Source organism: Miniopterus schreibersii, assembly GCF_964146895.1.
Source record: "Miniopterus schreibersii genome assembly, chromosome: 19".
NCBI lineage: Eukaryota > Metazoa > Chordata > Mammalia > Chiroptera > Miniopteridae > Miniopterus > Miniopterus schreibersii.
In genome coordinates, this window is record NC_138119.1 from 31,526,908 (window position 1) to 31,815,265 (window position 288,358).

At 49.7% G+C, this 288,358-nt stretch overlaps 1 protein-coding gene and 1 pseudogene across 6 annotated transcripts; one reads left to right on the forward strand and one right to left on the reverse strand.

The window, feature by feature from the left end:
• Window positions 1–29,717: 29,717 nt before the first annotated feature.
• Window positions 29,718–189,977, reverse strand: NFASC (neurofascin). 5 transcript variants are annotated; one of them, XM_081120687.1, is made up of 28 exons: window positions 98,233–98,410; window positions 89,306–89,411; window positions 87,393–87,589; window positions 86,834–86,956; window positions 84,254–84,424; window positions 74,766–74,877; window positions 74,179–74,363; window positions 72,364–72,495; window positions 70,680–70,823; window positions 69,965–70,076; window positions 69,439–69,605; window positions 68,839–68,986; window positions 67,498–67,622; window positions 66,645–66,689; window positions 65,341–65,442; window positions 64,853–65,050; window positions 64,020–64,090; window positions 62,537–62,759; window positions 60,508–60,623; window positions 58,647–58,851; window positions 57,177–57,299; window positions 55,980–56,164; window positions 48,278–48,503; window positions 44,793–44,909; window positions 43,461–43,613; window positions 35,742–35,873; window positions 33,431–33,500; window positions 29,718–30,039 (listed from the first exon to the last, which is right to left on the reverse strand). In XM_081120687.1, the coding sequence occupies exons 1-28, from the start codon at window positions 98,321–98,323 to the stop codon at window positions 29,808–29,810; spliced, it is 4,011 nt and encodes a 1,336-aa protein (XP_080976813.1). In that variant the 5' UTR covers window positions 98,324–98,410; the 3' UTR covers window positions 29,718–29,807. The 5 variants fall into 5 exon arrangements, with proteins under 5 accessions (XP_080976813.1, XP_080976809.1, XP_080976810.1 ...); XM_081120683.1 differs by lacking the exons at window positions 43,461–43,613; window positions 44,793–44,909; window positions 48,278–48,503; window positions 58,647–58,851; window positions 60,508–60,623 and adding exons at window positions 155,804–155,976; window positions 189,854–189,977 and having other exon boundaries at window positions 55,991–56,164; window positions 98,233–98,414; XM_081120684.1 differs by lacking the exons at window positions 43,461–43,613; window positions 44,793–44,909; window positions 48,278–48,503; ... (1 more) ...; window positions 60,508–60,623; window positions 66,645–66,689 and adding exons at window positions 155,804–155,976; window positions 189,854–189,977 and having other exon boundaries at window positions 55,991–56,164; window positions 98,233–98,414.
• A 22,659-nt stretch (window positions 189,978–212,636) lies between these two features.
• Window positions 212,637–213,580, forward strand: LOC308549192 (cyclin-H-like; annotated as a pseudogene). Its single transcript has 2 exons — window positions 212,637–212,736; window positions 212,837–213,580. The product of its transcript is annotated as a cyclin-H-like (transcript).
• Window positions 213,581–288,358: the final 74,778 nt, after the last annotated feature.

Sequence of the window (288,358 nt, forward strand, 5' to 3'; positions counted from 1 at the left end):
CTCTCATACACTTTTTAAAAAAACTATTGATTGATTTGATAAAAAGAGAAGAAGGGAGAGAGAGAGAAACATGGATTCATTGCTCCACCTCTTTGTTTCCTTGGTTGACCCTGTATGCGCCCTGCCCGGGATCCAGCCCGCAGCCTTGGCGCATCAGGGGCGCTCTAACCCCCTTACACTCTCACGTGCATCCTCACATGCGCCCTGCCTCCGACTCCCCTCACACACTGTCCCACACTCTCTCACACACTCGGCTCTCCAGGTGCACAGCATGTTCCCTGCCGGAGAACCGGGACCCATGGCCCTGATGCTGCAAACGCAGGGAGCTCTCAGGACCAGGGGCGCTGGGCTCTGTGAAGCGCCCCAGCTTGGGCCCCAGGAGAGGATTGGGAGACACTGACTTCATCTCCTAGCAGCTTTGTGAGCTAGGAGATTATTCCCCCTGGTGGAGATGTTTTCTCATCTGCAAAGTACAGACCGTGACACTTACTTTGCAGAGCTGGTCTGAGTGGCCAGAGGCACTGCAGCGCCTGCTGGGGAAGGCTGGGGTTCTGGTCACCTGGTCCCGTCATGATGGTGATGGGGCCAGAGAGGATGGGCTCCAGACCCTCCCCCACTCCAGCCAGAGCCGCTTCACTTACATCTGCCTCATCTACTGGACTTGCCTACGAGGCTCCCTTTACACTCAGGGTCCCACAGCTCCAAAAAGCTTGGAAAGGCCCCCTTGGCGCTGGTGTGGCACGTCCCAGAGTCTGGCACTGAGAAGGTGCTCCATCATCGTTTGCTCATTCCTGCCCTTTGTCTGCCAGTCCTGGGAGCTTGGTGACGGGCTGGGTGCTGGCTCAGGGAGGAGCTGGGGCTCCAGACACTTACCCCGAGTGTGTGGAGGCAAAGCAGAGACACCACCAGGGGGCTGTAGTGGGGGCGGGGCCCTGGGCCAGGCCTCTGCTGCTGCTCCTGCAGTGCTGGTGAGCGCGGGTAGGTGTGCATGGGTGTGCATGTGCCCGTGTGCATGTATGTGATGTTTGTGTGTATCTGTGTGTCGTGTCTATGTGTCCCTGTGGATATGTGAGGTCTGGTCTTTGTGCCTCTATGTATATGCATGTGTCTCTGTGTGTCTGTGTGTAGATATGTCTGGTCTTCATGTGCGTGCCCATGTGTTTGTGCGTGTGTCTGTGTGTGTCCCTGCCCACACAGGGCATGAAGACCCAGCCCCTGTCCTGTCTTCCTGTGGCCCTCAGGGAGGCCTGCATCCTAGATCTCTCACCTCCACCCCACAGTGGTCAGAATCATCAGTTTTCTCAGCATAGGGGATTTTCATACTTTGTGGATAATCTGATCCTACTGCTTCTCCTAAACTTTATCTTAACCCAGACTTTTGTTAGTCACCTCTGGGCTCAAAGGCCCTGGGCACCCCTGAGGGACAGACATGGGTGGAGGTAGGGGAGGGGCTGAGATGGAGGGGGACCTGGGGGTGCACCTGAGAGCACTAGAGGCCTGTCTGCCTGTCAGATGTACACTGAGCCCCACTGTGTGCCAAGGCCTTGTGTGAACACACTCTCAACACCCCCCCTTCCCCCCCCCACACATGCATGGAGCCTGGGTCAAAGGTTGGAGCTTATTGCCTCCCTGAAGGTGGGGCATTGGCATCCAGTCTTGCCCAGCATCCACTTTCTTGCAGTAATTATTGCCACGCGCCAGGCACTGTGCTAAGCACTGGGAGACAGTAATAAAAACCGCCTTTACAGAGCATCTGGACCAACTGCGTTCCACAGAGGATATGCTCATGAACTCCATGGATCAGTCATCTCCTCACACCATCTGCCCTTTAGCACATTCTAGAATGCTCAGGATGGAGGAAGCCCTTTTGTCAGGAGCAAGGCCAGAGTGGAGCTATGCCAGGCCTGGAGCTGGCCCTGTAAGCCCAGAGCCAGCCAAGCCTGGCCCGGGCCAGCTGCCCTGGTACAGGGGAGCAGGCACAGCCTGGCACAGCAGGCACAGGCTGTAACCATCGGGGGCTGGTCCTGTGAGGCACCAACATATGGGGGAGCGGGCTGCTTGGGGGTTCAGAGGCTCCAGGGGTAGCTAGCTGGATTACTGGGCCCAAGGAACAAAGGGCCTGAGGGACAGCTGGAGGTGGGAAAGCTGAGAGCTGGGCTCTAACACACCCCGAGGTTTGCTGGGCTCAGGACCTCTGCACAGAGACAGTGAGAAAAGGAAAGATGCACCCCTCCTAAATGCGACCATTTGGGACGCCCAGCTCCTGGCCCCGAATCTGTCTCCCCACAGCCCCAATGGAGATGTGAGCACTGAGTGCTGCTGTTAGGTGGGCAGTGGCAGGAAGAGGGGGACTTTGGAGTCCAGCTGAGGGCAGAGACTAAGTGGTTTATTATAAGGCGACAAGTAATGCCCGAGTCCTCAGGTCCCCACCACCCCCTGTTCCGTAGCATGGATTAACAGGGCAGTGCTCAACCAACCCACCTGGCTCTTAGGATCAGGTGCAGCCCTACTTACTCTGTTCACTATTTCACGTCTCTGAGCTCAGTCTCCTCTCTGCAACAAGGGGGTGAGAAGGGGTGCAGCCACCCCAAGGGACTCTTGTGAAATTGGCACCATTCCTGGCCCATAGTAAGTATGTGGGGGACACAGATGTGTCCACAGCGCTGTGCCTGGCTGTGAGTCAGGCTCACTTCTACTTCTACACGGTCACGACACTGAGGCTGCACTCACACGTGTTTAGGACACTGACAGGCTCCCACACCTCTTCCTCATGCCTCACAGGTGCAGGGACAAAGGGCCTGGGGGACAGCTGGGAGTGGGAAGGCTGAGATCTGGGCTCTAGCACACCTCGGGGTTTGCTGGGCTCAGGGCCCCTGCACAGAGCCAGTGAGATAAGGAAAGATGTACCCCTTGTAAATGCACAATCCAGCACACACACCACCCCAGGTGAGGCACAAGGACACAGACGCACAGCCAGATACCACATGTTCAGGAGAGCACTTGGCTAGGACAGACACAGGGCACCCCCAAGCAGGTGCTCCTCCGTAGCCATCCCCACCTCTTACCCTCGGGGTCTAAGATGCAAGGAGGACTCTGCCTACAAAGGAATTGCCACCTGGGACAGGATCACTGTCCTCTAGGAAGGTCTGAACCACTCCACACCCCTCTGGAGGACACGTGTCAGGCAGGGTGGGGGCTGGCAGGAGCAGGACTGTGGTTGAGAAGCCTCAGTGAGGAAGGCTGGTGCCCTCCGCTGGAGGAGGTCCTGAGGGCAGGTTTGGGTGGGCTGGGGACCTCCTTAATCCCCAGTGGGGGACAAGGGATCTGTGCAGTCCCTCCATGTCCTCCCTTCTCTCACCCAGTTTCTCCTGCAGGCTCTTTGTACTGGCAGCTGGTTCCCTGAGGTTCCAGCCCTGGCACTGACTGCCATGCCCTCTGGAAAACCAGGTCTGTGAACTTTCAGCCTTGGGTCTGAGGGAGTCTGGCCCTTGATCTTCAGCCTGGAGTCCCTGCCTCCTGCGTCTGCCCACTGCACTGGAGACCCTCCAAGTGGGGCGTGGGTAGAGGGAGAGCCTTGTAACCTCCCAGGAGGAGCTGGGGTAAAGGGCAAGCATGCCTAGACTTAGGGTTCCCACTCGGCTGCTCTGTGTGCGGTAGGATAGAATGAGCGAGGGCGTGGGAAGGAGGGTCCATTTTTGAGATGTCAGGAGTAAGAGAAATGGTTTTAATTTGGTTCTGAAGAACCGAATCAGGAAGAAACCAGTGGAGCAATTTTGCATGTCTCTCATCTCTGCAGAGAGGAGGCCCCCCCAGTTCCTAGACAGTTTCCTGCAGGCTGGTGGGGTGGGTTTGAACCTGCTCCTCCCCTCAGGCCAGCTTCTGCTCTGGAGCCCAGATGAACTACCCCTCTGGGCTGCACAGCAAGAAGGCCGACTCTCAGCCGGCCACAGGGTGGGGACAGCCTCTCTGTCTGTGGGGCTGGCAGACATGGAGAGGATGTGGACTGGGACTGGGGGACACCCAGTGCGCTCATCTAGATGGTTCCCTGCGGGGGGGGGGGGGACAAAGCTCATCAGATGAGAGGACACTGAGGTGTGCTTGGGTCTGCACGTGCCCTGGGCTGCCATGTGTGGGGGAACATGTCACACCCCTTTGCTTTTGTTTGTATTCTCTTTGGATAAACAAGAAGACATGGGCTCATTTTGTAACAAGAAGACTCACTAAACCCAAGGAAGGACTCGTTTGCTCCAGGATGGTTGCCATTAAGACACAAGCCCAGGGAAACTCCCAGGACAGTCCAGGTTAGCAAACCGCGGGGGTGGGGGATTGGTCTAGGTTAGGGTGGTCTAGATTAAGGTGGGCCAGAAGAATGAGACATGGCTGGCAGGCAGCAGGGAATGAAAAGGGTGTCTTTCTTCTTATGGATTCCTAGTAACGCGGCCTGGTACCATTTGAAAGAGTATAACCTGAGCCTGGAAGAGATTTACAGGGTCATCCAGCCCAACCTCCACCTCCAGGCAGGACTGTTTCTAACCTTGGACCAGACCCCAGTTTTCCATGGCCTCTTAGAGTCATTGGAAAGACTGCCCCACCTTAGGCTCATCTTCCTGAGGAAGTGCCTCCTGCATCTAATTTCAATCCCTCTTGCTTCACTGGAATATTCTTTGTTCTGGTTCTACTTTCCCTGAGTATTGACCACCTCTTGCTCAACCCCCTGGCTCTGCCCCAGGAATCTTTCCAAAAATACAAATACCACCCACACTCAGGCATAGATTGTCTTTGAGATGCACTTTCTCACAAACATTTGACTTAAGGACATTCTAGGGGTGGGGGTGGAGGACATGCACGCTCCAAACCACCTCATATGAATTGCTTCCCTGATAGCCTAACAGCCAGAGAGGATGCCTTGGGGACACCCCTCCCCTGTGCCTGCTCCTAAGGAGTAAGTTTGGTGTCAAAGATGATATGTGCGACCATCTCGTTGAGCACAATCCTCAGAGGCCCATCTCACACGTGTCTCTAGTTGAACCAGGGCTGGCAGAGGAGGGCCTAGAATGGAGCTACATAAGAAGTGAACTCTGGCAAAGGAATGGTGTGGGGTGGGCTGAGGGCTGAAGGTGGAGGAGCACATTTGGCCAGGGAAGGGAAGGTGAGGGGAGTGAGGGCTTGGCAGGTGGGGAGTAGAGGATGAGTGGAAATGGGACAGAGAGAAAGACCCTGTGCTTTCCTCACTCCACGCTGAGCACCAGGACAGGAGGACCTTGGTGACTTTGACATCATGTGCTCAAGGACCCCCTTCCCATCGATCTCACTTCCTGCCTCCCTTTTGCTGGCTGGGGACTCCCAATAGATCCCACAGGAAATCAGGAAGAACTTTGACCTTGTGGCAAAGCCTTGCTTGAGTGGTTCTGCAGCCTGGCTAGAAAGGGTTAACTGTGGGGCGGCCTGGAGGGCTGTGTCTCTAAAGGCAAAACTCCCTCATCCCATGGCCAGGAGGCTGGGCACCACCCCCGTGCCCCACCCCCAGGAACCCAGGTCACACCAGCCTTCTCACAGGTGGCCCACCTTTTGCTGCTCTGGATCCCCAGCGGCTCCTCTGGTCCCTCTGAGTGCCACTGATTGGAAGACCGGCTAAGTGGACTGAGGGGCTCTCTGGCCAGAGGGCTGGGAGAGGAGCTGGAGCCAGCTGCCCAGAGAGGTCAGGAGGCCACTGAAAGACTGGAGATTGGGCTGCACCTACTCCTGCCCCCTCCGAGCAGAGGAGGAAGGATGCTGGCTGGGCTGGGAAGGGAGTTCGTGGCCCTGAGGAGTCAAGCTGAAAGGAAAGGGTGGTAGGGTCTGCCCAGTTGCAGCTGGACATGGAAAGGGGGCAAAGCTAAGGGCAGGTACCTTGGGGCTGCAAAACCCATCCTTCCCCAGGGCTGGGGCCATGGGCACTCACAGCTCCTCCTGTCCTACTCTGTCTGGATTCCCAAACCTCTAAACAACCTTGACTGACAGCTTTTCCTCCTGGGACACAGGCTCTGCTCCCAGTGGCCCGTAGCTGAAGGTCCCTGGCTTGGTCCCGTGCAGCACCAGCACTCTCTCCACAGGCACTGTCCCCCCCACTCCTCCTTCTTCTTCCCAACACCTCTCCCGGACAAGGTGACAGAGTTGGGCTCTGGACACTGGGGGGCTGCTTCCCCCACCTCTGGTCCATTATGAGCCCCACAGTGCTAGGGAGATGGATGGCCCTCTTTTTCTAGACCCCCTAAACGGTGCCCCCCCCTTTTAGCCCCAGCCCCTTTCCCTTCCAAACTTTGTGCAAATCTTTCTCTCCCACCGCTGAGGATGAGAGGGAGAGATCTGAGGAGATAAGGTTGGGGCAAGGGGAGGGAAGAAAATAAATTTCAGCCCCTGTGGTCCCGACCACTTACCCTTCGGGATATGACTTGCCTCAGTGTCTCCTCCCTAAGTCCCTGCTTTGGGGCAGGCATTTGCCCAAACTTGTGTTCCACTCCCTCCTCTGTGGGACTGAGGCAAGACTTTGCAAAGAGGTCACCCTGCAGAGACAGCCCCAGGGAGGCCTCCAGCCTGGGCAGTCAGTATCAGTTCCTCCCAGGGACATTTGGGGGCAGGCCGGAGTCTGGGGCCTGGCCTCAGCGACTTTCTGGTCCTGGACTGGGGGCTGGGGCAGGGCCCATAGTCACTACCCCCTCTGAAGGCATTCGCTGCTGTCAGCCAGTGGCCGGTGGCCGGCTTGAATTCCTGGACACGCTGCTGGGGGCCGGCTTCCTGGCCAGGCTCGGCCTGCTGGGCCCTGCAGGATGCCACCGTGTAGACAGAGCAGAAGGGACTTCCAGTCTCAGCGCGAGAAGTCAGCCCGGCCCAGCAGGCAGCAAGGGTTCCCGCCCTGCCCCTGCCCCTGCCCCTGCCCCTGCCCCTGCCCCGCCCAAGTTGCAAGGACACAGCTCCTAGCGCCTGCCCATTATAGCACCCTGGGGAGTCCCTGCGCAGCGGGAGGAGACAAAATTTGTTGGCACCTACCTGGGATGAAAGAGGGGTGTTGGCTGGGGCAGGTGGAAGCTGCCCGAGGCGATGAGCCACAGCCAGAGCCGCCGGGCCACGAGCCCCCAGGCTGCCCACCTCTCCTCCCCGCTCGCTCAGCCGCTGGACGCTGTCCTGGCGGGGCGGCGGCAGCCCTGGTGGCGGCGGTGGCGGCGGTGGCGGGTGAGGGCGCTGGTGTGTGTGCGCGCCGGGAGCCACTGCAGCATCTCTGCATCAAGATGTGCTCCTCCCTCTCCCAGGCTCCGCTCACTGGCTGGCTCCTGTCCTCAGCCAACGCGGGGGCCCCGGAGATGACTTCCTCTGCCCCCCTCCCGCCCCCTTCCAGTCCCCACCCGCCTGGCTTCACCTCATTTGCTGTCATTTAAGGACCGGGAGCGAGCCAGAGTGCCCACGTCTCGCACCGGGTCCTCCATAATGCACCGGCAGCTTAGCTCCCGGAGGGGGGGGCCGGGCCTGCCCCCCATTCCCCCGGCCCAGCGCCGAGGGGGCTGCGGAGAGGTGTGGCGCGGAGGGAGGGGAGTGGCTCTGCTCTGCAAACCCTGGGGACTCATGGAGCCAAACTCCTTGTCCCCCAGAAATCCCGTTAGAGGAAGGGATGCGAACCAGCTTGTCGCATGGTGCAAGGCAAGTGGGACGGAGGGGCTCCTTCATGGCCCATCCCAAACGCTCATCTTTATTGTTTCCCTGATCAAAGTAACATGGCTCTTTGTCAAAATATCCAAACCTTAGAGGAAATTTAAAAATAAATAGTAGAAGTGCCTTAACAAATTTGATTAGCATGCCTCCATGTTTATTTTCATGTATATAATTACATGGATTATTGGTATTATTTTATGAAAATGAATCACATAATACATCACAATTTGCAAAATATTTAAACTATAATAGATGCTGAGCAGGGTTACATATCAGTACCTATGGATTCAAGCCTGTTTTTAATCAACCAGCAGTGCGATGTCAAAAAAGCTCACTGGATGGGGGTCTGAACATCTGAAGGCTAAGCTGGGCTCCACTGATTGGCTGTGTGTGCCAGGCTAAGTGCACTGTCCTCTCTGAGCCTCACCTGGAACCTGAAGGGCCAAATTCACTGCCAACTCTGAGACGCTGGGTGCTTACCCAGGTTTGTAATCTCTCTCCTGTTCTGCTCCTGTCATGGGGCGGGGTGTGTGTGCCCAGAAGCAGAGGGACCAGCCATCTGTGGCAGCAGTCAGCCCCATCAGGCTGTCACTTGTCTCACCCCCCTCTGGTTCACCTGCTGTCCAGTTCACACAAGCAAGACCAGTGAGAGGTCCAGATGCTGAAACAGCTGGCAAGGCAAGGCCAGCCTCAGAGTTTTCAGTGACTGTACCTGTCAAGCCTGGAGAGTGACAGCATGCCTTCCTGAGGGGAGGGGGTCTCAGGGGCTTGGGACAGGTCTGGGCTGAGTGGGAGAACCTGGAAAAAGAGTCATGGTGTGGGGGAGGGTCCACTGACCAGCCTCCAAGGTCCAGAATGACTGCCAGGTCCCAGGTGCTCTTCCCTCCCGTCCACCTGCTCCCCTCTGAAGGCCTCTCCCAACTCCAGAGACAATCTTCTTTGTTTCAGACAGAGAGACATCTGACTGTGCCAATGACGTGTCTTGAGCTGGGAATGCCTCTGTACAAATCCCTTCCAGGTGCCCACAGCGCCCTTGTCTGTCTCCCTGTCTGTCTGTCTTGCTGGGGCTCGCACATTGGCCCTGACTCCTGGGGTGAGTCTTGCCCTCTGACATTGCCCAGAGCAGCCCAGGCACTGCAGAGAAGGCTTTGAGTCTTCCCAAGCAGAGAGTGTGCCACGGGGAGCAGGGTCTGGAAAGGCCCTGTTAGTGCAGGTGACTCGGGTCTCAAAGTTTCCCTCAGATTCCTCTGCAGCCTGCCCCGCCCTGGGTGGGCTCGGCAGCCACGGGAAGTGGAAACTGAGAGTACGTAGTAAGCCTAGGCCTGGCTTTGTGGAGACCCTTCCCCAAGGTGTGTCTTCTCACTGGTTCGAAGTTGTCACCTGAGTCTGGTACAGTGAATTTGGGGGTTATTGAGGATCTTCACTGCCAGTCCCTATAGGGCTCCTGTTTCTGACAAGAGAGTGGGGTGAACATTTGGGGGTCCAGGCTGAGTTTTGTTTGTGGGGTCCATTAGTTTGATAATGAACAGAATATTTTATAATGTCATTATTAAGTCTGTTTAAATTCTTAATAATAATTTGAGTGTCTCCAATGTGTCAGGAGTTGCACTAAGTGCTTTACCTGAATTATCCATCAAGGCATATGTGTTGTCATTATTTTATTTTACAGATGATGCTCAGAGAGACTAAGGAACTTGCTCCAAGTAAGCAGTGAGCAAGTGGAGCCTGTTGGTCTGGCTCCAGCATCCATGGTTTAGCCACGATGCTGTGTGCTCCAGCTGCCTGCCACCTGCCCTTCTGAGGTGGGCACAGTAGGGGACAGGATGCTGTCCTGTTTTGGTGCCTGCCAGATCCCAGAATCCTCAAGACAATTGACTGTGAGGGGCACATCTGCTCTCTGTGGCTAACCAATATGTCTCCATGTTGTATAGAGCAGGACACCCCACCCCAAGTGGAGTCCCCACAGACTCCCGAACAGGGCAAAGAAGGGCCAGTGAAGATGAGTAGGTAGCTAATCAAATGGGCCACTAATTTGCTTGTAAACATGAGGTGACTTCAGAGTGGGAGCTCCCCAAAGTCATCTTGAGGGCCACCCAACATTCTGAGACCATTTGCTCCTGCTTCCAGCAGCCCCACTAGATCAATAGCAAAAGAATTCAGAAGGGGCTTCAGACTCAGTTCCAGGGGACAGTGGGGAGGAGCTGAGACCTGCCAGGACCCCAGGAGGGCTCTGACCTGTGTTGATATCTTTCCTCATCAGTCCCAGCCTCACATCTCTTTTCCAGGCCTCTGTAGCCCCCAGCACCTTGGTATCTGGTTTCAGATTTCAGTCTTTTCTAGAGCTCCCAGGAGACCACAAGTTCACGGAGCAGCTTCTCTGCCTAGAACGGTGGGGGATTCAAGAGCCATAGGATGTGGTCTGTCTTCAAAGGGCCTGTAATCTTTCTGGAAGCAGCCTGAGAGTGGTACCAGGGCTGTTCATCACAGCTTCGGGGAAGAGTGGCAAAGCAGGTGGTGCAAAGCTCTGAACTCAGACCAGCTTGACAGGCAGTCCCTCACCCTGAAAATCAGAATTAAGACACAAACCTGGCTGAGCTGTTGTGAGCATTGAATTATGCATGAAGTATCTAGCACAGCACCAAGCACATAGTAAGTACTCAACAAATGTCAGGACTTCCCTTTGTGTCTTTTTGGGCTTCCGCCTCCCCATCTGCAACACAGGGACGTGCGCCTACTGCCCATCCTCTGCTGCAGTGGTTGGGGTGGCTCAGGATTTGCCGTCAAGAGAACTGGACTCCTTCTCAGCTCTGTCACTCCTGGCTGGATGACACTGCGCAGATTACTGAAGCACACTTAATTGATGATGGGGGAATCTATTTCCTCATCTGTAAAATGGGAATAATCCTATTCCACTTTAGGGTGGTTTGAGCATTTAGCCAAGGGTCATGCAAAATACCGATTGTTATTCCCCACCTGTCTCCCCTAAGAAGTCTCCGAAGGTAGTGATTATGTTATTACTGTCTCCGTTTTCCCAGCACCCCCTTCCTGCTTAGTTCAATGCCTGGCGAATGGTAGAGACTCAATGAATCCTGGTTGACCGGATGATGCTATAACAGCTCAGGTGGTTGGAGAGAGGGACCTGGGAGTGGGTGAAGGCTTCGGCTGGGGTAGGGGGCACATCTTGAATTAGACCTGGACAGACAGAATGGGGGTGGGAGTGCAGTTGTGGCACGGGTATAGGGGACTGGGAAGAGCGTGATTTGTGTGGGGCCAGGAGGAGCCAAGCTGAAGTGAGCAGGGGGCGCTGAAAGGGAAATCTCCCTATTCCGTCTGCATTTGCCTTTCTAATTTCACTTGAAGGCCTGAAGGGGTCTGTGCCTTGAAGGGCCTAATTATTCTCTTAGCCATTTCTACCCAGGGCTCTTGGAGCTTCTTTTTCAGGCTTATAATAGACAATGCTAATGCTATTATTAATATTTAATAGTAATGATGCTAATAATGCCTTGCATTTATGTGGTCTCTCTAAAGAGCTCAAAGAACCCTGAGTTCTTTTTTATGAAACAATTTGGCCAGTGTAAGAGGTGGGAGAGTGGGGGGCAAGGGAAGGGGAAAGTCATAGGGAAACCAGAGCCAAGAAGGTCAAATGACTGGGCCAAGGTCACAGAGCAGTGGAGGTAGAGCTGGGACTAGGGTTGGGTACTTGGGTTCCTTGACAGGAGCTCTGACATCAGGTTCACTGGGGCACCTAAATCTGAGAGGGACATCCTGGTAGGGAGCTACTGTGTGACCCTGGGTGGGGGCTGGGCTGCAGAGGTGTGGTCTGAGTGTGCTTTACTAAGCCTGCCTAGGGTGGCTAATGGGCAGCCATAAAACATGGGAGCCAGAAGGGGCAGGTGACACCGGGAGTCCTTGGCCAGATTCTGCAGGTATCCCTGAGTCTCTGCCCAGACCCCTGTTTTCCCTGCATGCCAGATGTATAGCCTCTTGGAAGCCGCTTCAATCAACCCATGTCAGTGCACGCACCTAATTATTCAGCCTTCTTGTGCTATCTTTATATTTTCCCAATACAATTGTCAGAGCCGAAAACATACCCAAAATATGTAGTTACAAAAAAGCTAGCACATTAGACTTTCCTGGCTGCCTGGTCACACGCTACCCAGGAAGCTGCATTTGCATAAGAACATTGAGAGGTGCCTCCTGGAAGGAGACAGTGCAGAGCCCAGTGGGAGGCTATGGGCTTTGTAGTCAGACAGATTCCAGTTCTGCCACTCCACTGACTGGCCATGTCACCTTAGGTTTCTCATCTGTAAAGTAGAGGTAAGACTCTGCCTCAAAGGATCATGAGGACCAGATGAGGTGATGAACAGCAGTGGAGGGCAGTGGGGATGTCAAGGTTCTGGCTCCTTTGGAAGGTGTGTCCAGTGTAGGTGATGTCAACAATGGTGTCCTGATCAGGCCATTCCCAAGGTGTGACTTCGACGTGTCTCTGCTGACTAGTCTCCCTCGGTTTCTGCCCATTTCAGAGTTGGCTTCTTTAGTCTTCCCATCAATTCTGCAATTCACCTCATGGACTTCTGGTGAAATCCTTTTCTGCCTGTGGTGGCCAAAGTCTGCATCTGTGGCCTGCAACCAAGAACCTGGGTTCATTCAGGACTTAGAGCTCCTAGCACAGTGCCTGGAACAAAGAGACACTGGCCAGAAGTGGTTAGAAAATTGTTGTATTCATCTATCAGTCCATCCATCCATCCATCCATCCAACAAGCAAACACTGAGTACCTCTTGTACCAAGCACTAGACCAAGTGCTGGGGACACTGAGGGGACATGGTCTATACTTTTTTTTTTTAAAGAGATAATTAAGTTTTACTTATTTACTTATTTTTTAATAAGGAAGGGAGAAAGGAGAGAGAAAGAGAAACATGGATGTGAGAGAGTAGCATCAATCAGCTGCCTTCTGTATGTGTCCGGGGGTCGAACCCAAAACTCAAGTTTATGTGCCCCGACTGGGAATTGAACCGGTAACCTTTTGGTGCACAGGGTGATGCTCAACCACTGAGCCACACAGGCTGGGCATGGTCTGTACTCTTGAGGAGATCACAGGGTAATGATTGGATGACATGTAAAAATAATCAGAATACAATCTGGTAAGTTCTGTAACCCCAGTTTGCACAAACTACCATGTGAGTCTCAGAAACAGAGAAAAACATTTTAACTGAGTCCTGAAGGAAGACTGAGTCGGCCAGGTAGACCAGGTACCGGTGGCACCGCCGGGAGGAAGTAAGGAGGGTCGGGGTCCCGGAAGAAGTGACAGCCTGTGCACAGGCAGCCGCGGGGCGGGACGTGGCGAGCTTGGGAAGGGGTCCGTGGGCATGTCTGGAGCGGAGAGTGAAGGAGGTGACAGGGCTGGGGGAGGGACAGGAAATTCTGCCCTCAACCTGCAGCATCAGCTCTTGCCTGACTCGCGGCCTGCTGGCTTGCCCTACAGAAAACGAATGCCAGTCCCCACAATTGTATAAGTCTACTTCTTGAAATAGTGTGTGTATATGTATATATGTACACACACATATATATGATATGTGTGTACTACACACATACACACACATACACACACATACCCTACTGGCTCTGTTTCTCAGGAGAACCATGGCTGACAACTGCTCAGTCCTGCCCTTCTGCCCCCGAGAGATCTCCTAGGCATGCCCCCCAGCCTCCTGCCCACAGTCTTACCTCTGACGCTCACCAGTTGTCAGCTAAATTCTGACTACCTGTCCTCACCAGGCTCCTCGGTTCCAGTGTCAACCGTCCCATCACCCTCCAGTTCAGCCAGAGTGAGCTACCTAAAATGCAAATCAGATGGCATCACTTTCCTGCTAAAAGTTCTTCAGCTTCCCTTGCTTTCAGGTTACCCGGCTCCTTCCTGTGACACAGGTCTCATTGTCATTTGGTCCCCTCTTTTGCTCTGCCCTCTTCTCTTGCCCTTCCCCAGTTCACTCCAGCCATATCGACCTGCCTGTCCTGGAAAGGGCTGGAGTCTCCAGGTTTACTCTTGCAGGACTGCTCCTTGTTTGTAGTAGTCATCTTTCCCCCCTCAGGTATAACTGCCTGAATCCTCCTTGCTTTCTAGAATTGGCCTGGCGGTCACCTCTCCAGGAAGCCTAACCTGCCCCAACTCTCTCTTAAGCACAAAGTATCCCTCTTCAGTGTCCTTGTCACTTCATAGGCATCCCTCTTACTAATCTGTATGGTGATGGGTGTTTTCACCCTGCATCTTACGTATTTATGCCCTCAGTATAGTGTCTGGGGCTCCACATATATTCATTAAATGGATTGATAAACTGGTCATCTATTTCTCTCTGGGGATTCAAATGGGGGTAGAGGAGACCATATTGGGGCAGTTGGCTATTTCTTTCCATTTCCTGGGTGCCCTGGAGGCAGGGCCGTACCAGCCCATTTAGTGCAAATCCCCACAGGCAGGTATGGCATTGCACTGGATACACAGCTTGGCAAGGGGAGCAGGGCTAGCTTCAACCCCCCCCATTCATCAGTTCAGCCGGATGTCACCATGCAGGACACAATCATATGAGACAGCCCAGCTTGAAGGCCTGGGGGAGAAGCTGTCCCCCAGGGCCAGAGAACCAGCCTGATGTGCCAGAGAACCAGCCTGTCTGGCAGAGGCTCTGAGCAGGGTGCAGGCCTTCCTGGGTGAAGGTTGAGCTCTAGGGCCGGCTCTGTGGGTGTGCAGCCTGTGTAGCCTCACAGGGTCTGTGCTCAGAAGGTCCCTGGCTTAATTTAATGCTCTCCTGCTGCTTTTTGAAGAAGAGGCCCAGCATTCTCATTTTACATGGGGCACTGAAAGTTATGTAGTCGGTCTTGAAGAGGTCAGTGGGTTCACCCCACTGAAAATAGTACTGGAGTTATTGGGCCAAAGCGATCTGGGGTGATTGACTCCCCCACTCCCTCGAAGGAACAGGACCCCAGTCACAACTTGAGCCCCTGCCCTTGGCTTTGTTAAGGGTCCCTGGTGTTTGATCTCTCTGAGATCCCCGAAGCGAGGGGTGTGGTGTATATGCTAGGCATGGGTTTTGCATTTTTAAATGGTTGGAGAAAAAGAAAAAGAAAAATGTTTCCTGACACATGAAAATACTATGAAATTCAAATTTCAATTCATAAATAAAGATTTATTGGAGCACAGCCACACTCGTTCATTTACGTATTGTCTGGCCGCTTCCCTGCTGCACCGGCAGCTGAGTAGTCACAGCAGAGACGTGTGGTGTGCAAAGCTGACGACATTTACCATCTGGCCCTTTACAGAAAATCTTTGCCAGTCCCTAACTAAGCCATCCCTTTGTTACCTGGAGCCTGGGAATCAGAAGTGCGGGAGCTGGGGTGTCAATCACTGACACTCAGGTGTCAGTTTCCCTTTTTTGTCTTAGCTCAGTGATTCTCAACTAGGGGACATTTGGCGATGTTGTGATACGTGTGTTACTGGCCTCTAGTCGGTAGAGGTCAGGGATGCTGCTAAATATCTTATAATGCGTAGGGCAGTCCCCACACCTAGGAATTACCCAGCCCCAAACTGGCAGCAGTGCTGAGGTCGAGAACCCTATGCAGAGCTCAGGACGGGGCAAGACAGGTTCCCGGCAGGGCTTTTGGGCTGAGGAACCAGCCATAACTCCCACTGCCTTGGAAGTGAGCAGCCCAAAGACTGTGCACAGAGAGAGGAGGCAACGGGAAGGCCCAAGCATGAGGCTTCCTCTTTCCTTGGCCCCCTGGGGCTCCTATATCTATTAGGGCCTGGACAGGCCACAGATGGAAAGGAGCCTCTTTCCCTGCCGTCCCCTGAGGAACAGGACAGGTATTTATCTGTAGGCAGGTGAGCTTGGTCCCAGAAGGGGAGATGGTTATCGGGGCTGCCAGCGGTGGCCATGGGGGTGCAGAGAGGCACTGGAGGTGCTCCCAGGGGACCAGGTGAGCAGGGTGCCCAAACTGGTGGAAGGAGTATGAGGCAGGGGGAGCCTCAGAGAAGGGGCTGGCACTGTTCCCACCCGACCTTCTGGAGAGTGAGAGGAACAGATGCTGTGACTGTCAGATGAAACGCTCCTGGCACTTTGGGAAATTGCAGAATTAACAAAAGGACGGTTGCTTTCAGGGAACACAAGCAGGGACGCAGTGTGTACAGCTGGGATGGTCTCTGGGGACTCCCTTTCCTTGAAGGGCAAGGAGCAGGGGTCCTCCTGCCTGGCCCCTGGGCTGATTGTGGGTTGGGACTGGGGGGGGGGGGAGGGCAGAGGCAGAGCTGTCAGGCCTGGGGGTAGAATGGGGTCAGGTTAGTGTCAGGGCCAGGGCCAGACCAGGCGGCACAGAGCTTGGAGCCTGGTAGGTGGCAGGGCTGTCTGGAGGTCATCTCATCTATCCTCCTGCCTCTGGGTCCAGCCCCAGCAGATGGCATCTTGCCGGCTGAGGATCCAGGCAGAGGGGCCCTCAGCAGGAATGAGAATTCACCAGCTGTTATTTGCAAAGCCCCAGAAGAAGCAGCCAGCTCTCTCTGGAAGCTTCACGGACAAAGAGGCATGTGTCCGAGGGTCTGCAGGGAGCCTGCACCTTCTCCTGGGGGAGGGCGGGCCATGCGAGTGGCCAGAGCTGGCACATTGTCATCCTGGCTGCTCACCGCTTGCCCTGGGAAAGGCAGCGCTGGGTGGCTGGCAGTAACCGGGAAAGGTTCTGGGCAGAGTCAGCTGGAGGCAGGAGGACTGGACTGCATGCCCCTAAAACCTATTAAAAGAACAGGGAAAGAGGACAATAAGGAATTTCCCAGGGGGGGTGATTTTAATTGCAATGTAGAGCTAATTTAGACCCAAAGAAAACTCTTTCTAACACTGAGGTACGGATGCCAGCTAATGACAGAGAGGCAGTGGACTCTGTCCCAGGTGTCAGGGGCCCGCCTGCCTGGTCTGGTGGCTGAGGCTGACCACCGTTCTAGCCACATGGTCCTGGGCACAGTTTTGCTCTTGCTTGGCAGACCCTCTGCTTCCTTGCCCCTGGCATTGGGGGAAGGGGAGCCAGGGACACTCTGGAGGCCCTTGGGCATTTGCCAGAGAGTCGCCCAAAGGAAAAGGCCACTCCATCCATCCGGGAAGTGCCCTGGCCATCCCCCAAGGCCATCCTGTGATTGGAAGGGCTAGCAGGGCCAGAGGGGCAGCAGACAGATGCAAGGGGTCGAGCCTCTCATTTGCTGGAGTGCCATACTTCTCCCTGTCAAAAATCTCTCCGGGGGCCAGCCAGCCAACAGATGCGGCTCGGAGGAGGGGGGCTATGGGCCTCCTCCCCCTTGGCCAGCCATCCCTGGCTTCTTCCCCTCTCCAGTTTCCCTGGGGCCCTGCTACATTGTTAGCTGGCGCCCCAGGGGACAGACTTCAGATGGAGGGGAGCGGGTGTGTGTTTTGCTTTGTGGGGGGAAGTCTCTGAACCAAGAACCTATTTGGCTAATGAAGTCATAATTACTCCCGGGCTCACTAATAGGATGAAAGCCGGGGCCTCCTTTAAAAGCCACTGATGGACCCTCGAGAGTGTGCCTGACAGCTCTGGGGAAGGGCTGGGGCATCGGAAATGGAAAGGGGTGGATGTCAAGGTCCAGGAGAGGGAGGAAGGGGACGGGGCGCAGGGGCTCCACCCTAGTCTGGGGTCTGCCTGCTTGTGGAAACTAATCTATATCTACATATTCTTCAATTTAGGCTAGGCTGAGATTCCTGAGAATTACCATATTTCTCTCCAACCCCCACCTTTCCCAAACCCAGCACCACTCCCCACTGTAAGCGTTGGTGGGTGGCTAGAGGGCCCCAGGAAGCCTAGGCAGCTGGAAATCCCCAGCTATTTCTATCTGGTGCAGAACAAATATATTTGGAAGTTTGTGGATTTTTTAAATAAAACAAAATCATTGTTTATCTGAAATTTACCTGTATTCCATCTGTCAACCTACTTTGAAATAATAGGAAATGCTTATCAGGACCTTTCCATGTTCTCTTTGGGTGGTGTCTAGGCAAAGGGGAGGCTGTCACAGTGAGGTGGGGACCCTGACATCCACGCCTTTCCATTTCCGATGCCCCAGTCCTTCCTCTGTGGGCTCTTGGTGACCCCTGGCTGAGGTGAGGCTTATCTTGTAGCCGATGGCTGTGGGTTTCTGTCTTTTTTGATCTGCTGATGAACTTGTGTGGCTGCCAGGACTTGAGATCCATTTTCCTGGCCTGGGCTGTGCAGGGACAGCTCTGAGAATCTATCTCACTGTCGCCCTCTGATGATGGGCTCTCTTTACGGGTGCTGCTGGGGGGGGTGGGGTGGGGGATCTCAGTAGCATCCTCCCTCCTGCCCCAGCAGGGGACCACATGGGGTACCTCACTTTGTCCTGTCCCTGCAGCTACGGTGAGGGAGGCACTGAGCTGGACAATCAGATTTTTCTGATGAGATCAGTGATGATACTAACAAATAGGGCTTTTTGATATTGGACTCAATTGCTCTGAGCTCCAGCAGCTCGAAAGGTGCCAGAGACAAAAGGGGAGGAACTGAATTGTCTGGCTTCAGGGCAAGAGCTGGAGGGGCAGCTTTCTCCCAGACAGAAGTGCTGGCAGAGGCCACTGTTCCCCACAGTGCCAGCAGGGGGGAAACATATCTGAGTCTCCACCAACCTCAAGTTTGTGTATTTTTCCCTGGAAAAACTCTCAGCCATTTCAGATTCAGTCTGGTTGGCCATAATTTGAAATGTGGCCATAATTTGAAATTCTTTCCCAAGGAGGCATCAGCTAATGTGGAAGGGAGGGAGGTGCACTCGCTGGGGGTGGGCGGTTTGGGATGCAGTGTTGGATGTGGGGAAACTATAGAATGAGGGGATTATTGATTGGATTCACCCAGTCCTGGCTTTCTGGACTCTGAGCCGGTGCACATAACGAGAGGGTCTCTCTGAGCACCCTGCTGACCACACTGCTGATGGCCTCTTGCACTACCAGCCGAGCCTGTGCGCTCTGCCTGCAGTTAGCCGGTGGCTCTACTGCCCCCCACACTGGGGCACAGCCCTGCGGAAAACCAGAGGGAGGCCGGTGTGGTTCAGGAGGAAGGGCTTTTTGCTTGTCCTGTGTTCTCATGGAGGTTGTTGCAGAGCCTTGGGAGGGAACAGGGTGGCTGATTTGAGCGCCTTTGGACCTCACAGCTGATTGCGTGGGTGATGGGCTCTTCCCGGGAGAGGTGCTCAGTGTTGAGAGTCTGATCTGTGGCTTGGAAGATGTGGCTTCTCCTGTGCTTGTGTGAATCGGGCTCCTCACTCTCAGGGAAAATGACCCCAAGGAGGTCACTACAACTAATTATTCCATCTGGGCCAGGCTTTGAGAGCTCGTGGAGGGAACACTGCCTGAGTCCTGTCCTGTGGTCCTTCTCCCTGGGGACAAACCAGGCCTTCTGTATTATCTCACCTTCCTGCCCTCTGCCACATGGGTAGAGGGTCGTGCTGCATCCTAACATCCAGGCTGGAGCTAGAAGGGGCAGGAAGGAGGGAGGCAAACGCTGGACAGTCCTTTCTGATCAATGAGAGAGGGCTCCTGGGCTCGAAAGGGAGTTACAAGAGTACTTAGGGGACTTTGGGAAAGTTAATTAATGGGGCTGCAGAACAAACCTCTAGCTCTTAATACTCATCAATGAGCCTTACATCCAGCCACTTGGAACTTTGTAAACTTGATTTTAGGAAGACAGATACCACCTGCCCCACCCCAAATCGATACTAAACCACTAGTGGGACAGTAAATGCAGTAATACAGATGGCTGGAATACAAATGGGGTCCACTTGCCCTGTGGGGACCACTGGGTCCCAGAAATCAGTGGATTACCCCATTGTGTAAGGTATAGGGCTGGGTGCCACAGAGGTACCAGAGGTATGAGGTATTGGTCCTGCCCTCCAGACTGGCTAGGCACAGAAGAGACAAGTTGGGAATTGATGCTGAAGGCCAAGGGGCAGGGGGCTGAGGAAGGACAGGAGAAACTCATGGAGAGATAGCCTGTGTGCCAAGGTAGTTATGAAAGGTGAGATCCTTTCTGCCTGGAAGGATGGGGAAGACTTTTGAAGGAAGAAGTAGAGGCCAGGGAGAATATTCTAGTAGGCTGAATAAGGGGAAAGCATAGTGATTCATTCATTTAAATTTAACAAATTATTATCTAGTGCTTACTATGCATCAGTTATTCTTAGAACTTTTCACATTTCAATGGATTTGATCCTTACAACAACCTATGAGGTAGCTACAGGTAAAACTCCTGTTTTATAGATGAAGAAACTGAGATGCAGAGAGGCTAAGTAATTTGCCTGGGGTCACACAGCAGCGCCTGACCTATCTGCAGAGTCCTGGCTCTTTCCTGGTACTCAAGGCAGACTTGGAGAAAGATGGGCACCCATGGCCCCCTCACCACATGACTGTGATCTGCAGGGCGCCACAACCCTCCCCTGGGCTCTTCTGGGTGGACTCAGGAGCCTGAATGTCCTGCTACAGCAGAGTGGAGTCGTAAGGGGAGAATTGTTGCTGGATCATGTGGAAGAGCTGGCAGGGGCTTCTCTGGCATGACGCCTTCGAAGCACAGACACTGGGCTAATTCTTCATAGAGATGTCCATTCATACCCAAGTGCAGTGGTGAAAGCTGAGGTTTAGAGTCAGACAGACCTGGCAGCTAGTTCTGGCTTTGTCGTTTACCTTGGGCACATTAGTCAGCCATTTGGAGTCCCCGTTTCCTCGTGTGCAGCAGGATGGAGAGCTGCCTGCCTCGAAGGGCTGGTGAGAGGGTTCAAAGAGATAATTAGCATAAAAAGCCCATCACTCTGCCTTGCACCGTCAGCAAGCATCAACATTATTAGTTCCCTTTCTCCTCTTAAGTCATTAAATGTATCGTGACACAAATGCCATCTGGTGCCCTCTTACCTCTTTGACATCAGTCCCTGCCAATTCCATGGTCTGTAAAAGTCAAAGTCTCTCCCCCAGTTTTTGCTAATTCCTGGGGGCTTGGTCTCTGACCCTACACTCTCCTGCAGTCTCGGCTTCACTCTGTATCAATTCGGATGCAGACCTCACCGACTTGTTAGTTTATATAAAGCATCCACTAGCATGAGGTGAATTCTTTGATTGGGTAGACTTGACTGATGACTTGGGGGGCACAGGGTCACATCCCAGAGCGCCCAGCTTTCTCAATGTGTTCCTCAAATCCAGTGGTCCTCAAACTTGAGCCTGCATCGGAATCACCTGGAGGGTTTGTTACAACATAGATCCCAGAGTTTCTGATACAGTAGAACAGGGCGGGGCCTTGGAATGTGCATTTCTGTAAATTCCCAGGTGATTGTGTGCTGTGGGTCTAGGGACAACACTTTGAGAATCACTACTCTTCTGCCAGCCCCTGCCCCCCATCTGCCCCTGGAGTTCCAAACTCTGCCCCCTGCCCCTATTATATAGGACCCTCCCCTGCTGCTATCTGCAAACTCCTTGCCCAGGTCAACCCTTGGACCCCCTATTTTATAGGGTTCCTCCTTGTTAGAGGGTATTGTGATGTTAAATATATACCAAATAATTTTGTTTGTTTCAGAGTGAAGTACTCTCCAGCCCTCCAGCCACAGCTCATCCTGCGAGGCTGGGGGGGCCTGAGTTCTAGTTCCCCCTGAGTGTGGGTAAGGTGAGTTCCCGCTGAACCCAAGCCAGGGCTGAGAGTGTTCCTGGGCCCTACCAGACTGTTTCCTTGTCTACACAAAGCCATGCTTCTCTGCCGTGGGGTCTGGGGTTGATCAGCAGCATGTTCTAGGGCAGGGATGGGGGTGGGGGCAGAGGACTGAGCTGTTGGGCCGCAGCTGTGGCTCCAAATTGCTCTGAGGCCCACTGCCCGGTCCATGCTCCAGCAGGAACGGACATCAAACAAATGGGCTCTGATGCATTAAGTGGGGGCTGGGGGGGGCTGAAACGGGTCCTCCCCTGCCTTGGTCCACCTAATATGGTGTTGAGCAGTAGACGCTGCCTTGGTGAGAGGGGCTGTAATGAATTCCCAGATTCCACCCCTCTGGGGGCAGCTGGGCAAGAAGGGGTATAGCCTTCACTCTTAATAAAGATTGGAAGACGACTGTCCCCTCCCACTGGGTTGGTTAATCCAGCTCTGAGCTGGAGATTAGCATTTCTAATGGGCTGGGAGGCGCAGCATTCAGGAGACATGGATGAGGGATGACAGATATTCTGGGGGTCCCTGGGGCTCTGCAGAGGCAGTGCTTTGTTTGGCCTCAGTTGAATTGAGGATGGCTTTCTTCAAATAAGAGGCTCACTTATCTCTTCACTTCTGTCCCCTTGAGTGGGGGCCCTTGCTCTAAATTTGGGCCAGTGGACCATCCCCACCAGTGAAATGTCATATCCAAGCCCAATATCCAAAGAGGATGACACAAAAATCTTGAATCCACCCAACCACTTCTTTCAAAGGAACAGATGTCTCATTCATTCATTCATTCGCTCACTCATTCACTCATTCATTCATTTTGTCCTTGCTTTGTGCCAGGTGACACTGTCTCAGGAAGATGTATGACCCAGCACAGAGGCCACAGCCTACCTTCAAGGAGCCCAGGAGAGATGACCTGTAAGGAGAAAGAGGGTTAGAGGTATTGGGATGAGAAAGTGGAAACAGCCTGCCATCATTGCTGCAAGGTCTGGTCTCCAGGACTATGAATTATCCAGAGGAACGGGGGTTTGGAAGGCCAAGAGGAAGCTGTTCCAAGCAGACCCACCTTTGGGTCATAATCCATTTGTCAAACCCACATTATTGAGCCCTTTTCCCAGACATTGTAACATTGCTTTTGGTTACTTGACTGTCTACCCTAACAGTCTGAGCTTCCTGAGGACTGGAACTCTATCCTACTTACCTTACGTCATTAATTGGCAAGGTAGGTATTAATAGGTACTTTGGAGCTGAATTAAATTGCCAAAGCTGAGAAGTGTAAGAAATCATTGCATTATCAGCAGGAGCTGAAAATAGCTTGGAATGGCTAGAATTGGGGATATATGTGAGGAGTGGTGAAAAAATGAGGCTGCAGAGGTAAGGGTCAGATCATGAAAGGTCTAAGATGCCAAACCAAGGAGTTTACAGTTTATCCTATTGCAGCAAACTGAAGATATTGTAGCAAACTTGAAGGTTTCAAGTAAAGAAGTGACATCAGATTCTATTTAGAAAATCCTGTTGGCTGCAGTTACAAGGGGGAGGAGGCAACACAGGAGGCAAGGAGACTGTCAATTTAGGACGAGGGCTTGGAGTAATGGTGGCACATGAGTGCAAATGAACATGAGGGACAAATTTCAGAGACAGTGAGCTTGAGAGTGATGAGAAAGAATATTTCTCATATTCCAAGGAGAGGATAGGGAGATTTAGAGGTGTTGTGTGACATACCCAGAGTTATCCAACGATTCAGGAGTTTTAATGAAGCAATAAACCCTCACGTCAATGCTCGGTTCTGAGGGCTTGAAGGGAAAGTAAACACAGGTGAGTTGGATAGTTACTTGATGGTTCTTTACTGAGAGTTGGGTCCACATTTTCAGGGAAATCCTGCCCCCCCCCCCATGCCTATAAATGATCGGTTATCTTTCCACATGAGAACCACTTCCCAGGCCTAACCACTCTCGAGCCCCACACCACCCTGGAGAAAGGGAGGGGGTTACATCGTTGGGGTCCCTCGCCATTCATCCTGCCTGGGTGATGCTCTTGGGCCACTCCCGTGAGAATTAGCACAACTACAGGCCTCCCAACCTTCAAGGCAGAGGCCCAGTGAAAGGGGAGCCCTCTGTTTTTTCCATTTTCTATTTGCTTGTTGACTGAGAGTCCTTTGAGTCTATTGAGAGGGGATTTGGTCTGCTGTGCGCAGTTTTCATTATTCAGCAATAGTAAACGTCTTCTGTGCCAGGCACAGGGCAGGGTGTATGCTGGACTCTCTCCTCCAAGGGCAGGGGTGGCTCTGCACTTTTCTCTCCCCCAACACTCCCTACACGGCACGTCTTCAATGGTGCCCGAGCACACTTGCAGCCGCACTGCATCGGGTGTCTCCATGCCATACACATTCAGTCACTCCGCTTAAAACAAATTGTGCCAGTGAGTTTTCTGGGGTAAGACCCACTTCAAGATGGGGCTGGTGTCACAAAATTCTCAAAGTGTATGCTGTCTGGTGCCCATGAAAAACCCTTTGATCTGTCCCTACCATTAACCCTGACATCCCTCTCTGCCAGTTAAGGAAAATGAACACATGGCCAGAGTCCATTTTGAACAACTTTTATTATATGTTTAGTGTTCTCTATACAAAAGAAATCAGTTTTTTTACAGTGATTCAAAAAAAATTCTGATAATTTGGCCTTTTCATTGCTCATGCAGTCAGTTTATAAGTCCATGTATTAGATGGTCCTCCATGGCCCAGACGTCTTCCCTGCTGAAGGTCGTGCGTGACACCCTCAGAGACGCAGCTGTCGCTGACAGAGTTGGTTAATGCAGAATAACTCACAGAAAGGAAAGGACACGATGTGAGGGGTTAAAACAAGGTCTGCCATGGGGAGTTAAATATTTAACTGACAGAAAAAAGATCAGACAATTTGTGGGTGTGTGCATATGTGAGAAGGGATGGAAATATTGGGAAAACATTTTCCCACTGAAAGGAACAAATTGGGATGGTCCAGTGTGGGCTGGAGGTGGGACCAGGACAGAAGGCAGCCACGTCACAGGCGACTGTTACTCAGCTCAGGAGGGGTGTGAAGTTGGCAAAGAGCTGGGAGCCGGGTGGAGGGACAACACTGACTGAAGATGTTGCATTTGAGGGTCAGAAAAAAGAACGGGGCAGGGTCATCTGATCTGCATCATTTTTGAAAAAACAAAACAAAAAATAGTACACAAAATTCTGGATTTCTTTTCCCAGATTTTTGTGTTTATTGCTTCACTGAAGTCCTTACATGTGCTGAACTGTAGCCCAGCAAACCCCAGGCTGTCAGAGCTTCCATGGGCTCTGCTGCCCCTGGCACCTCGCTGCCAAGGGTGGAGTGGACAGACAGCCCTTCTCACCCTCCCTTCCGAGGGACACAGCATGCCGGGGCCCGATGTGCTACTACGCGAGAGACAAGTCTAGGCTTCACAGTGACAAACGCCAGTCACCTCATCACCCTTCTCCTGGCCTGGGTCGGCCCATAACACCACAGGCTGATCTTGGACTCAAAAAAACCCTTTGTCTCTTTCATTGTGGGGGATTGGGGGGGGGAGAAGTGGTAAAGGGGTACAGAGGGTGACCAGCAGGACAGAGTTAAGTAACACCTGTTTAAAAGGAGGCAGCTGGGGCGAGATGCAAGAACACTGGACAAGGAGTTGGAGGGCCCGCACTCAAGCCTAACCTCGCCTTGACTTACTAGCTGTGTGACCTTGGGTAAATCCCTTCACCTCTCTGGTGGTTAGTGTCCTTGTCCGCACGATGAGTCATTTCAATAGGATCAGCTCTGTGATTCCTTCAGATGCCGAAATCCGAACCCGATCCTGCGCTGGATGCCTTTGTATCTGTTTCATGCCCACCCTCACCACTAGGAAACTTCCATTTAATACTAATGTCCTGACAGAGGAGCACTGGTTCCGGGTGTGTCCTGAGACACTGGTTGGTGGGTCCTGTGGCTTCCCTGGAGGGTTGTCCACCTTTCCCTTGGACCCTCCTCTGAGCCTGTCTCCAGAAGGCCTGTTCTCATTAGGGGAGGGAGGAAAGGGTGCTGCTCTGGCTTGGGTTGGGCAGGCTGGGGGTTACGCAGGAGTTGGGCTCTGCCCACAACACTGAGTCTCCTGACATTTCAAGCTCTGTTTCATTTGACTCTGAGTTTTAAAAAAATGAAAAATCTGACACCTCTTACAGGCTACTCCGAAGTCACCATGCAAAGCTCGACCAGCATCCATGGGGTGATTTATTTCCAGTGGACCTGACTGTGTCTGGCAGGGGCTCCAGGATTAGTGACCAAGGTATCATGAGTGGGGAGTGTGCTCTTGCCACCCTCTCACTGCGAAGTGGTTCCCTGGCACCAGCCCCCGGTGACCGAAAGCCCAAGGAAGTTCACCTCCTCAGTGTCGGTGAAATGGCCTTGCAAAGACAGGCAAAGCATGCTCAATCCCGACTCCTTCCATCACAGGGCTCTGTGACCCTCTGTGACTTGGCTCTGATCTTGCAAAGGGCTCCCGGAGCCTTGAAGAGCCACTGCCTGTGCTGCTCCTGGGGAAGGTCCACTTTCCTTTGCATCAGATTTGTTCCCTCTTGGTTTTGCCCTCTGGAATGGCCCAAACGGGGCCCAGCCTGGGCAGCCTCCCTTCTGCTCCAAATCGCACACTGTGCCCCACACAGCCCTTCACAGCTCATCTCCAGCAGCCTCAGTCTGCTGGGTGAGCCCATGTGAGGGTGCTGGGTGGGGGTGGGGGGCGGCAGTCCCTTAGCTGAGAGACCCACAAATATTCCTGGACCTGTTTCCACCCCTTTGCTAAGGCCAACTGTGTTTAGGGAAACTATGGAACTATCTGGGCCCAGGCAGCAGACCTCCCTTGCAGGGTGAGCAATATTGGCACTGGCTGTGGCCCAGACAGGAGGACGCTTCTCCAGCCCTTGGGACTTGCCAGGAAGGGGGTGGACCAGATACTCCCAACCTTTCAGGGCAAAGGCAATGGACAAGGGAGGCAGCCAGTCTGGTTTTCCCTTTGGCTTAAACGCAACCCTCTCCTCAAAAGCAAAGTAAGAAAGAACAGGTCCCACTCTCCAGAAGCCAAGCAAGGTGGGAGGCAGCTGTCCCCTAGTCCTACAAGGAGATGCTCCTCATACACTAGCCTCCTTGGTCCCCAGGTGGGCCATGCCCTCTGTAGGGAAAGGTATTCAAGAAAGGACTGAGTAGGGGAGACCGAGGCACCAAATACACCTGCCCTGAGGGGCAGAGGAGAGGCTCAGGAGGGGGACTGTTCCTCAACTGCCCCTGCGGGGTTTGAGGCCCTGTCTTGCCCAGCTTTGCAGACCAAGTTCTCTCTCTGAAGCTCTTCCTTTTGAGCCTGGGGCCCCTGGCAGCTCACAGGCTCAGAGTGCTCTCAGTCAATGACTCTGTGTCCCAAGACTCAGGTCCAGGCCGGCAGCCCTGAGAGGGCAGGGGCTGCACCTGACCTTCACCATGGTCCATGGCTCAGGCAAAGCCTGGCTCACACTCGATGTTCAAGAGGATATGCTGGGTGACCATGGGACAAATGAGGACACAGGAAGCCGCAGCTCCTGTGGCGAGCACGTAGCTGGGATCGCAGCACAGGCAATAAAACTCCTAGTCACTGTGAGATGACCTACACTTCTCCCCACTCTGGGCCCCCCAGCCAGACAGGCGGAAGCACCAATGGTATCGCCCTCTCCCGGCATTGTTGCTGGGTGTTTTGGGTGGTTGCTTGAGAGCCCCGATGGCTGGGAGTGTGGGACAATACTGCTCTCCTGCTGAGCTGGGTGGACTCTGGCATGGCGCCATAAAAAAGGGGCTTTCTTCTCCCTAACCCTAACCCTGCAACCCATACCTCGCTAAGCACCTGCCATCTCTGCTTGGGGACAACTTGGTTCTTCAGGCCCAGGTTTGCTCTTGCCTGCCAGTGGGTTGTGAGGGCGTGGTGGGGTGGGCAGGCTCCTGATGGGGCCGATGGCGCTGTCTTCACAGGCAGCCAGGCTGGTATAGAGTCGGACAGGACATAAACGAGGAGCAAAGACAGGCTGGGGAGTCACTTCTCCCCCAGACCCAACAGTAGCAGGGGCCCTTCCCTGGCCATCAGCTGTGCAGCAGACCTTCTAGGAGCAGGGGGACAGGTGTGAAGACGTCTCACAGTCCTTCCTGCCCTAAGAGACTGTTTTCGGTGCAATAAGTTCACTCTTACGTATGGTGCAATATGGACTCAGGGCCTGAGAAACTGACTACCTTGCTCAGATACACAGTGTTTTCTGAAAAGGCCGGTCCTTTCATTCAGCTCACAGGGGTGCTTCCTTGACATTCCCTTCAGGGACCCCGGGCCTAGGCTGCAGGAGTACCCAGCTGTGTCCAGGCAGAGGCCAGAGGAAAGCCAGGGGAGAGGGCCCCTGAGCTCACTCCTCAGCCCCCTGCTATTTACCCTGTCCCTGTCACCATGAGAAAGCTGCCTCTTGGGCTTCTAGGTAGCAAACCTGGCCAAGGCTAAGGCCAAAGGGCAGTTACTTGCTCTCATGTTCAAATAATTGGCTCAGCTGTGGGCTATAGTTTTTACCTGCAGAAAGAGCATGTGTATCCATGGGCCTGACCTTCACTGACTGGTTACTAAGCGATGCAAGCAGAGCTAATACCTTTGCGGCTCATACACGTGGCAAATGATGCTTTAATAAAGTCTCTGAAGGACACAGCCCTGTTCCTGCCCAGGTCCCCTGACAAGCCGCTGGAGGCTCAACTCAGAGGCTGACTGTGGCAGGTACCCACTGCAGGGTCAGCTTCCCCCTGCTGAAACCAATGTGAGCTGCAGCAGCAGCTAAGGATTCCTCTTAGGCTCCAAATCTCTCTCCTCTGAGACCAGTACCTTTGGTTTCGAAAGTGGATTAGGTGGGGTAGATGAAGGCAGTGCCTTCGGTCTGAGAACTGCAGGTCTGCAGGTGTCTCCACTTGGGCAACAGGTTGCAGGGCACATGTCAAGTGGTTTCTTCTGGTTCTGCTTGACGCTTGCATAGGCCACCCATTCTCAAGACAGATGATGCTGGAGGCTTGAAGGCTTGCAGGGAGGGGCGGGAACCTGGGAACTGCAGGGACGCAGGAGAGTTGCATAAGGCATACGAAGAGAAGAGCGCCGAGTCCTCCAGGCCAGGCTTCACAGCACTGTCAGGGTGGTGTCCCTACAGGGTCTCCTGATAGGTAAATACCCCAAGGAAAGGATACAGTCAGTCTTGGGGCAGCAGGGCCCCATCTGCACAGTTCCAACATCATACAGGATTGACCGAAGAGATGATACCTGCTACAGGTGAAAAGGGGGGGCAGAGCTTTACACCCCAAAACTCACAGGCAAAGCCTTTGTATTAGAGGGTTCCATCTCCTCGAGGGCAGCAGCGCAGACCCCGACCAGGTGCCCCGACCAGAGGGCACCCTCTACTCTGGATGCAGTGGGTGTGGCCCTCACTCCTACATCCTGGGTTTCACTGATGGGGAGGAAGGAATCCAAACCCAGCCCTTTCTCCTCTCTCGAGGTGACACAGCTCCCCAGGGACCAGGCGCCTGGTTTTCTGCTGCTTGAGGCACCCAGTCATTGGAGTTGAGGTCCTTTCTGTCAGTGTCCACTCCTGTTCCTCAAACCCCTTCATCAGTCAGTGCAGCTCTGGTCTTGGACACTCTGGAGGATGGGGCAGGGTAAGAGCGAGGAGCAAGAGGTAAGCCCACCTCCCAACTGAGCCAGAGCAAGGTGAGAAGCCCTATCCACCCTCTCCCTGCCAAAAATACTGTCATTTTTCCAGAAAGGAGCCAAGCCCAGCTCAGCAACTGACAAGGCCGAGGTGATGGGTTGCGGGCATGGGGAGGCTCACGGCGAGAAAGGCATCCTTTGGAAATACATTGGCCAGCATGGTTTGAATACTGCAGCTTTTCTGTATGTTCTTTTATGGACCAAATCTTTTAAAACTATCTTTGCGGTTTTCTGGGGGAGAATCCACCGGTTCTTTCTTTTTCCAGGGATGCTTCAAAAGGAAAACAGAGACATTGGGCCTGCAGGGGAAGGTGCATAAAGCAAAAATAAAGGCAATGAAAAGTCCCCAAACCAACGAAATAGGTGCGAGCGCCGAGGTCAAGGGCAGGCAGGGCAAGTGGAAGGCTCGGGGCGGCTGTGAGGCCGAGCAAGGGGCTCAGGCTCCCTCCAGCCGAGCTTGGCCATGGCTCTGGCTCTCCCACACAGATGGCACCTGGGTGCGCGGGGTCCCCGGGAGGGGAGCTCATGGTAGGCTGGGTCGTCAGTGGTCCTCACAGTCTGGCAGGCGCCCACGTTGTACCCTTGTCCGTGAAGGTGGTGGTGGCTTTGTCTCCCCCTCTCCTCTCTTCCCACTTGTGAAGTAGTGGCTGTGCCTGGGGCTCCATTAGGCCAGGGAATAGATGGCATTGACCGGCGACGTGGCCTCCGAGCTTTCGTTGCCTTCAGTCTCCTCTTTGTCCTTTCTGACCGTGTACTGGCCGATGAAGGAGCCGTCCTCATTGAACTGGCCCTCGCCGCCCTCGCCATAGTCTACCAGGCTGTCGTCACTCTCTTGCTGTTTGATGGTGCCGTCCAGGGACGTCTGGCTCCCCTGCAGGGGCTTGTTGTCTTCGTCACTGGCCGGAGAGAGACAGAGAATCAGGCCCAGCCCAGCCCAGCCCAGCCCAGGGCCACCTAAACCCAGGTGGGGCTTGGCAGGGCGCTGGTCTCTTGCCAAACACCCATGCTGTATGCACTACACACTCCAAGGGGACAGGGCCCGAGGGACCACCCAGTCTAGCCCTCCCGTCCAGCAAGTTCTCCAGAGGGGAACTACGTCCTAGAGGTCAAGCAGCTTCTCTAAGGTAAAGTGGCAAATTGGTGCAGAGCTGGGACAGGAGCCCACACTTGGAGACTCCTGGTCCTTTCCATGCAGCTGGGCCACTCTCTGGGGTGGGAGCAGGCAGAGGATTGTCACCCTGGATGAGGCAGAGAGAACTGCTGTGAGGCCAGGCAGATGGGGAGGCAGGAGGGGAGTTTGGACTAGTGATCTGTGACTTCATTTTTTATTTTTAAATTAAATTTATTGATTTTAGAGAGAGAGAGAGGGAGAGGAACATCGATTTGTGGTTCCACTTATTTGTGCATTCATTGGGTGACTCTTGTATGTGCCCTGACCCGGGATCCAACCCGCAACCTTGGCATATCAGGATGATGCTCTAAAGCTACCCAACCAGGGCTGATCTGTGACTTTGCCTGGGAAGGCTCTGCCCTTGACAAAAAGCCAGGGCCTGGGCCTTAGAGAAACAAATCTCTGCCCTGCCCCTCCCCTGCTCAGTCTAGGTGTTGTTGCTCCTAGCTCTCTCCCTGGTTTATCTACAGACAGATGCTGCAGCTTCGGGCCTAGCAAGTTGAAGAGGGCGTGACATGCAGATAATAGGTGAGACCAGAAACAAAGACTAGCAAGGCTCAGAGGATCCTGCCCAGCTCCTTTTGAGGCCCCCAGGTGCTGCCCTTAAGCTCCTCCCGGGTAAGGGCTGGGACTAGAGCAGCAGCTACCCACTGTTCCTGCTGCACCCCCGGGCATCTGCTCAGGCACCACATCCTGGCTGGAAAACTCTACCCTTTAGGCTCAGAGGGTGGCCTGAGTGCTGCAGGCTGTGCTTCAGGGGCAATCCAGATCCCAGGCAGGAGGCAGTGGGACCATCAACGACAATTTGAGTCCTGGTAGGCAGGACCACAGCGGTGCCAGGTGGTCTGAGCAGACACACACCATCCCCTCTGCTGTCCCCAGGCCACGCTCAATAATCCTTCCTGGGTGTGTAGAAAACCGCAGGCTGAGTTGCCATTATACTGGGCAGTGTGTTATGGCTTCTAACAGCAGTGGTGGGCAGAGATAGCTGTCAGGGGAAGGCTGTGAACAGGAGCCAGAGGAGCTGGGCATTAGTAGATAGAAAGGTATTAGCCCACTCCCCCCACCTGATAAGTGAGCGCGGCCCCATTAACAGCCTCACTGGGTTCTCGGATGGCAGTGATGGGAGAGGCCCCTGAGTGAGGGAAGTGGGTCTCTGGGGTTTGTGCAGGAAGTGGAACTCCCCTTTTGAGAACTAGCAGATTTAAAAAAATTTTGAAGATCTTATTGGCATTGTTAAGAGATTCATAAATCGGGCTGCATCCCATCTAGCAATGAGAAGGGTGCTGCGAAAATTGGCAGATTCCAATTACCAGGCCCCTCCACCCCACCTGCAGAAACATGAGGACTGTGTCTTTACGACCTGAGGGAATTCCAGGCACCTAAGTTAAATGCAACCGCTGGACAGGAAAAGGGATGGTCCTGTCGGGGTGGGAAGTAGGGAAAACGATCCAGGTCTGGAAAGGACAGGCCTCTCCTAAGGGAAGCCTGAATGAACCAGAATGACGGGAACCCTGGTCTAGCCTCCTGTCAGCCTACCTTCCAAGACCCCTTGGAAGATCAGGTGGACAGACAAGGGAGAGGGAAGCAGAGCGAGGCCACAGGGCAGCAGGGTGCTCCTCCCTGCCCCAGGCCTGTGTACCTAGAAACTTGTCTTTTCCTCTGAGGTATTAATTTCTCCCCTTTCCCACTTTAGGGCTCTTGGACTCATCCCAGTAGGGATCTAGGATGAATGCTGCCGATACCCCCTCCTCCCAGCTAAAGCTGAGGGGGGGTGTGTATGTGTGTGTACGTGCGTGCATGCATGTGCCCGTGTGGGGTAAGGCCCGTGCTTGCGTATCCAACCTCAGTGTCAGTGGGCTAGGGGTGGCTGGGGAGGAGGCAGGGGTTCTGCCCAGCAGCTTGGTGTCTAGGGGAGGAGAGGTGCCTGCGGAAGCAGCTTCTCACAGCACAGGCCCCCTGGTCCGGTGTTTGAGGAGGTCCTCACCCCTCCTCTGTGGCTTTGGAACTGATGACCAGGGAACAGCTGCCAGCTTATGGAGGAGCTGGGCCCCACCAGGGGTCTGAGACAGTCAGGGGAGGAGCCTCCCGTGCCTGCCCTTTGAGAATCTTGCGGGGATGTTGGGACTGGATGGATGGACGTGGTCCTTAAGCCGCCAGACAGGCTCCAGTGCGGGCAGTGACTCTGCTGCCCATTGATCGGATCCTGCTTGCCAGGCTGCTGATGGACAGAGCGGCAGAGGCCCAGGATGGAAGAAGGTCAGAGGAGGACAGGGCAACCTGGCCCCAGAGTGACGGGTGGGGAAAAGGCTCTGATGAGAGCATTTCCTCCCACCCCATTTGGTCTGGGAATGAGACCTTTATGAGTCACCCTGCATTGTTCCTTAACTCAAAACACAATTGCCATCACGACAGACAGATGGCCACTTTGTTAAGCCAGATATGAAGGGCTGTCCAGATCCAAGGGATAGCAAGGGGTCGGACAATGGCAGTAGCTGGAAGCTGGGCCCCTGCTCCCCCCGCCTCCCAGCTCTGTCACTAGCTCATTAAGTGGCGAGTGTGAGAGTCCTGGGGGAAGGTCATTTCTCAGTCCGGGCACCAGTCCTCTCATTTGACAGTCATTGGACCGGATGCTTCTGTACGGCCTTTTTCAGCCCAAAGCCCAGAGTTATTGTTCAAATTCACGAGGAAAAGGTCTAGAACACCCACCGCCACTGCCAGCGCCTTCATCCCTCCCCTAGTCCATGGTTTAGGCCAATACAGCTTCCCTGTGTAGGCAGAGAGAAAGCCGAGAGCCGAGCTCATTTCACAGCAAAGAGGACCCAGGGCCCATTTCCAGGGTAGAAAGGTGGAAACACATATAAAGAGCTCAATAGATCTTAACTGCACAGCTGAATGATAAAATGCCATTCATGTGTGTCGGGCACTGTGGGGGCAGCCTTGTTCGGCACAGTCAGGATGAGCAGGTACTGTCAGAGAGGAAGGGGTGACAGTTCAATGGGCGATGGCGAGGACATTGAGTCGGCCACGCCAAGCTGCTCTGAGGGGAGGGCACTGAGGACAGCCAGCCCGACAGGGGGCACTGTGTGTGAACAGGAGCCAAGGAGATCACGCACCTGTAATCAAATGAGCCATCCTCTTCTTTGGGGTCTTCAGGGCCAAGGGGAACATCCTTCTTTTCTCGCACTTGGTCAATAAGAGAAGCAAAGACACAGACACGATGACTGAGTATGTCCCTGCTCTGCAGGTCCCTGACCATAGAGCCAGAAGATGCCACCTTTGGGTTCAGTGACACTCTCCCTTTCAAGAAAGCACCATCGATGGCTCCCTGGTTCTTGCTGCCCACACCTAATCAGTTGCCAAGTCGATTCCATCTCCTCCTCCTCACCCGGGGCTTCCTTTCATCTCCACTGACAACTAAATTCTCCGCCCACCGGCTCCCCGCACCTCTCCGAGGTCTTCCCCAAACACCAGATGGATGTGTGCCTTTCTTTGGCAGCTTTTAAAAATTTTTAAAAAATGTTTTTATTGATTTCAGAGAGAGGAAGGGAGAGAGAGAAACACCAATGGTGGGAGAGTCATGGATCGGCTGCCTCCTGCATGCCCCCTGCTGGGGATCGAACCCCCAACCCGGGCATGTGCCCTGACCGGGAATCAAACCATGACCTCCTGGTTCATGGGTTGATGCTCAACCACTGAGCCATGCTGGCCGGGCTTCTTGGCACTTTTCTTATTCTGCTTGTGTTATAATTATTTGTGTTTCTTATGCCAGTGACAGAATGCCAGTTCTTCCCTTGAGGGTGGGGCACTGCGTGTTTCTTCAAAGCTCCCAGTCTAGTGCTGTGACCTCACTTGTTTGCATGACACTTTCTCCACACTCTGTGATCTGAAAACATCCGCCAAGGCCCTGTCTTGTGCTGTGCTTTTCCTTCGGTGCCAGCTGAAATGTCCTTGAGGGAGAGATTGTCTTTCCTCTAGAATCCTTAGCACCCAGCACAGGGCCTAGCACATAGCAGACATTTACGTGAATGTCTATGTATCCTTTTTGGGGTGTAAGGAAGGATAATCACCCCCATGCTAGGGGAGGAAAACAGACCTTGAGAGGTAAAGAACATGTCACATAAATTGGCAACTGAATGAGTCTAGAGTGAAGACGAGGGCTCAGGCCTCATGGCTCCTGGTTCACTCATCTTTCTAATGGGGACACTTTCTAACGGGCAAAGGAAGGCTCTGAGCTCACCTGACGAGCTCTTCAGGTGGTCAAGTTCCACTTGGAACAGGAAGGTGAACTCAGTAAGGCTACCCATCTCCCTACCTCTGGCTTTCTCTCCTTACAGAAGAAAAGCAATCCCAACACAGCACAACAGCATGAAAGAAACATCATTATCAAAACAGGAATGATAATTTCCGGCCCTCCCTCGCTTCAAGGAGAGGCATAACTCTTTAGAACCCTGGCGTCTGAGGGTAAGTGGGCAGGGGAAGCAGGAAACAATCTCCTCTCCGAGTTTTAAGTGGTCCTGGAGGAGGTTTGTTCACAGAGATGGAGAGAAACAGGAACTTGGGAGTGTGGGGCATGTTTGCCTGCTGGGGCTCTGGGGGGCAAGGCATAATTTCACTCTGCAGTCCAGCAGGATTTTCACTCTCAGGGTCATCCGTTATTCTATCTCCAGTTGCCCTGCCCAACCCATCGCAGACAGATGGCTGGCTGTCTTGCCCATTTGAAAACAATCAATATTTCCAGAAACAAGAACACCAGAGGTCCTTGCACTTGATCTTGGTTTGTCTGGGCTGGAGGATCTTGAGGCCCAGAGAAGAGAAATGCCCCTTTGGGACTCTAAGGAAGCCCAAAGCCCTTGAAGGGCCAGGAGGGTCTCTGTCGGTGCATCCTGCCCCTCAGTCTCGGCCTGCTCCTTACCTGGGAGCTGCTGTCCTGTTAGGGTGTCCGTAATGGTGTCCTAATCATGCCGAGAGCCCAACGTTACGGCCTCCCTCCCGGCTATGCTTCTGTCCAGACCCTCCTCACTGCTCTCTCTCTCTCACGGTTAGAGAAAATGCCTCTCTTCCTTTTTCCTTTCTTTGGACACAGGATTCTAATGAAATTCGGTCTGAAAAAAGCCAATTTACTGAGCAGATGGATGGTGAGTCAACGGGAGGGAAGGTCATTCTTAATAGAGACCAGGGCTCCTTCCATCCCCTCTCTGGAGCTGCTGGACCACTCTGTCTGCCCACCTCAAGCAAACTTAATTAACTCAAGTGCTTTCTGGCAGCTCTAAGATGCACAAAGCAGGCAAGAGAATTGTTTTTTCAAGCTTGGCTAGGGTTAGGCTCTCTGAGAGAACAGAGCCCCCGGATCTGGCAGGGGACCCGGTGACTCACAGGAAAGCTTGCTGGCCAGTCCCCCAAGCCCCCTCCTCTGACACATCTTACCTGGGTACTTGCCACCACGACTCCTTTTGATGAAACAGACGATGAGGAGAATCAGCACCAGGAGGGCGATGGCACACATGAGCCCAATGAACCAGCCCTGGGTGGCGATGTCGGCCTGGCTGTTGGTGTAAGCTGTGGGGAGGCCAGAGCAGACGCGTGAGGGGTTTTGCATGGGAGGAGGTGAGGAGGGGGAGGTGAGGGAAGAGCTCCCGCTACTCCCCTCGATGTTCCTCCTAGAGCCTAATGCTACCACCTAGCAGTCCTCTGGCCCAAACTGCCCGAGACAGGGACAAAGTAAAAATAATTAGGGAGCCAAGGTCAAAAGGTCAGAAAAGAGGCAGAGGAAGGGGGGATAGAGCAGAATAAGCAGCAGAGGGCTGACAGGCCCTTTAGGAAGGGGGGCTTCCTAAGGACGAGGCATGGCATTCATGCAAACAAATCCTGGTCACTGCCTGGTGGGGACCAAGGGAAGGCCAGGGACTGGCCACAGAGGTACGATTCCCTATGAATGAGCCTGGTTGGGGGGGGGGGGGGGAGAAGCCTGCATGCCACTCATCAGGGAACGGGCATGGTCATGATGCAAACACCCCTTATAAGAAGACCTTTGGGGCCTGCACAGGCCCAGAGGCACAGCCTCGCCCACCAGCATGGCCCCGAAGCCCCCAGGCTTCCTGGCAGCGGGTCTGGGCAGGGTGTAGTTCTAGGACACCCTTGCTTTCTCATGTCTCCCCAACAGGATTGCGTGCTCCCTGGCAGCAAAGACAGTCCCTGAGTGGGTACCACAGACGGCTGGCGGCGAGGTTGGGGCCATGCCTTCAGCGCACCCAATGCCACGTCCACAGGCGAAGACCTCTCCCTCCACCTGGCAGCTGTGACAAGCTAACCTGCCCCGTCTCTCCCGGTGACAGCGAGTCTCTCTCTATCCCTGCCTGGAATATATAGAGACCTGTCTCTGAGTGGACAGACTCCTGTGTAACTGGAGGGGCATATGGGTGAGTCTAGAAGACAGACGTTCAGGCATCTGATGGTGTCCTGAATGACCCAGTGGCTGGGCCTAAGGCTCAGGGAAGGTGTGGGTTGGGTAGGACCCATTCACCAGTCTCCTTTCTATGGACTGGAGAACAAAAGTGACACCTCCTGAGATGCAGCCTGCATGGAAACCAAGATGCGGAGGAGGGGAAGGGTCAGAAGACCAGAACAGACACAAATAACTGTGAAGCCGGCCCAGTGGGCGGAGCCACCTCTGGGAGGGCTAGACTGCAGCAGGAGCTCTGAGAGCCACAGAGCCAGAGCCAGACGCAGGCGTCCCCCGGGGAGGAGCATGGGGGACAAAGGGGATGCTCCAAAGTCTATCAAGTGCTATTCTGTGCAGCAGGTATCTGGATGCAGTCCCACCCTTTGCTCCTTTGGGCTGAGAAATTGTCTTCTCAGCACCTAGCCCAGGGAATTGCACCAAGAGTCTCAATCAATGGAGGAGAATGATGTTCAAACGCTGCCATGCTCTCCAAGCCCTGGCTGCCCAGGGTGGGAAGCAGCTGAGTTCTGTAGGGTATGGCTGATTGCCCTGATCTATGTACCCTGTGGGGGCAACTCCCATCCCTGCTTCCACTGCCATCCCCACAGGCCAACCCCACAGCGCCAGAGAGATCTTCCCCAAGTCCCCCATAAGATCCAATGACGTCCTGCTTTAACCCCCAATACGTCTCATTACTACTGGGAAAAACTTCCATTCCTTATCCTGACCCATCAGGTCCCACCAAGCTGGCCCTGGCCACTCACTCTCTAGTCCTATTTCGCACCACTCTCTGTACTCCAGCCACGCTGGCCACTCTCATTCCTGCCTCAGGGCCTTTGCTCTTTCTTTAGATCTCAGCAAATGTCATCTTCTCAGAAAGGCCTTCCTGCATCTTCCAGCTAAAGCAAGTCCCTCTCCCTGACCCAGTCACTCTGAGAACTCTAACTTAATCTTCACAGCACTTGTAACCATCTGAGTCACACAGAAGCCCCCCTTATCCGCGGGGATTACATTCCAAGACCCCCAGTGAATGCCCGAAACTGTGGATAGTTCCAAACCCTATGTCTTTTTATATATACATATCCTATGATAAAGTATAATTTATAAATTACCCACAAGAGATTAACAACTAATAATAGAACAATTATAATATACTGTAATAAAAGTTAGTGAATGTGGTCTGTCTTAAAAAATCTTACTGTATTGCGCTCACCCTTTTTGTGATGATGTGAGATGGTACAGAGCCACCTTGAGATGAAGTGAGGTGAACGGCGTAGGCACTGTGACTCATGTTAGGCTCTACTGACCTTCTGGCAACATGTCAGAAGGAGGATCATCTGCTCTGGGTGATCCTGGATCATCGAGCCATGACGATGTTGATGGCTGGATATCAGGAGCAGACATTGTCGATGGTTGGGCAAAATTTAGTATTTTCAGACTGCGGTTGACCGTCGATAAGGGGGACTACTGTGTTACTACTACCAACAGCTCACACTTATCAGCCCTTCCTATGGCCTATGCTCTAAGTACTTTCCCACACACCCTCTAAAATAACCCTCACAACAACCCTGTAAAGTGAGCTTGCATTATCCCTATCTTACGGATGAGAAAACTGAGGTCCTGAGGTCAGTGATTTACTCAGGGTCACAGAGCTAGGAGGTGGTAGAGTTGAGATGTGACCCCAGTCTGAGCTCTTTCCCACTTTAGTCCTTCCACCCAGAAGGTAAGCGCCTTGAAGGAGGGCCTGCCAGGTTCATTGCTGTCTCCCCAGTGCTAGGACTGAGCCTTACACTTGGAGGCACGGCATTCACGTCCACTCAGTGGCTGCACCCTCCACCCCCTGCCCTCCACTCAGCCCGCTCACTCTCTCTTGGCCTGACGGCGCCTCCGTTAACCTTAAACGCCCCACTGTCCCTCCTTTTGCCACCCGTTCCAGCACCAACTCAATTCCCAGCTTGGGTCTCCTTGGCCATTCCTGCATTTTTCTGCTCCTGCCATGAACTCTGCTGGAGGAAGGCGCAGACCTAGGCCCATCTCAGATTCGCTGCGTCCCACTGGGACCGGGCTTCACTTCTGCCTGGCGACCCCTTCCCTCGTCTCCTGCTGTTCCTCCCCACTGCGCCTGGCACTGCCCCTACCCTGTCAGCGCTGACCCCACTCACTCCACTCTGGAGACAGCGAGACCCCACAGCCTCCACAGCCGTCCCTGCTCTGTCCCTTCTCCTTCCTCTGAAGCTACTCCTCCCTCAGGTGCGGGACCCACGCCTCACTTCCTTGGCAGCTCCATCCTGAAAGGATCTCTGAAAACTCTAACATTTTCAATTTCCTCTTCTTTGCCGTCTCCTCCCTTCTGCTGTGAAATACACGGAAGCTTCCTGTATCTTAAAATAAAACCCCTTGAGGAACCTGCCAAGCTCTTCAGCTCTAGCTCATGCACTGTCCTTTTATAGGTAGACTCGGTCCTCCCTTGTCTCCAGTTCCTGCCACCTCCTTTCTCCGCCCCCAACGAGCCAACTTCGAGCCCCTGTGCTGGGCGCTTCATCTACCACCATGGAGTGGCCCTTTCCCAAACCTACCTCTGCGCTCGGCTCCTCCCTTCTGTCCTCCAGCCCTGACCTTCCAGCTGGCAACCCTTCCACTGTCTCTCATTGTCCCTCCAGCCAGTTCCACACCCAAGCCCACAGCTTCCTCCTAATAGCTCCGCGAATGGTCCAACTGCCTGAGATTCAACATGCATCCTCCTGCCCCCTCCCTGCTTCCTGCGTCCGTCAGTGGCTTCACCATTCTCCCTGTCCCTAAGGGCTACCGCTGCTCCTTCCGAAATGTTTCTCATATTCACCTCACTGCTCCATTCCAGGGGGTTCCGCTCACCCTCTGCCTGGCCTATCCTGAGGATACGATGACGCATTATGTTATGTTCGTAGGACACTCCCATCAGGCCTGGCCTTCCAAGAGCTCTGGTCTTCCCCTCCTGGCATCTTTGCCACCCTGCCCAAGAGCGCCTGCACTGCTTCCCTCTTGTTCTCCATTCTTCCATTCACGAATCTCCCATTCTTCCAGCTAACCCCCATCTCTGAACCCCATTTACTTGTAACGTAACATTTACTTGCTCTACTTCCTGGGCCCTGATTTCCAGTGATACTACTAAGGACTTGAGAACAGGGGACTCTTTGAGCCACCTAGTTCTAAGCGTGGTGCTCGTGACATCACAAGTAGTCAGTGACTACTTACTGATGATCAATTTAATCCTAATATGATATGGCTAACTGCTTTAGTTTCTTCCCCGATACCAGCTGGGGTCACAGGGATACTGGCTTGACTGTGAGCCACACCTGGGCACTGGGATGAGGGAATCACTTCGGCCTGTGTTTCGATGTGGTGCCCACCTTTTGCAGAGAAGCTAGTTTGTGTGTCTGCAGTGACCTGTTTGCTCCACCATCGTCCCGAAGCCTGTTCTGATACACGCTGACAGCTGTCTCTACAAGACTCCCCTTCCCTTGGAGAAAAAGTCACAATTCCAGGGAGAGTGGCCATACAGGCAATTTGGAAAGCAAATGCAGCTTTCTACTCTTGACTTCACCATGCAGAGTTCAAAGGTTATCTTCAGTCCTTCCTGATGGGCAAAGAATTTTCTATGAAGTTGGGACACAGAAGACTGTTCAGAACTAAGCGGGTTTTGTAACTATGTGTGATGACGAATGTTAAGCAAACACTGTGGTAGTCATTTTGCAATATATACATATAACAAATCATTACGTTGTACACCTAGAAGTAATCAATGTTATATGCCAATAATATCTCCATTAAAAAACCAAACCCAAACCAAGTGGGATCCGGGGTAAGGTGGGATTCACCTGGCAAACACAAGTCCCAGTGCCTCTTACTCTGGACCAGAGGCCATATTCTGTGTGTCTTCCACACCACACCCTACAACCCACTCAGAAACGAGCAAGTAGACCATTCCCGTGACTCCTAACTAATTGAGAGGAATTTGGTTTGGCCATGGAAGAGAGGCCAGTCATTCAAGGTCGGCAGGAGAATTATATTTCAGAAATAAGGATAGAGGAGCAAATATAATAGGGATGGACTGCCTTCAAATGCAATTTGGCTTGGCTGCTCTCACTGAAGCATCAACTTACACCTCTCCATTCCCACCTCGTCCTGTCCTGGGTCTCTCCCAAACGCGGCAGGAGGAGGCTCTCCTGAGATCTGAGACGGACTGCTGTCTGTCTTGCTGACCCACCATCAGCATCCACCGTGCGCTGCCTCACCTCATGCCACCCACTCATGATGGAAGAGCTGACTGGCCTCTTGGAGTCTAGGGCTATGCGTCTGCAACCCCTCGGGCCTCTTTGGCTTCAAGGAGGTGATTAACTTCCCATGTGGGATCTTCCTGGAGGATCAGGGAGCCTGTCAGCACTCCTAGTGGTTTTCCTCCACTTCCTTCCTGGACCACTATAGCATGTTTGCATCTGTGGACTAAAGTGATGGCCTGTGGTTGCCTAAATGACCAGTGATCAGGTCCAGAGGTGCTCACAAACTCTTGCTTTGATGAGACACAAGGAGCTGGGGGACTGTGTGAACTCGCCTCTGGAGTCCACCCACAGGAAGCTCTGTCTATTTTTGAAGGTTCTGGACACACACAGGAACACAGGAACTTCAGAAAGTGACAGTATTTTCCTTCCCTATGTAATTTCCACATAGTAATTTCCAGCCCACTAGGAAGGTGAGCACTCTGTGCTCAAAGCTAAGGTCCTACACCTGCTCCCTCCAGACTGCAATGGGAGGAACTGGGACAACTTGCAAGTGCCGAGTGCCTCACCTGCTCTGAACACAGCTATCAGGACCAGCCTCTCCAGGCAACCACAGGAAAAGAGACATGAACATCTGAGTCAATGCTCAGAAGTGTATTATTGATTGTCGTTTTTTTTTCTGTCCTATGAGCTTAATACCTCAAAGCAGATTGGGACATCCCTGAGGACAGGGACTCGTCCTTTTTTCTCTGTCTCTTTCTCTCAACCCTCACCACAGCCCTGGAGAAGCCTCACTCTGAAGCAGGCTGTGCAGGTTTCTGCAGCATCCTTAGGATGGAACCCAATCCTCAAGTCTCATCTTTGCTTTCTGCCTCTGTGCTGGACTCAGTTTTGTAATGAAGCAACATTCGAATGCATGACTGGTGAGCGATAGCTTGGGACCCTGACTGGGCCAGACACAGTCCAGCCACATGCTCCACTTGGTCAACTGTCCAGTTCCCTTGACTGTATCTAGGACAGATATCCTGCCTGAGCTGGCCTGGCTAGCCTCAGGTGGACAGCTGGACTCTCCGACTCCCTGAGTCTTTTTAACTTAAATATGTTTTTATTGATTTTAGAGAGAGAGGATGGGAGAAACAGAGAGAGAAACATCAATGATTTCCCTTCCATATGTACCCCAACCTGGGATCGAACCCACAACCTGGGTATGTGTTCTGACTGGGAATCAAACCAGCAACCTTCTGGTGCATGGAACGGATGTTCAACCAACTGAACCACACCAGCCAGGGCGACTCCCTGAGTCTTGATGGCACAAACATAGGCAGGACAGGTGGAGACAGGGAGGATGACAGGAGACCCAGACCAGGAGGGACCGGGCTGGAAAGGGTGGAGAAAGACATTTATACAGATGGGCAGTGACTCATAAGACGCAAGCCGCCAGGATCAGCCTCACCAGACCAGGCACAGGAAGAGTAATGAATATTTAAGTCAACGTTCAGAAGTTCATATAAATCATGTGGTATTTTTTTCTCTATCCTTGTGTCCATTAACCTGCATCTGATTAGGACATCCCTGGGGGCAGAGACTGGTCCTGTTCTGTCTCTCCCTCACCCCAACACTTAGCCCAGGGCTTAGCCTACCACCTGCCTGTCTCATTTTAAAGATACACAAACAGGCAAGCAAGTGCTCTCATGACTCCAGACTGCCAGCTACCTGCCTAGCAGAGAGGCTTCTGAGCCTTGTACCCATTACTGAGCCGTCGCCGGCCTGTTCACTTGACACAATGAAGATGTGTCTCCATCCCCAGCTGAAGGCCCTTTAGAGCCAGGATGATCCTAATACTGGAAAATTTCTTCCCCTTTCCCTGCAAGGCAAAAGGCCAACTACTTTTAAGCCATAGCAAACTTAGAACAAAAATAAAATCCAAACAAATCCCAATCAACTTGTGTAACAAATGCACTTTGGAATTTTTTAACAGCAGACGACAGTGGCGAGGCAGTAACATACATGCTGACCCTTGGTTTTGTTCCTGGAGAGATTTCTGGGTCAAGGGCATTGGATGACCCTATCCCCTAATCCCACGGGCAGGAAGCAAGCCTGTGTCCACGGGACAGGCTATACCACACTCCAGCAGCCCCCACACCCGCCCTTGGGGACCAAGTGTGCAAGCACAGCAAAACAAATGTGGCCTCCTGGTCCTCACTCTACAGTCTGTTCCCTTGACTCCCCGCTCGACCCCAAAGGGTCAGAGGCGCGGTGGCCTCTCCACTGTGCATGCACCCTTGACTCCTCTCGTCTTGCTGGGAGCTGCAAACTATAAGAGCTGAGACACGCCATGCAAGGTGGGGAATGGTGGGGAGGGGTCTTCTTTCCGAGAGGAGCCAAGCAGGAAGCTGATGAGAATGAAATGCCCATGCTTGCAGGGGATGGCCAGGCCAGATCCCCTCTCACCTGTACTGGTCATAAACGTGATGATGGTACTGCTGATGCCCTCGTTGTCCCGGGGATAAACTCGCAATGTGTATGTCATCCCGGGATAGAGGTCTGTCAGCTGTACAGGCTGGGCCTGGGCCTTAACAGGGACAGTTTTTTTCGTATGGTTGCCTGGGGAACAGAAACCTCAGTCAGCCTAGGGCCAGGCATGAGGAGCTGGAGAGGCGGTGCTTAGGTTCCTGCCACCTGTTGAAGGTAGAAGCATGGAAGGGGCCAGGGGCCAGTGGGGCCAGGCCACCGCGAAGACCAGGAGGTCCCCAGGCAGCTCCCGCACCAGCCCTTCCACACACTGCTGACTCCTACATGACGGCCCTTCAGCAGAGGACCCTGCTCCCTCTCCTGGGGTTTTCTTTCCTCACCACCGACTTAGCACTACATATATCTGACCTACTTCCTTAAATTCTCAGGGTGTCAGCCAACGCTGTTGTCCTGAAGAGGGTCAGAGGGCCAGATAGCATCCCTCATGGTACTTGGACATGCTTCTCCTCTCTCACTGTGTGGAGCTCAGGAGAAGTGGGTGCCTCCGTGTCTGGAGTATAGGGTGGATGTGGGGGTAGGAAGCTGGAAAAGTACGGACCGAACTTGGGATTCTGGATTCTATGAATGTGACTCCCCTTTGGCCACAGAGAACTAAGGGTTGACTTGTTTTTTCCCCAGAGCTCTTCAGGTGGCCAGCTCAGCGGGTTAGCTGGCTTACTCACTTAAAGCACATGCCCTAGAGGCCTGCATGGTGGGCCTGACCTCCCAGGCACAGGGGCCTTCCCCAGAGGGGGCAGATATCCTGACCACGTTATAGCTTAATAGACCTGTACTATGGTCCCAAGATCCAGTTAAGTGGGAACAGCTCAGCTCAAGCCACCAGCTCCCTGAGACCAGTGACCCCGGTCTGTGTCTGACTATGGCCACTGGCATCCCTCTGAACAAAGCGCAGAACTGGACCTACCTGTCTTGGGGAGATATTAGGAAACAAGGATTCCGAGTTAAGGAGATCCACGCAGAGCTGAGATCCAGCTCTTTTGGGGGCTATTCAGAACCCTCATCTTGGGCAGGGGGTGGATGGAGGGCCCCCTTACCCAGGGCCTCCCCAACACACACAACCCTAGACCTCACTAACGGCTGCAGAAGCCCCTTCCTGCTCCTCAAGCCTGCTCCCCCACCTCACTGCTGCCTGAGCGCGTATCAATTTCATTAAGTCATAGTTAAGCCAGGCTGAGAGGCTCTGCGCCCGGGAGTCCACAGGGTCTCAGTAATGGCATCTATGCTGCCCGCCACCCACACAGCAATGCTTACTGTCAATGTACTCAACCACAAAGTCAGCTCCGGGCCCGAAATTGTGCTTCCAGGTGATGTTGGCCCATTTACTGTTGGGGAGCACCGTGACGTTCCATATAGACTGCTCGTCGGGGGCTGAAGGGCGGGTTAGGAGAGGAGTTAGTGGTGAGGAGGGAGGCAGCGCTGGAGACAGAGAGACAAACAGACGGACAGACATGAGCAGCCAGGAAAGGACAGAGTCAGAAGTGGCTGTGCACAGGGCCCGACAGAGCTCTAAGCGGCAGCTTTGGTGGCCAGGCCAGAGGTCGCCATCCAGATACGAGCAGGTGCAGTCGGGAGGACCCATACATAAGCGTGGGCTGGAAACTGTCTGTGGCCACACAGGTGGGGGGCTCACTCCCTTCCCAGATCACTGTCGTGGATGTGAATGGTGCAGTGAAGAGGGCCAGGAAAAAGCCTTGCTGGCTCGAGTGCAGACAGGGGAAGAAATGCGCCCACCTCTGTCCCTTTAACTACACACCTTCTACAGGAACGAGAGGGTAGCTTTCAGAGCCACTCAAGGGTTATGATGAGATTTGTAGGGAGGGCAGGACCAAACGTGGGAAAGCCTTAATGGGCTCCTAAAACTGGAGGAGAATGGTAACCAGACAGGTGACTCTGGTCTGAGGAGCCCTGGGGTCATTCTTAGTCACCCAAACCTCAAACTATGTGGAAGATGGCCTCAGGTTAAGGGGACCTAGGGTCCCAGGGCCCCAAGTAGAGACAGTCTGAAACCTTCCTCTCCTCCCACGGGCAAGGTGGGACCAAGAAAAGACAACTCCTTCTTAACACCCAACCCTCAGTGGTCCAGACACCAGAAGAATCTTGTTCTGTCAGCTTCTCAGCACCACAGTCTTTGAAGCTTGATCTCTGTGCAACACAGAAGCCATTAATTATCTAGTTTCTATGAGCTGGGAGCTACTTTATCAAAGCCACCGTGCTGTCTGAAACCATAGCCTGTGGACAGGAGAATGGTGCTAATCTTCAAACGTGATCATTTTTCAAGAGTCCCAGCAGTCCGATTACCCCATTTCCAAGCAAAGATTTAATAGCGGAGTAACTAGCATGAGGCCTTGTATTTCAAAGACTTTACAAGTGTGGCTCCTGTATATTTTATTAGCACGCAAGGGGGCCCTGTCACCAACTCACTTGTCAAAAGTAAATGAATAGAGTACATTGGTGATGCATTTATACATTATCTTTTTGACATGTGACTGAGTCTCCCGGGCTGGGAAGTGATAAAAGGTCTGGTCTTCACTTTAAAGCGCCTTCTCCACTACAACCTTGTCAGTTGTGGGTTGCCCCAGGTTGATGTGACTTGTGTTAGGTGAGAGACCAAGAAGGAGATTTCACTGATGGCACCATGGGGCATTCTCCATGGGGGGAGGGCAGAAGGTAGGCTTCTTTACCTATCTTCCAGATGTTTCCATTATACTGGGGGCTTTAGGCCACCCCACTCCCAGCTCTGTGGAATCTCATGGCTCTTGCTAGTGGGAATGAATTATGATTAGTCATGATTAGAGGACTTGATAAATAGCCAGAGAATTGGGTTTAAAGGATTGGCCACCAAAACAACAGTGACTCAAATCTCACTGTCTTAAAGGTCAATTGGATTGGGGCACTATTAGAAAAGGTCAAGTGATGGGAAACCAGAACAATTTATAGGTGGGAGTTAGTGGAAGGCACTGCCATGCAGAGACCGAGATGATGGCTACTGAAAAACTGAACGGTTCGAAGAGAAAGACCGAGAAGGAGGGCTATCGATGGCTAACAAAACAAGATGAGTGAGCCGGAGCATGGGTTGCTCTGCTGACTCCTAGAGTGTGAGAATTAGGGAAAATCCCTGGAAATCTGAAGAAGACCATACAAATAAAAAGTCCCCTTTTACCCTGAAAAAAGTAAACTTTTTGTCCTAAAATGAAAGACATGATAAGGATGAACATTTATTTGAAAAATCCTGGACACCAGAGCCATTCTGCCACACTAGGGAAGTGAGGATACTTGAGGGGTGTACCCAAGTTCTAAGGAGAAGATCAAGGGCATGGCCAGGCCCTCTGGCAGTTAGAAGTCGGGTGTAGGAGTCCCTGGGGCTAGTCCCATGTGGCAGCAAGGCCAATCTTTCCAGAGGGCAAGTAACTGCTGGTGAGCGAGACCTACTCCCCTTCCTCGTACTTGGTGCCTCTCTTCTGTGAACTCAAAGCATTCAGGTGGGACATGATGCCCCGCTTTAATGCAAAAGATACTTCCCTGTGGGATCCCAAAGAACACCCATCAGCAAATGCTGGCAGCAGCTTCTAACAGCCTAGCAGATTTCTCCTTGGCCAACTGTTTCCTAAGCGTATGTTGTTTAAATTCTGGATACTGCACCTTTAAAGCAAATCAGTGTTTCCAAGGTCTGAGGAGCACGTCAGCTACGGACCACCCATCTCCCCTTACAGCTCACATCACTCACGTAATTGAATGAAAGAAAACACGTGGGTTAGGCCTCCAGCTCATGCTAAGAGAAGTGGGCAAGGTGGGAGGCAGGCCTTGACAGGTGAAGGGAACTGCCGGGGAAATAGCTGCTGGACGAAGGTTCTGGGGGCTTCCTGCCAGCCCTCCGGCTGCATCACACTGACTTTACAGCTGGCCTGTGGGCACCACAAGCTAGAGGCCCTCCCCTCTATGGTAATAAGAGTGTTTAATGCTCGGTTCTTAGAAATATTGCTGGATCCTCAGGAAGTCTACTCAAGCGGGATGAACAGAGCAGCCTGGCCTAGCTGCATGATGCAGGAACAGCGCATACTGGCCCAGCAGGCCAGCCTGGGATCGATTCTTATCAGGCCCCTAGAAAGGCCGTGATTGTCCCGCCATGTGTGCAGCAGAGGAGCTGCAAGGGTGAGAGGGAAGAACACAGCACCTTGGGCAATACTGTTTCTGGGAAGCTCTGACTTTTTAGGAGAAAAGTCTGTAAGAGTGACCTGGGGGTAGAGGGGCAAGGGAAGAGCAGGGTTCTGGGAAGAGCTGCCTGGCATGGCCAGCCACTCCCCACTCCTTGGCCCTCTGTGCTGCAAGGCTGGGTGCCACATGGCCAGGGCAGGGCGCCTTCTCAGGACAGTAGTCGTGTCAGGCCCCTGTCCTTCCCTGCACTCTCTCCCTCCTGGAGCGCTCAGCCCCGAGCTCACTGCTTGACATGTAGTCGGAGGCAGCCCTACCATGCGGGACCCAGGGGTCCTGCCTGAGGAGTGTGGCCCTCTGTTAAAGGGATGGGGGTCTGAAGCGAGGACGAGGGGGGTGAAGTAGTGGGGAACCGTCCAAGGAGTGGGGGCAGGGGTACCCTGTGCCATGAGGCTACCGGACTGAGAATCCAGTTGTGTGTGTTTTCAAAGGAGAAACAAAGGAGGTGCTGGCCACCAGCATCCAGACCCCCGCCTGTCTGGGGCAGCCTGGGGGTGGAGGGACGGGAGCGTGGACAGCGGCAGTACCCGATTCGTGTGCCTTAGTCTCGGTGGTGGGAGGACTCTCCGCGGTGGTGGCGGCGGCAGTGGTTGTAGTAGTTGTGGCGACGGTGGTGGCGATGGTGGTAGGTGCGACAGTTGGGATGATGGGGACTGTTGTGGCTTCGGTGGTGGCAGCAGTGGCAGTAGCATCGGTACTGCTCACAGCGCCCGCGGCACCCACCGCGGTCGGGGACAACGTGGGAGGAGCTGAGAGGAAAATGTAAAACAGCCGGGTCTGGTTGGTTTGGGGCCACGGCCAGGACACGCGGCCCCACGTGCAAGGCGGGCAGCCCGGCGGCGAGACGGAGTTAGGCATCAGCTGCCTCCCCGCGTGACGGGCGGACGGTCAGACGGGTCACAGCGAAAGGACACAGCCGTGGGGCAGGAAGAGAATGAAGCCCTGTGTGTTTCATTTTCTTCTCATGGTCTGCGTGGCTCAAAGCACCCAGCATGCATCCAGCCAAGAGCAGGGATGAGGAAGGGAAGGGACATGTACCGAACCTCTCAGGCCTCAGGGACCACGGCCTGGGGTCCCAGGGCAAGAGCCACCCGTAACAGGCCAAGCAGCACCATGTCGGTCCAGACCCGGAGCCCGGCCTTGGAGGGGGGCGGACGGCTGGTTCCCGTCCTACAGGAGCACGGGGAAGCCTGCCATTCCCAACCATTCACCCACAAATGACTGTTTCCCCGCCTGCTTTAGGTCTAAGGCCACCAGGGGAACCCTCCCCACTCTGCGGAGCCTGCAGTGTGGCCCGGCCCCCGTCTCCGCTGCGGACCCTCCCGGCCTCTCCTCCCTTCCCCGTGGCCCGGTGACTGTCCTCCCTGCAGTTACCCATCCCACCCTGGACTGCAGGAACTGCCTTTCTCTCTAGGACATTAGGGTGCAGGCACCCCAATCCATTCTCCTTGTGTTAGAATGGGGCAAAGGAAGAATGGAAGCACCTCTTCCCGGCCCACAGCAGACAGCAATCCCAGTCACCAGCGAGATGCATGCTGTTATCTTTTTCGCACAGATCTCCAGGGGGTTTGAATCTGTGCCACCTCTCACGCCCTCATCTTCCATCCAAAGCTCACCTTCCACGTAGGTCAGCCCTTGGGGCTAAGTCTATGTGTGACCACATTTCCAGAAGCCCGCTTTCCTTCTATGAAGGGTCCTGGAAGCTAACAAAGGACTGCCTGCTCTTTAGTTCCAATACTGCTAAAGCTCGAGGATGTGAGAAGACTAATGGGGCAAATGAGAGGCAGAGCCGCCGCTGCTCCATCTCCTGTGAGCTGATCACGGCCTACGTGCTAGTGTCGACGCTAATGGGGCAGGAGGCAGGATGCTGACATGAGTAGGCAGCTCTAACTCCCAAGGAATAGTGACCTCCCACTCTACCGCAAATCTCCGTAAGTTCAGGAAAACAATATCCCCACTCCCCCAAAAGGGGAGCCAGGCCGGGGAGGGAGCCAGAGAGAAAATGGTCGGAGTGCTTTCCTCAGGGGTGAATGAAGAGACCCTAAGCTTCCCAGCAGAGCCTGCCAACAAAAGCCCTTTCATCCCCCTGGGCCTCCAATACTGCAAGTCCCCCATAGAGAGGGCTGATCCTGGGATCCCTGTCACTTCCCTATTTGCAAGATCAGAGGCATTACTGGGCCCTGAGGGTGCCGACCACAGAAGCCACACTGGGCAGCTGACTCTAGCACATCCTGAAGGATTCCTGGGCAGAGCACCGCTCAACTCACAGCCATCAGGAAGGTGTGCGGGGCTGGGGTGGGGACAATCTCCCTTTCACAGACATTATTCAAGGATATATTCAGACCAAGGTAGCCCCAGGCCTGGAAGGCTCAGTGCTATAAAAGCTAAGCATAAGGGGATTCATTTATCCCACCCACCAAGACAGACAGGCAGACAGACACATACATGGAAAAGCATGAGACCCACCAGGCAAAGGTCGGCTCTCTCCCAGGCCAGGTCCCTGATGGCTCCCATGGCCATGGACACACAACTGCTCCGTACTGTTGGAAGGAACCTCAAGAGGCTGTTTTGCCCAGGTGGGCCGGGACTGCTCTAATTTTCTAATAATTTCTGGCAAATGCAATGTTCACAGGGCCTCCCTTTTCTATGATTATTTAAAAGGTGTCATAAAACACACACCTTAAAAGGCTTAAGTCATCCCACTCTGTGAAGCAGAGATTTGGGCCTCCCTGCCTACACACACAGGGTGTTACATTTCCCAAGCTATCCATTCTCTCACGTGTCCCTTGGTCCTTGTACAGAGGTACACACGCTCACACTCACACAGCCAGAATCACACATGCTACCCTGTGTGTCCCAGCGAGCAGCCTTAGGGGCAGAGATGCTGAGAGAGGCAGGGATAGAGTGAGTTCTCCCTGGGCCTGCTGGTCAGACAAGAATGACAAAGGGCTTGAGCATGCTTCCACATAGTCATGTCCCCTCCCTCTGATGGTCCCCTTTGCTGGGTGTGACTGAAAGGAAGGGATTCTCTCTGATGATGGTTACCTAGTTGCTCTTCCTTTGCTCAGTGGCAACAGTCTCAGGGTATTAGTGAGAGGCAAGGAACTTTTGCTTCCCAGGCATCACTGGAGTCACCTTGGAGGACGCAACCTTATCTGAGGTCACAATTGGCAGAGACCACTCATTAGCTATGTCTCATGGCTGGATGAGGCTGGAAAGGTGGGGAGAACAGAGGCAAGGAGAGGCTCCAAGGGGAAGGAAGGGACAGAGGGTCAGGTGAGTGAGTTGTCAGAGGAGTGTACAGGTGGGGAAAGGAAGGGAAGGAAGGGGAAAGGAGGGGAAGGGAGGTTTTCCATGGGGAATGTGCCCAGTGCTCAGGTCAAAGGGGGTTCAGGTGATTTCATGCCCTGGGGTGGGGTTGGGTAGAGGACAGAAGGGAAATAAAGCCCAGAAGCGGGGATTATCCACAAAGTAGCCCCAGTCTGGACAGACATATTGCTAGGTCACCTCCAGCCACAGCAGGAACTAGTGGTTGGAAAACCACCCTGCCTCAGTGGAGACCACCAGCCTGGCAACTGAGAGGAAGGGGGATCCAGAGCTGGAAGCACAGGACCTGGGCCCGAAGGCAGCATCTACCTAATGGTTGCCTGATGCACGCTGGAAGGCGCCCCAGCCATGGCCGAAGGCTTTCCACCAGTTTCAGGAACGCCATGTAGGAGATGGGGAAAATTGAGAAAAGATGACACGTCTGTTATTCATCTCTCTGACCCCAGAACCTGTCATGGAGCTGCCTGCCCAACATTTACAGATCTGAGCTGAGTCAAAGATGAGGACAGCAGTTTCCAGACATTTCCAGGTGGAAGGTTCAGTCCAAAAAAAGCCCACATGGTGCACGGACTGCTCTGGCCAGATCACAGATGGCCAGGACAGATGGGCAGCTGTCCTAAGAGACAGCAGGTATGGTGCACGGCGGGGGTCATCTTCACTGGGTGAGATACAAACAGATCAGTTTTGGGGAAAACCACCCAGGTTTGGGGAGGATGAGAGGAAAGGGAGCAGTGGGCCAGAAATCAGGCCCATGTCAAAAACGTAGAGCCTGGGTCCCATTGCCTGCCACCCGCAGACTGTGCAGAGGGCCTCACACACTCAAAGCTGAGAAGAGCTTATGATCTCATCTCATTACAAAGAAGGGCAGGGAGCCTCTACGTACGACCATGTCCCATGGAAGCTGGAGCCCAGGAAACAACACACTGACTGAGGGACCGAGACCCTGCGCTCATTCTGCAGACCACGAGCTTGGACCTCTTCCAGATGGGAAGTACAAGTGGGGTGCTTGGAATCACACCCATCCCCCTTGCAACTGCCACTCACGACAGGCATGGATGCCCTGTGAGCAACAGACTCCCTGCCACCAGACCCACCTGCCTTGGGTCCCCGGGTGCCAGGATGGGGGAGGTGGACCGCGAGCTGCTTGACCAATGAGCTTCCAGCTGACTCTCCTGGTGCCCTCCCCGTGTCTCATCACTAAGTCTGCTCAGACTGCCCTGCGCGCCTGCTGTAACAGGCCCGAAGAGGCCTGAAGAAGTCAGAGCAGCCCCCAGAGGACTGGGGAGGGGGAGGGAGAGGGGGATGGCAGAGCCCCACCCACACATCTGGCTGACAAAACAAAGGCAAACTGAAGGAAGCAGGGTGTGCAACAGAAACAGAATCAACCTAAAAGGGGGTGGGGGTAAATGAGTGAAGGTGGGCAGGAAACCAAATTGGGCAAAGCAGCATCCTCATCATAAGCCACCCCTCAGATCCCTCACCTGGTTCTCAGTTCTCCCTGCTGCCTAGAGCCCGAGGAGGCTCTGGCAAGCCCTTGCCCATAGCCCTTGCTCTGCCAGGGCAAGCCTTGTTCTCGGCTCCAAGGAGCAGGCGAAGGAAGCCTGGAGTCCCCTGCCTAGTGTCTCCAGCCTGAGGATAGGCCTTCTGTGGTGATGCACCCTTAGATGTTCCTCCAGCCCACAAAAGAGGACTTGAGAGGAGAAACTTGGTTACCAAGTCGGCTCCTACGCTGGGACCTGCCTATCCAACTCCTCACTTGGGTGCATCAACCTCCCAGAACGAGTGGAGACTGTTCTTAATGCTGAAGACTCTCAGAAGCTGGGTTTCTGAAAGGTGAGGGGACAATCAGTCTGTGGCGCTCAAAGACTCCAGATCCTGGAGCGCCTGACTCTACCCAAGGCTATGCACGCTGGTTCTCACTGACCAGAACCCACGGGAGGTGGCAGAGCTGGTGCCGGGCCCCCATGCAGCATGCAAGGCCAGCATGCACAGTGTGCTCACCCACAGGTCACCCTTCCAGGGCCTGGCGGACTAGCCGGGGGACAGGGCCCAGCTGTGCCCACTCGCAGTGCAGCATTCCTTCTCGGGGCACAGCCGGCCACCCGAAGGCTGCTGACCCTCTCTCTGTGCCGAGATGTCAGTCAAACCCAGGCAAGGCCCCAGGCGGTTCAAGGAAGTAATCACCCGGGTTCAGAGAAAGCTCTGGCTCCAGAGAACAGGTCTGGAGCCCATGCGTGTGGGGTCCCTTCTAAGTCATCCTCCCCCTCAATGGGGTGCAAATAGGAAGTGGGGGGAGGAGGGTGTGTTTGCCTCTGGTCCCACTCTCTGCACACATCCTCGACAGTCTGGCTGCCCAACCACTGAAAGGGTGAGTCTGGCGCATGCTTTCTCCCGAGCCTCTCCCTCCTCTGCCTTGGCTGGGCTCCGCCTGCATCGTCCCATGCCATGCCCATTACCTCCGCTGCTGGTACGGTACCTGCGGTTGGAGTAGCTTCAGAACACAGCGCCCAAGATGGCCAGAGAGGGAGAAAGGATATGAGAGGGAAGAGAAAACAGAATACAGGTGAAACACAGGACAAGCAGGCAGAGGGGGCTCTAGTGCAAACCTGACCGGACAGTGTGGTCAGGTGCTGGCCACCGCCCTGAGGATGCCAACTAGTGTTCAGGGCTCTTGTTCGACTCCACTGGGGTCTGGTGCGTCTCTATATAAAATGTTCCATCTGGGTCTTGGAGACTTTTCTAATACACTCTGACTCTACTTCTACTCAAGGACTCTCATCTAAGAGGTGGTGGCTGGCACAGTCCCCCTAGAGTGTTGTGATCCTAGGTCTTTCACCAGGATGATGTCCTGCCCTGGCTGGGCTGACCTTTATGAAGCAGGCTGGGTGATCCTCCAAGATGCCAGGAATTGAGGGCATAAGGTGTAGGTGGTGCAGGAGGACACCAGCCCAGACAAAAGAATGGTTCCGGTACCTTTGGGGGTAGATGTTGGATAGTGCTGGGGTGGATGGGAGGAGGGGGAGCGTATTTGCCCGAACCCTCCCCACACTACCTCGGCCTGGGAACGATGACAGACCACAGCCCTGAGGCGCCTGTCCTGCTCTGCAACCTCCGTTCTTTCCTACCAGTTGTACTTTATGAAATAAGAAACCCAACTGTGGACTGAGCCCTAAAAGGAATTCCTGAATTTGCTATAAATCCCGAAGTTGAGAAGAAAGCCTTTGTCCTCTTGTTGCCGGGAGCTGCAGAACTTTCCCTTGGTGGTCATTGGGGCTAGACAACGCATCTTTATCTGATGTCTATCCTGGGGTGGACAGGGGCGGGAGAAGAGGCTCTCTTTATGTATCTCCTTAGAGTTACGTAATCAAGAAAGTGCATCATCTCTGGCCTGGCCATGCCTTTAGTAATAGGTATGTATCAAGCACTTACCCAAAGTCCCCCAGCCCTAATAAACCACCCAATGGGGTTGGAAGGCCAAACTAGGAGGGGAGATTATTGTGTGGCTCATTCCTGGTTTACAAGACAAGAGAGGACCACAGAAAGGACCATAAGCCTTTCTCCAGCTCCTGCCCCCCACTTCCACCCCCACCCCCACCCCGGTGCTGGCCCACTGGCGAGGGGAGCAGGGGCTGGAAAGGGATGCAGGGCTGCCTAGGAAGCTAAACTGGGAGCCAGGGTAAGGGTAAGGCAGCAGAAGCAGCAGGGCCTGGCAGCCCTGGGGAATGAAGCACCAATGCTCTCCTGGGTGGGGGTCGTTCTCAGGAGGGCTGATCTGGGCCAGGACCGGGCTGCTGAACCTCAGCCTTCTGGAGAAAGCACGGGACACGATAATCTCCTGCCAGCTTCACGGATCCCCACTCTCATCACCTCTTCCTTGAAGTCTTCCCTTGCGGCCTCAATCCCCCAGCCCCTGCACAACCACACACCTTGCTCATCTACACATAACATTCCTCATGCTAAACGGCGACTGGACGCTCTTGTGGATTCTCCCCTTCTAGGCTGTGCGCTTATTGCCTATCACCCCCTATTTCTGGCACAGTGTCCTGCACCTCACATTGTGGGTGCTCAAGAAATGGCTTTTGAATAGACCACCGTACCCCCGGAGAGGCAGTGGGATTCCCCCTTTCATAGGGGATCACTGATATCAAAGCTTCTACAGTCACAGCCCTGAAGAAGCTCCTGGGTATCAGTCAGCATGTGCAGGTGGGCCCGGAGCCCCCTCTAGTGGAGTTCTCAGGCAGGTGCAGCTCCAGTGAGGATGCTAAGCTCCTGGAAGATGCCGGGACCCAGGAGATGAGGCCATTTGCTCTCTCTGAAGCTAGTTTGGCAAATGGCTGTTTCCCAACTCTCCTTCCTCTCCACAGCCTGACAACTCACTAAGTTCAGGCCGCAAGGAGGGACTACATCTGCTCATGATCCAGGCAGGTGGCCTCAGTCAAGGCTTCCTTGGCCTCCTTGGCCCCACATGCCCTCGGGGGAAATAGGAGTGTCCCCAGAGCCCTCATGGGGCTCCCATGGAGCCTTCATGCTCCCTCATCAGGTGAGCACTTTCACTATTCCTTGGAGTTCATTAGCATATGTGCTTCCAACACACTTCCCCTCCTCTCCTCATCTCTGCTCAGGACTCAGGTTCTCTTCCGTACCCCCCACCAGAGGGAGAGATGACAGATGTTAAGTGGCTGAGCAAGTCAAGGCAGTGTGGGGACCCAGGTCTGATGACAAGTCTGAGGAGATCTGAGTTGTCCAGACATCGCCGAAACCTACCTGTCAGCATACAAGGCGGGCTCTCTGCTTCAAGGGCCAAAGGACCTGCAGCCTCATTTCCTCTCTGTCCCGGGAGGCCGGGCAGAGGGTTTCTCTGGCATCTGATTAGCTGGGCCTGGTCATCCCTGAGGCTGCCACAGTGCACCTACCTTCATTTGGGGGTGCCGGCGACTCCTCCGTGACTGCTTCCCCAGAGCCCACCTGCGTCCTGGCGCTCAGGGTGAAGCGGTAGCGTGACACAGGGTCTGCTCTTTGCACCGTGAACTTGGTCTGATTGGGAGAGAAGTTCTCCACCATCTGCTTCCCTACTTTGGTTCCATTAACTGGGGAGAGAGAGGTAAGTGGAGTTGAACTGTGGCGATGCCGACCCCGATGGGTTATACAATCTGCAGCTGGAAGGAGCAAACCTTCCCCACTCTGCTGGAAAGGGAGACGGTGGACCCTGCCCCGTGTGTGCACCTGAGGACTCGGGGGATGGGAGATTTGGTTCAAAGGCAGTGTGCAGGGCAAGAACTCCTTTCTGCCTGTTTGATGACACACCAGGGTCAATACTTTTTCACTCATCTTGTTATCTCTAGCTCACTGCAAAGTCATGTGGCTGATTCTGAAAGACTCAGTTTATAATCCCCAAGCCTTTTCAACAAGGACAAAACTTAGGAGTTTCTTTCTTCCTTTCAAACAGAACTAGGGCAAACCCACTAGAGCTTTTGGTGGTTAATGCCTCCTGTTCACTGTACCTCAAGAGATCGATCTGGAGCAGCATTCAAGCATACAACATATTAAAACTGTTAACACAATACGCAGCCCCTGGAGCTTCCCAAGGAGGTACACCACCACCTACTTTAGAGGGCTTAATGTTCTCAAATGTAATGACACTCCTGTCCCTGCATGGTGACACTGAACTCCCAAGGTGAGGTCTTCCCAACCCAGGCTCCAAATTCTACATACAGCTGCCTTCCCGAAACCGACTCCTTGCTAAGGTGGCCCTGAGTGTTGGGCGGGTTCCTGGGCAGGTACTGTCTCCCCCCTGGATGGACGTTCTGTCAGATGAGGAACTCCTTCTCCTAGACTTGTAGGTGTTGGAGACTATAAGGCCCCTGAGGGCTGGGGTTGGACCCCTTATTAGACCAGAAGCTCCCTTTGTCTCATGGGGCTGACTAGAAGCTCCGTGCAGGAGGGCTTGTTAGGAAAGCAGGGACTGGGTCTCATCTGCCTCCCCTAATCCTAAGGGGAACTGTCTCCTGGCAATGCCCTCTACACCACAGGCTCCCCTGTTCCTTAGGGAAAGTGGGTTTCTGATCTCCAGGTTATCAAGAGAAAGCAGAGCAAACGTACAGGCCAAATATCTGAGAGAATATCCAGTGAGGATCCCATTGGGGTGCTCTGGATGGTCCCACTCCAGGTTGATTGTCTGCAGGTTGGGCTGCCGGACTCGGAAACGCCTGGGGGCACTGGGTACTTGGGGAAGGAGAAGAGAGGGGGGGAGGTGAAGGGGAGAGGAGGGGGGTGGGCAGGGTGGGGAAAACAAAACAAAGCACAAGTATGAAGGCACTGATCTAGGGCAACCCCAAGCTAGGCAGCTGCTAAGCCAGAGCCCATCTCCCATCCAGGATGGTGTTTCCCTGGTTCAGGACGAGCATGGCTCAGACTCTGTTTAAATGGAGGAAGTAAGTCAAGGTCTCCTTTAGCAACTACCCTGGATTCGGCACATTAGGCTCCGATCCTGCAAAGACACCACCAAGAGGGGCAGAGCAAGTCTCACGCAGGGAAACAACTGTCCCTGTCTCCTACAGAGGCCGCAGCTCCTGATCCTCAGACAAGGATTCTCACCTCTGGGTCCAAGCAGCAGGCCCAGGCCTCGGAGGTGAGGCTGCTGGGTTCAGAGGGGAGAGGAAAGAAAACCAAGACGGAGCCCGTGGAGGTGAGAAGCAGGGGCGAAGGGGAGAGGCGGGTGGTAAAAGCCAAACGAGGGGGGAAAGACGGGAATAAAGAAGACAACTGGCGGGTGTCAGGTGGTTAGAGCGCCGTCCTAATAATCCAAGGTCATGGGTGGATCCCCGGTCAGGGCACATACAAGAATCAACCAAGGAATGCACAAATAAATGGGGCAACAAATCAATGTTTCTCTCTCTCTAAAATTGATAAAAAAAAGAAAAAGAAAAGATGAGGGAAGAACAAAGGAGAGTCGAGAGAGGAGGCAGAGGAAAGTAACAGTTAAGAAAGTTGGGAGGAGAAACAGAAACGGATGAAGGAAGCACCAAGCCAACGAGGGGACTGGCGAGCACAGGAGATGAACTGGGGATGCCGTGGGTGTCTGCCTTCTGGGACTAGGCAACCATGAGCCTGTAGGAGGCAGGTGCCCCTCTGCAGGGCCACTGCACCCATGGCCAACAATCTCAGCGAGAGCTTCTTGATTGCAGTGGTGAGAGCTCTAGGTCCTGGGTGCTGGCGAACAGACCAGATGCCTCTAGGTGGTCAGGGTGACTGCACTTCAGCCTCAGGAGGTGGCAGGCAGCCCGGGCTCCCGCAGTGCCCTGGGCGTCAGTCTGTACGGCCCATCTGGAATTACGTCCTCAGGCCACACAAGTATTCTCTTGAGGTACAACCTCATCAGGGCAGGCCAACTAGGCGACACAGTGCTGTGTGGGAATGGTGGGAGCTGCTCAGCTCACAGGTCATCTGCTCCTTGAGGTCATGCAGAGGTCAACTGGTGCTGTCCATGCCAAGCCACAGTGAGCTGCTCCAGTCCACCCGAGTGCGGTACCCTTGTCCTGCCCACCCTGAAGAGCTGCAGGCCAGACCTACCTCCTTCCGGGGTGGTGAACTCCTTGGTTTCACTGCGAGGCCCATCGCCTCTCCCATTGACCACAACCATCTCCAGCTTGTAGTTACTGTAGGGAAAGAGGCGGGACACCACACCCCGGAGGCGGTCACCAGGGAAGCCGGCTTGCTGTCTCTTCTGAGACACCCACAGGCTCTTCAGTAAGCTGCTCTCCCTCCAGTAGTAGGCCTTCAGGACAGAGGCAGGCCGGTGAGGGGACGCCAGGCAGAGCTGGGTTAGTTGTTAGTGGTGGTGGTAGCGACCGGTCTTCCCTTTGCTTGCCACAGGCTCCAGATCCCAAATGAACTCATCAGTCCCACACAGGGCTGGGGAAGTGGCCTGACAGTTCCCATTCATTAGCCACTAGCGAGTATGAATGGATGTCAAACAAGAAATAGGGCTTTTGGTGTGAATCACCTCTCTGGAGAACAGGCAAGTTGGCCAGACTTACAGCTGTGCTGCTTCGCCATGAGCCTTATTTCCAAGCTGGGGAACAGGCTGCTTAGGAGTCTGAGCCAAAACCACAAATATAAGCCGAGGGTCCAAGCATGGAAAGCTCTGTCCTGTGCTAAGAGATCACACCCCCTGAGTCAGTTTAGTAAGGTTTAAGACAGACAGCAGAGGGGAGGTGAAAAGTAGTGGGTTACCCCCAGAAGTCTGAATATGAGAAAGGGTAGAGAAACCCTTTGAAGTCAAATGTTTCTTTTAATATTGTTTGAAGACCTTTAGACTGGGATAGACATGTGCCCAAGTCAGTGAGATGCCAGGCTGCCTGGTGGCGAGAGCTTGGATGGGATGGCCTATGGAAGGTGGCAGTGTCACAGTAATGTTGAGTCTGTGACACAGATATGATTAGCATGGGTAGGAAGCTCCAGGTCAGGCTGCCGCACCAGCATCACCCAGGCCTCCAACCGCAAGAGGAGGAAGTGCAGACTTAAGAGGGGGACCCAATGGGCCCTTTAGCCAGAAAAATCTCCAGGCGAGTAGGTCAAGGGTACAAGCCAACTGTTAGGGAAGAGCTCGTTCAAGTGTATCCATCATCTTGCTTGCCTTCCCCCATGTTCAAATTCATTTCCAAGAAGAGACAGACCCCCTCCACTCTGCCCTAATTATCTACCAGCCAACGCTCAATGATCCCTGAGGTCACAGGACCTGTGTTATCCCGTGGCTATAGCCGCCCTCCCCTCCCAGGCAATTTTAAATAGAGCCACTCATAGGAAGAGCCTTGCATACCCTGGGTTTTTCTCCCTTCCCCCAACTCAGCTCACCCTCTCAAAGAAGAGAGAAGATGAGCAGAAACTGCTTATAGGCAGGAGGACCAGGAGAAGCCATGAGCCCGGATAATCCATGTCCTGGATAACCCGGAGCTGGCTGCGGCAACGGGGAAGGCCTTTGTACCCTTTTAGTGGTTACACCTGTTAGTTGGGGCTTCACAGAATCAGACTGGGTGAGGCAAGCAGCCCAGCGGGGACCATTAGGAGCAGGCAGGGGTAGCTCAATGGTGCTTCAACAGAGCCTCTGAGGATGCGTGTGCATCTGCTCACGTCTTACAAGTAGGTGTGCGATGCAACACCCACCCAAACCCACCACCTTCACGTGATTTTCTGCTGAGCAGAATCTCTCAGCATTTCCACTGTAGGACACAGCTGGAGGTGTGTGTGTCCATATATATATTTGAGTATAATTTTGAGGAGATAGCCCTAGACATCGTCTTCTTGAATCAACTCTGGATTCAACAGCTACGCCTAGGGCCCCTTCCAAATATCTCATGGCCTGCATCTGCTACCCCCTTGCCCTGGTTACGGAGCTGGGTAGTTAGGCGGGGTGGGGAGCTGGCTTCCTCACTCGGTACTCTCTGAGCTGGCCCTGGACCGTGTCGGAGTAGACGCGGTTCCACTGAAGGCTGATGGCCGTGCTGTTCAGGACTCGGATTTTAACGTCAGTGGGTGCAGCCCTGGGATCTGCAATGTGTGGGGACAGAGAGCAGGTTATGCTGACAGGGCTGACCCCAGGACCCCAAGTTCCCCACAACTTGTTCTCTGCTGGCCATATCTCCACCCCACTCAGGACCCTGGGTACACCCTGAGGGCAGGGGCTATGCCTCCTCCATCAGGCTATACTTGGAGGAGTGGGGAAAGGCTCAGAACAAAATGGTGGCAGTTCAGGTAGGAGGGCAATTATTTGCTACCCTTACATGCCGGGTAGTCTGTTTGTCCCTCCATTCCATTCTCCACCCTTCCCCACCCTGCTCCATGTCTCAGGAGGCTGCTCTTTCTGGACCGTATCAGCTGGGCTCCCTTATTCTCAGGTTTCCAAACAGGAGATCCTGGGGCAGAAGGAGAGGCAGCTATTCCTCGGGCTGCCTGTTTGCGGGGCTGAGGGTGGACAGCGTTGCATTCTTCTGCCCAAGGCCATGTGGGTGGCCCTCGATGGCCATGGTGACTCACCCATCCCCTGACCCTTCAAGGCTCAGAGTCATTCCCTGCTGTGGCTAGCCCTCCAGGTGATTCACCATACCTTGCTGTTTCCCCTCTAACCCCGTGCTCACACTAGAAATAGTTGCTTTGAGTGGCATTTGTTTCCTGCCAGGAAACATTACCAAAGGCGCCCAGTCCATGACTGCTGGAAAGGAGGGCCACTCCCTCCTGCATAACTGATTCCTGCCCCCTTTCTCCAATCTGCTGCAGAAGCAGTTCTGCCCTATCCCCTCTACTCCAGCAGAGCAGAGGCCACAGGGGGAGACAGATGCCATGGAAACTATGGGCAGCCCATGAAGCCCATGACCAGGTGCTGCCTATTCCACACTTACCATCCGGGAGTCTCCTGTCCAGAAGTGTCTGTCACCATGGAGATGGGGAGTGGGATGGACAGAGGGCCTGCTGACGCCCTCTGCTTATCTCCCAAGTGAGTTCAATCCGCAATCACCTCCAGGAAAGTGGGGCATAGGGCCTGACCCTCACTTCTTCCCAGCTTCACAAGCATCCACTGGCCCTACTCCTGACTCCAGCACGGCCCCTGTGACTTGTTCCTCTCTAAGACTCTCCCCAGCCCCCCTCCTTTTTGGTCAGTCACCCCATGATCTCTTCTTAGATCAGACCCAGGCCCAGACCCACTGGGGTATGAATCACCCTGTCCTGGGGGCAGTGTTACACTGACTCTCCTGCTTTGCTCAGCAGCCTGCTGGATTGATGTGCTGGGGTGGATGGGAAACCAAGCACATGCTTCCACACATATGTCCAGAATCCTGTTGATTCATCCAGTGCAAGCCTCTAAAGAACGTCTCTTTCTATGCTCAATTCCAAGGGCAAAGAGCACCACTAGGAATACTGGCAGGTGACTGGTCTGGGTGCTTCCAGTCTGGGGCTCTGCAGACCTTCTCCACCCCTGAAGGCCTCCCTTGGGGAGCCTGGGGAGGAGTCTGGCCTGTGGCCCTGCTTCCTGTGGAGGAGTCTAATGGCTCTTGGGATGCACAGTCCTGAAGTCTTGCTTGGTGCAGCAAGAATTCGCAATGAGGTGGATCAGAAGGCGTGGGTTCTATTTTCATGTCTGACATTTGCTGTTGTGTAATACTGGCAGGAGTTTTCCTTGCAGGGCCTCAGTTTTTGCATCCGTAAGATGAGAGTATTGGGCTAGGCGATGATGTTCACTAATTTTAACTAGTGTTCAGATGACAATATTCTCGCTCCTGACATTATCAGGGGCCCATCTGATATTATGTAGGTCACTGTAGGGGATTTCTCTTTCCTAGGAACTAGCTGTCCTCCCAGGCTGTTCTTGAAGTCCCTTGACCCACCCCAAGTTTCCCAGTCTGTGAAGGTGGCCCTTATGCAGCCCAGTGGAGGGTCTGCGGTGGGGGACAGGGGAAGGTACTCACAATCTTCTCCTGAGTAACCGATGACAGTGTCTGGCTCGGGGCCCTTCCCAAAGTCATTTTCGGCCTGCACTCGGATCTCATAGGGCACGTAGACAGGGGTCTGCCCTACCACATAGCGGGAGCCCCACACTGTCGCATTGTTCCAGGACTCCCGAGCCTCTCTCCGCCGCCACTTGACGATATAGCGCAGGTTGGGGCCGAAGGCGGAGGTGGCATTCATGGGCTGAGGGGGGAGAGACAGAGGGCGAGGTGGAGGGGCCGGCAGGGGGTCCAGACCCACCCACAGACGCATTCTCTTTCTATGTCTAGCACCCCACCCCGATCTGCCCAACACTGACCAGCCCCCCACCCTCGCTGAGTCCTTCAAGAGGGACTGAACCCAGCAGCACGTAGATTTTTTGTGACAAAGGTGTCACCCAAGACATTGTCACCATGACTCCCACATTTGCAAGTGCATAGGGAACAAAAGCCTTATTTTTGACAGGACGCTTTCCTATGATGGAGCCCCAAGAAAAAATATAGATGATAATATAATATTCTCCAAAGTTAGAAAGGCGTGAGTTCTGGTTTAGCCACTGCATGCCTCCAGCCAGTGAACTCAAAATTACAGAGCCGGCTTCAGGTCTATGAATCCAGGCACGTCTGCTCCGTCCTTCCCAGCGGGTCAGAGTCTCTAGGAGTGGGTGGAACTCTGGTCTCTGTCCCCTAAGGGTCTGCCCGGGAAGCAGTCCCTGGAGCCCGAAGGACAGAGCGCAGACCACAAGCCAATGGTGACCAGTCCGAGATGTGGCCCCTGCTGCGATCTGGCCCAGCCCCATTGCTAAGGCTGCTGGGAGGCCAGGCCCTTGCAGGATGGGGATGGTCTGGACTCCAAACACCGAGCGTCCTGTTTCCACCACTCGTGGCAATGACACAGAAGTGTGAGTATTTCAGCAGCAGAGTTTACATCTCTCAGACTTGGAAGTGGTTTGGAAAAAAGTCATTTTGAGGTGACACATCTAATTTTGATTTGGAAATGTAGTCAGTGGGCCAAAATGAAGATGGGGTTTTTCAATCCTGGCCTAGAGTTCTCTAGTCCACTCCTCGACTAAGAGAAGGTCTACACAGAAAATGCCCCAGCTGCGGGCCTCTCCTCACTCCCAGCAATCTCGTGAAAGGAGTCGGACACACCAAGGCGAGCACCGATGTTCATGGGAAATCTTCGCCAGAGCCCAACCTCAACCCCTCCTTCTTCTGAAGTCCACTTTATTTTGCTGCTTGTCTGTGAAGTTGCCAGATTGGCCCAGTCACCTCCGCTCCTCTGTCTTAAATCTGTCCGGATACGCTCCTGCTTGGTTTCTGGATGCCCAGCGCAGAAGAGTGGCCACCAGACCAACCAGGCCGCCTGAACCACCCTCTGGCCTACGGTGTCAGGGGTATAAAGGGCGAGGGATCCCAGATGCACACTGCCGCCCTCCAAGGTCAGGCTGGGAGGGACACTCACCGTCCACGTGATCTCCATGTTGTTCTTCCTGGTCCCCTCTCCTTTCACATCGCTAGGATTGGACTCAGGGGCTGGAACCCAAATTGACACAAAGTTCAAGTTCAATTTGTGCCTTACCAGGGCGTGGTGAGCAACCTGTCCCTCTCACCTGCTCAGTCTCTTCCGTGCTTTTCCTCAGTATCTCTCTGCACTGTCTCATGGGCAACTGGACTTGCTCTGCCATTTCTCATGTGTGTGATGTGCTTTCCTAGCTAAGAGTTAACTCCCTTTCAATTTTAATCCCTCACCAGATAGATTTATCTTGAGGCTTTTCACACTTTAGATGTTCATATAGCCAACTCCATGTGGATTATCCCCTTTGTGGATTATCCACTAAATATGTTTAATAGCAGGCTGGTTTATCCCCGGCATTTAACATTTTTGGGAATGTCAATGAGCTATGTGATTTCAGAAATCTAAATGTTACCCAGGAAAAGAAATCTGATAGAATGCCAGATTACAGATTTCTGCAGCAAGTCTTTGCCACAGCTCTTCCCTTTAAAGCAGATCATCAAGAATTATTGGTAACATTGGTAATAATAAACATGACAGTTCACATGTATAGAGTGCTTACTATATGCCAGGCATCGTGGTAAGTACTAGAATTGAATTTCAGTTGGAATCCTCACAATCCCCATGCTGGCAGGTGTTACTCTGTGTTTTACAGAAGAGGAGGCCAAGCCTTGGAGAGGTTAAGTTACTTGCCCAAATCCATGAGGCTGGGGCCTGGGGGCACCCAGTTTGAGCTCAGGGTGCCTGACTCCAGTGCCTCCTGTTAGCCCTTGAATACTCACGTGCTCCGCTGGTTCTGTAGCGCTCAGATGGGAGGCTGGGGTGGCTGCTGCCGACCTCGTTGACAGCAATGACCCGGAACTGGTAGTTGACATAGGGGGACAGCTGCAGGACGGCCGAGTTGACACTGCCTGGGAACTTGGAATGGTCATGCCAGACCCCTGGCTGGAACTGGTCCTCTTCAAACTGGACGACATAGTCTGAGTGGGCAAGGAAAACAGAGCTGTTTCAGGAGCTGAGTCGGCAGACTTCTTCCTTAACAGCCCCCCCTCGTGACCTTCATTAGCTCAAAGCCTCCCTCTGGGAGACAGAGGCACAGGGAGAGTTCCTATCACAACACTGAAAGGGAACCAAGGCTTCCGTGTGTTCTGCAAACAGCCCAGGGCACGGGGCAGGTGAGGCAGATGTGGGACCAGACAGCAGGGAAGGCCTCTGATCGCCAGCTGCTCCCCTGCCCCCCGCTGAACTGGAGCGCAGGGCCCCGGCTGACCTGTGATAGGGCTGTTGTTGTCGTCCCCTGGGATCCAGGTCAGCCTCACGCTCCTCTCGGCCAGGTCAGTGAGCTCCAGGTCCCGGGGTCGGTCGGGCCGTCCTGGCAGCAGAGGGGGAAGACACCACGCAGGACTCCCAAGTTAGGGCCAGCCTGTTCTTGTGCTGGCCCCAACCCTGGACACTGTCCCTGGAGGGCTGAGATCACCAAGGCAGGTACCATCCCCAGCCTGCCCAGAGGGTCAGCACAGGGACCACCCCTTTCCCTCAAGGGTTCAAGGAAGAACAAAGAGGAGACTCCAGTTGCACGCCCCTCCCCCCAAGAGTATCAAGGATCCTGGCACAGAGAGAAGACTGGGACCAACCCATCCATTTCTGCAGGCAGCCTTAGCATGCAGGCGTTCGGAAACGCTCTTCACTAGCACGTGTTCACAGCATTTAGGAAGTCCAGTGAGCAAGTGTGCAGTTTTGTCTCACTTTCTCATGATTGTTATTTTCTACTCTGTTATGCCATGGCTCCAAGGGGCAGGAGCCAGAGGGTTTTGGAGCGCTGACAGGGGCAGACAGTTCAGGGAATGGGAGGGACAAAGGGGACCAGGCCAGGGAGGAAATGGGGACATGGCCAAGAAGTTTCAGTGATGGGCAGAAGGACAGGAGCTCAGCAGGCTTCCTAACAGGGGTGTGGCAGCACCTTTTGGGGACTCCAGTCTCACTGGATTGCCTTAGGGGGTGTAAGTGCCATCCTGGCCTGGGGATAAAGCTGCCGTTGACTCAGGGGGTAGGCATAATTTCCCCCATATGGCTCCTTGAACCAGCCATTTCCACATGTTGGCCGATTACTAGAAGAATCTGGAAGGTGAGTCACAGGAGCCCACATTTGTGTACACAGACTGTACATGGGCACACAGTGCTGGACTTGGAGAGGCTGCAGGAAACATGGACCCACAGATAACTTGAAGCAAGTGGGCTCTCCCGACTGGACTGCACACACATCTGAGGCCAAGGAAGAGAACAGGCCACCCCATGGTGTGGTGAGAGGCCAGAGGTAAAGGATGTGGGTGACATGGCAGCCAAGGACCTCTAAGCTCAACCTGCAAATGAAGCAGGCAGCCCGGAGCAGGGCTGTGATGCTCATGGCTCAGGGAGGTGGCTGTGGGCACTGGAAGGAGCTGATGAGGCAGGGCCTGGGGAGCGGGACCCACCACCCAAACATAACACACCCTAGCTGGTAGCGATCTCCTCTTAGATCCCAACCTTGCCGAGCCCAGTGAGGGCTTGGCGAGGGTCCCCATTAGTATGAATTACCTTTGGGCAGGGCAGCCAAACGGTTAGTTGGAGTGGTCTGATCAGCTGCAAAGGTAAGACGGGTTATCTAGGTTAGCAGGTTATCTGGGGTTAGAGGTGTTCTAGAAGGCTGGGAACAGGCAGTGAGGCTGGAAGAGCTGCCCCGTGATGTGTTCCCTCCCCTCCACAGAGCCCCTCACTCCTTAGAGAGGCCCTCCTGTGTCCTCCATCTCCTTCCTGTCCCACTGCTCCCCTCATGCCTGGGCCCTCCATCTCCTGCGACCGTGCACCTCCACCATGGAGGGGACAAGAGTACACAAGAGTAACGGCAGTGGGCACCCAGAGAGAGGACAGAGGTGATGAGGGACAACGGGGGCTCTGCCTCCCTGGTTGGGAGCGGCTCCTTCCCCAGGGTGGGGATGGCTTAGGATTTCCAGTTCAGCCTGGATGACCTGGGATCATCTTGCTAAGTGCACAGCGCCCTGTGAAATCCACCGGGAAGCAGGGGGAGGGGAGGAAGGCTAGCAGTGGTGTTGGATGGACAAACACAAAAGTCAGTCTTGCTTTAATGACGGATCGTTTTAATGAACTTAGTGGTTTAGAGTTAGCTGTCAAGTTGGTAAAAATGACCACAACAGGAACCCCTTTCCACCGCCCGCTCTCACTCAGGCAAGGATTTGGGGAGTTAGTAATTCTACTTAGGAGGCCAGTCACCCAGCACAACTTGTTTTGAAAGGAGCAGCTTTCTGACCCTTAGATCAAAGGGCAGGACACGCCACGCCTGGCTGGCCCGCTGTCCACAGAACTGTGCAGGGCCCACGGCTCTTGTGGCTGCAGGAAGGGAGAGGTCAGTGCCACTGGCAGCGGCAGTTACCTAGCACAGTGAGGTAGGCCTTGGCCAGGTCCTGGTCCAGCTCGGTGCTGGCGACGCACGTGTAACTGCCCTGGTCCCGCTCGGCCACACCAAAGATGGTCAGGGAGTCGTCTTCCTTCTTCATCCTGCAAAGGGACCCGAGGGGTTGGGAGGAGGGCGAGTGGGGAGAAAATGGGGGGGAAGGACAAGGGGAGTGCCAGGCACCGTCTGCTGCTTTCTCCCCGAAGCAGGGTGCTGAGTGAGAGCAGGAGGGAAGTCTCTCAGGCTGGGCTGGGCAGCCTCAGCCCCTCCTAGGGGACACTTAGCCCCATCTCGATGCTCTGGGAGAGAGAGGGTCTTCACCGGCACTTAGGTGCTTAATAAGGGGAAAAGAAACACGGCGAGGCTAATGGGGCCCTGAGCCGTGCTCACGGTCCTCAGATCACACACTGCTCTCTGTGCCTTCCTCGTACTGTGCGCCCCTCCCAAATTAAAGCACAGTTAGACCCACCCCCAAAAGGCAGATGGAGACCTCTCCTCTTCCCATACTCCAGTCTATCTTCAGCCCAGACCGGCCTCTGCACCTGGGCTTAGGCCAGGTGCCCGTGCTCCTCTGAACCGTCACCCATAGAGGGAGGGCACCAAAGCGCAGGCGGGCTGTGAGCATCGGCTGAGTGCCAGAATGTCTGTGCCTGCCTCAGGGGGCACCCCTGCAAAAAACCAGGTGGTTGCTGGGAACAGCTGGTACCTGTGGCCAACCTTAGGGAAAGAGAGTACAGCAAAGAGCCCTGTGGAGGGAGGCCTGGGCCCTGATTGCCGTGTAGAAACACCAGTGGGGGTGTGTGAACACTATCAGCGCCCAGCCCTCCCCCCACACCAAAGAACTCCAAATCTGGGGTGAGGAAAGGGGCAGGCTTGGGTCTAGTAAAAGCATCCCAAGTCCAGCAAAGGTTGAGAACCACACTAACCAGAGTGGTCCTGGTCGGCTCGGGCCAACCCTGCCCCCTGCTGGAGAATAGGGGTGCTGCAGGCAGGCTGAAGATGGGGCTGGGCTCCTGGCTGTGATGCAGAGGAGGAGGGAGGGGGTGAGGCGAGAGAAGTGAAGGGAGAAAGGAGTTGGAAAGAGAAGAGAAGGAAGGAGAAACAGAGAGCTGATGGGAGAGAGGGAGAAGGGTGCAGGGTAGGGGTCTCCCCTGAGCTGGGGGGAGGGGGGCGTCACCAGGACCATCCTGCACAAAGCAGCAGTTCCTCAATGACATGCATGAACAGGTTCCTGACCCCTGGGACCTTCAATGTGTGGAGCAAGGGAAAAGAGAAGGGCCCCCAACTAGCACCAGGAGGAGGTTAGGAAGGTGCGGAGACCTGCTCCCGATGTATAGCGGCTGGTCGTCCTTCAGCCAGGACACCGTGAGTTTCAGGGAGGGGTCGTGCTTCACCCGACACTCCAGCTGTACTGTGGTGCCCTTTTTGGCAATTTGGTCCTCAGGCATCCGGAAGATCCTGGTGGGGTCTGTGGAGAAACCCAGGGTGCTCGTCAGTGACACGCTCCCTGCCCAACATCCCAGCATGGACATGGCCTGACATGGAGATGGCAGGCAGAGTAGCCCGTTGTATGAATGGGGGAAAGCCTGGTGCGGGGGAATCACAAGTAGTAAACAATCCCCAAACCCTTGCTATCTGGCTCTGAAGATATGGTGCAATTTCTGGGGTGGCAGTGGGAGCTGGTGTGGGTAGGTCCTGGTCCTAATGCCATCTGGACCAGGCTGATAATGCCTTAGTGTTCCCAGCACCCAGGCAGCTGGAAGCCCTGGGAGGACACACAGACCTATTGGGAGTGTCCCACTGGGGATTAAACATTAGGTGTGTGCATTTTCAAAGTGAAAGCACATGCGGATAACTTGGAGAAGACAGCTTCCTTTCCCGGCTGGCCCCTGCCCTCCACCTACCAACCCTCTCCTTTACCTTTGACCTCCAGGCGGACCTGGTTTTCAGCTTTGCCCAGGATGTTGGTGGCAACACAGGTGTAGATGCCTTGGTCCTCTTTGCGGATCATCTTGATTTCCAGACTGCCGTTCTCGTAGACATGGTAGTTGCCACCATCCAGGTTGCTTCCTTGCCCATTCTTAAACCTCACGACACAGCAGAAGAACACACAACACACTGAGAAAGGACTGGCCCGTGGGAGTGGGGGCAACCACTCGAGAGAGTTTGGGCAGTGGAAGGAGCCCCACGCTAGGAACCTGAAGCTCTCATCCTTGTAGGGTGTGCCTCTAACCACTGAATAGCCCTGGCAAGTTTCTGCCCCTCCCTGGTCCCCAGTTTCCTTCTCGGCACAAGGGGGGGTGACCCAGCTGATCTGCCAACTTTCTCCCAGCTTTGACCATTTAAGGTTCCCAGGCCTTGCCGAATAGCTATTATGGGCCAGATGGGTATGAAGGAGGTGAGACAGGTGACCCCTGTGGGGGAGGTCCGGTCTCCTGGAACTTACCATCGGAGTGTGGGGATGGGGGACCCAAAGAAGGGACAGTCCAGTCGCGTCCGGTTGTACAGGATCACCCGAATGAGCTGGTTCCGTGGGGACAGCATCCGAGGCGGCACATCTGCAATTCCCAGACAACCGATCTTGGGTGGGGAGTCTAACTTCCATTTCTTTCCCTTGGTCTTATCTCTACCTGCCTTCTCCATAGTGCTTTCCAAGTGCCAACATATCTTCCCCTATCACATGTCTCCTTTAAAAAGCCGCCAAGGGTTAGGTGAGGAAGGGAGAAGCTTTTCCATTCTCAACCTACCCTCCTTCCAATCCAGCTTCTGCAAAGGGTTCCCCCAAGTTATCCAGCAGGCTCTGCACCTGCCCCTCCCACTGCCCCCCCCCCCCCCGGGAGTGCTGCAAACATCTTCAGAATAGTCTTCCACTCTGCGAGCCATTGAGAACCCGGGAGTCAGCACAGATACACCAAGGAGACGAGACAGGCCCACTCTGGGTTATCAGGGCAAGGAGGGACCAAGGCTGACTTCTAGTGGGGAATCCACTCTGTCTACACACCGGGCTCTGTGGGTTTCAAGTCCTCCCTCCTTCCCCAAAATCTCACTGTCAGTCCCCATGCTTCCCCGGCCAGCCTGGCCCGTCTCTGGAGAAGAAAGTGCACCCATGACATGACGACCCCAGAGGAGCAGCACTGCAGGGGGGCGGGGGGGGCACCCACCCAGAACGCTGACGAAGGCGTTGGCCAGCAGGTAGCCGTGCTCATTGGAGGTGTTGCACTGGTACACGGCCCTGCTGCTGATCTGGGTGTCCCGGAAGATGATGGTGTCCCCAGCCACCTCGCGGTTTGGGTTGGGTGGTGCCGCTACAGAGAGGAAAGATGCTTCTTGTGAGAAATGGGGAGGGCAGGTGAAGGGAACCTGGAGCTCTGTCCAGGGCTCCCCAGCAGGACTGGGAGTCATGGAAGCAGCAGCGCTGGGTGGCTCTCAGAAGACCCGGCTTCCGGCCCCACCACTGCATGGCTGGGTGACATTGGGCCCATCATCGAACCTACTAGAGTTTATTTCTCAGTCTGTCCAATGGGGATATGAATTCCTGCTCAACCTATGTAACAGCTGGGCAGGTGTGGCTTGAGTGCATCAGCTGGGACAACAGAAAGGGGTCTGAATTCTAACCACAGTCCTGCCAGCATCAGTTTCCTTGTTGGCAGAATGGGGACAACTATCACCTTGTGGGGCTTTTATAAGGATGGCCTGAGCTTTTATGCAAATGTAAAGTCATTGGCAGAGGGCCGGCCCATACTAATTATTACTGCTGTTATTATTTTAATATACTTAAGTGCATACACTTAAGCCTGTCTTGAAAAGGGCAAAGCAACATGGAACTGGGTGGGCCCTGCCCCTTGCCCATCCTCAGAGCAGAGCACCCTGCAGACAGTCACAAAGTGAAACACGAAGGCTGGTGCCTGCTAAAAGCTGCATAAGTCCTTCTATTTGCCAAAGCTACCCGGTGGTCCCTAGAAAAGCATCCTGTGCCCAGAGAGAACATTCCCCGCTCAGACCTGCGGCGCGTCAGGCTGGGACCCAGGGCAAATCGACGTCTTTCTGGGCCTCATTTCCTTCATGTGTCAAACGGGGAAGAATTACTCCCACTGTTCCCCCATCTAAGGGGGGCTCAGAGAAGAGAAAGAGAATGAGCTGTACAAATAAGAGTTTTCTGGAAATGTAAGAACTGCCGCTTTTCTCATCTTTCATCACCAGAAGGTGACTTCCGTCTGTAAGATTTCTGGACTGGGCCAGATGACTTGGCTTACGTGGCCCGTGACCTCACCCAGGATCACTCAGACCGACAGCGGCAGCCGGCTGAGAGGACCCAGGGTCTGGCCGCATGGACGCCACTCCACAGATAGCGAGTCTGGGCCCGGAACTGGGGCATCAGCAGCCGGGAAATGAAGACAAGGTCAGTGTCCTTATCACCCGTCCTCACTCAGCAAAAAGGCACCAGTAAGGCAATGCCAGCAACTTTAACACCTCCTTGCCCAGCAATTCTTATGGACCCAACCTTCCTCCCAGTCACTCTGGGTGATGGGTGCCCTTTCCGGGGCCAGGGCTCAGCTGCAAGTCCTGGGTGCTGTGAAATTTAGAGGCTTTGCTTGCCTTTCCCCAAAGGGCACAAAGCAGAGATTTATGAAAAACCCAAGGGAGCAGAAGTCCCCTTAGCATAGAAAAATAACCACAGGCTCCTGTCCTCTCATGCAGACACGAGGCAGGTTTCCTGCCTCTTGAGGTGTCCAAAGAGATGGCTGCTCCCTCACTTCTGCAACAACCAGGGCTGCCCACAGGGATGGATCCGGAGCCTCTGATGGCAGAGAGAGCAGTCAGGTGAGATGATGGCTCATTACTCACATTGCAAAGGTTCCCCATTCACCATCCACTGGACAGTGGGCTTGGGGTTGCCATTGGCTCGACACACTAGTCTCCCATCCTCGCCAGGAGCCAGGATAAGGTTCTTGGGTTCATCCAGCCAGTAGGGAGCAGCTGGAAGACAAGGACAGCACAGGCAGGGGAGTTAGATGGCAGGGGGTGGGGAGGCAGAAGAAACCAGATGGACTTCGCCTAGGAAGACAGGAGCCTCTGAGTGCCAGCCCCAGCCCCTCGCCACCTGCCCAGGGCGCATCCTCAAGGGATGACTCAGTCCAGCCTGCCTTTGGCCAACCTGACACCAGAGATGCTGACCTGCCTATTTCAAGTTCACAGAACAAGAGTTCTAAACCGTGGCTGCTCATGAGAGCTCCCTGAGAGCTTTTAACAAACATGGATGAGGGCCCAGCTCAGACCTACTGATTGGAATTCTCAGGGGAGGCTCTGGTGGCAAATGCTTTGAGAGGTCCATAGGTGTTCATGATGTGCACCCAAGGGCCCAGCCAGGGAAGGTGGGAAAGCAGGCACTGGGTCGGCCCCTCTGGGTTTCTGTTGTTGCTGCTGCAAGATCAGACCTTTCAGGAAAAGCCTGATACTCATTCTCTTAGGGGCCGAGTTTTGGTCAGAGCAGAAGCTCATAGCTGGCCACCCCTTTCAACTGTTTGGAAAATTTCACAAATAAGTGTATATGTGGATTTTTCTGAGAAGAGGGTTCTTTGGGTGAAAGCTCTTGATATCCCCTAAAAGATTAAGACCGTCTGGTTTGCGTGTAGCATTGAAATCAACGTCACAAGTTCAATTGAGTGTGCTGAGAAAGTTCTTGCACTGTGGGGCCAGACTTCATTACCCCAATCACCCCCTCGGCCCGACAGAAGTGACGGGGGTAGCCCAGCACCCACAGCTGGAATCCACAAAGGCATGTGCTCTGTTCCTTACTATAGCGCAGGTGGGCCAGCTCTGCTTTTAGGGGAGGAACATGATTTAAAGAAAATAATTTAAAAAAAAAAAATAAATATATCTTTATTGATTTCAGAGAGAGGAAGGGAGAGGAAGAGACAGAGATAGAAACATCAATGATGAGAGAGTCATTGATCGGCTGCAGCCCGCAACCTGGGCATGTGCCCTGACTGGGAATCGATCCCCGATCTCCTGGATCCTAGGTCGATGCTCAACCGCTGAGCCACGCCTGGCTGGGCTAAAGAAAATAGTTTGGGCCATGATGACTCCCCATTTTCAAAAAGAATCAAGCGCAGTACACAGACAGAACAGGGAGAAGACGACACACCATGAACAGGAATGTAAAATGAGCAGAAGGCTCTGGGCGTGAATCCAATAGACCATGAAATTCACCCACTGAGGGCCCAGGGGAGTTTGGTGATGGTCACGGCGGATCTTCTTCCCTTAACACCCACCATGCACACACACACACTCACACATACACACTCACATATACATATACACACTCACACACATACAAACACACACACACACACTCACACACATTCACAGACACACCCTCACACACACTCATATACACACACATACACACAAATTCACACACACATCCTCACATATACACACACACTCACACTCACACACACACATATACACACAATCACACATACACATACACACACACACACACATCCAAGGGTGACACCATCCCTGAGGTCACTATTGCCACTGACCAGTGTGCTGAAGTTTCCCCCACCCTCTGCCCCTAGCCACCCTCAAAGGAAAGGGTGGTCGTGGCGTTTGGGGCTGGCAAAATCATCATAATGAGAAATACACACAACGTACCCTTTACTCTCACCGAGATCGTGTGCCGGATGCTGCCCATCTTGTTGGAGGCCAGGCAGAAGTACTCCCCAGAGTCTTCCTCGGAGACATTGGTGATACGCAGCGCCTTGTTAAAGTTCTCAAACTTGGCCTTGTCAGATGGGAGGTCCCCACCTTTCTTGTACCACGCGATGTCTGGTGTTGGGCTAGGAGAGGGACCAAGCAGGAGACAGGGATTTATTACAAACTGCGGCCCAGCTATTCTTCTACCGAGCCCAGGACAGCCAGGTGTCCTTAAAGTGTACTTGGGCCCAGAGGATACACATCCTCCGACAGCTGATTTCTTACACAGAGGGGCTGCTCAGCACAGAGCATCTGAGGGACGTATCTAAGGCCACACAGATTCTAATACGTACAGCATGCCCCCCCTCTCCTTTCCCTGTTATCCAGAGAGATGTCAGGATGGGTCAGAGATGACTATGGGTTGCAGAGTCCAAAGGGCTGTCTGCTTCTCTTTTTGCATCCCCAAATGTGGCAAAATGGAGCACGTGCAAACTCCCTCTCCAGCCTCCTGAAGGGCAGCCAGAAGGGGGTGAAATGGTACGTACACCCCGGAGGCGATGCACTCCAGCAGGAGGTCCATGCCGCGCAGCACCATCTGACTGCTCGCGGTGCCCTGGGGATACATGAAGCTGGGCGTTCTCTCCGCAACTCCTCGGGCTGAAATAGGACAGAACACACTGGCTCAGCCTCAGCCTCCTGCCCTGGGGGCTGACCCATATAGGCCAGAGCTGTCAGGCGGAAGAAGCGTCATCAGCCTCTGTTTTCCCGACCATCAGGGGCACCAAGGCTGCACCCTCCCAGCCGAAACCACCCCGAGGGCTGGGCATCATTAAGAGAGTGTGTTAGGAAGCTTGGGGCTCCTGCACCCCACCGGCACATGTGTGTGAGCAGCTCTAAGTTCTGAAAGGACCTGCCAGGGGGAGTCCACTTCCCTCACTGTTCCCTGGAATGGGGGATGGGGCTGCCTGAGCAATGAGTGGCTTATTCCCTGAGCATCTTGTGTTGGGACCCCAGAGGCCAAATGGGTGAACCCTGGGAGGCCACCTCAGCAGCAGTGGGAGGAAGAGAAGGCACACAGAGGTCACACGACAGCCTGCTCTTCGGGACCCTGGAGACAAGAAGCTGAGATGAGGCCACGGAAACCCAGATGAACAGTCAGAGATGCAGGGAGCGTTATTAATGGTTTAGCAGAGACATGGAGAGAATTAATGAGCAGAGATGACAGGAAATCACTTCTGAGGCCAAGACCATTCTGCTCTTCACTGATGACTTTGGAAGGGAGCTGGGGAGGAGGGTGTTAATTGCATGTGAGACGCTGGGGGAGGGGGAGAGGCAAGCGGCGGCCAGGATGGAGGCGATCTACAATTCAACTAGGCTGGAGTAGCCACAGGGTCTGAAGTTAATGACACGCACAGGTTTGAAGCCAGGTGGCCCACAGAGATTGACACTGTCGGGGCGGCTGTTTCCCAGTGGAAGGGGTCATGCAAGTCTGGGCACACCACAGCCGTGGAGCCCACCCACCTGAGCCTCACGGCTCCCTCAGAGCTCTGTGGAAATGGATATGATGGAAGGAAGGGGAACACGGAGTTTCCAACCAGGAGCCCAAACAAAGCACAGGGAGGCTGGAAGAGGCACCTCTGCCCAAAGGTGTACAAATAAACGTATGAGCTGAGCCTACTCATGGGCTTAATGGGTCTTTGACTCTGCTGAGAGGTGAGAGGTGGGAGGAAGGCAGAGCTGCCAGGAGCTGGGAGCCCTCAGAATGCCAGCAGGGAGAGCAAAGGCATTTTTCTGGGTGGGGGGCTGTTAATGAATGCTGGCAGAGAGGACAGAGTGGCAGGGGGAGCTCCGTCTCTGTGACACTGGTGTCCCCTAAAGGAGCTTGCTGGACTTGCCCATGCCTGGCTGCATCAGCGGAGCCCAGGCCTAGGGGCCCGCAGCTTCTTTCCATTTGCCCTCGGGGCAGTGCGTTTCATAGAGTCTGCGTCTGCTGCACACTTTTGTCAGGGGAAGAAATGATGAAACACGTGCAAAGGGAGTTAGGCTGCTGCAACAGCACATGGCATATAGCAAGTGTTCAATAAACGCCCATGGGACGAACGAATTCAAGAGGATCAGAGGACAAAGAGAAGGCGACAATCCCCCTCCCCCCGCCCCGCAACGTCATTTATCCTTCTGTAGATGTCATCTGTCCCACCAGCACACACATATACAACAGGGGCTACTGAAGGGGTTAATCCATTATGTGGTTAATTGGTTACCATCCATATATCTGTAAATCTCGTAGCATACAGCTCTCAGTACCCAGAGAGCCTGTCACCAAAGCAGCAGCTTCCTCCCACCCATCGTCATGGAATCACCAACACAGACAACACAAGGTCAAGGGCACCCTGAGGAGAGGGAGATTTCGAGCAGGAGGCTCTGGTGTCAGCCTGGCGACTCTATCGAGAGCCAGGAACCCTAGGATTATGTAGGAGAGGTCCCAGCTCAGCTGGTATACTCCTTCCTGCAGGGACACAATCTGCAGAAACCAATCTGTGACCCTGTGGACATTTAATTCACACCATAGCACGAGCACTGCAAGCATACATGACCAGCAAAGCATTAAGTGTGGGAGGGAGGAAGAGTGAGCACAGAGACCCGCTGTGGGAGCCTTGACATGCTGTGGCTGTGACTATAAAACAGTTATAGTGCCGGCCAGAGTGGCTCAGTTAGCTGAGCACTGTCCTGTGCACCGAAGGGTTGCAGGTTCGAATCCTGGTCAGGGCACATACCTGGGTTGCGGTTTGACTTCCAGTCAGGGAGCATATGGAAGGCAACCGATCGATGTTTCTCTTTAACACTGATGTTTCTCTGTTTCTCTCTCTCTCTCTCCTCTCTCTAAGCATGTCCTCAGGCGAGGATTTTAAAAAAGGTTATAGCAATACTTCATATAGGATGTGGGCTAGCAACCACAGAATCATCTTAAAAGGGGAGAAGCTACTGGGAAACAAGCCAACGCTCAAAAAATATAGTGACAAGCATCCTAGAAGTCAGAGGTAACATTCGGGGCCGCCATTTGGTGAGCATTCGCTATGGACCAAGCCCTGTGCTAGCAACTCTGTTTATAGCATCATCATATTCAATCCTCACAACAAACCTGGAGGCATCACCCCATTTTCAGCAGAGAAAACTGGGGCTCAGTGACATCAACAGTTATGTTTCAGATTCTGGACCACTCAGCACCCAAGCTTTTGTTCTCACATCTATTCTAGATTGCCTCTCTCTTTAAAGATGGATGCCTCACTTGTCCCTACAGCTGCTTCGGTTTCATGTTCAAACCAAAGAAAAACAAAATCCAAGGGCAAAGAGGTGAAGGGAAAGATATTTTTGTCTCAGTGAGTTGCGGCGGTGAAACTCTTCCCCTACTGCTACAGAAGAGACATGCCATGTCACAGCAAAGCAGAGATGCACTGGGCATTCTCATTGCACGGTGTCTCTCTGTCCAGTTCTCTGCACTCAGAAGGATCTAATGCTCTTCCCTTTCTTTTCACTTCCTCTTTCTTTCTAGAAGCATTCAACATAGCAGTCCTTTGTTCAACACATATCTCACTTTGACTTTATATCCTATCCAGTTGCTATCATGCTTGGTTAGCCCCTTTCTACCTTGGATTCAAGAGAAGGGGTTCACTCTCATGTTGAGGCAGGATAGTAAGAAGCTAGGAAAATTCCTCGGCAGGTTGAATGAGTAAAGTGAGACAGAGCGCTGAACAAACTGGCTGAGCAATTCGCAGTGAGATGAGAAGATCACCAGGGCAGAAAGCCCCAGGCACCTAGCAATGGGCAAAACTGGTGCGGGATCTCACCCCTGGCATATCACTGGTCATGCAGTTTAGACCCCCTGATCTTTCCTCCCTAGAGATAACATCTAGGCTCAGTTGTATTTCAGCTCCAGGCCCAGAAAAGCAGCAAAGCCAGGCAGGCGATGCCAGGACCAGATGCAATGACTAATGATCCTGGTGTTGACCAATCAGTGGAGACCAGGACCCTGAAAGGGCACACCTGGAAAAGCTGATGAATATTCTATTGAGATCCTCCCTTGAGACTGCCCCTAAAATCCCTGCCTTTGGAAAGAAGATAAAATCCTTCAAGACAAAGAAGCCAGTGCCCACTTGAATCTCCTTGTTGAGCGAATTATCTTTCTCTTAAACTCTAAGGGTCCCCATGATACTTGCAACCAGGAGAGCAATGGGCAGTGGCAGCTCATCCCAGGCTAACCCCCGAACCTGTCTCCAAGGCTGCACTCTCTCTGACTTTCCAGTGAGCTGGCAACAGCCCTGCCTAGGCTCACTTCCTTCCTATAACATTTCTAGAGAGCCAAAGCAGCCCCGCCTAGGCTCTCTCCTGTTGCTTCTTCTGTCCTAAGCCCTTCCTTGTTTCACTGTCCCCAGCTTTAATAAACATCCTCTAAAAATCACCTGGACTCTGCCGGTGTGGCTCAGTTGGTTGGGTGTCGTCCCTTGCCGGTTCGATTCCCGGTCAAGGGCACATCCCCAGGCTTGATCACGGGTAGGGGGCATGCAGGAGTCAGCAGATCGATGTTGTACTCTCACATCGATGTTTTCTCTCTCTCTCCCTCTAAAAATCAATAAATGATTCTTAAAACAAAATCACTTGGACTCGTTTTGTGAAATCTTTCCTGCACTAAGTCAAGAATCTACACACTACAGGCTGGCCTCAGGCAGACCCACTCTGGGCTGGTCCCTTTCTGGTAACAGTGTGAGCACTTGTGAGTTTTGCCTGGTTTCATAGCCCTTGATGGTTCTTACAACTCCCACTCATTCACAGGTAATAGTATCTACCACGGGTCACAAACTCGTTTAAGTGGTTGGAATTACTCAAACTTACTCCATTGATAAAACAACTCTCCATGCATGTCCCCTGAACTGTTTATCTTACATAAAGCGAGGAGCTGGGATCAGACGGCCTCCAGCTTTAAGACTACTTCTATAATAGATTACCCAGAATCCAATTCAGAAAAAAGCAAATTCCACACCAGTGCACTGGGGATCCTGACACAATGATGGTTGGTCCATCATTTTGAAAACAAACAACACCCAGAATCCAACAAAGGTCCCTGCTTCCTTAGGCAGTAAATCTCTTTGGCAGGATCTCAGTGTGGCTCTAGCTGCTTGGTGCCAAGTTAGAGCCTTTGCCTCTCTCCTTGGCTCTCACTCCCTCATCCCATCCCCCACTCCAGACAGATCATTGTTTATATTAGCACATCACAGTACAGACACTTCCTATCTAGCTGAGCCCACAACGACCCCCCTGGGGACATGCAGCCTCAGCTTTGGAGGCTGACTGATGATGGGGGCCAGCTGTCTTGCCAGAGCCAGAAAATGAGGATTCCTCTGGCTGCTCAGGGAAAACAAGGCTTTCTTGAGCCGTGGTGGGAGTAACTCAGGTGTAGAAATAGCCAATTACTCCACTAATCAGCTTGAGCAACCAGTTGTGTGATGAGTTAGAAATATGCCTTATGGAAATTGTTCCATGACTTGCAGATGTGTGGGCACTGGCTTTGCGTGGACTCCCCGAGGAGAGAGGAGGCCCAGGGGCCAGTATAACTTCATTTATACTCACCTGGAAAGAGACTCAGAGCTAGACTCTCGCTCCTATTTCCCAGATGGATTTTAAAGAGACAGGGACCTGTGACATGGTATCCCTAGTAGCTATGGCTAGACAATTCATACCCAGACACTTAAAGAGTTAACAAAACACACTGCAAAGCTTTCTGTGCTTTTTAAACCACTAATAGGCTCAGACTTACTGTTTCCTTCTCACCTATCCTCAGATATTCTCCGCCCACCTACTACCGATGCCTAAGTTTCTACTGAACCCTTCAGCCACCTCTTTTGAAGTCCTACCCTGGTCTGACCAACTTGTCCAGAATTCAGCAGCTGGAGGCCTGCATGTATGAGGAGGCCACACCACCACATGAGCCACCTCAGACTCCCAACTGGCCACTGTCTTCCTGGCAAACAGTGTTCTGGAGGTGGCACCTTGGCACCCTGGCCTGGCCAACTGTCAGACCTGCCACTCAGCACGAGTTAATGACATGGTGTCAGTCAAGTTAGGCAAACTGGGGTTACGACAGGCAAGGTTACTCCCGAGGTTACCACAGCGACTCACCACTGTACATGTCAGGGTGGTTTCTTAAGGACGAGTCATTATAGGGGTGGTCTGCAATAAACAAAAGAGGGTGAGCAAACAGGAGGCCATGGGAAGTCACAGAGGCATAAACGGGCGAGAACAAACAGAAATGCAAAGCCACGAAACAACCGGAGAACCACCAGTGGTCTTTTGCAAAGGAAAGAGGGCGTGTTTGGAAAGGAAAGAAGCTTGGTGACGAAGGAGCAACACAAAACAGCCCAACAAAGGAAGAAAAGGTTAAATCCTGCAAAAGAAGGCAATAAATAAATAAAAAGTTTCTCTTTTTAATTAAATAAATTAGGCTTGACCCTTAATTGCTTGGTCCTACTATATTTTCAAACAAATGAGCTGAGGATTAGTGGTATCCCGTGGCAGTCTTTTGAACAACTGCTTCCCATCAAAATCCTTAGTTGCCAGGTCTCTGGATCAGGCCAGCTCTTGGGTTAGCTAAAGAGAAAGGAGCGTTAGTGAGCCCTGGGGAAAGAGCAGTCCGACCTGAGCAGAAGCTACGTTGCAAGGGGCAGGAGGTACATGAGAGGAGGAGGCAGTCCAAGAGAAACAGTTCATCAGCAGGGTGGGAGAGAGGGACCCGTGGCAGCACCCAACAGATGCGTGCTGACCAGCAACAAGCACCCCCAACCTGACCAGCGGGCACCACCCTGGTCTCCGAGATGTGTCTGGTGGCAGAAAGGCCTCCTTATGAGGAGGCAAGGAGTGGTCCAGGGAGGCAGGGAGAGCTAGGCTGAGGTTCAGACTTTAGGATTAGAAAGAGAGTTTGGGCATGGGGGAGAGGAGGAGAGAAAGAGAGAGAGAGAGAGAGGTGTGAGTGCTTTGAGTTCTCTACTGTGGACTAGGAAAGGCCTGCTGACTAAGCAAGAGGCTCAGAACTCTCTAGACTGTCTTGGGGTGAAGACATTTCTTAAGGAGCAAGTCCTGTGGCCTCGGTTCCAACACTAGGCAGTTAAAACCCTTGGGCATTTAACCCTCGGCAAGAAAGATAGTTTGAAGTAGGGCACATATCATGCCAAGATCCTCAAGCAGCTTTTCATTCTTGTACCACTGTCCCCTCCAGCTACTGAGTTCAGGTTTTGATGGCACCACAGAGGGTGGGGGTGGAGAAGCAGACTGGCAGCCAAGCAGACAGCCCTGAGAAGCAGGAACGGTCCAGCTCCTGAGGGACAGGAGCCCGCCAGAACAATGCATATTTGAGAACAGCTCTAATCCGGTCACAGCTGACTGTGGAGGCTGTGGCCTTCTTTTCTGGGACTGCACGGCATTGCACCCCAAATCTGCTCACGCCCAGCAGGAAGATGCTCAGTATTTAGAACTATCCCTTAAGACAGGGTTTGAGGTAGAAGACCTAGCTGGTGTTTGGGAAGTCACTTCTAGTTTATCTGGAACTAAGAGTGGGACCTGACCTGCAGGGAAAGAAGAGGCAGAGTGGCAAAGGGTAGGCATGGCTGTGACTGCCCTTAGGGGGTAATGCTCCTCTCCTGAGGGAGGGGACAGGGACACACATGGATGACAGGCTCTTGTTTCATGCTCCCCTCCAGAGAAGAGACCCAAGCTCAGAATGCACCTGTTTGTGGATTCGGGAGCACATCTGAGAAATTCAGGGAGACCTTTGACTCCTTGAAGAGTGTTGCTTAGACAAGAGACAGTAGGAGGAAGCAGGGTCAGTGCTCCTGTGTCTCTTCACGGAGACTCTCCTCCTGCACTATTGCTGCCTCTCGCTGTGCCAGAGGCACCGGGAGAGATGGGAACCTCTTCTACATGGGCAAAGTGGGGCAGGTGAGCTTGGTTAGCCGACTCACTGCGTCTTTGACTGCATCCCAGAGCAAATTTTAAGACTGCTTGTAGATGGCCAGTATTGTGTGTCAGCTAACCCTCCTTTACTGCAGATAATACAAAAATTGACTGTGAAGAAATTCATTTTTCCCCAGCAGGCAAACTGTGACAGAGCCCCTGGTGGGAACTGGGTCCTGTAGCTGTCTGTCCCACCTTGGCTGTTTGGCCTCCCACCCCAGACCTGGTTCTGAAGGTATAAGAAAAAGCCTGTGTCCTTTCCAGGCAGGGACGTGGGGAGGACACAATGGTGCTATTTTAAGCAACTGTGCCCAAATGTGGGCACAGGGAGAGAGGGACCCAGTGATGGCACTACAGGCTGTCCAGGGATCGGCTCAGTGATGGGCTTGCTCTTGCCATTCTTCCCTCCCCAACCCCCACTCCCCAACACCTCCAGCCCCGTCCCGGCCCCGCTCCGAGGTCCTGGGCAGACCACACTGTCCCGCCAGCTGGCAGGCAGTCACCCTGGCCTGCATGGAGACACCTCAGACAACCCAACCTCCTGCTCCAGGGCTCCGCTCTGGGTCTAAGTCCAGAAAAAGGAAGCCAGGGATGGGGGAGCAAGCAGACCGAAGCTGGGTGTGGGTGACCCTGCCAGGAACACGTGGGGCTTGTCCCTGGGTTGCTGGCCATCCTTTTGGCTATCAGATGACAGCTCAGAACAGTGTGTGGGGACCTGCAGCGGCAGGAGGGGGAGTGTTAGAGGTGGGTAAAACGGGGTCAAAGAGAGAAGATGAGGGCGGGGGAAAGAAGAAAGCAAGAGAGAGGGAAGGGAAACAGAGCAAGGAAGTGAAAAGGAAAAGGGAAGAAAATGAGTAGAAAGAAAAAAGAGAAAAGCCCGCAGCAGGAGAAGGGGAGCTGCCTCTATGGCTCCCCCGGGATGCCACGGTGGACAAGGGCCGGGCCGCCTCTCAGCACTGCGCTTCTGTCGCGGGCAGGGGCTGGGGAGGAAAGGAGAGCACTAGGGTGTCGGCCCCCGCTTGTCCCAGTGAGGGGAGTTCACCCCGCCTCCCGCATCCCTCCAGGAGGCAGCGTCAACCGCCTGCACCCCCAGGAATGGGCTCCGGGACGCCAGGGTTCAGCCTCTTTCCTCCCACCTGAGAAAGCTGCCAGAGCCCATGTGGTGCCCTCTGCCTGGCTTCCCTCACAATTGCCACTGTCACAGTACTGGAAACACCATTCACAGCTGAGTCAGGCAGATTGAGGTCTTTGGGGAAGGGGCTCTTCTATGGGAGGCATGTTATAATTCCATGGGGTAAACCCATGTCCCGAGCTGGCTGAGGACAGGCCAGCAGGTCCCTGGCAAGAAGTGTGGCTCTGAACTGATTGGCTTCTCTCTCTCCTCTGTGCAGGGCCACCAGTGGGTCAGGACATGCTGATCTGCTTTGGTACCAGGCAAACAGAATCAGGAATTAAAAATGGGAACAAATAAAACTAAACATACACCTGCAACCTGCAAACAGCGATGCCACATGGTCCAACATACACACCTCACAGACTCAAATACACTTCGTGCAGGTGACCCACTGATTGGGATATTGTGTGCTGTGGCTTTGCTCTAGAAATAAAGGTAAGCAAATGATGACTAGAAATAACGGAATAATCAAGCTGAGAACATGAGAGGGAGGCCGATGAACACTCAGAGCAACGCTTCTCCGATTCTGGTGTGTGTCCAAATCCCCCGGGAGCTGGTGAAGAACAAAGAGGCAAAGCAGGGCCGGGTCTGGGGACAGCGCCAGGTTCTCCAGCTGATTCTGATTCCCACCAAAGCCCGGGAAGCACTGGCTTAGCATAGGACCAAGTTGAACTCAAGGCTCCAGAATCAGGAGATGTTTAAGGGAAGGTGAAGGAGCTCAGGCACTATGAGCTGGAAGGACTTCCAGGTCAGCCTCGGGGACGAGTCCCTCCCAGCCCCAGGCCCCGGGCTGCTCCGGCTGGGTGGGCTGCTGCCCTCGGCCCCAGTCCCGGCCCTGGCCCCGGCGGGGCCTGCACTTACTGGTGAGGACCTTCAGGGTGAACGGGTTCTTCTGCTGGATGGTGTGGGTAAAGTGGAAGCGGGCGTTGCAGCTGTAGTCCGTCTGCATGTCCTGCACCATCACGTTAGAGAAATACAGGTCCCCATTATGGCCCTGGGACACCCGCTTATCTTGGGTGATGGGCTCCATGGCTACAAGGAAGCAGAGGTACAGCGGGAGGTTAGCAGTAATGAGAAATGTAATGATAATCATGAAGTTTCTGGCGAGTGGGCACCTACAGAGGGCCAGCGGGAGCCAGGAACTCCATATTATTTGGTCTAACTTCACTGTCAGCTCTGAGGTGGGGCTTATTCCCATTTTACAGATGAGAAAGCAGAGGACTTAACTGTTCTGGTTGCATAAACAGAGAGAGTAGGATTTAGACTCAGATCTGCCTGCCCACCATGCCCATGTTCTATGACGATACTTTCCTATCTCCCATTCATGCTACAAAAGATCAGACTGGCCTGGAGGTGAGAGGAAGGGGACATGATCCTTCAGATGCTCCCAAATCAGGAATCAAATTCACTTGTTCTATATTTTTTACCCCCTCCAACCCCCAAGAAAGAAAAAAGCACTACTAAACATAATTGTAAGATGCACACCATCAGTTTTAGGATGCCTTCCAATTTTAAAGACGGGAAAATACGAAAATGTGTGCTTTTCAGAATTAATGACATCATGGAGTAGCTGAGAATGCTGACTCCATTATCTATATTTTTTCAAGCACTGTTTCTGATGTCAATGCAAATGGCCAGGTTTCCAGGCTATCTGGTTTGTAAAAGTATACTTCTAAGGCTGGCTTCTCACAGCAAACTCCTTCCTACTCCCCACAAATGTTCTCTAAGAAGTGGTGACTTCTTAAGACACAAGGTTAATGATGCCAACTTTCCAACGACGGACTGGTCAACTTTTCAAATCATTTATCAAAGACTTCCTGTAGGCCTACTATGTGCAGGTACTGTGCAAGGTACTGGGGAAAGAGAGATCAGTAAGAAAGGCAGTCCCTGCTGTCAAAGAGCCTGCAGTCTTGTAGAAGAGACAGTGGATAAATGACTGCAATGCAGTGTGGCGAGTGGGAAGCCCAGATAAGAAGGGGATGAGCTGAGAGATGGAGCAGCCAGTCCATTCTAGGGGCTTGAAGGCTGCGTAACATTTACAAGGCAGAAGAGAAAGCAGCTAAGAGAGGGACAGTATGTGTTGATAGTGAGAGCACCTGAGAAGGAGGATAGTGGGGTGGAGATGGGCAGGGGGTGGGAGAAGGGCTGGAGAGGCAGAAGGGACCAGATCAGGAAGGGAACTGTGCCAGGCAAAGGAGTCCAGACTTTGTCGGAGGTGAGAGAGGAGCCAATGAAGGGTTTTGAGCACATGAATGAACTGTCACATTTATGTTTTTAGAAAGATCAGGAAGGCCAGTTACGGATAATTATTGTAACCCAGGGAAATGTTGATAGTGGCCTGTGCTGGGGAGATGTTGGTGAGGAGGGAAAGAGAAAGAAGGTCATGAGATCTGCTCAGGGGGTACAAGTGTGATGCAGGGGATTAGAGAGGAGGGTCTGAACTGTTAGGTAACAGACCAACCCCCAGTCTGTGCCAGGCAGCCTTCCCCACAGATGAGCACTGTGAGAGGAAGAGAGGCGCAAAGCCACTGTCACTCTGCAAAACAACTCACATGCTGCCTCACTGACAAGGCAGCCTCTTTAGGAAGCAGGCTGGTAAGAATTCAGGAATGGAGAGAATGGTGGCTAGACAGGAAGGCAGGAGGGTGTTCACATTGACAGGTGGATGCATACATAAGAAAGGAGGAATGGAAGGAGAGGGAAGGGAAGGGAGAAGTGGAGGGAGGAAGGGAAGCCAGGAAGATAGATAGCAGTCACCTTCATAATCCCCCCACCTTTAGTTTGATTGAAAACAGAGGAAGAAACTGAGGTCCAGAGTGGTTAAGAGCCTCATTCCAAAACAGAGCTAGGACAAGCTCTGAACGATGGTACACTGTCCGCCTGCCAAACATCCTACTTCCCCATCACCCCTTTATCGGGGGTTTCAGTCCCGCATACCCCACTTCTGTCCTGACAAGAGCGAATCCAGACCAACCAAGGATTGAAAGAGGCTTGGTATCAACCCTTCAACTGGCCTAATGAAAAAGAGTCTCCCCTCTTCTTCCTTAGTCCTTGTACTTTTACTCGTCATAGTCGCAAATACGACTGAGCACTTACTGCCTGTCTGGTCCTGTTATAAGCACTTTGGATGTACTAACTTTTTTATCCTTATAATAATTCTATTAGATAAGTACGATTATCATCACCATTTTCAAAAAAGGAAACTGAGGCCCAGAGATGTTAAGCAACTTGCTCAAGATCACATAGCTAATAGCAGCGGGGCTTAGGAAATGAACCCAACCAGCGTCTCTACAGAGCCTGTTCTTAGCCATGTGGCCACCTGACATCTGCTTCTCAAGAGCCAAGGTCGTCTAGCCTTGGGCGAGGCCCTCCCCATTTAACACACCCACCCGACTCCCTAAGATTAAAATAGGCATAAAACACCAGGTCCCCAAGACTTACAGCTGCTCATCCAGAAGATGACTGGGGACGGAAGTCCGGGTGGCGGGTTGCACTGGAGTGTCAAGGGCGCACCTTCTTGAACCACCACTGGGTCTAGATTTTCCTTGGGCCACAGGGGCGATTCTGGGGACACAGAGAAGGGTGAAAGACAGATGAGGGTGATGGCTGGGGCCAGGGCAAGGACCAGGGTTAGAGGCAGGCATGTGAGGAGGGGAGGAAGAGACAGGAGAGAGGGACAGGGGCCGGGTCCAAGCGAGGCGGAGGAGAGGCCTTTTGTTTGAATGGATGCATGGCGTCAAAGGCTCCCTCCCTCCCCTCCTCCTGTGCCCAGAGTGGCTGGTGACATTGCTCAAGACTCTGGTTTGGAAGCTTTCTTTTCAAGGGACTGTTCTGAGTTGGGGGAGGTGCGCCCTGCTCAGAGGCAGAAAAGCAAGCAGGACACACAGGGCGCCAAAGCACCAACAGGCCAAGGGCAGGGGAGCTCTTCCATGAATGACCCTCCATACCCCCCCCCATGTCCCCAGGAGCAGGGATTGTGACCCTGCCTCATGCGACTCACTGGACACCTGCAGGCGGATCCTGTTGGACAGGGCTGTGCCGAATCTGTTGCGGGCAAAGCACTGGTACTCCCCCTCGTACTCCTCCGGCCGCCCGCCACTGCGGAAGTCGATCACCAGGGTCCCCGACCTCCTCCTCATGGACACCCGGGGGTCCTTGGCCACATTGAAGAACCTGCTGTTTCGAGTCCAGTGGAAGCTGTGGACAACAGGTGGGGGGGGGGGCAGGAGCAACAAAGAATAACAGAGTGGGTTCCAGGCTCTAGGTGACAATCTCAGGACCTTAGTCCCTGACTCAGTCACAAAACCACACCTTCATACCAATGGGCCCCAGCCGGACTGAGTGGCAGAACCACCTGGGAATTCTGAATGCAGCGTCCCCAAGTGTCCCCGGTGAATCCCCGGGGGCAGGTCCCTGACAGCACCTGTACCCAGCCAAGGCTGGGAGTCAAGGTTCCACATAGTAGATCCCCAAGTAGCCCCAGGGGGTTATGCCCTTTGGAGGAGTAGGCAGTGATTTTGATTTTCTGAGCTCCAGAGTCAGCTGCTGCTTCCACCGCAGGGCATTCCCAGCCTCCAACTAGGAATGCAACTCAAGTTCCTATTTCACCTGCCCCCCCTCCGCACTCCACACGCAGCGGGGAGCTGGCTGGGCTCCCCCGGCCTCCTTGTTTGATAACAGACTCTAAAGCCAAAGGGAAACGGTTCGGGTTATCTGCCCCTGCTCAGTGGGTGGGGATGGGAAGGCAATCGCTGCACAGTATGGTCCAGAAGGGGCAGCGCTGAGAGGAGAGGCCGCCTGCGTAAACCTGAGCCCCAGGTTATCACAGGGACCCTCTGCTTCTCCTGGGGGGATGGGCATCTGTAGTTGCCCAGGATATAACCTTAAAAGAAGCCAGAGCAGTAGTGGCTGCCCAGTGTTACAGAGTCGTCGTCCCCATAAAGGAACCATGGGGAAAGCCCAAACCTCAGAAGCGAGGCCACCAAGCCCTGTCTGACCCTTCGGGGTGACTCCTGCTTCTCCCACCGTGGGCGAGGGAGGCGCTGCTGGTTCCAGGCCCAAACTCTGTTACACAGGCTCATGCAAACCTGGGGGCAGGAAGGTGAGGGGGGGGCGGGCGGGGGGTGGGGGGGAGAAAGCTGCCACACACCTGAGGTTCCACCTTGCCTCCTTTCTCCTGCTGACACTCCTACCCCCTACATGGAGTCCTGCCACATCTGGGTCTGAATCTGGCATGAGGGTCCTGAAAGCTCTAGACTGTGGAAGCTGCTTTAAAGACGGGGAAAGATAGCATCCCATCCCCACATCACCAAAGCTACCGTCCAGTAGAAACAAACCTGGCCTGGGTGTCAGAGGCCCGGGTTCAAATCTAGGCTCTGTCACTCTCAAGCTGAGTGATCTTGGAAAGGGTACTGAATATCTCTGTGCCTCCACTTCACAAGGACATAGGTCCTTCCCCAATAAGACAATGTGAGGAACAACTTTAACCCAGAGCCTGGCACATGGCAGGCCCTCACTTCGGGTCTGCTGACACTCCAAGGGATGTTGGTGTGCACACAAACAAGCAGAGGCGAGCTCAGAATGAAACTCAGTTAGCGAGGGGGTGGGGCTTCCTACAAGCTGAGCATGGGGGATGATGGGAACACAGGCAGTGTTATACTAAGAGTCAGAGAACGTATTTAGTCCTGGCTTTTTGGTGTGCCCTTAAGCCTCTGAAGTTTTCTGGTCCCGTTTCCTCATCAGCTAAATTTCCTAATTTTCCAAATTGTACTTTCTACCTTGTGGGTGTTTAATGGATGAGTGTAATTTCTCAGATGCCAACTGTCATCAGGCCTGGGGCAAAGGAGTAGTTTAAGTGGCCTCTGTGGCCCCTTGCCCTCCACCCAGCTTGGGTCTTCTAGCCAGTGCACTCACCTGGGGGCAGGGTTCCCCTTTGCTTCGCACTCGATCAGGATGTTATCACGAGGATCCACAATGTGGTCCTTCACTGACTGCTTGGTGATGGTTGGGGGCTGGGACACTGCAACAAGGCAGACAGTAGGCCGTCAGGGCTACAGGAACCTGCCCAGGTCCCTGGCTTGAAGAATGGCTGAAATTAAGAGCTTCAGGAACCACACAGAAGAGCAGGCAAGCAGGGGTGGACAGTGCCCCATTCTAGAGACCGTGGGAAAGGGATGCATCTCAAAGACTAAGCATGAAGAATCCCTTTGAGATGTCACAGTCTCCCCGTGAGCAACTGAAGGCCAGGCTTTTGTTTGACCCACTCTCATGTCCAATGCTCCATAGGCTGTGCCTCTTCCCTTCCCGTGTGGTAAGGGACCTCACTACGGAGCTCTGGTGTCAAGAAGCCCCAGCAGGCAGGGTGGAGAGGCCAAGAATCCCCTGGTGTCCCACGCCTGGCCTTCTCCCGCCCCTCCTTCCTGCCCTCCTACCTCCCAGAGGCACAGAGCAGAGAGGTGCCGGGACTTACGCTCATTCTGAATGCTTGCTGTTAGTTCCGATGGGTTAGCATTGAGAGGGGAGAAAAGAAGACATCAGTTATCACACACGACTTGTCCAATTGTCAGGTGTCCTCACGCCCCAGCACGCAGGGAGGAGGGAGAAGCGGGCCAGGGGAGGGCACCGTGAGCAGATTCTCTCCAGCCAGCTGCAGAGCTCCATGGAAGAGCCACGCTGCAGTGTGGACGGACCCAGCAAGTGCTTCGTGGAGAGGGCGATGCCTCCCCCGAGAGACCGAACCATGCTTCCAACCAAATGACGATGTCACCAGGCAAGTCCAAACGTCAAAAGTGGCAACACTGCTCTAAAGAGGCTGGGATCTGAAGATGCCGCTGTCACCTCTAGACGCCCCTTGGCCAACAGTGCCAGGGTGAGGCTGAGGTGCCAGGGAAGGGGTGGAGCAGAAGCACTGTTACAGGACAAAGCCCCAAGGGCCCAGCAAGGTCCACTTGCCTCCCTCCTCCCACTGCCCCTGTTCTCTTTCACACATGAAAGCACCTTCCCTCACCGTCTCCTCCTTTGCCATCCCTTGGAAAACTCTAGGGACAGACCAGTGCCCTGCTCGCGGCGCAATTACACTGCCCTATAGAAATCCCACTCCTGAACTGTGAGATGAAGCAGAGCCCAATGCTCCTCTCCCTGCTTTTTACAAAAGAGATACAGGGGCAGGTGGCACACACCTGCTCGGCCCACACCTGATATGCTCGTGTACAGGTGTGTATGTTCTCAAACTTTGACAAGCATATGAATCACCTGTGGGGTGTGTGTGTAAAATGCAGGCTCTAACTGGGCAGATCTTGCATTTCTGACAAGCAGCCAAGTGATGCGCATGCTGATGGTCTGTGGACCACGCTTTGAACACAAAGTTTTAGATGGTATGTTCTTTGTGCGGACAAGGTCTTGGTTGAAATTTGTCCGAAGAAAAGAGAACATCTGTTGTAACTTTTAGAGATATCTTTTCCTTATGATTATATCAGCAAATAATATGACTTTGTCGTTTCATGCTGCTGTGGATGTCAGGTATTGTGCGGTGTTGAGGCTGACTTTTTCCAAGTGAGTGCTTCCTGGGAGAAGCAGGGGCTGCTGATGAGCCACGGTGACCCTGAAGCTTCCTGACTTGACCACAGTGAGATGTGGACTCAGAAAGGGGTGGTCTCTCAGGAAGGGAGAAGGCAGAGTTAGACAGGACCAAGAGCTGCAGGAGGAGTCACAGGAGAAGTAAGACAGACATCAGAGAGGGGAGGTGGAGGGTGGCAGGAATGTGTTCTACTATACACGCTCTGAGTGAAAATCTTGAGAGCAAGGCCCATGAAAAGGTTCAAAATAATTCTTTCAAGTGGGCAAAGACTGTGTGGCCTGCTCTGGCACAGAAGAGAAATTCAGGCTGCTGTACCTCTTGCCTGGCCCCCTGGGTAGGAAACAAAAAGAAATGAAACGTCCGGGGGCAAAGCAGAAGTCTGGTTTCCGAACACATGCTCCGTGGAGCTTCCCACAGCAGCGTCTTCAGCCACGCACAGTTTTCTGGAAAGACTGACAGCAGTGGGGTTGGTTTTAGATGGTACGTACTCCTACAGGGGTGGGGCATGGGGGAGGTTGGGCCAAGGGGCCACTTTCAGGAGAATCAGAGCTGATACTTGACCCACTCTTTTTGACCATAGCCCAGGCTCCTGGTTTTTCATCTCAAGAGAGAGTTGGTGTCTCCTGGGTCCTCACAGACAGTGGAAGGCACTGGCCTCACCCTGGATGGGAAGCCTGACAAAGGCTCTGCTTTGCCTGTGTGGGTCTTCAAGCCTCTCTTTTATTCCATCAAATGTTGGTTCAGTGGAAAGATCCCTAGACGTTGTCCAGGGAATCTCAAATCCAGGGAAGGGAAGTCCTTGGTCAAGATCACTCAGGAAGCCTGTTATAGAACTGGAATGAGAACCAGCTCTTCTGCTGCCTGATCCAGAGCTCTTTTTACAAATCCATCTTTGCCAGGTGGGGGGTCTTGGCACTCTGTTCTCCTTGACATTTTGGACAAAGGTAAGTAAGAGGGGAGACCTTGAGGGAGCAGAGACTCTCAGAGCAGTTGGAGCTGGCTGGATACTGTCCCCAGCCCCACACTGAAATCAGGCCAGGAGCCTCTTGAGAATCTACTTGCCTAAAGAGGTAATGACATCTGCAGCCACCACTGTGCTACCAAGGAATTTATTACAGGGACACAATCAACCCAGAAGATAAGCTGCCACAGGGAGAAGACAGTGGGGACCGCCTGCCTAGTCCTGTGCCCCCTCCATTCTCCATCCTGTGTCACACCACCTGCCCTTCTCTCCTATGGAAAATGCTGGAGGATAGGTTTGTTCTTTTGGGTCCCAGGCGGGGGGAAATCTCCCAACAGGCTCCGCGGGGGGTGAGGCAGATGCCACCCAGTAATCATGTGCCTCTTTTCTTTCCCTCACTCTGATATCTGTGACCTCTGGGCTCATCCTTCGGGGGGAGGAATGTGTGTGTGTGCATGCACGCTTGGGCCTGTGTGTTGTTGAGGTCATCCTGTAGCCTATGTGGGATGATGGTGAGGAGAAAGTGTTTCTCCCATGGCACTGCCCCCGTCTGTGGGCTCCTAGGAGAAAAATGGGGAGTCCCTTGATGTTGGGAAGGAGACAGTGGGGCAATCTGCCAGCAGACTCAATTTTTTTGGCAAACCCTCTGGTTGATGAGGTGACTCTCTGCTTTCTTCAAAGGTCACACTGTTCTTGAAGCTGGTGAGGGGGAGGTGGGTGGGTGTGACTCCACTGGCAAAGTGGTGGGGACTGGAGGCCGGGCCCTTCAAGGAGGGACCGTGTAGCAGTCCCGGCTCTGCTCCTGGAAGCCTGCTGCACCCAAACTCGCCAGAGCAGAAGCAATGCCCTACCCTCCAGACACAGATAATGCCCCATGAAGGGGCAAGGGAGCAGAAGGGCACACCTGGCAGGGCAGCCTCTGGTTTGAGCCCCCCAAGCCCTCAGCTCGCTCCCCTCCCCAACAGACAGGGAAAGTTAAGAGTGCTTAATCTTAGATTGTTTCCCATGTCATGGCTATCGTGAAAACGCTGCCAGGAAGAGGGTGTGAAGATACCTCCTGCCACTTGCCACAACATGGATGGACCTTGAGGGCATTACACTAAGTGAAATAAGTTAGACAGAGAAAGACAAATACGATATGTTCTCACTTATATGTGGAATCTAAAAAAGTCAAACTGAAGGAACAGAATAGAAAGGTGGTTGCCAAGGGCTAGGGAATGAGAGATATTGGTCAGAAGGTACAAACTTCCAGCTATAAGATGGATAAGTTCTGGGGATCTAATTTACAGCATGGCAAGTGTAATTAATAGTAGAGGCACAACTCAGAGATATAGGGGTTTGATTCCAGACCACCGCTACAAAGCCAATATTGCAATACAGTGAATCACATGAATTTTTTTGGTTTCCCAGTGCATATAAAAAGTGACGTTTACACTATGCTATAGTCTATTAAGTATGCAATAGCATTATATCTAAAAACAATGTACATAGCTTAATTTAAAAATATTGTGTTGCTGAAAAAGTGCAAACTATCATCTGAGCCTTCAAGGGTCTTGCCTTGATGATGATGGTTGCTGAAAGATCAAGGTGGTGGTTGCTGAAGGTTGGGTGACTGGTGGGTGTCTCATTTTCTTAAAATAAGACAACAATGAAGTTTACCACATTGATGACTTCTACCTTTCACAAACGATTTATCTGTAGCATGGGATGCTGTTTGATAGCATTTTACCACAGAACTATTTTTAAAATTGGAGTCGATCCTCTCAAACCCTGCTGCTGCTTTAACAACTAAGTTTATGTCATATTCTGAATCCTGTGTTGTCATTTCAACAGTCTTCACAGCATCTTCACCAGCAATTCCATCTCAGAAAATCACCTTCTTTGTTCATCTGTAAGAAACAACTTCTCATCCATTCAAGTTTGATCATGAGATTGCAGCGATTCAGTCACATCTTCAGGTTCCACTTCTAATTCTAGCTCTTTGCTATTTCCACCACATCTGCAGATACTTCCTCCACTGAAGTCTTGAACTCTTCAAAGTCATCCAAGAGGGTTGGAATCAACTTCTTCCAAACTCCTGTTAATGTTTATATTCTGATCTCTTCCCATGAATCGTGAATGTTCTTAATGACTTCTAGAGTGGTGAATCCCTTCCAGAAGGTTTTCAATTTACTTTGCCCAGATTCATCAGAGAATCACTATCTATGGCAGCTATACAAAATGTATTTCTTTAAATAATAAGACTTGAAAGTAAAAATTACTCCTTGATCCATGGGCTACAGCATGGATGTTGTGTTAACAGGCATGAAAATAACATTAATCTCAGTGTACATCTCCATCAGAGCTCTCATGTGACCAGGTGCATTGACAATAAGCAGTAATATTTTGAAAGGAATTTTTTTTCTGAGCAGCAGGGTTCAAAAGTGGGCTTAAAATATTTAGTAAACCATGATATAAAGAGATGTCCTGTCACCCAGTCTTTGTAGTTCCATTTATAGAGCACAGGCAGAGTAGATTTAGCATAATTCTTTTTTTTTAAAGAACTCATTTAAAAATATATATATATCTTTATTGATTTGAGAGGGAGGAAAGGAGAGGGGGAGAGAGAGATAGAAACAATGATGAGAGAGTCATTGATTGGCTGCCTCCTGCATGCCCCCTACTGGAGACTGAGCCTGCAACCGGGGCATGTGCCCTGACCAGGAACTGAACCCTGATCACCTGGATCCTAGGTCGCTGCTCAACCGCTGAGCCATGCCCGGCCAGGTGATTTAGCATAATTCTTAAGGGCTCTAGGATTTTCAGAATGGTAAATGAGCATTGGCTTCAACTTAAAGTCACTGGCTGCATTAACCCCTAAAAAGAAAGTCAGCCTGTCCTTTGAAGCTTTAAAGACAGCCATTGACTTCTCTTCTCTAGTTATGAAAGTCCTAGTTGGCATCTTCTTCCAATAGAAGACTGTTTTATCTGCATTGAAAATCTGTTGTCTAGTGTAGCCACCTTCATTAATTATTTTAGCAGGACCTTCTGGATAACGCGTTGCAGCTTCTATATCAGCACTTCCTGCTTCACCTGCACTTTTATGTTATGAAGACAGCTTCTTTCCTTAAATCTCATGAACCAACCTCTGCTAGCTTCAAACTTTTCATCTGCAGCTTTCTTACCTCTGTCAGTCTTCATAGAACTGAAGAGAGTTGAGGCCTTGCTCTGAATTAGGCTTTGACTTAAGAGAATGTTGTGGCTGGTTTGATCTATCCAGACCACTAAAGCTTCCTCCACATCAGCAATAAGGCTGTTTTGCTTCCTTATCATTCGTGTGTTCACTGGAGGAGCACTTCTACTTCCTTCAAGAACTTTTCCTTTGCATTCACAACTTGACTAACCAGCACAAGAGGCCCAGCTTTCAGTCTATCTTGACTTTTGACATGCCTTCCTCACTGAGCTTCATCATTTCTAGCTTTTGATTTAAAGTAAGAGACGTGAAATTCTTCCTTTCACTTAAACACTTTGAGGCCATTGTGATGCTATTAATTGGCCTAGTTGCAATATTGTGTCTCAAGGAATTAGTGGAGCAGTCAAAACACATGCAACATTTGTCAATTATGTTTGCCATCGCATATGGGAGTGGTTTGTGGTGCCCCAAGATGATTTCAATAGTAATATTAAAGATCACAGATCACCATAACAAATATAATAATAATAATAAAGTTTGAAATATTGCAAAAATTACCAAAATGAGACTCAGAGACCCAAAGTGAGCAAATGCTGTTGGAAAAATGGTGCCGACAGGCTTGTTCAAGGCAGGGTTGTCACAAACTTTCAATTTGTAAAAAATGCAGTATCTGTGGGGTGCAATCACGTGAAGCACAATAAAATGAGGTACGCCTGTACTGCATTATATATTAGAAAGCTGTTAAGAGAATAGACCTTATACGTTATTGCCACACACAAATACGTGAGGGGATGGATGTGTTAACTAATACTACTGTAGTCATCATTTCGTAATTTATATGTGTAGCAAATCATCACGTTATACTTAAACTTACATGTTTTGTGTCAGTAATATCTCCATAAAGCTGGGGAGGGGGAGGAATGCCTGATCTTTCCCCAGCCTCTTCCACTGGGCGAGAAGGAAGGATGGACTCAGATAATCTGGGAAGCGGGAGGGAGAAACTGGGCTGTAGAGGGCCTCTTCCCAGGGCAACTGGAGGGCTTGCCTTTCTCTTGTCTTGTGTTCAGCTTCGGTAGACGCATTCTCGAGTCGTCCCCATGGCCACTGTGCCAGCAGTCACCAGGGAGGTGCATGAGGCAGCGAGTTTCCTGAGACAGCTTGGCACACCGGAATGTGTCCCAGATGGACTCCCCTCCTTATTCAGAGAGGCGCTGTGGCCACATGCTGGCCCTGCCACTTAGGAGCTGGAGAAACATCTTTATCTCTCCATACCTCAGACTTCTAACCTGACCGCTAGGGACAACACACACTTCGTGGATCAGCTGTGAGAATCACAGGACACGATGCTGTGACACACTCAGCTTTCAGCAGGACAAATGCAGCTGCTACTCTGCGGAGCTCTAAGAATTGAAAGGAGGCAGGTTTGCTAGAGGTCAGTGTGGGGCATGCTGAGCGCCAAACTAGGGGTCATCAAGAGACCTGGACTCTTCTTGCGACCCCATCACCCACCGGCTGTATGACCCAGACCAAGCAAGGGCCTGAGTTTCTGTGGATGGAACACAGAAGGGTGGGCCCTCCAGGTCCTCCTCCCACGGGGAGAGGGTGGTGGGAAGGTCAGGCACTCGCAGCTCTGGGCTCCACAGGTGGTACTTGAAGAGACTGACCGCTTAGTCACCTGCCTGTGGCTTGGTAGAGCTTCAGAAACCCAGAGTCCTGGCACAGATGTCAAAGCCATCTATTTATAGGCTCACCTTGCAGGAACTCCTTGCCCTCTAGCCCTGGGGATCAAAGTGGCAGGTGAGTGAGGGAGGAGAAGCGCCCAAGAGAAATGAGGCTTCCCCACTTCCCCAATAACCCAATTTCCTCAGCAGCCCGTCTCCAGGGGGAGGGAGGGCCTCACCATGCTCCTTATTAGATGGTCTGCCTGGGACTGTAATGAGAATCTCCTCGAGCCAGCAGTACAGATGGTCTCTGTGGAACAGTTCCTCTCACAGCTCCCCTGTAACCTCCCAGAGTGCGCACACACATGCACACACACAGACATGCACGCACACATATACACACACACACACACACACTTGGGGCTACCAGGAGGGCAGCAGGGGCCTTTTCCAGCTTGCTTCTGGGCCTACCTTATAGTTTCTCCTGGCCTTCTCTCATCCAAAGTGCCTACTCCTCTGGGGTAGCTAGTATTGGTGAAGTGAGGTGGGAGGGGCTGAGACACCTGCAAGTCTTCTCTAACCTCTGCTAGCTCCAGGTCCCAGGGTCTGGCTTTGGAGAGCTCAGTGGAGAATTCTTGGAGGTTATATAACTCTCCTCCCCCTCCCCAGACATCTGTTACCCAAGCCAACATCGGAATCATGTGGGTTCCATCTATTCCTGGTATCAAGGAAAAGGGGACAGAGTTGGTGTGCCCACATTTTAGCACTGGGATGCAAGACATCCTGATAGGAGTGTCAGGACTGTGACAAAGGTGGTGCACCTCGAAACGCAGGGCCAAGAAGCATGGCTGCCGGTCAATGGGCCATCACGAACGTAAACACAGATATGCTGGTGGAGACACTGTTAGATCAGCGCTCTAAGCCCCTCACTTTGTGATTCTGATGGCAAAATAATGCCTCCACCATGGAAAACCAAATGACATGGACTTTACTTTTCAACTCTACTGTGGGACAGTTAAAGCAGCAGGAATCAGTGCCTGGCTCCCCCACATTGGCATTCTAATGGGCTCTATTTTAGTGTCTCCTGTAGCCACAGTCTTCTGCAACATAGCCCCCTTCCCAACCCTCTCCTAGCCACCTGTCCTCCTGATCAGTCTAGCCAAGAGAGCCTGAAGGATCTAGCTCAGGAATTAGGTAAATAACCATCCACTCATTTGGTCCCTGGAAACTCCGCTTCGATGGGCAATTCAAGACCACAGGGGATACTCTGACGTTCCAACCTACCCCTTCTAGTCTCGCTCAGCAGGCACCAGGCAGCCCAAGTCACAGCCACAGCCCTGAGACCATGCTGCAGATGTACAGTCACACATTCTCAAATCCACTGTTTCCCCTCCCCACACCTTCTTTGAAAGTTAGTCTTAACGTTCCTTTGTCCCAAATCAGAATAAAAGAGGAAGAAACAGAACTCACGATCCATAGGAATCTCGATGGCCCCGCCAAGGCCGAGGAGGCAGAGGAGGAAGGCTGCATGGACCCAGGGTGGTGGCTGCAGCCGGGCCATCCTCAGCGCTGGGCCCCGCTCCCCGTTCCCCGGCTGGCGGGGTCTTGCTGCCTCCAGCGGCTCTAGCTCCAGCCTCCCAGACAGAGCTCAGCTGTGGAAAGAAATATGACAAGTGAGTTACTTCTAAAACTCATGGTTTGTACTAGCAATCCTACAGGGCTGGAAGGATGCAAGGGGCCCCTTGGTCACAGACCAGTGCTCTAAAGCAGGGTTTCTTAACCTTGCCCTATTGACATTTGGGACCCAACGATTCCTTTTTAAAAAATATATCTTTATTGATTTCAGAGAGAGGAAGGGAGGGAGAGAGGTAGAAACATCAATGATGAGAGTCATTGATCGCCTGCCTCCTGCACACCCCCTGCTGGGGATCGAGCCCACAACCCAGGCATGTGCCCTGATTGAGAATCGAACCGTGATCTCCTGGATCCTAGGCCGACGCTCAACCACTGAGCTGCGCCAGCTGGGCCCAACAATTCTTTGTGTGGGGAATAGTCTTGGGTATTGTAGGGTGTGTAGCAGCATCCTGGCCTCTACCCACTAGATGCCAGCAAAGCCCACTTTTGCCACCAATCAAAAATGTCTCTAGACATTGCCAACTGTCCCCTGGAGGACAAAAGCACCCTGAGTTGAGAACCACTGTTCTAGAAGGAAGGGCAACTCTGGATAGAACAGTCATGAAAACAAACACTGGCCCATAGGCCCAGCACCTAGAAAATGCCATACACCTGGCCAGCAATAAATTCACCAATCTTACAACTCTTCTGAACTGTACGTGCTGAGTGGGTCTATGTTTGAGTAGGTTTTGGGTAGGGCCACAGAGATAAGATCACACTGATGTCCTGTGACCCAGGGAGGGGGACAGGGTGAAGGTGGCAGCACTGGGGATCAGGGGTTAGATAGGTGAAACTTGGTTGCCCAAAGGGCTTTTTTTTGGTTAATCCTCCCCTGAGGACATTTTTTCCCCCATTGGCTTTTAGAGAGAGTGGAAGGAAGGGAGGGAGTGGGGAGAGAGAGAGAGACATCGATGTGAGAGAAATATATTGATTGGTTGCCTCCCACACATGCCCTGACCAAGGCCAGGGATCAAACCTGCAACCCAGGTACGTGCCCTTGACTGGGAATCAAACCCGAGACCCTTCGGTGTACAAGCCGACACTCTGACCACTGAGCCACACTGGCCAGGGTGCCCGAAAGACTTTTTATTTTTTTTAAGTGAGTGATTTCTGCAGATACTTTGCGCAGCTAAGGCATGGCAGTCCCTGAAGCATCCTTTAGAGATAACGGCAGTGCTGAGATGATGGCCCAGGGGAGGGGACTCTAAGGGGTTGGTAGGATGAGCAACATTATGATAGCCCAATGTTCACATCCTCAAACACAGGACTTATTCCAGAGCCTAGAGGGGCAGGGGTTAAAAGTGGCAGTCCAAGGAGCCTGGGGTGGGTCCTTAAGAGATAGACCTTCTGTTTTCCTCCAGAGAGACAAAATCAAGAATGGCCTACAGCTGACACCCAAACCCAGAGCTTTAAGATTACAGAGTTTCCGAAAGACGAGGCTTATAAACTGGCCCAGTGTGCTCTTCCACCATGGGGTCAAGTCGAGCAGGGGGACAGGAGGAGGTTTTCCCATAATCTTGCCAGCTTTCCCAGACTAGCAGCCACCTATCAAAATGGACACACTTCTACTCCTGTTTTATTTGGCAGCACCTGAAAGCCTGCTCGCATCGGTGTACCCACCATCTCCCACCCACCCTGATTGAGGGTGCAGGGGAGGAGCCGGGGAGCAGGGCTCCAGGGCTTTTCCTGGGAGACAAGGACATGCTTTGGAAGACCTGGAGGCTGAGGTACCCCACTGTGCCAGGACACGGGGCAAGCTGAAGGATTCTGACTCAGATTTCAGCAGTTTCTTTCCTGGAAGCTGGGCCAACAGCAGCCCCCAACCTCAGGTGCATTTCTGGACTCCACTCCTTCCCATTGCTTCCAGCCTGGTTTTGGTCACCATCATTTCATGCCAGTCACTGCAGGGAGACCTAAATGGTCCCCCGCTTCTACTCTTGCCCCTCTGGCTCATTCCCCACCCAATAACCAGAGTGGTTATTTCTAAAGTGCAAATATAAATACTATGCCACTCGCCTAGTCAAACTCACTAGCTCACTACTGCGGGAAAGTCAAAGCGAAAGCCCTTGACATGGCTCAGAGGCCCTGAACGACACAGCCCCGCAGCACTCTCGTCTCTCATCACCCTCCCGTGTTCTGCGTTCAGCAAACACGGGGCTTCCACCAGGTCTCTTCGTGCATCACACTCTGTCGTGCTGACCGACTTCTCACAGACTGATGTCTGTCTAGACCGCTCTTTGAATCCGCCCTCTCTCATTAGGATTTGCCAAGTATGATTTATGTGCCCCTTCTCTGCACTCCTGAACACCAGTTATGCCTCGCTATTAAAGCACTTGTCACTTTGGATTCATTCCAAAGGCCACTCTGTATCCCCCATGAAAAGTCTCTATAAGGGGAGATGCCTCCCCTTGGCCATTCCTAGGCTCTAACATAGTGCCTAAAACATAGCGGGCACTCAAAAATATGGGATGGAAGGATGAAAAATGGACAAATGACGGATGAAATAAACCACTTAGGTCACGTGTTTTTTAAAAACCTCATATTCCTCCGGAAAACCACCAGGTGGTATAGGAGAACACATGAGTTGGACCTGAGCAGCACACTGTGCAGGCTACCAATTAATTAGTGGAGGAAAAATCTCCCTCCCTACACAGCACTGCGCTCCGGCCAGGGAGCCCTCCGGCTGGAAGAGCGTTAAGAAAGTAGAAAAGCTCCCAAGGAGGGGTCCTCCGGCTAAAAGGCATCACAGGAGGTCTTTGGTTCTGCCTCCTAACTCTCTAAGATCCTTTTACATAAGGTCTGCTGCCTCCTCTCCTGGACTCCTCCGTGTCCGAAAACCAGACTCAGGTTACGCAGCTGAAACCTTGGTGCTGACAGGCAGCACTGGGGGGAGGCTCAGCCCTCCTTCAGGGGGGACAGTGGGGATGGCTCCAGTCTGGCCTGTGGCTGCCAGGCTTTGTTAGGAGCTGCCCAGCAGTAGGAGTGATGGGAAAGAGAGGGATACCTTATTCTGGGAATCTTGATGTAAAAAGGAAGCCAGGAGCTGTTCATTAATCAGAAACACATCGGCAGGAAAAAAAGCCCAATTACTTAGGGTGCTTTTAACTCACAATTTAAAAACACAGGAGAAAACGAACACAGAGATAATCACATTTAGCTCTTTGACAATTCTCCGTGGAACCATTTTTTTTTTTTTTTTTTTTACCCAATAAAATCTTAAAAGATGAAGAGAATTTGAGAATTATTTAGCTTTATGCTTTTCAGATGAGGAAACGAGAGGTCAGACAGGGAAAAGATTTGCTCAAGGTTACACAGCGGGCTAGTGGAAAAGCTAGGAAGAGAACCCAGGTCTCCTGACTCCTAGCCCACATTCCCCCCTTCCCCGCCCCCAATTTCCCTGTCTCTCAATACGCAGCAAAGTGCCTGAGTAAAGTTACTATTTTAAAAAGAAATACATATCCTGGCAGTTCCTCAAAAAATTAATTACCATGTGACCACAAGTTTCTACTCGTAGGCATATGCCCCAAAGTGTTCAAAGCAGGTTCTCAAACAAGTCCATGTACACACGCGTTCACACCAGCATCATTCCCAACAGCCAAAAGGCGGAAACAGCCCAAAGGCCCATCAAGGGGAGAGTAAATCAACAAATCAGGCCTGGAAAAAATGAGGTGCAGATGCATGAAGTGCTGATGCATGAAGTGCTGGTGCATGCTACCATGTGGATGAAACCCCAGGGCATTACGCTCTCTGAGAGAAGCCAGACACGAGATGGGACGAATGATCCATTTATATGAAATATCTAAAATAGGTAAATCCATAGAGACAGACACAGATTGGTGGTTACCAGGGGCAGAGAGGAGGGGGGAATGGGGAGCAGCTGCTTAAAGGCACAGGGCTTCCTTTTGGAGTCGTGATAATGTTTGGAACTAGATAGAGGTGACGACGGCACACATTGTGAATATACTAATGCTCCTGAACTGTTCACTTTAAAATGGTTGATTTTTGATGTGTGAGTTTACCTTAATAATAAAGAAATAGAGAGAGAGAGCTCTGATCTCTAAAATGTGCTCATAAGGATGGGAGAGCCGAGGATGAGGAGGGTGGGGTATCCACACGGGCACATAGGCAGCCTCAGCTCCCCAGCCGGGTCCACTCAGCCCATCTTGTCCGTAGCCTGCAATCCTTCCTGTACATTCTGAGGAAATTTCCATCCAAGTCAAGAAAGGGAGAGTCAACAGCTGTCGGGCATGGGGGTTCTGGGCCTGTGCGCAAAGAACCCAGATCAGAGTGGGGACCAAGATGCCCTGCCTGAAGGTGCCCCCACATCCCCAAGGCTTACGGTTTCCCCAATCCTGATAACCAGGGAGGAAGGGGGAAGGGCAGGGGTTTCTAACCTACAGCGATTAAATGCACACTTCGCTTCCAAGCAAACCTCAGTTCTTGCACTATCGTGTGGTATGTGTGGCCCACTCACATAGTCTCAGGTTCCTCTCCTGGCCCTTCCACCAACACAAGAGATTATCTCTAGGGGTGGAGAAGTGCACCATCCATTGGGGGCATAGTGGCCAAAGCCCTTCAAGGGGAACGCTGTGTAACTATGGAGCATCCTGGGGAGGAATAGGAAATCCCATACCCTGTGAGAGGGGGATCAGGCTACAGAACAGGGGGCCATGAAGACCATCTTAAATGCTGGAAGATGTGAAATGTTTCTCTTTAGCTCCACAGGGGCAAAACTAGGACCAAATGGGAAGAAATTCCAGAGAGGCAGGAGCTTCTCTGAGATGCTGGGAAGAATCATCTAATAAACAGCCACCCTACGACACCATTCATGAAAACGCAACACATTACCTGTATACTCCGCCAAAACAATGTGTTTGAAGGATCCTTTTATATCGAATCCAACAGGTAAGAGGTGGAGTGTAAGGATATGAAATACATTAGAGGGAGGCCTACTGCAGAAAGAGAGTGAGGGAAAAAATTATACCAAAAGAGGAATCTTGTGTAGGCATACTATGAACTGGGGAGTATGATTAATTCAATTCTTGTATATCTGAGGCCCCCTCCCTCAACACCTTCTGTGAAAAAAAGAGAGAAAGAGAGAGAGAGAGAGAGGGAATGGAGTCATGAACATAAAATGTTCTGCCAAGTGAGGTAGTGAGCTCATTGTTTCATAAAGAATCCAAGTGACATTTGGTCAGGTGCATTGCTGACAATGTGCCCACACAGGAAGGACACTGAATGCTTATCAGAACCACTTGGGCACTATTTAAATACACAGATCACTGGACCCTCAAAGTTCCAGGCAGGGGCCAAATCAAGCCTGCAGATCAAGAAAAATTTGGGGGGAAATGTGAATGCCCTGCAGCCTCTGTTATCTTACATGAGAATGCTTCTCACACTTAGGCAATCTCCCTGAACCAAAGGCCTTTAAAATTGGTGACAGATTCAAATACAAAATGGCTGAGACGGGGTCCAGAAAAGCCCATGTGAGTTGGGTGATGATTAACCAGTGGTCGGTCAAGTCTGAGAGCATTGGCTGAGCAGCAAGACGGCCTGGGTTTGAATCTCTTCCCACTTACAAGGTGGAGACCTTGTACTGGACCTTAGAAAATCTATGTTTCTCACCTGAAACCTGCGGGTACTATAGCACTACTGCAGAGGGCTGCCGTGACGACTTAGTTTACAATTCCTCTAGGAGGCACTTAGCAAAGTGTGGGGTGCAGAGTAAAGGCTTAATAAGTGTTAATTGTTGCCAGGGTTTTGAACTTGTAGGGATGAAGGAAGGTTCTGGTACCTACATATCATGACCAATAACAGCAGCAAGTTATAATAATAATTACCTATCCATCACAGCCTGCCTTTCTGTTTTCCCTTTTCTTGGGTCCTGGCTTTCTTTCCCCAGATTGGGGGGCCCCTGGTTGATTCCACAAGCTGTCCCTGGCAGATGGACCATAGGCCCACAGCTCCGGCAAGCTGTTTCCATCGGGAGCTCCCCGCATCCCCACAGCCCCATTCTGGGCAGGCTGCTCTGGTTGTCACAGCACACCTGAAGTGATGGGGAGAAAACACTGGGGGCATGAAGAGTGGCTCAGCTGGCAGCTCTATGTGCCCTGAGGCAGAACCCGCCTTGGATGTTGGGGTGGCGGTCAGCACACCATTCACTCACTTAACAGGCCTGGCAGTAGGCACTAGTCTAGAGAACACACAAGGAAGGTTCCTTTGCTCTAATGGAGCTCATGTGCCAGCGGGGAAGACAGGAAAAAAACAATGAACGAAAAAATCACACAGCAATAGGCGCAAAGAACACGCGATCCACCTGCACACGGATGCTCATAGCAGCCTTATTCATAATTGCTGAAATCTGGAAGCAGCCAAGGTGTCCTTCAGTAGGCAAATGGATAAATAAACTGTGGTACATCCACACAATGGAATACTATTCAGCACTAAAAAGAAATGAGCTATCAAGCCATGGACGAACCTTAAATGCATATGACTAAATGAAAGAAGGCAATCTGAGCCTGGCCAGAGTGGCTCAGGTGGGCGAGCATCGTCCTGTGCACCGAAAGGTTGCCGGTTCAATTCCCAGTCAGGGCACATACCTGGGTTGCAGGTTTGCATATGGGGAGGCAACAGATTGATGTTTCTCTCTCTCTCCCTCTCTCTAAGCATGTCCTTGGGTGAGGATTTAAAAAGAAGAGAATCTGAAAAGACTACATACTGTGTGATTCTAGCTGTATGACATTCTGGAAAAGGCGAAACTATGGAGACAGTAAAAGACCAGTGGTTGCCATGCACTGCGGGGAGGGGGAAATAACAGAACACAGATTTTTAGGGCAGTGAAACTCTTCTGTATGATGCTAAAATAATGGATACATGTCACTACACATTTGTCCAAACCCACAGAATGTACAACACAAGAGTGAACCGCAACCTAAACTATGGCCTCCAGGCGATAATGAAGGGTCAGTGTAGGTTTATCAGTTTAACAAATGTACCACTCGGATGGGGATACTGATAATAGCTATGCATGTGTGGGGATGGGAGGATATGGGAAATCTCTGTACTTCCCCTCAATTTTGCTTAAAGTGATCTAAAAGTTAAATTAAGTATTTTTAAAAAAAGAAACCACAATAAGGTGATGTGATAAAGGGAAGTGAATGGTCAAGGAAGGCCTTTGTGGAAGGTGACATCTGACCAAGACCTAAGCGGCAGGAAGGAGCCATTGAGAAGACGGGTCAGAAAAACATGCCAGGCAGGGACCAATGCTTATGCAAAGACTGGGCGACGAAACAAGCAAGGACCTGAAAGGAGCCAGTGTGGCTGGAGCTTGGAGGGCACTCGGGGAACAAGTCATGGTCAGAGAAGGAGTCAAGGGCGGATCATAGAGGGCTTTGAGGGCCAATATACGGAGTTTAATTATATGCTAAGCAGGGTTATAAGCAGTGACCTGGTGAGGTCTGTTTGTAAAGGCCACTGGCTGCTCTGTGGAAGGCGGGATGTAGGTGGGGACAGAGGAAGCAGGGGGCCCCTTAGGAATCTCTGCAGCCTCTGGGGTGAGGCCAGACCTTTAGCTTCCAAACCCAGAAATGTCACCACCATCTAAGTGAAGTCATTCAATGCAGAAGCTTTGTGCATACCCTGGGGTTCCACACAGTGTTCAGGGAGATGAAGATGGACCTGGAAGACTCCTTAAGTCTTTTAGTGCTGGGTCTTCACCTTGGGTGCAGAGGGGCTTCTCCAAGGGCGGGGGACTCGGAGAGGGAGGAACGGGTGGGACTCAGGCCCCTCCACCCCACTTCTCGCGAGAACTGCTTCACGGTTCCTGCTTTTACAGTGGGGTTTTGCAAAATGTTTTATTTTGGGGAAAGGATTCTATTAATAAAACAAAGAACTGAAAACCCTTGTGCAACAGTCTAAATTTTCCAATGTAGACCCCTGCACCCCACCGCAAGGCAGGGCGTGAAGACACACATCATATTGGATTAGGCTCCACCCTTATGACCTCATTTAACCTGAGTCACCTCTTCAAAGGCTCTATTTCTAAATACAGTCACATTCTGGGTTGAAGCTTCAACATAGAAATTTGGGGGGATACAACTGAATCTTAGCAGTACCCATATTTTTCTTTGGAGAATTCATCTCTACTCCTTTCTCAGACTGATCCTACCCTAGTTCCAGGGTTGGGCTCTGATTAGTTTAAGCCAATGAGTACCACCTACCCTCTCACCTCTATGATTGATTTAGGAATAGACATCTAATTCAGCAAGAGGGAATGCGCTTCATAGAGAATTTTGCGGAGACCGCTGGGAAAGTCTTCCCCTCTCTTCTGAAAAAGACCCAGTGAGGACCTCCCATAAGGGGAGAGGATGGCAGAAGGAGGGGGTCTCTATGTGATGATGATCCACCACTGTGGAAGGCAGAGAGGAGACCGAGGGAGACCTGATCCTGTGTGTCACTGAGTTACTGACAGAGCAGCTCCCCAACCAAGCCCTACTTGTGGACTTTTAAATTACATACACATTTCCATTAAAAATTCCCTTTGATTTTAAGCCAGTTGGAGCTGAGTTTTCTATCACTAGCAACCAAGAGTGCTATCAGAATCAGAAATGGCCCTAGAATATTGGTCGAACACATAAGCTTCCCACTATCTCCATTTTCTCTATTTTACAAAAAGTCCCTCCCTTCTCCTGCCCACCTCTGCCTGGACCCAGCCCCACCCCTCCATAGAGACCTGCCCTTGACCATCAACTCCAGGCTCTCTCCTCAATGGCTCCCACCTCAGCAGAGAAACAACTCCAACTTTCTCTCGTAACAAAACAAAAAGATCATTTTCTGTATCCACAGCCTCCTTAACTATACCTGAAATTTTTTCCCTTGCCCTCATGAGAGTTCATTTATTTTTGGTTATTTATTGATTTGAGAAAGAGAGAAACGGAGAGAGGGAGAGAGGGAGGAGGGGAGGAAGGGGGTGGAGAGAGAGAAACATGGATTTGTTGTTCCACTTATTTATGCATTCACTGGTTGAGTCTCGTATGTGCCCTGGCCAGAGATCGAACTACAACCATGATGTATCAGGTAGCTCAAACCAACCGAGCTACCCAGCCAGGGCAAAAGTTTTTGTTTTTTAAAGAGAAGTCCAGGCTTCTGACTTATCTAGTTCCATTCACTTCTCATCCAACCACACTCCAGACCTCCCATTGGCTTCCTGAGGGCCAAATCCAGTGCTCTTAGCTTTTATCCTGCCAGACCTCTTGGAGACACTCACAGCTGGTAACCACTCCATCCACCCTTCCCAACATTGTTTCCTCTGTGGCCTCTGAAACACCATTCTGGGGTCTCCTCTACTCTCTGGCTCTTCCAGCCTCATGGCAGCCCTGGTCACACTACCGGGTCCTCTTCTTCTGCCTGGTGTTCTCAGTGTCTCTGCAGGGGTCCTGTCCCTCCATCTCCATTCCCCATCTCTGTTGGTGGCACCCACCCGAGCAATTTAAGCCAGATATAGGGAATCTCTCTGGAATCCCACCTCTTCCCATACCCAGGCACCAAGGCCCTTGGACTGTCTCCTTCCCAGTGTCTCTCATTCCCCCTCTCCACACTCCCACCCATCTTACCTTTGATATGTGTCGCATCTCATGGGCTACTGCAGTAACTTCCCAACTGGTCTCCTTCCTATCCATTCTACATGTTGCTATTACAGTGATTTTTCTAAATCCCCATCTGACCATGCCAGTGCCCTGCTGAAAACTCTTTCATTATCACCCCATCAATCTGTTCAGATCAAATCCAAGCTCCCAAGTGTATCATATAAGGCTCTTGGAGATCAGGCTCCTGCAGGCCTCTCCAATACTAACCAAACCCTAAATGCTCCCTAATTGAATGACATGTGAATTTCTAAGCAAGCCGCTCCATTTACTATCTCCATACATTACAAGTGCCACCCGCTGCCCAAAAAGGCCCTCTCTCCTTGTCATGTGATTAAGTCCTACTCAATCTTCAAGACACTGCTGCTCAGTGAGGAATTCCCTGTGTGCTCCCTGTGCCCACCCCACCCCACCCCACCCCACCCCAGCAGAGCTGAGAGTCCATCTCCACAGTACCTTAAACCTGCCTCTACCCCTGGCACTCAGCGCACTGTGGTAAAACCATGTGCTTAAAGTAAGGGTTGGAGACCTTTCATGTAAAGGTCTAGATGGTGAATATTTTAGGCCTGTGAGACATACAGTGTTTGTCACAACTACTGAACTTTACCATTGTAAAGTGAGAGCAGCCATGGACAATAAGTGGGTCTGAATACATCCCAATACAACTTTATTTACAAAGCAGGCAGGGGGATGGAAGTGACTCAGTTTGCTTACCACTGACTTAAACTTTCTCCCTCTTTGTGGCATTCTTGGGGCTCAGGCCAGGCCCTGTCATTCTTGCATCCCCAGTGCAGGGCATGGTCCCTGGCAGGGAGTATTTATGGAATGAAAGATCCAAGTGAAGGTCTCAATCCTGTCATTTAATTTTGGTAAATTACTTGCTTTCCAAGCCTTTTTAAAAAAAAAATCTCAAAAATGAAAATAAATCTTGCTGTTTTGCCTGCTTCAGATGGTAGCTATGAGGTCAAATGGATAATACGCAGGAACAGGAAGCACGAGAGAAATGCAGTGGTTACTCTTCCTACTGTATTCTTTCCTGATGGGCCCACGTGACTCCACTACACCCAGACCTTTACGCTTGCTCCAAACAGCAGCTAAACTTGAGTCCCAGAGCAGGCCTGTGACCTGCCCAACAGGTGGTTGGTCGGGGATTAGCCACAGGCCACTCTCTGCCCTACAGCATCCTCCTGTTCTGGGAGCGAAGCACAGGGTGACCATGTCTCCTCTCCCTGCCACTCCACTTGCCTCCTCCCAGTTTCCAGATCCACAGTTACCCTTGCACAGGGTGTGAGAGAGAGTGTGAGACCGAAGATGGCTTAACGGTCTCCAAGGCCTCCCTGGGATTTGAGGGTAGTTTCTGGGTTAGAACCAACAGGATCTGATCACTGGCTGGCAGTGGATACTGAGAAGGAAGGCATCAAAATTTCTAGGTTGGGAAAGTGAATTAGGGTGATGCCAATAATGAGCATAAAAATACAGAAAGGGATAGATCTGGTGGTGGTTGGGGTGCAAGGAGATCATAACCTTGGAACTGAATGTGTTCAGTTTGAAATGCTCAGAGCCATAAGCAAAACAGTTCTGCAGATCCTCCGAGGCTGTGTTCCTGAATTAATGCCCAAGGACACACCAGATTAGTGCTATGAAGCCACATGCCAGCAATTAGTTCTTAGAATAAACTATCAAGTGACTGAAATAGTACTACAAGCAGCAACTAAGGAACACATTCACACATCACTGCCATAGGATATTGTGCGGGAACAGAAAGATAGTAAAAGCCCAACAGAGCCAGCACAAACCTCAGCCATTCTGCAAGGCAAGAACAAAACCACAGAAAACGCAGGAGGGCTTATTACTACAGCTGCCTGGAAGCGCCCTGTTCAGAAATCAGAGAGGAGCTGAGACAAAGGAGGAAATAGGGGCGCCTCAAAATAAGGAGTGAGGCAGGGCCAGGCTGGTGAGACCTGAAGAGCTCAGCTGTGTCCCATGCTGGGCAGACGGGTGGGCCAGCCCTCTTAGCGGGAACCCAGGACTCAGATGTAAGGTATTTCTCAAGTAATTTGTTCCCACTACAAGCCAATTAACAGCTGCAAATTACTTACACATAAATATAAATCAGAGTGGCTCAGGCCACCTTGATAATATTCACACTCACTTTCCATTTTCTTTCTCGAAGAATAGAGGAGAAGTGTGTCCTGTATGTGGCCATCCCCTATCCTACTTGTCCTGGCAGAAAAGGAGCTGGCCCAAGATGCAAAATCCAGTCTCTGTGGAGCATGCTGTGACCTGCCCCTGCCCCTGTGACCAGGTGACCTGGCTCCCACCCCCGCAGCAGCCCCTCTCCAGCAGCATCTACACCACTCCCCAAACAGGCTGCCTCCCCCTCTGACCATCTTTGCTCCCACTTTGCCTAGGCCAGAAATGCCAGTCCCTTCCTTCTCTACTGTGCAAATTCCCTTCTCTGCGAAGACCTTGAGAGGCGATCCCTCCCTGTGGCTGACCCTGCTTTCCCACTGAAATTAGCCTGCAGTCTCCCTGTGTCCCCAGCACACCAACACGCTGTTCCAGGAGTCACTTCCTCCGCCTGTGGGACTAGTGGTTCTCACGCTCCCCCTCCTGCCTCAGACTCTGAACTTCTTGAGCTCAGAGTACATGTCTTATCTCTTTCTGGAGAAAGTATAATAAATATTTGCAGGATGAGTGAACAGCCATCTTATCAGATACTTCCCATTACTGGGAGATATTTATCCCATCAACAAATCAGTATGTCATAAACCCTTGGTTAATATCATATATGATAGAACTGTTGTTATAGTATATGCCTGAGTAATAAAAATACCAGCAGTAACCTAAACGGACAATATCTATTCAGGATCCTCTGACACAAACCCTGTCTGTCCCTGCTCGGCAGACACACTTGTCTCCATTTTCTCCTGAAATTCTTCCTTCGCTCCCTCCCTGACCTGCCTGTCTAACCTCAGTCAGGGCCACCCAGTCTTCTCCATCCTGCCGGCAGATTCTCAGCAGATTCTCGGAACCCAGGCTCTAGTCCCAGAACCGCCATCACCTCATTCCTGGCCTCCCTTCCCGCTCATCCAGAGGGGTTTCGTTAGCTGCCCTGGGTTCTGAAGTCCACTTTCAGAAGAGGGACTGTCCCAGGCATGGGAACTATGGGGGGCCCTCCTCTCTCACTCCCCTCCTGACCTCTGACACCCCTGCCACCTCCCTCTGTCTCTAGTGCCAAGGAAGGAATGATGCAACAGATGCTGACCTGAGCCTCTTTCACTCCCTCCACTCACACGCATCTGAAGGCCAGGGGCGTGGGTTTCCTAAGAAACTCGAAGTGCCCCCTATTGACGATCACTAGCCTGCCCCAAAGAGACAGAGTGCCAAGCAGGAGGAGAAAGGCAGAGGGATCTCTGGAAGATGAGACCAGGACGAGAAGCAGCAAGGAGCTTCCTGGCTTCCCTTCAGAGAGCACCTGCCAAAGAATTACATCACCCCAGTCTCCCCTTCACCCCCAGGAAATGACCCGTGTCTCAGCATCTTTAAGAAAGTCTGTCTGCCCGCACAATCCTCCCACCTCTGCCTTTGAAGGGCTGTAACGACACCGACAACGAAAGAATCTCCAGGGCACTTGACAGCCAAGCAAAGCACTCACCAGCCTGTTTCTAGTCTCTGCCCATGCCCAGGAGAGACCCGGCTTCCTCCCTTGCCTGTGTGGGGTGGAACCAGTTGTCTTCTGGGATTTTCCAACAGCCAAGGAAACCTCATATATGGATTCAACTCCCCCTCCCCCCGTCCTCCCTTCTCAGGGTTGGAAGGGGGTGGTCTCCATCTGCTCCGTGGCTGTGTTTCAGGCTTGGCTCCTTTTCATTGTCATGGGGAGAGATCTGGGAGGAGTGAGGGGCTGTGTGTTTAACCAGTGATAGCAATCTGCTTGGTGGTGGCGGCAGGGGCACCCCGCAGGCCTGGCTCCTCCTCTCCCTGTCTCAGCTAAGTTCAAGAAGGCCACAGGGGAGGGGGGCAGGTCTCTGGAGTATGTGTATGTGTTGGGGGGCAATGGTATCAGGTGGCCCTGATTCTCACCTGAAGAGGAGGTGGAGGGGGACACCTGGGTTTAGGATTAGAGATTTGGCCGAAAACAGTTGTTTCCTGCTCAATACCCAGAACTAATCTATAGGTTGAAACCTGAACCACTTGGCTATTAAGTTGAAAGCAAGAGGCAAGGGAGGGAGGGGATGGGATGGGAAAGAAGAAAGGGGAAGAGTTTCTATCAAGGCGCTCACCATGAATATCTAGTGTTCACACCAGGCTCTAGGGGCACAGAACACTCAGAGAACAGTCTACAGAATGGCCTGGTATTCAAGATGTCAGGTGGGCTGAGACCCCACACCAAGGATGCACCATCAAGGAAGTGCAGCCACTTCGAGTGGGAGGTGATGTTTCTCTGCGTGGCCCAGAGTTGGATGCAGAGACATGCATGCTCTTTTCCATAACTACACGTGTGGGTCCACTGCGAAGCTTTTAACAGTCTATTTGCATTGGACCCTTAGGTTGTTTTCTTTATCTTTCCCCTATTACAACAACACTGCAATGCACATCCTGTGCATATAGCCTGACATATGAAGGAAGTGGGTGGTTGCGTCACTCAGTCTCTTTGACCCCCGGCCACCTGGAGCCTGGCACATCTTATCCTGGCATAGCAAGGAAGCTTAAGGATACAGGTGGCCTGGTCCACAGCCTGGCTCTGCTGACAGCCCGCCATACAGGCCAGCAGGGAAGGACACTGTCGGTGCCACGATCCAGCCAGATTTCTACAGTTGTTTGGGGCTGTGCAATTCCTTATTATTATTGTTTATTCGTTCATCCTCCGAGGGGCGGGACCAGGAAACATACATGGAATAAAGAGACTCAAATGTAGTCAGTGTAGCTGCTGGGCAGGGGCTGTCCTATCTATGAATTTTCATTATTCAGGCTCCACTCAATGGCCCCAATCGTGATTAACTGAGTCCTCACCGGTCTTCATTCTTTAAAAAGATTAGCAGGTAACGATGATTGGGAAAAGACCAAACAGAAGTTAACTTGTAGGGTATGCAGACAGCTTCCACCTCAAAGTCATCAGCGAAAACCAAAATGCCATGAGGAAAGCGGGCCTGAGAGGAAGAGCAGGGAAACTATCCCCACTTTCGGAGGAATTCTGCCCCCTCTGGGAAAAAGAGGACCCCCCACTCTCTACAACTCAAGAACCTAGTTTCTCACTGCCTGGGCTCCCGTCTTCTACCCTCAGGGAGAAAGTTTCACAGCAATTAGACACATCTTTCCTCACAGCTGGAGGGAGGCTGGGAGGGTGGTGAAGCTCCCGCCCCTTTTCAAGTGGGTGGAAAAGACCCAGGGAGAGTAGCAGCCCTCTCCCCAGGGCCTGTCATTAAAGGGAAGTGGCTCAGAGCAGCTGGAGGGAGAAGTAACCATAATTCTATGTGACAGGCCTCCAAGGGTAGGGCCCAAGATTTGGGCAGGGTAAGAAGGAGGGACCCCAATGGGAGAGAAAATGGAGGCTGAAGGCAGAAGGCCAGAAAGGAAGGCTGGGATTTAGTATAGAGACTGAGGAGTCCTCAAAAGGTGAAACAGAGCTACCCTAAGACCCAGCATTTCCACTCCTGAGAACTAAAGCCATATGTCCACATGAAAACTTGCACATGAGCGTTTATAGCAGCATAATTGATAACAGCCAAAAAGTGGAAACAACCCAATGTCATCGATGGATGAATGGATAAATAAAATGTGGTGTATCTATACACTGGAATATTATCAGTCATAAAAAGAATGAAATACTGATACCTGCTACAACATGTATGAACCCTGAAAACATCATGCTAAGTGACAGAAGCCAGACACAAAAGACCACATATTGGATGATTCCATTTATATAAAATGTAATAGGCAAATCTGTAGAGTTAAAGTAGATTAGTGATTGCCCAGGGTTAGGGAAGACCAGCGTGGGGGGAAGGGAAGACTGCTAGTGGGTGTGGGTTTTTTGAGGGGGGAGGGTAAAGAAAATGTTCTAAAAGCAATTGTAGTGATGGGTCCCCAACTCTGTGAATATCCTAAAAACCACTGAGTTGTACTTTAAATAGGTGAATTGTACGTGAATCATACTTCAATAAAGCTGTTCTTTAAAATATTAACGAGAAAAAAGAATTACATTAGGACTTGGAAGACTGTTATAAAATTGTAATACTTTAGAAAGGAAAGTGAATTTCTTCCGCCAAGGCAGCCATTCAAAGCAGCAGCCCCGGCTCTGTGCTATCCCATGGCCATGGCCTCAACAAGGGTCACGAGGGACCAAGAATGCGAGCACCCAAGGGACAGCCACTGCGGAGCACACCAAGTTCGTGTGGGACATGGTTCCAGCGGTGCGACGTAGAGCTGCTCACGGCCTCCAAGGACAACTGGGGCCTGAAGTTCATTAAGAAAAGGGTGGGGATCTTAACTGTAACTGAAAACTAAAAAAAGTAAGAAAAGAAAGGTAAAGGGGGAAAAAAAAAAAGGGAAGGGCAGAGACTCACATCCCTACCGGGAGGAAGACAGAGGAGCTGAGCAAGGTCCTGGCGCCGGAGGGAGGCAGCAGCGGAGAAAGACTGAGCCCCATTCCCTCCGTGTGTAATAAAACCTTCTCAGAAAGAAAGGGAAAGTGAACGATTCCATTTTAAATGCAGTTTCAAATGTTCAAGGGAATTTATTAATGGAATCAAACAAGTAATTGTTAAAATGTATGAGATTTATGATGAGAAGTAAAAAATTTGTCAGTTTAAATGAAAAGGTTCGGGGGGTTGTTCCTTTCATATATTGAATATTGATTTTGCATTTTAAAAAAGCCTAGGGCTAAGTTCTCGAATGCCACCTTGAGTAAGTCGCAAGCTATGAATTTCAGAATGTGGCAGGAAGAACAGCCTGAACCCCAATCTCTGCCCCTCAGTAGTGTCCCTACAGAAAGAGAGCCCCGCAAATCCCCAGCCGGCTTTCCTTCAAACCAGCTTCCTCACCCCAGGCTCCCAGAATGGGTGTCCATTTAGAGTCCAGGCCACTGTCCATCTGCTCACGATGCCCCTCATGTTAAGCTGCTTACTCCAACCTCTATTTGTGGGACTCCAAGCCTGGTTTCAACAGACTAAGGTTCTAAAGCCATTTGAAAACCACACACTGAGCTAAAGCAGAAAAAAAAAAAGTGAGGGGCAAGACTACAGGAGAAGCTTGGGCCGGAGGACAGGGAGGTGGCCTTCACCCCTCACCCAGACCTTGAACTTCTTGAAGGTGAGTATCTTCTACCTTTATTCTGTGTCCTTCACAGGAGCAATCACCAACTCAAAGCAGAACAGGGCAGGGCTTAATAGAGGTGAACAAGAAACAATCTGGAAAACCACACAGACCAGGAGAAACACGCCAGATATGGATTCAGAGGTGTAGCTCCAAGAGGAGGTAATGTGTCATCCCTCTGGTGCGCGGAAAGGGCATGGCCTTGGAGCCGCACACCTGAGTTTCAGTCCCATCTCAGCCACTTCTACCTGCTGCGTGGTCTTCAGCAATTTGTTTCCTCTCTTAGAGCCTCAGTGTTCTGCTCTATGAGTGGGATAGATACACTTATTACAAGGTTATTGTGATGGTTATTAATTAAACAAATTAATTTGAGTTAATTCATTTTATTTTTTTTTGAGTTAATTTATTTTAAATGAATGGGCTAATGTATACATGTAGCATTTAACCCGAGACCTGACACAAACTTGGCATTCAAAAACGACTGGTCTTTTCCCCTTTCCCCCAAGTTGCAGCTGCTGTACTGCTTTGCTAAATAGCGTTGGACAAGCACGGCTTTGGAATCTGCAAATCTACTTTGTAGATCTACAAAATACACAATGCTTGTGCAAATAACCATATGCTGGCTCTGTGACCAAGCAGTTATTAGTCACTCTTGGAGCCAACATATGCTTATCCGCACAGGCACCAGAGAGAAAGGGAGGCTCCTGCAAGATCCCAGAGCAGCCAAAGCAGCTCTAGGCTCTCCTCTCCTGCCTCCGCCAGGGTCTCCTTAGCCAAAGCCCTGCACGCTCCCAAAGACCCCACCCTTTATTCATGCCAGCTTCCTCCCTCAATGCCCCACAACCTATGACATCAAGTGCCCCTGACTGGAGGTGGCCCCCGAGAGAAGCCGAGCCAGTCCTTCAGAAGTAACTTCTGTCCTGCTGGAATACTGGTCCCGCTGCTGCTAGTCCCAGGATGGCATATCCCCAGTAGCATTTTTAACATTCCTTTCCGCCCTGATAAGGGAGCAGGGGGAGGAAAAGACTAAGACAGCAGGTGGAAGCAGCATCTGTTCCTCCTCTCCTCCCTCTACCCTCTGCATTTACATCCAACACAGACATCAGCAGTCTGGGTCCAACTGCCATCCCACAGGCTGCTCCAGGCTGGAGGAGATGTGAGAATACAGGAGCCCCAAGGAGGGGAGGTGGGACAGACAGGGGAAGGTTGTTTCCTGCATTACAAGATGCACCTTTTGTCTAGGAGTCCGGTGCAAAGCGCTGACAGCTACGATACTTATGCGAGACACTGTTGGCTCCAGTGGCAGAGGAAAGCTTTGTGTCTTACGCCCTGAGTAAGCGCAGACACCAACACGCAAAGGGGCCTCCCTTCGCTGTAGTCTGCGGTCCTCAGAAACCGAAACTCAGAGGGTGACATGCTGTCCCAAACCCAACAGCCCAGCGTCCAGTAAAAAGATGGGTTCAGCGAGGCAGCAGGAAAAGCTGAGAGCGTTGCATCACTTCAGCAGAAACAAAGTGATCACACCAACTATTAAGGGGAATAGATGTCACTGCTGCCACTCGCATCCCCTCACCTAGTCCTGCAGATCTCAGCGCTCACAAAAACGGTGGTCAAGCATGGGTGCTGTCCAGGGGCCTGGAACTGGTCCTGGGCAGGGGGTGGGAAGCAATATAGACCATTCCTAATGCAGCTCCATGGGCCCTCCCCCAACCAACACACAGCTGTGTGTCCTGGGCCCATGTTGCCTGTGATGGCCTATTGTAATGTTTCTGGAGAGATGAGGCCCATGTTCTCACCAACAGGCAGCAGGGCAGCAGGGGCTTAGGGGTGTGAGTGCAATTAACCAAATGGATCCATTCGGGAAATTGAAGGCCTGGGGAAGCTGGGTGGTTTCCCTGCCTGTGTCAGAGGGCAGCTGTCAGAGGGCAGCTGACCAGCCCAGTGAGGACCAGAAGCTGAAGCACTGGGGGTGGGGAGAGGAGGGAGGGGAGAGATTAACTTGAGTGCAGGAAGGTGCTTCTCTGGAGCTGGGCGTGAGGGAAACTGGGAGGAGTGTGCTCCTGAGCAGATGCCTGGGACAACTCCAGATGGCAGCAGCTCTGAACAAAAGGACAAGAGCCAGAGGGAAGGAGGAGCACTAAACGGAGGACTTGCTGCTTCCTAAATGGAGAGGCAAAATCAGATTCCCACCTGGAAGCTGTCCGGAGGGTCAGGAGCAGTTATGCAGTGCCCAGGGAGACCTGGTACAGGCCACTGGAAAATACACAGCAGCCCAAACCCAAATGGTCAGCTGTGCAGGTCGCAGGGCGGCTGTGGGATTCGAATTCAGGTGCTGCACTTGTTTGGGTATGGGGCTTTGAGCATGCTCTTTAGTTGTTCTGTATTTGTCCCCAGGAAAGTGTGGGTAATAATGGGCCCTGTTTCACTGGGTGGTTGTGAGGATTAAAAGGAAAATGCACTTGGAGTACAGCACACTGCCCGGCACATGGGGCGTTCCCACAATGATGGTCATCCCCCAAAGAAACCCGGATCAGCTCCCTTCTCTCAGAACTTGTTCCCTCAAAAGCTGTATGTCCCTGCTCTTGCGTATTCTCTGCACTTTTTTCTTTTTAAAGCTTTCTCTGTGTGTCTGCAAGTCCTCTGACCTCTCGTATGTGGGTGCAGTGTGGTGTCACAGCAAGGAAACAGCCCACGACTCACGGCATCTGAGTTCTAGTGCGGCTTCTGTGGCTAATTAATTTTGTGAACCTTGGAGAAGTAACTTTTGAGCCTCAGTTTATTCATCAATCAAGTTCAATGATGACACCTTCCTCGCTCACATCACAGAATTGTCGTGAACATGAATTGATATGTTAATGTAAATGACACGCTGTAAAAATAAAGCTCTGAACCAACCTTAGGGTTTGTTGATGCGATTAAAATGCTCAGAGGTGTAAGGGTAGAACAAGTTTGCTCTGTCAGGTGGGATGCAGCAAGGCATGACTCTAGCTGCAGATGTGCTGTTGGGCAGTGATGTTGCTACCATCAGGGGAGGGAGGGGCTCCCAGGTTCCTCAGGCAATCAGAGTGTGTGCCGGGGAGGGGGATTGGGGGCATGGGGACGGAAAGTAGGGAGAGTACAGGAAAACGTGCCAAGAGAGGAGGCTCGGTGACACAAAGCTGGACTAACTCCCAGTTCTGTCACAAACTGAGGGATCTGTTCCCACCCTGTTTTATACATCTTTACACGCCCATTAAGATAACCTGGTAACCATGATTGCAATCAGGTTCTTCCAAATACAGTGAAACAAAAGAATGGGGCCCCTCCCCACCACCATCAGTCAATACATTCAAGCTCAGTATTCAGTAATAATGACCAGGTGAAAAGGCCTTGTGGTCAGATGGGTTTCCCAGGTGGTCCCTAAAGCCTGACACTGTTCTAAGCAAGTTGTGGCCCTCACAGGGCCCACACAGAAACTACCCTGATAGACAAGCATATCTGAGCTGATGCTGGCATGATAAATAATAACAACTTTCATTTACTGAACAGCTACTATATGCCAGGCACTGCACAGGGCTCTTTAAATGTTTACTCTTTCATTCCATCGTTACGACGAGATGTTCCTTGTTAACCCCACTGCATAAGCCAGAACCCTCAGGCCCAGAGTAATTAGAAACTTTCCTGTGGTCACAAAGCAAGTAGAGCTGGATTCTGTCCAGGTCCCAAATCCAGGTCATCAGCATTTCTGCTCCCACCTTTCAGCCTCCTCCCTGCAACCTCCCAGCCCAACTCCAACTCTTCGTGGGAGAACAGAAGACATGGGAAAGGGAGCTGGAGCGAGAAGGACAATCTGCAATGAGCCCAAACTCAGGAATAAGGGGACCCTCCTCGGTTCAGGCCCCCAGAGAGACGCCCAAGCCCGCAGCCTCCAGGCTGCTAGCGTGGGGTCCATGTCAGTTCCTCCTTGGTGAAAACTGTAGCTCACATATTCCCCTGGCCTGAGGCTAGAACAAGAGATTCCGGGAGCAGCAGGAAATCCTAACCCAGATGCAACAGCGCAAACCCTGGACACAGGGTGTGGCTCCAGTGATGCGGCCTCAGCCGCTTACTGCTCCCTGGACAGCTGTCCATCTGCCCAGGGCCCAATGTCCCGCCCAGAGGAGGAGTCCTCAGACTGCCCCCCATATGCTGGGCTGTCACTCAGGAGGCTCCCAGGGTGTGGAGGCCAGGCTAAGGGGGGGATGCGGCTCACAAACAAAGCTGTTTCCAGAGTTTTCCATTAAAGAGCCCCAGGCCCAAGGCCCACTCACTGTCTCTGCCTCATTAGGCCCCCTTCTTGCAACACCAGAAGAGGCGCCCTCCCAGCCTGCAGCGGGAAAGAAACCTCCAGGGTCCCAAACTGCACGTACGTCAATCACAATCAACGCCTGCCACAAAGCAAACACAAAGAAGACCCCAGGGTCACTCCAGTAAGAAAAAAACAGGCTTTGTGGTTGGCCGCTTGTCCATTCACTGGGAAATGACATCTGGGTCCACACTTATTTGGAAGATTCCGCACAGCGTAACTGCATCTTTGTTCCTAGAAGTTCAAAGCACTCTGCAGAAATGGACAGGTTCTGCAAGGGGCCTACACATGTCAGACTCTGGGCAAGGGGGGGGGGTCATCTCTCTCACCCATAAGGTCATTATTAGTGCCCTGACGCCATAATCTAATTGATGATTCCCTATTCACCTAAAGGAGTTAAGGCATAACCCGAAGAATCTCTCCTACACCCAAGGGAGAATTTACCCTTAATCATCGCATTAATTTTCTTAACTTACTTAGGAGAACTATTATGTTTTTCTTCCCCATCTACAGATAATCAAACAGAGTGCACCATCCATGAATCGATCACACACTGAAAGGAGGTCCAATTTTAGTGTCAGGGGACATAGATTTTAAGTTCTGGCTTGTTATGTCATCTAGAGTGACATGTGTCTCAGATTCTTCGTGAAATGGGGAGAGGTACAGTAGGGTGGGTCAGAGCACTGGGCCGCTAGCGAGGATTCTGTAGGTTCAGGTCCCAGCTCCAGTCCTTCTGGGCAATCATTTAAACTTCTCAGGACAGATAACATACCTCATTTAATTATTTGCTTTAACATTAAAACGTATCTGCAGGAAATGGTAAAATCCACCTTTGTAGAGGGGTATGTGGAATGTATGTACTTACTCTTTGACCCAGAAATCCCAGCTCTAGGAACCTATTTGAAATATATCCTATATGCTTATGTTGTGATCTCCAGGATTATGGTTAAAAAGAGATGGAAAAAGCGTGTTTAATATGCTAACATTTATTTAAGGGGGAAGAAAAAAACATACATATGTATTTGCTTATATTTTAATACGACAATAACAGATAGAGCATAAAATAAAATTTCAAAGGCCTATGGGGAGGGGGAGGAATGAAGTACAGGGGACAGGGAGAGAAGCTGGACTTCGAACACACCTTGTTTTGTGGATTTGCTTTGGAATATGTAAGTATCTGACATAATTATAAAATACAATTAATATTTTAAAAATAAATCTCAAATTAAAATAAAATGCAAAAAATGAGTCCATGTGCCCAACTGGTTGGCACAATTACACACAGAGGAATTAAAACACAGTAGTTGGACTGCATATCCTTAGAGGGAAATACCCTAAGGATAAAAAGAACTGCCCCCTCCCCATTCTTAAACTGTTTTCAAAAATCTATTGATGATACTATGGTGGTGTTAGTAGTAGTAGTAGTAGTAGTATTCTGAGACTTCTGTATGTGATTTTGGGATAAATCAAATGAGTAATAATATCGATGTTGCTGAGAAACAAGTGTTTCTTGTTGAAAGGAGATACAAATGTAAGACTGATGAGATCAGGCAAGAATTCTGTGGCTCTGATTGTGACTGGAAGTATAGGTATGTTTTCTCTTACACACACACACACACACACACACACACACACACACACACACACTCACACACACTCTCCTAGCTCTGTTCACCTACCAATCACATTATGAACTCTAATTACCATCCCCCCACAAAGAAATCAGGCTTCCTTGGAGAAATGTCTGATGCAGCAAATGTATGAGATGAGTCTAGAACATCTCATCAAGCCAAAAAAGGCAAACCAAGTGTCAAAGGCTGCTACAGTCAGGCCAGAGGACTAAGCCAACCGGATGGTCAAGCCAAACATCAGTGAGGATCATAACTGCAACAGAATGAAACATAACAAATATGTTTAAATCTTACAAATCCCTAATAATATGTTTTTAAAACTCCAAACAACTCATGAGTCACCTTTTGGGGGGTGTGAGGGAAATACTTCATTATTCTGAAAACTGGTGAATAAAGGAAAAAAGGAGTGGGTTGGGGTATAGCTATGACGAGACTGGCCTCGGACCAGTCATGTGAACAGAGTCACGGGTACGCTGGGTTCACTATTTCTTCTCTCCTCCTTTGTAAAACATTTTCCAAAATGTTTTGAAATCATTAGAATGCTGATTCTTGCACAGCCTTTTAACTTGGACAACAATCTAGTACGAAGACAAAGGATACTGAGATACTGTCCCCAGTTTACACCAGAGGAAAGCAGGTGTAAAGAATCCATTGAGCCCGGCCGGGCGTGGCTCAGCGGTTGAGTGTCGACCTGGGATCCAGGCGATCAAGGTTCGATTCCTGGTCAGGGCACATGCCAGGGTTGCGGGCTCGATCAATGACTCTCTCATCATTGATGTTTCTATCTCTCTCTCTCCCTCTCCTCTCTCTGAAATCAATAAAGATATATTTAAAAAAAAGAATCCATTGAGTCAGGATCCAATCGCAAGTGGTCTTATCTCCAAAGGCCCACTATTGCACAGTTGCCTCTTCAATATCCTCATTTGTGTACCTGGGTTAATAAAACTTTCCTTGCCAAATAACAGTATTGAGGGACTGCAAAGAGAAAATGTATGGGAAAGTACTTGGAAAGCAATTCTCTATACATATATTTTATAGTCATTTGAAAATTGGGGATCAGATCTGTCCTTTGAAGATAGACACATATAAAGACAGACAGAAAGAGAACCTTAAAAATCAGTAAGATTGCAATCAGCACCAATTTTTATGGGCTAAACAACGAGTGAGACTTTGAATTCATGGTATAGACTCTCCACCTGACCCAGGGGTAGAAAGTTCCAGGAAGGATACCTGATGCTCTGGGGAGAAACAGGGATGAAGAAAGACACCTGATATCCTGAAGGCTGCAAGAAGAGCGGCCCTCAGTCACAGACGGTGGGGACCAGGGCCAGGTTGCCGGGTGCCTGGGCACTGCCTCCAGATTCCAGAAGGCCAGACCCCTACTGGGTTCCTCTGAATGAGGCCTGGGCTGGAGGGTAGGTAGTGGGCAGGGGAAGGCGCTCAGAAAGGACCAGAGGAAGGCACCGCCTGTCAGGCTGACGACAGGAAGGAGTGTCTGGGTTGCTCACCAGCTCCCAAATTGCTCTCTTGGAGTTCACATCTTAATGTCTGCCTGGGGAGTGTTTACAGATTTCTTCTCAGCAAATGTTTATTCTCAGATTGTTTCTCCCTCTGTCACAAAATAAAAGCGGGCCTGGGGAGTCTCGAACACTTTCTCCTTGAAAATCTTTGATTCTATCAGCACGTATTTCTGAAGAAGTACAAAATTAAACTCTTGGGCCCTGAGTCCTGTGCTTCTGCCCCCTGGATACTCAGTCTGTGCTCATAGCACAAAGACGCAAAGACTCATTCTTTCTCCGTCTCTATCTCTCTTTTGAGGTTCTTATTTTATTTATTTAAAAATTATTTTACTTCCTTTTTTGAAGAGTTAATCCCTTCACATGATATCAAACTCAAAAGATACAAAAGAGTTATAAAGTAAAAGTATATATAAATAAATTTCCCTCCCACACCTGTCCCACTCAGCCCCTCTCCGGCCAGCCACTGTTACCAGTCTCTTGTGTGTCCTTCCAGAGATGGTCTACGCATACATAGATACATTTTAAAAACGACAGTAAAACACCTACAGGACTTGCACGTTGAAAACTACGCAACACTGATGAAAGAAATCAAAGACCTAAATAACTACAGAGACATATTGTGTTTGTGGACTGGAAGACTCGACATAGTAAATATGCAAATTCTCCCCAAACTGATATACTGGTTGAATGGAATCTCTATTAAAATCCCAGCAAAAATTTTAGTAGATACAGATTATTCTAAAATAAAAACAGGAGAAAATCTCTGAGATCTAGGGTTAAGCAGTTCTTAGATTTGATGCCAAAAGCATGGCCCATAAAAGGAAAAATTGATAAAATGAACTTCATCGAAATTAAAAACTCTGCTCTGTGAAAGAGGATGAAGAATAGGAGAAACCACATGTATGACAAAGAACCAGTTCTAGAATATATCAATAACTCTCATGACCACAGTGACATTCCCCTCTCCCCTTCAGGAGGTGCAAGTAGCCCAGGTAAGAGAAAACAAAAGCCTGAACTATAGCACCGTCTCCTGGAAAACAAAAGCAAGACCTCTAATGATCAGCCTGCTGAATTGTTAAGATCAAAACAGTAGCCAAATAAGAAAAGTGTTCACTACTTCAAATATGCTGGCATATGAACAGCCTATCAAGCACCACGAAAAACCAAGGTAACGCGATAGCACAGAAAGAAAATGAAAACTCCCTAGAAACCAAACTCAAAGTCATGGAAGGTTGTGATCTAAATGACAGAGAATTCAAAATAGCATTCATAAAATAAAAATAAAAATCAATGGAATACAAGAAAACTCAAGAAGGCATATCAATGAGTGCAGGAATAAAATTAATGAACAGAAGAGATTAAAACTATAAAAAAGGAACCAAACAGAAATTCTGGAGCTGAAGAACTCTATAAAGAGATAAAGGATGCATTAGAAAGCACTGGGGACAGAGCAGACCACATGGAAGAGAGAACCAGAGAGCCTGAAGATAGAAACCTAGAAATGATTCCGATGGAAGAAGAGAACAAAGATGTCTTTTTTTAAATGAAAGAACTCTACGAGAACTACCTAACTCCACTAGAAAGGGCAGCATAAACAATACTGGGCATTCCAGAAACAGAGAGCCTATTCAAAGAAATATCTGATGAGAACTTCCCAACCTAGGGAAGGAACTGAACATTCAAGTATAAGAAACTTACAGAACACCTTATCTCAATGCAAAAGAAGATCTCCAAGATACTGTCAAAAGTTACTGATAAGCCCAGGTGGAGTGGCTCAGGTGGCTGAGTGTCATCCTGTGCGCCGTGGGGTTGTCGGTTTGATTTCCAGTCAGGGCACAGACCTGAGTGTCGGGTTCTATCCCCAGTTGGGGCATGTACGGAAGGCAACCGATGGATGTTTCTCTGTCTCTGTTTCTATCTCTCTCTCTGTTTCTCTCCCCCTCTCTAAGCATGTCCTCGGGTAAGGATTTAAAAACAAAGTTAATGATAATTCTCAAGGCAGCAAAGGAAAAAAAAAAAAAGAAAGACACTAACCTACAAAGGAAGCCCCATCAGATTTCTCACCGGAATTCTGCAGGCCAAGAGAGAGTGGAATGATATATTCAAAATACTGAAAAATAGAAACCACCAGCCAAGAATAATATATCCAACAAAGCTATCCTTCAGGTATGAAAGAGAAATAAAAGCTTTCCCAGACAAACAAGTGCTGAGGGAATTTACTACCACAAGACCTGTATTACAAAAAATGTTGAAAAGCAATTTGTATTGAAACCGAAGACAGAAACACACAAAACATTGAGTAAGGAGACAGACATACAGAAGCAGGAAACTGTGACTCTATATCAGAATAGGGTATTAAACACTTAATTATAACACTAAGGTTAAAGGGATGAAGCATTAAATATAACTATAGTTACTGATTTTGATGACAAATGCAGATGTGTTTTGTGACAACGAAACATAAAAGGGAACAGGAAAAAAACAGAGCTTGTATAGGCGAATGAAGATTCTATCAGAAGAAAAAAACTTATTTTACCTATGAGACATTTTATACAAACCTCATGGTAACCACAAAATGAAAATCCAGAGCTGAGATATGAAACAGACAAGAAAAAAAAGAAAAACATCAAAGAAAACTGATCAAACTAAAATAGCAGACAGAAACACAAGAGAAAATAAACAATGGAGATATAGAGCAATCAGAAAACAAAAGATAAAATGGCTGTAGTAAGTCCTGACTGTAAATGGACTAAACTCACCAATCAGAAGGCACAGAGTAGCTAGATGGATTAAAAAAAGACTCATCGAAGGTCCAAAGATGAACACAGGCTCAAAGGAAAGGGGTGGAAGATGCTACTCCAAGCAAATGATATCCAGAAAAGGCGGGTATAGCCATTCTTATATCAGACACAATTGATTTCAAGACGAAAAAGGTAATGAGAGACAATTATGGACATTTTATAATGATAAAGCGGACACTTCAACAAAACACATAACATTTATTAATATATATGCACCCAGTTTGGTAGCACTAAAATATATAAAGCAATTATGAACAGATCTAAAGGGAGAAATGGAGAGCAATATAATAATAGTAGGCGAACTTAACACCCCACTTACACCAATGGATAGAGCATCCAGACAAAAAGTCAACAAGGAAACACTGGCCCTAAATGACACATTAGACCAGATGGACTTAATAGATATATATACAGAACTTTCCATCCCAAAGGGACAGAATACACATGCTTCTCAAGCGCACATGCAACATTCTCAGGGATAAAGCATATGTTGGGACACAAAACAAGTCTCAATAATTTTAAGTAGACTGAAATCATAACAAGCATCATTCCAACCACAATGGTATGAAATTAGAAATCAACTACAAGACGAAAGCTGGAAAAATCACAAATATGTGGGCATTAAACAACATGCTACTGAATAACTATTGGGTCAATGAAGAAATAAACCAGGAAATAAAAATATTCATAGAGACAAATGAAAATATGACATACCAAAATCTCTGGGATGCAGCAAAAGCACTACTAAGAGGAAGTTTATAGCAATACAGGCCTATCTCAAGAAACAAAAAAAATCTTAAATAAACAATCTAACATTACACAGTAAAGAATTAGAAAAAGAAGAAAACAAAACCCAAAGTCAGTAGAAGAAATAAAATAATAAAAATCAGAGTAGAAATAAATGAATGGAGAATAAAAAAGAAATAGGAAAAATAAAGTGAAGAGCTGGTTCTTTGAAAAGATAAAACAAATTAATAAACATTTAGCTAGACTCACTAAGTAAGCAAGAGAAAAGATTTAAATAAATGGAATCAGAAATGAAAGGGGAGAAGTTACAATGGACACCACAGAAACACAAAGGATTATAAAAAAAATACTGTGAAAGGCTATATGCCACCCAACTGGACAACCTAGAAGAAAAAGACAAATTCTTAGAAGCTTTGAACCTTCCTAAACTGAAGAATTAGAAAAACTGAATAGACTGATTACTAGTAAGGAAATTGAATCAGTAATCAAAAACCTCCCTCAAATCCCAAAAGTCCAAGGCCTAAATGGCTTCACTGGTGAATTCTACCAAACAGAAAGGAATGCTTGCTAACTCACCTTATAAGGCCACCATTACCCTGATACCAAAAGCAGGAAAGGACATCATGAAAAAAACAAAATTACAGGCCAATATCTCTGACGAACATAAATGCAAAAAACCTCAGCAAAATACTAGCAAATTGGCCCTGGCTGGTTGCTCAGTGGTTAGAGCATTGGCCTGCAGACTGAGGGTCTCGGGTTTGATTCCGGTTAAGGGCACATACTGCGATTGCAGGCTCACTCCATCTCTGGTTGGGACGCATGCAGGAGGCAACCAATCGATGTGTCTCTCTCACACAGATGTTTTTTTCCCTCTCTCTCTCCTTTATACTTTCTCTGAAAAAGCAATGGAAAAAATATCCTTGGGTGCAGGTTAGAAAAAAAAAATCCTAGCAAATCAAATAATTTACATTAAAAGGATCATATACCACAATCAAGTGAGATTCATTCACAGGACACAAAGATGGTTCAACATCCAAAAATCAATCAACATGAATCACCGCATTAACAAAATGAAAGATAAAATCTTATGATCATCTCAATAGATGCAGATAAAGCATTTGACAAAATATAACATTCATTTATGATAAAAACTCTCAATAAATAGATATAGAAGGAAAGTACCTCAACATAATAAAGACCATGTATGACAAACCTACAGCTAGCATCATAATCAATGATGAAAAACTGAAAGCTTTTTCTCTAAGATCAGAAAAAAGAAAAGGATGCCCACTCTCACTATTTTCACTCAACACAGTACTGGAAGGCCTAGCCAGAGCAATTGGGCAAGAAACAGAAATAAATGGCATCCAAATTGGAAAGGAAAAAGTAAAACTGTCACTATTTGTGGATAACCTCACTTAATATATAGAAAACGCTAAAGATTGCACCAAGAAACTACAGGAAATAATAAATGAATAGAGTAAAGTTGAAGAAAACAAAATCAATATACAAAAATCTGTTGCATTTCTATATACTAACAACAAACTATCAGAAAGAGAAATGAAAAAAACTATCCCATTTACAATCGTAACAAAAACAAAATACCTAAGAATAAATTAAGGAGGTGAAAGACTTGCACACTGAAAACTACAAGGCATTGTTGAAAGAAATGGAAGAAGGCACCAAGAAATGGAAAGATATTCCATGTTCATGAACTGGAAGAATTAGCATTATTAAAATGTCCATATTACCTAAAGCAATCTACAGATTCAATGCAATCCCTATCAAAATCCCAATGGCGCCCGGCCGGGTGTGGCTCAGCGGTTGAGTATCGACCTAGGATCCAGGCGATCGGGGTTCGATTCCCGGTCAGGGCACATGCCCAGTTGCGGGCTCGATCAATGACTCTCTCATCATTGATGTTTCTGTCTCTCTCTCTCCCTCTCCTTCCCTCTCTCTGAAATCAATAAAGATATATTAAAAAAAAAAAAATCCCAATGGCATTTTTCACAGAAATAGAACAAAAAAATCCTAAAATTTGTATGAAACCACAAAAGACCCTGAACAGCCAAGGCAATCCTGAGAAAAAATAACAAAGCCAGAGGTATTACACTTTCTGATTTCAAACGATAATACAAAGCTATAGTAATCAAAACAGTATGACAACTGGCAGAAAAACTGACACACAGACCAATGAGACAGAATTGAGAGCTCCGAAATAAACACACACATTTATGGGCAATGAATTTATGACAAAGTAACCAAATATATGCAATGGGGAAAAGAAAGTCACTATAAGTGGTGTTGGTAAACCTGGGCAGTCACCTGCAAAAGAATGAAACTAGAACACTAGCTTACACCATACACACCTTCAAGTCTTTAACTCAAAATAAGTTAAAGACTTGAAGGTAAGACCCGAAACAATGAAATACATAGAAGAAAACATAGGTACTAAGTCTCTGGACCTTGGTGTTAGTGGTGTTTTTGTGAATTTGACTCCAAAGGCAAGGGAAACAAAAGCAAAAATAAACAAATGAAATACATCGAACTAAAAATAAACAAATGGGGTACATCAACAACAACAAAAAAAGACAACCAACCGAATGGGAGAAGATATTTGCAACTGATACTCCTGATAAGGGATTAATATCCAAAATATATTTTAAAAACTCATACAACTGAACAATAACAACAACAACAAAAACAATCTGATTTAAAAATGGTCAGAGTCCTGGCCAGTGTGGCTCAGTTGGTTGGGCATTGTCCCATGCACTGAAAGGTTGCTGGTCCCATTCCAGGTCAAGGGCACATGCCAGGGTTGTGGGCTCGATCCCTAGTAGGGGGAGTATAGGAAACAGACGATCAGTGTTCCACTCTCATATCTATGTTTCTCTCTCTCCCTCTTCCTTCCTCTCTCTAAAAAATCAATAACATATATTTTAAAATTAAATAAATAAAAAATATAAATGGACAGAGGATCTGGGTAGATTTCCCAAGGAAGACATACAGATGGCCAACAGGCATACAAAAAGATATTCAACATGGCTAATTAGTAGAAAAATGCAAATCAAAATTGCAATGAGGTATCACCTCACATTTGTTAAATGGCTAATCTCAAAGAGACAAGAAATAACAAGGGCTGGAGAGAATGTGAAGAACGGGGAACCCTTGTATGTTGTTGGTGGGACTGTAAATTGGTACAGCCACTATGGAAAACAGTATGGAGATTCCTTTAAAAATTAAGAATGGAACTACCATATGATCCCCAATTCCTCTTCTAGGTATTTATCTAAATAATATGAAAAGGTATGTGTGCCCCTGTGTTCACTGCAGCATTATTTACAATAGCCAAGCCGATATTCCTTTCAGTAGACTTCAAGTTGTTTTTCTTTCTTGGCCCACATCGGCAGTCACGATCTCCAGGGGAGGAGCTGGGGAGGAAGGGCTGGCAGACAGGAGGATTCCATCTTTGCCAAGGCCAGGCAAGCATACCGCATGCTAGACAGTGCTCTAGAACATAAGCTGGAAGGCACAGGTGTTCTCCAGAGGGAGGAACTGGCGAATGTGTCACCCCCACTGGTGCCACCAGCCTTGGCTATGCAGCAGAGTGCGAGCTATGGGTAAAGTTGGGGTTTGGAGGAGGGGAAAGGGGAAGAGATGGCCTGTATCAGCCGTGGGAGCGTCTCCTTTCAGGGCCATAAGGAGCAGCCTAAAATCAACCCTGGGCAGAGAAAACCCACTTAATTCAGAGGAGTGCCAGCTGGGACACCACGGCTGCACTGGCTTCTAAGTTTGCAGGTGTGATGAGCACTTGTTGCTTTTGCAGCCGGCCAGAAAAAGGTAAGGAAAAGCAAACTGCCATATTCCAAAGTCCTCTGGTGGCAGCGAGGAGCCAGGAGTGCTGTGACCTTGTACAGCGTCGGTGACTTAGATCGCTGAGCTCTTTCCCATTCTCCTATGCCTGCTTTCTGTCTCTCCTTGGGGCAGGGATTTTCTCCCCTTCTGCCTGGATTTCATAAAGACGGGAGCTGTGGATCCCCCGTCATGCTTGGGGCTGTCTGAAGGCAGGGGCTGTGCCTCTCCCATTAGACTGGAAGCTCCCCAAGGTTAAAGGTCACACCTCCAATCGCTTTAGAATCCCGTGGGCCCAGGGCTCCCATCTCCTCTTTTAACCTTCCCCAGCATCAAGGACAGGACGTACTTTCACCTCTCCTCGCAGCGGCTGGGCCCGGCCAAGTTGAGCTCTTAGAAATCAGTGAACTACACAGGACCTGGAGAGTCTCTTAGGAGGAGATTGGGCATCTCAGTTGAGCCTCTGAGCTGGTGCTAATGCCCAAATCTCACATGTGGACTGAGACGTGGAGCCCACAGGCTGCGCTTGGTCTCTGTTCCCCCCCGTCCCTCCCTCCTGCCTTCTCCCACAAACACCGCTGCTCACACCCGAGCAGACAGAAAGGAAGCTACCAGGGCTCGCTTGGCCCAGCAGCACCGGGAAGGAAGCAACACTAGTTTAATCAGAATGCTTCCTTCCCCCAATTAATCGTTTCCTGCCCCCTCTTAGTTTAGTGACAGGAAAAAAGAAAAAGGTTATTTCTGAGAAAGAAAGCTCTTCATTTTTTCAGATAACAAGAGTTATCTATGTAACTTACGGTGTCTCCTTTTACACTGTAACTCCTACGAAACTTAGGGGGAAATCTGTGCTCAGATGGAATTTATGCCTCCTCTTGGTTCACGCATTTTATTGTTTTATTGCAAATTTAATCTTCTTACTTTATTTAAGCCATTATAAGATTCTTCAAGTCCTAAATTACACAGATGCTTTAAAATTATATCATGCATGTATTTTGTCTTCTTAATGTCCCAAGGGGACAAAGTTATGTAATGGCTCAGAAAACGGGCTTTGGAATTAGAGACGTGGATATAAATTCCAGCTCTTGTTAGTTTACCAGTGAGTTACTAGCTAGCTGTGTGGCCTGAGCTTTTTTCCTCAGCTATAAACTGGGGACAGTGCTTCTCTTCAGTCCATTATCACTGGATCTAACTTCTTCACGCTGGCTTAGGAGGTCTGGGGAGCCTTCCCCCAGCTGCCCCTGCCTTCCCCTCTTCTCAGCTGTCATACTAAACTCACAGTCCCAGGAGGCCCACAGGCTGCTACCCCGTCCCCCACCCTCCAGCTCATCAGCTCCTTTCTTGCTGGGTCCTTGTCACATCTCAAGTCCTCAGTCACTGCCTTGGAGAGGCCATCCCTCATCCTCTACTTCAGACCAAGCTAAATACCAAATTTCAATGTGCATAAAAATACACCAACCAAAGATCCTATTACAGTGCAGCACATCGGGGTGGGCTCTACATTTGTCATTTCTAAGAAGCTCCGGGTGATTTGCTGCTACTGAGAAGAGCACCCTTGGGCATGGCAAAGCACCCTCGCACATCTGTAATTACTTGTTTAATGTTCTCTGTCTTTCCTGCTAAATTGAGCTCCCTCCCCAGCCCCGAGCACTGTGCCTAGACGAGGAGCACTCAGGAAATGTTTGATGATTAAACTGAGCAAAATCTCTAATGGCTCTAGCCTGGTTTCTTGGTCAGAGTAAAAGAGATTAAATAAATGGTGTCAGGCATTATTATGAATGATATTATTATATGCTGACTACAGATGCTTAAGGCAAGAACCATGTATTTTAATTCTTCTCCACCCCAAGTAGTTCCTAAAATGGTCCTGGACACAACCCCCAGGCCTGAAACGTGTTTGTTGAATGGATGCCTAAAGGAAGAAATGAATGAATGAAAGGGCCACCCTGGTTTGTGGCCCTTTGTGAGTCCAGCGTAAGCAGAGTGGCACCATTAATACATCAGCAGCCTTTTGTATACAGTGGTACCTCGGTTTTCGAATGTACTCCATTCCCGGAGACCCTTCGAGTTCTGAAACGTTTGAAAACCGAGGGATCCACAGCCGACAGCTAGGCCTCGGGACCTTGCCCTCAGCGGAAGCCAGTTGGCATGTTCGACTTCCAAGGCGTGTTTGAAAACCGAAGCATTTACTCCTGGGTTTACGGCCTTCATAAACCGAAATGTTCGCCAATGGAGATGTTCAAAAACCGAGGTACCACTGGAAACCCAAAGTCTCCCGCCCACCAATCCCCACTTGTGGCTAGGAGCAGAGTTTACACACAGAGACCAAAGAGTTACTGAAAAATCCGAAGAGCAAACCAACCAGTGCCAGCCCAGGAAGGAGGGTATTGTTTCAAAAATCATTTCCTTGGTCCTCAAAGAACTAGAACAAGGCAGGATTGTGCTGGCTGCCTCCCCTGCAAGAATTCACATTCTAGGCCGGTCTAAATGCCAGCTTAAAGGCTGCTCGGAACACAGTGACTAAACCCGACAAGCAGCAGCCACAGGCGGGGGCTGCAATGCTCCCCCTCCCACTAATTCTGCAGCAATTTCAGGCAGAGGACCGCAGTTCTCTGCATTCAGCTTTTCTGATTGCCCCTCCGGCTCTCCGGCCTCCGTGTCCTTCCCTTTGGCCCACTCCATGTTCTCTCCTGACCAGAGAGTGGGCAGAGATGTGTGCAGTTCAGAAGCTTCTGAACAGAATATTCTCAAGGCAACCAGCAACCAGGCCATTTCCAGGAGACCTACCCCCTTTGCAGAACCAGTTCCCTTCATTCCCAACCTCCTACGGATTAGAGAAGAAAACAGAAGCCTGGAGAAGGCTCTTGAAGACTCTGTTCCTCCAAGTAGGTGACTCTGGGGTCGGAGGAGTCACTTCCACAAAAGGAAGCTCAAAGCATCAACTCTGAAGTTCAAAGGTGGGGTCTTAAGTGTTTAAAAAATGAGGACGTCTGGGAGTGCCAGTTTGAAAATATAGCAACGAAGAAAATATAAGGAAACAGTATCAAAATCAAACCACCAGATGTCTGCTGAGAAAGATATGATACTGTCCCTTTATTTATAAAGGTGGCATTTCTTCTTTACTTATTGATTTGAGAGAGAGAATTGTTCCACTTATTTCTGCACTCATTAGTGGATTCTTGTATGTGCCCTGAGCGGAGGTTGAACTTGCAGCCTTGGTGTATCTAACCAACTGAGCTACCCGGCCAGGGCCGACACTGTCCCTTTGTGATCTTGTTCTAGGGTATGATAAACAGGAAGTAGTAGCAATGGGGCATTTAAGTAATGCTTCAATGCTATAATATCAGAGATGTTACCAGAAAGTAAGCATCTAGAAGCCAAACGAATCGTCAGATGCTCCAGTTATAGGCAATCCACTTCTGACGTCTGAAAGCCCACTTGTGTAACTGAAACCCTGTCTCAGTCACTCCAGCCACACTCAGTGTCATCAGCAAGAATCAGAGAGTGAACGAATAAGGCAGGGGGAATGGATGCTCCGCTCGGCAGTGGCCAAAGCGCAGGCTGGGTGACCGAAGGGACAGACGTGCTCGGAGCCCTGAAGTGCAACAGCAAAGTGCATCGGGAGCTCCGAGAAGGAAGAGGCCGTGGGAGGCTTATGGGGAGGGGTGGGGCTGGCAGGAGGTGAAATGGGGCTGTTGGCATGGTGTTCCAAGTTCAGGACTTGGAACCTTAAAGAAGGGGCAGAAATTAAATCAGGACAGAAAGGCATGGGCCATTTGGTACTGGGTTGTGTTTTGAGGAACAAATTCAAGGCTCGGGAGCAGGAAGGGTGCCAATTGGAATGGAGAGGAAAGTTCATGTAGAATAGTGGGAGAGGAGCTGGAATAGAGAAAGCTCTGGATGCTAGGCTAGAGGTTTTTCGTTTGTGTTTGTTTTTTTTTAATTATGCAAGTAACGCAATACATTCTTGCAGTAAAAGACTCAAGTAATACAGATGACATTAATGTACCCTCAACGCCCTCTCTCACCGAAGTCCTCTCTACAGAGGCAACACTGTTAGTGGCTAGACAGATATCCCTCTGTCAGGCTAGAGACTTCAGGCAAGGGGGACTTGCTGGAACTTTCTGAGCCAGGGACTGTGTCCAAACCAGGAACAGTCTGCAGAGGTGAGCAGATGACTCCTGAAGAATGGAATAATGCAGGACGCAAGGTGGGAGAGAGTGAATGGGTAGGGGGAAAAGTGAGCACAAGCTCATAGGTGACACTGAAATTGACAGACGGAAACTGAGACCAAGGGAGACTGATCAAGGACAGCAAGGAGAAGAGGTGATAACATATTTTAAAGAGAGGAACTGAAGGGAGTAGAGAGTACAAGGTCCACCACAAACAGAACAAAGATGATGGTAATACAGGATTTTCAAAGTCAGAGGTAGCTACACCCACCAAAATGGAAGGAAACTGGCCGCAAGATCCATTTAGAACTGAGCAGAACCTAGAGGGTTGGTTCACTTTTCAAGCAGGAAAGGTCTCTTAGGATAAGAGAGGCCAACAGGAGGTGGTAGGAAGAGAATCTACTCAGTATTTTAAAATCTGACCAGTGGTGAAATAACTGTTTTTGATACACTCAATAAATGTTGAATTGAATGTTTTCAAACCTAAGTTACAAGGACCAAAAACAAGGGTACAGAAGACACCATTGGTTTTCTACCCAACAGTCATTCCCTCCATCTTCCCTAGTGTACAAGGCCCCAGTTTGTTTTTGTTTTTGGGTGGCACCATGTTCAGGGAAGATGACTCTTCCTCCAGCTCCAAGGGATGAGCCACAACTTGGCTAAACCAGGACGGTAACACCATTCCCCTTTGCTAGTGGTTGGTTTAGGGGTGAGCATATGGCCAACTTGGCCAATTAAGCATAAGAGGAAGTCAGCTGGAGAAGTTTCCGACAAAGGCTATTTTCTCTGTCAAAAATATAGTACAGGCTCAGGCCGGGTGGCTCAGTTGGTTGGAGACTTGTCCCATACAACAAAAAGGCTGCGGGTTCGATCCCTGGTTGGGGCACGTACAGGAGGCAACAGATCGATGTTTCTCTCTCACATTGGTGTCTTTCTCTCTCTCTTCCTCCCTCTCTCTCTAAAAAAAAAAAAAAAACCCTCCAGAAACCAAAGCAACATATCCTCAGTAAGGATTAAAAAAAAGAATACAGTACAGGCCTGATATTGTACTCCTACCAAGAACTTGGCTATTTTATAACATGATACTTGGAAATATGGCTGCCATCTCATAACCAAGAAGGGATAAACCTCGGGACCACGAGTTGACAAACTAAAGATACCAAAGTGGAAAGAGAAAAAGGCCTGGGTCCTTTGTAACTGAAGTCCTGCCCTAACCTGAAACCACTATCTTCAGAATGTGCATTATGAGAGGTAATTAAATGTCATCTGAAGCCTCTGCTACCTGGGCATTCTGTGCAGTCACCTGAAGGCGGGCAAACGGTCATTGGTGAGAACATCTGTACTGGCTTTTACTAAGACCCCGAAATGTTTAACTGGGCAACAAAGTTCTTGCTGCACACTGGTTCTTGAGCAAGAGGAAGGAAGGGGGGCAGCAGCTGACAGAGGGGGGAGAAGCCTAAAACTGCTGGAGCAGCCCAAGAAACAGTAACTCAGTTTGGCTCAAATCAGAGCAGTGCAACCCAACGCACCTTAATCTAACCTAACAACCATTAATTGTTATGTGTTGTCCACGTACAAAGTCCTTTCGGGGAAGAAAACGATAAAGAACACAGGATTCACCCCAGCGTCAGTGAAGGGCATGAGCACACAACCAAGCAGGAGTCCTGGCTTCTGGTTCTTGCCAAGTCACTTAACCCTGAGCTTTTGTTTCCCTCTTTCACGTAACAGAGGTAAGACAAAACAAGAACGCATCCAAGCCCAGGCTCCGCCATCCTTAAATGATTCTGGATCCTTCTTCTACCCGAGTGAAATGACTGGGCCAGAGGTGAAAGGTAGGGCCATATATCTATTTCATCGTTCATATGTGTAAACTGAGAAATATAAGCCATAGCTCCACTTGTAATGCAACTATGTGTTTCATTCATACAGTACAACACTGTCCGACAGAAATATAATACTGCAAACCACATCTATAATTTTTACTTTTCTAATAGTCATGTTAAAAAACTAAAAAGCAAGTGAAATAGAAACAGGTAAAATTAATTTTAATACATTTTACTTAACCCAAATTCAAAATATTATATATCAACATCTAATCAAAAAATTATGAAATGAGAGTTTACATTAGACATAGTTACTAAGTATTTCGAATCAAGTGTGTATTTTACATTTACAACACATTTCAAATCAGGCCAAGCACGTTTCAAGTGCACAACAGTTACATGTGGCTAGTGGCTACCATGCTGGACAGCACAGCCTAGACCAACCAGCTGCCAGCAGCACATGCCAGATGTCTGAGGTCATCTTAGATCATCCAGCCCCATCAGGGCCACCAGGTGACTGTGGCCACATAAGTGGCTCTAAGCATAACACCCAGAAGAATGTCCTGGCCAAGCCTGCTTATTGACCCAGAGAATTATGAATAAGCAATATAGTTGTTGCTTTAGGCCCCTAAATTTTGGGTGGCTTATTGTACAGCAATAGATAACTGGTACAGTAGTAGACAGTGTTGCTACTTTTACTAAAGCACTGGAAGTCTTAAGAGCCCAAGGAAGGAAGGGGTTAACTACTCAAGAGGGTAAAGAAGGGTGAATGTCACCTAGCAAAAGCAATGTTCAAATGTGTAGTCAGTGTGAGAGAATTCACATTTATTCAACATGCGTCCGTTCTACCAACCCTGAGCCATCCCATTATTGCTTGCCATGGAGCTCATTTATTTACTCAAGTTAAAAAAGAGTATCAGATGTTTTCATCAATACAAGGCACATCCTTGGTGTTCAGTATTAACAGAGGAGCCCACAGAATATTTTCCCCTGGGCTGGCTTAGGTGCAGGGCTCCACAGAGACCAGGACTGAAGAAGAGAATGGTTTCTTTGTATCCCAGGTTAGTTTGACCAGAGGTTTGGCCACATCAGGCTAAGTGGCAGCTGCTGTTGCTTACCTGGGCATCTTCCCCCTTCATCTCCATCTCCCATAGAAAACCAGTGATGCTTCCTGACCCCCACCCCACCCCAGCCTCACTCTGGGCCCCACACTCTTGCAGATATTAAAAGAAAACCTATTTTGCTTCCTGTCCACTGTGGTGTGTGCAGGTGTGTGGTCAAGTGCCTCCCAGCCACATGTGTCCCTGGGGCCTTTGGCCTTTTCTCCTAGCCCCAGACACTGCTGTAGTGACCAGCTCTGTGAGAGGTGCCCACTTCACATGGGCACCACCCGACAGGGCCTAGACCTATCCTGCTTCCTGAACCTCTTGCTTCCAGCGCTGGGAATTCCAATTGGCACTGAGGGTGGGACAAAGCAAATCTATCCATGTGCAACCCAGAACTTCAGTGGATTTAACGCCCAGTGGGACGAACCTTTGACTAATGGGAGAGGGCAGCCCTTCCTCTCCTGACTGACTGTCCTGAGTAGTCATTTCCTATAGTCCTGAAAGCTCAAGCCATTGTCTGGGCTTGACACCAAGCGGTGGCCAGGTCCATAACGCATCCTCACTTGGTCCGCCCTCTCCCTCACTGTTCTCTGGGATCACACTCTCTGACAAAGGTGTCGCACATAAGCCTCTGCACTCTAGGGACTCCGGGCCAAGATGTCAAGTACTCTAGGGTCCCCCATCAGAGAGGATGAGGGCTTTACACTCTACCCTCATATGGCTGTAGGCACCTTAGGTCTAGCTACTTTGATAGAGACCCAAATTTCTTTCACTCTCAACTGAGGTAGCACCTTCTATGCCCATCCCACTATGTTTGCCCAAGGCCTGGCCCACTACTGGGCATCAGACCACCTGGCCCACTACTGGGCAAGCTCCAGGGGATGCTTGCATTGTTACGCCCTCTAAACCCCCCCTTAAAAAAGACACAGGCACAGTTTTTCCTAAGTATCTTTACTTAGGAGGCTTAAAATGCTTTGCCTCTCTCCCCTCCTGCTATTTTTTCATGCCTGGTTTAGGAGCAAGGGCTAGGGTTTCCCCCACTTTCTTTATTACCTATACAATGAGGGGGGGTGCCCTAAGGCCTACCTTGTGCTGCTGCCTAGATTTTCTGGTCGAGCAGTCTACCCGGAGTCTCGGGAAGCACACTGGGGGCTCTGGGAAGGCGCGCACCAGGCCTCACACAGCTCTGACGCCAGGCCCCCCGCCAGCACAGGCACACACTCAGCAAGCACTACCTGGATGAATGGACGGAAGGAGGGATGGATGTGACCAAGGAGATGGCTCATGGCCTCCATCTCAGAGGGGCTGAGGGGCCGAATAACTCTTCTTACAGGTTTAACACAGCGAGTCAACCACATTTGCCTGGGTGTCTGCTGCAGAGCTGGGAGGGCAGCCCTCTGGCAGGGGAGCCCCCCAAAGACCTTGCTGATCTCATCTGATCACCACTCCAGCCTTGAGGAAAGCAACAGGCTCTCATTTTTACACACAAAGCAGCAGGAAAGGGTAGTCAGCTGCTCACTGCCTTTTAAACAGCAGCATGATGCTGAGATAAGGTGGGGTCTGGTTACAATCAGCAAAAAGCACTGATGTTAACGGATTCCACTAATATGTACTCGGAAGACCTGATGACAGCTCCCGGCAGCCAGAGAGATATCACCAATTACCACCCAGGGCCTTTGCCCTCCCTGATTGTTCCTGGGACCTGGGAACTCTTAGATGCCTCTATTCTAACCTAAGGAAAGGAAACAAGGCTAATACACCCTGAAGGGGACCTACCCACTTGGGGGGGTGGCCTGGAGGAAGAGATAAACTAAGTCCCTGGATCTGACATTTATTACTGTGTAGACATGTGGGTAAAGGTGAACTGTAAACCATAAAACTCTATACAGAGAGGCAGTATCATCTGCTGATACAAATAAACATGTTGCTATTCTGAGCCAACAGGGATTCTGGGGATTAGCTACCTACCATCTGCCCCACTTTTCCCCTCTGTTAACCTGGATAATGGACCACTAAAACTAGAACAAAAGAGTGATCTCTGATGACATCAATAATGGGCATCTTACTGCTTTAAAATAAAAATAGAAAATTAGGTAACCTAGCCACTCAGCGGCCCCTGGGAAGCCAGGTGGGAAAGGGGTGTGGATACGCGCCTTGCAGGAGTTTTACACCTGGCTGCGATGGGTTTAACATCACTGATAGAAGGAATCTGTACACCAACCAGGAGGAGAATGCCATGTCGTCTTAGATTTCCTTAAACTTAAAAATATCATAATTTTGGTTTTGAAATGTCACAATATCCTCCTGAGTCAGCTGAAGAGACACTGCTCCAGGTGGAACATCATTGTGATGGGGAGGCAGCGGGCTAGGGGTGGGGCAGGAAGAGACACTGGGTTTTGCAGATGGGCTGGAATGGTGAGCTGACAAATCTAGAGCCTGTTCTTCCTTCTCCTTCGGTTCCCAACAAGCTGCTGATTCTGGGAGTCGCTGCTCTGGATTCCTCCAAATGAGGGTGGCTCCCAGGAAGACACAAGCTCCAGCCCTCAAGCTGGCACCTATTTAGAAGCAGAATGGCACTAGGCTTCCCAGTCGGTCCCTCTAATTCCAGGGCAGCACAAGATGCCCTGGAGGTGGTGCAGCCCCAGAGACGGCTGGGTAGTGGTAAAAACCAATCCAAGTAGTTGGTTATTTCTCATGAGATGCCCAGCCTGACAGCATTCTAGCCTTCTTGTTACACTGATTCGTTAATTCTGTAAGCATTTCTAGTCTCTACTACATGTGAGGTCTTCCCACCCCACCCCCAGTGTGCTGCCTCCCACCACAGTGATGTTCCACCTGGAGCACTGAAGGTGGAGTGCAATGGGGTTGGACCCATTGGTTCCAGACTTCATTCTGCAATGCAGTGGGCCAGTTCGCAGGCTGGTAAGGTTTGGCGGACAAAAATATAGATAAGTGCCCAAAGACAAAGAGGGAGAAAGGTATGAATCGAGACTGGTGACAGCGAAGTCAGCAGAGCCAAGGGGTAGAAGAGAGAAAAGCAGGGAGACCATCTGTAGCCTCTGGTAGTAAACATGTAACAGGCCTCAGGGCAGCGGACTCGCCTTCCAACCTCAGCACTAGATGGGTAGGAGACAGGGACTGTTTGGGCTCTGTTACCTACTAAAGATAGTCTACAGGCCCCAACTTGATTTACACGGTCGACTTGAGATTTTTCGACTTTATGATAGTGCAAAAGCAGCGTATACTCAGTAGAAACCAGGCAGGCAAAGCTATGGTGTTCAGTAGGTTAGATGCATTAAATCCATTTTTGACTTATGATATTTTCAACTTGCATTGGGTTTATTGGGTTGTAACTTCATCACAAGTCAAGGAGCATCTGTGGTCATTAATAGCAGATTCATATTTCTAGACTTAAACTTTCAGAATCAAAAGAAAATCAGGTTTCTCAAATACAAAATTGCCATATAATTCAGGAATCTCATTTCTGGGTAGTATTTACCCAAAAGAATTGAAAGCAAGGACTCAAACATATTTGCACACCCATGTTCATAGCAGCACTATTCACACAATAGCCAAAAGACGGAAGCATCCCAAGTGTCCATCAACAGATGGATGGATAAACAATATGTGGTAAATTCATACAATGGAATCTTATATAGCTTTAAAAAGAAAGTAAATTCTGACACGCGGTACAACATAGATGAACCTTGAAGATATTGTGCTAAGTGAAATAAACCAGTCATAAAAGGACAAATATGGCAGTAGGAGTCCATTTATATGAGGGACCTAGAGTAGTTAAATTCAAAGACACAGAAAGGAGAACAGGCAAGGGTGAGGGGAGGGGGAAGTGAGAAGTTAGTGTTTAATGGGTACAGAATTTCAGTTCAGGAAGATGAAAAAGTTCTGGAGATGGATGGTGGTAATGGTTGCACAACAATATGATTGTATTTAATGCCACAGACTGTACCCTTAAAATGGTTAAAATGATAAAATTTGGAGCTGTATATATTTTATCACAATTTTTTAAAAAGACAAATGAAGCATAAACTAGTCCCATGGTGAAATAAAAATCATGACACAATTGTACTAAACGGGTTAAGAGGCTGGATTATTTGAAATCAGGAAGGTCCTGCAAAATCCTGAAAAGGTACAGTCCAGTTAACTAGTCTCCAAATAGACTGGGCATATTGAATGCCTGGGTTCCAGTCTTAGGCTGGTCGCTAAACTAGTTATATAACACTTGGCAAGGAAGTCACTTCTCCTTGTGTTGCTTCAGTTTACTGATATGTACAATAAAAGGGTCAAATTAGATCACCAAAGCCCCTTAAATATGGTCCTGGAGCAGCAGCATCACTTGGGAGTATATTAAAGTGCAAATTATCGAGCCCCACTCCAGACTCACTGAGTCAGAAACTGTGCAAAAGCCCAGCCATCTGTGTTTGAGATTTGAGAACCACTGAGATGGGACATTTTATGGTTTGGTTTTTTAAAAAATATGTTTTTATTGATTTTAGAGAGAAAAGAAAGGAGAGGGAGAGAGAGAGAAACATTGATGAGAGAGAGAGAACCATCTATCGGCTGCCTCCTGCATGCATTGCCCTTACTGGGGACGGAGCCCGCAACACAACCAGGGCATGTGTCCTGACTGGGAATTGAACCGGCAACTTCTCGGTACATGGGATTGATGCTCAACCAACTGTGGCCACACCGGCAGGGTGATTTTATGTTTTTATAACTGACAAGGATCTGGGTATACCACACTTTCAAGAAAACAAAAAGCACATCTAAACACACAAAACAAATGCATTAGAAAATGACCAGGAATGAACAGATTCATTGCTTTAAAAAAAGAGGAGGCGCAAACATAAAGTAGCAAATTCATTTTTTAAAAATCTGAATTAATGTATCTGAGTGCTGTCCTTAAAATTATAAGCGCCTACCACCTGTGTTCTAAGGATGCAGTTCTTGCTCAAAACACTTGTGAATTTTTATTTGGAACCGACTTCTGAGTCAGTTTAGAAGCCAAATGAAATCAACTCCATTTGTTTGGAACTAAAAGTATCTCCATTCAGCTGGATCATATACCTATTGTCCTGATCAGACTGCTTCCAGAAATCAAATTCCCCCTAAAAGGAAGAAGACAGCCCATCACTGAGGTTATTGAAAAAAATGTGCCACAGGCTTAAAGGCGAATTCCAAATCAGAGCCCAAATGTGTTTTGGAGAGTGAGAGAATTCTGTGTTTGGCATCCCAGGGTGCCCATCTGGAACGGGGCACACTCACTCATCCAGCCTCAGACCCGAGAGCCGGAGGTGGGACAAGAGACCAGCCTGTCGTCCCTTGCCCTTCCAAGGGAGCAGGACTGTCATGGCCATTTCACAGGTGAAGCAACGAAGGGGCTGAGGGTTTGTCTAAGGCGACGAGACTAACAGGTAGAACCAGAAACTACTTCTTCACTCTAGAAGAAGCTGGTTACCTCTGAACAGGGAGTGGACAAGCATGGGAGGCCCAACCCACCAGGCCGTGATGTCAGATCAGAACACGAGGCTCAGCCTAGCCGCTTTCTTCATCACCCAACAAAAGGCTCTTTTGAATTAACTGAATATTTTGGCACCAGTCCTGGTCGATTCTTTCTCCTTCGGTGGGTTGAAAATATTTCTAGCATCCCACAGAGTCCAGTGAGAGTGAAGAGAGTGGAAGAGTCTTCCTCCACCTAGCCATGCAGACCTCTGGTCTTTGGGAAGGAGGCACCCAGTGGGCTGCTGGCCCCCAGAACTTCTGCCTGGCCCCTCGGCTGGAGGCCCCCTCCTTGCTCCACCCAGTGTTATTCTAAAGGGTTCACTCTGGGGGAGAGGTGAGAGGGAGATACTAAAAGTGGAAAATTATTTCGAATGTATATCCAGCTTTTCCCTAATCCCAGCCTCAGCTCTTCCAAAGGCCTTTAAAGTCACCTTCCCTTATTGCTGCCTCCCCAGCACCCTGTGGTCTAACTCTCCGCGTTTTAGATTTACGCATATGTTTGGTACTGTTCTCTATTTTGTGTGTAATTCTCTCTAGTCAGATGACTTGCCCAATGGCTGATGTGTGAAATTCTCTTTATTTTCCATAACATCCAGGATAGTGTTGGGCACAGAGTGGACATTCAGCCATCACGTGGCGATTGTGATGATGCTAAGTGACATGACCATGTCTCCCCACTGGTGCTGGGCGCCTGCCTATGTGCTTTGCTGATGACTATCATCTCATCACAGTACAGTGTGTGACGTGCTATCACCTCCACTTTTCAGATCAGGAGCTTGAGGACCCAAAAGGGGTTAAATAACCTATTCAAGGGCAAGGGGAAAAGCTTGGTGCAAATCTGTGTCTCCTGAACTCCAAAAGCAGAGCTCTTAACACTTAGACACGCTCTCTCCTCAAGATCCCACGCTAAGGAGTGAGGACACCCCTTACCTTGTCGCTACTCATGTGCCCTCCATGCCCCAGCCAGGCTCTCTGCTTCCTTTCTAACCTCCACATTCTCCCGGCCTCCAGGATGGGGGGAGGGGCAGGAGGAAGGGACCTCAAAACCAGGGGCTGATTTTAGGAACCACCACCGAGATGACTCGTGCTGGAAGAACTGGGGAGGTGGAGAGGGAAACTGCCCCCCTAGAGACAGGCAGAGCCTTGCCGGGCACAGACCAATCCTTCCTTAGGCCTAGCTGCCTTCCCATTTGGGGGCCACCCTATACACAGACATTACCCACAGGGCTGAAAGTCCCCCGAAGCCCAATGCCTTCCACCATCCCTGACAGGGAGAGGAAGCCACATCACAGACACATGTCCAAGGAGTATAACTCACCCTAGCAGAGGTTATTTTAACCTTCAAAAGCAGAACTTAACTGAGTGAGACACATGTGTGGAGGCTGAGGTGCTGAAGGATGGCTGCCCGTATCTCATGCCCATCTGGGTTCCTGTCCCGAACAGGATACAGCTGAAGGAGCACCGAGGTGGGCGTCGGGACACCCTGGTTTGGGTCCCAGCTCTTCAGTAACTCTCAGGTCCTCAGGCACCTCACCCCTACAACAGCGGGGCCACTGCATGGCTTGTAATGTAAGGGGCCTCCCAGCTGCCCAGGTCTCCAGTTCTGGGACCAGGCTGCGGAAGCTGCCTTGCCAGTCACATGCTGCTGGCACCAGCCGGGCTGCAGACAGTGGAGAGCTGATGCGGAGATAGGCCCTGCTCCCGGCCCACTCCCGGGGAATTTGACCCCGCTCCCCCTCAACCGCAAGCCAGCTCTGACAGCCTTCCAAGGAAAACGCTGACCTCTGGCCTGGTTGATTCCCAGTTAAACAAAGAACTGCAAGCTGGTGAGCTGGGACTGTCCTCCCGAGGGCTGGGTCATCTTCCACCTGCCAGCTGACTCCCGCAACACTCCACAGCCCAGCTGCACCAGCCACAGGAGGGGGCCCAGAGCTCCCCGAGGGGCCACCAGGCCATGACTTCAGTGAAAGGTAAGTGATGGGGTAGGGCCAGAAAGCAGAGTTTATGGGTCACCGCACAGTGCATTCTCTGCCCTGCACAGCTGTCACTCAAATAGGCTTTCAGGGCAGGAAATGCCCTCGACTGAACTGCCTCAGCTTGTTCTAGCCAAGCACAGACTCCATTTCAGCCAGGCAGACATATCCCCAGTGGCCCAGGAGGGCCTGCCCCATGGGGCCTTTTGGCATTACAAATGAGGTCTTCAAAGCGAGTTGCCCAATGCTCTTCTGTAGTAAGACCTGTTCCTTCTTTCCAACTGCTCAAGATCTGTGTTCCAGAAAGTCCTCCCCAGTCCACCTTCAATGCAGCCTACCTCACGAGTCCTTGTGTACATCATTTCCAACAGCTATATGAGCGTTTCCCAAACCTGACTAATATACAGACATCTTCCAAAGGAAAAAATATCCCCAAACTCCCATAAGTGTATCTAAGAACCCTCAGGGGGTCTGTATACCCCAGTGTGAGACATGCTGTCTTAAGAAACCAAAATCTAATTTTAAGAAAAATGTCTTTCAATTGCAAATTAGAACTGCAAACAAGAAGTTTTATCTTTACAACTGGTAGAACTGTATAAAAGCATACTGTGAACATCCTCACAGAATTCAATGAGAACCATGAGCTACACAGTTGTCACTCATTCATCCAAAATTTACCGAGCCCCTCACATGTGCCAGACAATGCTCTTTGCAGTGGGACTCAGTGGTAAACAAGACATCGCCCCAGCCCTGGAGGAGCTGACCTTCCAGTGGGGGAGGCAGGCAATGGAACGGTGTCCAAGTAAATAACAGAAGTGCTGACGGTGAAAAGTGCTGCGAAGTGGAGCAAAGCAGGGAAAGCGGGTGAGGGCGTGGGGAGAGGAGAGGGCTGGTTCCACAGAGGATGTCAGGAAATCCTGTCACAGCGGAGGCCTGACTCAGTAAGGGGAAGGAGTGAGAGGGACCTGGGAGTGATGGGGAAGCAGCCCCGGGACAAGGGAACAGCAAGGAAGGGAGGGCGGGAGCAAGCTGGAATGGCGAGGGGACCTGGGCAAAGAGCCATCGGAAGGGGCAAAGGGGTACCTGCTACGTCATGGAGGTGAGTCTGACTTTATGGGAAGTGTGAAGGGAGGCCACTGGGGGGGTCTGAAACAAGAAGTGACGGGGTTTTCCTTCTCTGTCTCTGCCCACCTCCCGTGCCCTTCGTGTGCATCTGGTTGCCCCATCAGACTGGGAGCCCACTGATGGCAGGAACTATGCTCCCTGACCTTCTGATACCATCCCTTCAGGCTCTAGCACAGGGCCCCACTCACAGGAAAGCTTTGCTGGCTAGTGCCTCCAATCCAGAAATGTGCTCCTAGGGCTGGGGCGCTACTAGCATTAGTTCTGGCAGGTTCCAAAATGAGAAGAGAGGAGAGAACGGTGCATCTGTCCCACGTGGACAGTCCTCCTACCTGAACTGCCCCCATCAGCCACTTAAAGCACAGCTGTTCCGCACAGGTGTGGCCTACCTCAAGTGCACACACCCACCGGATGGGCCACTTGGGGTTCTGGGGGGCCCAGGTGGGGGCTCAGGCAAGGCTGGTCCCCGCTCCCCACGCTGAGGCTCCATCGTGGGGAATAACTGACACCAGGCCTCACATCAGCATCACCACAACAAACAACCTCTCGCCTCCACTGCAGCCACTTCCCCAGGGGAGCCTCAGTTGCTCGTATCCATAGCAACCGGCCACTGAGTTGCAGTCCCCTAGCGGGAGGAAGGGCAGCGGGCGCGCTCCGTATCTTCGGCCTGTCTGGGAGGCCCTGGGCTCGGAGAACAGGCGCCCTCATCCGCGGTCACCTGCTTCCTCTCTCTCGGCAAGGTGCAAAGATGGAGACAGTGCAGCAATGTGAAGACAGGATTTTCTCTGGGGGTCTCTTTGAAGCCGATCCTGCACAAAATCTTGCTTTTAAATTTAAAACCTGAGAAGTCAGGGTGGGGACAATCAGAAAATAAAACAAAATTGCACAGCTGGAAAGAACCTGAGGTGCTCCATTCTCCTGTGTCTCAGATGGCACCTCACCCCACCTCGCGGAGAAAACCCAAGCCTTTTTTTTTTCCAAATGAATTAAAAATTAAAATGACAACAATAAACACTTCGCCTTTCTCTTAGTTTCTTAAAAGAGATCCTGGCATGGGACCCTCATTTCAACGTTTCACATCCCTTTCTCGTGAAGCCAGCAGAGCCTTCTTACCCTACATTAACCCCACAGGTCACGGCTCAAACGTGGGCAGGGATGAGGGGCTGCCTGGGGTGAGTGCAAAAGATGTTCATAGGTTTTCTTTTAAAATAAATCACTCACTGCCCCTGCTATAGAGATACGAGCTGAGCTTATTTTCTAACCCTGGAAAAATATGTTCAAACTCACAAAGCAGGCCTCGTTCAGAAACTGGGCACACCAATCCAGCGTCTCCCAGGAGAGGGATGGCACCACCGGCTGCTCCTGCGACCAGGGCCCACCCGCCATGAGAACCCAAACCACCTGATCACTGGACAAAATCGAACCAGATCAGAAAATGCTCCCTCCTTATACTTAAAGCGAACTCACTCCTGCAACTCATCTCTCCTGAAAGATGCCAAATTTTTAAATAAAAGCAGAACAAATAAATAAACCCAACTCAGTTTTCTCTCCATCCCTTTCTGCCGCTTGAGGAAATAACTCTCAAGTTCCAGTCTTCATTCTTCCTCTCTTGCCAAAGAACTGCCCTGTCTTCCAAATAAAAATACCCCCCCCCCGTCCTCTATAGAGATGAGAGAGGAATGTATCATGTGGCTACCCCAATCCTATGAGAAAGCATGTCTGGTGGGACCCACAGAAGCAGATCCTGCAGCCTAGGAGAGGGTCCCTGTTCCCTCTACACTCTTCCTCCCTGCCCCTCCCTCCCCACACTCATTCTCCACTGACAGGTGGGGTGCGGTGAGCCCAGCCTCTGGTCTGTGAAATGGAGCCAACTGTACCTATCTTACTGCTCTGGGGAGTATAAAGAGACAATGCACATGAAGTACTCTGACAGGGCTTGACACACACAAGTTGCTTGTTATTAGCTATTCTTTAGGTGGGCCACAAATTTTCTGAGAGCAGATACCAAGAATGTGTCGTAGTTGAATCCCCACATTTAGCCCAGTACCCGGCACACCGTTGTTATTTTAAAAAATGAAAATGAAAATGTCGTTAGATCCCGTTGAAGAGGCCACAGACTCCTTCCCTGCTTTGTCCCCAGACGGCCTTGGCTTGTTCCCCTAAGGGGACAGCTATCCTCACATAACCTTCTCTCCTCCATTCAGAAGAATTTCAATGAAATCAACCAGTAAAATGCTCTAAGAAAGGGGAGTCTCTCTGCATACCACCCCACCAGGTCTCCCTGGGTCTCTCAAAGATTTGCCCCTCCCCCTGCCTCCTGGAAGGTGCTCAGTAACCAGCAGAATAATAAACCATCAGAGGGGATTCCAACCGGTGGCAATTAACACTCTTCCAGCTGGGAAGAGATTTCGCTCCAGGATGCCCCATCTGCTGATTCCTCTTCCCTCTTCCAGAAAACACCACCTGCTGCCAAAACACCTGGGAAGACCCCACAAATCAACGAGAGGAACCTGATGGATCAATGAAACAAGACTGACCAAGTGCTGATTGTTGAAGCTGAGTGACAGGAACATAGGGATTCATGTCACTATTCTCTCTACTTTTGTGTATTTTGAAAAGTAAAACAAAAATTAGTTGCTAACTCCATATTTTACCAAAACGAGGGCAAGGAAACCCAAAGGATTTTCTTTTCAAATCACAGGGGGACTCCAGGCCCAGACTTCCATTTAAAAGAAAAGGTTGAGGAAATTCCTCTGGCTCATTGCATTTGAAGGAACAGGGAGGTGTTCAGGTGGTGTATAGAAAAAATATTGGCCCCTGTGAGCTTGGGCAAGTAACTTAACCTCTCTGAGCCTCTCCTCAGCTTCCTCACCCTTAAAACTCAGGTTTTGTCCTACCTCACAAGGCTGCCTTATAAACGTGACAGCCCTTGAACAGTACCTGGCCAAGGTCTGGAAGTGGCCCAAATGCCATCAGTAGATGAGTGGATGAAAGAGCTGTGGTGCACTTACACCACGGAATACTACTCGGCTATAACAAAGAAAGAAATTTCACCCTAATCCATCCTTTGGGACAGCATGGAGGGACCTGGAGAGCATTGTGCTAAGTGAAATAAGCCAGTCAGAGAAAGACAAGTATCACATGATGTCGCTCATATGTGGGATCTAATGAACAAACTGAACTAACAAGCAAAACATAGATAAGAAAGCAGACTGACAGCTGTTGGGGTGTGGAGCGCTGAAGGGCTGGGTTGGAGGGGAGGGACTGAGCAACAGAGAAAAAGAAAAAGGGGAAAAACTCATGTGATGACTGCCAGGGGGGAGCGGATGGAGGCTTGATTTGGGTGATGAACACACAATACAGTGTACAGATGATGTGTTGTGGAATTGGGCACCTGAAGCCAGTATAATTTTGTTAACCAGTGTCACCCCTAATAAATTCAATAAAAAGGGGGAAAAAAGAAGCAGCTTAATGGAATCAAACTCCAGAAGTCAGCTGGTGGTCAAGGGTAACTAAGATACGCTGAAAAACGAAAAGCCTGTAGAGAAAGGAACTCAAAACTCCATCGCCTGGGAAACCCGAGTCCCAATACCCACCGAAGACAAGTGTTTGAAGCACCCCATCCCCACAGGCACTGAATCAGAGGACACAGAGTAGCAGGCTGGGGGAGAGAAACGCCCACCACTCGGGCTTCGGGCGGCAGTAGGTTTAAGCAGGAAGCATTGCTAGGAAGGGCTGCTGAGCATTTAAATATCATAACGACTTGAAGAGAGATCTGCACACAAATGTTCATTATAGCAGCACTGTCCACAACAGCCAAGGTAGGAAAAATGACCCAGATGCCCATTGCTAGATGAATGGATGAACAAAATGTGGTATATCCGTAAATGAAATATTATTCAGCTATATCATGGACGAGCCTAGAAGACCTTACGCTAAGTGAAAGAAGCCAGACACACAGATATTGTATGATTCTACTTCTGTGAGGTTCTGAGAGTAGTCAAATCCATAAAGACGGTAGAATGGAGGGAAGAGTTAGTAACTAGTGGGTGCAGAGTTTCAGCTGAGGGGGATGAAAAGTTCTGGAGATGGGTGGCAGTGATGGTTGTGCAACAATGTGAGCGTGCTTACTGCCAAGGAGCTGTGTACTAAAAATGGCTAAAATGGTACATTTTATATTGTGTATATTTTACCACAATGAAATAGTAATAGGAAAAAAAAAATACCATAATGACAACATCTTGATGTTAGTTTGTATCCCTTTTCCCCAAGAGCTGAAAACACCCTTAAAATATACCCACTTGTAAAAATGGGCCCCTGGGTCCCAGAAAGGCAAAATGTCCTCCTCAAACAGGACGCCTCGTAGGATCGCAGCCACCATGCAAGAGTCAGTCTTATCTGCTGCCCAAGGAGAAGGGAAGCCACAGACCCAGGCGCAGGCGGGCGTGCGGACCACAGCAAGCCAAGCTCCCCGTTGGCTGTCCTCCAGCATCTCCTGCTGGGTGGGACACACACCTCCCTGCCAGGCCCCACAGGCTGGACCTGGCCACACCACAGTGTGAGGAGCTGGCCTGTTCTCTCTCGCACCCCACCTGGAGCTGCCTCTGAAGTCTGTTGCCACCTCCCTGCCGCTCAATTCACTCAGAAGGACCTGGAACTCCACGGTAAACGTTCCCCAGGATAGCAGCTTCCATACCCACGTGGATGCAAAGAATGGTGGTGACAGTGGACACTGGGGACAAAGCCTGCAGCAGGAAAGGACATCCCAGCTGTCCCTCCACCCCCACATCACCCAGGGCTTCCCTTCTGAACCCCACATCCATCTCTAGGTTGAGAGTCATCCTCCACAGGCTCAAACTCCCACAAATCCCCTCTCTCTACTGTTTCCCTGGACTGACTGCTGAGGCAGGGGGAGGCTTTTCCTGCCACAGACCCTGGAATGTCAGGTCCACAGACCGGGGATAGGGGGCTGAAGGGTACAGAGGTGTGAGTCCCAAGTAACTCTCACTCTCCCCTGAGGCTTACCCAATGCCAGAAGGGACCCCACGGACCACAGTGCACACACGGGTATCCAGAACAGGAAAACCAACCTATCATGACAGAAGCTGCTCGCGCTGCCTGGGGACAGGCCTGGGGAGACTGACTCAGGTGGAATGAGGGAATATTAAGGGCGATGAAACATTCTACGTCTTGACTGGAGTGGGGGGTTACATGGGCTCATACACTTGTCAAAACTCAGCTGACTACACCCTTAAAACGAGCATGTCACTGAATGTAAATTACACCTCCATACAGTAGATTTTAAAAGTTAAAAAACAAAAACCTGAAGAGCTCGGATAAGAGTCACATGCTTTAGTGGTAATTTAGGAAGCAGACTGTACAGGTTCAGGAAGGATGGTGTACATCCCAGATGACCGTATTACCCCGAGATTCTACGCTGAATCCAAGAGGCCTGCAGGGCCCTCCCGCCTTCACCTCTCCCACCAACCCCAGAATTTGCGAGGTAGCCAAACAAAGACCCCATCAGACCTTGACTCTGGTTGATGGAGGTTACAGCTCCGAATGTTCCCTCAGAACTAGTTAACAGATCCTGTCTTAGTTGGGGATTTGTGGAGGGGGGGGCCAGGGTGGCAGGTACCTACCATTGCCACTTATGTCCTCCTGACAAAGAGCCCTCAGCAGGGGACCTGAGGGCCATGGGGAGGGGGGTGCTCTGAGAAGAGGCCAGAGCCTGTGAAGCAGCGGTTTCCATGGCCTGTGCAGGTTTCCAGCCCTTCGGCCTCCTGGACAATCTGCAAAAACTCTGCACAATGTTCCCTCACAGCTTATTTTTAGGGAGGTGAGGTACTCTGACTTGCTAATCATGTATCATTCAGGCACTTCCAGATTCCTTATTTTCTTTCCCTTTTTCCATATGGTCTATTCTCAGGCACATGTGGCTTCTTCGGAGTCACCACCCTCCTGGTCTAACCCGGAGGCTGACAGAGAGCAGCGGAGGCAAGGGTCTGCCCTCTTCCCTGCAGAGAGGCCCACAGCCAAGGGATGGAGACACGGGGAGAAGGCACATGAACAGGATGTTTAGATTTGCTCCGAGTCAGAAACCCAGCTCCAGGGTAATCAACAGGTGTGTCTTCGTTAGCATCCCCTCTCCAACCCGCCTTCTTCTAGAAGCTGCACTCAAATTCTGACTCTCCCACTTGATCACTGTGTGACCTTAGGCAAGTCACTGCCTTCACTGTTTCCCCTTCTACAGACAGACTGGGGACGGTGGTGTCTGCCTCATCAGGCTATGAAAGGAACTGAATGAAGACATATATCCAGAGCATAATGCGGTGAGTGGGGACAGCCAGAAAGCATGTGCCACCCTCCTCCACCTAGCCCCCTCACTCTGACCCTGCCCAATCCAGAGCTAAGTGGGAAATCACCTCTACTTTTTAAAAGGGATTGTGTGTGTGGCTGCCTTCATCACCTTTCAGTTTCCAATATCAGAGAATATGCTGTGTTCACACAGGAATAAAAATGTGGGCCTCTAAGTATTTCTAAATGTCAACAGATGTTTGCTCTAGGCATGCAAAGTGTCCCCAGCTCCCTGAGATGTATGAGCTGGATGGTGCACAGACCGGGAACAAGGCAGAGGTGGGAGGGGAGAGGGTGCTGGCAGAGAAAGGGAAGGCTCTGGGGCAGGTGCAGCCAGGACCATGAGCCAGAGGGAGGGAGCTGGATTGGAAATGCAAGAGCTGGAGGCAGGGCCCCGGGGAGCCTGTCATGGGGCAGGAAGGGGGTGGAATAAGCCATGATTCGATACCCAGGCCCCCAACGAGCTGGGCACCAGCTGAGCTGTGAGGAAGACCCGTGACATCAGAAATGAGGCATAAGCCAGAAGGCAGCCAGGGAGCAAAGACCTGGACCTTGAGCATCTCCCTCGCACTGGCTGCTGCGGGGGCGAATGGGGTGGCAGCAGGAAGCAGGGGGGACTGCCAGGGTGTTTAACCTGAACCCGGGCGAGCAGCAGGAGACAGAACTACTGGCGCTGGGCGCACGAAGGCCTGGGCCCCAGCGTAAGACAGTCTGGGGTGGGGGTGGCACAGAGACCGAAATGGCCACAGGCCCTGGGTAGAGGGATCTTCCTCTCTTCCTCCTGTGCTGAATGATTTCATGAGTGAGTTTATTTATTTTCACAAAGTCCAAGAGGCAGGCGCTATTAACATCACACCCGACAGACAAGGAAACTGGGAGTCACCGAGCTAGGGGTGGAACTGGGACTGGCACCCAGGCAACCTGGCTCCGCACCCACGTGTCTGACACTCTACCACCACCTGCGGGCTGCACCCACACGTCACTGCAGCAAGTGAAGGGAGAGGAGTCTGCACACGCGGCACACGTGAGCACACACACACACACACACACACACACAGGAGCACACACACACACAGCCCTCAGCACATTCTTCCCTGAGGCTGAGGACTTCTTTCTGGGTGAAGGAGGCGCATCTGACAGGAGGGAGGAAACAAAACCCCATTAACCCACAGGCCGCTCCAGAGCTCCCAGTGTGGTTTCCCTCTGGCTCCCTCGCCCATTCTGGGGAATTCTCCAGCCTCCTGGCCTTTTCCCACACCCTAAATCCGAGCACTCGGTGGGCCCAGAAGCTGCTGTGTGTTACTGCTGATGGTCCAGCACCTTCCATGGACAGGCCACTGAGAGGAAATCCCTCAAGTGGTGGTTATCCACCTGGAGTCCAGCCTACAGGAAGAATTAGATGCTTCTTAAAGGTCCCCAAGGAAGACGAGCCCTCTCACTGCTGGGATGTCTTTCCTTGCATCTGACCTCACTCCTTCCTGTGGCCATCAGAACAATGCGCGCTGTGGCCTTCTACTGGGAGGCAATACGACATAAGCGCTCACAGAGATTAGGTTCCGGGGCCGGGTGGGCACCTGGCTCAGTCACTACCATTGCGGTGGGACTTCCTCGGTCTCAGTTTTATAGACTCTAGAAGGAGGGTAGCATAGATTGTCGGGAGGTTTACGTGAGAGGACCGACGTCAACTGCTCAGACCAGTGCCTATCCCAGAGCAACCTCTGAATGAACAGTCACCACTGTTACAGTGGTTGGTGCTCCCATCGCTGGGAAGGCACCTTCCTCCTGGTCTACCATGAGCCTACAGCCTCAGAGAGGGGAGTGCCCACAGCATGACTCAACCTGCCTGCCCCTGTGAGGAAGACCCCGCTACAACAACTGACAACCATAAAACAGAGCCAGTAGGATCCCCCGAAAAGCATGGTGGAAGATGCTGGGTCATCCCCCCAGGCCAGGTGCCCGGCGGGCTGAGATGGTTGGGTTGACCACATATACCCCCACCCCCACCTCCAGCTGTTCCGCCAGCTCTCACTAAGTAAGTAGAAGAGCATCCAGCCCAGCAAATACATCACAGACACAGTGCTCTTAGGAACATGCAGATGCTTCTAAGAATAGTCACTGCTTTCAGACTGTGGGAGGCAGGGGGTGGGGAGGGAGTGTCCACAGAATCTCTAATAGTGGGGGACCCAAGGAGGGGGCTACACTGTTTGCAGGGCCTCTCCCTCACCCCACAGCTGGTGACAGGCCAGGGTGGGCAGTGCCGGGATGCTTGTGCCCAAGGAAGCTGCACTGTTTGCTCTGGGCACAGGGGTGTAGGAGCAGCCTGACACTCTGTCCGGGGTGGGGGTGGGGAGTTCTGGCCTGCCTTGGGGAGATTTCCTCTTCTGGTTTGAGCCAAGGATGCAATGTTCCTCCAATAACCTAGAATCAGCCCATTCTGGCTCTAATACAGCCTCAAGCCTTCCTGGGTTAAGTAGGGTAACTGAATCTTCAATCCAAACAAAAGTTTAAAGTCACTGGGTCCAAACCCCAGCCACAGGAAGCCCTGTACCCATAAGGAGGGCAGGACAGACTGTCCCGACCACTGGCCTTCTTTTCCCTCCCAACTCACAGCCAAATCCGCACACATCTTAGAGCTGTCTCGAGATGTAAGGGTCCTAACTCAGGGTAGCGCTGGGCCAGAGCCACTTGCAAAGGTCAAAGCAGGGAGCATCAGCTCCTGATGGAGCCAGGTGACCAAGGCCTACCTGGGCCCTGGCTTTCTCCTTGCTCTGGCTCAGCACTAAGTGACAGAGAGCAAAGACCCCCTGAACCAGGACCTGCTCTCCATCCTTCTAGAGCAAAATCATCCATCCAGCTGAGAGCAAAATCACCTCTTCTTATTTCTTCCCAACCCAAAGCTCTAAATTCCTAGCCGGAGATCCAGAGATATATAGACTGAAAGCGCCGGGCTAGGCTGGAGAGAGGGCTGGTTAGTGATGTTGGAGACCACAGCAAAGGGCTGAAGGAGAGAAAGGGAGAGGCACAGCGTTAATGTGAGCAAGACAGAGTCAGCGCGGCCTTTGCAATGAGATACACGGCCTTGAGTTCTCCCTCTGCCAGATGCTCTTCGGCATCTCCCTTTCCCAGACACCTTCGTGCCTCAGACCAGAGCTCCCCTGCCCACCCACATCCAGGCTTGGAGCCTTGTCCCCTGCCTCTCTTTTAAATTTCAGCTCATTCACTATAATCGCTTCTCTGCCTTCTAGCCTGCTGGCTTCACATTCCAGATCCTAACACCAACCTGGGCCACTCCCTGGCTAGGAAGCTTCTTGCAGACCTTGTCAATTCCAGCATCGTCAGGAAATTACGCACAATCTAGCACATGCCCCTTCAGAGCCATTGAAAGCCCAAGTGGAAGGGCTCACCTGGAAAGGGGGATGGGGGAGGGACAGGAGGTCAGGAAATAGGATAGAGTTGAGCATCCCTACCTCTCTCCTGATGGAGTGGTGGTCCAGTTCATCCAGCGTCTTCTCAGTCTCCCTCCATGGGGACGAGTGTGGATGGAAAGCTAGGCGTTTCTGAGACCCCGGGCCATCCAGCAGACAGATGTGGGCCTGAGCCAAACCCCTTGGATGCTGACCTCAGAGCAAACACAGCAGCCCTGCCAGAAGTGGAATCGAAATAGTCCCTGGTTTCCTAGCTCCCTGCCACGCCCGCCTGCCACCTCCCCAGCCCTCCGTGGCATAAACAGGGCTTTATTATCTCGAGCCCACCAGGTCCTCTGAGAGTGCTGTGAATGGAACTCCACACAATACACCCGTTTATTAATAACCACTCGCCCCCCACACTCGGGCTTGCTCACTCGCTCACTGCTGGGTCCCCCTCATGCATAATGGAGGAGTTGTTCGGCCCATGACACAAGCCAGGCTGTGCTGCTCAGGCTCCAAGGGAACAGACAGGGAGAGGTACCAGGCCGGGCCAGGCTCCTCGAGGAAGGGGTGGGCTGGGGAGCAGATCCCCCAGTTAAGATTCGGAGACGTAATGTTTTGTGGGGGAGCAGTGTGGCATGGGTGGTACCAGCCCCCCCCACAGGCACGCCCCACACGAACCCAAGCCAGTGATGGCAGCGGGCGGTGTAACGTTTACCCAACACCCATCCTGCCTGTCCAAGGCCGTGTGCTGGCCCCGAACAGGACAACAGCTCTCCACAGCTTCAGATTCAGCCCACTGGTCCGCCTCTGCTCCGAGGCCTGGGGGACGCTTCCACTCGACAGCCTCCACGTGTCCGATTACAGCCATGGCAGTGGTCCTCACCCCTCCAGCACTCCAAGTTTTCTCCAGGGTAAATAACTCCAGTCCCCTTAGTTGTACCTTATGGAACTGTTTCCACTCACTGCTCTGTCCTGTCTCCCCCATGATGCTCAGGCTTCAGTGGATCAGGCTTCCTCTTACTGTTGGGCCCAGTCCTATCCTGCTGCTGAGTGGACTTGATAACATCCTTATGAAGGACAGCTGGAAACACATCAAAAAGTCTCAAAAATGCTTATGCCCTTTGTTCCATAAATTCCATTGCTGGGAGTAGATACTAAGTAAATAATCAAGGATAATTATAATATTGGAGTCACACAAATGTTCATCAGAATATTGTTTATATTGGTAGAAAGTTAGAAACCACCTAAACAGCCATCACTAGGGGAAATGATAAATAAACTATGGCATGTCCGTGGTTTGACAGGCAGGAGAGTGTGGAAATGAGGGTGCTAGAGCCAGATGAACTGGGCTCTGCCATTTATTGCTTTGTTACCTTGAGCAAGTTACTCAGCTTCTCTGTGCCTCACTCTCTTTATTTGCGTAATTGGGATACTAATAAGAGTATCGACCTCAAGTTACAAAGAGTCAGTGCCTGACACATACGGTAAATGCTAAGAAAAAATCTTTCCTTCTTAATACTGTCATCAGCAATGAAATATTATATAGTTATTAAAATGATGAGATAATATACAAGAATATTTTAGTCATATGAAAAACTATTATGTGACAAAAGCAGATTACAAAAAGAGGGTAAGAATGGCTCTCTCTGGGAGCTGAAATTGTGGTTAATTTGCATTCTTGCCCTTGTGCTGATTTCTATTTTCTAAATTTTCTGCAAAGAACATACATTACTTTTGCTAATAAGAAAAAGTATTTGTAACGTGTGGTGCCCAGAGTGGGACATAATTCCCAGCACTCAGCAGAGGGAGGCCCTGGCGCTGATCGACCCTTCCCCCTTAGCTCTTTTCACCGAGGCAGCCATGCTGGCCAACTCCCCAGAGCCACCTGCAGATAACAGACCCTTTCTCAACCCAGGGACACTGCTCCAGTGGCTATGGGGTGGGACAGGGTGGCAGCCAGAGGGGAGGAATGCAGTGGGGGCAGGGAACTGCCAGGGCCTTGGGTAGCCTGAAAGTGGGTCATATTTGCAGAGGACAGCTCACACCAGCACAGGATGGCTATAGCAACAGCTGGCGTGCCTGGGGGAGCTCCATGCTGTCCGAGCAGGCAGCCAAATAGCACTCCCTACATCCACCCCCCCCAGGATCACTCCCCTGCCACCCACAGCCCCCTCCTAAGAAGACTGATGTGCCATGCCCAGCCCACCCACTCCTCCACACCAGAACAGATCAGCAATAAGTGATCTGGGGACTGGGGACTTGGCCCGAGTGTGGCCCGAGACTACAGGGATGGAAGGGTCAGGGTGGGGCTGGGGGAGCCTGCAGCCCTCGAACTGCATTTGTTAACTGCTGTGCCCAAAGGGTCCAGTCTCATCTCTGGGCGCATAATCTTCACTTCCCAGAATGGAAAGCAAGTTCTATTACAACAGGAAGCTTGCTGTTGGGAAGGATTCTGTCTGAAGTGTTGTTGTTTTTTTGTTTGTTTTCACCTGAGGATATATTTTCCATTGATTTTTTTTAGAGAGAGTGGAAAAGAGACAGGGAGAAACACAGATATGAGAGGGACACATCAATTGGTTGCCTCCTGCAGGGGCCCCGACCAGGGCCCGGGGATCTAATCTGCAACTCAGGTACATGCCCTTTACCAGGAATCGAACCCTCAACCCTTCTGTGGTGCATGGGCTGATGCCCTAACCACTGGGAACACCAGCCAGAGCTATCTGAGTGTTTAAACAGAAGCTGGTGAACCCTGTCAGAGGAGCCACAGAAACCCGGGCACTGAGGGGGATGCTGGCTAGGAGCGCCTCTGAGGCCCGCCGAGCACTGAGACTCCAGTGCCACAGGCTGGGAGCAACCATCAAGAAGTAAGTTACTCGAAGTGCGTCTAGGAGGAGAACCTGAGGGCTCCCGGAACGGCGTAGCCTGAGGCTGGGCGAGGCTCTGAATAGCCGAAATGATCTTGAGAAACAACAAATCAGGCACCCGTATCTCCTAATTTCAGAACCTACCATAAACTATAGTAGTCAAATGGGTGTGGTACTGGCTTAAGAACAGGTAAACCAACGGACTAGAATTGAGAATCAAGAAATTAACTCATATCCTATAGCCAATTGATTTTTGACAGAGTGCAAAGTCCACTCAATGAGAATGATGCTTGGCCCCGCCGGTGTGGCTCAGTGGGTTAGAGAGTCATCCTGTGCACGAGAAGGTCTCGGGTTCAAGTCCCAGTCAGAGCACATACCTAGGTTGTAGGTTCAATCCCTGGGCCCGGTTGGGGTGCATACAGGAGACAACCAATGGATGTTTCTCTAATATTGGTGTTTCTCTCTCTCTCTCCTTCCCTCCCTTCCACTCTCTGTAAAAAAAATCAATGGAAAAAATATCTTCAGGCGAGGATTTAAAAAATATATATATGCTGGTATAACTGGATTTGCAAATGCAGAAGAATGAAGTTGGCCTCCTATCTCACACCACATATAGAAATAAACTCAAAATGGATCAATCAACAACCTAAATATAAGAACCATAAAACTCTTAGAAGAAAACTACAGGTAATCTTCATGGCCTTGGGTTTGGTAATAGAGTCTTAGATGTGAAACCAAAGCACAAGCAACAAAAGAAAAAATAGGTAAACTGGACTTCATTAAAATTTAAAGCTTCTGTGCATCAAAGGGTATTATCAAGAAAGGGAAAAGACAACCTGCAGAATGGAAAAAAATATTTGCAAATCACACATATGACAAGGGTTCAATACACAGAATATAAAAAGAACTAAAACTCAACAACAAAAAAGACAAGCAACACAATTTTAACAAGGGCAAAGGATTTGATAGACATTTCTCCAAAGAAGTCATACGAATGAATAATAGCAAATGAAAGGATGCTCAGTATCACTAGTCATTAGGAAAATGCAAATTAAGCCATAATGAGTTACCGCTCCATACCTACTAGGATAGCTATCACCACTAAAATGGAAAACAACACTGGTGAGGATGCTGATATTGGAGCCCTCTACAATGCTGATGGGGATGTAAAATGGTAAAGCCACTGTGGGAAACAATTTGCAGTTCCTCAAAAGTCAAACATAAAATTACCATACTATCCAGCAATTCCTACCCAAAATAGCTGCATACAAGGATTCAGATCCTTATACACCAGTGCGCATCAAAGCATTCTTCACTGTGACCAAAAGGTAGAAACAACCCAAGTGTCCATCACCGGATGGGTGGAAAAACAAAATGTGGTCTATCCATACAATGGAATATTATTCCATCATAAGAAAGGAATGAAGTTCTGGTACATGTTACATCAATGAATCTTAAAAACATTATGCTGAGTGAAATAACCCAGAAACAAAGGGACAAATATTGTATGATTCCACTTAGTATGAACGATCTAGAACAGAATTCACAGAAAGAGAGTAGAAGAGAGTTTACCAGGGGTTAGAGGGGACAGGGAATGAAGAGTTACTGCTTAATGGTTACAGAGTTTATATGTGGGGTGATAAAAAAGGTTTGGAAATACCATAGTGATGGTTGCACAACACTACGAATATACTAAATGCCACTGGACTGCATATTGAAATTGTTAAAATGGCATATTTCATTATATATACATATATATCTATATTCGCTGCAATATAAAAATTTTTGAATCACCATAGCATCCTTCTCTGCTTTGCTGTCAAACCCATCAATACCTGACCCCAAGTAAATAATTGCTGGGACAAAGGAGACAAAGGCATGAGACCATTTCCAGAAGTGGTATTTCCCCAGAGGAAGGCATTCTTCAGACCTGGGAGTGAGTTACTGTGGCGATGGACTTGCGGAGGGATCTATTCTTGGCTCTGAAATTCTGCTGACCTTGTCATCCACTTCTCGGGCCTGGTTGTAAAATGGGGACAGTGCCACCAGCCTTCAACCTGGTTCTGAAATCTCATCAGAAAGCGACTCCACTTCTCTAACCCTTCACTGCTGACTTCAGCTTTTTGAATGAGCATTGTTCTAGTGGCTTTGCCCAAACCTTCTCTGCCAGACATCCAAAGCTGGCTAAATATTTAACCCTTAAAGGACAGCCCTGGACTGTCCATGCTACGGCAAGAGACATGCTGTTTTTAAATTTTTAAAGCTCAACTCAGCGAGGTACCGGGTCACCTGTACTTCGCACCAGCCTCCCATCTCCTCACGCTGCCCCCCAGTGGAGAATCATCAAAATGCAAAGTCTTCAGGATCCCTTCCCTGCCAGCCTGGCGGCTGGGATAACCCAACTGCCCCACTGACCCTTAAGAAGACGGGGAGCTTGTTCTAAGCCTTTGGGCTCCTCCCCGACCCCTCTCCTCCCCAGCAGCTGGGCAACACTATTTTGTGTTAACCACCCCAACACATTCCCAGGTTGTATTTTTGGACTTCATCTCCCTAAACCTCCTAAAATGCATATCTTTCTTTGATTTCCTGGAGGTGTACGTAATTCAATAACCACTCACATTGTCTTTTTATTGTATGCGTATAAAGCTTTCTGACTGATCTTTTAAATGAACACACCAGAATTTACACATTGAAATGAGTGCCGTCTCTTCAAAGAAATCCCCTTGGGAGGCTGCATGCATATTCCAACAACTCAGCGCCTGCGCTCAGAACATTCCTGAAGCTGCTTTCGGAGCTGCTTTCAAAGCCGGTAGCATATATCTTTGATGGGCCCCATGGTGGCACATTTTATGCTGTAAGAGAAGACTTGGGTGTGTGTGTTTTTTTTCTTTTCTTAAACTGGAAGATGGAGGCAAGAATAGGAATGATGTAGCTGGGAATACTGTTTAGTGTCAAAGTCAGAGAAGGAGCACAGAGGAAAGGTCTCTGAAGACTGCTGCTAGGGAGGGTGAAGCAAGGCTCCGAGCTGGCTCCACCACAGCCCCCAAATGGTGCAGCTCTGGAGGACAGATCGGGTAAGGCAATTAAAATCACTCCACTGTCACCACGAGATTCCTTTGTTGTGTCCACACATGCCATGTCCTCACCAGGAGGTAAGAACTAGAAACTTTCCAAAAGTGGCTGCCAAAGGTGAGAGCCTGGAGTGGGCTTAAGGAGCAGGCTGCTCCCTCTCAAAAGGAGACAGACATTGTAAAGAAGTGCGCAAAGTCTGGTGATTCCTCCATAAGTGAGACATTGAATTACCACGTGACTCAGAAATTCCACCCCCAGGTGTAAACCCAGAACTAAAACAGGTGCTTAAATAAAAACTTGTGCACAGACATTCGTAATAGCACTGTTCACAAGAAACAACTCAAACATCTACCGACAGATGAATGGATAAACGAAATGTGGTACACAGATGGTGGAATATTATATAGCCCTAAAAAGGAATGAAGTACTGACACAGGCCACAATGTGGACAAACCTTGAAAACATTATGGTACTGAAAGAAGCCAGACACAAAAGGCCACATATTGTATGAGCCCATTTACATGAACTATGCAGCTAGGCAAGCTGGTAGAGACAAGAACGGAGTAGGAGTGGCTAGGGGCTGGGGGAGGGGAGATGGGGAGTGGAAGGGAGTTTCCTTTGGGGGTGACGAAAGGGTTCTGGAGCTAGGTAGAGATGATTGTGTACCACACTGTGAATGTACTAAATGCTACTGAGTTGCACATTTTAAAATGGCAAATTTTACATTTGTGTGTTTTACCACAAAGAAGAAAAAGACAACCGAAGAGGGCAGAATTTCCATGCTAATTTCTGGCAGGAGAGAGGTATGCGGAAGGCAGAAGCCCTGGCCCTGGTTGGCAGCGTTCACAGGCCGCAGTGCTGAGATTGTCACAGGTAGGCGAGAAGGGTGGTACAGGGTCACTGGCCCACATACCAGGGACAGCCAGCCATGTGCCCTGGCCCTTCACCACAGCAAAACTATCGAACTCACAAAACACACTTTTCAATGAGGACTCGAGAGAGCCAAGTGTGGAAAAGTATCCCCTGTGGGGAGAAGCGGGGACATTTCTTGAGATAAGCCCAGAGGAAGACATTTCTAATACAGCTGGGTTTCCTGTCCACTCTAATCTCTGGGGCAGCATCAGGACCATCGGATTAGGACATCACCGCTATCTCTCTGGGCCATCAGCGCCCTGAGCCGCTGGGCTGAGGAGGGGGGCAGGGCAGGGGCTGTCCTTGCCCTGGAGATAAGGCTCTTCCACCAGCAGCTGCTTGTCGAGAGGGCAGCCCAGGCCATGCTTCTCTGCAGGACACCCCTCTCTTCCCTCTCATCCCCGCGGGGGGCCCACAGATGCTCCCGGGCATGTCTGCACCCCCAGCTCCAGGTCCATCAGGAAACTCACACACCAGCCAGGCAGCTGAAGCTGGTCTCCAACCTCCCCAGCACCCTGGGCAGCCTCCAGCTTAGGGGTATGTTTTCTTAATCTTTGTGCATGAGGGTTTACAAATTCAGAGAACAGACAAGACCCTTAGCAGCAATTACAAGCCTAATAACATTAAGTCTTAAACGGTTATTACAGGCCCAGATCCCTTATTAGTTGTGACAGCCAGTGAATCAAGGGAGCAGTGATAATGCGTATGAAAAAATAACTTTAAAAATTCAATGATCTCAATTGCCGAGGCTCAGTGCAGCTGTTGGGCTTAACCAGCCTCCGGGAGAGACCGGGAGAGATCCACGTGGAAGCCAGCATGGTGTGAGGGTGCTTCTGACTCATTCTCTGAGGCCTTGTTCAGACCTCCCTTCCTTCACTGCGCACCACAGCACAAGTGTTTACTGGGTCCCTCTTTGGGGAACCACGGAGCTTACAGCATGCTGGGGATTACAGACTCTGGTTAGCTGCATGCTCCCGGCCTTCTCCTGTCCACCAAGGCCGGGAGGGGGAAGGAAGGAAGGACCAGCTGCTGTAGGCAGTGATGGGCAGAGCCGAGGTGCCCACCGGGGGCGAGGAGCGCAAGGTCCTGCCCAGCTGCTGCGCTTGAGCAGACCTCTCTGAGGACAAAGGCACCTAACAGCGAGTGTGGTTAGAAGACAACGCCTCCAACTTGCTCGTAGATGTCGAGAGACCGGCTGAGAAAAAGAAGCACTCTGAGCCCTGGCCCCAATGCAAAAGGCAGGGCAGGCAGAAAGCCCGTGGGACGACTCTGGGGGGTCTTTCCAGAAAGAAAATTCAGGTTATTACCCTGGTCGTCTTCCTGGGGTCACATGGGTGGGGAAGGGGCTGCCACAGCTGCTGTGGGCCCCACAGTGAGAGCAGGCAGGCAGGTTCCACCCCACAAAAAGGCCCCCGAGACACACACACAAGAGAAATGAGGGGGCAGCGGAGGGAGGGAGAAAGGAGCCGAGTGAGGAGCAGCAGCTCTAAGAGGCAACTGTCAGGCCAACCTCTCCGAGCTGGCCTGTTGCCATGACGACACCCTCCTGCGTGGTATCCAGGAATAAATTATTGATCTTGGACACTGCTTGCCCGCCTCCCCAAAACCCCCAGTGCCCTCTTTGTTGCCACCATCACTCTCCCCTCCTCCACGGATGTTTGCCTGAGAGTCACTCTGAAGCCAAGCAGGAGCCCAGAAGAATGTCAAGGCCCTTCCCCACCCCAGCCCTCCCAGAGGCTCTGCCTCCCTCACCATTAAGCATCCTTGCTGCTCTGTCCATCTCTTAGGTGCTGAATTGAGCCCCCCAAACTCACATAATGAAGTCCTGACCCCCAGTGCCTCAGAATAGCGCTGAATGTGGACTGAATTTTGACCCTTTAAAGGGTACTTAAGGTAAAATGAGGTCCTTAGGGTAGGTCCAAATCCAATATGACTGGAGAAGATTAGGACATAGACACGTACAGAGGAAAATCCATGTCAGGACACAGGGAAATGACAACCAACCCAGACAGCACCTTGACCCCGGCCTTCCAGCTTCCAGAACTGTGAAGAAATGGATTTCTGTTGTTTAAGCCACCCAGCCTGTGGTACTGTTACGGCAGCTATAGAAAACTAATATACCACCTACGTCGGGCCCCTGAAAGCCAGCTGTCATTTGGGGATGCCTGAACAGGCTGAAAACATCATTTTAGCAGTGAAGCCAAGAACTTTGAGATCACACATGTTCACATAATGGGGCCCCAGGGGTTGGAGCTGGGAGACAGAAGGCACATGAGAGGCAGGTCAGCCCAGCCCAGAAACCAGTCAACAGACCGGGCGCGGGGAAGGCGGAGACTGGTCGTGAGGAAACTGCAGCTGTCCTGGGTCCCTCCTCGCTCAGGGAGACCACACAGGCAGCCAGCTTCTCAAGGTCCAGCTCCCTAACTGAAAAGAACCAAAGCTGATGAAGGCAGAACCAGTGTGAGACATGGCGTGATAGGCACTGGAAGCAGCTAAGGCGCCTGGCCCAAGGTGGGTGGGCTTAAGGACCTATTCTGAGCAGAGGCAGCCCCTGTTGTACTAAGTCACGTGAGTAGAACTGTGAGGGGTGATCGTCAAGTCAAAAGATAAGCACTAGGGATGTGGAGACTGGACCCCTAGTGCATTGCTGGTGGGAATGTAAAACGGGGCAGCTGCCGGGGAGAAAAGCTTGGCGGTTCCTCTGCAAGTTAAACCCAGACTTACCATATGACTCCACAATTGCCTCCTAGGTGTACACCCAGAGAGACTGAAAACGGCGACTTAAACAAGTACATGCACGCACATTTTCACAGCAGCACTATTCTCAACAGCAAAAAGGTGGAAACAACCCAAAAGTGCATCGATGGCTGAATGAGTAAACAAATTGCGCTGCATACAGAATATTATTCAGCCATAAAGGAAAGGAGTCCTCATACACGACATGCAGCAACACGGATTAGTAAAGCCCAGTGAAAGAAGCCAGACACAAAAGGCTACACACTGCATGGTCTCTTTCATGTAAAATGTCCAGAACAGGTAAATCCATAGCGAGAGAAAGCAGATTAGTGGTTGCCAGGGAACGGGGAGAGGGGAAACGAGCGACTGCTTGATGGGTCTGGGGTATTCTTCTGGGGAGACGAAAAAGTTTGCAACTACACAGAGGTGGTGGCTCGCAACACTGTGAATCTACTAAATGTCACTGAATTGTTCACTTTCAATTTGTTAATTTTATGTCATGAGAATTTCCCCTTAATAAAGCACTAAGTATCTGAAGGACCATGCTAGTCTGCCTCTGTGTATGTCTCACAGACATTTGCACACACGCACGCACACCCCCCCTTCTGCAGCACTCCTTGGCACTCTCCCTGTCTGCCCCTCACTGATGTCCTTGAAGCCCAGCTTCCTCCGTGAAGTTTGTGTGTGACAGCCTACTCCTAACATTTTCTGTCTGGATATTTACTTTCCCCCCTTCTCTCCCTCTGTTCCCGGCACTCTCAGAAATCTTCTTGGACTTCTTAGTTGATTCTTCCGATTGGACTGTAAACCCTTGAGGGCAGAGGCCGAGTCCTTTCATTCTTACTATGGGCAGGGAGCTAGGGTGGTACACAGCCACTTTGGTTATGTGGCCAAGGACAAGGTAACTTGGATCTCTCTGAGCTTCAATTTCCTCTCATGCAAACAGGGAAAAATGATAATAATTACCTCATAAGTTGTTGTGAGGGTTAATGAGATAAATTATATAAAAGACTGAACAGAAATGGGTTTTTTTTAATCTTCACGTGAGGATATTTTTTCCATTGCTTTTCAGAGACAGTGGAAGCGGGAGACAGAGAGAGAAACATCGATGTGACAGAGACACATGGATTGGTTGCCTCCTGCACGTGCCCCCAACCGGGGCCTGGGATCAAGCCTGCAACCAGGATATGTGCCCTTGGCAGGACTCAAGCCTGAGACCCTTCAGTCCATGGGTTGACGTTCTAACCACTGAGCTAAACTGGCTAGGGCCAGAAATGGTTTTTAAAAAATATTCTCCTTCTGCACCTCCCTCCTTAAAAATTTTTCATGCCCAGTTACATGGATTCCATTTCCATTACCTCACTGAATGGTCCCCAAATATCTGCTGGGTGGCAGGGGCTCCAGGTCCACAGGGGTGAGGCTGGGAGCAGGGACCATCAGCTGGGGCCTCAGGCAGCAAAGGCTGGAGGGCGATAGTGAAATCAAGGCAGAGTAACAACTGTGTCTCTTCTGTGAGCCCTCATAGGAGGCAGCCCTGGGTCAATCCCTCCAGTTCTTGAGTCTACTTGGTTTCATTTCACCTTGGAATTCAAGGCTCCACAATCAGGTATCCTGCAGTCTTCCCCTACTCAACAGATGCACTGTGGCTGCCTTTAGAGGTCTCCCACTAATCCTCTCCTCACTCCTAAAGACTTTTCCCCTTTTTTCTCCATGTGTCAAAATATTATTGACCTTTTTCCCTTAATTCTCACCTGAGGATATGTTTTTATATTGATTTTTTTTTTTTTTTTTTTGGTCAGACAGGAATCAAGAAAGAGCAAGAGAGACAGAGAGAGAAACCTCGATCATTTGACTCCTGTAAGCACCCTGAACAGCGATTGAGCCCACAACCTGAGTATGTGTCCTGACTTGGAATCAAACCCACAACCTTTTGGTGTACGGGAGGACCCTCCAACCAACTAAGCCACTGGCCAGGGTAAAATATCACTGACTTTTTAAGGCATAGCTCAAAACCTGCCTTTCCACAAAGCCTCCCCCAAGGACTCCGGTCAACAATGAATGGCCTTTCTCCGTGATCCCATTGCTATCTATCGGTTCCCAGTTACAGTCAATTACGTTCAAGCTTGGAATGGTGGTGTTGAGTCTTTATCCCCTGCTTGTGTAAATGTTGCTCCTGCATTAAGATTACAAACTGAGGGAGGGACTAAGGCTCACCCTCTGCAATGCCTGCCCAGCACTAACGCTGCCGCTGTGGGGGCAGGAGGAGGCTGTTCCTGGAGTCAGCAGACAGGGCAGATCCGGGCTGCACCCCTCACCCACAGACTGAGCCTGAGTCCCAGGGTCCTCAGCCAGGCTCCCTGTCAGAGTTCCAGCCGCCGTGCTGTAAGGAAGCTCAAATGAGGCTCCGCAGGTAAAAGAACACAACAGAAGACGCACTTCTAAAGCACAGCTCCACCCCTGCCTGATGAGCTGCGTGAACGGCCTGCACACCCGCCTCCTGGATGCCAGCTTCCCCGAAGGTGGTGGGTCTGGAAGAGAGGCTGTCAGCCCAGTGAGGCCGGACAGGGTTCAGTGGGAAACTGCTTCTTACCAAGGACTCCCCAGGGGGCTTCCCAGGGGGCTTCCCAGGGGACCAAATGGTTCCTGCCTAGACAGGGTTTGGAGGGGACCGTGGGGAAGCAAAGATTAGGGTTTCCAGCTAAATACATCCTCTCCTGATGATCCCACCAAGAGGAACAGAAATGCCAGGTAAGGCAGACCTGATTCCTAAGCTGAGACTGATTCCTTGTGCTGCAGAGATGAGCAAATGCCTCGGGCAGGGCTGACCAGGCCGGGAGAACTCCAAGGGGTTTACTCCCACTGGATGGCAAAGTGAACGGAGGTGAAAGAACACTGCACTGCTGTCCAGGAAGGCAGCAACCAAAGTGTTAATCCCAGAGTGGCACACACCCCTGTCCAAGGACCCACCCCCTCCTCAAAGTGCAGCATCTACTGGGAATCAATAGCCAATAGCTCCCTCACTCGGGTAATTAGGTCAGCTTAGAGGATTTCCCAGGTCAGAAGGGGGGAGGCAGCCCCACTCAGCTCTCTCTCTAGCCAAGCTCCCAGGTGCTCAGCCAGTCCCTCCCCCACGACAGCACTCACCTACTGGGTGACTTGCAGGCCACAAAATGAAGGGGCCTGGGTGGGGAAAATGGAAGTGGGTGAAGTTACCTGCACGAAACCTCCACTCGTAGGCCCCCTGGGTGAGCCCACTGCCCAGGAACAGATGAACAGGTCAGACAGAAGGGCATGGGGTGGGAGTGGGGCATGGACAGTCTAACAGCCATCAGCCAACAATCCAACTGCATGAGTATGCTCACGGCTAAGTGTAGGTGAGAGCCAGGAAGGCAGGGCCCCTCAGAAGGCAGGTAGAAGCCCACCCACTGCCCTGTGGCACGTTCTCTCCTGCCTCTCTTCCCTCCCTGAGCGTGGGTTCCCCAGCCAGCATCCATCCAGGAGTGTGCCTGGCTGACCCAGTAGCAGGCAGGAAGGATGTGTCTTGAGACACTGGGCTGAGAAACTCATTCACGCCCTCACCAGGGGACTTCCTTCTAAGTGGGCAGGCCCAGAGCAGCAGAGACTTCTCTCAACTTGTCAGTGAGATATGGAGGGGCTGGCATGGATTCCACACGATACCAGGAGGTACAGGCCTTGTGAACAGCTGAGCTGGACACACACACACACACACACACACACACACACACACACACACACACACACAGTAAGTGTCTCCCCCAGGCAGCGCTAGAAGACAAAGGCCTGGCTCAGGGTTATAAACCCTCTAATTTAGTTGGCTTCATTTTAACTGCACCCAAAAATAATATGGGAGCCAGTTATTGAGCCCTGGTATAGAGAGGTGCAGAAAGAAGGCTCTAGGTTGCGGCTCCAGAAGGCCAGTCAAGTCTATATGGGAGACACACGCGCACACAGAATAAGCAAAGCTGAAAAGGATTAACATATAAAAATACAAGCTAATGTGATCGTGGGGAACTAAAAGCAATCCTCAGTTATCTGCAGGACAACTTATTTCTGAGCATGAACACATTCTAGGCTATTTGCATCTAATACAGACTCCAAGTATATAAAAGCATTGTTTTCAGCCTCAACCAAAGAAACATTAGGGAAGATAATCGGTGTGAAAATGACATGCAGTAGATCATTCCTAAGCCAAATGCAGATTATCTGGGCTTTAGGCTCTCCGTGGCATTGCTTCCCAGCTGCTAATGTGACCAGAAAAGCCGCAAGCCAAGACCGGAGGAAGTGGCATTCAGACAGGAGATGTTCTGAGCTAGGTGAGGCCTCAGGTATGTCCTGAGTCCAAGTCCAAAGGCCTTTCCTCTAGTCCAGGTCATCAACACCTCTTCCAAAGGTTGCTGCTTCTTCTCCCCAAACATGTAACTAAAATTCAGATGCCACTGAAGACACACCAGCCAGCTCACCCAGGCGAGGCATGCCCGGGAGGCTGGCGAGAGCCCCAGGGTGCCACAGCAGTGCTACCAGGAGGCCCAGGTCCAGGCCCCGAGCTCATCCATCCATGGACTGACCTTTACCAAAGACAGTTTTTAGCTGCTGGGAAAGGAGGGGGGAGGGCGAGTACTATCCATTTAGCTGCCTTTGTTTCTGGGCCCCACTGGCAGGATCCAGCTGTGGAAGTCAGAGCAGGTCATCACCCCAGGCCTGGGGTCAACTAGCCTCTGCTTGAGCATCTAAGACAGAACTCACTCTATGAGTGAGGCTCTTCACTCTATGTGGGGGCAGCTCTAATAGAATCAGACGATGTCTAATGTCCCTTCCAAATCTATGATTCAATGATTTTTTTTTAAGTTTCTTTTTTAAAAATGTTTTTATTGTGTTTTTTTGTTGTTATTGTTTTTAAAGAGAGGAAAGTAGAGGGAGAGAGAGAGTGAAACATCGATGTGAGAGAGAAACATTGGTTGCCTCCCATACACTCCCCTACTGGGGATCGAACCCACAACCTGGGTATGTGCCCTGACTGGGAATTGAACTCACAACCTTTTGGTAAATGGGATGATGCTCTAACCAATTGAGCCACCCAGCCAGGGCAATAATACAATCTTTAATAGTGCTTACTACATGCATAAATTCACCCCACCCCATTTAGCAAGTGGTACATACTGTCCGATTTAGTTCAGATTAACGAGATAAGAAAAAGCATGATTTGTTAGCACATTTTTAGATGTCGTATATCGTGTTGGGCTTGAGGATCAAATTACATTATAACAATTTCATCAAATGTTAAGGTATGAAAATAGTCAAAAGCTGCTCTTACAACATCAAATTGGAAATTCTTAGCTTTGATGCTTTGTAATTTTAAAATGTTGTTTCTAAAAGAGAGAAGTTTTCAGACTGATTTATATTCACTTCTCTGTTAGGTGTGGGGAGTGTTTACTCCCAGTGAATGAAAATCCACTTGGATATAATTGTCACTTTTCTTGAGTACCAGAAACATCTTGAATTGCTATATAAAAATTCTGGTCAAATGACTACAATCTGGTAACCATCATCTTCAGGCACATTTGTAGAATTATTATTATTATTATTATTACTGTTCTGTTCCTCACCAACTCTACCATATGTTTCCTGTCTCCACTCATGATTCATTATGGATAAACTAAACAATAGATGACTAAGAAAAGCAATTTAAAACCGTGAGGGAAACCACCCTGCAGTCAGCAGTACGCAGCAGGTAACATACCACCCATCTCCTCTGACTCCTCACACCCGCGCACTAGGAGAGCACCAACCTGTTCATATTAAGAAGGGGAAAAAATAGAATAAAGGTATCGACCGGTTGGTTAAAAACAGAGTTTTAGAATCACAGGCTGGGAAAGGAGTCTGGTTCAACCATCGACTGCCTCACTGAATTTTCTAATGAAGAAACTTAGGCCCACAGAAGGGAAGGATTTGGTTGAGGTCACCTGGTAAGTCAGAGCAGAGCAAGAACTGGTATCCAGTTTCCTGGCCAAGTTCTCTCTTCTCACTGAGCACCGGGCAGTGCTAGGCTGGCTCCAGAGCCCACTGGAAGGTACGGTAAGGTCAAGAGGTTGGACAGGAAGAGATGGGAAAGAGCTGCCACTCGATCGGACTTTGTTGCGTCTGCCTGGTTACCCCGCACAGCGCCAGGCACAGCTCTTTTCCCATAGGAGGTCCTTGGCAAATGTTTCTTGGGTGAATAAATGGATGAAATTGTAGCAGGGTCAGGATTTGTACTCCTGGCAGCTCTGACAGTTTCTAGAAGCTGATGATGACCTTGATGGTGGTGGTATGAGTGAACACCTGCAGGGGTCTCAGTGCCAAGCACTCTTCTGAGCACTTCAAGTAAAATAATCCAATGCCCAGCAGAAGCCGATCTAGGTAGGGAAACCCAGACACAAATGGTTGAGGAGGACAAGCCCAAGGATGGGGCCACATCCTCCCACTTTGGGCTCCCCGCACTTAAAACCGTGTTCATAAGCCCCAAAGGGAGGCCCCAGAAGCAGGTTGGGAGCAGACACCAATTCAGATGTGTGTAAACACAGCATTTACCCAGGCCAACTGGTCTCCCCAGGGACATGCCTGCCCCCAGGCGCTCCAGGACTCTCATCCCAACCTGTCAAACCTGACTTTTGTACTTTGAACAATGTAGGCTGCTCAATAAATAATGGCCTGCCAGTGTTATCACTGGTTATTTGACTTCTTAACAGCTAGGGCAAAAGTGATCACGTTTCTAAGCTGCAGGTGAACTTCGGAAGCCAGGCTGCAGCGGGGACCAGCAGTGAAACATCCTGACGAGGGCAGCAGACCACCCATGACCCTGTCCTCAAAGCCAGTTTCTAGCAACGACTTTCAAATCAGAAAACATGAACTAAAACACACACATAAAATCATAATAGTAAGTATACCAAATGCTCAGGGGGTTCTGGGTCTGTTTTATTTTTTTCCACTCCAAATTTTATAACGTTTACGTTTATTACCAGAAAACCAATGTTTAAGAAACAAAATGTATGGACTTAATGTACTTTACTGTATGTTTTACTTTAATAAAATTTACAAAAGAAGTAATGACAAAGGGGACTGTATAGCATCCAACCCCCTGCGGCCCCTGCTAAGGGGTAGCGCCAGTTCCCGGACAGAGGGAGGAGAGGGTGCACTCTCCAGGTTTCCCTTGTTGGGGTTCTGAGCCCCTCTGAGTCTCAGTGTGTCCCTCTGAGAAATGGGCAAATTATCGTTATTTCCAGTGAGTTAGTGGAAGACTAAGGCAAAGCCAGGGGTGAGCCCCCAGGATCCCCAGCACTGCCCTCCACCTGCCTTTGTGTTCACATTATCAACATCATAGCTCTGCCTAACGCAACTGAATTGCTCTGCCCCCGGGGGATCCTGGGAGCTTCTACCCCAGAAGGGGACAGACAAAGCTGGTAACTGCACCACCACCCCTCTCTCCCCAGCCCTACAGCTCCCAGGGAAAGTGCCCTGCCTTCAAGTGGAGATGGAGGTACTTCCCACACCCGGCCAGGGAGGAGTCACTGGTACCTACTGGAATTTTCTCGTTTGTAGAATTTCTGGAGACAAAAGGCGGAAGGGTTAGGGGAGTGGCAGAAGGGAGACCAGTCTTCTACAACCCCTGACTTCCCAAGCACACCAGTGGCCCAGGGGACATAAAGGAAATAGGCTGGAGGACTTTGGGGGAAGGATCCAGGTGGGTCTCTCCACTGCCTCGGCAGCCCACAGGGAGTCAGTAGCCAGGCGGTAAAAGAGAATTAGGCCTGGCCCTGCTTCCTCCGGCCCATCTCAGGCTGGCATCCTGGGTAGGCGGGTGGAGGGCGTGGACAGCAAAGGCAGCCTACAAACAGACAGCCGGTGGTGAGAGAACCTGGCCACACGGCTGGGAGGCTGGGTTCCACTGGCTTTGCCATCAGGTTGCTGCACAGCTGTGAGCAAATGAGGGACTCATCATGACCAAACCCAAAGTCTCCCCCAGCCCAGACTTCTAAGAATCTCATGAGATGCGCAGGGCTTCCCTGTAGCTGCAGAATCCATCAGCTGCGCAGGCCGGCACCTGTTCTTACTCAGCAGGAGGAAAGAGGTTGGAGGCCGGAGGACAGTGGACTTTGTGCTGGGAAGGAAGGATCTGCTCAGCACTTAGGATAGCATAAAGATTAAGAGCTCGATCTGCTGGAAGCAGATGGGATCTGAAGGATCTGAGCTGAAGCCCCAACTGCACAGCTACTGGCTGAGAGACCTCAGGAAAAAGCATCGAGTCCCAGTGCTTCACCTTCCTGTAAAGCAAGGCCACTGAAAATGCAGCCTAAGTGGATGGTGGGGTGAGATCGTATCTACTAAAAGCCCTGAGCACATTTCCCAGCACACAGTAAGCTCTGAATATCTGGTAGCTGCCACTGTTCTAACCTCACTCTTCTTATTACTGCTGCTGCTGCTGCTATGACAATAGCCAGAGATGGAGGAGAACATGGGACACTCACACCTAGTGCACCTGACCACAGCGCACCTCCTGTCCTCCCACATGGTGGTCAGGCTGATAGCCACGGTCATTTACACACAGCTGCAAGAAGACAACAGGGGCACCCGAAAGACAGCCACATCTGTCTGGAGTCCTCTCAACCCAGAACCAGCCCCCCTGGGCAAAAAGGTCTCCTACAATTTCAGGAAGTTTATACCTTCCTCTCCCTCTCCTCTCCTCTCCCCCCCCCCCCCCCCCCCAGCCAGCAGTCTTCCATCATCACCAAGGAGAATTCTAGGGCTGACTGGGTGAAGGCTGAGCAGGTGCCAGCTGCCCAGCTGCCCAGCTGCCCAGCTGCAGCTGAATCTAGGGCTCAGAGCAGCCTACACAAAACGAAAAATGAACAAGCTAGCCAGCAGCCACACAGCCAGCGGCGACGCTGAAGACAATGGGCTCTTCCCTGGCCTGGCCACCAAGTCCCGTCCGTGGCTGTTGAAACCAGGACTTGAAACCCTGCCAGGGCTAGGAGGGTGCAGTGACGGTCACACGGTGTTCTGGGCCAGAGCTGCTTGAACTGGAAGAGATCTTACACTGGGTAGATTGCTCTCCATCCCCCACGTAGGGTTCGTGGGCTGCCAGCTGATACCTGAGTCACAGAAGCCCGGGAGGGAGCTACACCACGAATCCATGGCCAAGAGCAAGGAGGTGGATCCTCGACTCGGCTGCACCTTGATTCATGCTGCCGCCTCAACCGGCCACCCAACTCTGTGCCTTGGTTTCCCCACCTCTACAGTGAACAAGATGTATTAGCGCCGGGTATTAACTCGGTGTGCCCAGGGGTATGATAAGGATACAGTTAGCCTTAGCCAGTGTGGCTCAGTGGTTAGAGTGCTGGCCTGGGACTGAAGGGTCCCAGGTTCAACTCCGGTTGCAGGCTCCATCCCCGGCCCCAGTCAGGGTAGTTGAGGGAGGCAACCAATCGATGTCTCTCTCTCACATCGATGTTTCTCTCTCTCCCTCCTCCCCCCCACTGAAAAGGGAATGGAAAAAATCTGTTTTCTCTCTGAAAAGCAATGGGAAAAATACCTTCGGGTAAGGATTTAAAAAAAAAAGGGATACAGTTAGATCAGGGAAGCAAGACAAGGGGACCAAAATTGCTTATTATGAGAAAAGGGCTCTCATTCCTTGGTCTGAGATGTGCGTTTCACTCCAACCTCTGTGCTGTTGACTGGCCTTCTTGGGTTGGTTTCCTCACCATCAGAAAAGTCATCTCTTCTTCCCCAGCATCCTTTTCATGAGGTTAGGAAATTAGAGCATGAGGATAACTGGACTGTCCCTTTCTTCTGAACGCCCCTTTCCTTTGGAGACCCTTCCTAATGAGCTTGTTAAGAGCTCAGCACAAGGAAGCGCTCCACGGGTCAAGGTTCCGCTCTCAACCTCCTGCATGAGGTCTTTCCAGGGTGCCACTGATGAAAACGGACTCTCTCCTAAACGCCAGGAGCTCTGTGGTCCGAACCATCCGTATGCATTTACCCTTTATCACTTTGTGTAGTTAGCTACCTTTACCACACATGGATACCTGGCATGCTTCCTCAACTAGCATGCAAGGTATTTGAGGTCAAAAACTGCTTCTTCTTATCCGCTGTAATTCTCACAGTACTTAGCACACAACTGAGCACCTATTTGAGGCCCAAAAATATTTTACAATTGCTCTCCAAAGTCATTAGGTGCACTTGAGCAAGGCTGGGCACGAAGCAGTTATGAGGCAGAGCAGTAACAACAGCCACTCACTTTCAAGGGACACTTCCTATGTGCCAGGCACTGTGCAAAGGGGTTCATGTGCATTATCTCATTTGATCCTGACAACTCCATGCGAGGTAAGCACTATTTAACTCCCTAGTTCACAGGTGAAAATTAGAGGAGACTTAGGTCATCTGCCAAAGATCACACAACTAGTGAACAGAGAGCCAATCTGAGCCCGGGCAGTCTGATTCCAGGCCCTAGCTTTGCACTGTCTTCTACTTCCAAGACCAATTGCATGCACTCCATGACCTGAGATGAGAAAAACAAACCTGGGGAGGAAAGAAAAGGGGGAAAGCCGACAAATGATCTAAGACAAATGAAAGGTCCCAACCAACAGAACATCCTTCACCACCAGTGAGTAGCCCTTGGCCTGTTTTGGTCTGTCCCCGACATTGCAGCATCTGGTAGATCCCAGATGCCGTCACCAGCCCACTGAGAGACAAAGCATTCTTGCTTTCCGAAGCCCCAGCTGTGACTTTTTATGGTGTCATCTAAAAGCTCCCTCTTTCTTTTTCAAGGTTTCAGGAACACAGAAGAACCATAGGATGTGTTCAGAGAGGGTTTTCCCAGTCTAATTCAGAATGGGGCCAGCACCTGACCGAGGCCCTGACCCTAATCCTGCACCAGCCTTCCAGAACCTTCTAGCAGGGCCCAGCACACAGCATTCACAGTCTTTTGCTACATCTCCTTTAACCTCAGCCTCCCAACTGTCAGTTCAGTGTGACAACCCACTGATCGCCCTGCTGCTGAGGGCAGCCAGCCAAAGAAGAAAAAGGGATAGAGACCTGGGGGGTTGGAGGGGAGCACCAGCCCAACCCATCCAAGTCCGAGAAGCCCAGAGGCTTCATGCTGATTCCTAAAATACTCAGGATAGGTTGTGCCGGAGTTGCCATGGGTCTGTGGGAGTGAAAAGATCAAGCACTAGGACCTCAGACCTCCACAGTCAGATGGGGTATTTAATGGTGTTATGCAGGCAGTCCTGGGGTGACTGGCCGGACTGGAAGTCTATTCTTATCAGAGGAGCAGCATGCTGACCACGCAGAACCAGAGACAGGAAGCAGTTCTCAGAAACAGAAAACCCAAGGGACACGCAAAGAGAAAGGAAGAGCGGGAAAAGAGCCAAAAGAGAAAATGGGGATTTAGCAGAGAAAATACAGAAGCAACACAATGGATCAACCCTCTGTACTTAAAATTAAACTTTGAACAATTCATAAAGTTTAAGAAAGTTCTGGAGGTTGTAACACTGGCCCTGATGCAGGAAAGCAATATCCCAGCACATAATTTCATGGAAAACGTGAGGAAATCAGCCAAATTAGAACCCAGCAAGAGGGCGAATGTGGACCAGATATGACCAGTTAGCCACATCTCCGAGAGGAGCCCTAGAAGTTCCATGTGAAGCCCACAGTGCAGAAGCCTGTTCGTCACGCTTGCCCATCCTGGCTGGTGAGCTGTTAAAAGTGTGGACTCAGTCTCAGCTGAGCGCTGGTAGGGTCCTGAGTTAAAGAACTCTGCCAGGTATAGACAGACAAGCACCCGCACTAGGTGGGTCCTCCGTAGCTGGTCAGACCATGCAAATCGGCCCTCCCCTCTCTTACTGACCAGCTTATCCAGGCTGGCTTCTGCCAGCACATGCTCTTGTAATCTGGCAGCCTTGCTGGAGCTATCAAGGGGCAGGACTACAGTCGCTGGGACCTCTTCTCAGCTCTAAACCTGTGGGAGGAGACAGGTCCCCCTCCAGGATGGGAGCACACGCAATGAAAATACTCTGTTGATGTTACATCTGGATGAGGGCAGGCCCGTGGGACTGTCTCCTTTTTGTGCTCCCATTTTCTTTTAGCACCAGAATGAAAAGTGAACCCATGCAGGCAAAACCAACAAGAGCTGGGTTCAGTGGCTCTGTCAGCAGAGGGAGCCCACAGGGGCAGATGGTGAATCTTCTATGGGGAGTGTCGCCCAAGACTCAGAAAGCTCTGGTGCGATCAGACCCTAACATTCCTACGGGAGACTGGAGTTTCCCTGATACCCAGACTCTTCTGTCACTCTTCAAGACAAGTGACTCGCAGACAAGGAAGCCTCTCAAACAAAGGAGCCACCAGCCCGTGCTGGGGCCCAGAGCTGCCTACTGGCTAAAGAGCCAGGTTAGACTGGGGAATCAGATCCATTCCCAGCTCTGCCGCTTAGAGCTGTCCCACTTGGGCAAGCTGGCTCCCTTCTGAGCCCCATTTTCTCAGTGTAATGAGAATACCATCCAACCTAAGGGTTGTGATGAATCAGCGAGATGACAAAGCCAAGCATCTGGCACAGTCCCTGACACACAGCAGGTGTCCAGTCAACAGCACCCCGAACCCGCTTGTTCTGTAGACAGAGGGGGACGGCCCAGGGAGGGTCTGTTAGAACAAGGGTTAGAGGACTGACAGCTATGGCTTAGCCCTGCCACTTTTTTATTATCTTTTTATGGACTGTGTGTCCCTTCCATACTGGAAGTCTATTTCAGAGTTCCCCCAGAAGAATATATTTTATTACATTTACTTCATTTCATTATTGTTCTATCTGTTAAGTTCATAATCTGGTTTGTGTACACTTGTCAGCACCACTACATAAATTCCTGAGCTCTGGCAGAAGCCCAGCCACTTTAAAAATGAACCTTACACAATTGCTTATTTCTACAACAGTAGCATGGAGAGCCCTTTCTTTGGGGATTATTCTTATTTAAATGGCACTGTTAGGCAGGCATTCTGATCCCCATTTTACGACTGAGAAAAATCAAAGCTACAGAAGGTTAAATAACTTACCCTTAAGATCCCTAATCCCTCTGGGTTTCAGATCCCTAATCCAGGGCCCTTCCTGCCACCCCACAGGAATAACCACCCATTGAACATGTATCTTCTGAAAGTTTGCCAGGTTCCAGGCACTGGAAGCCCACTCTGACCTGTTCTGAGAACCGGCCTGTCCTAAGCCAGCCACATCCTTCGATCCCTCAGGGCTGATGGTACATCCACTGGGCAGGGCCCCTGGGCATCACGCTGTAACCAGCCGAGCAAACCACCGGCCAGCGCTAGTCACATGCTACAACACATTCTCTGCCTTCCAGGCACCGACAGTCTCTTGGGCAAAGGAAGGTAAAGCCAGCAGAAACATGTCAGAGGGAGGAGAAAAAGCATCTGGAGAGCCGGTGCCTCTCAGGCTGGCTGTGAATCACAACCACCTGCAGAGCCTGGACAACGGTCCACTGCCTAGGCCCAACTCTGGGAGACGCTGATCCGCTTGGTGTAGAGTGGGGCCCAGCATCAGAACATTTTAAAATCTCCCCAGGCTGAGAACCCACGTGGAGGGCCCTGCTGACTGGCGGTAGTGGCATTACCTGCAGGCTGTCAGAAATGCGGAATCCCAGTTCTCATCCAGACCTCTCGATCCTGCATCTGCACTTTAACGAGACCCCAGGTGACTGCATGCACAAGAAGGATGGGAAAGGACAGGCTCCTCCCTGTGAGTCAGCCAGAGAAGTCCCTCCCCAGCCCCAGTTGGGAAACGAGCCCACCTGCTCCCTGCCAGGCAGCACACTTCCCCTGAGAGTAGAGCAGGGGGCTCAGGTGACTGTGGGAGCCGTGTCACCACACACGGCTTCTTGTCTCCTCCAGAGCCGCACCTGGACCTGCATCACAGGGTCCATGCACAAGAGCTGCTGAGTCCCAACAAGCCCCTTCTGTGTAGGAGGAAGGCTGAGAGCTAGACCCTGTCACCATGTAAGGGACAAGAAGAACAAGGAGTTTCTCTCCCTTCCCCAGTTCTCTCCCCCAGGCCCCTGACCCCTCCCTGGATGCTCTTCGCCTCAGCACAGCCCCCGTGCAACAGTGAGCTGCCTGACCCACCATAAAGGCCACACTGTCCCCGCAGGCACGGAGGTGGCTGGTACCGGCTAAGCCTCGTGAAGGAGGGAATCCTCGAGAGAAGGCCAGACAGAGACACACACATAATCTGCCCCTCAAGCACGCTGGCCCCACCCCCAGCTTTATATCCCGGCTGCCACTTCTTTGTCTCTGTCATTTTGTGTGTGTTTGTGTGTCATTTTTCACACATACCCGCCTCTGCTCTCCCATTAGACTGAGAGCAGGCAACCTTGGCTCCTCCTTTGTCACTGTCCACAGTACCAAGCACAGAGACTCACACCCAGCAGGGGCTCGATAAATGTCATTTGTATTCACACGCACACACTTTCCAAGAGTCAGAATCATAGCTCCAGGCTAACAAAGAGGTACTCGCAGGCAGATATTTATTAAGGTTACTGTCAGTATGTTGAGATTCCATAGAAGAAACAAGAAAACTATAAGATATGCTCCAAAAAGCATGCATTTGGACTTAGGAAATAGATTTATACATGGCAAGCCAAAGACCAGAGACCCAGGAAAGCAAGATATTTATGACAAGGTTAGGCAGGCCTACGGGCACTGGCATGTGCAACACAATGGACGCTTTCTGCTCCAGTCTTTTGACAGGTTATTATTTCTTACTTGTTGATTGACATTTTAAAGCATTTTTCCCCATGGTACCTCTACTACTCACCCATATCCCCATCCTGGGCTATGTCCTCTACACCAAGTAAACAGGGCATTAGATGCCTAGAGCTAGGAGGGGAGCTGTACCAAGATCAGGAACTTCTCTCTGTTGGGTGCCCACCCAACACAACAGCACATCATCTGTGTATCACTTCACCCCAGGGCCCAGTTTCCTGGGCTATACACACTGCCTTGCTTGCCCGCTCAAGGCTCCAGAATGTCTTGGATCAGGTCCCTGATACCAGGGTCAGAATTCAAGGAGCCTGCTCTCTGCCCTTGAAAAGAAAACAGTGGTGCATCGTGGATGGTTGTTGTCACAACGACAAGAAGAAAGTCAGGCAAAACTCACAGCCACATGCAGATTCTCAGTTCATATTCAGCATGGGGCTTTCCCCAGCAAATTCAAACTCACCTGCATTCAAAAGTCCACTTTACTCCACATCACAGAGGTTTAGGTTTGAGGGACCCAAGGCGAGGGTCAGTGTTCTGACTGTAAAGCTGTGCGGTACAATACAGCAGCCACTAATCGCATATGGGTGTTTAAATTATATTAAACTCATCACATTAGCTACATGTCAAGTGCTCAGCAGCCACATGTGGCTAGTGCTACCATGTTAGCACAGACACAGAACATTTCCATCATCACAGAAAGCTCTCCTGGACAGCACTAGTATCAAACATTCAGATGTTGCATTTGAAGTAATTAGTAGTCTTCTGGGAACTTCTGTTACTCTCTCCATGTTTGCTGGAGAGGCTTCAGGTACTCTAAAATGTTGGGTAGGAGTGCATATTTCACAGTGAAAGACTCAATATGCTAAGATTCTCAAGTTAATAGAAAGACTCTAAGGCAAAACTTACAGGGCTATGAACTGGGTCAGTTTAGCAAGTACATGTGCACACATGGTCTCTCCCTCTTAAGAGGGCAATTATTAGTTTCCTCCAACCCACGCTTTTGCTTTCATCACAAGGACTGTGAAGTCAGATGCTGTAAACCAGTTTGCAGTGAGGAAGTGCACATGCAACCTAATCCTGGACAGAACTGTTTTCTAGATCCTGGCTTCACAACCTAGCCTGGCATTATTGGGGAGAATATTTCAAAGAGTGGGTCAGCACCCTGGACAGCGACAAACTCCCTACCTGCGCCCCAGAGAAAGTTCCAGCACTCCCCTTTCCCCTAAACATCCTGTAGAAGGAACTATCCCCAGACACCACTAGGTGTCTGTGAAGGGATTTCCCATTCACTTCTCCTAACACCACAACCTGAGCAAGAGCAAGCTCAGCTAAGCTTTAAATGCTCCTCACCAACTCCAAGAAAGAGACCAACTCCTTAGTCAGTCAAGATTCTCTGCAGCCCGGCCCCTGCCGGTCCCTCCAGCCACACCTTCCACTGCTCCAGACTGGCCAACTGAATGATCGCCTGACCACACCTTCCCTCCTCTAAACCTTTGATTATACTCCCTCACCCCCACCCCAGAAATGCCCATCTCCTTACCATTACTTACTCAACTTCTACCCATTCCTAGACACCCAAACCAGCCAGTTTCTCTTCTGTCTTCCCAAAGGACTTTACACTGATTTCCTTTCTTCCCTGCCATCACAAAGCACTCCCAGTTTAATCATGCTTTAGGGAACTTCATTATGTATCATCTTGTACAATTACTAGGTTCAGATGTAGTTTTTAAAGTTCCTGGTGGTCCAGTATGTGGAAGAACTAGCTCCGTCACCACTAGCCATGCAGCCATCCTTCTGAGTCTGTTGCTTGATCACTAAAATAACAATCTTGGACCAACATATCTCTAACATCCTAGAAGTCGAGGATTCTCTCAAAACAAGTTGCCACCTAGACGTGTGCTGTGCACACAGTAGAGGCTTCAAGGACTAAGGCATAGCACAGGGCTGGGGTCAGCGGAACCCCGGGTGAGCTCCCAACGTGAGTTTACAAAGACTTCAATTCCACTTAGTGTGCGATGCTGATCAGAAAGAGATCCAGTTTCTGCCCTCACCCACGTCAGCATAGGAAAATTGCCTGTGGCCTCAGAGGCATTTTCCTTCATAAAGAACACGTCACCCCCAACATGTGGAAAAACACCACACAATGGGTATTGTAACCGTGGCTTTATAACAATGTCTCTCATGCAAACACACAGGAATAGGTCAACCAACACCTGACAGCAGTGTGCTAGCTCCACTGCTAATTATGTATGCATAAGCCCACAGACTACGGAAAAACCAAAAGCATAACCTTTGGTGATACCCCACAATAAAATTCTGGCTAGCCTCACAAGTCAAGAAGTTCCAAGGGAGAGGTATCAGTGACTTAAAATTTCAGCTCAGCCTGGCGGGCATGGCTAAGAGGTTGAGCTTCGTTCCAGGAGATTGAGGTTCGATTCCCGGTCAGGGCACATGCCTGGGTTGCAGGCTCCATCCCCGGCAGGGGGTGTGCAGGAGGCAGCCGATCAATGACTCTCTCATCATTGATGTTTCTCTCTCTCTCCCTCTCCCTTCCTCTCTCTCTGAAATCAGTAAAATTAAAAATTAAAAAGAAATTTCAGCTCAATATTATACTTCTTGTCAAAATCAGTTATATCTCTTCATGCTTAAAATCCTACTCTCGAAGCATTCCTCTTATGAACATACACGCAAAAACTAAGGCCTAGAAATGTTTAATAACTTGTGTGTTGTAAATAAAGATCAGACTGGAACCAGAGTCCAGTGGGAATTGTTTTGCTAACATAGACAGCATGCACAGACAGACCTGCACACGTGTGCACGTAAAGCGCATTTAGAGAACTCTCAGCAACATGAAGAGATGAGTCATGAAACTCACTGACCCTGGAACTGGAAGACTCCGCTGAGTACTTGCACAAAATGCTCTTGCCAAAGCAAATTGGCCAACATCAATAAAGAAGGAGGGAATTCTCATCACTGGGAAAAGTCCTTGGAATTGCTCTGCCAGCCATTCACGCTCATCCCAGAAAGTCACAAGATCTGAGAACAAAATTTAGCAACTGGTCAACCCACCCCAGGTGGCCTAAACTGGATCCAGGGGACTGAGCTCAGCATGAAGGCCAGAACCATCCAGTCCAAAGCCCTTTACCAAGCTGGCCATCCTAAGTGCTCAAAGAAGGAAAGCAGGGAGACCCCAGCACAACCACGGTGGGATAGTAGACTCCAGTGCCCAGGTTCCGTTATGACTGTGTCTGATTACACTGCTCCAGACATATCCCCACTACTGAATTACATGCACCCACCATCCAAGCCATATCATTTATTCATTGTGATTCAAAGATCCCCTACACATTCCTGCCTTTGCATCTGCTCTTCCTCCAGTTGTTCTGATTATTAAATCTATTTAATTTACTTATTTACTTATTTATTGTTAATCCTCACCCAAGAATATTTTTTCCATTGATTTTTAGAGAGAGTGGAAGGGAGGGAGAAGACAGAAAGAGAGGAAAGAGAGAAACATTGATGTGAGAGACACATAGATTGGTTGCCTCCCAAATATGCCCTGACCTGGGCTGGGGACTGAACCTGCAATTCAGGTACTTGCCCTTGACCAGAAATCGAACCCTTGACTCTTTGGTCCATGGGCCAACTCTCTAACACTGAGCCACACTGGCCAGGGCTGATTATTAAATCTTTATTATTATTATTATTAAGTCTTCATGTCTCAGATCCACTTCAAGTACTTTCTCTTGCAAGAGGCTTTTCCAGATCACCCAAGCCGAACATAATCTCCGGTCAACCTTCTAGCATTTACTGTCTGGAATAAGCAAATATTTCTCGTATAGGACACAGACAGGGTCTCATAGCCCCCACACTGCTCCAGACAGTACCCCTTACCCACACAGCAGGAGCTCAATAAATGCTTGGTGATGATGATAGGAATGGTAAGATCTTCTCCAGAGGGTCATATGCCACCCAAGGGCAAAACTAGGTGTGAAGTAAAGAACATGGGCTGCATGGGACAGGTAGAAACAGCCCAAAAGGGGGTTCATCAGATCAACAACGGCTGCCACAGCCTTCTTCCAACTCTGGGCGCCAGGCTTCCTCATTCTAGGACCGAGATAGAAACCCCCCTTCCTACCCCTGAGCTGCTGATCCCAGGCTGTTTATCTCCTTAACTCTGTTTATTGTGATCCTGGTAAGAGGTTCAGACGCCCTCCAAGCCCCTCTCTAATTAAATTCATTAAACAGATTGGGGCTTTCTCTCTGCATCTCAGAAAAATTAACAACATGATTAGCATCATAATGATAGGGAGAGGGGCTGCCAGGGAGGCCTCTCCGGAGGGGCTGGCCCAGCCCAGGAGGGGAAGAGCGAGCAAGAGCAGGTGAGGGAAGAGAAAACAGATGCTCAAACAGTTGCTTCCCAGAGGAGAGGAGCTGCAGGAGTCAGAGGGGATGGAACAAGCCCAGGGGATGACCCCACCAGGCCCCAGGCACTCCAGCTTTTTCATGGCATGGCAATTGGGAGAGGAAAGACAGCAAGAGAAATTAATCAATAACATCAATTCCAGAGACATGGGTTTCTGGGACAAGAGGCTTTCAGCAATCTTTTAGTTTTACAAAGAAATACATTTAAGTTCTGTTCATGATGGGGCCGGAAGTAGAAACAGGCCCTCATGTCTTCATGATGACGACCTTTTCTGTAAGACTTTACTGCAGGAACCTGGGGAGAGCAGACAGATATGGCAGGTCACTTCTTTTCCAGAGATGCTGAACCCACCAAGTTTTTGCTTATACACCAGAAGGGTTCCCTCATCTAAAATACCCTCCTCTTCCCTCCATATCAAAATTTTACCAGGTTTTCAAGGCTCAGCTCCATTCCCACCTCTTCTGTGCATAGCAGCTAGCAATTGATAAGTACTTACTATCAGCTAGGACTGCTGGTAGTGCTGGGACCTTCACTACGTTATTGCGTTTAATCCTTATAATATCTCTGCAAGGTTCACATTACTATCCCCATTTTACAGACTGGGAACTACAGCTCCTCAGCTAGTAAGCAGAAGTACCAAAGTTTGAGTGTAGGTCTGTCTAACCTCAAGGGTGAGCAGTTTCTACTGTGCCTGACTCCAATGGCCATACTGAGGGGTCATTCCTTCTTTAGAAATTTTACTGCCCAGGGTCTGAAGACAACTAGACACTGTCCTGTACTATTCCTAAGCAATTTCGCATGTTTCTGTCTTCTCTCCCCTACTTGAAAGCACTAACCACATTTTGAATCCTTCAGAAGAACATAGTAGGTCCTCAAAAATGCATGATAACCAAGCCCTCCCAACAGATTTTTCTAGAGAGCCATGTACAAATAGATAAATAAAGAACACCCCAGTTCTTTATTTTTCCACCAGGGAGGGGAGCTCAGTATAATACATAGGAGAGGAGCTTTGACATCAAACAAATATAGGTTTAAATTCTAGCTTTTCTACACCCTTAAATGAATAACTTCTCTGAGTCTGTTTCCTTATCTGTAAAACCAGGATCCTAACATTTCTTTATGTAAGGTTAACCCCTATGAAGATTAAATGAGATGATGTATATAAAGCACAGGAGCTGCCTAGCATACAGTAAGCACTCTATAATGATAACTGTTTCATTATGCCACTTTAATTTTTCCTGGCTTGCCTCAAGACCTAATAAAAGGAGGGTGGTTCAGGAGTTCTCTAGCTGGCTGGCACAGTCTGACTAATGCCCCAGGTCAGCAAAACTGCAGATGTGCCTACTCAAGCACCCAGCGTAGCCATTAGCTCCCAGAGCCCTCCCCTGCAGTCCCAAGGACCAGGCCATAAGCATCTAGTACCTGTCCTCGTAGCTAGGCTTGGCCCTAGCTGGGCATGTTGAGTAAATGCTCAAAACTTTAACATCAAGCTGCTCTAGTCAAAGCAGGGATTTATCCAAAGAGTTTGGTGCAATCACTCCAGGTCCTACTATCCAGCATGGCCCCTCAGCCATGTACCTCAACGCCAGGAACCCATCTAACCTGTTATTTTATATTCTGTATAACATCTATCATCTTGTACTGACTTAATTTTCTATTTCAGTATCTCAAAGTGACTTACATGCCCAACACCTAGCAGAGTTCCTGGGTTATACCCAAAGGCTCAGGACATACTAATGAAAGGAACTAAACTAAACTAAGTGTATGGGGAAGAAGAGGGGTCCTCAGAACATGAGGCCGGGTGTCTCTATCCTCAGCTCTTTCCCAGTTCAGCTATGATGTTCATGGTGACCCCTGCTCAAGTGTATGCCTTCTAAGGATCTCCCCTGTTCACCATTAAGCACCCCCATCTGGACTTGTCTGATGATTCCCACCTGACTCTCACCTCCCCAGAACTCCAAGGCCCTTCCACCCACGTCAGAGCTCACAATATTTTCATTCCCTGTTTCTGAGCACAGACCTGTGCATGACTTGCTATTTCCCCACCGGACAGGAGCTTCCCGGGGGCAGGCACTGGGCCTCTCTCCTGACTCACTGCCATTCTAAGTACATCCCTGACCACACTTTCCCCTCAAATACAAGTGATCAGGAAACAGGAATGGACCAGGTGAATAGCCCCGATCTTGCCCCAGAGTTCCCTATGGGCCCTCCCTTCAGGCTGAGGCATCACCCAGCAGGGTGCTGCACAAAGAACACCCCCTTCCTTCCCCTTCAAGCCAGGCATCTGGTAACATCTTTCATCTCACCTTCTCCTCTACCTTTTCCCTCACAGTCCACTTCAGAGCCAGCTCCTACGGACAACTCAGGGTAGCATCAACCCAGCCCCCTCGCAGCTGTGGAGGACAGGGGGCTAACACCACTGGAGAGAAAGGTGCGCCGTTCAGCACCCCTGTCCACCCCGTCGGATATTCTCACTCAAGCTTGTCCATGTTATCTGTCCGGTGACTCGCCTCCCTTTCCTGTTACCCTGGGAGCTCCGAGAGACCCAGCCCTGCCTTACTTATCACCTCTAGGATCCCAGCACCCAGCGGAGCAGCACACTGTAGGGTTTAATTAACATCTGTTAAAGGAATAAGCATGTGAGCAGCCTTAAGTTCCCCTCACTTCCTTCTCCCCTCCTCCTCGAGGCCTCTCCCCTTCCGGTTTTCTAAGAATTTCTTTTTCAAGACTAAGCGACGATCCTCACACCCAGCTCTTGGATGGTCTTGGAGGAGACTGATGCCAGGGGAAGGAAACAAGTTGCAACACCAGGGTGACGGAGGCTTGATCCTCAGTCACTGCAGAAACAGGACCCTCTTCTGGGCCTCCCCCCCCTTAGGTACCCAAAGCCAGCACTCACCCCCCAGATACCAGCCACCTCCTCAATGTGTCCCCGAAAGACCAGCCAACAGGGAGCTCTCTGGAGAGCTGGCTCCTCTTTGAGTCCTCGGTGTATCTCCGTGCAGCCTTCATGATCCCAAACAAGGCTCATGGGCTGAGATTCACTTCCCAAAACTAGGAAAAAGGTGCGCTGTTATCTGAATCCCCCACTTAGCCTGAGCCCGTCGGGCACTTCAGCGGCAGAGCCTTAGTCCAATCAGCTCTCGAGGATGGCTCCAGGTGATGCCTCCTCCTGGACCAGGAAATGCCAGGGGAAGCTTCCTGTCCCACCCCCGTTCTGATGGGAGGGGCGCAAGAGGGCGCCGCACCCCCGCCCAGTGCCCCCTGCCAGGCACTGCCCGCCCCCCGAGTCCTGCTCAGAGCTGCGGCACAGGCGCTGAGTCCAACCCCTCAGATTTGTAAAGTGAGGGAGCCGGCGGCCAAGGGACAGCGATTTGCTCTTAACCTCCAATTTAAGCCTCGGGGTTTTAGCTGAGGTCCCAAAGACAGAAATTGGGCTGCCACTCCCTGTTTCCCGGGGCAAATACAATTTGTGGGGCTAACTGTAGCTGTCTCTTTCCTCATTTGTGTTATTTTCACTCTCCCTCTCCACACGCACACACAGACACACACACATACTCAGCTGAATCCAAAGACACTTAAGCGGGAGAAATTACTCTCAGAAGTGCCAGCTCAGTCAAAACAAAAGGTAGAAAGTACTAGATGCGTAGCAGACCCCCACCCATCCCCAACTCATCTCCTTCAATTCTTCCTGTAATACAATTCCATCAGATCCACGCATCCCCAAACCAGGGGAGGACAGGTCTCTGCCTGCCTTCTTCTCTCTGCCCCCACTCCCATAGCTGGTATGCCCCTCTCCCCAGGGCCTTCCTCTTTCCACACACATTTTCCTTGGGCTTCTCTCACTTAAGTCTCAAGTTTAATGGGTTCTGAACTTGCCAGCTCTGGCCCCAAACAATTCCACTCTCACCCTGCAAGTCTGCCTTTGCTGAAGATTTGATTAAGGCCCAGCGGGGCTCACCACAGTGCCAAGGGTAGAGAAGACACACCAGGTCCTCATCCCACGGAGACAGACAGACAGAAAAGAGGCACTCTCCTCCACTTCTCCAGACCGAGGGAGAGGCACCTCTGCCCAACACACATACACACCACTGCCAAATGCCAAGAAGGAATCAGGAACAGCACCTGGCTGAGGCCGGGCAGGAGAGGGGCTGCGGTGGGGACGAGTCTAGGTGATTCAGCACTCTGCCCACTCTCAGCCCAGCCCATTGGCCACACTCATGACAGCTCCTGATGCCAAAGTGCTGACTTGGAGGCTGAGGAAGAATCCTCTCTAAAATCCCAAATTCCCCAACCCTCCAGGGGCTCCTCATCCAAGCCTTTGCATCCCAGGGCTCGGAACAACACCAGGAAGAGGCTACCCTGCCATTCCTCGGACCCCACCTCTTCCCCATCCTAGTCTCCCTATGTTTAGCACCCCCTCCCCCAGTCCATCTAGGAAACAAACCTGAACAGCTAAGGGAAGAGAACATGGGAGAGGCCTACCAACCCCAAGCATCCTTTGCCTCCAAGCCATGAACAGGATCAAACATGTAGAAAGAGGTTGTAAGTGGCAACAGCAAGTGCATGGGGCCTGCAGAGCCGGAGGCCTCCCCAAGCAGGGAAGGAGGGCCCAGGGGCAGGCGGAAGGCTCAGCACAAGCCCTGTGGCTACAGCTATCACCAAGAAGGGCAGGTGGGGAAGGTGATGGAGGGCAGGGCGGAAGCAGCCAGGAGGAGAAGACGGGGGTCCTGAGAGGGACTAGGAAGCAGCTGGGAAGGGGCTGGGGCAGGGTGTGCAGAGGGGACCTGGAGAGGGCTGTGAGGGAGCTGGGGAGACAGGCACACAGAGTGACGGGGGTATGCGGTGGGGAGGAGAGCAGAGAAGGCCAGGAGAGCGCCTGATGCACAGGGTAGGAAAAACAGAGGGGATGGAGGGTCATGCGAAGTGGGACTGGAAGTAAGCAGAGGTATCAGGGCAGGGCTCGTGGGGACGGGCAGAGGAAAGGGGAAGGAGGGGGAGGGTGCGGGGAGGGGAAAGGGATGCGGCCCATCAGATAGAGAGGGTGTGGGGTGTGCAGGGGGTCGGAGCTGGATGGGAGTGGGGGGCAGATAGGGACAGAGCAGGATGGATTGAGGGCAGGTGACGAGGTGGAGAGAAAGGTCGGGATGTGGACGGAGGGGGATGGGGACAGGTCCGGGGATAGAGGCGGAAAGGGGAGGGCGGGAAAGCGGGGGTAGTGGCTAGCGAGGCTTCCATGATCCCCGTGGCGCCCCCAACCCCATCTTCCCGGTGTCCGGGCTCACCTACCTCCAAAGGCTGGGCTCGGGCCCTGGGCGCAGCACGCGCGGTCCGCCGCCGGCGCGGCCACTGCCCCCGCGTCCCCTGCAGCGCCTCTCGCCGCCAGCCGCCGCATTAGGGCAGAGACCGGCCCGCGCGCGGCCCCGGCGACGCGCGCCCCGGCCCCTTGCGTGCGCGCCCCCGCGCCACTCCCTGCGCGCGCGAGCGGGATGGACGCGGGCGGGGGGATGCTGCGGCGCGTCCCCGCCCGGGCGTCTGGAGGGGCCGGAGAAGCGCCTCCTTTCTCTTCTCCGCGACCCGCGGCCTTTCTGCGGCCCCGCTTTGAAAACGATCCCAGTCGGCGGCCGTGTCCGAGCGCTGAGCGCCTGCTTCGCGCGGAGCGCACGGGAGGAAATACCCCGAAGCCCCGGCGGGTCACGTGTTTGCCCTGTATATGCCCCTCCACCATCAGATTGTGAGTTTGGGGGACAGACATTTGTCTTCCTAGGGAGACCTGCTTATGGTAGACTCTCCAGGAATGTTTGTCGATTGAAGAGTTTTGGATCCCAAATTGGGGATGTGAGAGAGGTTGTGACACCTGCTGGGGGAAGAATGGCCCTTTAAAAATGGGAGGTTTAGCCCTGGTCGGTGTGGCTCGGTTGTTAGAGCACCAAAGGGTCTCAAGGTTCAATTTCCGGTCAAGGCAGGTGCCTGGGCTGCGGGTTTGCCCCCCCCCCGTGGGTCGGGGCTTATGCAGGAGGCAACCAGTCCATGTGTCCATCTCTCACATTGACTCTATCTAGCAATCTCTCTCCCTCAGTCCTTTCCAATCTCTCTGAAAAGCAATGGAAAAAATATCCTCAGCTGAGGATTAACAAAACAAAAAAGGGGGGTTCCTCTGCCCCAAGGGGTTCAGGCCTTGTCCCATACTTGAGTTACTTGGAAGAAACCAAGGTCTGAGAGACGGGAGATCCAAGTGCTAGTCCTGGCTGGCTGACTAACGGCTCACATGAGCAAGACACTTCTCTATGAGCCTCAGTTTCCCCAACTGCACAATAAAGAGTTGATTGGATGATCCCTTTTGGTCCCTTGTAGCTCAGACATGGAGGATACCTGAGGCCCTGGCTAACGTGCACAGGCAGAGACCTGAGCTCACTTATTACCTGAAACAGTGAAAGGACCTGGATCGGGGTAGAACTTCAGGCATAGTTCCCTCAGCAGCCCCCCTCTGAGGTCTCATTCAAGGCCACATTAAGCCTTCTCTGTGCTCACACAGAGCCTGCCCCGACACCACCTTAGCTGAGCTGCACCCACCTGCCTGCCTCTCTGTCTCCCCTCCAGCCTGTGAGCTCTGGAAGAGCAGGAATGCATCATGTTCCCGTGCTTTCCCCAGTCCTTAAACATAACATGTTCAATAAATACTTGCTGAAGGAATGAATGACTAATAATGATAGATAAAATCATCCACTTTTCAGTTAGGTGCTTTGAGACCAACAATTACAGCGAATGGGCAAAGACTATGCCATGGGAAAGGGGGAAAGGAGCATATGGCAGACCAGGATAGCTACTCATAGGTGCCAGGGGTTCTGGGCAAAAGTTTTTGCATGGTCCCGGTTTATACAAACCATTTTATTTCACTCAAAATCTTGTCTCAGCATCATTCTGGCAGCTTGATTGTACACAATCCTGTGGATGAAACAGCACATGAACAAAATAGTACACCCTCCTGGAGCCTGTCCTGACCACAAGGCCTTGTGATGACCTCACATCAGCCAGTCCTGGAGCTTCTGGTGGTGTCTAGAGAGAGATAGGAGGGAGTGTAAAGGATTAGAAAATTCTCTGAAGGGAAGAATCTGGAAACTGGGGAGCCCTGCCCAGATGGCACCACTGGCCTCAGCCAGTCCCAGGCACTGGAGGAGGGGACACTTAGAAAAATTACAGGAACGTGCTTCAAAGTTCTAGGGCCCCTCAGGCCTGGACCCAGGGCAGGATCCCCTTACTCTCCTTACTGGGAGTATGCAACTGTGGCTGCCTCTGTGGGGTAAAGAAAATAGTGGGGGTTTTTTCTAAGCACCTATAGTATGTCAGCTACTGGTTTTCTTGTATATATCATTCACTTGCTTTTCACAGCACTAGGAGGTAGATATTTTATAGGTAGTAATGCTTAGCATTTATGCCATCCACTCTAGAGGCAGCTTGCTGGGGTTCCAATCCCACCTCCACCATGTCAGAGCTGGGTGAACTTGGGAAACTGACTTATTTGCCTTTGATTTCTTTGTAAAAAGTACCATTTAAAAGCTAAAAAAACTGAAGTCTAGAAGGATAAAAGATTAAACAGTGATTTGATGGTTAAAACTGAACTGGAACTCAAGTGTAAAGAAGTTATGTCTGTGTCTTAGGGAAATGCAGGGCCTGCAGGGGCCTGCAGGGTGGAGAGACAGGGGTGCCCCCAGCTGCTGGCCTGTCCTGATCAGGGGAGGGGCACCCCCTGCCGGCAGTGGATCTGAGACCAGGCAGCCTCGGCCAGTGCAGGCCTACAGGTCGCTTTTTTCTTTCCAGACACTGATCTTGCCTTCCTGCTTCCTTATCTTCCTAGTTTTTATCTCTAGTTCTGGCTCAAACCCCAGCCGGCATGGGCTCTGCTGACCCTGGACCTGAAACCTCCCTCACTGTGTCCCTCTGTTGTGGCAAATGGCAAGGCACCAGTGATTTTTACATTCCCCAGCATCTCATGGCACCCAACCAAATTTCACAAGCCCTGCCTGCCTTATCTTGGGCTCAGGCCCAGAGAAAGCCCCCAGGCACTGAGTCTTGGATGCTGCAAAGGACACCGGGCATGCACTGGGACAGCAAATGCTGAGGTACAGGGCCAGGCCCCCAGTGTCTGTTATACCTTCCAAGCCATGCTCCTCCACATGGTCACCAGAAGGTGCAGGGAAACAGGCAGTTTCACACACTTTTGGTGGAGGTTTAATTTCTTATAGCCTTTTGAGAGAGCAATTTGGAAATCCCGTTAAGGCTTTGAATGTACCCTTTGACCTGTCAATGCCACCTCTGAGAATCCAGCCTGCAGAAACCCTAGCAGGGGTCACAACGACGTCTACACACAGGATGCTCGGTGTAGCCCGTCTGGGGGACAGTGGTCAGACACGATGTGATATCTGTGCAGTGGAGAAGCGTGGCAGTGTGTGGTTTTTCAAACCAAACAGGAATGAATAAGACCCGTCCCCAGCTGGGAATCCTGGCATTTAGAAAATCTTTGTCAATGAGCTTTTTCTTTTAAACACATTTGTGCAAATAGTCTTGAAAGTGACTGCACTGCTAACCACAAAGGCGTTCGTATCACCATAATCAAATGGCTGAGACAATCTCTTTCCCTGAAACCTCTCTTCACTTTATCTTTGTGGCGTACAGTATCCTATTTTAAGACTCAGTTTAGACATTCCTGTGGGAAAAAATGTCTTCCTCGACCAGACCCAGCCTCACATCCGAGTAGCCATGCACAGGATAAATGCTCCCTGAGCACTTGGGGTTTCTCTACAGGCATGTCTCCCCAACTCGACTGCATGCTTCCTGAGAGCAGGGAATCCTGTATCCACAGAGCCTGGCACAGCACACTGCTCAGAGCTCAAACTCCATAAATATTTGTCAAAGAAGTGAATGAATGTATGAAAAAAGCAGAGCTGCTATGAACATGGACTGTACTGTCTGGTGATGGCAGCCACTAGCCTCGTGTGTCTATTTAAATTAACTACAATGACAAATTCAGTTCTTCAGTGACACCAGCCACATTTCTGGTGGCTAGCTGCTACTGGATGACACGGACTGAAAAACACTCCATCGTGGCAGAAGCTTCTATTGAACAGCGCTGGGCTGTGGTATGACTGGTCCATGTGGAGCTGGGCAGTGCCAGGCCTGCGCAGCGGTGCAGAGCGTCCTGTGCGAGCGAAGTGCCTCTGCGTGTGTGGTGCTGAGCTGGCTGCTGGCACCTGTGGTCTAAGACGGGCACAAGAACATCTCGAAGCCACTGTGAGGAACACTCCTTTGGTAAGTAAGTGCAGGCCAATGGAGAAAGCAGGTATTGTCAAATACATGAAGCTTGAACAGGCCAAAGAAGGAAACAAAAAGAGGTTTAGTGTCCTTGTAGCTTAAAAAGTAATGTTTCCCTTCTTATACTGGAAATGGATGTGACTTTGCCAGAATTATTTCTTGGATAAATAAACATATTAGACAGAAATAATCATGCTGGCTATTGAAATGCAGCCAAGGAAAATATTTGTCTTCATGCGGCAACCACAGAAGGCCTCTAACGTGGCAGCCACTGTTTTCTGGGTAAGATGAGATTTACATGGTATTTCCTGCCATTTTCCGTAAACCACTGAAATGTCTTATCCATTGCAACGCTTCAGCTTCCAAATTATCTTTCTGACAGTGCCTCTTGCACACAGCAAGGTATAAATACTTTTCGACTATGGGTCTGGGTTTTCTATCAAGAAAATGTACCTTGTGGGTCCTTTCCATTCTGGGAATGGAACTCTAAGTCCAAATGGTTAAGGATGCCTCCTTGTGCACTGGACCAGACCCGGCATGCAGGGACAGTGGAGGAGGCGTCACCTGCACTTTGCAGCAAGCTAGGGGCCCTGGACCTCAGGCTCCTCTGTTTCTGTCCTATTCCATTTCATCCCTTCCCCCATATAATTCCCTGTGGCTGCCAGGGTCAGCATGAGCTGGGAGCCAGGATGTAGCAGCTGAGAAGTAGATCGTGGGCTTTGCTGCCCCCAGTTAGTTTATCTTATTAATGCCAGTTTATTAGCACAGAACCTGGGAGGTGAGCAGGAGGAGGTGTCTGTTTTAAATAAGTGTCTATACTTCATGTGTGTAAGCTTTATACCTGAGCTCGAGGGGAGGCCAGGCCTCTGCCTCCCACCTCCTCTGGGTGGGTGGACCCAGGAGAGTGGACCTGACTGGGCAGATGGGATGGTGAGCACTTCTAAATACAGGAGATTTGTCACAATTTCATGAGTGTTTGTGCAGGCTTCCTTTTAAGAGTCCTCTAAGAGTTCATTTACACAAAGAGATTGTCTATGAAATAACAATGGCCTTATAAAAATACCTTGATAATTAAATCTTGCTCCCTCTCGGGCTTCAAATGAACTAACTCCTTCCGCTCTGAAGTGTTAGGAGCTGGGGGAGATGCTGTCCTCCTGGTCTGTGATGAGTTCTCATCGTTCATGCCCTCATTGAAACGGGGCTGAAGTAAGTCGTGCCAGACCCTCTCAGACACAAGGAGCATTTTTAATGAGTTGGTGAACAGCTATAATGTAAGATCATTCAAACTTTCGCAGGCCATGAGCTCCTTCTGCTTTATAGGGACCAGGTGCCATGACCGTGTGGATTCTACCTGCAATGGTGTGGGGGGCAGGAGAGAGGAACTCCCCAGGTAGTTTCTTCTCTTATGAACACCCAGCTTTTAAACTTCTAAGAACAAACAAAAGCTTCTCATCTACTCCTGTTGCCCGGGGAGAACTTTCTCTTGAACAAGCATCTGACTGTTGTGTGGATGTTTTTGTGTGGGGAGGTGGGAGGGAGAATGAGTCTGTCTGAACCAGTCATGTGCTGGTTAATATTTAACAGTTGATTCACTGGGAAAAAGTGAAGCCTTGTTGTGTAGGGTTTTCCTGCTACTGTGGTGTAAATTCTCCCACCGTGGTCAATTTCCAGTTTACCAACAGGAGGTTGTTGATCGTGGAGTTGGGAAGAGACACACAGTAGCTCACCACTACGTAATATTTCCACCATATCAGTACAATGGACGTAAATAACCTCAAGATAGTAAAATGTGCCTGGCTGGTGTTGCTCAGTGGTTGATTGTCTACCTGGGATCCAGGAGATCGCCATTTCATTCCCAGTCAGGGCACATGCCCGGGTTGCAGGTTCGATCCCCAGTAAGGGGTGTGCAAGAGGCAGCCAATCAATGACTCTCATCATTGATGTTTCAATCTTTCCCTCCCTTTCCTTTCCTCTCTCTGAAATCAATAAAGAAATATTTTTAAAAAATAGATAATAAAATGTAGTAGAATAATTGAAAATGATGAGTTTTGGATGATTTCCTACTCTTGTTTTAATATAATTACTTAATTGTAAGCTTACATAATTTAATTTCTGATAATGGCTTTGTTTCACGACCAGCTTGCAAAGCTCCTGACAACGCAGCGATCAGCTCTTGGGCTGCCGCCAGCACACTGTTGCTGTGAAGCCACTCCGTCACACGTTCAAATCCCTGTTCTTGAAGTTTCCCAGCTCAGAATTTGTTTCATGGCTCCCAAAACAGTCTCAGAGAGGTCAGTGTGCTACACCTGTTATAAAGAAGCGGATGCCAGGTACCAGAGACACTGGTGATAACCGGGCGTATCCACTTAGTGGTGGGCGCTCCCATCCCCAGCTGCAGTGAGAGCAAAGGCTCCACCCGTCCTCCTCTGGAGCCCACTCGGACTAGCAGGAGCGGTCTCCCTGTCTCCCCGAGATGCCTGCAGGCTGCAGTGGCCAATGACAACTCATGCAGAGCACAAAGCCTGGCCCCTTGCCTGGGGAACCACTATGCTATGGAGTGAGTTACACCCGGAGCCCCTCTGGGCCAGGCCAAGGGTTTCACCTGAGACAGGCAGGCTTGGCAACTTCCCCTCCCTCCTGCTTTCCACATCCCCTCTGTCTGGGAGCCCTGCCTCGGTGTGTCAAATGCACCCAACCCCTGCCTCGGCCTCTGCTTCCAGGGAACTTGACCAAAGACACAAAGCTTCAGAGGGACTTCCTGATGGCCCACAGTGATCAAGGCAAAACTGAACCCAGATCTTCTGATTTCCAACAAAGTGTTCTTGCCATCGCCCCACAGCTGCTGCCTCCACTCAGACTTAGTCACCGTGGAGTGAGGCGGAAGCCCAAACACCCGAGTATGGTGTTCCAGCCTCCAGTGCTTTGAGCCCAGCCTTCCTTTCCAGCCTCGATTCTAGGATTCCCTCTCTTACACCCTTAATTCCAGCCAAAGCAAACTGCCCTCTGCTCCTCAAGCCTGCCCTGGGCTTCTTATCTATCTGATCCTGCTGTTTCTTCTTCAAGACAAATAAATTTACATATAGCACTTGCCTACTGCACTCAAGGCTTGCACTTTAGAACAGCAGTCTTCAAAATGGGGTCTGGCTGTCCTTGTAGATATCTGAAGGCTTTCCAAAAAGCATGTGCACAAGGGAACTAGTCCCTAGGTCCTCAGCTTCCATATTTGTGCTTTCCTAAAATTATCCGCCTGCATTTAAAATAGTCCATTTTTCCACCTTACAAAAGAAAGGAAAATCCCTCATCTGCCTGCTTTTACTAAGGTGCATTGCCCTAGAACATAAAAATGGATGTTTCAAAATGTTGGTTTTGGGAAGGCTCCTTCAATGATTAGTCAAAGTATGTTTACCCTTAGGGTATTCAAGGTCAATAAGAGACCATGACAGAAGCCCATGGTCAAGCAAGGATGGCTTGGGCTTTGGTGTCAGGCAATAGGTTTTAGCCTCAGTGCAGGAGGAAATGAGGTCAGTTGGCAGCAAACACCCCACTACAAGGACTTCTGTGGAAGTTACTCTAGGGTCAAATTTTCCCTGTTTCCTTGCTTTACAACATGGGGCCATCGGTGCTGTACTGATGGTTCTAGAACCTGGCATATCCTGAGGGATCATCACTTTTGCTCACATTTGATGGGGAAAGAGATGGGGTGGGAGAAGTTTAGTAACGCAGCATAAGTAATTTTATACATTTTTATATTATAGTAATATAATAGCTAACACAGGTAGTGCTCACTGTGTGCCAGTCCCTGGTCTGAGAGCTTGATTTCTATTAAACATTCTTACATTACATCATGGCCATGACGAAACCAAGGCTGCAAACAGACCTTGCCCAAGGTCTTCAGCTGGCGGACAGAAGATTCAAACCCATGTGGTGTGGATCCAGAGTCGGTGCCCTTAACACACTAGATGTCTTAAGTCAAATGCAGATGTACTTGAAGGTAAAAAGGAAACTTTGATGGCTGTCTGAGCTAAGACTTTAGGTTTTTAGCTTTGTGTGAACTGCTTCCTTTCCTAGTGGTGGGGCAGTGGGGTGGGGATTTGTTCGCTCAGCTGTGTAGTTGGTGGAGAGGCTTTTTTATCCTAAGGTCCTTATTTATTCTTCCGGGTGGAGATAAGATGGGAACAAATGGAGAAGAGCTTGAGGATGTCATGAGAAGAAGAGACAAGGATAGACATCGACCCTGGGGAATGCCATCTGCACGGTCACAACGTTAATTTTCCTCTGTCTTCCAGCTCATAGGGGACACAGGGAGGGGCCAGGTGGAACCCCTGCGGGAGTCAGGAGGGTGATGACACCTATCTCGCCACCCACGCCGTGGCTGTTCCGGGGAGACCCTCCACCAATAAGAGTGGCGTGTCCGTGCCGTGCAGGGTTAGCCGGGGTGACCACGGGAGGGAACAAAGAAGCAGGACAGGCCCTGGAACGATGGGGGGCAACGATCACCGTGAACGTGGAACCTACGGCCAAGGCTGACTTGCCCTGGGGAAAAGGAGAGAAGAGGGTTATGTTAAAATGTGAAGGGGTGAGAGTATTTCTCTGTTATAGCCAATTAAAAATATACTTATAAAGAAGCAGGGGTGGGGAAACTCATAAAAGCATGAGTGTGTTCGCCTGCCCTAAACTCTGTTTTTTTCAATGAAGGCTTTATTTTTTGGAGAAGTTTTAATTCAAAACCGGGGGGAATGTACCGGATGACCCATATTGTCCTGCCCCCACACAAGCACAGCCTCGCCCATGATCAGCACCCTCCCCAGAGGGGCCGCTTGTTACACCTGAGGAACCTACGTGGACACACCGACCCCGCAGCCACCTGCAGTCCATCGTTTACATGAATGTTCACTCCCGTGTTGCCCATGCTATGAATTTAGATAAAGATATGACATCTGTCCACCGTTACAGAATCAGAAGTCCTCTGTGACCCCCCCACTCATCCCACCCACCAGCCCCTGGCAACCACTGACCTTTTTGCCTTTTCCAGAATGTCATACAGTAGGAATCCTACAGTGTGCAGCCTTTCAGGTCGGCTTTTTTTCCTCTTAGAAATATGCATTTAAGATTCTTCCATGTCTTTTCATGGCTTGATAGCTCATTTCTTTTTAGTGCTGAGTAATATTCTGTTGTGTGGATGTACCACAGTTTATTTACTCATTGATCTACTAAAGGACACCTTGGTTGCTTCCAAATTTGCGCAGTTATGAAGAAGGCTGCTATAAATACCTGTGGAAATACGTTTCAGCTTTGAGTAAATACCAAGAAGCACAGTAGCTGGATCTTATGGTAAGAGCATGCTCAGGCTTGTACGAAGTGTCCCGCAGCGGTGGCCCGTTCCGCACGCGCTCCAGGGCGGGTGGGAGCTCCTGTCGCTCTGCGGCCTCGCCAGCGTTTGGTGTTGGGTGGTTTGGTGTCGTGTTCAAGACTTGGGCCATCCTAACAGGTGTGTCGTGAATGTGGTATCTCACCACTGCTTTAATTTGCATTTGCCTGCTGACATATGGAGCATTACGTTGTTTTTTAAACTTTCTAGAAGTTTTCTTTGTCTTTGCTAGTAATGAAAGAAAATATTTCTTTTCTAAGGGAAGTGGAGACCTAGGAAACGTAGACAAGAATTTTGACTTCTGTCCAGAATCCTCTGTCTTCCCTGGAGATATTTATTCTGAACTTTTCAGGCCACTGTGCGTTTGTAAAGCACTTTCAGACGCTGCGGGTTAAAGCGGCCTTCCCAGGAAGAGCTGGGGGAGGGCAGTGGCTTGGAGGTCACACTGGGACCCGACCCGAGGCTTCTCCGCCACTGGGGTCAAGGCAAGTTGTTTATATAGGATTTCATGGAGCCACTGCTAATAAACTGTTATGTCCAAATCATATATTTAGTTCCAGAATTGGACTTGTGGTGGGAAGAGGTCCAGAAGCCAGAGAGGGAGGGCGACGTGGAAATGGAGCCTCTGCCTGGGTGCCGATGGGAGGCTCAGGGAGTCACACGTGGCCGAGGCCCTCGACCTTGGAGAGGCAGAAGGACAAGCAGCCACAGCACACTCTGCAGAGGGCACTCAGCTGGCCGTGGAGGCACTGAGATGGGGGCACTGGAGGAGAGAGAATGGCACAGAGGCCTTGGCACTCAGGGTGCGTTTGGAGCCTGACTTATAGCGGAGCTCGGGCTGCAGGTCCCCAAGACAAGCGGCAGGTCCAGCGAGTGGCTAGGAGGACTCCAGAACTCAGGAAAGCTCTTATCCTTGTGGTTACAGTTTATCGCGGTGAGAGGAAATATAAAATCAGCAGCACAGACGGCAGGCCCAGGAGAGACCAGGAGCCAACTTCCAGTTGCCCTCTCCCGGTGGAGACGGGAACAGCGCTCGCTCTTGCCAACAATGGTACTGGGCAACGTGCACAGAGTGTTGCTGGCCAGGGAAACTAACCCAGGGTCTTGGTGTCCAGGGTCTTTTTTACTGGGGGTCAGTCATGCAGGTATGGCCGACCTTGGTGCTCAGCCTCTCCACGGCCCCACCACGTACCTTGTTATTAGCATAAGCTATCTGGAATGATCCACGGCCCCCAGTAAATGAAAACACTCATCAGGCAGCATTTTCCAAGGGCTTAGAGGTTACCTCCCAGGAGCTGGGCAAGGTCCAAACCTTTCCTTGGGCAAGGCTAATACTTTTCTGCACAGCGACCAACCCAAGTCACTGTGGCGTCTAGAACCAGAGGGTTTCCTCCTCTCTGTTCCCCGTGGCCCCTCAATCCTTATTCGTGTGCCCTGTCTGCAGAGTGAACCTTTCTAGAATCTGGTCCTTGTTCAGTCTCAGGGGCCACGCCAGACCTTAGCAAGGCGAGACTTAGGTGTCCCAGCTCCCTGGTCTGCAGCTCAGCAACTGTGCAACCTTGCTCCCGAGGCCCAGTCCCTGCCTCCATCCCAGGCAGGTACCTGGCTTCTGTGCTGCCTCCATCGCCTGAGCTCTTGTCCTGGCAGCTTTTCAGACTGAGGCCCTGGTTGCTTTGCCTGTGCCCTCCTCTGGGATCCCAGCCCTGCCCTGAGCCACCTTTCTGGGGCCTTGGACCTTGCTGTCCACCTCCTGGCCTGGACTCTGTATTCCTCACCCTGGATTTCCTGTTCCTGGGGTGTCCCCAGCTGCTGGGACGACTGTCCCCTGCTGTCAGACCCTGACCTGACCAGGCACTGACTACTGGACAGACACTCAGTACCTGCAGCAAAGACTGGCTGTCTTTGTGGGTCGGGCAGTCTTGTGGTGCCCTTCGGCCGACACTGTCAGCTGGTCATACCATATCCCAGGTTATGTCATTGTATTCTGGAAGGTTCTCCAGGCAAGCTTGGCCCAGTGCTCTGCAGCAGGGGAAGTTCAAAGGGCCATGGCTGACTGACCACACAGAACTGTGGCACCTCTTGCATTTGTGTCTCGGTGGCCATTCGGAGGCTCTTATGGGGAGTTCTGGCTTCACTGTGGACATGAACTTCAAAGCTCTGGGATTCCTTTAGGCCAAAAGAACTTCAGGAAACAAAGGCATAAAAACCCTTTTCAGAAGCCCTTGGAGAATAAAAATCCTTAAACCAGATGTATTTTACAATTCAAAATAGTTCCGATTTTAGGAAGATAATTTGGCATAGACACTACATTATAGCCCAGTGAGGTCTGGGCAGCACTCGGTAAATCAACAATGAAATGTGTGACTACTCACTCTAAGCAAAGTGAAAGTTATAATTCACAGCCTTATGTGAGTTCAGGTCAAGTTTTGCCACAAAGTGATTTCAGGTTAAATTAGGTTGCTATCATAAGTTATGAAAAAACTCAGTTCATAGAACTTTTTGAGCAAGTTAAGTATTTTCCATGTATTCTTTACATACTTCACACACATCTTTTTTTTTTTTTTTTAATATATCTTTATTGATTTCAGAGAGAGGAAGGGAGAGGGAGAGAGAGAGATAGAAACATCAATGATGAGAGAGTCATTGATCGAGCCTGCAACCCGGGCATGTGCCCTGACCAGGAATCGAATCCTGATCCCCTGGATCCTAGGACGATGCTCAACCGCTGAGCCACGCCCGGCTGGGCCACACACATCTTGAGAGCAGGAATTGTGTCTTACCTTCTATCCCTAATGCCTACTCCAATTCCTGGCACACCCTACACACTTAATAAATGCTGCGGGAATCGTGGGTCATTCTTTGGTTTAGCAGGTTATTTCCTCAGGTAACGCGAGGGCAAGCAAGCCCTCCCTGGGATGAGTTCTGACCAGTGCCTGGTTGGCCATCAGGAATAAAGCTGTGCAGGGTTTTCAAGTTTCCCCTCAAACCTCCATGAAAGCCCAACAATCTACAAAGCGTTTTATCCCCTCCTTCTCTGAGAAGCAAGCAGGAGCCAGGACACTGAGAGATCACAGAGGGTCCATGGGGACCCGGTAGAGCATGTAAGAGAGACTACTGGGTGGGGCCTGGAAGACTTGGGCTCTTATCATCTCCAGGTGTGTGACCGTTGTTACATCTGGGCCTCAGTTTCTTCATCTGCTGAGTAAGTAATCCCCAAACTCACCAATCATCATAGTCACCTGGAGAATTTAAAAATACAGATTCTGGCCCGGCTGGGCGTGGCTCAGTGGTTGATGGTCGACCTAGGATTCCCGGTCAGGACACATGCCCTGATTGTGGGCTCGATCAATGAGTCTCTCATCATTGATGTTTCTGTCTCTCTCTCCCTCTCCTTTCCTCTCTCTGAAATCAATAAAGATATATATTTTAAAAAATACAGATTCTGATTTTGTAGGTCTGGGTGGACTGTAGAAATCTGTGAGTTCCTTGCTATAACAATGATACCACAAAAAGGAAGGGTGGGAAGGGAAAGAAAATAGATCTATGCAGGAGAAACAGTCCTATATATCACTGGAATGGAGCTAGTGTAAATCTGAAGGGGATTCAAATGCTTTAAGATGTTTATGGAAAGGCCTAGAACAGCCACTGAAACTGCAACTAGAAAGAAGTTAAAAATCATTAAAGAAATTAAAATGCTACATTAAAAGATTGCCTCAATGCAAAAGAAAGCAGTAAAGAAGGAACAGAAACATATGTAGAATAGGAGATATATAGCAAACAAAAAGTAAAACGCAGAGGTAAATCCAACAAGATCAGTAAAACAGCATATGTGACTGTCAAACAATCCAATCATAGGCAGAGATTGTCAGAATAGATTAAAACAATCTAATGAGATTCTGTCTACAAGAGACGTACTTTAGGATGAAAGATACAAATAGACTAAAAGTAGCATGGAAAAATATATCATGCAAACAGCAACCACAAGGAAGCTGGATTGGCTATACTGACTGATACCAGACAAAATAGGCTTTAAAACAAAAAATGTTACCAGAGATACAGAGGGACACCTCAGAGTGACAAACAAGTCAATCCATCAGAAAGATAAAACAAATGACAAACATATGCACCTAATGACAGCATCAAAATACACAAAACAAAAACGGACAGAAATGGAGAAATAGACAATTCCACAAAGACAGTCGAAGTCTTCAATATCCAGCTTTCAAAAAGAGATAGAAAAACTAGACAGAAGATCAACTAGGATGTAGAAAGCTTTAACAGCACTCTAAACCAACCGATCGCACAGACACCTACAGAACGCTCTCCCAGCCACATGATGCACATCTTCTCGAGCGCACACAAAACCTTCTCCGGGACAGACCATATGTTAGGCCGTAAAACAGGCCTCGAGTGTACTCTTGGGCCTTTGCGTCAGAGAAATGAGAACTTATGCTCAAACCAAAAGCCGTACGGGAATATTCATAAAACTTGAAACAGCCCAGATGTTCTTCAATAAGTGAACGGTTAAACTGTATTTTTATCATAGTGATTAAAAGTATTATTATTATTATTGAAAACCTGAAAGTCTCACCAGCCAGAGAGAACTTCAGCTACCACTCTGGCAAACATCCCACCAACACCCCACAGGTGCATACATTTCACACACAAATAGGCGCGTGTGCACCTCCAGCAATCCCCTACCCTGTTCCCTCCCAGCAAAAATTCCCAAAGGAAAGCCGCATCTCGCAGAGGGACATGCTGCAATTTCCATGGGGCGAGGGGTTGGGGAAGGCTGTGTGATTTGACAAACTCCCAGGGGACTCTGAATGGCTCCCTTCTTCAGGGAGGTCCCCCACCTCACCCACTGCCTAGAAAATCCCTGGAAACTGCACACATGGGGTCATTGCACACATGCTATTTTGTAAACTGCCTTTTACATCCTGCGTCATTATACCCAGTGGCTACAGAGTGTACAATTTTTTATTTGGAAGCAGAATTTTAAAATTAATTCCATGTTGATATAATTTAGATTTTTTTCACTAAAATATAAAATTTTGTGGTGAACATTTCTGTATGTATAATTAGCACCTTATGTTAAATTCTTATTCGTAGAATTTCTGGGCCAGTGGCTTTGAACATTAACAAATTTTGAAACATAATGACAAAATACTTTCTAGAATGGATTTATATTCCCACCAATGCTCATTCAGCAAATATTGCATTGGGCATTGTTAATCGTAAGAGTATCCCCCACACCCTTGAATCTATAAAAGTAAGTTCCAAAGATATTTGATAAAATACTGCCTATAGGCTCCTGACCTCAAGCGAAGATGCTAATGCTGCTCATTTAAGGCACGTGCCAGGAGTGACTACGCCCTTTTTCCTCTCTCCAAGCAAAGCTATTTGCTTCTCTTTACTGCCGCCCTGTGGTTAAACAGGAGAAGTTCATTATGGGAGGACCTGAGAGAGGACAGAGAACAACCCCTGACTTCCCTGCAGGAAGGAGCTGTCAGTTACTGATAATCTGTCCTAAATGGATCAGAGCCACTGAGAATGAGACATCTCTGGGCTTCAGTGCAAGGGCCCTGGGACAGAGCCTAGAAGATGCCTTGGAGTGAGGGCAGGATCTTAAATTCTAGTTCGGATCTGCCTCTGATTTGCTGTTGGGCAAATTTGTTCTTTCTTTGCCCCCTGTTTCTTCACATGGAAATGAGGGATCCACCCAGGGCAGTGTTTTGTAGACTGCAGGTGGTGACTCATTAATGAGCTGTGAATTCTATTTAGTATGTTGTGGCAATTTTTTTTAATGGAAAGGACAGGATAGAAAATAATGGAAATAAATGCATCACGCACAGTAAGGGTTAGTATTGCTCCCTGACCCTTCCCTAGGTAGGGTATCCTTGGTCAATGTGGTTTGAAGGCCACTGCCTCCGGAGATCTAGGTCCTCCCAGCTGGAGCTTCAGTTTTCACGGGGACTGTTCAGGTGAGAAGGCTCCTCCCTGGCGGGCAGCTTTGGTGCTGTGCCAACATGGTCTTTACTCTTTCCCTCCTCTCCCAGCTGCTCTAAGGTGACAGGAAGCCCAGCTCTGATGCAGACGGCTGGTGAGGGCTTCCTGTGGGGCCCCCAAGCAAAAACAACACACTGCAGCTCTGGGGGCAGATTCCCTCAGAGCAACTCTCTCTCGGGGTTGCTGGGTATGGGGGTGACAATGCAGGTACACCTGCTGCTGATGCAGCTGGGCCCTGGCTGGAGCCACGGTGCCAGGCATGGGCCCGTCTGCCCTGCTCACCCCCACCCCATGGGAACTGCAGAGGGCAGCGAGAACCCATGAATCCTGCCGGTGGGGGAGCAGCAGGGCCAGAGGCCTGGACGCTCTGGCCTGCCCCCCCTCACCTCAGGGGTTCCAGAAGGCTGGTGCGGGAGGGGGAGGTAGTTTAGCCGGGGAACCTCTGATCCCGCCGCGGAGCTGCGGGTCCTGCGGTGGGATCGAGCTCTCAGGCCCCGCAGTGGCGGCCACCAGGGGGCAGCAGAACACCGTGCTGTAAGCGGGGTTCGGGCTGCAGCGGGGACCAGGGGAACGGGGTGTGTCTCAAAGGCGCCGGGAGCGAAGGGCCTGCGGGGAAGAGCGGCCCTGGCTGCCCCTCCCAGAGGGCGGGAGGGAAAGGGATCCTCACTCTCAGGAAGGGCGCCCCCCAGGGTGTTCTGGAGCTGGCTCCCACGGGCCCGCAGGAGCCGAGGGGGACATTTCAAAACATTTGCATGCGAGTTGTTAAACACAGCCATCCTTAAAAATTACAATGACACAAATGAAAATAAAAATAAAAATAATAGACACCAAACTCACCGCTTTGCGTTGCACTGCAGCCTGCCATCTGCGTTCTCCAGGCGGCCTCCTGCTCTCTGCGCGCGGGATGCTCTGCGAGGCGCTGCCGCGGGGCCGCGCCGGCCTGGGCCGGGTCAGGGGCGGGAGCCGACGCGCGGAAACCAGCGAGCGCCGGGAATCGGGCGGCCTCTGCTTTCCGTGAGCTGGTTGTCGAGCACTTAGCAGCACCCCACCGGGTCATCTCCAGTTCCGGGATCTCTACCCCAGCCAGTCCCCTGAGAGAGAGTGGTCTTCAGAGCTAGGGAGATGCAAGACATCCCTCGGAGCCCTGGCCGGTTTGCTCAGTGGCTAGAGCCTTGGCCTGCTGACGGAAGGGTCCCAGGTTCAATTCCTGCCAAGGGCACCAAGGGCGCTTACCTCGGTTGCAGGCTCAATCCCAGGCCCCAGCTGGGGCGAGTTCTGGAGGCAGCCAATCGATGTGTCTCTCACATCGATCTCTCTCTCTCCCTCTGATAAAGCAATGGGAAAATATCCTCAGGTGAGGATTTAAAAAAAAAAAGAAAGACATTACTTTGACCTTTAGCACTGAGAGGATCAGTGGCCTTACCTGGATTGGGGTTCAAAAGGAGGAGGCTGGGGCAGAGCAGCACACTTCCCCTGGCCCTTCCTGCCCTGACAGCCCAGCCACGCAGGAGCACAGGTTCCGCCTGAAGGAAGGACACTTGAAAGGGAAGTGTCTAGCAAGCTCTTGAAGGACTGGCTGTGAGGGGCAGGCCAGACCTGATCCATCTAGATCCCGGATGTAAAACCAGAACCTCAACGGGAGCCATGCGAAGATGGAATGAGATGGTTCATAAGAACCACTTCCTCCACAGTGAGTGGCATGAATAAAAGAGAATTTAAGAATCATACAAGAAATCGACTGAACTCTTAGCACTCAAAATGTGGCCCACTGCCCAGCATCACGGTGTCCTCGGGGAGCTTGTTAGAAATGCAGGATATCAGGCCCATCCAGACCCCTGACTCAGAAGCATGAAATTAAATTGCCTTTTAGAGGTCTGTGAGGGGGTTACTCTTCACATTATTGTTTGTAATAGCACATTATACGAAAATAATCTATCTATAATTTTGGGAATTGGTTAATAAAAGGCCACAAGCTTATATGATAGAATAACTATTGACATAGTGAAAAGAATGAAATGACTTTCATGTACTGGTAAGAATGAGGCCCAAGCCACATGGTTACAGGAAAGAAGTAAAGTCATTTCCAAAATCAAAATTTGTTCTAGATCATCTATCAAATATTTTAAAATAAGACGGAAACTATATAAATACTAGAAGAAAATGTGAGAACATATTTTTATAATCTTTTTAAAAAAAATCCTCACCCAAGGATATTTTTTCCATTGCTTTTCAGAGAGACTGGAAGGGGGAGAGAGAGACAGACAGATAGACAGAGGGGGAGAGAGATAGAGAGAAACATCTATTAGAGAGACACATCAATTGGTTGCCTCCCGCAGCCCCAACTGGGGCTGGGGATCAAGCCTGCCACAGAGGTATATGCCCTTGGCCGGAATCGAACCCAGGACCATTCAGTCCTCAGGCAGACACTCTAACCACTGAGCCAAAAAAGCAGGACTATTTTTATAATCTTAAAGTGTGCAAGATCTAAGCATGTACCAAACTTAAAGGTTATAAAAGAAAAGACTGATAAACTCAGACATAAAAATCACATGTTTATATGACAAAACACATTATAAAAAGATAAAAGCACAAATGACAGATTGCAAAAGTATTTGAAATATTATAAACAAGAAGTTACTTTAATAAATAAAGAGTTCCTACGAATCGGTAAGAAAAGACAAACAATTTCATAGAAAAAATGGACAAAGGATTTAAACATTCACAGAAAAGGAAATACAGATAAATGCCTTCTAAACATGTGAAAGAATGCTCAACTTAACTCATTCAGAATGTAAATTAGGACTATGACGAGGCACCATTTTCACAGATTGGCAAAGATCAAATAAGTTTAACGCTGTGGTGAGAGGGAAATAGATACTCTCACATAGTGGTACCTCTGTGAAGGATTATTGGTAATATCTGTCAAATTTAAAATGTACACATACTCCTCTACCCAGCTATTCCTATAGATACACATGTATAAAATGACATATATTCAAGAATATTATTTAAACATGAATTACAATATTAAAAAATGGAAATAGCCTAACTATGCATCAATATAGATCCACTTACATGAAGCTGGCACATGCATGCAATGGAATACTATGTAGCCATCAAAAATACAAAGGCAACTCTATAGGGACTAAAATGGAATAATCACCTACATATTTCCAATAAAAAACAAGGTATAGAACATTATGTGTAGTATGTTGGCATTTGTGTTAAAAGATTGCAAGATTTAACACTTCTGTTCTCAGAAGTCTCTGGAATGGTAACACAGGTGACAGGTACCAATGGGATCTGAGAAGAGAACTGTGGACCAAAAGTCAGGGTAGGAGGGAGATTAGTTTTTCAATCAATACCCTTTCAAAACTATTCACAGTTTTTAAATGCTTTAATTTTAAACTTAAAAAAAAAATCATTCACAAGGAGAAAGTTCTCCATGGTACAAACCAAACACCCCGTAACCTCCCCAGACACAAGTGGATGGTGCGTCCTTGGGCCTGCTCTGTTCTTCCGCTCTTCTCTCCTTAATTAAATACTCTCTTTTCTTCAAGGTTCATCCAAGCCTCTGGGTCCCTCCCTCAAACTACACTGGGAGCTCCAAGAAGGTGAGGGCCTGGGCTCCACACATCTCTGTGCCCCCTCAATGCCAAGAGCAGAGTGGGTGCTCCAGAAAGAGGTTCTGAGTTCTCAGGTGATGGGTAGCCATTCAACACAGAGTAACAACACTGCTGGCTTTACTGGTCACCCCGCTTACACTGGCCCTTGGTCCTGGGGGACTAGAGGCATAGTCACTTTCTTTGCTGCAAGGACACTGGCCTTCCCCTGCCGTGGAAATGGAAAACCAGCAGAGAGAGAAGCCTGCAGCTAGCTGGCCTCATCCCATGAGCTCAGAACCCTGCACCTTCACCATGGCAGCTGCTGTTCCTCCGCCCCACCCTTCCAGCCCCCAGGAAACATGTACAAATGCAGGCAGGTCTCTGTTTCCTCTGACTGCACTTCCCTCCCTCCCAGCCATTAATAAGTGTATATTGAGGCTTACATTTTCTTCTGTGAATTTCACAGGCCCAGGGGAGCTTCTGCCAAATATTTATATAGTGCCTGTTATATGCTGGACACTGCCGTGGGCACTCCAAATTCAAAAATAGAGAAATGATACCGATTCCGCTCTCGAGGAGCTTACGGTCTTTGGGGGAGAAATAGTCACATGACCAAAATTAATAAAATGTTGTTAGCTCAGTGACAGGGAGATGCCCAGCGTGTTACAAGCACACCGAGGAGGGGGTTACCCTGGTCTTGAGGGTGCATGGAATGAGGGACAATTTCCTGGAGAAGCTTCCATGGCCTAGACTTAAGGAAAAGTGAGAGTGGGGCACCCGGCCCAGCTCCTGCAGCCAGGCGTCTTTTACAGCCTGGATACTCTACCACCCTCTGGCTACCTCTCTTCCCTCCCACAGGAGCTGTTCAAGTGGGGAAAGGAAACGGGATTTGCCAAAGGGACAAATGGAATGGGACTAAGTGCTGGTAGAATAGCTGTGCAGTCCCAGACCGCACTGGTCAGATGGCAGTGGGCCCTTGTGTAGGGTGGGCGTAGGGCGTAGGGATTAAATCTTTTGCCCTATCAAGTGTCCTGCTGGAAGTCACCCTGCTCTCTCCCAGGAGCACTCTCCTTTCCAGTGCTGACTGTGCCCCTGTGCACGCTCCCAGGAGAGGCCCCTGAGCAGGCACACCGTGGCCCTGAGGCCCACGACTGCTCACTACCTTCTTAGAGTCCAGAGGATGACAGTCCTTCTGTCCTGGATGCTCAGAAGAATGGCCACACTGAGGGTACTGACTGCCCAGCTACAGAAGGAACCGATTGCTCAAGAGTGCAAGCTCTTGGCTCCGCCATCTGAAATCTTTGAAATCTTTGCACTTTTTCTGAGGTGTGGGCTAAGTGCTGGGGACGTGGTGCAGTGACTTTATGCGGGGGGTCTTCGGAGGTGAGAGGAAGTCATCTAGGACTCCCTCCCTGGGCTCAGCTCTGCGGGAAATCTGGATGGGAATAGGAACCCTCTGACCCCTACAGGCGAGCACAGAGTCCAGCCCTGTTACCCTGACACCCTCTGTGCTTACAATCAGTGTGCCAGGTCAGGTGAGACACCTTCCGGGTCTCTGGTGGGAGTAGGAACCCTCTGCTCCACCCTCTCTAAGGGCTCAGCACCAGGGGGCCAGGCGAGGAGCAATTTAGACCCTCTAGTTATGGGCCCTTCATCTTGCAGAGCCAGGGGGAAGCTTGTTGAGTAAACGCCTCTCTGAGACTGACTGATTCTCAATTCCAGAGCCCAGGGGCAGCTGTCAGACTACCTACTCTTTGGGCTCAGACACTCAGGCTGCTGCAGTGAAGGGCAGGCTTCCAGAACACTCTGAGAGGCCAAGAGGCTCCTCTTTGGTGCTCACATTCCCGATGCCCTTCCTCAGATAAGAGGCTTCTTGTGCAGAAAGCTCCTGTCTGCAGCACTGGGCATCCTACGCTGACTGCACCGGAAGCGTGTCATGAATATGCATGCTCCTGCTGACGTGGGTCAGCAAGTGTGCCTGCAGGGGGTGCCTGGGACAGGCAGAGAAGGCCGATTGCAGGTCAGTGACGGGAGGAGTGCCCTAGCCCTGCACACTGTCTGAGGCTCCAACATGTGCTGAACTTGGGCCTCCAAGCTGAGACGGGGTGGCCATCGTCAGGGACACTATAACGGGAGCTCTTAACAGGGTGGGAAGGAGAAACCTGCACCCCTCAGCCCTCTTTAATCCCAGATGCTGTGATTCTGCAGAATGTAAGTGGTCCCTGTGGTTTACACAGAGGCTCAAGCCCCATGTGCCCAGCAGGGAGAGTGCTTCATACAGGTTATCTCATCCCGCTCTGTACGGACGGGCCCAGAGTTGCTACAACCACTTCCACAGCTCTCAGAGGACAAGACTCAGAATGGTGACATCATTTGTCTGCAAGCAGCAGAACTCCATTCAAATTCAAGGTCTTGGCTCAAAGACCAGTGCTCCTTTCTCTGTGATGGGAGTGCCTGGCCTATCAACTCCACATATTGCAGTGTCACTATCCTGCCTACAGAGGATGTGCCACTAATCCTGGAGACTCCCTGCAGGCATGCTTTGAAGATGGGGTCAGGGCACTGTGAGTTGAGTGCACAGCACTGAGACCTGGAAGGTGTCTCACCCGATCTGACACCCTGATTGGAAGCACAGAGGATGTGAGGGTAACAAGGCTGGACTCTGTGCTCGCCTGTAGGGGTGAGCAGGTGACCCACAGGGCAATCCCCAAACATGGCTCAAATAGGAAACCAGGAGCAATCCTCTCCTGTCCCTCCAGAGTAGGACAGCCCAGGGACAGTATGAAGGGGGAATGTGGGGAGATTTTAGAGCCCCATCATCTCCATCAATTCCTTCAAGGCTCTCACCCCAATGAGCATGATTCAGTGGTGTGCTGGAGCTGCTCAGAGCTCCGAGACATGCATGCATGTCTTCTCAGCCCTGCTTTCTGTGACTTCACATTGGTCCATGAAAGTCGTGGTGAGCATGTTCCCACTGAGGAAATCGCATCACTATGAATCAGGGTGCCCCATCCCACAGCCAGCTGTCAACCATTTACCACAGACCACTGCAAATAAGAACAAAGCCCAACAAAGTTTTAAAAGAAGTCCCCTAGCCCCCTCCAATCACTGTCTTTAAGTACCTTCTTTTGTTTGTTCATTTTTAATTTTATTTATTTTAATATGTGTTTACTGATTTATTTATTTTTTAAGAGAGAGAAAGGGAGAGAGAAATAGAAACATGGATGAGAGAGAAACATTGATCAGCTACCTCCTGCACACCCCCTACTGGGGATCCACCCAGCAGCTTGGGCATGTGCCCTAACTGGGAATTGAACTGGTGGCCTTTTGGTGCATGAGATGATACTCAATCCACTGAGCCACACTGGCTGGGCAAGTACCTTCTTTTTTAAAAAAAATTGATTGATTGATTGATTGAGAGAGAGAGAGAGATTTGTTGTTCCACCTGTCTATGCATTCACTGGTTGATTCCTGTATGTGCCCTGACTGGGGATTGAACCTGCAACGTTGGTGTATTGGGAAGATGCTCCAACCAACTAAGCCACCTGGTCAGGGCCTTAAGTACCTATAGAAACCTGGACCCACTTGCTATCACAGCACCCTGCACTTTTTGTTCGAAATTCATATATGTGGGGAATCACCACGTGACTGTGACTTCGGTGCACCTGCACCAGCTGGCCTGGTGCCCTCAGCAGTTGTGGCTTAGGTGCTTCACACCACGTTGTTGTGGCATTTGGGGTGTTTTTCTCCAGACTTCCTGGGTCTGGTCTGTGACTTAAGAATGTACCACAACAGTAGCCAGGAGTGGCCCTGGACTTTCTCCAGGGAGGAGCAGCTGGCATGCCTGCGGGCCCACGCCAGCCCAAGTTCAATGTAAAGCGGTAGCAAATGGGACGTTCTGAGGCTAGAAGTCTCAGATCAAGGTGCTGGCCCATCAGTGCTCTCTGCAGCTTCTAGCAGATTCTTCCTTTCCTCTTCCAGCTTCTGGTTCTTCCAAATGATCCAGTCATTCTTGAGCCTCGGGAAGAAATGACACTGCAATTGCTACGAGAAAAGATCATTGGGATTTTGTTCAGTGCTTAAGCCAGCAATGCCATGTCGTGGTGGGTACCCCAGACATTGCTGGCTTGTATCGTGCCTACTGTTTGTTGGAAATCAGCAGGAGAGGAGAAGACGCCTGAACAGATGGAATATGAGCTGCTTCTTAATTTCTACCTTACTGTCCGCAATCCTTATAGGCTGTTTGGGGGCTTTCTCATTGATTTAAAGACCCGCTAGCCCATGCTGGAGAATCCAGAGATTCTGAGGGAAACAGCTGATGACTTTCTCAATAGAGTTGCGCTGACGGATGCTTACCTGTCGTACAACCTTCTCAGATCGCCCTGACTGCCATCTTACCTAGTGCATCCAGGGCAGGAATTACCATGGAAAGTTATTTATCAGAAACTCTGGTGCTGAAAGAGAACAGAATTTGCTTGTCATGGTTACTAGATACAGTGAAAAGCAGGAGAAACTTGGTAATCAAATATGAACCGCCCTGACCTGAAGAAGTTGCTGAGCTGAAACAGAAGTTGGCGATGTCACTCTGCTGAGCTTGCACACGACATAATTACGGAGAAGAGGAAAGAAAGGCTATGAGATGATGATTATGTGAAGAAATCCACACATGAGGTACACTCTCCAAAGGCCCAATGGACTGATGAGGGCCTGGTGGATTCTCTCTGACCATTGGGAATTGATTTGTGGATGCTAGCAATCAACCAAAGGATGAAACTTGTCTGGCATTTAAATGTCTTTAAAAGTGAAATAATGTGAAAGCATCAGCTATCGTCTGCTTAAATAAGAAAACATTTTTATTTATTTAAAAGTTTTTCCTTTCAGGGTAGCTTTATGTGAAATAAGACATCGTCAAAGGACCCAGAATAGCCCCTGGTTTGGATGATCTGCCCCTTCAGGACTAAAATCAAGTTAGTCTTCCTATAGTAGCCAAACTGAAGCTGTAACTTATTTGCCTGTCTTGTTTTAAACAAAATGCAATAAGCAAACGTCCCTTTTGAAAAAAGGCAGGATGGAAAATGAAACTTAATAGTCAGCTGTAAACACACTAAGGCGCGCCCCACGCCCCAGAAACCCTCCTGTCGGCTTCTCAAGGGCACCGGCTGTGCTTGGCCATTTGCACAGAACCACGGAACGGATATTCGTTTTCCTCAATTAGTTAACTGAAAACATTTCCAAATGGGTTTCTTAAAAAAGGAGAAATCAACCAAACAGGCAGTCTCCGGTAGCTGTCTAGATAAAAACCTTAAGTTGCCAAAGTTAGGCAGTAGGGAATTGTATGCACGTTCAGATTTCTGACGAGCCTGTTGGATGACCAAAGTGAATCCGTGTAAACATGGGATAGCTACTAGAAATTGTTCACATTAAACATATTATTCAAGAAAGGTATTTCATATAGAAAGGAGTAGATGTAAAAATATACTTTGGTGCGACTCATGGCTGCCTCCACTTTTGACTTGGGGCAAATCACTAAAGCTGTCTGCTCCCATTTCCCCCCGGGTGGAAACGAGGGAAACAATGCCCACTCCCCACAGGACTGACAAATGGGCCTCCGTGGGCTCAGTGTTCAATAACTGGGCCTTACAGCACTTGTCTAATTCTTAACGGTAATCGTGTGAGTTCGTTTCTAAGTTGGAATTAAATTATGGATGTCTGTCAAATTTTTTCTGGGAAAGTGGGTTGAAGGGATTCTGAGAAACTCAGCTGCCCCAAATCTATCCATTTCGTAGCCACACACCCCTCCTCACTGCCAGCGGGGCCCTGGCTGCGCTTTCCATGGGAGGGTGGCCGCCGTTTTAATTACATCTTAATATTTGAGGGCGATATTTACTGTATGTGTACCCTTCTCTGTAAGAATTACTTTACATTTTAGGTATAAGCTTTTTTGGTTTAATTTTAGTGTCTTCGTTGAACTAGGAATAAAATTCATGAAGTGTGATTTTTTAAAAATCACATATATGTATTAAAATGTTTTATGTTTAAAATAAAATGCATATCTTAATTACATGCATTTAAATATGTATATACTTTTTTAAACTAAAAGGCTGTCTCTTCGCTGGGCTGCAGGCTCCATGAAGGCAGATTCTATGCCTGCCTTACTCACTGGCACAGCTCCAGCACCCAGCTGTTAGGTGCCCAAGAAATGCTTGTTGAGTGAGTGCCCAACTCCTGCCGTGCCACTGCTGCTACCCACTGAGTGCCCTACTGCAGGACCAAAGGCCTTGGTTTACAATGACTCTGCCCTTTGTCTCTTGACCTTGAACATTTGCTGAACCTCTTGGAGCCTCCGCAGAGCTAGAAGCTGTCCTGCCTTCCCCATAGGGTTGTTGTAAAGAGTGAGTGACAGCCTGGCCAGCGTGGCTCAGTAGTTGAGCATCGACCTAGGATCCAGGAGATTGAGGTTCGATTCCCGGTCAGGGCACATGCCCGGGTTGTGGGCTCGATCCCTAGTCAGGGCCGTGCAGGAGGCAGCGGATCAATGACTCTCTCATCATTGATGTTTCTCTCTTTCTCTCTCTCCCTCTCCCTTCCTCTCTCTGAAATCAATAAAGTTTTGTTTTTTTTTAAAGTGAGTGACAGCATGCATCTGAGGTGCCTCAATCAATGTGGGGCACATAGTAGGTACTCAACAAGCAGGGGATGAACAGGAGTGCACCCCACGTCCTCTCCCACCTCTCCTCAGGGCCGACCCTCAGGCCTGGCCAGGCTCTGTCCTCAGGCCCCCGTCCTCTCTGTGCCCTTCCCCTCCCCACCTGGAATAGCCCTTCTCTCCCCCTTCAGCAGCCCCACTCCACGCATCCTTCAGCCTCCCACCTGTTCCCTAGTGACTTCTCCGACAGCCTCCGGCCTCACTTAAATTAAAACCAGCGAGGGGAATGAGACTGAGGGAAAATAAGACTGCACAGTTAGATGGAGTTTCCTCTGAAATGGATTATGTGCTTGCTAAAGATGGACCATAAATTTAGCTCCATACTCTTAGCATCCATCTCAGAAAGGGAAGCAGGACTAGTCACCAAGACCCTCAGGGCTCACTGCCCCGAAGTCTCTTGCCCACCATAACCGGCCGTATCCTGCCAGCACCTGCCCCAGGCGGTGTGTGGCTGGGATGAGCAGTCTCACTATGGCAGGCGGTCCAGCAGGTCAGGGCCCAGCCTGGAACGTGCCTCGGGAGGGGCTGGCTGAGAGGCCCAGGCCGTGCCCAGGATTCTTTTAGGAGCTGCAGGGATGAGCAGGTAGTGCTGTCTCCCTGCTGCCTCCAGGAGTGGAATGGAGAGTTGTGCTTGGGTCTTTTTTCCTTCCTTCTAGGTATATTATGTCTCTAGCATACAATTTGTCTCACTTGGAGACTGAGGACATGACACCTATTTTACAGGTAAAAATAATAACTAAGGTTTATTGAGCACTTACTATGGGCCAGGCCCTTTGTTAAGTGTTTTCTGCATATTATCTCACTTAATCTTTGCCATAACCCAAAGAGGCAGCTCCGAATGAGAAAATAGAAGTTTACAGTAGGATACTGAGACATAAAATGTTAAGCCACTGTCCCCAAATCCCATAGCTAGTAAGTAATGGAGCAGGGACGGAGATCCAGCTGTGCTGTGCTCCAGGGCCCCTGGACAGGCTTCCCGGCTCTCCTGCCTCTGTGGGACAGCTGGAGGTCAGAGAAGAGAAAGCTTTCTCCCTTAAACTGAGGACCCAAGAGGACAAACTTCCAACAGGGGGTCCCAGGAGATGTTTCCTCCCTCCTTTGATTTCGCTAAAATATTCCTCTTGGTTACTGAGATTTGGGGCCTTCCTTTACATTTTGCTCCCCAGAGGCAAGTGCTTCACTTAGTCTTGGCTTGCAGAGGGGTGGGCACTGGCCACACCCACAATCCACCCCTGGCTTTCTGCTCATCCCATCACCCAGCCAGCCCTGTCCCATGAGAGGAAATAGCCATCTTTCCTCTGCTTGGCATCAGGGCTGATAGAGGACCAAGGGGAGAGGGGGCTGGATAAACAACTCCCATGGGCTGTTTCTTCCAACCACCACACCAAATACTCAAATACTCACTCTCCACCCTGACATCAGCAAGGATGATCATCCCATTTTACAAGTGGAGAAACTGAGACTCGGGGTCAGAGTGCCTCCTTCAAGGCCACACAGCCAGGCTTTCTCCACCAACCTCTCCCTGCTTCCAGTCCTGGGCTCCTTGGGTCCTGCTGGAGACTAAGGGTGGGGTGGCTCTTGTCCTGGATCCCTCCACTCTCCAAGATCTGACAGCTGCCTCCTTGCATTGCCTCAGCAGGCTGTGAGCACCAGCCCAATCCAATCTGCAGGGAAAGCAAATGAGCTTTATGGAGAAAACATTAAGATGTTGTCTGAGTTAATCAGATAACAATTTAATATGTCCGCTACCCTACCCCAGCCTCCGTCCTAAACAAGCTAGCAAGTGTTCACAGTTTGCCTTTAAGTAATTTAGGGAAGGCATTTGAAATTCCCATTTGCCCTGCTCCCCAACCAGCGATGTTTCTTGTCACGGGCTAACAGCATTTAAAATATTTACAGCCCTTTCTTTGCCCTGGGGGTATATAAGAATAAATCATTGTTACCACCAATAAATCAAAAATTAATCTCCAGAAAGCTCAATGCCTGTCCTATCCCTCAAATAACAAGTAGCAGAATCTATCCCAGGGACTTGGCATTGGCTGGGTGGGTGTTTCCCCAGCATCCCCAGGGAGGGGACGGATTATAGGCAAAGGAGCCAGGGCTCCGCACTGCCCCTGGTAGAGCTGCCCCAGGGCCAGTGACCCAGCCCTGGGACTGGACCCCAGGCGGGCAGAGCCTTGTTAGACTTAATTACACCAAATCCTGCCAGACACCACAGTCCCCTTTCATCCTGAGGGAGCCTCTCCCACCCTGGGAAGGTAACTCTTTGCCATTTTTCCTCTCGTGTTTTCTTCTCCACGTAGATGGCTCTCTTCTCATCTCATTCCTTCCCTTTTCTCTCTTAAACTCTTTTTCATTTTTGTCTTTTTCTCTCCCCTTCCTTTGAAAGCTCCCTCCCTCCACATCCTTCCACCTTTCTTGCCTTGGAATTCAGGGTAGAAGAGTTAGAAATCTAACATGTATATTTTATGCCAGGTACTGTGCTGAGACTCAGAAGGGCAGCAATGGAATAATTAAGATAGATCACCAAAACCAAAAAAAAAAAAAATCACCAAGAGCAAAGATATGTCATTAGAGCCCAAGGCCAGAATCATCCACACCTTGTATTACCAATCACTATATATATTTGCAAAAGTTGGACAGTGAAGAAGGATGCTGATGGGGAAAGAATTGAAATATGATGCTGGAGGAAGGCCGTGGGGACACCCTGGACTACCAGAGAAAGGAACAGGTGGGACCTAGAGCCAATTAAACCTGAAACGACTTTGGAGGCAAAACTGGCAAAACTGAAGCTGTCCTACTCCAGGCACATCATGAGAAGGCAGGGCTCTTTGGAAAAGACAATAATGCTGGAAAAAATAGAAGGCAGCCGGAAAAGAGGGAGACCAAATATGAGAGGGTGGACTCCATACGAGAAGCCATAGGCAGGAGCCTACGGGAGCTGAGCAGGGCTGCTGAGGACTGGACGGTGTGGACGTCACTCATTCATACGGTCACCAGGAGTCACAGCCCACTCAATGGCATGTAACAAAAACAGGCTGTGCTAGGCAATTTTCACATCTCAGTTAACCCCCAAACAGGCCCCTAATGTTATCCCCATTTTACAGATGAGGAAACTGCGGCTAAGAGAAGTTAAATAACTACTATGCCACTTACGTAAGCTGATAAGTATACACTCCAGAGCCCAGGGTCTTAACCTCTGCAGGGCCACGGGTGGTCTTAAAAGACAGGTCAAATGGTTTGGAAATTATGTTGAGTGCAATTTCGACCCACTGAGATTTTTTAATAAAAATGTGACACTGGCGTGGCCTGCGTGGCTCAGCAGTTGAGCATCGACTTAGAATCCAGGAGATGGCGGTTCGATTCCCGGTCAGGGCACATGCCCGGGTTTCAGGCTCCGTCCCCAGCAGGGCGCTTGCAGGAGGCAGCCGATCAATGACTCTCTCATCATTAGTGTTTCTCTCTCCCTCTCCCTCTCCCTTCCTCTCTCTGAAATCAATAAAGATATATTTAAAAACAAAAACAAAACAAAAAAAGTGACACTGTAAAAATTTTAAATCCCTATTTTAGAAATATCTGTGAGAAGAAGGGCAGGAAAGGTGCTCATTGGTTAATCCTAGATGGGGTGGTGTACAGGTATTCACTGTATTCTCGATGTCCTTTCCGTAATAAGAAGAATTTTGTAATTTCTTAAGTTAGAGAAAAACATATTCTTGGGGTTTTGTGGAAAACAGAGGGTCTGGACTGTGATAGAAATAGGAGATATGGTGGCCTGACAGAGGCCGTGGCTGTGCGGATGGAGGGAGCTAGATGAGTTCCAGAGACACCGAGGCAGGGAACAGGCTTGAGGAATGAGACCAACACCCAGGTGTCTTTTGGCTGGACGGTGGTGAGACGGTCCTCGGAACAAAGGGGGAAGGAGTAGAAAAAAATTTGTCAGTTTTTTATAAATTAAACATACATTCACCATAGGACTCAAAATTCTACTTCCAGGTATTTACCCAAGAGAAATAAAAATATGTCCATGCAAAGTTATATAGGTATGTACATAGCAATTTTATTCATAGCAGCCCCAAGCTGAAAGCAACCCAACTGTCCATCAACAGGTAAATGGATAACTATATTGTGCTATAGCTATATAATGGAATGCTGCTCAACAATAAAAAGAGTGAACTATTGATATACACAACACGATCAATCGCAAAAATATTATGTTGAGCAAAGGAAGTCAAACGTAAAAGATTGTATTCTGTGTGATTCCATTTATATGAAATTCTATGACAGCCGAAACTAATCTAGAGTGACAGAAAGCAGATCTGTCGCTTCTCAGAGTAGGTGGCTGGGGAGGGGGTGGATTCGAGAAGGAATCGATTGAGGGGCAGCTTTGGGGCGAGACAGATTTGTCCCATATCTTGATTGTGGTGCCGGTGCTTACACAGGTGCATTTATTTATCAAAACTCACCCAACTGTTAAAATGATTACATTTTGCTGTATGTAAATTATGCTTCCATAAAGCTGATTAAACAATTTTTAAAATATATATAAGAGAGAAAGAATAGCTAGAGACTAAATCCTAAGTGTGAAATGGATCCAGACAATAGATTAGAGGGCTAACCTTGAATGAAACAAGATATGCTTTTTCCTTGAGCTTTCTCTGGAAGAGAGAAAGCGAGGGAGCAGGAGAGCTGTAGGGGCTCTCGGGGTCAGGGGGGTAGTGGGGGTGAAGGAAGAAGTCCCAGGGCCACAGTGAAGTGTGACCTTGTAACCTCCACAGCCCCCCTGGGGAAAATCCTGAGGGCCGGCATTCTTTTCATAGTTGCAAAGGTTAACCAGGTGGGTTTCAAAGGTGATCCAAGGACGCTGCCTAATGGGCGCAGGAGGCCGGCTGTTAGGCTGGTTTACACCACTGGCCCACGTTTTATTTGCACGAGGCCGAGGCCGTTTGGAAGCTGCAGGAAGAGCATCGGGCCTGTGCGCTCTCCCGGCGTCGCCTTGGACCAGACGCTGCTTTGCAGCTGCAGCTGCAGGGAGGGGTTCGCTGCTGTCCTTGCCCCGGGTTTAGGGAAAAGGGGCAGCCAGCGAAGCCTTACGCATGTTGCTCGCAAGTATTGTGACAGCCAAGAAATTGGGCTGGTGTCAAAAGAAACCACAGTGGCTGTTTCCTTTGTATTATTTTTTAAAAAGCAATTTTGATCTTTCAAGCCCCGTGAGAAAAAGTGTTGACTGACTATGCCTCTGCGGGGGCGTGTGTTGATTCCAGCGTTTATCTTGTCTCTGAGCCCAGAGGACACGTTCCCCTCCCCTGGGCCTCTCGTCCTCTGCCGTCACTCAGTCCGTCCACCACCCCTCCCCAGGTTCCCAATATCCTGTGGGCCAGGGGCCAGGGCTGGAGCTCTTTCTGGACAAGGCAGGGCCAGCTCCTCACCTTGCAACATTTGCCTCATGATTATGAAAGACAGGCACCTGTATTAAGCAAAAAAAGTGAATTTATGGCTTATGTAACAGAAGTCCAGGGATGGGCCTAGCCGCTTTGGCTCAGTGGCTACAGCATCAGCCTACGGGCTGAAGGGTTCTGGGTGTGATTCCAGCCAAGGGCACGAACCTTGGTTGCAGGTTTGATCCCTGGCCTCAGTCGGGGTGCGTGTGGGAGGCAACCAATTGATGGGTCTCTCTCACATTGATGTCTCCTTCTCTCCCTCTCCCTTCCAGTCTCTCTGAAAAGCAATGAAAAAAGTATCCTCAGATGAGAATTAAAAAAAAGAAAAAAAGTCCAGTCTTGGACCGGCTGTGGCTATGGCTGGATTCGATGAAACCTGTCCCAGGACGTGACTGCTCATCTCTCCATTTGCCATCCTCTCTGTTGGCTTTGGTCCTTGTAGAAATCTGGCAGCAAGAAATTCCTCTCAGGCTCTTATTCCTCTAATGAAATTCAGGAAGTTACTTTTTTAAAGATAGTTTTTAAATGCTTTTATTGATATTTTAGAGAGAGAGGAAGGAAGAGAGAGAGAGAAATATCAAAGTGAGAGAGAGACATCAATCAGCTGCCTCCCAACTGGGGACTGGGCCCACAACCTGGGGATGTGTCCTGCCCCGGGATTGAACCAGCAACCTTTCAGTGCACCGGGTGACGCTCAACCAACTGAGCCACACCAGCCAGGGCCAGGAAGTTGCTTTTTTTAAAAAAAAGTTTTTTATTGATTTCAGAGAGAGGGAGGGAGAGGGAGAGAGAGAGAGGAACATCAATGATGAGAGAGAATCATTGATAGGCTGACTCCTGCACACCCTCTACGGGGGATCAAGCAAGTGCCCCGACTGGGAATCGAACCTTGACCTTCTAGCTCCTAGGGCTATGCTCAACTACTGAGCCACACCAGCTGGGCAGGAAGTTACTTTTCTTGGTTCCTTTTGACCTAAGATCATGCACCCATCTTTAACCAATCATTGTCACGAGGGAAATGCAATATTTTGGTTTGCTTAGGACCTCAACTCAAAACACATGGCCTGAGAGGGGTGGAAGGAAGGTTCCCCCAAAGCTTTATCACAGAATAATTACTACGTAAAAGGAGATGGATAATGGGAGGCCAAACAGCCAGGGTGCACCTCACTAGGAGCACTAGGCAGGTTCTTCAAGGCTCTCTGCCTCAGGCTACTGAGAGGAGACAAAGGTCAGGGGGGCTCCTAACTCTCACAGGGCTGACAAAGCCCTGCAGATGCAGATGTGCTACCTGCCAGCACTTGGAGAGAAGGCTGAGAATTCCCCAGACCAGCTTTCAAGGCTTCCCATGCTTTGGCGGCAACTTTCGTCTCCACTTCTCTAAATGAACCCTCTGCCTGCTCCATCCTAACTACTCTCATTTAACATGATATAAACACTCAAGTTCAAATTGCCCAGGTCCAAGCTGCAGCCCCACCATCTACTATTTGTATAATCTTGAGCAAGCCTGTTTCCTCATCTGCAAAGTGGAGATAATAATAGTACATACCTTATCAGTCGATATTGGTTTTAAAGGATGAAAGAAGACTGTTCATACAAAGTGCGACACCCATGGGGCTTTCATTCCCCTTTGCCTTCCTCCTCGAAATCCCATCTCAGCCCTTCTTTGCCCAGTTTGAGACCCAGGACACTCATCTTTTTTGGACTGCAATACCCGGGCTTCTTTGTCCTCTGGCTTCCTAATGGGTTTGATGATGGGGTTGGAACATTTTTTACCTGCCCCTTCCTGCACTTATATCAGGTCTCTGCAGTGGCTCTGCCCCTCCATGGACTGCAGCTCCCACCACGTGTACCCTCCACCATGACTCCACCTCCCACTTTTTCCTTTAGTGATATTATTTCTTCCATTGTCTTTTCAGCCCTGGGTAGTGATGACTCTGCCTGGTGGCTCAGCCCTGAGTTCCTTAGCATCCCTCCTTTGGTCCCTTGACTCTGCTTTTACCTCTGCCGTATCTCTTCATTAACTGTCTTTATCTACGCCATCTGGCTTAGGGGCTGTTTCCTGCTGAAATCCTGACTAATACAACAGCCGATCACAGGAGTGGTCCCTAGAAATGACCCCTTCAAAGTGGGGTTCTGGGACCAAGTCTCTCATTTATTTAATGAATGCATAAATGACCTTATTGCTGAGCAAAATGGGACACTGGCGATCTGGCATGAAGTAGCATTAAGATATTCAAATTATCACGAACAGTGATGTAGGATGGAGAGTCAGTGGAAGGCAAGGTTTTAAGTGATCAAGTGGCTGCTGCACTTGATTGCTATGGCAACCATGATAATTATAATAATTGCAAGATGGGCTGGCTACTTCTGACTGTGCTGGAGAGTTTATGGGAAAGAGAGAGAGAGAGATCGAGGAGCTTTAAAACTTGAACTTTCAACTCCAGACATGAGTGTAGAACAGAAAGCTTCTATGGAGGCCTTAAAAGAATTCTTATTTCTTGCAGCCTCAGAGAAGACAGAGTTGTGAGTCAGGCCTACAGTCGAACTGTGTGGGGTGAAGATTTGCAGTGCTTGTTAGATGTACAACTTTACCAAGCCTCTATGCTAATGTTAGGGCACTGGCAGAGAAGGAGTTGGACATTGAGACTGACATAAGAACATTTGTGGTGACACAAATTAAACTGAGATAGGTGAAGCCCTAGTCCTCCTAGAATCTCCCTTGCTAGAGAAAGCAGTCCCTGCAGAAAGACTGTCCTATGATTTCACATAGGGCAGTTGCCTAGCATAAGGTATATCTATTGTCCTCAAGACCTAGCCCCGCCTTATCTCATTGCCTCCAGGTTCACAATGGGACTTAAATCTCATGATAGCACAGAGCAAAATTTGAAAAATCTTTTCCAGGAGGAGATAAACTGCAAAGGAATTGCAGTATCTTTCCATTTGTATTGTCAGGAACCTTGGGAACATGTGTATGTGAATAGATTCCAAGAGTATTAGATCAAGGAGGATGATGCATAGTTGGACTGGATCACATTTGTAAATGTGAGGGAATTCATCTGGAATTCAAGATGTACTATGGTAGTTCAAGCAGTTGGCAGTGGATCGAATAGTTTGCTTGGTTGTGCCTGGCCGGAGTGGCTCAGTGGTTAGGCGTTGTCCGGTGCCTCTGGTCAAGGACTTGGAATGACTAAGAATAGAGGATTGATATGCAAAGAGAGTTTGGGAAGACATATGTAGAGAAAACTCTTGGAAGGAGCAAAGACTGTGGAGATATATATCACCCAAGGAAATGATCACCAGTGATCATTTATCCCGCAAGAAACTTCCAAAAATAAGGTAAGACAGAAAGACCACCTTGTGGCTGTAGTCATCTTCTCTCCCCAGCCACCCTGCTCTGTGGACCCATGCACGGAATGGCCATAGTGCCAGAAATGGCCACCACGGCAGGGATTTCCCCTCACCAAGGTTTCTCTGGCAGTCCCACTGCTGAGTGCTGACCTTGCCAATAGCAAAGGACAACACCGAGCCCCGGAATAGGTATCAATCCCTTGGGAACTAGGCAATCACCTAATTTTACTGAATTCCTTTCACTTTGGAAGGTGCCATGCTTTGTCTTCATGGGACTAGATACGTATTCTGGATGCAGATTTACCTTCTTTGCCAACACTATCAGCAGGGGAGCTATTGAATCTCTTTTTCAGCATTATGTTATCTTATACAACATTGTCTCTGACAAAGGGACTCGTATCAATACAAAAATTGTACAGTAATAGGCTCATGCCCATGGCATTCAGTGATCCTACCCTGTACCCCATCATCTGAAGATAGCTGATCAGACAAAAGAGTGGAATAGCAAACAGAGGCTCACTTAAGACTCTGGCTGAGTGACTTCACCCTGAGACATGGGATATTGTCCTACAGGATGTCATATATGCTTTAAACCTATAACCAAACAGTGGTACCATTTCCCTCAAAGCCAAAACATAAAGGTCCAAAAACCAAGGGAAAGAGGTGGAAATGACACTCTCAAGGTCACATCTAATTATACATTTCCAGAATGTTTTCTTGATGTTCACATTCTCTTGATCTTGGCAGGTTTTGGGCTCTCAGTTCTCAGGGGAGGAATGCTTCCACAGAGAACACGCACAGCCATGTCTGTGTTAAATTGGAAGCTGACACTCCCCCCTAAACATTTGAGGCTCCTCGGTCACTAAACGAACAGCTAGAGAAAGAAGTTCTTAACTAGATAAGGTGATTGTTCCAGTTACCAATAGGAAATTGGGCTGCTGCTACACCCCAGGATGACTGCCTGTTTCAGGGCCCTATAGGGGATCCCTCCAGATAAATGTCACCCACCAGGACCTTGCCAATGGCAGAGGGGAAACTCCAGCTGGCACAGAGAAGCACAGGCTGCAGGCCCCTGGCTGGTTCCATTCTTCAACGTCCCCCAGCTCTAGTGAGTGAGAAGACAGGGTTTGTGGAGTTAAATCCAATTCAACAACATTTATTGGAAAGCTTTTGGAGGTAACAGTGCAGTATAACTGACTAACCAGAACATTCATAAAATGAATTGTTCTGGTAAATTGAGTTTCCTAAGTAACTAAGTTTTATTCTGAAAACTCTTGCTAAATATCTTCCTGGAAATGTCCTACTTTACTTTCTCCCCACCATCAGCACGGCCTAGTGAGCATGGCTGATGCCTTCTTTGATGAACAGGGATCTTAAAGGCCCTCAAGGTGATTATTTCCAGAACACCAAGTCTCAAGGTGATACTGTAGATAAAGAAAGGGAAGGGGATAGGGCTGAGTGAGCTGCACTGGACAGAAGTTACTTCATCAAAAGATAAATTCCTGATATCAGCCTGATTCCCGAGTGTTTGCCTTCAATTTTTCTTCTTACCTGAGGATATTTTTCCATTGATTTTTGGAGAGAGTGGAAGGGGGGGAGGGAGTGGGAGAGATAGGGAGAGAGAGAAACATCAATGTGAGACACATTTATTGCCCTGACCAGGGCCAAGGATTGAACCTGCAAGTCAAAGCTCTAACCACTGAGCCATGCCAGCCAGGGCTCCTTTCCTTCTGAAAGAGGAGTCCCATGAAGCTCAGGTTAGTGGAAAGCTTGACGAGCTGAGGACCGATTGCTGTGACGATGACAGCTACTAGCCTGTGACCAGTGTTTTCTGGTGCTCTGCGCGTTCACACCTCCTTCATACTTAGGCTCTCATCTGAGTCGCCCTCAGCCCTTTGAGACTAAGGCAGGCTTTGCTATTTTCATTGAATGTTTGGAACAGGTGCATCGCAGAGAGGTGGCGACAGACTAGGACACAAATACCTTGAATTTCTGCTCTTTATGAGGTCTCATCCTGGGGTATTCTCTTAGGCCTAGGTAATGGGGGGAAGGCAACACATTTTCATGGATCTTATGAGTCTTAAGAGGAAAAGAAAAGGGAGGAAAAACTAACTGTGGAGATTACATAGCAGTGGGAAAGCTGGGCTGCAGGAAGGCTGGACAGCCAAGGGATTCCCCACAATTCCCATGAACGGAACTAGAAGTCGCATGTCCCTGTCACACGGCCAGGACCCCACGCAACACAGCACAAGGGCCATCTTCTCCCATGGTGGCAATCTCCTGCCATCACCGTAACATTCTCAGCCAGGTCTCTGGCATCTGCCCTGGGGACAGACAGGAGATACCCCCACTTTGGGGGGAGGACTCTGGCTAATGAGATGTGCCTTTTACCTCCTGCTTCTTCCCCAAATGGAGGGAAACTGCCCTTCGGGGCTGACAAAGTGGGTCTTCACCGTGGAGCAACTGGGCATGCAAAGAGCGGTGGCAGTGGCCAGGGATCTGGGTTCACAGTCTCAGCAATACAACTGCCAGCAAGTCACTGAGTTTTCTGCAGCTCAGCTGATTTCTCCTGCACCCAGGAGGGGGAATTAGCCATGCTCCCCTTGAGTTCCAAGACTACTCTGAAAGTAAATGCAGTCCGGGGGGGGGGGGTGCGCATTCCGTGCTTTTTAGAAGCAGAAGGACTAAACCCAGTGGCTAAGTCACTCTTAGAGATCTGCTAGCTGCACCCATGGTCTGTGATTTCTGAGGCTGCCTCCCCTCCTTCCTTGTGAGCACCCACTAATATGTTATCTTACGCATGTCGGCCTTGGGTCTAACTGGTATCGAGGGCGAGGTGCACAGTAATGTCTCACTGTAACCTGAATGAACACAGTGAATCACATTTTTTCTCTGCACATTAGTTTTCCCATCTGTAGAATGGACGGGGGCAGTTGAGCAGGGTAGTCGGTTCTATTAGATGATTTCTAAAGCCCTTTATCTTTATAGTCTAATGGTCAATGGGTTGACCAACTCTTTTTCACTAGAGAGAAACTTGTGAGTTGTAGACCATGTCTGTGAAAAGCTAAGGACCAGTGGGCACAGGAAAGTGGGTGAGACTTTCAGGAACAGCAGGACGTGAAGAGGAGGGAAAGGACTGGGACTCCCAAGCAGCTGAGAAAGGGTTGGCCCAGAAAGAATGGACTAACTGCAGGGAAGTCTCGGGACCGAGGGAAATTCATCCGAATAGCATAGGAACCTGGGCACCTCCGCACCTGCCTCCAGGCCTCCGCGCATCACACGGTGCCGGTCTCCCTGCAGACAGGTGGAGGCCACACTCCTGCGCATGTGGCCCAGCAGGGCTTCCAGAGCTGGGATCGCCTGGCTTCGTCATCTCTCTGCAGCCCAGAGAAACCAAGATGCAGAATCCTGATCTCCCCTGAGCACAGCGCAGGCAGAACTCACCATGCAGGCGGCCGGGCCAGGTGCTGGGTTCACGGGGCCAGAGACGCGACGCCTGAGCAGGGGCAGCGAGTGCGGCACAGTCCATTTGCACTGCTGGCCAGACAGGCTCAAGGAGCAAGCACAGCTGGCGGCCCCAGAGGACGCGAAGGGGCCTCTCTTGGCAAACACCTTTTGCAGGCACCTGTCCTGGGGCAGGCCCTCCACCCCACTCTGCCAGGCCTCAGCCTGTTAGGCTGCTTCCAGAGGAGGAAGGTGAGCCGTGAAGGAGGCCCACCTTTCAGAGGGAGGAGCCTCCAAGCAGAGTCCACCCCCTCTCTCTGAGGTTTGAGCAGAAAGTCTGGGTGGGAGAAAACTTCGGCAAGTACAGAGGGATGAATGGTGAGCCCCTGTGACTCCTGGGAAGAGCAAGGCCAGCATTTCTCAAAGTGCGAGCCAAGAATCGCTCCTGTCAGAATAACCTGGGGCCCTGATTTAAAAATGAGTATTCCTAAATCCTCGGCACTGATTCTGAATTCTGGGGGAGCTGGTGGTTTTCAGCAAGCTACTCTAGAGCGATTCTTATGTCCAGGAGTGTTAATACCTTGCCCAGCTGGTGTTGCTCAGTGGTTCAGATCAACCCACGAACCAGGAGGTCAGGGGTCTGATTCCCAGTCAGGGCTCCATCCTCAAAGGGGGCATGTAGGAGGCAGCCGATCAATGACTCTCTCCCTTCATTGATTTTTCTCTCTCTCTCTCCCTCTCCCTTCCTCTCTCTGAATTCAATAAAAACATATGTTTAACCCCTCCTCCAAAAAAACCCATATGAGCTCTTTGAAGGCAAAGAGCACCCTTAATGCCTGGCAAATAGTAGACACATAGCAAAAATGTGTTGAAAGAATGAATGCATAAAGAATGTGTGCGTGAGAAGAGAAAGCTCCGACTCAGTGAACAGGAAGTAGCAGAAGTGACTAGAGCACTGGCTAGTGTGGTTCAGTGGTTGGAGGGTCACCGGTTCAGGTCCCGGTCAAGGTGTGTGAGGGAGGCAACCAGTCGAGGTGTCTCTGTTGAATTGATGTTTCTCTCTCTCTCTCCCCCTCCCTCCCTCCCTTCCACTCTCTCTGAAGAAGCAATGGAAAAAATATCCTCAGGTGAGGATTTAAAAAAATAGAAGCGACTAGAATGACAGCCAGGGTTTATTAGATGTAGAAATGGGTTCAAAGGCATCCAACAGGTCAACATTCTCTTATGCCAGCGATTTTCAACTGGTGCACTGCCAGAATTTTTAAAACATGTAATACCTGACTGTTTAGTCAGGGACACTGACACCTTTTCCCTTAGACTGTCAAATAAAAAAATGACAACAGTCAACACAACAATAGCTGTCGGTGAGAATGAATCAAAATTATACCTATTTTTTTGTCAAGTAGGCAAAAAATAGAATATATTTTTGGTGTGCTGCAGAATTTTAGTAATTAGCTTATGTGTGCCGTGAGATGAAACAGGTTGAAAATTGCTGAACTATATATATATATATATATATATATACACACACACATATATAAAGCACTTTGTAGTTTACAAAGCTTTCATCTTTCTTCCTTTTGAATTCTGATGGGAAAAAACCCCTAAGATAGATATCACTATTGTTAACTTATTTTACACATGGAAAAATTGAGATTCCGAGAATATTCACCGTTTGTCCAGTCTCATGCAGCTAATAAAGGACAGACACATGACTCAGGTCCTTTGACAAGGAACCTGAGTCCAGGCCATTGTATAGTATCTCAGCAACCACCATCTGCCAGGCACAGGACAAGCAAGCAGGGCTTCAGCGATGCCACGATGGGCACCGATAGGAGGAAGAGAGACCTTCCTTAACATGGGTGTAAGGTGGGCTGGCAAGGGTGACGGGAGTGCAGCACAGGGGAGAGGGCAGAGCTCACATTCACTGAGCACCTACTGTGTGCCATGGCTGTCCACTTATGTGTAGCACCTCATATGCTGCTCACACCTCCTGTAAAGGTTTGACTGTCCCACTTTAGAGTTCAGGAAAATGAGGCTCAGAAAGGAAGACAAGTAACTTGCATGGCATTGGCCACAGAGCTGGGAAGTGATAAAGCCAAGTTTCGAACTCAAGTCTAACCAAATTCAGAGCCAAGCCTTCTCTTTGCCACCTTTTTTCTCCTTTCTTGCTACCAGGATTTTTAAATTAATTTCCTTCTTTGGTTAGGTAGTTATACATTCTATTTTTTTCCCTTTTAGGTATTACACTTAATTTTTTTAATAAACATTTTTATTGAATTATAGACTCTTCGTATTTTTTTTAATATGTTTTTATTGATTTTGAGAGAGAGAGAAAGTGAGAGGGAGAGAGAGAAATATCGATGTGAGAGATAAACATCCATTGGCTGCCTCTTGCACACACCCCAACCAGAATTGAACCTGCAACGTGGGTATGTGCCCTGACCAGGAATCAAACCAGCAACCCTTTGGTGCATGGGATGACACTCAACCAACTGAGCCACACTGGCCAGGGCTACTCTTAGCATTTTAACATATGTACTTAAAGTCTGCTGTGACTTATCTCCATCTTTCTCCTGAGCTGTACGAGATCTTTATAGTGCTTTGTGTCTGATCTCTCCAGCCCATCTTACAAGCAACTGCTATTAGGTTGAGCCATGTGAAATTGCCAATATTCAACAGTTATTAATCTATAAAAATGGTAATTCTCTAAACAGTATTTTTTGATGAAACAATATTTTAGTTATACTTTATATTTAAATTCCCCCAAATTAGGCATTTAAAACATTTGACATTTAGATTTACCAACATCTAAGCCAATTTCTTTACTCACTATTAGATTTGGGTTTTGGTTTTTAAACACAGAATTTATTTATTTAATCACAAAAAGAAAAACCAGTGGGAATCAGCACAGTAAATATTGCACCAGATGTAACTGAACAAATCGTGTGCTAGAGCAACACACTCTGTCCTTTCACTTTCCTTCCTATAATTGTCCCTGGGCTATGGCCTCTTCGTTCAAGCTCAACATCTGTGAGACACATAGTTGGAAAATTATATAAGAACATTTAAGTTTCTCTATCTCTTTCACATGAAAACCAGTGTATTTGACTTTGGGTAAGATATTTTTACCTCCCTGAGTTTCAGTTTTCACTTAAGTAAAATTATGGTTTTGGTTTGAATCTATGGGTTAAGACCATAGAATCTATGGGCCAGGGGTTGTATCAGAATCACAGGAGTTCTTTCAATATCACTACTAGTTTTCGAAATCTATTTATTCTTTAAATTCAGTTTCATTTAAAGCTCTTTATTCCAATGTATGCCTGTGAGTAGTAAACTCAATCTTTGAATGTCTAAAAATTTTCATGTCACATTCTTTCTTTTTTTTGTTTTTCTTTATATAAATCATTTTTTATTTTTCAATTACAGTTGACATACAATATTATATTTGTTTCAGGTGTACACTCCAGTGATTAGACATTGTAACACTTACTAAGTGATCATTGCAAAAAATCTCATACTTATCTGACACCATGCACAGTTATTAGAATATTATTGACTCTATTCTCTATGCTGTGCTTTATATCCCTGTGACTGTTCTGTAACAACCAATTTGTACTTCTTAATCCCTTCACCTTTTTCACCCATCCTCCCTACTCCCTCCCATCTGGCAACTGTCAAAATGTTCTCTGTATTTTTTAGTCTGTTTCAGTTTTGCTTGTTCATTTATTTTGCTTTTTAGATTCAATTGTTGATAGATATGTATTTATTGCCATTTTATTGTTCATATTTTTAATCTTTTTCCCCTTCTTCTTCTTAAAGAAGACCCTTTAGCATTTCATGTAATACTGGTTTGGTGAAGATGAACTCCTTTAGCTTTTTCTTGTCTGGGAAACTCAAGAAATAGCTTTACTAGGTGGAGTAATCTTGGTTGTAGGTCCTTCTTTTTCATCACTTTGAATATTTCTTGCCAATCCCTTCTGGCCTGCAAAGTTTCTGTTGAGAAATCAGCTGACTGTCTTATAGGAGCTCCCTTGTAGGTAACTAACTGCTTTTTTCTTGCTTCTTTTAAAATTCTTGCTTTGTCTTTAAGCTTTTGCATTTTAATTATGATGTGTCTTGTGTGGGTCTCTTTGGGTTCATCTTGTTTGGGACTCTGCGCTTCCTGGACTTGTATGTTTATTTCCTTCGCCAAGGTAGGAAAATTTTCTGTCATTATTTTTTCAAATAGGTTTTCAATTTCTTGTGCTCTTTCTTCTTCTTCTGGTACTCCCATAATGCAAATGTTGGTACACTTGAAGTTGTCCCAGAAGCTCTTTACATTATCCTTATTTTTTTAAATTCTTTTTTCTTTTTGCTGTTCTGATGGGGTGTTTTTTGCTTCCATATATTCCAAACCACTGATCTGATTCTTGATTTAATCTGCTTTATTGTTGATGCCCTGTAAATTATTCTTCCATTCAGTTAGTGTATCCTTCATTTCTGACTGGTCCTTTTTTATGCTGTTGAGATTCTCACTAAGTTCCTTGAGCATCCTTATAACCAGTGTTTTGAACTCTGCATCTAGTAGATTCCTTGCCTTCATTTTGTTTAGTTCTTTTTCTAGAGTTTTGTTTTGTTCTTTCATTTGGGCCATGTTTCTTTGTCTCTTCAATTTGGCAGTCACCCTGTGTTTGTTTTTATGTTTAAAGTAAAGCTGCTACATCTCCCAGGCTTGGTAGAATGTCCTAATGTAGTAGGTGTTCTGTAGGGTCCAGTGGCACAGCCCCCTTGATCACCCAATCTGGTTGCTTGAGGTGTGCCCTCCAGTTGGCATGTCAATGGGAGGGATTTACCCCCAAACCAATCAGCTGTAAGGACTGGTAGTGACCTCTGACCACTGACCTCCAACCACCGTGGAGGATCAGCTGTGCATGGGCCAACCTCAAAGAGCAGGACTTACTTCAACAGCGTTCTGGTGCGAGCTGAGTCTGCTCCTTGAGTGTGTGGTTTGTGGAGGTGGTTGGGTGGTGGTGCTTCGACGTGGTCTGAAGCTATCCACTGGGTGCACTGGCTCTGGAATCTTCTGGAAGGCACAGGCTAAGGTCATCTGCCACCTGTGTTTTGTCCAGAGCCACCCAGCATGAGCTAAAAAGTGATCTACAGGTGGCTGCTGATAGTGTTGGGCCTGAGGCCACTTACCAAAAGTTAAAGGGCAAGCTGAGGCCAGATGCTGCTTGTTTGAGAGGTTTTAGGAAAGTGTGAGCCAAGACAGGGCATTCATATGGAAAAACCACTAGAAACCATTTGGGTGGGCCTCTAAAGTTCAGTGGATTGGGATCTCAGGGAATCACCAGGGTGGGGCAAATAGAGTCAACCAGGTTGATGGAATCTCAGATAGGCACCTGCCTGCCAACTCTGTGGGGGGAAGGCTCATCAAAGAAACAACAGCCTCTGCCAGCACCTCTGTGTGGGAGAAAGCTGCCCTCCCAGCTCTTGTCTTGATGACAGATGATTCGGTTCCTCCCCATATGTCCCTGGTGTCTTTTGAGTTGCTGTTCGCATGCTGGAGCTCAGAGGTAGTGAGTATGAATAAGTTCTTGTGTGGATCCTTTAAGAGGAACTGCCTGGGACTCCAACAGCTTCCATCTCACTCAGCCACAATCCCTGCTGGTTTTATAGCCAGAAGTTATGGGGACTTCTCTTCCTAGCACTGGAACCCTGAGCTGGGGAGCCTGGTGTGGGGCTGGGACCCATCACTCCTCAGGGGGGACCTCCACAACTGAGATATTCCTCCCAATTTTTATCTGCCACATGTGGGTGTTGGAGCAGCCTGTTCTGCATCTCTGCCCCTCCTACCAGTCTTGATGTGACTTCCTATTTGTAGGGCTTCCATTCCACTAGATTTCAGGGGTTCCTGAATGATGGTTGTTCTGTAGTTTAGTTGTAATTTTGATGTGGTTTTGAGAGGTTGTGAGTATGGCATTTACCTACGCCACCATCTTGACTGGAAGGCACAGTCATTCTTGTATGACAGTTGAACTGAGTATAAAACTCTAGGTTGGCATTTCTTCATCATAAGCATTTTGTCTTTCCCCCTTTCTCTCTTTTCATAACTTTTATTAAATTCATTTCTAACCTTCTAATTATATCCTTGTTTTTATCTCTGTATCTTTCTGAGCTACCTTCTAGGTTATTACCTCAGATCTAGCTTTTTAAAAATTTGCTGATGCTCTCTTTGGCCTTGATAAGGCTACTTATTCAAACTTCCATTGAATTTTTAAGTTTTGACTATTATATTTTTTATTTTTAGAATTATGAATTTTCTTTGTTCTTTTGACAATTACATTTCTTGTATAGTCTCTTTCATATTGTCCTGATGTTTAGTCCTTATTTAATATTTTAAAGCTTTAAGGATATTTATTAAAGTTTCTTTTAAGCTGTTTGATTATATCCAGATAGTGGACTGTAAATTCTTTTTTTATTTGTGTGTGTGTGTGTGTGTGTGTGTGAGAGAGAGAGAGAGAGAGAGGGAGAGAGAAAGAGAGAGAGAGATCAGTTTCTCCCACACATGCCCCGACTGGAGATCAAACCCAAAACCAGGGTATGTGCCCTGACTGGGAATTGAACCCACCACCTTCTGGTGTATGGGATGTTGCTCCAACCAACTGAGCCACACCGGCCAGGGCTGTGGTGTAAATCTTTGATGTATCTGCTAACTATTCCTTACGGTAGTTTGTTTTCTTTTGTGATTATAATTTTTGACTGTGAACTTCTCTCCAGTGGTGATTGCTTCTGACAGGATCCCCAGGTGCTCTGGGTTGCAGAAGTGTCCCTTCTCACAAGGCATCTATAGGTTCCAGGGGTTTCAATAGTTTCTGGCTGGTTTTTATGTTAATTTCTCAGCTGGGGTCCCTATACCCTGTGAGGGGTGGGAATTCAGAACGCAAGCCTTTCATGTTGTGTTAGGATGCCAATTTCTTGAGAATGGCTCTGTGTACACCCATGGCCGGAGTAGACATCAAGCTTTCATCATTGATTTCTAAGATGGTTGTTGGCGTTTTCCTATTCTTGTAGTATGGACAGGCAGGTTCTTCACAATCCCTACTTTTATTATGGCTCAACTGTACTACATGGGGCCTGCAGCCGAAACTGCCTCCCCAGTCAGGCATCTGAACCTTAGACCCGGCTGACTTGGTAATTCCATGATCCATTTTGTTCAGCGGCTGCTCATCACTCTGACTTTGAGTCTCCTCTTTGTTAATCTAGCAATAGGGATTTCTTTCCCATCACTTTGAGCTTGGCTATGCTTTTGAATTTTCTTTTATTTTACCCAGCTTTCCCATGCATTTGGGGAGGGGCTGGGCTGTGGAGGTAGTTATTTTCTGTTGGCTCAGTGGGCCACATTGACCAGAAGTGCCCAGTCCTTGCTTTACAATGCATGGCTCCTTCTTTGGCAGAAGAGACTCAATTCATGTTCTGTTTTGTTTGATGGCTGTTCAGAGGAATAAAGGCCTTATTTCCTCAGAAGTCAGATGATAAAATGACAATTTCTTTCATTAGAAGGCAGCAAGCAAGTTAGAAAGAGCCAAGGGAGGGCATTGGCAGGAGTAGCCCTTTAAAAAAGAACTCCAGAGCTACTTGGGAGAAGTTGGAAATTGGAAAAATGGAGCCAGTCTCTGAGGCCTGGAGGGCTGAACATAGATGCAGAGGTGCTGGGGAAATAATTAGCATTAGTAATCTAAGCAGACACTGCACGCAAGCTGCGTCAGGCCCGTAAAAAGGCCGGAGGCTGCCTGGAGGTAGGGAAAAGATAAACAAGTAAATGTTTGGAGAAAAAGAATTTATAACAGTTTTGTTAATGACAAAGCATTTAATTTTTACTGTGGAGGTTTTATTTCTTTTAACCCTTCTCTAACTGGAGTATTTCATAGCTTCACGGAACAGTTTCCATGGCACTAGCTAATTAAATACATGTTTTAAAAAGAAACACAAGAGGATATATCTAGTGTTATATTTCTTTTTTCTATCACCCCTGCCTGAAGTACTCCGACGACTGCTCTCATGCTTATTTTAACCAGGCAACACTGGTCACGTGGGGATTAGTCTCTAGAAATCTGTAGGAATCAAGGAGCCTTGTTCAATGGTGGGAACATCACAGACATGACAATGGGGATGTAAGTCAGTAGGAGTGGGGTCCATCGAATATAAACAAGGGGAAAGGAGGCAGTTTTCTGGCTACTTAATGCTAAGGGTGGGTGAGCTACTTTAGCAGATGCTGGAAAGTCAGCAGAGGGATGAACCCCATCCCCCTGCCCTTCCACCCCTCCCATGCCCACCCTCAGGCTGTGAGCAGTGGTAGTGAATTTGGTCTCTACAGGAGCGAATGACTGTGAATTCTATTCTTACCCCTTTTATATGACTCCAGTCACTACAGAACAAGCAGCCTCATTAGGGGGACTAAATAAATACCAGGACACAAATATCCCCAAAGAGAAGGGGGGGGAGTAGAAGAGGAAAGAAGGGTTCTCTCCACTGGCTTACAGCAGGCAGGAGAGTTGAAGATGCTTCCTTGGGGGTGGAGAGGAGAGCAGAAGCTTTTGACTCCTGCTGTGCACGGGGTGGAGGTTCAGCCTCTGTGAAGGCAGGGAGCACGGCTCCTACTCTTCATGCTGGGCGCCTTAGGTTGACGCCTGGCTGCCAGGGATGCTGAAGGTCAGGGAATGCTGGGACTCTGTCCTGGTCCTGATGAGGATGATGACACCTGCACAGTGCTCACTGTTTGCCAGGCACTCTTCTAGGTACTTTATATATAACTCATTTTACCCTCACGACAACCTTGCAAGTTAGGTAAACTGCGACACTTCCCCAAGGTCACATAGTAAGGGATGGAGGTGGGAGGCAAACCTTGGCAGACTAATTCAGGTACCCATGATCCTCAAGAGGAAGCTCTGCTGCATTTATATAAGGATGCATGTCAAAATCGAATAGAATATCAATACTAACAAAAACTACTATTGATCACTCACTCTATGCCAGGCACTGTACTAAGTATTTTAGGTACATGATCATATTTAACCCTTAGGACAATTCTATAGGGAAAGGAGCAGTATTACTCCAGCTCTGTAAATGAGACAAGAGAGGTTCTTAATGGTAAGGGAACTGGGAGAAGGTCACCCAGGTAGTAAGTGGCAGTGCTGTGGCACCAGCTTTTGAATACAGGAAACTTTTGGAAATGAAGGGTGAAGCGAGACCTACCCAAGGGCCAGGAAAAGAGCTTGGTTGATCTGGTGAAAGGAGGTCCATCTCTGTATATGAATACGAGCGTGCACACGACCATGTGCATTGACACTAACCTTTCTCAGGTTCCTTCTGGAAGACGATGGAAGGCACCAAGGACAGCTCTTTTTCTCGGAATTATTTTCTTTTGCTAAGAACGATTTTGAGATATATTATAGAGCAGGGTTCTGTAAACTGGGCCAAATCCTGTCCACACTTGTTTTTGTAAATAAAGCTCTGTTGTAACAGCCACACCCATTCACTTATGCGATGTCGATGGCTGCTCTCATACCACAATGGTAGAGTTGAGTAGTTACCGTGGAGACCATATGGCCCATCCACCTGCAGTATTTACCATCTGACCCTTTACAAAAGAAGTTGGCTGCTCCCCGCCATAGAGGTAAAAACTGAAGGTGCCTGCTAGTGGGTTGGATGGGAGACAAGCAGGAAAAGAAGAAATCCAGAGTGACTTTAGGTTTGGAGGACTCAACAATTTGTCACCCTTTTATTTAGTCCCATTTGTGTGTCAAGAAATGTGCTGCTCCACACTGAGGATTCAGACTTGAGAAGTGTAACCTGGGCAAAGCACACGCAAATGCAAGTGACAGAAGGAAATGAGACTGAGGTGAGCCTGGAGAGGTGGGCTTAGCACCGCACCCGTGAAGACAGCAAGGGTTTCGTGTTTATTATCTCAGATGCTTCAGCCAACATCATGGGCTCCTCCTCCCTCCCTCTCAGAAGGTTATAAACGGCAAGGATTGACCTGTAGGTCAGGAAAGGACGGATGCTCATGCTTGCAGCATCAATTCAGCCAGGCCCCGTGCTGAGTGCTGGGCACAAACAGGCCTGCTCTATTACCTCATGGAGCTTTTTTTCTTTTTTCTTTTCTTTTTAATTCCCACCCGAGGATATCTTTTTATTTATTTTAGAGAGAGAGGAAGGAAGAAGAGGGAGAGAGAAAAATTGATGTGAGAGAGACATCGATCGGTTGCCTCCTGTGTGCGCCCCGACCAGGGAGCAAACCCGCAACCTGGGTATGTGCGCTGACCGGGAATCGAACCTGCGACCTTTTGGTGTACGAGACAATACTCGAAACAACTGAGCCACACCGGCCAGGGCTCATGGAGCTTTCTTGATGGTAACCAGAGGGCAGGAGAAAAAGAAAAAGAGGGAAACGTTTTAGAAAGATGAGGGAGTGCACGTCAGATGGTTTCTATTCTCCCGATAAAGGAAGAGGTGGAGGCTTGAAGCAAAATAAAATATCAGAATAGGCACCTCCAGCAGTGAAAACATTTTCCCCAGAAAAACATACTGGAATTGCCAGGCAGAGTTGGGTGCCATTTGGAGGGCTGAGGTCATGGCCTTAAGGTAAAAGCAGGCTCCGGTGAGGTTTTCTTCCAGCAGCTTTGCGCCGCTCGGTGAGGACACAAAGCTGGGCACATGTGGGCCAGGACCAGGTCGAGGCAGCCGCGGGCGGGGGAGCCGTTGGAAATGCGGGACTGTGGCCTATGATGAAGCGGGAGCATTTGTTAACTGGAGTAAGGTCGTGGGTCGTGATATTGGAAGTATCGATTAAGCCGGGTCTGCTGATAACACTGCTTCCTTGTGGAAATCTAAGACCTTGTCTCCCCCTGGCAGGCCCTAATGATCCCAGCGCAGCTGGGACACTTCAGTTCCAAGAGATGATTAGCATTGTCAGTTAGGCCTGGATACATTGATTTTCTAATTAGCTCGGCCTGCGCTGTGGCCTCTTCCCTCCTTGGGCTCTGGAAGCCCAGGCTGCCACCCACACCAGCCAAGTCCTCATTCAAGCGAGGACGCAGCCAAAGTATTTCCAACTTACACAATACTTTACCTTGAAAATTATAAGTAAACATTTGCTAATTTTTTGATGTAAGAACATGATCTTTTTTGTAAATATAGACCTGGTTTTCTCTGCTGGTCTTTCTTCCATGAGTCACATCCACGAGGTGCCGATGAAGATTTCTGCTTTACCCAAGGACTTGAAAACATTTGCGTAGCAACCTGAGTGCAGAGGCCTTGGGGTTTCTGTAATTCCCTTCCCAACCCTGCCCCTGCTGATCTCACCCACAACTCCAGCTTTCTTATTCCCCCTTTTTAAAAAAGTAAATTGCTTTTGGGCTATTTCCAACTGAATTTTCATAGAAACAAGTCTTTTTTGGTTCATATTTCATCAGTTTATATAATATTTAATTAAGGTGTGTAATTACAAAAGAGTACGCCTGGAGTGAACAGATTTTGGACCAAACACAGTTGGCTGCAGGGAAGCAGAGGACGTGAGGGGTGGCTGAGGGCGAGGGGGGTGAGGGAGAGGCTCACCTCCAGGGACGTCAGCTACGTGTCCTTTCTGAGGGAGGTAGTGGGCTAAGGGGGCTTCTGCTAAACTCCCTTCAGGCCAGGGGAGCCTGAGCTCTCAGAGGCGAGGCTGATGGTGACTCTGTGCCGCCCACGCTGATGCCTCAATGGTAACATAGTGAAGTCCTCCTCTAGCCTGGAATTGCCCCTTTTCTCGATCGTCTTCCAGACCACAGATTGGCCTGCAGAAGGGAGGGGAGCTGAGTGAGTCTCAGATATACAGGAAGAGTTTCTCAGGTTTTTATTTTTTTTTCTGGAGAGAGCTGACAGTGCTCAATGTCTAGAAACGCGGCCTTTGCTAGGTTTTGTCCAGGTGCACCCTTTAGAGGCTGGTGTAGGTATGAAGCTGCCCCCACTCCCACCATTCCCCCCTCCACAGCCGAGTCAGTGTCCTGGGTGTGGAGCCTGGTGCTCTGAGCCCACCGGTCGGGGCCACAAGGAGAAGGGAGAAGGGCCTCCCGCCTCCCTGGCACCCACTGCTGGAGCGTGGCCAGTGGCATTTGGATGGATGAGTACAAGACAATCTGGTCCCCATCACTGTTGACCTTGATAGCAGCTGCTGCAGGAACTGGGGACCACACTGACCATACTATGCATGACCCTGGTACCTATTAAGGGAACTGGTCACCTTGGAGCTCTGGGTAAATAAAGGGGCTGATTTCTGGCTCCTATTTTAGGATTCTGGAGATTTGAACCCTCCTGCAATGGGAAGGGAGGGAACATGGGGTGGGGGGCTGTGGGCTCAAGCACCACTTTCCTGCAAAGGAGCCTTGGACCACTGGCTTCTGCATCTTGGAGACCCCCAGCTTCATGCAGGACATTAAGAGATGTCCTGGTGCCATGGAGGCAGCGGGACAGATATAATCCCTGAAGCCAGACATCTGGGATATGGGCAAATGTAGGGACTCAGAGCACTAGTTTTGGTGTCACTCTGGCTGGGTTAGCATCATAGTACCTGTTCGTGGCTGAGTAACCTTGGGGTCCTTCTTCTATAGCATACATTTTTGTACCTGTGCCTCAGTTTCCTCATCAGTAAGATGGGGGAATCCATACTCACACTCGTGGACTGAGAGGGAGAGGAAATGACGTAAAAACACTTAGCACACAGGGCACATTGGGAGTTGCGCACCAATGCTAGCTTCCCGGAGCGTCAGGAGGGAGATGCTACGGGGCGGAGAGGTGGGGAATATAGGTCAGACCTTTCCAGAGTCCTCCCAACACTGCCTGTGCCTCACTGGGGCACTAGAAGTCAAATTACTCACCCTCTCCTGGCCTCAGTTTCCCTTTCAATTCTACAGGAAGGTGCTTTCTGAGGAGGAGGCGATGGATGTTGGCAGCAACACCAGTTTGCAGTTTGGTGCCCCTTGGGCATCAGCATAAACTAGAGGCATTTCGGAGATAACATCGGAGCCAGCTGGCATTTGAAAATTTCTGGATCAGATCACAGGATCCTCCGGTGGCAACCTGACCCAACATAATTTTCCATAGTTGTCTAAATTTCTAGAAACTTGAGGGTGATGCTCACAAGTCTTCCTCTGATTCTGCCACTGGCCTCCTTCTCAGGCTCCCCAAGGCCTAAACCCTATGATCCCGAGGCTATACCATCCAAGGGACAGCCCTGCCTGCTCTCTTTCTCCTGACTCTTTCACCCTGGGGAAGCCAGCTGCCATGTCATGAGGACACCCGAGCATTCCCAGCAGAGGCCCTCGAGGAGAGGAGCTGAGGTTTCCTGCCAAAGGCCAGGACCATCTTGCTGGTCCTATGGGTGAGCAGTCTTAGAAATGTCTCCTCCAACCCCAGTCAAGCCTTCAGATGCCTGCAGCCCCAGTGACATCTTTACTGCAATCTCAGGGAGACCTGGAACCAGACCTACCGGGCCAAGTCTCTCCCAGAGGCCTGAGTCACAGGAACTATGCTGATAATTTTTGTTTTATTATGTGTTTTTTATTACTGTGTTAAGCTACTAAGTTTTGGGGTAAATAGACAAATACATGCCATCTCCCTGGAGTTCAGTACAGCCTGGGCACCCTACTTCGCCATCCTGCCATCTGCCTGCTGTCCTGGGTAAAGGCGGCAGGGGCAGGTGGGTCAGGAGCAGGGCTCTGAGGACAAACAACTTTGGCTCCTGGAGAAAAGCTGGGCCAATCTTGTATCCTGCGAGGAGCTCAGCAGAGAAGCTGCCTCTCATCAAAGGATGGGGAGGGTCCTGGGACCTGCAACGTGAAAGCAGAGCTTCTGAAGCAGTCCTGGTTCCCAGGCGGGTCTCCCATTGGGTGCTCTGCCACCAACCAGAGTGGGGACGGACACTGGATCCTATTATTCCCTGGGGTGATGACTGCAAGTGTTTGGGCCCCTTTCCGTCCGTGAAAAACTACCTGGCCCACATCACCCCCTTGCTCTGCAAACTCGGTTTATGCAGAGTAGAGGTTTGTTCAGTACCAGTAACCTGTCAGCTGGGTGCTCAGAGTCCTAACCAGAGGCATGGGCTTGGCTTCTTCATCTTCCCCTTCCCTAGACGGCTGTGTCCGTGGTTCTATCCGCAGCGGGGGGAGGGGTGCAGGCAAGCGCATTCCTGAGAAGTGGCACCTGTCATTTTTCAAGGCAATAGCATTGCACGACAATTGTGAAGACTGATGGAAAGCTATTAGAGGAGGAAGCAGTGTGAAAATAGCACCATGGCATGAGATGCGGAGAGATGGCTGTCCAAGGGTGGCACCTTTTCAACTTTCTTCCTCGCCCTTAACCAGCAATCGACCTGACCCTGTCCCCAGAACTGCACGATGGTAGAACCTGGATGTGCCTCTTTCCTCACCCCTCTTCTCACTGTCTCTGTGACACGAAGAGATCTCCACCTCCCCATGGCTCCAAATCCCACCTGGATGCCGATCACTCCCAGCAAATACCTCCAGCCCCAGGTCCCTGTGGAGGTTTAGGTCCCTTGCATCTACCCAGCAGTGATGCGTAGGTCAGGGCTGTCACAAGCTGGCCTACACCTCATCTCCTATGGCCTCACCCTAAAGCCCTGTGTTGGAGAGCACCTGCTGGAGCTTTCCTATTATTCCCAGGGGCGGGGGGGGGGGGGGGGGTGATGACTGCAAGCTGCCAGTTAGAATCTATATCTCTTCTTTCTAAAAGATCAGAGTTCCAAGCTTTCCTTGCAACTATATGATGCCACCTGACTAAGTTCAGGCTGGTGACATATAAGCAGAAGTCATGTGTGGGAAACTACTTAAAGGAAGTGGACTCAGCTGGAGGAAAGGGCTTTGTTCCCTCCTTTCTTATTTCTGCTCCCTAGAATTAGAATGTGATGGCTGGAGGTCCAGCAGCCATTCTGGACCTGGAGCTGCCCTTGAGACTGGAAGCCATGTGCTAAGAAAGGTGGAGCAGAAAACAGAATATTAAAATAGACATGGCATTACTATGCAGCAGGCTCTTTCCAAAACACATTTCCTACATGAACTCATTCAATCATCGCAATCCCACGATTTATTGCCCTATTTTACGGACGAGGAGAGAGGAGAGGTGACGTCCTCATGGCCCCATGGCCTGAGGAGGATTAAAACCCAAACCGGGCGGCTCGGGAGTCCTGGAGTAAGCAGCCTGCTTGCAGAGCCTGGGTTCCTGAGGGCCAAGGAGCTCACATGTCAGCCCTGGGCGCCCGGCTCTGAACTTCTTTTTACTGTGAGAGAGAAATAAACCTCAAGCTTGCTTAAGCCCCTGCTATCCTGAGTCTTCTGTCGTCAGCCACCAAGCCTATGCCCACCCAGAACATTCTCCAAATTGATTTCCATGCCTCCAGGCGCTGTTCAGGCTGGCCCTCTGCCACTGTGCCCTCCCCTGTCAGGGCACCTCTCACGTGGAGCGACATCACCGCTACTTGTTTGACCATCTGTCTCCAAGCTGGGAGGTGACCTTCCAACGTAGGGGACACTTTCCTAGTATATTCTGTACCCACAGAACTGAGTCTAGTCTGGCACATAATAAGTGTTTAACAAATGTTTTTTGCATTTAATCAAATTGTGGAAAAAACCTCCAGTCTTATAAAAAAGCAGGGTAAAATAGTGTGACATCAGGTATATTGGGGTGCACTCCTCTCCTCCCCTCCCCCTGACCAGTGTTGCCCAAAACCTTTTTACTTATTGACCTTCAACAAAGTTTTTCTTCTAATCCAGGGTGAAATGAAACTTCCTTTTACCGAGCACTCGCTGTACACTGGGCACTTTTCATATTGTTTGATTCTCTGCCACACTGAGACGTGTTACAGATGAGGAAACTGAGGCTCAGAGAGGTCAGGCAATGCTCCCAAGGTCACACAGCTAGTGAGAGGCAAATTTAGCTGAGCCCAGGACTATCTTATGTCACACAGCCCTATTCTTATAAATGGTAGGCCACTGTTTACAACACGGCATGTGGCATCACGTGCACTGACCTGGGATTCCACAGGCCTGGTTCCTAATCAAGCCTCTTATCTTTGGTTGGAACTCACTTTCCTCAGCTGGAAATTAGGGGTGATTTCTGAGGACACTTCTTGCTCTGATGGATTGTTCCGTGACTTAAACTCACAACACATTTAGGTGACTGAGAGTCTTTTTATACAGGAAAGTAAAGAGCAAAAGATATACAAAGAAAACTGGAGGGCTCCAATTTAAAGGCGAGCTTGGTGTTAATCCTGCTAGTCGCCGACTCTGCTTGGCCTGCCTGGAATCTCAGACGTCTAAGCCCACCCCCCTCACCCCCCCATATCATATCTGACATGGTCACATGTCGGTGAAGGACAGCAAACAGAAAATTTGCTGGGAGAAGCCTTGTCCAGAAAGAGATGTCTTTCAGCAGAGTCTCTGGGATGGAGCGAGTTGCCCAGGCCAGGAGCTGTGGGCTCCCATGGCCCTGTGTGTATTGATAGTCACCAGCAAAGCTCCTCCTGCATCAGGAATTCCAGGGAGGCTGTCACCTTGGGAGTCTGGGTGAGGAGGAGTGAGTGTGAACATATATATACAGTGTGTACTCTCGGAGGAACCATAGTGTCAGAAAGATTCCTGAGGGGGTTCTGAGAGCCACAGAATGCTAAATGCAAGCAGGCTGGACGACAGGCAGGCCACTGCCTCTTTCAGATCCACAGCACTCTGCCAGCCATCCCCGTGCTCCCCTCTCCCTGGCTTGGGGCCTCATCCAGACCCATGGCTCTTCTACGCAGAGCCCTGAGTTCAAATCCAGTTTGTTGCCATGTGTATGTGAGTTTTAAATTTTAATTTGGTTCTCCAAATTCCTATTTATTATACAAACAGAATTCAATGAAGTGATTCTTCTACTCTAATGTATCAACTCTAGTCTGCCACACATATCTGATAAAAATCAATGCCAACATCTGTACGGCACTTTTACAGCTTATAAGTCACTCACATCCATTATCTCACTGGGCTTCCCCTCGGCCCTAAGATGTAAGAATCGTGTTGAAGCACATATTCGATTGTTTATGACCTACAAGGTGGCTCTTTCCTATGGTTCGGTTTAATATTTGTGCTCTTGTCCTCTTTTTGCCAATGAGGAAACTAAGGCTTCTACTTGCCAGGTGACTTGTCCATGGCTTTTAGTAAATGGCAGAGCTGGGACCATGTCCCTGATTCTGATTCCAAACATCATTTGTTTATCCTGCAAGTATTTGCTGAGGGCCTGCTATACGCCAGGCACTTGCTGGGTAGCGCACCCTGACCCTGTCTGCTTGGGCACGTGCACAGAATGCCGGGAAGTGAAAGAGCAGCTTGGCAGTGATTAGCACACACTGAGCGCTCACTGTGCTGTGCCCAATTCTGCTTTCATATTCTGCTTCTGTATTATTTACTTATCTATTTATGTCTTGTTTATAAATATAATTACTATTTTTTATTATTCATATTTATATATTAACCTTCACACCAGCATTGCCCATTTTACAGGCAAGGAGCCTGAGGCACAGAAAGGCTAAGTCACATGCCCAAGGTTAAGTGACAGAGCCAGGACTGAAGCCCGAGCAGTGTAGCTCCAGCCAGGGTCGACTTTGGTGGCTGGCCTGAATCTACCAGAGGGCCTGAATCTTCCCGAAGGAGGTGGTCTCTGAGCTGAGGCCTGGAGAATGAAGAGGGCAGAAGCCTTCTGGGCCCAGGGGAAAACATTTGCAGATGTCCAGCAGCCTGAAAAAGAAAGACACTCTTTTGGGGATCAGCTTGGAACATAAAGTGGTAGGGAAGGAAGTGGTAAGTGATGAGGTTGGATAAATAGACAAGGGCCAGGTTATGTAAAGGGCATATATTTAATATTCTAAGCAACATGGAGTCATTAAAATTCTTGTCAGGGGTGACATGATCAGATTAGCCTGCTGGCAAGATCACTTGGAGGAAAGGATGGGGGTGTATGGGAAGTGGGAGGAAACCAGAGAGTATTGCAATTGGGGGGTCTGGGTCCACTCACAGACCTCTTCTCTAAACCTCCTTGTCGCTAATTCTCTCTGAGTCCTTCCACATCCCTGGTCACCCGGCCAACCATTAGCTACTGCTCCTGAGTCACTTTGGATGCTTTCCTCAGGTCCTCTCTTCTCTTGGGAAGAGTGGCCAAGATATAAAACTGGAAGTTCTGTCCCTAGGACCATTTGCCTTCTCCGATGTCCTTCAAGGCTGGCCCCGAGGGCAGTTCTAATGCCACAGCAGTCCCTTCCTGTGTCATACCAGCATAGGGTGAAGAGCTACCTGTAAATCACACTCCAATTGTCCCTCCACGGTCAACTGGTCATAAGGAACTCTCCATGAGGTCAGAGGTGTGTGCTGAGGGTTGGGTGGCAGTGTGAAAGGAGCAGACAGGTTGGGAGTGTGGCCACATGCAACTTGCTCCTATCTTCAGGCCCAGCTTGACCCAGCCCCAAATGTACTGCTTCCACCTGATGGTGCTGGGCACACCCTTCTTGGGTTGTTGGTCAGATCATACTCAGGTCCTGATGGGCAACTTCAGGTTGCATGGTCACCAGGTGTCCTGTGTTCTGGTGTTCAGCCTAGGAGAAAGTCAAGAGCTGTTTCTCATATGAATAATTACTGGGCCGAGTAGTAACATTATTGTTCCAAACCCCAGGGTCCCCCCACTCTGATTCTCCAGTTGGTGCTCTCCATGGCTTCATATGGAATCCTGATCGACCATAGACATTGACTGTCATTGGATCTGCTGGGTCATGAGAGTCACAGGGCAGAGCTGCTTGCTTTGTGACCTGGATCCACAGCTTTTCTTGCTCTGGGCCCCTCTTAAAGCCGGAAGCTGTTGTTGGTTGCAATAAATTCTGCAACTCCTGCATGGCTGTGGGAGGAGTTCAGAGACTACCACCTGGTCCTCCCTATGGCAACAGCCCTCCCTCCAAGGAGTAGGAGCCAATTCCTGAGTTTATCTATTCCGATCGTTTAGTCAGGACCTAAGAAAATAACCACGAGATGGGCTGAGTGCCACATTGGGTCTACCATGAGGCAGACTTGGGTCAAAATCCATTTATTCCCCCCCCCCCAAACCTCACATTGACCAGTGGATAAAGTGGTGTCCTGGGTCCCTAAGAATTAATGTTATACCGGAGCCAGCATCCAATAATCCTGAATGATCTGGGTAATCCAGTTACCCTGACTAATTCATCTCTGCCCTGGTAAATGGCCACGGGTCCCTTCAGGAAAGGCTAGAAGATTCACCATGCATTCTCATGGTGGTGGTGCAAGATCTTCCCTCAAGAATACTTGACCTTGTGTTGACCTTCTGTGAACTGATTCGGGAATGGAAAAGAGGCGAGGGGCCATGGTCCTCCATTATAACTTAAATCAGGCCTCTGTTTGCCAGTCCTGGAGTTTTAGGCAGTTGCACAATTAGGTGAAGGGGAGCAGTTGGAAAAAGGAGAAACATCTCCCCCCTTCGCTGGGTGAGGTTTCAGTCTCCTTCTGTTGGTTGTTGCTGGTTGTCTGGCAGGTCGTCGAGCCCCTTGTGGGGCAGGCACCAAATGCTGGGCTCTGTTCCGTGGATGAGCCCTTGAAGGGACCCTGTGGAGACCCTGACTCGGGAGACTGACTCTGGCTTGCCTAGTTTTTCCACTTATCAGCCACGGCCAAATGTAATTACGCTGGGCCTCCAGTGGCCAGAGTGACCTTGGTGGGCAGGCAGTCCTTGTGTGGAGTCACTGACAAGACAATTCAAGACCAGCTTCCTTCTGCTCTGCCCACCCGACCTCTGGGAAGCTCATGGGTCTTTACCATGCTGGATGGTGGGGGTACAGGCTCAGTGCCCGTGCACCCCCCCACCCCCACGCCTTACCTGCCATCTTTCCTCAAGTCTCTTTTCATTGTTCCAGTCAGCTAAGCAGACATCCAACCATGATGCAGAGCCGCAGTCTTCTCTGCTTCTTTCTTTACAAGCCATTCTCTTAGAGCATCCCCTCCGCTTTGGTGCCTCTCTCATCGTGAACACTGCACCCCTCCCCAGAGGCTAGCAGAGCTTTCTCGGGTGTCACCACGCACTGCGGGAGCAGGTGCGGTGCTGCTGCTGGTGGCACCTACTCCTCTGTGTGCCCTGCGTAGAGGTGGGCTGATCACTCCGGATTTAACATCTTTCATGCTACCCTTTGGCCTTGAAGATTATTCCAGGGCAACAGATCATGTCCCATTAGCCATCTTGGTAAACATAGATTTCTCAAGACCATGAGGGAAAGAAATGTCCTCTGGGTCCTCTCAGAGCAAGTGAGTAGGTCTCAATAAATGCATTTCCAGATTTCTACTCCCCCAGCTCCCCTCCCCCAGGGCTATGCATTCCTTCCCTGTGTCCAAGGAATCTCTGCCATCTCCTCTCCACCCCATAGGAACTAATGTGGAATCCATGCTTCCATCAACCAGTCACAGAATTAGAACTTAGAATTAGTGACAAGCTAGACATTCAACCTAGAACCTCCAAATCCAGATGGTCTAATACTGTATTCTTCTCCCCTTAGTCTTATCATCTCGTAATTCATTCTCACATGAATCCCCCAGATTTTTGGTGATTCAAATTAATGATGTCATGCAATACTTTCGGTGTGTATATTTCCTCCTCCAGAGTTTTACTATGTAGTTAGCTACCACCACCCATCATACTGAGATCTGCCTTGGATCCTTGTGTGTGTGTGTGTGTGTGTGTGTGTGTGTGTGCGCGCATGTGTGTAGAAATAACAAGGACAGTGACTCCTCCCTTTGCAAAGTGACTCCCTAAGGTGGGTCCATATGGGGTTTCCAAACAAGGCAGGAACAGCTACATCAGAGGGGGAGGAGCTACTGTGTCTGGCAAGAAAGGCTCAGTGGCGGGGTTCAGGGTACTGTGAGTCCACAAATCTTCCCACACTTCCTCATTCCAACTGTTGGCGTCCCACTCTTTGCTGGTCAATGCCCCATCTTTCACATTAGATATGTAGAAAAGCTGTAATTTTTAACTAAATTGGTAGTTGGACCACCTGTAGGATCAAACCTGATTGCTTTTTACTACCTCAGTCCTGCAACTGTGAGCGCGAAGAAAGCCTTTTAGTAAAGTCATAGAAAGTCCCTGGGTTTCTGCGCAAGGCCTTGGGCTGAAATTTATGAGTCTGGGTTTTCCATCCTGTCCTTAAGCTTCCAGAGCTGGCAGAGGCAACCCTACAGACCCCCACCCCACCCCATCTTCCCTCCGCCTCCTGTCCTTTCATTCCTCTTCTCTCCACGCTGTTTCCTGTCTTAGTTTGGGCTCTCCTGTAAGCAAGCTCAGGACTCAGACTAGGGTGCAGGTAGTTCACCTGGGGTTTCCTTCAGGAAGCAGATGGGGCAGGGAGAGTGAGTCAGGAAAGGGAGCAAAAGCAGCAAAGGATGCAAGACAGCTGCTAAGCGATGGGCTCATCCTACTGGGGGCTTCAGAAGCATGTTGCAGAAGGCACTTCTGAGTTGTCCCAGGAGGGAAAGGACTGGGGACATTTATCTACCCGCTCCCATCCCGTTTAGATTGAGGTTTGTCCTCAAGAATGTTATGTTCCCTTGGGGGCTGGCTGCACTGATCACTGGCTGCGTGTTCTTCTCTGGCTTTGGAGAAAGCCTTGAAGCAAACAAGTAGAGGCCCTGGCACATGCTTGCCTGTGACTGTCCCAGCTGCAGTGAAATCAGGAGGGCAGGGATATGCCACAGGCACCAAGAACATCTACTACAGAGGCTCCAGATCCTTGCCTGCAGTGGGCACTTCACTCCAGGGACCACTGGTGATAACTTAAAGAGGAATTTTGCCACTTGAGCCACCAGCTGCTAGAGTTCCTGACGGGGTTTCCACTGTCTTCAGCTCCAACCAGGCAGATTACAAATCCCTCATTTCTCTGAAGGTTTTGGGTGTTTTTTTTTTGTCACCACTTAAGACACCCATTTCTATATCTGTTAGGGTTTCTGATTGTCAACATCAGAACCGACTTAGACTAATATAATCTGAAAAGGGAGTTTATTGAAAAACACTAGCTAAAAAAATTGCTGAGAAGACTGGAGAACCATATTCAAATAACAGGCAGGAGAGAAGGCAGCCAGACCTCAGCCAAGCCAGGACTCATTCAGAATTTACTACTGTTCTCCCAGGCACTGGCCTGGGATGCTCTACCCAGAGCTTGGGTGAGCACCTCTAGGAGGAGTTGGACAACCTAACCCTTGAGTAAGAGGACAGTTCTGTTGGTCTGGAGTCCTCAGGGATGGAGGCATGCCACCTAGGTAGATGGGGAGAAGAGGCGTGACAAGCCTCTTAGGGCGCAGTCACCAGAAGACACTCCGCACCCACCATAGCTGTGGGTATTGGGGGAGCTCCTCGCTCTCCTTGTATTTCAGGATACAAGCCTTTAATTCCCATCCTCTCATATATTTCAGTTCTAGAGAGGGCTATAAGACTTAATAAGCTCAGTCATTCAGACTGTAAATCTACTTTGCTACGAGGAAAGAAAATTTTTTAAATGTATACACATGAAATCCAGTAGAGTAATTTATAGGTACCCAGCCTGGTAACAGAGCCCAGCTTGGTAAACACATCAGTCGGCTTTTCATAGGTTTAACTTTGAATGACTTCTGGCTCCCTGAAGGCCTGACTTCCCCACTCTCTAGTGGGGACTGCAGGAGACTCTAGACCCTAGACTCTTGCAGTTGAGTCCCATCTGCGTGCTCAGTCCTGCCTCAACCTCAGAGACTCATCCTGGCTTCAGTCTGGGCGGTTAAGAGCCTGACCTAATTCGGGAGCTCTGGCATAAGTCACCCAGTCCTGCTCTGATGGCATGACCTGGTTCTTGGGCCTTGTTTGTGTGCGGATTCTCACCAACACCTCCACCTAGGCCTGACTATGTGCCAAAATATTTGGCAAGGACCCAGTTCCTCCAAAGCCAAGACCCAGCCTTACTCCCACCCATCCTCCCAGGATTCTTAATTCTACCATTCTGTCCAGAAACCTTGCCCAGAGCCCAGCCTGCTTCCGGTTGCCCTTGCACATAGCATCCCCCCCAGTCCTTACTACAGTCTAATAATGCTGGGGTCCTCTCTTTTTCCCTTTGATAAGCTTCCCTAAGACCACCACCTACACCATCACCCATGCCCATCTGCACACAGAGTACACTGCCTGGCGGGATCCCCCCGCCGCCTCCTGCCCACCCTCCTCCAGTGGGCAAGACTGATTTCTCTATTCTAACCACACCTGGTACGCCCCTTCCACAGTTTCCTGAGTTCTAGACTCCCATTTATAACACAGCTCATTTCTTTCCCTGAGCCTGCCTGCTTATAGCCCTAAATAATGGTTCTTTTGTGCTAGTCTCCAGGAATGAACAATCCATTGATTTCAGGTAACAGCTGCTCTCTCTACAAGAGAATGGCTTCAATCAAGTTGTTTATTCCTTGGAGAAAATCATCTTTTTCTTACCTGTATGTTAACATTTCATTCATTCACTTAATTCCTATTGATTGAGCAATGCTACATCCCAGGCACTCTGTTAAGTGCTAAGAGCCCAGCAGCAATTAAGGCATGGTTCTTACCCTCAAAGGGCTTATAGTGTAGAGGGATAAAAAGCCCTGTATTTAAAGAAGTACAAACCAACATGGTAAGTGCTATTGTATCTGAAGCATGAGCAGAATACAATTAATTTTTTTTTAATTATTTTTATTATTTACTAGATATTTGACTAAGGTCATGCACACAGAAAAGACTGGAACTGGATCCTAGGAAGGCTTAAAAATACCTATATCCCAACCTCCTAAACAGCACCCAGGGGACAGAGGTGAAGGACAAGCTGCTGAACGAGGGCAGGATGGTGCAAAGGAGCGAAGAAGCCCCAGGAGTGCGTGGAAGTGAGGATATTAGCTAACTGGAAGTATCAAGTCCACGTACATCATTCATCGTTGCTCAGCAAATGATCTCTGACAGAGAATCACTTTATATCTTAGAAACACATTTTCTATGACCAGAAACTAAACCCAAGGGGAGAGTCCAAGGAGTTCAGGAAAAATCAGTCAGTTAATTCCCCAATGTCTCTAAAGGGAGTATAGGATGACGTGACTTGCTGGACCAGACCAAGGTGATGGATACCGTCGGATGTGATACAGATCAGGAAAATTAACAAAGAATAACAGGTAGAAGCAGAGTTTCACTAAAAACAAAATTAAAAAACACATGGATTCTTTTTTAGAACCATAAAAAAATGTTAATGGGGTGAATTTTACAAACACAAAATTAATCATTCGAAAGTCGACAATTCCGTGGCATTCGGTACATTCCCCGCGCTGTGTGAGCACCGCGTGACTGCGCGTGTGTAAATATTTGTTCGAGTGCCGTTTCAGAGTCTTTCGGTCGCATTCCTAGGGGTGGAGCTGCAGTTTGGAATTAATTCTATGTTTTACTCTTTGAAGAATGAGCCATTTCTTCTTAACCAGGAAATTGCTATATTCCAGCCAAAACTGGTAGAGAAAAGAGAAAAACGACAATAAGCCTTCTAACACCTCGTACATGGAGAGATGTAAGCAGATCATCGGGCTGGTCATCAAACCCGATTCTTTGTCTTCCGGGGCACACAGCTAGACGACATCTTCCAGCTTCCTTGTGGCCGGGGGAGGCCATGTGTCTGTTCCTGCCCGAAGGAAATAAGCAGAAGTAATGTGTGGCAATCCAGGGGTGGCCCCTGAAGACCACCCACAGGCAATCCTCCATGCTCTTTCCTCTTCTGTAGGCTTGATGAATTCAACCACATGTCGGCCTTAGAAACTACGTATCGAAGATGGAATAATTGCAAGGACAGGAAAAAGGGGAAAAGACCTCTCTTTTCCTTTGCTGTGGCCTTCCACAGCACCCGGTAATTAAACCCCAAGATTGTTGGCTTCTCTGTTCAAATTGTGAGACAGGATAAGCTACCCTCAAGGCTGCATTCTGGCATCCCCCTCCTCCTGCTGTTTTCACAGCTCAGGGATAATTCACATGGAGGACTCTCTAGTTAGTAGAAAGTCCCCCACCCCCACTACCCTCCCTCTCAAGCCTCTTTTGAATTCCTCATAACTTTTGCTCTGAACATGTTTTACAGACTTGGGGAAAATACTGATAAGACACCTCCCTAAGACGTCCGCCGGACTGTCTCCTGGAAAGCAAACAAACTGTAACTTTTCAAGACAGCTCCTGGTATCTGCTCAACTTCAGCCCCAAATCCTCCTCCCTTCTTTCTTGTTTAGCAACAGCCAGGGCTTAAAATGGGAAGCCGCTATTTGTTTCTTGCCCTGTATTGATTAGCAATACACCAGACCTTTCCTCTCTTGGAAAGTAAAATAAACTTCCTCTCTGCATCTCTTCTTCTAGCTGTGAATTTTTTGACAGCTTGCATCACTGGCCAAACCCTAATAGTAACCACCAGATGTAAGGAGCCTAGGTTCCAGAATTACCACTTGGAGTAGAGTTGCTGCCAATCATAAACACTTGTTTTAGACTTTAAGTGAGTAAGAAATAAACGTTTATTATGTTAAACCATGAGAGTTTGAGTACTCCCTTGCAGCCGCTAGCAGTAGCTTATCCTTACCCTAAGAGGCAAAAGGGAAGACCACACCTTGCTCAGACTGACCTGATACTCAGGGCTAGTGTAATGAACCAGTGAGTGGAAAGAGCCCAGAATATCAGGGCAGCTTGAGACTGCAGTGGATTTGAGCCCATGGTTCTTCTGGATCACACCCAAAGAAAGGTCTGGGAATTGACCTCTGGGAAGCTTAAACGGGACAGTATCTTGACCAGCCTGAATGACAACTGGCTGTGGTGTCCTTAGAGTAAGGAGAGAAATGAGGTTACTGTACCTAGTAAATTGTTTCAATCAGGAAAACTGAGAGTTAAAAAAAATAATGCTTCTGTGACTTGACTGAATAAACTTGATCTTCCTTAGACCCAGAAATATGTTGGTGCTCATCTGTTTTTATGCTTTGTTGCTTTCCTTTATAATTTTCCATCTGTCTTCTCTTAGTTTCTTAAGAAAGTTCTATTTGAAAATTCCAAATCAGACACAAGATTATCCCAAGAACTGCAGGATTTTTAGCACCCTTGGCCCCATCCACTAAACGGCAGTAAAGTCCCAGTTATGTGACCATCAAAACTCCCCCAGACATTTCCAAACACCCTGGGCAGGGAAGCACCCTACCCCCCAGCATGAGAAATGCTGAATGAAAGACCAGGTGAAAGGAAAAGATTTAGAGATCTGGGGAAGATTTATACGGGGCCCCTGAAGTCGTCCCTGCCTCCTTCCTAGCAGGATTTTACTCTAGCAACTTTGGAAAGACTCTCTCCTTCTTAAGTTTGTTTCTGAATGTCTTCTTCCTGAACCACCCATCCCTTTGTTCACGCAGCCCCTAGGCAGTTCCTCCCACCATCCAGTATGGATCAAAGCTTTCTGATTCTTGTTTTCTCAAAGGTGTTTTTCCCCCACCATTTTCCACCTCAGACCTCAGCCTTTCCGAGTCATCATGTAGTTCAGTGTGTGTCTAAAGCCCTCCTAATTCCCTCTTCAAAGCAGTAGGCTGGAGAGCTGATCAGGAGCATTCAAGGCCCTTCTCGGTTAGAACAGCACAGCAAAGGCTGGGGGCAGGAGGAAGTCTGGAGTGCCAGCAAGATAGGGACAGACGGTTTGTCTGTAGGCTTTGGAGTGTCCTGGGAGAGACAGGATAGAGGCAAATGACAAGTTCTCAGCCCTCACCTGGACAATGGGTGGGAGGAGAGTGACCAACCCTTTCTGATACAGCCTGAGGTATGAGCCTTTCTTGATGGTGACACCATAGGAGGGAGATCTGAATCCCTGGGGAGCTGAGGGGAGGAACTGAGCTCAAAGATAGTGCTACATAAAAGGAGGTGAGAGTACCTAGTCAGGATCAGGTGCCTGACGTGGCAGCGACTATGAGCAGGTCCTCTTTGGGATGGAGGGGCCCTTGAGAACTGGCAAGGAATGGGGATAATACTTGAACTCAAGATGGTTAAGTCATTGGCCAGGGTCCCCACTGATACACAAAGTCCTTCATCTAAAAAGGTTCTCTCTCACAGTACAGACCAATAAATCATCCTGACTGCATTTACTCATGAATTCAATCAGGCAATTGGTTTGAATATCTCCCGATTACCATTTTCTCTTAATTATAATATGTTTCTCCCCTTCCCCTGCACACATTTTAACATTTCTAAAATAAGTATGTGTCTTAAAATAGATGTACATGTTTATTGCAAAGTTTCTCCTTTTTTTGAAGCAGTTGTTAAATTCATGGTGCATCTTATAATCAATGGCATATTAGAATGGAGGAAATAGGGTAATTACCAGAATTGATTTCCCGTTTTGATGTAGTATAGACAAGATTATTCATCGGGCACCTGGAAGCACCTGTGTTTGCTCTTGCATGCAAAACTGTTTGTGGAAAGCCTCCACAGGGCCACACACACTCACACACACACACATGCTCATGGACACATGCACACATGTTTACCCACCACCACCCCACCTCTGAGGCGCCGGCTGGCTGTGGGTTTAGACGCCATCGAACCCACAGGGAGCCCAGAGAAATGTACAACGTGCTAAATCCTGCCCTCCCTCGGAAATGTCATGAAGAAATTGCTTTTGGCCCACTCCACTGCTGACTGTGCTGCTGATTGGTCTCAGTGAGGGGCAAAGGCTCTGTTCCCTGCAGGACACAGGGTCTGGCCGCTGCGATTCCAGCAGGGAGAGTTGATGGTTGCTGCTGACACAGAAGTGTCCTGGGAGCAGAGGTGCCCCTCACCTGGCAGGCCAGCTCTGGACCCCTCCAGGCCTCAGCCACTCCGCAGGAGCCCCCACTGATTCACTGTCCGCTCTCACTTCCCAATCCTTCTTCCCCGGAGAAAGGAAGGGTGCGGGTGCCGAGCTGAGCTAATCAGGGCCTGTCATGAGGAGCACAGGATGATGGATCACCATTAAGCCCCATTGGCTGGGCCAAGGCAGTGGAGAAGCGAGTGAGTGGTCTGATCAGGCAGCAGGGCCTCTGCTGGAGATTCCAAGAAATTTCCATCAGGCAGAGTTGAGAGCTATGATGAATGACATGCTGAAAGAGATGGGAAGTAACTCAGGTTGCCAAACCTCTAAGTTTCTAAGGCCCAGACGGGCTTCAGAGTAGGGTCCCTGCCCTAGAGCCTGGCCTTGGAAGGCGAAGTGGTGCCCAATGGATGAGGGCTCCTCCTTTGCAATCTGAGGCCTCTGGGACTCTCAAGGAACCTAGGCTCAGACTATGTTCAGAAAAAAGAAGTCCCACCTGACACCATTCCACAATGGGTTCTCTGCCCAGGGCATTGTTCCAACCTAAATTCTGTGGCCATGGGGAAACAGTATCAAGGTTTCCCCCAAAATTAGAAGTTGAACTACCATATGACCCAACAATTCCACTTCTGGGTATTTATTTGGAGAAACCAAAAACACTAATTTGAAAAGACATACGCATCCCTATGTTCATTGCAGCACTGTGTACAATAGCCAAGATATGGAAGAAACCTAAGTGCCCATCAAGAGATGAGTGGATGAAGAAGGTGTGGCGCATACATACAACAACGTATTTCTCAACCTTAAAAAGAATGAAATCTTGCCATTTGCGACAACATGGATGGACTAGAGGGTATTTTGCTAAGTGGAATAACCCAGACAGAGAAAGACAAACACCATATGATTTCACTTATATGTAGAACCTAAAAAATGAAATAAATGAACAGATAAAACAGAAACAAACTTATAGATACAGAAAACAAACTGATGGTTGCCAGATGGGAGGTGGGCTGGGGGAATGGGTGAAAAAGGTGAAGGGATTAAGAAGTGCAAATTGTCTGTTATAAAAATAGTCACAGGGATGTCAAGTACGGCACAGGGAATATAGTTAATAATATTGTAATAACTATGTATGGTGCCAGGTGGGTACTAGGCTTATCGAGGTGATTACTTAGTAAGGTATAAATGTCTAATTACTATGTTGTACACCTGAAACTAATATAATATTGTATGTCAGCTATAATTAAAAATAAATTTAATAAACATAAATAAATGTTGTGCTCTCTACCTGGCTCCCGCTTGATAGGTGGCTTCGTGCTATGGGGTGGGGTGAGTGGGATGGGAGAAGAAATCAGCTTTGATCAGAACCAGACCTGCTTTTTGGCTCCTTCCCTTCAGACCAGAGGAGAGATAAACTGACCGAGGTGGCCAAGCCCTCCAGCTGCTGGCAGAGCAGCAGTGGCAGCCCCACTGAAGGGCCATCCCGACCCCCACTGCACAGTGTCTGTAGAGAAACCCCAAGGAGATCAATCAGCCAGCATCTCTGAATTGTAATTTCACTTAATGCTATTAAGAGGACATTTGGGGCCATTTTCTGGAGAGGGCTGGCAAGGTTCCAGAATCCTTGGCTAATGAATGTCAAGTATTAATCCCCATTAGTCTCCTACGGTTTGCCACTTCTGACAAGGTCTGTCCCTCTCCCCTCTTCCCCCAGCCGTCCTTCCCCTGGAGGAAGCTCCCTGATGCCCAAGGCTCATGACATGTTCCCATAAGCCAGGACTGGGTTGGCCTTGCTCACCAGGCTAGTTTTACCAGAAACTGAAATAGCAACATAGACTGTCACCCATGTGGGGTGACTGGGCAATTCCCTCAAGAGAATCAGAGTCTCAGTTTGAGGAGTTTCAAGAGGTCATGAAATTTCCCCTAAGTTTTTCTCTGTAGCAGTGATTTACAATTTTCAGGACACACACACATACACACAATCACATCAGTATCTGCATTTCTAATAGGCATGGTTAACATTCTTATGCAGGTGGTCCGTGAGCCATACCTTTAGAGACCCCAGTTCTACCTGTGACAGCAAAGGTTGAATGAGAAGCTTAGATTTTTACCCTCACAAAGCTGTAATGAGGTGTCCCAACATTCCTCCCAGGGTGTTGTCAGAGAAAGCCAAGTAGGAAGCTGGGACTTTCTCATTCCCATGGCTAGTAACATTGATAACCTCAGCTCATTGTCAGTGGAGATCCCATGGGAAGTCTGGACTTCTACCCCCACTTGGCAGGAATGAAGCTCCCCTCCTTTTCTTGACTGGAGCAGTGTCAGAGGAGACCTAGTAGAAACTCAGGACTCTCGTTGTCAGTGAGTACTGACAAAGCCTCCTCACCACTGTGCCAGAGGAGACTAAATGGGGAGCTGGAACTCCTACCCTTGAGCAGCATCAGTGACGGACCTCCCTCCCTTGGCTGTCAACAAAGGCCATGTGGGGAACCGGACTTCTACCTTCACCCAGCAATAAGAGGGTGGTTAGCTGCCCCACTCTACCTCATTCCCCTGCTGGAGCTTTATCAAAGAAAGCCTGATAAAACAGAAGGTTTACATAAGATCTGGAGTCACATAACATAATATTAAAATGCCCAGGTTTTGCCCTGGCCATTGTGATTCAGTTGGTTGAGTGTCATCCCTTGCACCAAAAGTTTGCCAGTTCGATTCCTGGTCAGGGCACATGCCTGGTTTCAGGCCCAGTCCCTAGTAGGGGGCATGCAGGAGGCAGCCGATTGATGTTTCTCTCTCACGGCGACGTTGCTCCCTCTCATTCTCCCTTCCACTCTCTCTAAAAAAATCATAGGAAAAAATATCTTCCAGTGAGGATTAACAACAACAGAAAAGAGAGAGCTCTTGGAAATATAAATATAAAATAATATGGCAGAAATTTCAAAATTAAAAAATGTTTGAAAAATTAAGTTGAGGAAATCTCCCAGGAATCACAATAAAAAGAGAAATGATGGGGGAGGGAGAGGAAGAGGGGGTAATAGAGAAGAGCTAAGAACACTAAAGATCAATTTATGAATCACAGGCATTCAGGATGGAGAGAACAGCAAAACGAGGGAGAAGTTGGCAGAGAAATAATACCAAAAAAAACTTTTCCAAAACTAAAGGGATATGCATTTCCATGTTGACAGTTTTTATATTGATAGATTTCCTAGTACAATGAATAAAGAAGACCTATATCAGAATACATCCTTGAGAAATTTCCAAAAATTAGAGATAAATAGAAGAATCTAAATGCTTTTCAAGGAAATAAAAAGCAAAACAACAGCAAAGTTTACATAGAAAAAATGAGGAAAGAGACTAAGGAGAATGGAGCAATGCCTTTAAATTTTTAAAGCAGCCCAGACGGTTTGGCTCAGTGGGTAGAGTGTCGGCCTGTGGACTGAAGGGTCCCAGATTTGATTCTGGCCAAGGGCACGTATCGATATGTCTCTCTCACATCAATGTTTTCTCCTTCTCTCTCTTCCACTCTCTCTGAAAAGCAATGGAAAAAATATCCTTGGGTGAGAATTTAAAAAAATTAAAATTTTAAAGCAAGGATTGGCCAACTATGGCCTATGGGCCAAATCCAGGACACAGCTTGTTTTTTTATGGCCTCTGAGCTGAGAATCATTTTTCAATGTTTAAAGAGTTATATTAAAAAAACATTTTAAAGAGAGAGAGAGAAGAATATGTGACAGGCTATTTGTGACCCTAAAATCTAAAATATTCTCTGCTCCTTTGTGGAAGTTTGCTATCCCCTATTCTAAAAGGAAATTTATTTCGACTCAACCAAACTATTAAACAAGGCTAAGAAAACAGAAAGCACACTTCCCAAATCATTCTGTAAGACCAGTGATACCCTGAAACCCAGACCAAAGCCATCACAACAAAGCTATAGACCAGTATCTGTGATGACTGTAAATGCAAAAACGCTGAGCAAATGCCAGCAAGTCAAATTCAGAAACATATAAAAAGAATTATACACTGTGCTAAAATGAAATTTGTCCCAGGAATGCAAGGTTAATTTAAGCTACTAAAATCAATCGGTGTAATACACCAGAACAGAATAAAAAGTAAAAACCACATGATCATCTCAACACACCTTTAGAGAAAAAGCTTTTGACAAATCCAACGCCCTATCATGACAAAAACACTCAACAACCTAGGAATAGAAGGGAAGTTCCTTAATCTGATAAAAGGCTTCTATAAAAACCCACAGGTTTGATAGCGAAAGACTAGATGCTTGTCCCTGAGATCAGAAACAAGACAAGGAAGTCTGCTCTTATCACCTCTATTCAATATTAATTCCGGAAGTTCTTGCAGGTCAATTAGTCAAAGAGAAGGGGGGGGGAGGAAAGTCATCCAGAGCAGCCAAAACAATATTGGAAAAGGGAATAAATTGGAGGACCTATCCTTCCAATTCAAAACCTACTACCAAGATCAGTAATCAAAATGGTGTCACATAAGAATGCCCAGGCTACTCAACGAGGAAAAGGGTAGGGTTTTGCTCGTGTTGAGATGGTTTTCATTCTTCTGCCAGAGAATTTGAAGCGAACCTGTGATCGGTACGTGGACACTTAAGCAAGCAAGCAAACAAACATTGAGGCAACTGCTAACATCAGGCAAAACGTAAAGCTGTCTAAAAAATGAGATAGTTGTATCGTATCCCCTAGATTAGCAGTGAATTTCATTCCCTTGGCATCATAAACATGGAACGTTGATTTCACCCACAGAGGGGCCATGCTATAATGGGAGGGTAAGAAGAGGTGCTGCTGGGCGAATATATTGGGTGGCAGGAGTGCAGGAAAGGTTGGTAGGAGAGAGCACAGTCCTCATCTTCCGTAGAGGAGCCAAAAAACTAAAACTGCAAAACTGAGAAATAGCAGTATAATCTTGCTCTTTAGAAATAAGGGGACAGGAGAAACATGAGAACAGAGAGGGGAGTTGAAAGAAGTTTTATTCTAGAAAGCAGGAATTCAAAAAATGCAGGGGAAAGAATTGCAATATTTTCATTGTAGACTTAGTGGTGCTGTTGGATTTTTTTAAATTTATCATTATGGTTGAAAGAATTACAGATGTCCCGTTTTTTCCCCATTGACCCCTTCCACCCTGCACCCACCTTCCGCCCCAGGCCTTCACCACATGCATTGTATTATTTTTTTTAAAAAGAAGAAATCCTTTTTTAAATAAGGTAGATGGTGGCCCAGAAGCCTCCTCAGAGCAACCAGCCTTTCCAGAGGAGCTTCTCGGCTATTCCTTTACTTGAGCCCTCATCAGCTTTTCTCCTCAGTAACTGACTTAGTGCCCTAACCACCCGCTCCTGCCCACTTTGGCCCCTCCACCTGCTTCTCTCACAGTCATCCAGCTCCATCCCTGTCTCTCTTGACCCTCCCTTCTGCGTTAGCATCCCAGACATGAGCCTGGGCCAGCTTGCCTCTGAATCTGTCAGCCTCAGCCAATTAGTCTGCCCCAGTCTGGTTCTCTTGGCTGCCCCACCAGCCTTGTAAGTACTCTGCCTGTACATCAGCAGAAGCCATCAGCCCTGCCTCTCCCTGGGCCAAGAGTGAGAGCGAACAGCACTAAGCACAGTTGTCGAGGGTGGGCTGGCGAGATGGGCACAATGTCCTCTCCTGAAATCCAGAAACTGCATCTGCTAACAGAGCCACAGACCTCATGGGCTTATCAGCCACCAGATCACTTCCCTCACTCATTCTGAGTCCACTAAACTCATGTGTATCTCTCAAGCTGTGATGCCAAGTCTCCTCATTTGTGGACTTATATAATTGATCTTTTCAGCCTACATGCAGCATATTTACTTATGTAACATTTTATCTTGTGGGTTTTCTCCAGCTTGTTGTTTTAACTCATCTGTGGAGTAAAGGGCAAGGAACACTACAAGTGACATACAATGGAGAGTCAAAGTAGAGATTCTCAGGTGGATGACTGGCAGGATGGACACAGTCCTCCCAGACCATTGTCCCACCCCCGTAGAGAGGCGTGCTTGGGCCAGACATGGCTTGGAGTGCCCTGTATATAAGTATATCACCGGAGAGAGGAAACCAGTGCCTCACTGACTTGCATATTAATGATAAAGATGGGGAGGAGTAGATCCTGAGCTTTACAATCTCAGTCACCACCTGTTGGCATGAGAAATATCCTGTCTCCCAATGCAAGTTAGGTGAGGAGCTGGAGTATCTGCGCTGGTTCCAGCCTGAGGTCTTAAGCCCTCCTCCGGAGCCAGTGTGCTGCTGGGCTGCACACGGGAGGACGCCCAGAGGCGTCCAGCACACAGTCTGCTTTGTTTCTCTTCATCAAGTCTCTAGATATCTGATATTGCTGATTTTTGTACTCTCTTTTTCTGTAAGATTTATGACATTTAGTCTTTATTCGAGTCACTGATTAAAATATTGAGTAGTCATGGTCAATGAAAAAGCCCTGTGTTGACAATAATAAACACTCTTTTTGGCTATTAAACCAACAAAATCTCCATCTAATATACATCACCCAAATTATTCCTCTAATTTGTCCACACAGGTAGTTACAGGAGCCTTTGTCCAATTCCTGCTAAAATCAAGAAACCCTGTACCCATCAGGTCTTATCCATGGCCAAGACATGGCAAGTCAGGTTGGCCTTAGAGGCAGGAGGTGAGGAAAGGGTTTAGGAAGCCACATCCAGCTGCATGGAGATGGAACTTTTGTCCTAAGGGATGCAGCAAAGGAGAGAAAAAGGCGTAGCTATGAGGAGAGCCCAGATCAGGGGCCTATTAGGGTAAATGTGTTCATTAATGTGTTTATCAAATCTTTCCCTCTGGAATTAGAGAGAACTCCCTGCTCCAGACAGCCTGAAAGCTTTGGCACCTAAAAATGGCACCATTGAAGGTGGAGAGGGGACAGAGAACTGGGAAAGTGGGTCCCTCACCCACTCCATTCTCTCTGTCAGCCCTTTTCCCTCCGCACCTGGTCTCACATATAGGAGAGTAATCACATGAATCGCGTGGCGTGTTAGTTTCTCTCCTGGGAATATCAATATATTCAGGCCATCGGCGAGGGACAACACTTAACCATACAACTGAATTCCAAACCAACCTCACTATCACATCACTCACTTGCAGTTCAACGCAGGCACCACTCCTGCGTGAGACCTTCCCCGTGTCCTCTGTATGCACAGTCATTGCGCTTATCACAATGGATCTGCAGATATGTGTTTACGTGTCTCTCACATCCGATAGATTGTCAGCAGCTTGATTGACGCAGGTGCTGGGCTACCATTTCTGTATTCTCAGGGCCTGTCATGTGCCTGGTATACTCTGCCCATTTGCACAATGAAGGCTGGCCTTGGGGGTCCTAGATGGGGATAGGGTGGCAATATTTCAACTTCCCCTCCTCCTTCATCCAACCAAAGTCAGTCGGCTCAGTGTTCGGCAGTAGTAGGTGTCCAGCAAATAATTGTTTAAAAGATGAAATAAAAATATTTACATGCCCATTAGGAAGGTCTGGGAACGACCCTTACAGAGTTGCTCTCTGCCTGCACCGCTCGTCTCTGCTCTCAATCAGCCAAGGCCAAGGAAAGAGCCCTGTGGCTGACCACCATGCACTTCCCCTCAGGACAGCAATAATCAGTGTGGGTCAGAAAGTTCCCTTCAGTTCGGGGAATGAAGAGCTGCCTCTGCGAGGCCCCTCAGCAGCCTGTTGTGCGGAAGGCATCCTGTCCCCTTTGAACTCATTAACAATTCTGACCCTGGGCACACACTGATGGAGCACCTACTATGCACCAGGCCCTGGGGATAGGGCCGTGACACATAGGTAAGGTTCCTGCCTCCATGAAGCTGACATCCTTTCTTAGGGAGGCAAGCAGTGCAAACACCTACATAACATGTGGGTGACAGTGGGAGAAATGAAGAAATGGCAGCGGGCGAGGGGACAGAGCGCTGGGGCCAGGGATGCTACTTTGGGGAGAGCAATCAAGGAAGACCTGGTAGTGGGTAACATCTGCTCTGAGGCCTGAATTCAGCTTTTCCTTCCTGGGCAAGTCAGCGTGCCCTGCCCACCCCGTGCTCCTCCCTGCTTCTCTCTGCTGTCCTCTCCAAAGGCCCTGCTCTGGTTGTTCCCGCTGCTGCGATGCTACTGCTCCTTGACCTCTTCAAGCTTTTGTTTTAAAGTTCCTGCCTCCGTGAAGCTGACATCCAGGCTTGCCCTGACCACCCTGTTTAAATTTGCAGCCCCCTCCCTTCCCCATCCCTCCCACTATCCTCTACATTGTCCCATAACACTTACCACCTTCTAACATACTGTGTAATTTCCTTGCTTGCTATGCCTGTGGCCATGGTCCTTCCCCCTCCCTAGATGCAAGCTTAGCTTTGCAGGGATTCTCATCACTTTGGTTCATTAACGTATCCCAAGGGCCAGGAATGACGCCTGGCACAGGGCAAGCGCTCAGGAAGTGCTTCAAACATCCACTCATTCATCCAAACCTGAAATGCCTACCCAGTGCCAGGCACTGCACTTGAGCAGCAAGAAGGCCCCTGATAACGGTGTGTATATGGTGTGTGCGGAAAGGGGGTGGGGACGCCGCCCCCACGACCCCGTGAGCTGTCTTGGCCTGACGCTGGTGGCAGGTATGTGGTTGGCTTGGGATTCTCTCTAGGCCCGACTTCCCCGCCCCCTGCCCCCTGTCCTCTTTTCCTCCAAAGAGCTTAGGGCACATGACCATTCTTGGGTCAGGAACCTGGCGGTGGGCATGGCTGGAGGTCTGGTGCAGACTGAGGGCGGGCCTGGAGGGAGTGGGCTGCTAGGTGGGGTGCAGTTGAGGCGGAGAGGCACAGAGCCTCCTGCAGAAGCCGAGGGGCGCAAACCCCTGTCCTCGCGGACTCCTTCAGGCATTCTATAATGAGCCTTGCAACGCCATCCAATTTTCAACTCTACCAGGCTCCTGGTGCTCTCAGCAGTGTGTCTGGGAGAATTAACTGCCTGAATGCTTAATGACAGACATGGGGAGCAGAGAGCGTGTCGTGTGTGTGTGTGCGTGTGTGTGTGCGCTCCCGTGTGCAATAGTGGAGAAGAGGCAGTGCCTTCTCTCTTTAGCTGTATCGCAGATTTCTGTTTTCAGAGCCTCCATCACCTGCCAGTCTCAGCCACCCCTACCCACACATCCATGACCACCATTCCCAAGTCTCTGCCCAGAAGAGAGACCTCTCTGTTTTCTCAAATGCCTTTTCCTCAAGTTTCGCACTAATGATTGCCATGCCATGGTGACTTTGCCTGTTGTGACCCACTCCAAGCCGACACAGTCACTTTCTCCAAGGGCCCCAGTCACTTGATTGTCAACAAGTATTCCCTGGGGCTGGTCAGAGTTAAGTCCAGGGCAGTGCATTTCTTCCTTGCTTCCTTCACTCCTGGGTTATGAAATTATCCATGAACAAATCAATAATTCATCAGTTTATCCACATTTAGTCTAAATTAGAGCTCATCGCCTCAGGCTAGACTTTAAAGCCCTGCTTCACCTGACCCCACCACCCAGCCAGCTGTCCGGTAGAGTCCAGCCAGCTCACTCCATGCTGGGCTTCTTCCCACCACATATGCCCACAATGCTGTCCCGTGCCCTTAAGTCTTAGCCCAATCTGATCCCTTGTCCAGAAGGTTGTCCTTCTCATTGTAACCCAGCTTGCTCTTCAAGGTTCTATCTCAAGCCTGGCCTTCCCTGGGAGCTTCCCTGGGCTTCTGCAGCAAACAGAAGTATTTCACAATTGGAAGCATGCAGCGTTGCATTTAATTACACTCCATTTGTTTCACATTTGCAAACTCTGCCTTCCCCTGGAGTTACTAAGCAACACAAAAGCAGGCCATAATAGTATCAGATCCTTCACAACACCAAGCGCACTAAACTTTTCTACTCTCTCTCCAGCTTGATCTCTTTCTCTCAATCAAAAACCACCTTTAGCCCCTCAACCCTCAATCTCACTTTTCCCTCCAGTCTGCAAGGATTAGACAACCCTGGATACATGACCAGACTTTGGATTTTAGATCATGCCAGCTGTAAGCCTATTGGAGAGATTAGAAATGGGGTAGAGTGGACACATGTCAATTGGAAGGGACAATCGCAGCAGACCAGATATGAAATGGTGGGAGCTGGTGTAAGGAGCTGCTGGTAGAGATGGAGAAAAGTGGCTGAATTCAAGAGATAATCAGAAGGTAAAAAGATGATTCATTTCTCTAGCACTATACAGTTTTCAAAGCACTTTTGACTCTACTATGTCCTTTGAGATTTATGTCCTTCAACAATCCATGATAGATACTGAGTAGGTAAAATTGTAATCTCCATGTAGGTGCTGAAACTGAGGCTAGGAGGGGTGGACAAGCTTGGGACACACATCCATATCTACAGGCATCACATCCAGGGTTGGTGCCAGTCTCCTGTTGGGGACTCACACTGGAGCTGCCTTTGGAGTGTCAGTGTTAAGCTGAAGAATCTGACTCGAGTGCCTGCCTAAGGCTATTTAAACAGTTCCGATTGATTTGTTGTAACCTGCAATTATTTTTGCTGAATTTTTTTCATGCTCCATTTGTCTTCTACTCCCCAGCAGACCAGCTACAGGAAAAAACAGCTGGGGAGATAAGTAGGAGCAGGAGACCTTGTCTCTGGTTCTGGAATAAAAGGTTAGGGGAGTCCAGATGCGAGTTTGCTGGCTTGCTCCCCCATCTCCCTTTGGCCCTTTCCTTGGCTCTCTTCCTCCCCACAGGTGGGAGGTGGAAACTCTTGAGCCAGGTCTCTGTTAGCAATGACTCGGGTCTGTATCTGACCAGAAACCTGCCAAAAGGGGAAGAACCTCTCCAGAGTCCCTAACTCCCTCTCTGCCATGTAACTATTTCCCATGGGCACATCTCTCAAGACATGACTTGTTGGAAGAAAAAAGAATGAGGGAACACTCTGTTATGCAAAGAGGTCTGAGAAAACCTCAGTGTATTGTTTGTGGATTCCAAAGAAAATAACCCAGAGGACCGGCTGTGAAAAGACATGGGTTTATTAGGACTTACATGCACACAAGTGGCAGCCAACAGGGTGGGGGTGGGGGTGCAATTGTTTCACTGCCACCCAAACTTTCTAAGTACAGGGTTATATAGAGTATAGAAAACAAAGCAAACTGGGCTTACACGGTGGCTGTGTGAAATCAAAATACAAACTGTTTTCCTGTAGTTGTTTACCATCTGGGTTCACATTCAGAAGCAGTTTCTTTCTTGACTGAGGAGCTGGCCAGGCTCCCAAGGTCTCCTAGTCCGCTTACTGATGGCTTTCACTATATTCCCACAGGGTGGGAGGGTGAGTTGGAGCCTGGGACGGGGCCCATGTTCCCATTTGTCATACACACTCCAAGAATGGGTTGTTAATTTTCTAAATTAAATATGACTCTGAAATGCCATCTACCTAGCTGGTGGAATGCTCCACTATGCTTGGGGTAACCCCTTCCCTCTCTCATGGTTTGAGTGTTCAGGATAGTTACTGAATTGAGAAAGCTTGGGAAAGGCTTCTGCCCTCATCCAAACCTGTAGGGTCCCTTCAAGACGGTGAGGGCTGCTCACAGGGCCTAGTCTTCCATGCCAACATGGCCCTCGTACCCCAGATCACAAAAGAGGTTCAGATGTGTCCTGCATAGCTGGTGGGTGTGGAGAACAGGTCTCCACTCACAGAACCTATGCCTCCCTCATTCCCCTCACTCCCCCCTGGGGTTCAAACCACTCCCCAGTTCCAGTCCAGCAGCAGCCTCCCCTCCTCCTGGTGGAGCCAACTCTATCTCAGCAAGGGCTTTGCTAAGATAGGGTTTGCTTGGTTGACTTTTAAAATGAGAGTGGAGCCCAGCCGGGCGTGGCTCAGAGGTTAATCGTCGACCTAGGATCCAGGCGATCAGGGTTTGATTCCCGGTCAGGGCACATTCCCGGGTTGTGGGCTTGATCAATGACTCTCTCATCATTGATGTTTCTCTCTCTCTCTCCCTCTCCTTTCCTCTCTCTGAAATCAATAAAGATGTATTAAAAAAAAAAAGAATACCAAAACAAAAAAAATGAGAGTGGAGAGGTAATGACGCTGTTAACTAGCCTCAGGTGTAAGAAGAGCCTGACCTTGGTGCTCAAAGTTTGGATGGCCTTCCTGAGTGGAGTTGGGGAGAAGCTGGAAATAGCTCTCTTTCTTTTGTGACATGCCTGAGTCGGGGAAACAGTTAATTTCTCAATGTGCGTATCCTACCACACTGTCACTTACCAGGTAGGTCACCAACACAATTTGTGATCCTCATTCTTACAATCTCAAGGTAGTTATTATTAACCACATTTTACATGTGAGGAGGCACAGAGAGACTTTTTTTTAACTTGTCTAAGGGCACACAACTATTATGTGATAGAGCAGGTTTCAAACTGAGGCCTGTTTCCACCACTCCAGCCACCACCGGGTGGATTGGATTCTCTTCTCCATAGGCATTTGCACTATCAAAGCTTCAGAAAAGCCAAAGAAGGAAATGCCCAAGTAAAGTTTTTAGGGACCAGTGTATTGGGGAGCTATTTCTTGGAAGCAGCTTCCAGAGCCTCTCAAATTTATGCCAGGTCAAATAAATAAATAAAAATTTTCAAAGCATAAACAAATACTAAACTCTAGTTAATGATAACATGCTAAAGTGTTTTGAGGTTAAGTGTACTGATGTCTGCAACTTACCATGAAATGTGTCAAGAACCTAAGAATGGACAAATGAATGGATAGATGGACAGATATGTAATAAAGCAAAGAGAGCAAAATGTTAGTTATAGAATTTAGGTGGTGGGAATATGCGTGTTCACTACGCCATTCTCTAAACTCTTCTGGAGGTTTAAGTTTTTCATAATAACATATTGGAGAGAAGATAAATTACACAAGTGGGTCACGTCACTGTGGCTTAAGGGAGCTTAGCCATTGGTCACCAAGCTCTTCCTAGGGGAAGAGTCCTGGACTAGACACGTGGGAATACAGAGTAATAATAGGCAATCTCTGCTCTGTGAAAATGTAGGATACCTGGAGAAAATAGGACCGAGTCATAAAGCCAACAGTTGTAAAGGCAGCGGGCACTTTATTTTCTGCCTTAACGGAAGAGGAACTGGGTTACAAATTGCCTGCAACTACACATTGTCCAAAAGCCTCTCCTCACTGACTTCAATGCACAGGAAGGCCCATGACAGTTAGAGTCAGGGACGGTGACCCACAAACCCTTCGGATTACAGAGACCCTCAATGCAGAACTCATCTGTGAGTCCCTCGATTCACCTGTGTCTTGAAGCGCAGGCGCTTCTCCTTTCAATGGCAGGCTGGCTTAGTAGAAAGTTCAGTGAGTAGGAACCCAGCCAGTTCTAACTCTGTCCACTTATGTCAACTTGAACAAGTCATGTTCTCTTCGAAGCTGAATTTCCTCTTTTGCAAGGTCTCTAAACTATTGCCTGCAGTTTGTTTTTATATGGCCAGCCAGTTGAGAGTAATGTTTGTATTTTTAAATGGTTAAAAAAAATCAAAAGAAGAATAACATTTTGTGATATGTGAAACTGCATGAAATTCAAATTTCATTGCCCATAAATAAAGTTTATTGGAACATCGTCACTCTCAGTTTTTTACCCCTTGTCTTTGGCTGCTTTTAACCTGCAATAGCAGAATCGGATCATTGTAATAGATACCATCGGCCTGCAAAGCCTAGAATATTTGCTCTCTAGTCTTCTACAGAAAAAGGTTGCTGACCTGGGATGAAAGGGTCATCCACTAACTTCACTGCTCCATCAACCTCACTGCACAGAACTGCTGTGAGAAAAATCACTATGCGGTTTGGGCTTAGTAAACTGTAGGGTTCCGTAAAAAGCACTGTTGCTACTGCCCTGATCTTATTTCTCTCAATACCATTCTAACAAAGGAAAGAGAATCTGTGAGGAATGTCTTATATGACAGATGGGGAAACTGAGGTTATGGAGGGAGCTAAACCAGGCATGCAGAAATCAATACCCCATTTAACCCACAAGGCTCCCACAGCCAGGACGTCAACTATGTGCCTCTGAGAATTTTGGCATTTGTCTGAGAAGGGCTGAATGGGAAGGACCATGAATTTTCAGTAATTTTTGTGAAACAGTTGTTAAGCACAGTCATTATTAAAAAGTGAATTACATAAAGCTACAATTAAATAAATTATAAAAGCAAAGTGATGAAGGAAATTCATTATTTCCTAATTATTTTACTACATTTTATTATTACCGATGTTCTTGGAGTTATTTATGTCAGTTGTATCTGTAGGGTGAGAATACTATATAATGGTGTGCAATGAATCTCTTCCTGGTTTTGCAGTCAATGTCACCATATTTGGTATCTTAAAATTGGCTACAGTGAGAGTGTTTACACCTTGGCAATTGGCAAGCCCTCACCTCAGAGCCTGTGGTTAAACATTTACTGCACACTACTGAGACTAGAGTTTCTAGTTACCGGAGACTCACAAAGGAAAGAGTGGGCAAGAGGGTGGAGAATGACAGAGGACAGAGAGCAGACATCATGGCTACAGAAGAAGAGTGTCGTGGCCACTTTTTTCTTGTCCAAGAATCCTTTGAACCATAAGAGTAGTATTTGGGGACTAAGGCTTCAGTGCTTTTCTGAGGGAACCCTAGAGCCTTCACACCATTACTGTGACCTGTATTCTTTCATTACACCTTCGTAATTGTGAGGCCTGAAAGAACCTGGTTGTGTAATGGTGGGGACACTGAGGCTCAGAGGAGTGCATGACTTGCTTGGAGTCAACCAGTGCCTCAGAGCCAGGTCTAGAATCCTGACTCCGTATCTCAGACTAGCTCTTTGCACAATGGTGATGCTGTTTTACCAAGCACCTGTCTATGACAGGAAATGGTCGTGTGGGGTTGGCCTGCATGGCTGGTGCTGTCTTCTCATCAGTAAGGATCTGCCTCTCCACTTCTGTCAACAAGCATCTGGAGGCCTTGTCAACCCAGGAGAGTCTGATCAGCCATGTCCTCAGCTCGTCTGTCCCTCTATAACCCTCCTTCTCAAAGCCTTTCAGTCAACTCCCCGGATTTTTTTTTTCTAACATAGGCTCTTTAGGATGATGGGGAGTGTTCAGCACATGAAATGCTTGGCACATGGCCGGGGTGACTGCCCATGGCTTTGGGAGCTCCTGGTAGCTGTCTGTCAGGCAAGGCCCAATGAGAGGGCCTTGCATGTTGACTTTTTTTTCTCTTTTCCTATTTATTTATCTATATCATAATTTATATTGAGCTATAATTGGCATATAACATTATATTAGTTTCAGGTGTATAACATAGTGATTTGATATTTGCATACATTGTGAAATGATCACCACAGTAAGTCTAATTAACATATAGTTACAAATCTTTCTTTTTTCATCTTGACTTTTTGGATTCATTGAGGAGCCAACCAACAGAGAAGATGCATAGGAGCAGGCAGGAGAGGGCATTCAGGAAGGGGTCTGCTCTGCCAGCACAGGAAGTGATTTCAGCCATCACTTCCATTCTGTATCATGCGACACAGGAGGCTCTTGGAAAGTCATCTTTGGAAGGAACCCAAGAGATCATCACATGCAGTACTTTTCTTTTTTTCTTTTATCCTTACCCAAGGATATTTTTTCCATTGCTTTTCAGAGAGGGTGGAACGGAGAGAGAGACAGAGAGAAACATCAATGTGAGAGAGACACATTGATTGGTTGCCTCCTGCGTGCCCCCAGCCAGGGCCAGGCATCGAGCCTGCAACTGAGAGGTATGACATGCCCTTGGCCAGAATCAAACCTGGGACCCTTCAGTCTGTGGGCCGATGCTCTAACCACTGAGAAAACCAGCTATCGCATGCAGGACTTCATTTTACAAATGAACAAACTGAGACCAGAGAAAGGACATGACACGAGGAAAGTTAAACTGCCAGTAAGTGATGATGCTAGATTCAAACCCAGGCCTCTCTAGTTTGTTCTTTCCTTAGAGTGGAGCTAGAACTTGGCCTCTTGACTTCAGATACAACTTGAAATTTATGAAACCATTACTTTAAAAAAAAAAGGTAATATCTACCATATTTTCCTGGAAGTATGCTGAGCACTGAGAAATAAATTCAATAAAGGCAGTTCCTGTCATTCATACTCTGGCTTACAGTTTAAGACTGAGAGATGGACATAGACAGAAAAGGGGGTTAGGCTCAAACAATGGATATATGAACAGAACTTGCATTCTGTGACTGGTGATCATAAATGTAAACTTGGTATGGAGAGGAAGGCATGGGCTAGAGAAACCAAGACCTGAGTTGAAATCCTATCTTTGCTGTTTATTAGTGGGGTGAACTCGAGCAAGATCTTTGGCCTCTCAAGACTCGGATTCCCTGACTATTCGATGGGGACAGTAATATCATCTAACAAGTATGTTGTGAGGATTAAATGAGATGTTGGTAAAGTACTTAGTACAGTAACTAGAGCATGACAGGTTTTCAAATAATGGTAACTAATCTTATTATTTAGCAACAGAAAATGCAAGGTACAGGGAGTAGGTAAGACCAGAAAAAATGCAAAATGGAGAAGAAAATGATTTATCAACCGGCGGGCGTGGCTCAGCAGTTGAGCATCAACCTATGATCCAGGAGATCTCAGTTCCATTCCCAGTCAGGGCACATGCCCGGGTTTTGGGCTCAATCCCCAGTAGGGGTCATGCAGGAGGCAGCCAATTAATGACTCTCGCATCACTGATATTTCTCTCTCTCTCCCTCTCCCTTCCTCTCTCTGAAATCAACAAAGATATTTTTAAAAATTTTTAAAAAAAGAAAATTATTTATCTATCTGGTGTTGATGACAATAACAGCAAACATTCTTTGCAGTTGCATGTCTCATTATAATGCACAGACGTCCCTGAGAGGCAGAGCAGTGTGGGTTCTACTTCTCAAGGTAACATACATTCATTTGTTTTCAGTTAAAATTAGTCATTCCAGGCATGTCCCCAATTGTGAGGCTATAGTGATGCCCAAGTGAAAGCTAACAGGAAATGGAATCACCCAGACTCCAATTCTGGGTTCTCTAAGCTGGTATCTGTTTCAGGCCTCACTCATTCTGATAGTTACAAAAGGCCTGGAATACCCAAAATGTCCAGGATCTTGAGGAGAAAGGAGGGATGGAAAGAGGATGCCATGTGCTGACTCACCCCATGGCTCTCCAGAGCACTGGTGAGGGGTGGGGGTCACCTATGCAGCCTCTTTCCTTGATGGCCTTCCAGAGTCTGCAGGCTCCTGTCCAGGCTCCTGGAGGTTCATTCCCACAGGATATTGGCTTCTCGGTTGCTGCTCTGGGCTCTGTGCCAGGCAGACTCTGGCATTCAACCCAATCGAAGCCAGAGTGCAAAGAACTAAAGACGGGCCAGGTGCTGCATGTCAATGACAGGAGGGAGGTGGGAAGCGCTCCTGCTCTGCTAGTCGAGAGCCTGGGGGAGGGAGAGGGATATGTAGGTGAGCACAGGCCGAGCGTGGGCAGATCGCAGTGACCAGGTCTGGTCAGGAGCTTTCCTGCCTGGTGAAAATGGAAGAGGCAAGCACGCTTGTGTGTGTACGTGAACGTGTTTGTGAAATGGGTGTTTGCGTGCATGCTATGTGTTGTGAGAAGGGTAGGTGGGTGTGAATGTGTGTGTGAGTTGTATATATCCAGTGTAAATAGATGGCAGAGAGTCTGATACTGTAAGCCACAGACAAAATCTCTGGAGACAAATGCTCTCAGCATGAACCTGTATGTGTTGCATGGGTGTGTGGTTGGTATCTATGTTTGGTCTAGAGTTCTGTGTATTTAAAACTGTGTAGGGGTAGTCTGACCAGTGTGGCTCAGTGGTTGAACTCTACCCATGAACCAAGAGGTCACCAGTTTGATTCCCGGTCAGGGCACATGACCGAGTTGTAGGCTCGATCCCCAGCATGGGGGGTGCAGGAGGTGACTGATTGATGATTCTCTCTCATTATGGATGTTTCTCTCTCTCTCTCCCTCTCCTTTCCTCTTTCTGAAATCAATAAAAACATATAAAAAATGTGTATGGGTAGATGAATGAGTGGTGCGCATACTTGTGCAAGAGGTTCTATATGTGAGTGCTAGGTGTGTTATGTGTAAGTCTGAAGATACTTCTGGCCAGGTCTGGGGACAGGACATTAGTGTGGGACAATGACAGAGTCCTATTTCTCTGTAGGCTCAGTATTGTCTCCCATGGTCTGTTACAATTTATCTATCCTGTGAAATCCTTAAGGCCTAGATAAATCAAATAAGGCTTTGAGTCTAACACCATCCACTCGCTGCTCACATCCAAGCCCCCCGGAGACACCTCTCTGATGGGTGCCACCACCAGGAAGAGCCTGTGACCTAAGACCTGGGCAATTCAAGAGAGGATCCTTTTTAGCTTCCGCTCAGTGAACAGTGGGGCCTGCACCAGAACCCGAACAGTCCACACTGGCTCCACTCTGCAGATCTTTGTGCAAATGTCCCAGTTTCCCACCCAGGGCCTGGAGAGGCTGGTTGGAAGGCCCAGGTAAGTTTCTCGCTCGCTACCTTGGCACCTCCTGAAGGCTGCTCACTCTAGCAGGCCCCCTCTGCTCCGGGGCTGACAGTCCTTCCTGGCTCATTTCTCTCTGCTTTTTTCTGCTGAGGTGCAGGAGGCTGCTGCAACTGACAATAGAATTACCCGGAAGGCTGGATTCTGCCAATCTCCATTAGGAGCCCAGGAGAGCACAGTCAAAGCGCAGGGACACCTTAGTGCTCCTGCTGCAACAGGGCTCACTGTGAGAGCAACAATACAACCTTCCCCCTAGGCTCTCACCCTGGGCCAATGAGGCTGCCTGGCTGCAGCGTCCACCTCACTCAGCCATACCCAGGAGCTAGAACTGGGGATAGAAACATACCTCACTGTGGGGAGCACTTGGACATCAGCTAGGGCTACCTTCCCCAGAAGATCTGCCTGGTGGCTTCACAGCCTTCCCCCACATCAATAACTTGCGGAAAGCCCAAAGCCTTTCTATAATTCCCTGGGTGACCTATAATTTCCAGTCTGTAAGCTGCTCTGACAAATTAATGGAACCCGAGTAGGGGGTCAGGAGTCATGGGAACCTCTGATTTATTGCCAGTCAGTCAGAAGCACAGGTGACACCTGAACTTGTGATTGGCATCTGCAGGGAGCAGGAGGGCAGGCTTGTGAGACTGAGCCCTTAACCCGTGGGATCTGATGCTATCTCCAGGTAGACAGTGTCAAAATTGAGTTAATTGCTTGGTGGTGTTGAAAAAACACATCAGAATTAGCATCATACTCGGACCACCGTTTCAATCCATTGTGAAGCTCAGTCTTTTTCCTCAATTGACTCAAAAAGACCAGCCAAAAGTTAGTCTTTCCTATAAGGTGCTAGAAAAACTGGACAAACATATGCACAAAAATGAATCTCAACCTATACTTCACACCTGATACACAGATTAACTCAAAATTAGTTTTAAATGGATCATATGGATCATTTTACATTTGGGTCATATGTAAAACATAAAACTAAAACTTCTGGGAGAAGCATAAGAGAAAATCTTTGTGACCTTGATTAGGCCAGGTGTTTTTAGATAGACTACCAAAAGCATGATTCATAAAAGAAGAAAATGATAGATTAAATATTATCAAAATTAAAACTTTTGTTTTGCACATGATATTGTTAATAGAGTAGAAATGATACCCACAGATGGAGAGAAAATATTGCAAATCACAATTTTAACAAAGGACTTGTATCCAGAATATATAAAGAACCCTCAAAACTCAACAATAAAGAAGGAAACACCCACTAAATAAAAAGCAGACAAAAGATTAGAACAGGCATTTCTCCAAAGAAGATATAGGGATGGCAAATAGGCATATGAAAAGATGTTCAACAGCATTAGTCATTAGGGGAATATTAAATTAAAACCACAGTGAGATACCACTACAAACCTGTTAGAATGGCTAATTTTTCTTTTTTAAGTCTGACATTACTAACTGTTGATGCGGTTGTAGAACAACAGGAACTCTCATACATTGCCCCTGGGATTATAAACGATACAACCACTTTAGAAAACAGCTTGGCTTTACATGAAGTTAAACATATACCTACCATGTGACCCTACAACCCCACTTTTCTGTACTTCAGAGAAATGGAAACTTGTTCACACAAACACCTGTACACGAATATTTGCAGCAACTTTATTGAAAATCACCAAGAACTGGAACCACTCAAATGTTCTTCAACCGGCAATAAGCTGTGGTACCCGCACGGAGTAAAACACTACCCAGGACAGATAGGAACAACCTCCCGATTCACGCACAGCATGGATGACTCTTGAGTGTGTTTTGCTAAGTGAAATAAGCCCGTTCCAAAAGGCCACACATTGCATGATTCCATTTATATGTCATTCCAGAAAAGGCATAACTACAGGGACAAAAGGCAGATCAGGGGTTGCCCGGGGTTAGTGGTGGGGAGAGGGACTGGGCGTAAAGGGGCAAGACAAGGGCATTTTGGGGTAACGGAGTTGTTCTATGTCATACCTGTGCAGGTAGATACACAGCTCTGTGCATTAATCAGGTGTGTTGCACTGTATACCACAAAAGTAAATTTACTGTGTGCAAATTTTTAAAAAATAATCAGGGTGTTAGGGGAACCTAAAATGGAATACAAACTGAGAAATAGACCAAATAGTATTATAAATAAATCATATATCCACATTGAAGGGAACGGGAATGAAAAGAACTAACCTAAGTAACTTTGGAAAACAGTTTGACTATTATAAAACTAAAGACAAAAAAATGAACAAACAAAAAAACCCCAACAAAACTGCACACAAGTACCATACTCTCATCAGCAAAGTTGCCCCAGGGGCGTGGGCTAGCAGTTCTGAAACTGCTTCATGCGTGCACATGCTAAGGTTTAACAAACAACGAAATACGCTGATTTATGCTATTCAAGTGGTTATTGAGACAGGCCAGTAAACCAGGACAAGTGGAACAGGGACCTGAGACAGAGAATCCAGCTGCCGGGATTTGAGGCCAGAGAGTTTTTGTACAAAGGCCTGGCTGCTTGAAATCTAGACCTCGGTTTACCCAGACTGAGGCTCTCCCCTGCCACCAATCTGCCAGAAAGAGCCTCTGAACAGCTCCAGCCTGGGGCTCGCCCTCGGATCTCCTTTCCTTCCTATCGGCGCTTGCTCCTAGGTGATCTCATCCATTCTCATTACTTTAAGTGCCATCTATATGCAGACTCATAGTTCGCACCCAGACTTTGTCCCCTTGCAATCGACTCCAGTTTCCAACTGCTCTCTCAACACCTGCACCTGGATTTTCAAGGGCTCAACCCTAACATCTCCACAACGGAACTCTCATTTCCTCCCCATTCTGTCCCACCCCAGGAAATGAAAGCTCCAGTCACTCGGGCCAACACCTTGGCCACCAACCTTGAATCCTTTCTTTCTCTCTTACTCTACATCTGACGCAGCAAACAATTCTGCTGGCTCCAAGCACTTCCTGCAGCCTACAGGCCACCCCCTGGGCCTCTGGCGACTGCCCCTACCCCTGAACCGGGTTCCCTGCGTCTAGCCTGGCCCTGTACAGCCTGCCAAACAGCAGCCGGAATCGTCCTCATGAAAAATCCTGCCAAGTCATTGCTCTTTGAAATACCCTCCAGTGGCCTCTCAAATCCAGGACCACAGCTGAAGCCCGAGACTTTCATGAGCTCTGGTCTCTCCTCGCACTCCACCCCCTCCCTGCCCTGCTCCAGCCGCTGGCCCCTGGCTTTTCCTGGCCACTCAGGCGGCCTCAGCTGGACCTGGGCTCCCCCTGGTCCTTTTGCCTGGGAAACTCATTTCCCAGAAAGCAGGTTTGCGCGTCCTCAGCACTTTCCCCCTGGAACAAGCAGAGGTCTGGGTTGCAAAGCTTTGCTGCCAGGTCAGGTCAGGCCCAGAGTCTGCATCCCTCGGTCCCACCACCACTGGCATCCTCAATTCTGTACATTCTCTTTTCACTTCAGGGCTGGATTTCCAGTTCTCTCCCCTTGTAGGAAAGTGTCCCTAATCGCCGGAGAATCTAATTACTACTTCTTCTAAGTGAGCTCTCAGTCTCTGTTATGCAAATGTGGCTATAATTGTGTCAGGCTGGTTTTGTGGCCCTTTTATCTTTCCTCAACCCTCCTCCCCCATATCCCTTTCAAACTGGAGTTGCAATCCCATTTTTTATTTTTTATTTTGTAAAGATCCCTGAGGTCCCAGCTCCTGAACCACACAATGCACTCTGGATTACCCACTTGGGATCCCAGGAGCCACAACAGGTCCCCCTGGGGCAAACAGAAGGAAAAAATAAACAGTGTTTAGAGGAGTTTAGTTTATTTCTTTGGAGATGCAAATCAGATGGTTCCATTTGAGCTCTGGGAGCTGCTGTGTGGGGCGGGAGGAAGTTGGCTCTGGGAACTGGAGCAGAGACTGCGGGAAAACAGGCCCCTTTGCAGCCAGAGAAGCTGTGCTGATTCAATGCGGGGTGGGGAGAGTGTGAAACAGCATCTTCAAACCCCAAACCTTTACATTTGTTATTTTGTCTTATTGAAAGTTTCAGGGCCTCTCTGGCAGCCCTGGCTGCAGAGTGTGTGCTTCCCAGGTCCCTAAGAGGGGCCAGCTCACTGCCCGGGCATGGGCCAGGACTGGTGACCTTCAAGGGCTGCCTCAAAGTGAGCAGCACAGAAGGCAGGGAGATTCTTCTGTTTGAGGTCTGTGTTCATTCATTCACTCATTCAACAAACAAACTGAGTGCCTACTATGTGCCAGGGAATATTCTATGTGCAAGGAATATAGCAGTGAACAAATTAGACACAAGCTTCCAATCTAACAAAGGGAGATAGACAATACACAAACAGATGTATTGGGTCTGGTGGCAATGCATATTAAGGAAAAATAAAATGGAGAGACTAGAGAGTGATAGAAACAGTGCAATTTGGAAGAGGTAGACAGAGGACTCATGCAGGCACATCTGAGCAGAGCCATCCAGGTCTGTTTGTCTGGACCCGGGGGGGAAAGTTCTGGAGACCTGCAAACCTGCCTGGGAGAGTTCAGGCTCTGCCCTGAACTAGCTGCCTCTCTGAGGTCCACATCTCCCCTGTTAAGGGAGATGCCATGTAAGAGTATGCGGTTAACCATGAGGGCAGCGTAGAGCTTCCCTGTGGGTCTTACAATGCCTGTGCTGCTTCTATAGGGCACAAGGTTGATCCCTTCTCAAGGAGGCAGCCCTGAGTTGAGAAGGCAGCCAACTTTGTGGAGGGAAGAACTGTGGCAGCTGTGCAGCTGGGGCATGTGACTGCAGAGGCAGAGTGACCAAAGAAGGGAAAGCTGGAGGGGCCTCGGGGTGGCTCCAGTTCTCACTTTCTCTCCTAAAGAACGCATGATGTCATAGGAGTCCCCCTGAATGCAATATTTCTGCATATGTAAAAATCATTTGCAAATATGGATCCCTTATTGTTACTAACAGATAATTTTTGTTATACCTCACACTGCCTGAGCTATGAGCTTTTTGATGACAGGGACCAGATTTTATTATTTTTATTATTACCTTTACTTCCTGGCTCTTGAGCATAGAGGGTGATCAGGACATGTTTAATGAATAACCATTTCTGATGCTTCCTTCTACCCAGTGCTGTGGCATTGACCAAAGGCAGGGGACTCTAACCAGACAGTTTAACTTAGGGTCTCTAACCCGGATAACTCAGCAAAGGATTTGGGGATATAATTCTCCATACGTGACTAGTGACTCCTTGGCAACGTTAGGATGTTGGAAGTGATGCCCCAGCTTTCCAAGAAAGGAGTGAATTGCAAGGGTCTTCTCTAAAAGGGAACAAAATAATCTCCTCCTCACCGCGCCTCCAGACTCCAACACTGGAACCTAATTGCTATGATTAAAGAGGAATGAGCCAACAATTCTTCTTTTACTGGGATGTGTGTGTGTGAGTGTGTGTGTTCATTTAATTTGTGATTATGGAGGCATTTCTACAAATCAAGCATTAGCTGGAGCTAAGAGTTTGTGTTCAGCTGGTTTCCATGGTAACCCATCAGCTTTGCTTCATCTGTTATGGGGCTACTCCTTTTCTAAGGGGGTTGGCAAGATTAGTAAAAGAGAGAAGGGGCCACCATCCACAGGCCTCACCTGCCCCAGACGCCGCGGCTAAGGCAGTGTTGCCCCAAACCGCATGTCTGTTTGCCTGTGGCTGGGATCTGAGCCGGCGGATGGACTGATGCCCCCCACCCCCCTACCCCCCACCCCGATTCCTGCTTAGCCCCTGCCCTTCCCTGACAGCCAGGCTGGCGACGCAGGTCACAGCTGTACCCAGGGACTTCATTACACGTTTGGGACTCGGTTCTCTCCAAGACCAGGTGTTAGTTTTTAAAACAGGAGGGTGGAAAGGGGTCGGAATAAAGACAGGAGCTGGGGAGAGGCAAGTGGAGAGAGAGAGAGAGAGACAGAGACAGAGTAAGAAAAAGAGCAAATAGCCTTTTGACCTTTCGCTATTTTGAGCAAACAGTAACAGTCCCCAGAGATAACTGATGGAGGAACAGTCAGAAGAGGAGGGCTCGGGCTCAGAACAAATTGTAGCCTCACCCCAAACATTTCCCCATTTGCAGGTTACCCATCTGGGATAAAGGCATATGAACCCATAACCTTCCCCTTCTTCCTGCAATAATATAAAGAGGGTCTCACCTTTTTCTGTTAGTATTTTCCAATACAGTGACCTCCTTACAGCAAGGGGACATATCCAAAGAATCACAGACTTGGGGTTCGGTTTAGACTAGATGACCATGTTCCTGGCACTGTTTTTATGCAAAAAAAGCCTTTGATATAGATATTATTAAGAACCCCCATTTTACAAAGAGGGAAAGTGGGGCAAGGAGAGGTTAAGTAAGCTGACCAAGGTCACACAGCAAGCACGTGGCAGAGCCAGGCTTCAGACTCCAGGGCTTGTGTTTATAACCTCTCCACTAAGGGGGCTAGACGAGAACTTGGAGAACATCATGTCCAATCATTTCACTTTACCCAGAGTGACTTGCCCAGGGTCATACAGCTTGTGAGCAGCAGATGCCATGAGCAAGGGCCCAGATCGTTAAGCCACAGCTGCTCCCTCTCCTTCTGAAAAAGGTCAACAGGAACAAAGTTCTGCCCTCCAACCCCAGTTGCCTCCCCATCCCAAGGTCCATAGCCTCCCCAGCCTTGCTCCCTTCCCTTTGAGGTGCCCTTTCCCAGATGCCCCTGTCAGCCCTGCCTAAGTCTCACTCCCCTGGGTGAAGGGGAGGAGGCTCTGCCCAGCAGTCCTGCTAAGAGTGACAGCACCGCCCACCACCCTGTCATCTGTGCCTAGATCATCTCTATCAGACGCCTCCCAGCTCTCAGCTGTCTGTCAGCAGCTGCTCCAGGATATAAATAACCAACGGTTGGCAGAGGCACCCAGGCAGAGAGGGGTGGGGTGGGGGAAGGAGGCAGAGTAGGGGCAGTGATAGGCAGGGAAGACGCTCAGGGGTCTCCGCTGGGCTCTGGGTGCAGAATCCTGAGCTGCTCCTCAGAGGGGCTAGCTGAGGCTTGCCTGGAAGAGGAAGGGAAATTTGGTTTTAGCAGGAAGCGCTGAGCAGGTGTTGGAGGCCTTCTGTTTCTCAGTGCCTGATGCAAGCCACACAAGCCCAATCCTTCCCTCCATCACCGGGTTTTTGAGGAAGCATATGGGGAACTCTCTCCCTACAATATTTGTGGGCTCTAAGGATGCTAATTCTGTAAAGAAAAGACCCTCTGGAGCAGAGAGGGCCCCGAGACCTGATGAAAGCCCAGAGTGTGTGTGGGGGGGGATTAAAAATTAAAAGGAAGGCTTGGCAAAACCGGGAGGACAAGTGAATAATTGAAAATTCAACTAATATTATCAAGCCTCTATTGTACCCTTCCACACACATCACCTCATTTCATGGACTCTGTAATACAGGGGTGACCTAGGGAGTGATGAGAAAAATTAAGGAAAGAAAGGGCTGGAAGAAACTTTGAGATCATCAGGTTCAGTCTCACTTTCCGCTGAGGAGTCACAAGTAAGGCAGTGACAAGCCGAAGACCGGGTAATGGCAGGGCTGGCGAGAAACCACTTGACAGCACCCAGCAGCCACCACCCTGCAACTGTCCTTCCCTGGGCTGCAGGGCTGACTCAGCGAGTCACCTAGGAAAGTCCCGTGAGCAGCCCCTCTTGCTGGCAAAGCAAGAAGAAGGGGTTCCCCGTGGAAACACTAAGGGACCTATTTGATGGCTTGATAAAGGCTGCCCTTCTAATGTCTCCTAGAGACAGGAGAGCGAGGTCCTCACACTTTCCAGCGAATGGAATCTCCCGGGGGGGAGCTGAACAGAGCGCTGAGCCCCACCCACCTCCAGAGTTTCTGAATCGGGTGTAGCGCTCATATTTTTATTTCCCAAATATTACCATGTTTTGACATAAACATTTCTGGCTGGGGACAGAGACTTCCCCTCCCAGGGCCAGCTAAGCCTTCGAGATAGCAAAGGGCCCAGCTGGGAGACTAACTAATCGAGAGCCAGACCTCGTCTACCTGGCCGCTCTTTCCCCAGCACCCCCAGGAGGCAATATTGCTCCTCCTTAATCACCCCAAGGCCAGGTACCAGGCAACTAGGGCCCACCCCTATCACTTAGAGCTCATGGGAATGTTGACACTAGTGATCCTAAACTGTTTACCCCACCCTGCCTTGCCTTTCCTGAGGACACCCCAATAAAGACCCTGGCCTAGGCTCTTCCCCTCCTCCTGTTCCTTCTGTCTTCCAACAATGCTTGTGCCTCCCCGTGTGACCCTGTGCGCCATGTGTCCTGTTTCTAGAAGCTGTGAGTCTAAATAAACATCGTTTTCCTGAGCCTCTGCTATGTCTCTTCTTGTGGCCACACCCGACTGACCATCATATAAAAGAACACACAGTACAGAGGCCTGAGGTGAGGCCCAAGGAGTTAGGTTTCTAACAAGTTCCCAGACCAATTTGCAGAGGGCCCAGGGAGCCTTTTGAGAGGAAAAGCATCACGACACTGATCTCCTGTTTGCTCAAACTCAGTAAGTCCTGGTGGACTGAGACAGTGATGACCTCAGACATGACTGGTGAGAATGGACCCCGAGGGTCACAAGGGAGAATTTACGCTGAAGGAAGGAGAATCTAGGCAGGGCTCTGCAGTGCGGTCCCTGGACCAGCCTCGTCAGCTTCAGCATCCTGTGGGAGCCTGTTAGAAATGCAAATTGTTAAGCTCCACCCAAGACCTGCTGAGTAAGAACCTCTGAGGGTGTGCCCCAGATCTGTGCTTCAGCGAGCTCTGCAAGTAATCCTAGTGCACAATAAAACTTGACAAACCCTGGTTTCGACTGACCGGTGGGCCTGAATGCTGGAGCCTATATTATCTTGGTGGCAGAGTGGCTGGTTGTGGCACAGAATGTGACTGTGGCCATTGTTAAAGAGAAAACTACAGGCGCAAAACGGTGACACTTACGCTAAAAGCCCATGATACCAAACCTAGATCTAGTACCTGATCTCATTGCAGTTTCAAACTCTCCTAGAAGCATAACCTTTTTTTTTTTTTTTTACTTTTCATCATCTATTAAACATTTGTTAGCTGGCATTCTTCTTTTTTATTGAGATATAATTGTCTCAATAAAATAACACTGTAAGTTTGAGGTGCACAACGTGTCGATTTGATACATTTATTTACATATTGCAATATGATTAGCATCATAGTGTTAGCTAACACTGCCATCACATCACATAATTATCATTTCTTTTTTTGTGGTGAGAACATCTAAGATTGAGTCTCTTAGCAACTTTTCAGTATATAATACAGTAGCTAACAATTATCATCATGCTGTGCATTATATCTTCCAAACTCACTCATCTTCTCACTGCAAGTTTCTATCCTTTGACCAACATCTCCCTAATTCCTCCACCCCAGCCCCTGGTATCCACCATTCTACTCTCTATTTTAGCTTTTTTAGATTTCACCTATAAGTAATATCATAAATATTTGTCTTTCTCTGTCTGATTTATCCTTAGCACCTTAGCACAGTGCCCTCAAGGTCCACCCTGTCACAAATAGCAGGATGTGCTTCTTTCTCCTGGCTAAATAAAATGCCATTATATGTGTTTACCACATCTCCTTTGCCTATTCACCCAATGATGGACACCTAGGTGGGACATTTACACCAGGGAATACTATGCAGCCGGGAAAAAGAAGGAGCTCTTGCCCTTTGAGACAGCATGGACGAAACTGGAGGCTAGTATGCTAAGCAAAATAAGCCAGGCAGAGAAAGACAAGTATCACATGATACTTACTTACATGTGGAACCTAATGAACAAACAGATCTAGAGACATGGAAGCATGGAATAGAAACATAGTCTTAATCAACCAGTCTGGAATTTTCTAGTCAACACCAGTGAGGTAATCTGTCACAAGGACTCTCTCCATCCCACCCCACTCCACCCCAGAAAGAAGAGGTAATTTGCATAAAAAATAATCTTCCCAGCCCCCAAATAATCTTTTCTTTGGTTAATAGCCCCCTTGCCCCATTCTTCTTTCTATAAAACCTTCCATTTTGTAGAACCCCTCAGAATGCCCTTCTACTTGGTGGATGGGATGCTGCCCAATTCATTAATCGCTTAATAAAGCTAATTCGATCTTCATGTTTACTCGGATGAATAAATCCCCAAGAGCAAACATGGCCTTGCCTATATATATACATATATATAATTTATTGATTTGAGAGAGAGAATCATCAATTTGCTGTTCCACTTATTTCTGCAGTCACTGGTTGATTCTTGTATGTGCCCTGACCAGGGATTGAACCTGCAACCTTGGCGTATTGGGATGACACTCTAACCAACTGAGCTACCTGGCCATGGCTGTCTTGCTTTTCTCTTTATATTCAGCACCTCACATGGTGAAAAAGACAGAGCTTATAGTCAGGTACAATTTTTATAAAATTATCCAAATAAGGAATTAAACCCTCGCAATGAGCCTTAAATGCCTGATTTTTTGCCAACTAAACTACAAAGACTTTAGTACCTAATCTGCTTGAGAACCCCTCCTACCCTGGGGAGCTCCCAATGTGATGGGAGAACCCAGCTCCTGCCCCTGGAGAGCTCCACTCTTGTAGGGGTGGCATATTTCTTGGTCTCAGGATGTTTCCAGAATGATGGGTAAATATAATCTATTCACCTGACCCTACTTTCTGCCATTGACTGGCTCCTTTTCATAGGGTGAAAAGCGTGGCCCCTGGAAGCCCAAGGCTAAACTGCACTACAATTCACAGTCCAGAAGAAGAGTCCCATGTCTTAGCAGCAGCCTCCGAGACGGTGCTGTGTGGCTTGGCCTGGTGGCCTGGCCCTTGGGCAGATGGGGCAGGGTGAAGGAGAAGCAGCAGGTCAACCCTTCCAATCTACACAAAATGGGTTTGCCATAGGAAGGAATAGGGGGGCAGTCGGATGGCAAGTGGGCTGGACAGAAAAAGATACTGCGTCGGTCCGCTGAGGAGGCTGAACACAGAAATCCAGCCCAGAATGCAGATGTGGGGCACGTACAAGAGAAGCAAGTGCAGATCGATGCTCCAGAGTGCACTTAAATGCTGGGAGGGACCCCGGGGTTGGAGGGCCCATGGAATTAAACAGCAAAAGCTTATAGGGGCAGTTGAAGCTTGACCGGGAACTGGCAGAAAGAGGGCAACAGGTGTTTGGGGCAGAAAAGGCTGAGGGGTCCTGGGGAGGCAAGGAGGCTGGGATGGGTGTGTCGAGGGTCCTCTAAGAAAAGAAAAGGCAATTTCTCAGAGGATGCTGGAGACCTGAGGCTCTACCATGCCCACAAACCTCGCCCAGGGTCCTTCACCCCTCTGCTCCCAGTCACACATAGGTCACCCCTCCACCCTCAGTGCGTGGGACCAGCTCTTGGGAACCCACATTGTTAGGACTGAAGAGAAATCTGCGCGGCTTTACTCCTGCAGAGGGAGAGGCAGGGGAGGGGGATTTAGGTCCCCTGGAAATTGGGAATGATGGGGTGTATGGGGTGGGGAGAAATGAGAAACACTCAGAGGTATTTAGCCTGTGAAAGGAGCGGAGTCTGGGGTGGGTGAGGGAACAGGGGCAGCCCTCTCGGTTGTCATGGCAACACAGACGCATTCAACTGTGCCTGCAAACATCACTGTGGGAGTCTCTTCTTAAGCCAAGCCCCAGGACAGAACAGAATGGGGACAACAGAGCTGTGGGTACAGAGATCACCCCCAAAGAGCCCGCACTGGGGATGGCTGGGCACTGCATGGGACAGGACCACCTGCCAGAGGCAGGATTAGGGGCCCTTTTCTGAGCTCACCTCTCCCCTTGGAACAGACAGAGAAAAGCTTCATATGCAAAGTGCTTCATCTACAGAAAGGGATCTGATGGTGTAGCGTGTATGCCAAGACTGGTGGGGACGTGGGGAGCACGGGAGGGGTCTCCTATCAGGTGGGCACAGAGTGGGGCACAGCTCTGCCCATGCACATCCCATGAAGCCCAGGGCTCCGGGCCAGGACCAAGGATCTGGTGCACAGCCCTGTCCTGGGCGGGGAGGGGGGCGGCGCTGTGCTGGGCTCTGATGGATCTCAAGCAGGCCCTTCCCTTCAGCTGGCTGGGTGGGGGAGGGGTGGCCTGGGGGGAGTCTCTCCCCTCGCTCCCCTCTCCTTGCCTCCCTCCCTTTTGATTTTTTGCTCCCATGTCCTCTGCTTCTCTTCCCTTTCAGCTCTCATTCTCTTTCCTACCTCTCCTCGCCCACCACGCTGCTTGTCCCCCTCCCTCTTCCCCTCTCTGCTTTGGTCCGCCCCTTGTTCCCAAGGTCGCTCTGTCTCTCCCCCCACCTGCCTTCTCTCTATTTAAATCGATATGAAGCGGGAGGAGTAGGTGGAGAAATACTGCGCAGGGATGGCAGGGAGGAAGGCTTTAGTGTGAGGCCTTTTTCTTCCTGCTACGAGAGCAGAGGCCCTGAGAGACATTACCAAGGGGATACAGGCACTTGCAGCCCCCTCCCCAACCCAACACCGCCCCTCACTGGTGGCAGGAGACAGAAATTCATGGGAGAGATGGGCCACCAGACCCCTCTTGTGTGCCACACGCTGCAGCTAATGTGATTCCAGACCCATGGAGACGCTGGAACTTTTCTAAGTGTGGCTCATCTTGGGTCCAACCTGCATTTGTAGGTTGGCCAAAGCCAACTGAAAGCCCCTGGGTAAAGAGTCATGTACTGATCAACGTGGAGTGTGGGAGGAGGCTGGGTTCTTGTTCTGGGAGCTCCCAGAGGTGCAAGAACACCCACGCCAGGCCTCTGTGCTGGAAGGGCCCAGAGCTGGGTCCGGAACAGAGGACATGGGGCAGGCTGAGTGGCTGGTGTGGACCCATCGGTTGGGAAGACTTTCTCCAGGACTGAAGCTCAAGTTCAGCCATAAGAAAGGTCCTTTGAGTCCCATTCTGCTAAAATAGAAATACTTCTTAAGTTGTGAACCCACCCAAAGAGATGGGAGCTGTTCCTAATGGCCCATAAACATGTCTCCTGACGCTTACAGACCCTTATCTTTGGGGGGCAAGTAACTACCGAGGAGGCCCCCCCACACTGGAGACAGCTACACTAGGCATAGGCTAGCCAAAGAGTATCTCAAGATGCTACCCTGACCCTCCAAAGGAACCGTTGGCCCAGGAGACCCCCAAAATGGATCCACATTTATATCCAGAGTCATCTTAAAATCTCCTGGGTCCCTGAGTGTGTGCTAAGGGTGGCGAGTAAGGCTGTCACACTGAGAGCCTTCTTTCCTGGTCCAGGGCCCCACACTTTGGGGAAATATGGGTTACTGGGCACCCCAGGTGGCATGGTGGTCAACCATTAATCAACAGCATCTGGAGCTCCACGTGTGTGTAAATGACTGAAACACACACACCACCCAAGGAAAGAGAGGGTCAGGCGAGCACATGCAGGTGGAGAGAGTGTGGATGCGGAAAAGTCCTCAGCTTCCTTCTGGTACTTAACATAGTCCAGCAATTTTCAACCTGTTTCATCCCATGGTACAGATAAGCTAATTAGTAAAATTCTGCTACACACCAAAAAATATATTTTTGTGATGATCTGAGGAAAAAAATAGGTATAATTCTGATTCATTCACACTAGACGGCTATTGTCGTGTTGGCTGTTATCGTTTCTTTTATTTGACAACCTCAGGGAAAAGAGGTCAGTGCCCCTGACTAAATAGTCAGGTACTGCATGTTTTAAACATTTTTACGGCACACCGGTTGAAAATCACTGCCATAATCTACACCTGTTGATCCTAATGGTTGTTGCTGTTGTTTAAAATTGTAGACATTCTAGAGGACTTTGACTTTTCAGAGCTCTTTCCCATCTGTTATTCCATTTGATCCTCAGCAATTTCATCGAGATCACTTTCCTAACTTCCAAGATAAAAACCCTGAACTCAGAGAGGTTAAGTGACTTGCCTAAGGTCACACAGTTAATTAGATTTGATGGAATACTTCCCAGATGTTTCCAGTGGGTCAGAAATGTCTTCC

Coding starts and splice junctions, on each gene's coding strand:
- NFASC (XM_081120687.1), bottom strand. CDS start 98,323: ATGGCCCGGCTGCAGCCACCACCCTGGGTCCATGCAGCCTTCCTCCTC. Junction 66,690..67,497: donor GGCCTACCTCACTGTGCTAG/GTAACTGCCGCT, acceptor TTACCTTTGCAG/CTGATCAGACCACTCCAACT. Junction 56,165..57,176: donor TTCTCTCAGATATTTGGCCT/GTACGTTTGCTC, acceptor CTCTCTCCCCAG/TTAATGGAACCAAAGTAGGG.